Below are 253,689 nucleotides of genomic sequence, written 5' to 3'. Positions count from 1 at the left end.
AGTGTTTGGATGGACACTATGGAGGGCGGGGTCAGTGTTCCAGCTCTTCTGTAGTTATGCCTGCTCATAGCAGAGCCATCGGGATGGAAATCGGAAACCAGAGTTCACAATTTTGGATCTCAATGCTAATAATAATTTTATTATTTGTACCCCGCCCATCAGACTGGGTTGCCCCAGCCGGTTTGTCTTTGATAACTGCAAATTCAGGTGAATACTTGCAAAAATGCAAAGAGCCATCACAAAGGAATATTTTTGCCACTTCAAATGTCATTCTTTTCTTTCAGAGTAGTTCATATATGAAGCTGTGCGATCACGTTATGTACATAGGCACGTACACGTACTATAAACCAGCTGAAGGCTGTCGAAGCAGTCTCAACTACTTTTTGGCAAAAAAACCCTATGAATTTTGGGGCAGTTTAAACCCGAACAACTTCATGTCGGGCGGCAATGCACAACTTTTCCTCTATATTTTATTACCATTATTCATTCTCTGTAAAGAAAAGGTCGGTTGTGGTAAGTTGTGGTTCTTCAATGCATCTGCTGAACATGCTGCCACAGGATATAATGCACTGTTTCCCATTTCAGCCACTAGAGGTCAGTTTTTCATTAATTTAAGGAAGTAATAAACAAAAGCAAAAGATTTCCCTATCTTAATCATCTCTGTTTACCATGGAGTTTGTGTGTTTATCTATCCCTGATAAATAATGGTCCCTGCTTCTACCTATTCTGCCTTTTGCAGAGATTCTGTTTTGTTTTGTTTTTTCCATTTCTTTTTATTGAATTTCACTTAGATAACCAAAAGGGAAAACAAATCAACAATTACAAAAAAGATATCCAAACAGAACATAAAAATAACATCAATTTCCGTTACAGTTCTTTGTCTTCACACTTGAATCTTTATATCTTTAAATGCTTAAATCATTCCGCTACACACCTATTGACCTCCATCCCTCCCAATTTCAGGCTTCTTAGTGTAAATAACTTCTTTCTCCTGCAGCCGATAATTGTTAATAGTTTACACATTGTAAGATCTATATCAAACCTGCTATAGTTTTTAAGTTTCTATAATTCCCTTCAATGTATATCATAAATTTATTCCAGTCGCTAATAAACTTTATATTTTTTTGGTTTCTGCTTTTTTGTGTCATTTTTGCTAGTTCAACAAATTCAAATAATTTTATTTGCCAATCTCTAATCGCTGGGTTGTTTGGATTTTTCCAATTTTGGGCAATTAATATTCTAGCGGCAACTGTAGCATATTGGAATAATGTCTTATCTTCTTTTTTGATTTCATCCCCAATTATTCCTAGTAGGAAGGCCTCTGGTCTTTTGGGAAAAGTGTATTTGAATATTTTTTTTAACTCATTACAAATAAGTTCCCAATATTTCTTCATTTCTTCGCATGTCCACCACATATGGAAGAAATTGCCTTCTTTGATTTTACACTTCCAGCAAACCTTATTTCCTGTTTTATACATTTTCCCTAGTTTTGCTGGTGTGATGTACCACCTATACATCATCTTTTCCAAATTTTCCCTGAGTGTGATACATGCCATGAATTTCATTCCACTAGTCCATAATTTCAACCACTTATCATATTCTATATTATATCCCAGATCCATTGCCCATCTTGTCATGACCTCCTTTATTTCTTCATCTTTGGTGTCCCATTCTAATAATATACATTTTGGATAATAATTTGGATTTGCCTTCAATTATTTCTATCTGAAATTTAGATTTCTTCTCGTTCATCCCTACTTTTTTGTCTTCTATCCATGCTGCATTTATTTGATGGAATTGTAGCCAGCCTGTTAATTTATCTTTCAACTCCTCATATGTTCTCATCTTCCATCCGCTTTCTGATCTTGTCAGTAGGTCTTCATAGGTCAGTCTTTCTCCTTCCATATTTGCTTTTTTAGTTATTAAAATATCAGTTGGTGATAACCACCAGGGTGTTTTCCATTCTAAAAGTTTTTTATTTTTCTCCCACACTTCATATAGAGGCCCTCTAATAATATGACTTGAAAACCCTTTATGTACCTTTTCTTTGTTTTGCCATAAATAGGCGTGCCAACCGAACCTATTGTCGAACCCCTCTAGGTCTAATAAATCGGTGTTTTCCAAATTAATCCAATCTTTGATCCAACAGAGACAGGTGGCCTCGAAATATAATTTCAGATTAGGTACCGAGAATCCCCCTCTTTCTTTCCGATCTGTAAGAAGTTTAAATCTAATTCTCGGTCTTTTCCCTTGCCATATAAATTTTGAAAGAGTTTTTTGCCAATCTGTAAACATTTTAGAGCCTCTAATCACTGGGATATTTTGAAACAAAAATAACATTCTTGGGAGTATGTTCATTTTTATTGCCGCCATCCTTCCCGTCCACGAAAGCTTCACTCTGTTCCACGTATCTAGATCTTTTTTAATCTCCTTCCATGTTGTAAGATAGTTATCTTGAATTAAATTTATGTTTTTTGTAGTTAGCCAAATTCCCAGATACTTTATTTTTTTTGCCACCTTAATTCCATTCTGTATCTCCAATTTTTCTCTTTCATCTTTTCCCAAATTTTTAGTCAACATTTTTGTCTTTAATTTATTTAATTTGAAACCAGATAGCTTGCCAAATTCTTCTAACATCTCCAAGGCCTTACCAACACTTTTTTGCGGATTTTCCAGGGATAACATCAAGTCATCCGCATACGCTTTTAGTTTATATTCTTTCGTTCCTATTTTGATCCCTCGGATCTCTGGTGTTACTCTTATTTTATTTGTGATTACCTCTAATACCATAATGAATAAAAGCGGGGATAGAGGGCATCCCTGTCTTGTTCCTTTTTCAATTTTAAATGAATTTGTTAGATTGTTGTTTATAATCAGTTTTGCAGATTGGTTCGAATAGATTGCTTTTATTCCTTCCATAAACTCGCCCTCTAGCCCTGCTTTCTCCATACTCTTTAATAGGAACTGCCATGAAACATTGTCGAATGCCTTTTCGGCATCGATGAAAATCAGCGCCGCAGGTATTTCGTTCTTACATTCCAGATATTCAATAATGTTTATGGTATGCCTTACGTTATCTTTAAGTAACCTATTTGGAAGGAATCCTGCTTGATCCTTATGTATTAGATTTACTAGACATTTTTTAAGTCTGCTTGCCATCACCTCCGCGAAGATTTTATAATTGTTATTTAATAGTGATATGGGTCTATAGTTTTTAATATTTAATTTATCCGTGTCTGGTTTAGGGATCATCGTAATGTGAGCCTCTTTCCATGTCTTTGGTACCCTTCCTCCTCTTAATATGTTGTTCATGATGTCACATAGCACTGGCGTTAATTGGTTTTCTAATACTTTATAATATTTGGCTGATAATCCGTCCGGTCCTGGGGCTTTCCCTGGTTTCATTTTCCTTATCGCATCTTGGATCTCTTCTGCTTTTATAGGGTTATTTAATTGAATTCTTTCTTCCTCTGTTAGGGTCCTCCCGCTGTAATCTTCTAGATATTTTTCTATTCGGGTTGCTTCTTCCTCTTCTTTTTTGTACAACTTCTCATAGAATTTGAGGAAATTTTCCTTTATTTCTTTTGGATCTTCTATCAATTGCTCCTCTATTTTTATCTTGTTTATCACGTTTTGTTTTTGCCTTCTTCGCAATTGCCAAGCTAATAATTTACTCATTTTGTTAGCTGACTCGAAATATTTTTGTTTCATTGATTTAATTTTCCATTCAATTTCTTGACTTGTTAACATTGAGTACTGTGATTGTAACATTTTTATTATTTGCATGTTTTGTTCATCTTTCAGATTTGCTGTTAATTTTTTCTCACACTCTCTTAGCTGGTTAAGGATTTCCTCTTTCTTTTGTTCTCTTACTTTCCTCCTGTAACTATTTTGCTGAATAAAAAAACCCTCTTAAAACCACCTTACTGGCATCCCAGACTATGTCCATACTTGTTTTTTTATTAAGATTCAGGCTGAAATAATCTTTTAAGGTGGCTTTGGCTTTTTCAACCACATCTTCGCTCTCCAATAGATATTCATTCATTCTCCATCTGAACCCGCCCTGTGATTTGCCTTTTATTTCTAAAACTACTGGGTTATGATCAGAGAGAGTTCTAGGTTGGATTTCACACTTTATAGTTCTTAATGTAATTTCCCTTGAGACCCAGATTTGATCAATTCTACCCCAGCTCTTGTGTGGCTCTGAAAGAAGGTGAATTGCTTCTCTATTGGATGTTTGTATCTCCAGATGTCTATTAAATCTAAGTTTTCCTCCAAATTATTAAAGGATCTTGGCAGTTTCCCTTGTTTACTTTTTTTCTTTCCTGATTGTCTATTTCTGGTTTCGGCACTCCATTGAAATCTCCCAATAATATCGTCTTGTTACACTCTAACTCCAGTAAGATTTGTTCCAGTTTCCTAAAAAATTCCGGTTTATTCAGATTTGGGGCATATATGTTTATCACATTAAGTTTTTCACCCTGGAAGTTAATTTGTACCCCCAAAATCCTTCCTTCATCATCTTTACAAATCACTTTGGGTTCCCATTTTTCTTTAACGTATATCGCTACCCCTCTTTTCTTTTCCGCAATACAATTTATAAACTCAACCCCCAACTTTTTGTGTATCAGGATATGTTTATGCTTTTTAGTCACGTGTGTCTCCTGTCAGCAGATTAAATCGAGATTCTTTCTTTTCAACACATTTACAATTTTATTCCTTTTGGTTTTTTCATTCAAACCGTTCACATTCCACGACAAAACTTTCAAATTCATTATAATGACTACTTTCCAGTTTACAGATAACTGATAATTTAAATTTGAGTGGTTTTGTTTTCTCTATTCTCTTCCTCTTCTTCTTCTTCCTCTTCCACTGCTACCTCTTCCTCTTCTTCTTCGTCTACTCCTTCTTCTCTTCCTTTATCTTCTTGATCTTTTCCTTTCTCTTTTTTCCTTCTTCTCTCCTCTGGATCCTCATTTCTTCCTTCATATCTCTCCTCTACTCCTCCTAGCTCTTTCTCGTATCTACGCAAAAATTTCTTCACTTCTTGGGTCTCGACAATCCTAAATCTTTTATCTTTATAAAAAAAGGAAATCCCTTCAGGGAACTCCCATCTATATTGTATACAATTCTTTTTTAGGACGCTTGCCAGCTGTTTATAACCTTCCCTTTTGCGCAGGAGTCTGGTTGGTATCTCTTTAAAGATGATGATTGGTCTGCCATCAATTATTATTATTTTTTTATAAAAGGTAAAGGTACCCCTGCCCGTACGGGCCAGTCTTGACAGACTCTAGGGTTGTGCGCTCATCTCACTCTAGAGGCCGGGAGCCAGCGCTGTCAGCAGACACTTCCGGGTCATGTGGCCAGCGTGACAAGCTGCATCTGGCGAGCCAGCGCAGCACACAGAACGCCTTTTTTTTGATAGCTTATTCTTAATATCATATTTTTCATCTCTATCGAGTTGAAAATAACTAAGCAGTCTCCTGCGACTTTTTTTAATTTTACCTGTTTGGTCTTTGTTTTTATTCTGAAAGCGTTTTCCATCGTATATGCAACCTCTTCTTCTTTCAGTTCTAACCATTTCGCTAATTCTTTGGTCATTTTTTCTTTAATGTTTTCATTTATTTCTTCTCCTACTCCTCTAAATTTCAAATTTAACTGTTTTTGTTTCATTTCAATCATCGCTAAATTGTCCAAAACTTGATCTTGATTTCTATTTAGTTCTCCTATCTCATCCTTTATCCTATCTGTCTCCTTTCTTTGTTCTTTCATTTCTTTTTGTATTTTTTTATTTGTTTCTTCCAAAGTCTTTGACCGAACTGTCAAGTCTTTAATTTTACTTGACAATTCTCCTACTGCTCCCTCTATTTTCTTATCTATCAACTCATGCATCTCTCCTAGTTTTTTCTCCATATGTATTTCACTCTGTTTGAACTCCTCTTTTATTTTTAACCATAAAATATCTAGGTCCTTAATCTCTTCTTGTCGGGATGTTTTCCTTTCCGATGGTGTTCCTCCTATCTTTTTTTTTTTTTTTTTGCATTTCCCCCCGACATTTTCTCCTCTAATTTTTTAATTAAATCTCTTGCAATATTTGTTCTCTCCCCTAGAGGGTGCACAATCTAAACCCAATCTAATTAATTATCAAACAGTATATTCAAAAGCACTTTCTTAAACACTCAGATTGCAAATTTTTACCATTTAGAGTCAAAAAATGTATGTATAAGATGACTCTATAAGTGTAGTAAATCAGATTATTCTCAGTCACTTTGGGTTCCTACAAATACGTTAATCCTGCAAAATTAGCTTATATAATTTCCAGCTTCAATTCTAGGATCCCAGATATCAGTTAATTTCCAAGATTAAAGACCCAGTTGGTAAACTTACAGTCTATAAACTCCAAATTTGGATAGGGTCTAACATAACCTCACAACTAATACAAGTTAGTCCAAATTATTTCAATAATAAACTTGTTAGGAGATTGTTAGTTATATAAAGATAAGGGCCTTATAAGAAGGCCATTAACAATCTATCAATCTTACAGGGAAGCCTTTGTAATGAAAGAAAGAGCGGGGGGGGACAAAACAAGCAGAACAACAAACAAACAATAAGAGCAGCAACGTAAGTTTAACATATATCTAATTTTTGTTTTATATAAAGGCTCCCTTTCCTTCCTTCTATTTGAACTTCAGCCGCTTGGTCAGCTTAGTCCGATTCCGATATTTCACCAGGAGAGTGCGTCAGTGTTTAAGGGTTGGTCTCAATAGATAAATCTCTAAGGCCAAGGAGAGAGTGGAGAACATCGAAGCAGTTCATAGAGAGAGAAAATATGGATAAATAGAAAAATAAAAAATAAACCCAATCTCTAATGTACAAATTGATAGGCTCCACACAGTTAGGCCTCCACAAATAATGAAAAGAGGGGGAGAGAGTTATTTACTTAGCTTCTAAATTCTGTGCTCTTCAGCCACTTGCTGGCTTAATCCAATATTGGGCTATAATTAGAGAAGATCCAGAGGTCCAAAAATCCAAAAATCAAATCCAGTCCATCAAATGAGTAGAAATATATCCTCCAATAATCCTAAATACACTCCTCTCTCAGTTCGAGTATGTTTCAGTTCCAAAAAGATCCAAATTTCCAAACCTTTAAGAGTCCGGGGTATTCAAATTTTAATCCAGTCATTCAAAAGGAGGAAGTAGGTGTTCAAGTAAAAATTGGTCTATGTCCCTGTGAGCTCAGTTCATGAAGAATTCCAAACAACTCAGAGAAAAGAAGTAAAAAGAAAAGAGGTCAAAAATCCAGGTTATTTGGGGGGGGGAGGTTAGTGTCCAAATTTAAAGTTTAAAAGGGGGGGGGGAATTAACACTCTTGCTTAATCAATTGCCCAAACTGTATTATAAAGGTTTCAGAATTTAAGACAAAAAGGGCAATGAGTGGAAGTTGTTATTTTGTTTTAAAGCCTTTATTTTATTTCGTCCTTTCTCCTCTCCCCTCCTTCCCCCTTGTGCTTCAGTGTTGGCGTTTAAGACTTCAGAATATTTGTCTCTTTATAACCACTCTGTTCAGTTCATTCTCTTGTTTTTAGTGTCTTCCCCCCAAAAGGGATAGATTACATACACACATAACATTCAGATAAGGTGAGGAGGTTGCAGGGCCGCACCAATGCACCTGTTGACCCCCCACACACACACCATCCACCTGTTACATGCGCATCACTCCACCTGACCAAATCAGGACATACATAGAGCAACTCCCTTCTCACTCATAGCAAATGTGTGGATGCCAGGGTGGGGTGCCTGTAGAATTAGGCTGCAGTACCTCCACCTCCCCTTACACATTTATTGAATACATTGCTGGGGAGGGTTCAGCTTTCTTGCACAAACGTATGTAAATGCATAGGCATGAATATTAATATCAGGCACAATGGCATGCTATTTTGAGCATGCCACTTCATTTTTAAAAAAATATCTTCTGCACGTTAATATATTATGGGTCAATTATATATGGATCAATTATATATGTGTATGTAGACCTTTCATTAGAAAACAAAAACAAATCCCCACTTGCTTTTAAACCAGAGCAGGATAGGCTATTCCAAGATAAATGAATGCCATAGGCAAATAATAACCTCCAGCAATGATCTGTGATAGAGAATAGGAATGCTGCAGAAATGTGTTCCTGTTTGCACCTGCGAAATGATGGCAAGTATATTCATATTTAAACTATACTGGGGCGGGGGAGAGACTTAGTGAGAGTTCTGAAAACTTTTGTCAACATAACCTGACCCTGCATGAGAGACAGGGCTATATAGCTCAGTGCATACAGAAGGTCTCATGTTCTATCTCTGGCCTCTGCAAGTAGGCCTGGGACTGTCTCCTGTCAAATCCTAGAGAGCAGCTGCCAGTCAGTGTAACCAATAATGAGCTAGATGGACCATTGGTCTGGCTGGCAGCTTCCTATGCTCCTGTGATGGTGAAAAACTGCATATGATGAAATTCCTTCTACCTTTTGCTTCCTTAATGGCACTCTGGCAATATTGGGGCACTGTGAAAAGTTTGTTTGCTTGCAAAACTGCCATTTGGTCTCTTCTTCCCAGGAACTGACCGTTGTCTGGAGCTTCTTGTATTCTGCTCCATGGTGCTTGGGGAAGAGAAAGACGTTTGGTGCTTCTGAGTGTTCAGAGAGCTATACAGAAATTAATAATCAGGCCTGCAAGCTTAGTATTATTTTTCCAGAGTGCAGATGGAGAGCTGAGGAGAAAATAATGGCTTCATTTAAGCCATAGTAAGTTCATGCCTCAGGTTTCCTGCTTGTTATGAACAAAATGGGGCTGCAGTTGTCATTATCCGTCCGTCTTGAGAGACAATGGAGTGCTCCTCTGGGGGTGAAGTAAAACTGCTGCATTAGCAATGCTGAAGTGACCTCCCCTGGGTGAAAGCCTGGGCACTGCGTATGGAGGTCCTGGGCTGTCTAGACAACAAGACCCCCCTCTCAGCCTTGCTGAAGGGGTCCAAAGGAAAGCAGAGCAATACGTTTTGGCACCAGCTTGGTTGCAGGAGTTGCCAGAAGGAATCATAAAAGGCACCATCCAATTGTCTTAGGAGCTGCACTCGGGATTTGTGCAGGGTTTACACCTTAGCCTTATCTTCTCCCATAAGGCAGTGGGGGTTTAGGGTCAGAGCTTTCCTTCTCCTAGACAGGCTACCTTCCCAGGTTGGCAAGCCCCGTCTGCCCCTCACTTCCCTCTACAGCACGTGCAGAAACCACCTTCTTGACCACTGGACCCACTATTGGTCTTGTCTGCTCAATCTGCCAGAGCCTGTCTTTGCATGCAAGGGAAGTCCCTATCTCACCAAGGGTTTGAGACCCGTCGGCTACCTTCACCTGGTTTAGCCCGCCAAAACCGTTCCCTGGGTGTGGCTGCTGTTGTGTGCTGACAACTTCTAGGAGCCACAAGCGAAAGCGGAGTGCAGGGTGGGGACCAAAGGTGGACAAACAACCCCAGAAGGAGCACGGTGTGTCCCCTCATCAGAGGTACTACCCCTCCCCTAAGAACCCATACACCCTCATGATTTTCCTGGCTGCAGTGTGAGCCAGGAAAAATCATGAGGTATCATAAAAAAAATTCTGAATAACATTTGGTACATAGGATTTAGCTGGTGAAGATCAAACAAGAAAGCTTGTGATCTCCCATGAGGCCATTGAGCAGAGCAGAATTTCCCCTTGAGGTTAAAATCAATTTTGAGCTTGTTCTTTAACTGCCTTGGCTAAATAATGGAAGGACCTTGGGATTATTTATGAACAAGTAGGAATACATTTCATGGTTTAAAAATGGGGGGTGGGGTTTGCAGTTTAAATGCATGTCCTCCAAAGCCAGTTTGTCATGGCCAAGAGATATAGTGAACTTTAAAAAAACAGCCTTGCTGTGTGTCAAGGTGATGATGCGCCATGGACACAGACAGCTCACATGGGTAGGCAAACTAAGGCTCAGGGGCCGGATCCGGCCCAATTGCCTTCTAAATCCGGCCTGTGGACGGTCCGGGAATCAGCATGTTTTTACATGAGCAGATGTGCCCTTTTATTTAAAATGCATCTCTAGGTTATTTGTGGGACCTGCCTGGTGTTTTTACATGAGCAGAATGTGTGCTTTTATTTAAAATGCATCTCTGGGTTACATACTGAACTTTATTACGGTCACAGACCAGGATTAAAAAAGCATATAGATAAAATAGCAGTTAGGATGTTTTGACCGATAATTGTTAGGGCAAATGAGGACAAGGAAACAGGCATAAAACATCCGAATAAAATACAAGATTAAACACAGATAGTGGATGGATAAAAAACAGATAAGAGCTAAAAACCAATGAAGACACGCAGTTAAAACAACTGTAAGAGCATAAGAACTAAAAGACTCGCAGATAAAACAGCTATAAGAGGCTGCAGAGTAGAAGCCTCTTAAATAGAGGACACTCACAACGTTAAAAACTGCTGTGCAAATATGGTTAAAACAGACAATTAAAACAATATACAACACTAAATTTAAAAACAATGTACAACGATAAACAATAAACTGTCCCGGGGAGTTGTATCTCTGGGTTATTTGTGTTGCATAGGAATTCGTTCATTCCCCCCCCCAAAAAAATATAGTCCAGCCCCCCGCAAAGTCTGAGGGACAGTGGACCGGCCACCTGCTGAAAAAGTTTGCTGACCCCTTTGCACAGGGAATGAAAGGGTACCAGGATGAAAGGCCACCCCACACATTGGGTTTTCCTTTGAGAGGAAATATAAGGACAAATAACCAGGCCAAAAATGAAGGTTCAAAGCTTTATTGCCTAAAAATATTTAAAACCTGGAATGGAAAAAAGGAAAATAGCAGTTGGAGTGAAGATACTTCCCTACCTAGCAGACTAACCCTAAATTCATACGTACGGAGAATGGAGTGTACACCCCCACCCACCCCCAAGGCTAGATCTCCTGGCTGTAACAAACAAAAACAGGAAATAGTTGAGGCTTGCAGATAGGCGTTGCCTCTTTGGATTTCTGCTGTTTAAGTCTCCTCTCACCCCTAGGGACCACTCTGGGGTCTTCTGGGCTCTGCACCTGCCTAGTGTAATTCAAAACAAACTCCTTCCCTCTCCGCATGGCTCTTGATCCCCACTCCAACCATCCTGCAAGGTTGATTTGATTTCGCCTTCGCCCCCCCTGTTCCTGATGTAGATCTTTATTCTCTTCTTGTTCCTGATGCAGAGCTTCCCTCCCTCATTCTCCCCTGGTTGTACTTCGCCTCAGGTGCCAAAATGCCTTGGTGCAGCCCTGACCCCTTTCCCGTCCCACTGTAAGAAGCTGGCTTGCTTCGCCTAGCACTTCCCTCGGGACCAGTGAGAACTGGGCCTTGTCCCCCACGTCCCCAGGCGGGCCTGACTCTGTTTCGGCTCCCTTCGCAAGGAGACCTCCTTGCCACCTGTTGTTGTTGTTTAGTCGTTTAGTCGTGTCCGACTCTTCGTGACCCCATGGACCAGAGCACGCCAGGCACTCCTGTCTTCCACTGAACACCGTCCAACCATCTCGTCCTCTGTCGTCCCTTCTCCTTGTGCCCTCCATCTTTCCCAACGTCAGGGTCTTTTCCAGGGAGTCTTCTCTTCTCATGAGGTGACTCATGAAGTATTGGAGCCTCAGCTTCACGATCTGTCCTTCCAGTGAGCACTCAGGGCTGATTTCCTTAAGAATGGAGAGGTTTGATCTTCTTGCAGTCCATGGGACTCTCAAGAGTCTCCTCCAGCACCATAATTCAAAAGCATCAATTCTTCGGCAATCAGCCGCCTTTATGGTCCAGCTCTCACTTCCATACATCACTACTGGGAAAACCAGAGCTTTAACTATACGGACCTTTGTCGGCCACCTAAGCCTCCCTTTTTGCGCGCCCCGGGGCAAGCGCCTGCTCCGCCTTATCCTTTCCAACCGGCTGCTGCTGCTGAGGCCGCGACTCCTTCGCCCAGATCAAGCCCAGCTCCCGCGCCCCCCAACTCCCTCTCTTCCCAAAGCAGCTGCGTTTTCCTGACCCCGCTTGGGCCGGCGTCGGGTCCCTTTCATAGACAGCCGGCCCGACTATCTGGGGCAAGGATGATGCGCTGCGGCTGGATGGGGAGGCGCAAAGCTGCTCCTCCCGGCGATCGCCGCGAAAAAGTCCAGATCTAACACTCAAAGAGGGTCTAATAAACCGCAAGCCACATTTACCACCCCCCTCTCCAACTTTTTCCTGTGCAATTTTACGCGCGCTTGTTTTATGGGGATCAGCGGCGCTCCCTTCCGAATCCAAAGGCGCTGGGCTGCGCAGCGCACAAGGAGGAGGCGCGGGCCTGTTGGCGGGAGGGAGCAACCCCCAAACATGAAATGTCTCGACGTTTTTCCTCCAGCCCCCTCTGGGCGACGAGCGCCTGCCGGGGCGTGGCTAGAGCCCATTAAATGCGCCTGCTTTGGAGGCGGCTGCGCTGCGCTTCCAGCTCGCTTTACGCAGCGTTGCTTCTCGGCCTAGCGTGGCATTTCGCTCGCCCCTCGGCGCCCGGGAAATCATGGCCAAATACGTGGAGCTGTGCACCAAAGCGAAGATGCCCATTCTGGGCCTGGGCACTTGGAAGGTGGGTGTTTGTCGTGTCAAGAAAGAGGGATGATAAGCGGGTCTCTTGAGGCCGATGGCATCTTCCATCTGCCCACCCTGCTGCTGCCTCTGCCGCTGCCGCCACCTCCCAGTTCATGCTTGCTGGGCGATCTTTTTCCTCCCCTCGGACAAAGCTTTCCATTGCGTCTGGCAGCATCCAAAGTAATTAAAAGCTTCGCTTTCGCTTCGTTTTGCACGCCCCAAAATAGGGTGCACGTTCGCTGCTTTTGCAGTTTTTACTTTATTTCTGCTTTTTCCGGTTTGCCTTTGATCAGATCTGCCTCTCGGGACGCTCTGGTCTCCGTATCCCCTTTAATATATTTTGCAGATTTTGCTTAATTTGTCTTTTTGGTGGTATAGAGAGCGGAGCAATTCCTTATTCTGTGAAATGCAAGCAGCTGTTATATAACATTCCTTCCTCTTTCCTTGAAACAAGCCCATTGTTAAGATTAGTAAATTGCATGAATAAAATTCCTTGTGCTGTGCTGCCTGGATATTTTTTGTGGGGAGAGGGGCAGGGACATTACTGGAATAAAAAATATGGGTCAGGGTTAGTGTGAAACTAGTTTATAAAATGGGTTTCTGGAAATGGTTTGGCCTATTTTATATACTGTAACTGATTTCAACTTTGTTTAAGACTGCTTTCTGATAGTTTTCCTCCATTACCACCGTAACATTAAAAAAAATAAATTCTAATGTCAATAATTCTGATGTACCTTCATGCCCAGGGCTGCTGCTCTTAAACTCTATAATTTGGCAGTAAGCCCCTCCCCCCCAAAAAACACTTTATGGAACTAATAGGGGTGAAGTGCACATTTACCAACTCCTTTTTTTCCTGTTTGGCCCTTAAGTGTTTTATATGTGTCATAAAAATTCTGCAGGAAGATTGCTTTTGTCTTCACTGGCTGCTGGGGGGAAATATTTGCCTTCCGAATTTTTGAAGATTGTGCAGCAGTTGAAGGTAAAGAAGCTTCACTGGGGAAATTTTTGGCAGTAATGCAGAATTATTTTATGCACGCTTAGTTGGAAGTTCTATTCAGTTCAATGAGTCTCTTTCAAGGAGTGGCAGAGAAAGTTCTCATCCTGCTAGATTTTATTGCCTGCCTGAAGGAAACTATTTGTAAAAACAGTGAAGTTTCTTTTTGTCTCCCAAGCTTTGCTAATGCCATTTTTAGGGTTTAAGCTGTGTAAGAAAACATTTATTTTTATTTCTTAAAAAAATGAAAACACACATTTTTTTTCTTAAAAGGGGAAGGCGTTTTTGCAGCTTGAAAGAGAGATGCCGCAAGTATCGCTTCCTCGGATTTCAATGTCCCGAGGCGAGTGCCTTGGCTCATGTAGCCAAAACAGCCCTACCCATGCTCAGGGGGCGGGAGGTATCAAAAGACATTGGAAAACCTAGAGATTTGCAGAAAATGCTTAAGAACAAATCCCTAAGGGGACAGAGGGATGGGGAACCGCCTGGGAAGACGAATGTAATGATCATTGATTTTTAATGAGGACAGAGTGTCCTCAATGTCCATGAAATGCTGAGTTGGGGACAGAAAACTGGGTAGAAATGGAGTATGCTGGAAGGTATGGCCTATTGGAACACTTCACAAAAGCAGCTATCTTATTTATTATAACATACATATTTTGCTTCTCCACTGAGCTCAAGGTAGTACGTGTGGTTCTTCTCCTCCTCCCCATTTAATCCTCATAAGGTTAGGCTGAGAGAATGTGAATGGACCACCAAGTTCACCCAGTGAGTTTCATGGCAGATTGGGGATTTGAACCCAGGTCCTAGTCCAACACTCTTAACTGCAAAACCCAACCACTAAGTGTAGCTGCAGGCTCCACTTAAATTTGAAGCGAGTAAGATAAACGGCGGTGGGGGGGGGGGAATCTGAAGAAGCAGCTGGCAAAGTTTGTAGAGAAAATGCAACAAGGAAACTGCGTGTGCTTACATGTTGTATTCTTTGGGCGTCTTTAATCTTATTCCAGATCTGTGTTGTAGAGAAATAACTTCCTTTTCTGACAAGGAGCAGCCGCAACTTCTGTTTTGTAGAGGGCCATTTTATTTTAATGAGGAAAAAGTGGAAAACGGCATTGTTGGTTTGCTTGTTTTTCTTTTCCAGTAGTTTGAAGATAATCCTAAGGGTCGACTTAAAAGGATGATGTTCTCATGGGACAAAAAGACATAATGTGCTGGTGAATTTCTGGAAGCCAACCTTGCAGTTCAGTCTGTTTTGGCTAATCAGAGGCTTAGCATAGTTCAGCCTTCTCCATCCTGATGTCCTCCAGATATTTTGGACGGCAGCTCCCATCAGCCCTGGGCACAAAACATCTGGAAGGACCCAGGTTGAAGGAAGCTGGCAAAGAGGATGAGCTTTGCACTGGGCAAGCTCACCTCTACTCAGTACTTTTTATTATCTGAGCTGCTTGGAGGTTCCCCACCTTTTAGGCCCCAGGAACCATTTTTTCCTCACAAGCTTCTTCTGAGAGCTCTGAGCAATCAGGAGCTATAGCTTTCTGCCAGTCAGGCCTTGCTAATTTGCTTCTTGGCCCCCGCAAGCTCTACTGCATTATCTTTCAGGAGGTGTGCTTAGAAAGGTAACAAAGAGCGATTTCATTCCCAAGGGTGCTGGAGACTTTAAATGAAGCTTCCATTTGACTCTGCAGCAAGCCACACACCCTCTATTGAGAACTTGATGGACAGGCTGATGCAAGCTTTCTCTCTTCCACCTCTTCCTCAGACTGAACCTGTTTTTGGTCCACCCCACCCCACCCAAAAGGATTTTTGTTTCTGAAGTGTGTTTACTTTTTGTTGTTGTTTCGACCATCATGGTCATATCAACCACTGGAAAAAAGAATATACGTCCTTTACAGTATATACATAAATATAGCATTAAAACACAATCACATACACTCACACAAACATGATACTAATAGTTTTTTTATATTCCATTCCCAATTAAATCTTTACAGTCCACATTATCCTCAATTTTGGGGCAGCAACTGCGAACCTCACAAATTTGTCCTCCACAAATTTGTCGAAACCAGACAACAAATAGGTGATCACTTGATCAGCCGCATCACGTCTCTTACTTAGCAAATCAAGGATAAACTTAGTTCTTGGTTCAGAATACAGAGAGCAAAATAGTACATAATGTATAGATCTTCTGCTGCTTGGGTACCAAAAAATTTGGTACTACCAAATTTTCCTGTAGCATCCCTCTAAATATTCTGAGGGCATAGTGTGAAAACGCAAAGCCAGAAATGCTTTCCTAAGTGAGCAGATGAGTAAAACTTACAGATAATTCTCAAAAGCATGTGTTACTTTAATTAAAAACAACCGTGGAAAGAACAACGTTTTTTGGATTGCCTGTAGATCTTTATTTCTTAAGATTCTTTTGTACCTAAGCAGATTTTGTAGCCTGTTGCTGCCTTCCTCTTGTGTGTAGATAATGCCACTTCAACTGCAGAAGGAGCAGCCCTCAGAACAAAGTTTGCTAATAATATATGCAATAACTTGTATTTAGTGTGGAACAGTCAGTGCCAACAAAAATAAATAGAAGAAAGCTTATGAGAACCAGAGAGGTTCTGGGGCTGTGCACTTGCCACACGTGAATTCAGTGGCTGCATGATTATTATTAAAATATATTTCCTGCCATTCCTTCGAAAAGGAGCCAACAAAGTAGTAAAAACATTAAAGATAAGAACATCTAAAAGTGTTCAAAAATAGCCACATACCCTCATAATTAATAATTTCAAGGTTGCCAGATACTATCTTTCATCCATCAAATGTATAGGTGAACAGGAATGTATTTAAATTCCTCCTGAATGTTAATAAAGAGTGGGACAGACACACCTCACCAGGAATTTTGTTCCACCAGCGGAGAACCACCACCAGGAAGGCCCTGTCAGAGGGCTGCCCCAGCCAGGCAGCACTCGGTGGCATGGACTGGCTCTTTCCTGCCAATCATTGGGCCAGAGATTATTTTGAGAGAGGTGCTCTTCTAGGTACTTTGATCGCCAGTCATTCAGGACCTTGTACACTAGTGCTAATACCTTGGACTGGCCTTGCAGCTCACTGGAAGACTGCCAGTTTTCTATGTTCACCACGTAGACAATATGTCAATGTCTCATCCTGAAAATTATTCCCCACCACCCCAATACACAACCTTTTGTTGGCAGTTTGTTCATTTCAGTAAGCTAGAGGTCTCGGTGCAATCCAATAAACGTTGGGCAATTCACTCTGCCGATGATTAGCAGTGACACAGAGTCAGTCAAGCAGGATCTCTGGCTGTAGGGACCCATCCGTCTCAAACAAGCTTCCCTTCTCCTAATTCTTCAATCTAATAAACACTGCAGCCTTTGGCCTTTAATATTGGTGGCGTCTAGACATCCTTAATGCAACGGGCCTACAAATTTATTTGCCATTTGCTATTTTGCTAGATGCTTTGAGGGATAGCCAGATCCATCTCCTGGTCTACTAGTTCCAGCAAGCCCTTGAGGGTCTGGACTTCTCACAGGCTCCCAAGTCTTCCTGTGGCATGCCTTGCATCTGAGGGAGGAAAGAAAAGCACACGCCTGAAAATATAATTGGGGCAGCCGAATGCCATTTTGATTACATTCATTGCCTGGGGCACAGATAAAAGCATATCCAGTAATGTTACATCCAACAGCTGCCCCAAAACTGATGACACTAGTAACTGAGATGGCTTAGTCGGTAGAGCATGAGACTCTTAATCTCAGGGCTGTGGGTTTGAGCCCCATATTGGGCAAAATATTCCTTCATTGCAGGCGGTTGGGACTAGATGACCCTCATGGTCCCAATCCAACATTATGATGCTAAGTATTTTCAGTTGTGCCTATTGATAAGCTGCAAAGCACTCCAGTATTTTGCTAAGAAAACTCCATGGACATAAAAAACGAGAAGCTTTGAGAAGAAAGCAAGAGTTTCCAAGGCATCCTCTGGTTCATGGGGTCACGGACAGTCGAACACGACTAAGACGACTGTAAAATTGATAAGCTATACGCTCGCTTGCCTTTTCAGGTTTGTTAAATGAACTGTTAACCGTTGGTACGGGTTTTTTTAAGTGTTATATTGTAGTGATATTATACCTTTTATTATATAGCCACTGTACTATTTAGACTGCTTTTTATGTGAGCCGCTTTGAGCACAACTGAATATGTAGAAAATTGTATTACAGTGGTATCTTGGGTTAAGTACTTAATTCGTTCCGGAGGTCCGTTCTTAACCTGAAACTGTTCTTGTTCTTGGGGCTGATGTTGGACTACAACTCCTATCAGCTCCATCCCCCATGGCTGATGGTCAGTGCTGATGGGAATTGTAGTCCATCATTGCCTGGAGGGCACCACATTGGCTCCTTCTGGCCTAGGGCAACTTCCTACATTCCTGTGAGCACTGCATTCCTGGAGTAAATATAAAGCAAACTTTAAATTTATAAGTACAGTGGTACCTTGGATTGAGAACTTAATTGGTTCCGGAGGTCCATTCTTAACCTGAAGCTGTTCTTAACCTGAAGCACCACTTTAGCTAATGGGGCCTCCCGCTGCCACTGCGCCACCGCTGCACGATTTCTGTTCTCATCCTGAAGTAAAGTTCTTAACCCGAGGTACTATTTCTGGGTTAGCGGAGTCTGTAACCTGAAGCGTATGTAACCTGAAGCGTATATAACACGAGGTACCACTGTATATAAAGAAACCGATAGTGATAATGACTATTTACACGTTAGCAGCTTAAAGGGGCAGCGAGGTCATTTCTTCTCCCTCACACACATGCCTGTGTGTTTCAGGTTCCATTTTTTACATTGCTGAACACGCCAGAGATGTCTTTGCCCAATTCACATTACCTGCTTCCATTGCTTTTGTCTGCCACTCACTCAAACTATCCCACTTGCTCCCAATATTAGCCTTTGATGCGAATATAAGATTCTGCGAGCAGGACAAGGCTGCTTTGTAATTTGCCTGCAGAAGAAAGGTAGAACGCAAGGAGCTGTCTTTATACTAAGTCAGATCTGGCCCACCACGGCAAAAGAAAAAGGTTTCCCACCTCTGGTTTAGGATCTTTACCAAGTCTATGGTGACCAACCATGGTGGCTGCTGCTCATGTTTTAAGTATTATGTCTGTGCTAGGCCCAGAGTGCAGGATTGTGGAGCAAAGAGGAAGGTGTAGTAAGTTAATGGGATGCTTGAACAGGATTTCTCTGTTGTTCAGTCCCCACCAGGGAAAGTAGCAGAGGCTGTGAAGAAAGCCATTGATGTGGGATATCGCCACATAGACTGTGCCTATGTGTACCAAAATGAAGAAGAGGTTGGCAGTGGAATCCAGGAGAAAATCAAGGCCGGTGTTGTAAAGCGTGAGGACCTTTTCATTGTCAGTAAGGTATATACATTTATACCCCACTTTCCCACCTGCTGGGCTTTGAAAAGTGGGTTGCAACAAGATTTGTAATGTACTCCTAAACTTTCTTTTTTCCTTGATGCTGACTGTCCCCAGAGAGAAGGGCCCAATGGGCCACTTTCCAGATATTTAATGGACAATGCATATATGACGTATCCACAGGGGAGCTTCTTACCTTGGCAGGTTCCAGCGAGAGGAGGTGCTTCCTGAGTTATCCTGGTCAATAAGCTATTTAGGGCTTTGAATGTTAAGACAAGCACCTAGCATTTGGTTTGGGAATAGATGAGGAATCAGTGCCGTTTGTTCAGGACTGGTGAGATCTATCCCATACACACAGTCCAGGTTGTAACCTATGTTTTCGTAGAATCATAGGACTGTAGAGTTGGAAAAGACCCCAAGGGTCATCTAGGTCAACCCCCCCACAGTACAGTAATCTCAACTAAAGCATCCGTGACAGATGGCCATCCAACGAAGTGTAGCAGGGAGGGACGTTCTCATGGATGTGAGTAACTGGCCAGGCTAGGAGAGACCAGAGCCAGTATGCCAGCCCCAGCTGATGAAAGATGGTTGGGCTTCCAAAGATAAAGCTAGGTCTAATAACCCCCCAAGGGACGTGGGTGGCGCTGTGGGTTAAACCACAGAGCCTAGGACTTGCCAATCAGAAGATCGGCGGTTCGAATCCTCGCAATGGAGTGAGCTCCTGTTGCTCGGTCCCTGCTCCTGCCAACCTAGCAGTTCGAAAGCACGTCAAAGTGCAAGTAGATAAACAGGTACCGCTCTGGCGGGAAGGTAAATGGCGTTTCAGTGCGCTGCTCTGGTTCGCCAGAAGCGGCTTAGTCATGCTGGCCACATGTACGCCGGCTCCCTCGACCAATAAAGCGAGATGAGCGCCGCAACCCCAGAGTCGGCCATGACTACTGGTCCTAATGGTCAGGGGTCCCTTTACCTTTAATAACCCCCCACCCCAAGCCGAAAGTCCGACCCTTTAGAGCAGAGGTGAACAGAAGGTGGATCAGGTTCTGTTGATCGATCTCTGAGCGATGTGCAGGGCATTACCAAGAATTTCTGACTCTTAGTTGTTCAGCAATAGCAACAACTTCACAGCCACCATAAAAAAAAGACTAGGTTGCTGAAACAAAGGAACTAGGGGAAACCAGGAGTGAATTTTGTGTTGTGAAGGAACCGTTGTGTGCTCAGTGCTAAGGGATGGTAGGAGTTGCATTTTAGTCACCTCTGGAGGGCCACTGCTTCCCCAGCCCTGCAAGATTGCAGGGAGCCATTTCCATCAGTTCATGTGATAGACCTATTTTCTTCGGGGGGGGGGGAGATAACATTGTGGTGGAAGGTACTCTGAGTGAGAGGCAGGGAAGAGGAGACCTCTCCCAGGATGAGAGACTGGGAGAAGAAAGAAAAGATCCTCAGCGTCCTTTCCAACTCTGCAATTGCCTGATTCTATGAAGGTCCCCACTTGAGACCTGGGAGGGGCCACACTTTTTGTGTGAGACAAGGGTTTTTGAAAGAGAACTCTTGTTTCCATCCCCACCCCCTCTGTATTTGTTTTTATTTAGTTTAGTTTCTTTTATCCTATTGTATTATGAAAAAGCTTTCATGAAATATTATTATTTTAAAAAGAAAAACACATTGTGGAATAGATGTAATCTGGTGAATTAACCTGTGTTCTTGCTATTCTTCCTCTTCCCACCCCTCTCCCAGCTGTGGTGCACATTCCACGAGAAAGCCTTGGTGAAGGGTGCCTGTAAAGCAACTCTTAAAGCCTTGAAGCTGGAGTACCTAGACCTCTACCTTATTCACTGGCCTGTGGGATTCAAGGTATTCTTGTCTGTCTGTCTGTCTATCAGTTTCTATCCTTACCTCTAGGCAACACACACAAATATATCAAAATGGCTGAAAACAACACTGCAAATTACATCATTTAAATCAAAACAATAAAAAGTAGGGACCCATGCAAGAGACCTGTTCTTCCAGCTGAGAAAGTTGGTCTGAACACAAACATTTTCAGTTGTTTCCAGATAGTGGACACCAGTTGTATCGTTGCCAGGATGCTGCTCCCCAAAACTGGGGCAGGAATATGTCTGGCTTGGTACAAAGCATATTCCTTTGTTCACAAGGTCCTAAGTTAAATTTCAGGCACATCCTGTCAAAGTCCTATAAGACCTAGGACCCTCGTACCTACGGGACTACCTCTTCTCGTATGTCCCACGGAGGACCTTACGGTCTTCAAACAAAAACATCTTGGGGGTCCCAGGCCACAGAGAGGTTAGGCTGGCCTCAACCAGAGCCAGGGCTTTTTCGGCTGTGGCTCCGATCTGGTGGAACGCTCTGTCACAAGAGACTAGGGCCCTGCGGGACTTGACATCTTTCCACAGGTCCTGCAAGACAGAGCTGTTCCACCAGGCCTTTGCCCAGGGCACAGCCTGACTCCCACCTTTGGCAATCCTCACAGAACTCTAGCCCAATGGTTGCCATTAATCTGATTTGAATTAATTTTAGAATGAAATGATTTTAGAATGTTTTATCATTTTACTGTTGTTAGCCGCTCTGAGCCTGGCTTCGGCTGGGGAGGGCGGGATATAAATAAAAATTATTATTATTTATTATTAATATTATATTGGGGACTGGGAAAAGCCAGTTGTCTGACTCTGCACAAGACAGCCTCATCTACTCAAAAGCAAACCCCTCTTATGTTCTTGCTTTGCATTTGACAGGTTGGCGATGACCTCTTCCCATCTGATGAAACAGGCATGGTAATACCCAGTAACACGAAGATTGAGGACACCTGGGAAGTATGTTCCGCTGCAGTTAAAGGTTTCTCTTTGTTCTGTGTGCAATTTCTTGCATTCACCTTTTGCATAGATTGCAGCTATTTATGGCAGTTTCTGTTGGCTTAAGTTGTGCTATATATCAGTTCCTTGGAGGGCTTCTTCACTAAGTAAAGCTCAAGATTTTACATGGAATTGGCTGTGCATAGTTGCAAATACCATAGAAAGGTCCCTCTTGACTAGGGTTTGCAAACCTCGACCAGGGAGCCAGATGTGGCCCAGATTTTACATGGAATTGGCTGTGCATAGTTGCAAATACCATAGAAAGTTCCCTCTTGACTAGGGTTTGCAAACCTCGACCAAGGAGCCAGATGTGGCCCTCTAAGCCCCTTTTTCTGTCCCGTTCCCCGCCCGCCCCCGGACTCTTCTTATGCCAGGCACACATCTTATCTCATTGGCCTGCACTCTTGCATGGTTTTGCCCAACTTGAATGTGTTGAACTCTGATGGTGCCTCTTTGCATCTCTGTATGGAAGATGGAGAGAGGAGTTTGTAGAAACAAGCCTACTGTACAAAGCTAATATTCATTCAGTGCTCTGGCCACTTTTGCTTCTGGTCTTGCATCCTGGAAGGTTCCTTAAAAAGGAGCGTGGATCTTGGGCTGAAAAAGGTTCCCCAGCCCTGCTCTTGACTTTGGTAGGATATTTGCAGATTTATGTGTGAAAGCAAATTTACTTAAAAATATGTACTGAGTTCTCCTTCACCGTTGTGGCCATGCCAGACTAGATGCCATGTGCAACAGAACCAGTGGGCATCACCAGAGGAAGCTGCTCAGGCACCTGGGGCAGCGTGGCCAGGGGTGGGGTGAGCCGCCCATAGGGGCTAGAGTGGGGCGCACCACGGGGCCTCCGGAGTCTGCATGCTTCATTCCACTCAGCCGCCCTACACAGCTTGAAGACTTTACACAGAGAGGAACCCCACGTGGGTTTCCCCACATGTAACGTAACAGGCAGGGAGCCAGCCCAGATAGAGAGAAAGACAGCAACTATTTTATTCCCTTTTTAAGTGCCGGCTGCATCCATTGCTTCCCTCACACCCCATCTCTCCTGTGCGTTCCAGGGTTTGGGTCCTGAGTTGAGGGAGCTTTTGTTTCTCTCCTTCCAGGTCCCCAACACATGTCTAAACTTGCCCCATAAACTGTGTTCTTGTCTCTCTCTCTCTCTCTCTCTCTCTCTGTGTGTGTGTGTGTGTGTGTGTGAGAGAGAGAGAGAGAGAGATCACATGTTAAAATGGTGCAGCCAGCCGTGGTTCTGCAATTTCTTACAAGGGAGTATGAAATTCCAATTTTCAGTACGCGCCCCTTGTGCTTAGGGAATTAATCTGCCTTGAATATAGAAAATATTAACCTTTGGGCGGCTTCAGTCAGATATAGGCATGCCTTCACTTAGGAGCGTTATTAAATCCAGTAGGTCTGTATTGCAAGATCCCTTCTGCGTTTGCAGCGCCGCCCCCGAAGTGACCCTTTAAATCCACTTGATAGTCCAGCTGTAGGCACTCACCTTCCAGGCAGAATGAAAGGCGCACCCACCCATCCCACTTCCTTCCTTTCCCCTTCCTACCCGCCTCCATTGTTTGCTCACTTGGCTCCTTCCCGTCCTCTCCCCTGCCTGCCTCCTCCAGCCGGGAGTGCAGGGCAATGGCGTGCCGCCCACCTGTGACTCCCAAGACTCCCCCAACTCCCAAGCTGTCAAAACGAAGGGGGAAGGCCACCGGCACAGCGGCGCAGCTCCCCGCCTTCCCCCAACGGTTCAGGGTAGGCTTGGGAGTCGCGGGTGGGCAGCACAACGAATGTCACCCCCCTCCCAGATGACACCCGGGGTAAACCGCCCCCACCGGACCCCCTTCCTCCGCCACTACCAGTGGGGAGTAGTCATCCCCAAACACCACCACACACATGTGCTCCCACCTCCCTGACCAAATAGTTATTTCTATGTGGTACAGTGGTACCTCTGGATGTGAACGGGATCCGTTCCGGATCCTGAAGAGAAAGCAACCCGTGTCTGCGAATGCACGGGTCGCAATTTGCCGCTTCTGCGCATGCGCGTGACATCATTTTGAGCATCTGCACGAGCGGCAAAACCTGGAAGTAACATGTTCCGTTACTTCTGGGTCGCCACGGAGCGCGACCCGAAAATGCTCAACCTGAAGCAACTTTAACCCAGGGTATAACTGTACTGGTTTTTTGGTCTGGAGTTCCCCATTTCCAAATTCCCTTTCTGTTCACAGAGAGGTGCATATGATAGTTTTGAAGGTGTTATCTCATTAGACGAGAGCTTAGCAGGCTCAAAAGTGTGACAGCTTTCCAAAGTCAGGTCAGGAGGAATTCCTAAGGACAGTGGGGAGATTTATGTTTGCAACATGTTTATGCAATATTTGGTCTTCATTTGTCCACCCACCCACCCCCCAGGCAATGGAGGAGCTGGTGGATGCTGGATTGGTGAAGTCTATTGGAGTTTCCAATTTCAACCACGATCAGCTTGAGAGAATCTTGAACAAGCCCGGGTTGAAGTACAAGCCTGCAAATAATCAGGTAGGATGCCCAGGAATGTAAACAGAAGCTTTTTAGGGGATTATGAAGGGTTGATCATTTCACAGCAGCAAGAAGACACTGGAATTAAAAAAAGAAGATGGGCAGATTTCAGTGCTTGTAAGGAAATTCTGAATTTATGGCTATTCTACTTTTCTTATTCCACATCATATCTTGTCCATAGTCATTTCCAGTGCTGGAATCTTTGATCTCACAGCAGCCCTGTGAAATTGGCCGATGTCTATGAGGTGTCATTTCATAGCTGAACTTAGATTTGAGTCTGTTTCCCTGCAGCACCACGCCTGGGATTGGGGAAACATGTTGATTATATTTATTTACTTATTTCATGAAAATTATACGCCACGTGATTGTAACAAAAAAAAAGCGCCTCACAACACTTTTCAAAAAAGATGAAGACGTTGAGGATAGAGTTAAGAACACACAAAACTTTCCCCTATCAGAAATCATGGAGACTTAAAGTATGCAAGAGCTTGTCCCTTGCTTTACACTCTTATCAGCCTCAAAGGCTTGGAGGCAGGAGGTTTTCAGCTGGCACTGAAAATTAACTGGCTGAATTAATTACCACGAATCAACACCTGCTATGGTGTCCTCCCCTCCGTTGGAAATTGCTCAGTCAAAATAATTGTCTGAACTTCCCCCTGTGGAGTCGTTTTTGTTTTTTTAAATGGTAACTTTTCAGATTTTGCATCTGAACTCTTAGCTTTGTGGTGGGCGGACAAAAGGATGGTTGGAATGGAGTGAGTGGGTATGTTATTTATGCTAAGTGAGCATGAAATTAAGCCCCAAAGAGCAGTGCATACTGAGACCAAGGTATCGTGTGACAGAGACAAGGATGCACAGGGATCCTGTTGCATCCTAAATATAGTCTGTGTGTTCTGCTAGATTCATAAGTCTGCACAGAAGCCTCACCAGTGTGCTTCTTCCTTCAAACAAGAAGCTGAATTTCTGGATACTGCCTGAACATGGTATCCTACAGGGGCCTGGCTGTGAACTGATTAAAAAATATACATGCAAAACTCATGCATGAGTTTTTTGGGAAGTTGCCATTATGCCTACTTAATAAAGCAGTTGAATCCAGAAATAAAACTCACAGCAACTTTGCAGCTCTATCCAGTATAGTTCAGCACCCTTCTTGGCTGGTCAGGAAGACTAAGCCCCAATAAGTAAAGACTGGAGTGATCACAATTCTCCACACCCCACAGAATGTTGAACAAGATGCAAGAAAAACTCTGTTGTTCCTGGTATATATGCACATCCCGCCACTGCCTTTGATAAATGGTTTCTCCAGGGTTCTCAAAAAACCTTGAAAGCCAGCTTGACCTGAGATAGCAATGGGAGAAAATGATGTGTGCATGGTTGGTGCTTGCTTGATTACTTTGTTTATTTGAAATTGCATTTCTCTTCTTAATTCCATTTCTTATTCCTTGTTTTTGTACAATTCGTTCTTCTACTTCAACCTTGACCAGCATAACTGTCTTGCTCGGGTGGTTGAGAAATTGAATTGGGCATTTGAAGGTGCTGCTGGAGAAGGAGGAAATCCTTGGGGAAAGCTGGTAGTCTTCTATTAAACGGGAACATTATGAGGGCCCTGTGAAAATCACACCAACTATGAAATAAGTGCTGCAGTCCAAGAAAAGCCTATATGGGGAGAATCAGGAGTGCAGCAACCAGAGATTGTGGCATTGGGGGAAAAAGTAAAACCTACCATGTGGTTTTCTAAAGAGGCCAAACTATGTTTGCAGATAAATTATGGCTTGCCTGTTCAACTGCCAGTAGCTGTTCAGGAAACCTGCCAGGAAACTTCCTATTATATGCATAGTTGATCTCTGAATGCAAATCTTAAACTTCTCTATTGTTTTGTTTTTATTGCAGCCTGCCCTTTTCTTTTTTTTTACAAACAAGCAGTGAATATTTTTTTTAATGAAATAAATAAATAAATGATGAATGCAAATAATGCAAATTGTTTTCTTCTATGTTTACAGATTGAGTGCCATCCGTATCTTACCCAGGAAAAACTGATCAGTTACTGTCAGTCCAAAGGGATCGCTGTCACAGCGTATAGCCCCCTCGGCTCCCCTGACAGACCATGGTGAGAATGTTTGGTTGTCTTTTAGTGCTCAGCTAAATGTGCCATGAGTTTGGAGCTCCACATCTTAGTGAGTAAATGGGTAATGAAAGTGGGCTAAGGGATAACTAACCCGGGTCCAACAGCCCCAAATATATTAAGCATTTGTATTTGAAGCTATCCACTATGATGAAAGTTGTGTTGTTGGCATCTGTCTGTCTCAGGAGACAATGGGGTGTGCCTCCAGGGGTAAAGCCAAACCACTGTGTTAGCAGCACCGAAGTGACCTCCCTGGGGCGCAAGCCTGGGCAGTGGGTATGGAGGTCCTGGGATGCCCAGACAACAAGACCCCCCTCTCAGCCTCGCTGATGTGGTCCAAAGGAAAGCAGAGCAATAGGTTTGGCACCAGCTGGGCTGCAGTAGTTGCTGGAAGGAGGCGTACAAGGTGCCATCCAACTGTTTTAGGGACCCCCCCTCTGGATTTGTTTAGGGTTTACTCCTTAGCCTTTTCTTCTCTTGAAGATATCCCACAAGGCAGTGGAGGTTTGAGACCAGAGTTTTCCTTCTCTTAGATGGGCTACCTTCCCAGGTTGATGAGCGCCATCTGTGCAGAAACTGCCTTCTTGGCCGCCAGACCCACTGATGGAAGTAAATACAGCAAATCTGCCTATTAATTTATTTGTATGCCTACCACATGCATAATTGTGCTTCATAATTATACTTAGCATTTGCTTAGCACCTTCATCTACTCAAAGATGGTGCTATTCACATGCATTATGTGCTTGTAACAGCCCTGTATAAAGCTTGTACCTTTATTCCTGTATTGCAGATGGGACTTCTAATAGTGTAGAGAATAAAAGTCCTAAATGAAATTCCCTGTTAAAAGGTGCAGAAGCTCTGGGGAAACCCAACCAGATGAGTGGGGTAATTAATAATAATAATTATTATTATTATTATTATTATTATTATTATTATTATTATTATTATTATTATTATTTATACCCCACCCATCTGGCTGGGCTTCCCCAGCCACTCTGGGCGGCTTCCAAATTTTTTAAAAAATACTGTAATACATCAAACATTAAAAGCTTCCCTAAACAGGGCTGCCTTCAGATGTCTTCTAAACGTCTGGTAGTTGTTGTTCTGTAATAAATTGTTGTTGTTGTTGTTGTTGTTCCTCTGCATCTGATCAGCATTTTTGTTTTTTTTAAACATGAGTTATCTTAGTAGCATTCATTACCCTTTGGCTTTTGTTGCTTTTCCTAGGGCCAAGCCAGAGGATCCCTCTCTCCTGGAGGACCCCAAGATCAAAGAGATAGCTGCTAAGCACAATAAAACTGCAGCTCAGGTGTGTTTGATTTATGTGTTGAATCGAGTGCATAAGCAAAGAACTTGGTGGATTGACAAAAAGAGAAGGTTTTCAGAAGGCAGTGGGCAGAAATACCTGCCTGATAACTTGGCAGGAAGACGTGATTAGATCAGATGCACAAATCATGATGGCTTCCTGTGTTCAGCAATGTCTAGACCCCCTCCTATTGAATATATACAAGGTTAAATTGTGGTGATCAAAAACTCATTTCTTCAGTGCTCCTACTTGAAATGTGGATTTAAAATGTTAGCAGTTGTAGATACTAGGCTAAGGAGGAGGTCACTCCTTGCAATTGGGTTAAAAAAATAAAAAAGGACCCCTGGACAGTTAAGTCCAGTCAAAGGTGACTGGGGTGCGGTGCTAATCTCACTATCAGGCCGAGGGAGCCAGCGTTTGCCATGGGGATTTCAAGGATGTAAACTTTCTGGCAACAGATGTGTACTAGGAAAACTGAGGGAGACCCACAACCCTTGGATCCCTCACCAGTTAAACTCCATTCTGGAATTTGAGACTTGAAGCCAGACTTTGCAGAAAGGGGTGCCATTTTGCTAAAGAACATGTGGTGTGTGTTTTCCCTGGCAAATCTAATTTTTAATGTATTTGTGACTTGGGACAGGAAGACTTACTTGGTTTGGCTTTGTCTTGATCATTAGGTCCTGATCCGCTTTCATATCCAAAGAAATACAATTGTGATTCCCAAATCTGTTACTCCTGCACGTATTGAAGAAAACTTCAAGGTAAGATTGAAAGTAAGATCAGCTCCCACCAGGATCGGTTTGGGTCCTACATGGCATATGTCACCCCAAACAAGTGCCCTCCAGTTACCTAGTGAACGGAGATTATGGCAGCCGTAGGCATAGCTGTCAACGTTTCCCTTTTTTAAGGGAAATTCCTTTATTCCGAATAGGATTCCTTGCAGGAAAAGGGAAAAGTTGCTATCTATGGCCATAGGCCCAATCAACATCTGGAGGGCATCATGTTGGGGAAGGCTGGTGCAAATAAACATATGAATTACAGCTACCATTAAGGGAATAATCTATTTTTGGTCTGTATATCTGCCGGCAGATGGCTCAGCGGGAGAGCACATTAGGGCTTAGGTTCAGTTCCTGACTTCTCCAGTTTTAAGATCCAGGCAAAACAGCTGCAAAAGACTACAACTCACATCATTCCTAGCTAGCAGGAGCAGTCCTAATGGATGATGGGAGTTGTAGTTCAACAACAGCTGGAGGCCCAAGTTTGAGAAACAGTCTAGAGAGTCTGTGCCGACCAAAAGAAGACAGCAATGAGCGATAAAGACCAACAGCTCAAAGGCTGTCATTCTGTTTCCTTCTTCTGAAACTGTTGTTTCAGGTTGAGGAGAGTCTATAAACTGAGAGGGTGGGGTGGTAATTGCGCCTGGGAAATCTGCTCGCGCGCACACACACGCTGGGAATGTCATACCTGAAGGAGCGTCTCCACCTCCATTGTTCTGCCCAGACACTTAGGTCCAGCGCCGAGGGCCTTCTGGTGGTTCCTTCACTGCGAGAAGCCAAGTTCCAGGGAACCAGGCAGAGGGCCTTCTCAGTAGTGGCACCCGCCCTGTGGAACGCCCTCCCACCAGATGTCAAAGAGAAGAACAACTACCAGACTTTTAGAAGACATCTGAAGGCAGCCCTGTTTAGGGAAGCTTTTAATGTTTAACAGACCACTGTATTTTAATACTTCGTTGGAAGCCGCCCAGGGTGGCTGGGGAGACCCAGCCAGATGGGCGGGGTATAAATAATAATTATTATTATTATTATTATTATTATTATTATTATTATTATTATTATTATTATCTGTCTGAGTCCTTGCTGCCACCGCTGTAAGCTCATTCCCCCAGAAAGGGTACAAACCACTTCACTGCCTCCTTTCACCCCATTTCAGAGTTGGCCCCAAATGCCCTCCCCAACTCATTGGAGCCAACCCCAAAACCAGTAAAAGAGGCCAACTCTACTAGGCTGCTTTGGGCATCTCTCAACCCGACCAACGTCACTTTCGGAGGCAGCGATGCTTCTGTATTCCACTCAGGAGAAGAGTGCTCTCCTGCTTCCAGGTTTCCCACAGGCATCTGATTGGCCACTGTGAGAACAGGATGCTGGGTTTGATGGGCCATTGGCTAAGATTTCAGTGAAGGTAAAATGGGAAGACACTTGCTTTTGCTTATTTACTCCATTGAACACTTGGGAAGAAGAGGCAGGCTACAAATGCAAATAATGCATAAAACAAGTGATGTAAACCTCCACAATTCTTGTGAACCTGCCATGAATTGGAAATTCTGTTTTTTCTTTCTCCTTGCCAGGTGTTTGACTTTGACTTGACTAAGCAGGAGCTAGAAACCATTCTCAGTTTCAACAGGAACTGGAGAGCATGTGCATTTAGCCAGTAAGTAGCAGGGTCTGAAAAATCGAAAAGGGTTGATAAACAGCATTGTCGGACTCTCATGTCCAGGATCAGTGTAGAACAGTTCTGCAGTGCTTAGTTAGAAAATTGGTTAAATAGATCAAAAGAGCTTTTAATCAAAATTGTTAAAAGGTGATTGGGGAAACAACCTTCTTGGGGGGGGGGATGATAAAAGTAATTATATTTTTTTAAAAAGGCATTTGTGCCAACCTTCTTTTACACAGTTCATTTGGAGCAGTCAGGGATGAAGACCAGCCTGTTCTAATCTGGGGTGGGCAGACATCAAGCTTGTGAGATATGATATAATGCAGACATGCATTAAGATTGCCGGTACAAGATTATTCTAAACATTTCCTCAGCCCATGAATTCGTGATCAGTATCAGAAACAAGTCTTCAGGCCCTTTGACACTAAAATCTGCTCCTGTTTCCTCCCCCACACAGTTCTTTTCCAGAATCTGAATTTGCAGGTGGGGCAGTCTGTGGGGGCAGAATGTTTTCAGTTGTAGCCACCGCTATAGAGGACTGGGAGTTGCAATCTATTGCTGATCTACTACAAATAACCCAGAAATCTGCCAATAGTGATTATGGCTAATGCTGGCCCTTGATTAGAGGACATTAAATCAGTTTTCACCCAGTGGCTAAAAAAGCCGGTTAGGTTATCATTTAATTATTCCTGACAATTGGCAGTTATGATTAGCATAAAGTTAAAAATTGCCTGACCTGTGAAACAGGTTTGTTATCCTTACCATTGGTAGGCATGACTACTGACTTGGTCACACTCTGCTGTATTTTGGAAGCTCTGAGTGTTTAACCACCCCTTTAAAACAGGCTCTTGCCATTTTCTCATTAAGATGTCCTCCTGTAAGCTTTACCACAGAATCCCCACCACCACTTTCTGTTGAGGTATCTGCCGCTTTTAGGAGCATTATTGATTAGCTTTCCCTCAGGGCAATCTCGAGGCCTGCTTTAATTGCTAGATCAGTGGTGCAGTCCGGACCTCTTATAGTGTCTCAGGGATCTTCCGCTTTAGATGGTAATGTTTAACTTTGCTTAGAAGTTAAAGGAAGCCATCCCTGCAGCATCTGGGGGGACTTCCTTCTCATTCTGCTGAGTGGAGTCCTGGATGTCTTGTGCCAAAGTCCTGCCATGACAGCACTGCTGTTTGACATAGCTGGTTTATCAGAATGTAGCCAAAGAATCGTTTCTCAGTTCCAGAGGCAGAGAAGAGTTGAAAACGTTTGCCCAGCTGTTTCCCCATATTTCTTCATTTAAAATGTAGATGGTTTCTCTCTTTATACTTTCTTCATGTGGCTTCTTCCACAATTGTGAACATTCAGCATTCTGCTTTGAGATTTGAGGTTTAGTTTGCTGACTACAGTATGGTCCTGGTTTTTTAAATGGATGATCTTGCTGCAAATTTCAAAAATGTCCAGCAAAGGTAAACTTTGTGGAATTGTCTTATCGTACTTTGAAGGTTCAGCATTTTGCACTCAAATTTGAAGTTCAATTTCTGGACACTGCTGTAAAATTATTTAAAAAACAAAAAACTGTGGACATTCTTCCTCGTACAGCAAGTACATCCATTATAGTACAGTGGTACCTCGGGTTACATATGCTTCAGGTTACATACGCTTCAGGTTACAGACTCCGCTAACCCAGAAATATTACCTCGGGTTAAGAACTTTGCTTCAGGATGAGAACAGAAATCGTGCTCCAGCAGCATGAGGCTCCATTAGCTAAAGTGGTGCTTCAGTTTAAGAACAGTTTCAGGTTAAGTACAGACCTCCGGAACAAATTAAGTACTTAACCCGAGGTACCACTGTACTAAGTATTTTCATGCTCCCAGCTGGTGTCTGCTGGGGGTGATGCTGGACAAGGCCTTAACAACTTGTGACCCACCTCCTAATTTGCGTTTTTCCAGATGCTCAACAAGTCCCATTTTTTGCACTTTTAGGGGGGCAGGAAAAACTGGGGGTTTCTTGGGTGTATGACTAGTAGGCAGCATTTTACTTGTTGGTTCACAAATTGTACTGGCCTAAACAGATACTTTTTGAGAGTTTAGGGTGCTCCGTGCTTCCAGTTTGCCCTGGTTCCCCTAAAATAGGCATTGGCATAAGTAAAACCAAACTTCTGATTTAACTCTTTTCTTTTCATAGGTGTGTCAACCACAAGGATTATCCTTTCAAAACCGAATATTAAGTCTGGTCCTGAAACTTTTCAAAACAGAAAATGTGGACTTTTTGTGTAGACTTCCTGGCATTAATTTTTTTTAAAAAAAAAATCTGTCCTCTCCACACATCTTCTATAAACCTTTTCCAGCCTAGATGCTATATGTTCTGAGCAGAGGTATTTTTAAGAACAAAGTGATGTGTCATCTTTATTTGGCAGAATCATCCTTGCCAATATGAGCTGCTGGAATTATAGAGAGGTGAATAGTAACATCCAACTTCTCCCCCTGGTTTCTCCCCTCATCTGAAAAGACAGAATATGTTGACACTTTTTATGGGAGACACAAGTTCTAATGCATTTTGTGTTTTAAAACTGTGTTTTTTTCTGGACACACCTTTGCCTTGGCACCACACTGGGAACTTCTAAGTTATAGGTGTGTGTGCAGTCTGTTCGTTGCTACATGGGTAGCTCTCTCTAAAGGATTTGAAGTGTTGTCTTCTTACAGTATTGCTTCTAATAAAATTGCCTGGTTACTATAATGGTGTGAGTCGTCGTTTCCTGTTAATAAAATGCATCAGTACAATAGTTCAAAAACTTAGACCTCTCCCGAAGATATATCACTTTCAGAACATATCCAAATGCAGAAGTCACTGCTGTACTAGGAGAGACCAGACCAATATGCTTGCTTGATCTGCAATTGCAAAACCATTGCTAACTAAAGCAGTCTGCCCAGAGAACTTAGTTATGAGGAGGCATACGAATGCTATTAAATAAATAAAATCAAAATCGGTTAGCTATTATGTCTTTATCAGACCCTCTATGTGCTGAGGCAGAATGTCACTGAATGCCTATTTCTGGGGAGCAACAGGTCTTACTTGGTGGTTTCCCAGAAGCATTAAGATTAAGGTTTTTTGCTGTAAATGGGAAAGACAAGTATGCTAAATTGCCAACCACGAAGCATAGCTCTCGGGACTTGTTCTCATATTTATCATCTTTGCGGTCACACATCAGATAAGTGGAGGGAGTGTAAATCCATCTTTGTATGGAGGCTGACAATGTGTAATGTTGAAGCACCACATATTCAACTGGTACACACAACCCCATAGCTCCATTACAACTTTCAAGTAGGAATATAATTCATCAAAGCGAGGCATATCTTTGAAATGTAATGAGGTTTCACCCCAAAAGGAGCTTACAACTGTACAGTTCCACTTTGTGTGGTAAGGGTCCTGATATTTGCCACACAACAACACCTTTGAAAAAGAGAATTTGTGCTGGAGCCGCTATGGGCATCCAATAAACACAACAAATTTTCTGCTGAAAATGCAAATTATTTTAATAGAAACAGAGTTGGGAATGCATCTCTGTATTCAGGGTGGTGCAGGCAGTTCCTCCGCAAAGTGGGCACTAAATTGAGGATATCCATTCAGGGGGTGCCACATTTTTTGCCTCACACAGGACGCCATATTACAAAAGATTACTAAATTCTGCCCCTGTTGGAGGGAGGCTGGTAGGTCATCTAGTTGAACGCTCCTCAATGCAGGAACTATAGAGCTATATGACTTGAGCCTCTTGGAAAACTTCCAGCAACTCCCACTCCAGGCAGATGGTTCCACTGTCAAACTCCCTTACTGTCAAGAAATTTCTATTAGTGTTCAACCAAAATCTGCCCTCAAGACGATTATATCTAGTCTGGCCCACTGAGGCAGCAAATAACAAGTCTGCCCTCTTATCCATGACAGACTTTCAGGTATTTGACAAGTACTAGCCAGTGTTAACGCCCTTTTTGTGGTTTTGATTTGTTGTCTCCAGGTTAAACCCACAAAGTTTCTCCAACCTTTCCTCATCAGACTTGTTTTCCACACCACTGACCATCTTTATATTACCCTCCTCTTTCTTAAAGTGTGGCGCCCATAATTGGACACAAAAGGCCTTAGGTTTGCAACAGGGCAAACATAAAATGGAACTATCAATTCCCATGACTTGTCAATGATGGTTTCATTAGAACAGCCTAAAATCACATTAATTCAGCTGCATCACACTCTTGTCTCATGTTCAGCTTGTGATCGGCTAGATTTCCAAGATGCTTCTCTCATGTACTGTGGCCAAGTTCCGGATCTTCCATCTTATAACCATGCGTTAAAGGCAAATTATGACATCTGCATCTCGCGAATTTCATTATGTTAGTTTTGGCTCTTGTTTCCCATTCCATCAATGTCGTTTTGAATTTTATCGCTTCTCAGGGCAGTTGCAGTTTCCCATTGCTACTGATTCTCACTTCCCTGAAACATCTATATAGAAACATCCATATAGAAGTTAAGACTAGAAATGGCTACTAATCATGATTGTTTTACTACTTCCCCGTATCAATAGGACTCTGAATATCAGCTGCTGTGGAACACAAGCGTTGCTCTCATCTTCTTGTGGGCTTCCTATAAGCATCTACTTTGCTTCTGTGGCAACAGAATATTGGACTAGATGGGCTTTTGGTCTGATCCAGGAAGGTTCTTGTTATTTCCTTGAGTTAACAGGTCCAGCTGGCGTATAAGATGCCTTTATACTTCTTCTTAGACGGTTCCCATGCACCACCACTGTCTCTTCTTGTGGCCAAGTCATCTGGAATGGACCCAGAAGAATGGTGGAGAGGCACTAGCTGGGGACAAAAGGCTCAGAGGCTGGGGATTGGTGGTGGGATGGCAATGAGTGGTCAGAGGGAGAAGTCTGGGAGGAGGAAGTGTTTGGAAGCTGAAGAGGTAACAGGGTTTAGTGAGCAGGGAGAGTCTGTGCCAGAGAGAAGTCCAGAAGCGGAAGCAAGAGACGAGGGCAGCTGAGGCAGAGATGAGTCAGGCTGCTGAAGTAGCCAAGGTGTCTCCCTCTCCTGCTGCAACAATCTATAAAACACTATTAGCAAAGACTGGAAAGAGAAGTTGCTGAATTGCAACTTATTACCAAACTTAAAACCATGGAGAGACCTGGTCTGAATAGTGACATTGGATTCTTACTTCGTTATACATGATAAAGCTATTTTTAGCCATCTCACCCCTTGCTTTTTCCTGTAAGACCAATTGCAGTTGTTAACAGTCGTGAACAGGTTTACCACATCTATCAGCCAATCACCCATTCCCACCACCCTTCTGAATAATACCCCTCCCCACCCTCTCACTATATATAAGGGTCTGGTGACTTCTGTTTCAGTGCACAGTGCTACCTCTGGCTGCGAACAGGATCTGTTCCGGAGCCCCGTTTGCAACATGAGCAGAATGCAACCCGCAGCAGCACATCTGCGCACGCGCGCCTGCGATTTGACACTTCTGCACATGCACATGACATTCTGCGCGTCTGCGCATGTGCGAGTGGCAAAGAGCGACGAAACCCAGAAGTAACCCTTTCTGGTACTTCCAGGTCGCCGTGGGACGCAACCTGAAAAAACGTATCATGAAGCAAACGTAATAAGAGGTATGACTGTATCTGAAGAAGTGTGCATGCACATGAAAGCTCATACCAATAACAAACTTAGTTGGTCTGTAAGGTGCTACTGGAAGGAATTTTTTTATTTTATTAACAAAGCAGCAACTGAAAAATAAGCTGAACATCAGAATTACAGCAAAAGTCATATGGTTAACAAATCCATACGGCAATCAGTACTCAAACAATATTGGCAACATTAATAATAGAGCAGCTAAAAATAATAGAGCTGCTAAAAAAATAAGCTATTTATTCCAGTAAGATCTTTACACAGGATGGCCTCTGTGTTCTACTCTTCACCAGCAAATAATAGTTATCACACCAGAGAATAGCTTAATATTCAGGCCTCAGCTATCCAACTTCACCTCAGCTTTCTCCGGTGTTTGCCTCACACATCTGTCAGCAACCAACTTCCCATATTGATTCTTATTTTTTTAACCTCCCGAAGGGACCAATCAAAATAAATTTACCTGATCTATAAATATTAAACACAATCTTTCTCTCTCTCTTTCCCCTCTTTCAGAACCTGTTGCGCGTCGAGGTCCCCCAGGCCACCCCAATAACTCACACTTCACACATCAATTTTTGTTTAAGGTTTTTGGCATGAACTTGGCCACAACTTTATTTAAATACACACACGTGAGTGGTTGCTTAGGCATTGGTTCCGACTATCTGTCCTTGCCCAGGGGACAGAACTGACTTCCGGATTCCAGCGGAAGCCAGTCAGGGAGAACCATATTGGGGAGAAATGAAGCTTGGCATCAGTCCCTCATCTCTCACCCTCATGCTCCCTGGGGCTTGCACGGCCCAAGTCCGATGCCAGGGACTAGGACAAAAGGGATGGCAAGCCCCTGGATTCCTTTAATGGAATTCCCTTTCAGCACCACCATTGGAGGCGTAGGCACTTACCCCTCCACCAACCAATTTTAACCAATGCCCAACCTTACAAGTTGTGACGATTTGCTACGCAGTAGGCAAAAACCAAATGGCAACAGCCAATCAGCCAAATGGACAAAATTCCTACCAGGCCCCTGCCCCAAGGCAGACGACCCCATGACAGGCATGGCAAGGTCAGAGGACAACGAACACCCCCCCTTTTCAGGGAGGGTGGGCGGGTGATCCGGTGCACGCAGCCCAAGAGAAGGCCCCAGGCTCCGAGCCCTGTATTTAAGACCTCTGACCCCTTCCACACTTTAGGAACATAACATTCTCCCCAGCAATACTCCTTGCCCAATCACAGCATATGGCCAATTTGCTCAACAACAGTGGGGTGGCCTTTTTGGCCCCCACCGCAACACGTGCTCTCTATTATGGAGAACATGCTTTATGAAGCAACTGCTCAACAGGCTCAAAACATAGTAGAAACTGCCAAGGTCTCAAAACCTTGAGAGTCATACTCTGGTTTCATCAAAAAGAGGTCACAGAACAAGCTCCCCAAGGACGAAAGATAAATAGGGAGTCATATACACAACATTTCTCTACATAATTATCAGTTGATGTAACCTTGTCACCAGCCAATGAAAGCTTTTCTGCTGCATTAAGAGCCTTTGAGTCTAAGCTCTCTCAAAAGGAAAGAAGGGTCCTTATGGCAGTAAAAGTTGCAAGGAGCTAAAGAAATTCTTCCTCTGTTTTTCATTTTTAATTGTCACTCAAAATTGTCACTCAAAAATTCAGAGCATGCTCAGTCCTGGGTGTTATTTGGTGTGGGTTTTTCAAATACCTCAAACACTTCAATTTGCAGAGCTGCCTCTATAATAGGTGCCACATAATGTACATTCTGCATTTGTAAGAAATCATTTTTTTTTAGTGTGGTAGCACTCAAACTTTGGAACTCCCTTCCTCTTGACATCAGACAAGTGCTTTCACTGTACTGTTTTTGGTGTCTGCTGAAAGCATTTTTGTTTAGGGAAGCCTAACCAGACATATAGAATGTCAACATGTGCTTTAATCTGGGTTTTAGCTGTGTTTTATTTATTTTTGGATGTTTTAAATATTTGTTTTATTCTTTTTGTAAACTGCTTTGAGGTTTGATCAAGCGGTAGATAAATCTTGTGAAACAAATCATAAAAACGTAACTCTGCAAACCTTGGGGTTCACCCAAGCATGATGATATTTCCCTTTTGTTCTCAGTGGCCCATTTTGGGTAACAGGCCTGTTATCACCCTCCAATTGAGTATGCTCTTAGAAGGAATGATATATACCCAAATATGCATTGCTTCATTCATGTATATATCATAGCTGTCAACTTTTCCCTTTCTTGCGAGGAATCCTATTCGGAATAAGGGAATTTCCCGGACATTTGATTTAGCAATTGTTACAGCACTCCCATTATAGCTATAACCATACTATAGACGTTGCTTCAGGCTGAAAAAGGAGTGGATTGTCTAAGGCCACAGATCAGTCTTGATGGATTTCTAGCTCCGCTAAGGACAACAAGAAAGCCATAACAATTCACGATATGCCTTTGAACAAAGCATCAGAAAAGGGCAGTGGTACCATGCCTGTTTGCTTTCCATTAGCCTCTGCTTATCAAGCAGGGAGGTCACATTCCCCAGTGCTTTGACGGTATCTTGAAAGGCCTTATTGTAAAGGAGTGAGAGTTACATTGCTGTGGAAACTATAACTCAACAAGTTTCCTTTCTATCAGCGTTCCAGCTGATAAGTGCTTCCCTCCTGGATGAAAGACCCATCAAGCGAGTTCACCATAGAGCCTACCAGGGCCGGCACATCCATGAGGCAGACTGAGGCAAGTAGAATCCAAAGGGTGATTCTCAGTACACTTAACAAACTAGAGTTCCCAGGATTCTTGCGGTGGGGGGGGGACTGTTCATGTGCTTTAGATATGCTGTAACTGTATTATGTTAGCCACAAGAGACGGTGAGCCCTGAGCACTAAGCTTCTAATTATTTTCAGTACAATTTGGATCACTTTTGGATTCAATTTTTAATTTAATATTGGACCTCACCCTTCCGCCATCAAAATACTTTCATGATCTCTATCAGACTGCCTTTCTGTCACTACATGTTTCTGACACACACACACACACACACACACACACACACACACACACACAAAGAGAGTCTTGCTGCATCTTGGCAACTAACAGATATATTGCCAGCTGTAATGGACTAGAAGCCATGTCATCAAGCATGTGAAGTCTTATCCCCAACTGTGTATCACTTGGCCAATAGGCATACACACTTGGGTACTGGATGGAGGGGAAACCTACCTTTGTACATAGTAGGGCCAAATGGCCATGGGACAGTTTGTGACGGTTCCATGTGCAGCTCCAGTGAATACAAGATAAGCACTACAGTGCCCATTCATTCATAGTGAAATTAATTGGTGATAACCATCTTCCCCTTGCTGAATAACTTGAACCTGCCAAACCTACTCAGCTAAGAAAATGAGAACAAAGGAATACAGGCATTCAGGTTATTATTATTATTTTTAAATCCAGGTTTAGGTTCAGTCCAAGTATCCAAAGTTTTGTTGTTTTCTTTATCTACAAGGAGGCAAAAGACAACCATGGGCTTAATCTGAAGTGACTCTGTGCATGTGACTTGCATTAAAGTTGATCGCTTTTGGGGAATCTGTATTTGCATCTGAAAGTAGACGTTACTAGCTTAAAACGCAGCTAGGTCGTTCCTTTTCTCGGTTTGGATTGCAGCTGGTTTAGGGGGAAACTCATCAAAATGTAGCATTTCATAAGAAACAACAGGATAGGTACAGATGGTGTCTACCATCATGTGCACACTGCTCCCTAAATTATTAGTGAGAGTGCACTAGATGATGCAGAGTAAATGGGAGAACATACACAGTCCAGGGCCGTATAGCCACTTACCATGGATAACAAAAATGTATTGCCACCTGGCCTGAAACTGGCTCTAATTTCAAGGGCAGCCAATTAATAAATCACAAAACAGGATATTGATTTGTACAATGTATATGTACAGGAGCAAATTTAGAAATAGTTAGTAAAATTCAAATAGAAATACCTTCTCGCTGTGGAGAAGACTTGTGATCAGTCTGCTCTCTAGGGCCTAAGTGTTGATGGGCAACTCCAAGGCACTGCCTGATCTCCCATATCATAATTCTTTATATTTAAGGCACACAGCCCTTCAAAGAGGACTTCTGTCACCCTAGCGGCTTTCTTATTCACAGTTTGCAGCAATGTAAACAGCTGTGGGGCCCTATCTGAAACTTCCTTTCCTTCATGCATCTGGGGTTCATTTGTACATTTCATTTCATTTCATTTCATTGTTTTTCATTTTGAAAAGTGTTTATCTGTTTTTCTGTCTTTTTCTCGCAGTGGGAGAAAAAAATAAGTACCTCAGCTCCAGGTCTGTAAGGTCAGATCTCCACCCGCAGTCCTCTTGCTCTCCCAGGGACAAGATTACACCCTAGGTCAGCTTTCGCCAACCTCTTGCCCTCCAGATGTTTTGGAATACAGTGGTACCTCGGGCAACATATGCTTCAGGTTACAGATGCTTCAGGTTACAGACTCCACTAACCCAGAAATAGTACCTCGGGTTAAGAACTTTGCTTCAGGATGAGAACAGAAATTGCTCAGCAGCGGCGCCGCAGCAGCAGCAGCGGGAGGCCCCATTAACTAAAGTGGTGCTTCAGGTTAAGAACAGTTTCAGGTTAAGAACAGACCTCCAGAACGAATTAAGTTCTTAGCCCGAGGTACCACTGTACATCAGAAGTTCAAAAACCCTGGAAGGCACCAGGCTGGAGGGAATCATTTCACTGTAAGCTGCTGTAATGGCTGTGGCTGTATGAGCAATTCCAGGAATTTTTATTTAGTGCCATTTTCTTCAGATCCAAATGTTCCTTATGTCCATATTGCAGGTGTGTGCTGCGTCCTTCTGTCTCTTAATTGCCATGTCAATTTCTCCATGAGGGTGACCTGCCACACTTGTTCACGACTGCCTCAGATTGTGGTCCTAGACACTGGGGGTGTTTAAGAATGACCAGGTGTGGGGCGCGTGGGTGGGGGAGAGTCTCCACTTGTAACATCTGAAGGGTTGTTTGCATTAGCCAAATGGATATACCCCTTAATAAGAAATAAAGTCTTTACACGAAATGGTGTAAAATAATTTAAAAGGCAACGGAAATAGAAGATGTGTTACGAAAAAGGAGCAATGCAGCAGCGAGCTCCAGATGGCTGGAAAGCCAAACAGGATGTTGATGCATGGGACTGTACCGTGGGAACAAAGGAACAGTCTATTCACTGTACTGAGCACCGGATGTTAGCTCAGAGTGTCATCTGACCTGTACTGTAAGTACTGTAAGTACAGGGGAGGAGTTCTCTCTCTCTGCTGTTGGCGTTAAGAGAGTGCAGACATGTTTCTCTGTACTGCTGGAAAGACAGAAATAAAGGCATGTAAATACATTTCTGTCTGTCTCTCTCCCCTCCCTGGGGATGGCAGGGGAGGAGTGGTGTGTTCTTCTCACGTTAAGAGGAGGATCGCCGATTGAGATCTCGCCTGATCTTGCCGGGAGTCGCAGACGGGGAGGTCAACAAGGAACTCAAGCCGGGTGCCTGGAGAGTGGCCAATTCCTCTGACTAAGCTTGATTCCTACAAGATGTAGTGAAATGATCAAAATATAGATGCAGTTTTGAAAAGAAATGTATGCAATAAAATTACATGTCGGGGCAAGCTTGGGTAAACAAAAACAAATGTTTTACCAGGCATCGAAAACAGTATAACCAAAGTGCCTGCCTTAAACTGTACACTTTACATAGATTGTGCACATTCTGAAAAACTGTGCATGTGTACAGATCAATAAACACCGGTTGTTCATGTGATGTGAACACCCATGATTGATTGGCTGAGGTACATAATAAGAATATTTATGTAATTGCTTGTATACTAATTATTAGTTACAGTTACCATCCCTCCTTTCCTCAAAGAAGCTCAAAATGGTGTACATGGTTCTCCCGCTTTTCTTCCTCACAACATCCCTGTGAGGTAGATTTTTCTAGTCCTAACTCTGCGAGAGGAGGGGAGAATTAAGGGCAGATCCTGTGGCTGGTTCTTTAGCCCTTGCTTGCTTCAATTCATACCCTCCCCTCTTTTAAAGTTGCTTACATGGCTACAACGGGGCAGCAAAACTGAGGTTGAGCTGTGTATGTTGTTGTTTTTTAAAAAAAGAGGAATCCCAAACCACGAATGCTCTGAGCCTCAGACTAAACACAGCCTGCTAGAGACAGGTATCAAAAATGGAGAGAGAAAGAGCCTTTCACTTCTCACCTATTTTAAAAGTATTCTGCTTGACTTGATGTCTCTGCTTCTGCAAGAAGTTAGGCCAGCCTTGTGTACAGCCAAAAGCAGTACAGTAAGCAGCTCTTTATTCAACAGCTGTCCTTGTTTGCCCTCAGCTTTCTGGAAGCTTACCCTTCGCAATTGAAATTTTCCACTCTGCAGCGAGATGGTGTGCTGTCCACTTCTGGGGAGGAATTATTCAGTGTGCAAAGATGATGTATGGAAGGGTTGAGCAATCCATAACAATTATTATTATTTCTTCTTGCTGGGATCCCCATCAAATAAGGGTGGAAGCTATGCTAATTGGGGGAGTTCAGAATGCTAACAGCAGAGGGTTCTGCAAAGAGTTAAAATGTGAATATATTGTTAACCTCTATCTCTGCACTATGTGAGATCCCAGGGTTTGTATTTCCTGTGGGACAATAAGACACAGTGGGATCTATGGTGCCTTTAGGATATATGGTTTATTTACGCATATATACAACCTGAAGCCTAGATGGAGAGGAATCCAGAGCATCGCCTCCCAAGTGATGCTCTGCCGTGTTGGACATCATGGATAATTTCAGCCACAAAAGTTGGTGAGTGGGAAACATCCACAAGCAGTGGTTTTGAACAAGCACTGGTCACGTTGTGACTGCTTGGTAGCAGCTTGGTAGCTCTCGTCACACGGAGAATTGGTCATGTGTGGTCTCTGAGCATGTGAAAAGATGAGCATTCCTGTGGCCCTAGTCCCATCTGTTTCTCAGCAGTATGGAAGCTGGCTCATCATGTGGCTGAAAGTACCATATGAGACATGGTTCACTGTCGACCGTGTGGCATTGGAAGCCACAGAGTTGTAAGTCAACTATAGACAGAAAATATGAAAAGAAAAGAAAATACAAAACATATTGCATACGAACATGTTAAATAGAAAAACAAAATGTAGTGTGGCAATATGAAAATCTTCCATCCAGACAAGATGTGCAAGTACTCTCACACTGTGATCCGAAACATGTTTACTCAGAAGTAAGCCCTACTGAAGTCAGTGAAGTTTATTTCACAGTAACAGTGCTTTGATTTTCTTCTGGCAGGGTGCTTATTTCTTTAACTAAAGCATGGCAGGCGGGAATTCATCAGGTAAAGCTAACATTGCATTTCATGCTCAAAGTTTCATTCACTGAAATGCTGATTGTCCTGAAGCTGTCAAAAGCAGAGGAGTCCTGTCCAAAATATATTTAAAAAGGCAATCCTAGTTATTAAAGCTTTATTCCCATTTTATATAATTTCTGTTTTGAAAAGGCATATGGCTCCCTTTCCATCTAAGAAGCTGTTGTGATCATAAACTGGGCCAAATATAAACGGTGACTTTCAGTGATTCCTCAGGATAGGTTAGGAAAGCAATAACACAAACTAGGAACAGCAGGAACTAGCACCTTAATAACCCACTATGGAGAATTAAATCTACCTGTGAAAAGTGCGCGCTCTCTCTCTCTCTCTCTCTCTCTCTCTCCCTCTCTTCTTTCTTTGTTTTGTTTAGAGTAGTTAGCTTGTTTTTATTATACTGTATTATGAAATGTCTTAATAAAATCTTACTTTAAAAAGAAAGCGAGTGAGAGAATTAAATGTGAGTAAGAGCTTTGCTACTAATAGAGCAGTAGCAAACAGAGCACAGGTGAGAAGCAATGTCATTCTCACCCTCTATCAGGGTTCCTTATTTGACATATTCCACCTGTCTTCTATTCCTAACTGATTGGGGAAATAATGCTACTATTTTCATTGGTTCTCTTGACCTTACCCTGACTCCAGGACATCATCACAGTTATTTAAAAGGGGAACTGTATGGGTGACTAGTGTATTCTTTTGGTGGTTTTCCCCTACAGGTAAGAGGGTTAGTAAAAAGGGTTTGGGATTGTGATAGGTGTGCATGGTGCATTGTTTTGAAAGTGTGTTCCATTTGTTTTCTGTCTGTGAAGGTGTTTGTTGCCAGGCTCTGTGTGGCTGTTGATCTTTTTGGCTTATTTCTGGGGGAAAGAAAGGAAATATAAGTGAGCTGAGAGCAGCAGCTTTCGCTCTGCAGATACAAAGCAAGAGAGCCAAGCCTTCTTTCCTAATGCTGTAGAGTGGCTGTCTTTTGCAATGAGAACTTAAAAAGAAATGTAGGAAATTATAAATGTCTTAATAAGTGGTTATGTTGCAACACTTCCTTGTGCTAATGTGGTCCTTTATTCAAAAATAGATCTTGCTGAGTTAACTGGAGCTTGGGGATAATATCTTAGTATGGTCACTTAGCACTACAGTCTGCTTGGCATGCCCAAGATCCCAGGTTTGAACCCCAGAAGTTCCAGGCAGGAAGAGCAGTGTACCACAGGGCTTCCTAATGCAGCACCTGTGTGAATCAGTGTGCCTGTTCCTGCAAGGCACAAATGAAAGATGTCAGTAAGAATCTCCTCAAAAGATATTCAGTATAAAGCTGTTTGTTACTTCTGCATAGTTCCTCTTTGCATTGGGTCAGTCTCTTTGACATCAAATACGTCCTCATAAACATGCCCACTTTTTATTTGGTGCTAGAATTGGCCGATACAGATCATTTCGTGATCCTGTCTCTTCTGCTGTTTTAGATGCAGCAGCCATTTTGTGTCATGCCATACCTTTGCAGCAGCCATTTTGTTCTATGCCCTATAGTAGCCATTTTGTGACTGGGGATCATGACACGTTCTCAAAGTTCCAGATGTGCCCAATGGCCCAAAAAGGTTGGTGACCCCAGGTGCAGACACTATTAAGTGAGATGGACCAGCGTTCCAAGTTGCACAGACCTATTCCCATTTGGGGAATAGTCCTCTCCGCTTAAGAGAGAACTGGGGTGTCATCTTTTTCAGCATTGTAGCGATGGGTTTCGTGAGCTGCTAGCTACAAACATTTCTGTTTTAGGAGTTTCACTTAAGTTCTTAAAGAGAACAAGAGCCAAAACTCAAATGAGAGTGACTTGTCTTGTTCAGTACTTGTTAGGCCAATGCAACTCTTCTGTGGCAAATTAACTGTTGACCTCCTTTTCCAGCTCTTGCTAGTTGCAGTGCCAAGTTATGTCTTCCAACAGTCAAGGAAATATGTCTTCCCATGACAAGGTGCAAGAGGCATCTGCACAGGAGGAGGTGAGTTCGGAAAAATGGGCTGTGAACAAGTCTATGCAATGAACAGCCTCCAAAATGCATTATTGCATGTTTTGTACAAAGTGTTTTAAACGACAAGTGTAGGTTAGTCCTAGCTCAAATTGGTTTTGCAGGGCTACACAGGTTGTACATACCATACTCTGACTAAATATTTCCTCCCTGTGTAGAATGTCTTGAGAAGAGTAGTCAGCATGCCATTGGTTAGCTCTGCCTATGACATGGCTGCGAACGCCTACAACTCTACCAAGGGCAGCCACCCCTATGTGAAGTCCGTCTGTGATGCTGCCGAGAAGGGCATGAAGACCCTGAAAGAAGTGGCGGTCAGCACTGCTCAGCCTATCCTGACTAAACTTGAACCCCAGAGTAAGTCAAGGGCAGACTTCTAAGCAAGCTTGTCCAATAGTAGGCAAAATACTAGGGACAAAAATACCTATTGATGCAATGTCCATGGAGTAACTTCCTGCTTAATAAGTGGAGGTGGTTTGCATGTTCAGATTATATCGTGAGATATAGTGCATGCATGGGTGTCCACAGGAATTTTTCCATGGGAGAAAAGGAAATGCGTTAAAATAAAATAAAATTGAGAACTGGTCTACCATTTCTAGCAACTGAGTAGTGGTGAAATTCAGGTAGCCTGTGTCCTTGATACATGCTTCTGTGCTACTGGACTGGTAACTCTGTCACTGTGGGGCATGTATGAATGTGTAACATCATGGAGAGCTCTTAGCTGTGCTTGAAAACTGGTGACATTGCCCTGGTTTCTGCACCCGCCTTCTCTACTTATCCCAGCTGCATTCATGGCAGCTTCCCATCCCTGGGGTGAGGCTTTCAAATTGCCCTTACAAATCTAGAAAGGTACTAAAATAATAAGGCCAGCCTCTTAAAGCTGCAACCCTCTAAAAACTGCAAAAGGTGTGTTTGTAGATGGGAAAGCTAAAGCTTGTGAAAATGAAGACTTGGAAATACATTGGGTTTCTGATATTGGCGTAGTAGAAAGCAATAAGATAACAATTTTCTGTCTTCGTAGTTGCAGCAGCAAATGAGTATGCTTCCCGGGGCTTGGATGCCCTGGAGGAGAAGCTGCCAATTCTTCAGATGTCAGCTGATAAGGTAAGCTGTGGTGCAGCTAGCTTGGGACCTTAGGAGCCAAAGTCCAGGGAGGCAGAGATAATGTCAGGCCTGTTTGCCATGGCCCTTATTAGCACCTGGGCATCCTCTCTTCTTATTTCAAGAACATTTTCTAGTCGAGTAACATGTCAGCCCAATTATGCACATGATTACATGTGCTTGCTCTTATTATTTTCACTTTCAATAAATATTATCCTTCCGTACAAGATAATGGCATGGTTCTGTTACACTGCCGGCGAGTATCTGTATGGAAACGGCGTGTGGTTTCTTGCTGCCTCGCAGGTTGCTTCCGACACCAAGGAGATGGTGTCGTCCAAAGTGGCAAGCGCTAAGGACGCCATTGCCGGCAAGCTCTCTGGAGTTGTAGGCATGACGAAAGAAGCTGTGCAGGATGGCATGGAAGCAACCAAGTCTGCTATTGGCCAGAGTCTGACCACCGTTATGGAATCCAGAATGGGCCAGATAGCTGTCAGTGGTGCTGAGGCAATGCTTGGCAGATCTGAAGACCTGATAGATGAATATCTCCCCATAACAGATGAAGAACTGGGTATGTAACTTAAAAATCAATTACCTTTCCTAAAAAAGTTTAAAGTCAAGGAGAAGCAGAGTTCAATGCCAGTTATGTCAATATATTGCCAGAGGTTTTAAAAAGCCATTCCAAACAGAAATGTTTTCATTACCTGCCTAAAATGCTAAAGAAGGGACTAGTCTTGCCTCCTTTGGGGGGGGGGTGTTACCACAGATAAGGCCCTGTTTCATGTTCCCATCATCCAAACTACTTTAGTTGGTAGGGCATCTAACAAGGCCTCTGAAGATCTCAACCTGCAGGCAGGTATATACAGAAGGAAACAGTCTTTCAGATATCTGTTCAATGGGTCAGTGTGTCTGGCTGTTCGCCATAAGGTTGATGGTTTGAGCCCACCCAGGGACACCCGTAGACAGGATTGTTACACTGCAGGGGGTTGGACTACATGACCCTTGGGGGGGGGATCCCCTCCAACTCTACAATTTTTTGATTCTATAAACTGGTAGGAAATCTGTTTCAGTGTGTAATTGTAATGGGCTGGAATCCCCTTGACTCTTTCAAGCAGCAGGGCATTGGTGCAATGGCTGGGAAGGAGAGCAGCAGGGTTGCTTTTCAATCTCTCCTGATCTGACTTCCGTTTGGACAGGAAACCTCAAATGTAAAAGCCCGCAAGACATTGTGCAGTTATCTGGGGATTACTGTGTTGTTCATATCTTCATCATTGGGACCCACATTGTACTCCCCTCCTCCAAATCTACAGCTGCATGCCTTGCACTGAACAATAGAAACTGTGCTATGAAAGATGTAGCTTTCCACTAGGCACCGAAATACGGTATTGTATGCGGGAGCGATTGGAAAACACACTTTGTGCACCAGCCCTTGCCTTCAAATGTGAATTTAGCAATCAATTCCTAGATTCCCTGCCACGGTACCCCTTCAAATGGGCAGTGAAACTTTCCTTCCCTACACATGATTCTCCTAAAGGAGCATGAGACATCAAGGCTGCCCCCTGCTGAATCCATTGTGGTCTTCTCTTCCTTAGCTGAGATTACAGCAGCTGCAAAGGATGGCAATGTGGTTCCGGTGCAGCAGTGTGAGCAGCAGGAATATCTGGTGCGCTTGGGCTCCCTTTCAAGCAGACTCCGCCAAAGGGCCTACTTGCACGCTGTGGCGAAGATCAGGCGAGCCAGGCAAAGGATCCATGAGTCTCTCTCCCAGCTCCAGCAGATAATTCACATGGTATGAGCTTGGTCTCCCCTTTTAAGACTGTCCTGTGCCACTGCAAATCGCCCTTTTAATTATAGAAAATCACCTGAGCAATCAAATATTTTAAAGCTGCAATTTCAGAGTCCATGTTTTCTTTAAATGGAATGGAATTTGACCATGATCTGACTCCCAAGGGGAACCTTGCTTAGTTTATGGTATTTGGGTGGGGGGACATTTGGCCCTCTAGACGTTGCTGAACCACAACTCCTGTCATGGCTATTGGCCATGACTTGGTGGGGCTGATGGGAATTGTAGCTCAGCAAGCATCTGGGAAGCTAGAGGTTTTCCGCACCTGCACTATATGAACTTTGGTGCTTATATGCAAGGGATGCATAGTCCAGGTTATGTGATACTGGACCCTTTGGGAGTTTCCCAAATGCAAATTTGTGGCAAGCACTTATATGGGGCTTAAGGTGTGGGTGTGGGAAACCTGTAGCCCCTCCAGTGGTTTCTTAGACTAGACCTCCCATCATTCCTGACTAGGCTAAGTTCATAATTCATGGGTTCCCCATCCCTGAGCTGAGGAATGCTCTATTAGCTTTGTGTACATACACACACACACACACACACACCTCTTTAGAAATCTCAAAGGGCCCTTGAAGGAATGAAGCTTACACTGATGTTTCCATCTGATTCCTTTTGATATTCTTCTGACTTGGATAACTTATCCAGAAAAGATGGGTGACAAATTGCAAGGCAGAACAAGGATGGGGAACCTCTGGTCCTCCAGAGGTTCAGCTCTCTTCAGCCCCAGCCAGCATGGCCAACAGTCAAGGGCAAGTTGAGATGTGTTCCAGCAACACCAGGAGAGCCACAGTCTCCCCATCCATCATAGAGGGAGTTCCATAGATGGTATTGCTTCAACTTTGTTCCAACACACTTGGGTAAACGTATCCTGGGGAAAGTAGACTTGTTACATAATCTAGCATATTGTCACCAGCATAGTAGGAACCAATATCTCCAAATTTCAGCCACTTGCCATTTGTTTCTATTAGCAAAAAGGGAGCCGAAAAAACCACAAATCACACAAGCTCTATTTTTCCTATTTTGGCTTCAACAACAAAAAAACCCTATAGTAACATAATTGGCTTTTAAAAAGTGCTATGTAGCTTTTTGAATCAGAGGCCCAAGGAAGCCATTCCTGACACCACACACAGAGATTTGTCCGGGGGGGGGGGCACACTTTACCCAGCTTATTTGAATTTGGCCATGTTGACTACTTAGTTCCTGTTGAAAGTTAAACTAGTGTGTGTTGTTCCCCCTCCAGATTGAATACATGAAACAAGGTGTGGGACAGACCTTTCATGAGGGTGAAAAGAAGCTTAGCCAGATGTTGATCGAATGGAACAAGGCAAACCCAGAAGCAAAGGATAACAAAGATATGGTGCAGATAGAGGTATGTCTTTGCAATGGTTTTGCCTGCCCCTGTTAGGAAATACGGCTTGTCAGTAATGGCTTGCTTGTCTCAACAGGTAGAAAGCCAAACCCTGACAATGTTTCAGTCTCTGATCCATCGTCTGCAGACCGTTAGCCAAACCCTGGTGTCCAGCATCCAAGGATTCCCTTCTAGCCTGGAGGATAAGGTGCAGAAAGTTGGCCAAAGCACTGGAGAACTTCATGCTGCCGCTTCCACGGTCAGATCCTTCCAGGACCTCCCCAGCACCCTCCTGGCCCAGAGCCGCCAGACAGTGCAGAAAGCGCAAGAATACGTGGATGAGCTGCTGGAATATGTCACTCACAACACCCCTCTCTCCTGGCTGGTGGGGCCTTTCGTGCTCTCTGGCAAGCTGCCTGCTGAAGTTTCAGAGCCAGCAGATTGAGGCAAGACCTCTTGCAACAAGCCTGCTATGCACTCTTTTTGCTCTAGATGTCAGCACTGTATTTCGATAACTTCGTGGCAGGTGAGCCCTGTACAGTGTAGAAGATGAGCGTCTTTGTGCTGGCTGAACTCTCAGAATTGTAAATATCCCAAACAGTCACTTTATTTATTTAATATTTCAAAATGTTGTAGAGCAAAGCTGCTAATATTGAAGTGGTGGTAATTAAATAATGGTCAAAACTGGTATAGTTGGGAACCCTGCTGTCGCTGCCCCATAGGAACAATGCATGACTTGTAGTTGTCAAATCCTGTGAACTGTCTTGCTTTTGGGGGAAAGTGTTTAAAAGAAGGCCAAATAAACACTGCTGCATTCCAACACCGGTCTCCTGTGTCTCTCTGGCTGCTGGGGACAAAACGAAGCCCAAATTTGTTTGCCAGGTGCTGCTGTAAGGTGCTCAGCAAACTGGGACATAATAAAACAAATGAAAGGGGTCTCTTCTAAAAGATTAGCAGCATGGCCTTTTGTAGAATATTGGTAGCCAGCTTGTGACCTACAAGCCACAGACAGCCTCCCATACTCCCCCCCCCCAGGGTGCCCTATTGCAGGTGGAGAGCAAAAATTGACGGACAGGTAGGCATTCCTGAACATGTGTAGGCCAGTCATGGCATGAGGCAGAGTCACACTTTGGAACATTACTTAAACCGCCGCTGCTTTGTTTGCACTTGTTCAGGAGTGCCTAGGGCTGCATTTAATGGTGGGAGGTGCAAGCCCATTGTACAGGATAGCCAAAGTGTAGTGGAGGCTTGCCAACAGCACTTTGTACGCTTGGCAACTGCTGGGGCCTTGGCATCTTGGCAAGCTGACAGCTGCCCTGGCAGCCATTTAAAATTTCCCACAATATCCCAGAGCTCCTGCTACAGCATTCTAGGCAACTGTCAAACACTATGAGCCATTTTTTTTCGTAGTAAGCAACAAATATAATACATAAATGGGCAACATAATACAATGTTAAATGGCAGCCTCCACTGTGTGTGTGTGTGTGTGTGTGTGTGTGTGTGTGTGTGTGTGTGTGTGTGCCTATGAGAGACATATGGTTTCATACCCCAAAACACAGATGTGGATCCAAATGTAGACATCAAAGATGGCTTCTCCCATATCACCCCTCACCTCCCATGTGCCCAGGAAATTTGTGATACTGGGCAGTGCCAGCCCATTCTCAACTTGAGGAAAATGCTCATCGCCAGCCTGTTGGAAGCAAAAGACCACACCAACAGTCTCCAAAACATTTGGTTTAGTTAGCATTCAAGATCTCTCCCATTTTATCCAGACACTTTAAAGCAGGGGTAGGAATCCTGTGGCCCTCCAGATGTTGGATTCCTTCTCTGCTCTGTCAGCAGAAGCCAGAGCAAGGACTCCCAATAGCACAATGGGGCTTTCCCCACCCCCTCCACATGCCCTCTGCACCCCCCCCCCAAAAAAAAAAACCAAAAAGCACTCTGGAGGGTCAGGAAAATCCCCAGAATAGAGTGATAGGGGAGGAGAGAGATTGAAATGCTCTCTTTAGCGCTATGTTGAATTCCACCCTAAGTCCACAAACAATTCATAATTAACTTTTTAAAAATCCATTGTTTGGATGTTTCCTTTACATTGAAATGAATGTAAGTTGCATGACTTGCATAAATACTTACGCAAGTTATATAACTTGCACAACTTATTTACGTAAGTTATATAATTTGCATAGATTACATTCAGTAGCAGACAGGAAGACTAACACAGTAGTTGCTGGAAACGACATTGTAGCATAATGGAAACAGCACTGGTTATGATGAATGCAGATCAGAAAGGGAAATGCTGCCTTCTTGCATCCCTCTTTGTCACCAGCTGTGCTCCTGGATCTGATCTGGGAGTGACTCCAGGGAAGGGAAGGCAGTCAGAACTAGCACTGGCATCGACAGTGACTTTACAAACTGTGACTTTAAACATCTGTGTTTGAGCTTGCTTTTCCTTCCTCCCTCCTATTCCTTTTCTCTTGTGTATGTATCATGTCTTTTTAGAATGTGAACCTGAGAACTGGTTTTTGTAAGCTATGCTGAGAATCTTTTTGGCTAAATGGCAGGGGAATAAATGCTGTAAATACAGTGGTACCTCGGGTTACATACACTTCAGGTTACATACGCTTCAGGTTACAGACTCCGTTAACCCAGAAATAGTACCTCGGGTTAAAATCTTTGCTTCAGGTTGAGAACAGAAATCATACTCCGGCAGCATGGCTGCAGCGGGAGGCCCCATTAGCTAAAGTGGTGCTTCAGGTTAAGAACAGACCTCCGGAACAAATTAAGTACTTAACCCGAGGTACCACTGTAAATACACAGACACCCTTCTGGAGCCCGTTCTCGTCTCTGAAGCACTCGGAGGTGTGCAGAACTGCCGAGCTGTGAGTATGTGGACATCTGCATCCACGTTTTTGGCAGATGGGTGGGTCCAAGTGGAAAGCTTGGCCCAGCAGGGTGAGAAGTTGTTCTTAAGCAAGAGCTGTGTGCCATTGTGGGAACTTTGCCGTGACACCACTCTCACCTAGATACACACACTGCTCTATGCCTCGCCCTCACTGTGACACCCAGCTGCTGTATGGAGCCATAAGCAGGAGTGACCTTTTCAACCCTCTCGCACTGGAACATGCAGGGGCAATTCTAATTGGTCTCAGGGATCATTAGAGCAGCCTGTGCATTTTTCAGTGGGAGTTGAACTGGAGTTTAACTTCTCAGCAGCCAGGCTTGGCCCTCACACAGCTGTTATGATTCAGCAGGACTCTTCAAGTGAATTTTATGCCACACTTTTATTTTTAACCCTTATTTATCTTTTGCCCTAAGAACAGGACTTTTTTTTCAGCTCCAGCACCTCTCAGGTGGGCACCATTGTCACTATAAGAGAACAAGGGAGGTGGTTACAGTGAGTTCTGGCACCTCTTTTCCTAGAAAAATAGTGCTGTCTAAGAACTGTTAATTTGATGCAAGCTGGCAGGCCTACAGTTATGACTTCCCCACGAAGAATTATGGGAAGTGTGGTTCAGTGTGCTGAGAGACGTTAGGAGACCCTTATTCCCCTCACAGTTACAGTTCCAAGTGGTTTAACCATCAATTCGTCTTCCCAAGGAACTCTGGGAATTGTAGCTCTCTGAGGGGAATAGGAGTCTCCTAACAACCCCAGCATCCTTAACAAGCTGAAGTTCCCAGGATTCTCTGGGGTGAGGCATGACTGTTAAAGTGGCATAAATGTAAGACATGAGTGTGGCACTGCTGCATTAAGCAAGTATTCCTGACATTTTACAGCCTGTTTTTGCATCACTTTCCATACTGCAGCATTTGGGTTAATAGGTTTGTTGCACAAGACCTCTGAATCAGAGCTGAACATAGCAACTATCTGGGAACACCCCTACTTCAGGGCTCAGGGTGAAAAACTTCAGCATAAATATCTGGTCATTTGTCTGCTGAGATGGGTTTTTGGGTGTTGACTATGAACCCTGATTTGATGTATTATTTACTCAGTTTGGGATGGTGGTGTTGCAAAATATGGGATTTGTCCTGCAAAACCCTGTCAACAACTGCACCAGTTTGGAGGGGGGTTCCAAGTTTTGGGGTTCGTAATCAAGTAAGCTGCATTTTTCCATTGTCTTCTAACTGGTCGCCCAGCGAACTGGTGGAGACTGAATGAAAACAGCATGTAACCTCTGAGTTGATAGTGTGACAATGCCAAGTATTTGACACCTCAGGGATCTATTATTATGTTCAGGTTCTGAGGGTTGTTTTTCATCTACCTTACATCAGCATCACTTCTCCTTGCCCCTGAGGAAGTAACTCTATAAGAGAAAAAGAGAGTTGTAGCCAACTCCACTTCTCCAAAACTCTGGCAGAGTACATTTGCTTGCACATCAGACCAAAGCTGTAAAAAGATGACTCTGGACAAAAATTCCTACCTTAAGATGAGCGATGGAAACAAAATCCCTTTGATTGGGCTTGGTACCTATTGCCCTGATGAAGTAAGTCAACTTTCTTAAGGTTTTCTTTTTCTATCGCCTTTATGTGTATATAGGAAATTTGCTTTCTCTCAAACGGAAAGCCAACTGCAGTCTAAATAGGCCACCCTTTGTGATGGTTTTGCAAGGCCTCTCCCAAGGGTCAAACTACATGTCATTCCATGAAGATGTTTGAGTTTTACAACACAAATAGCTGCTGTTGGAGAGAGCCTGATTAGTATCAGAGCCATGGTGGGCTGGGCGGAAAATGAGAGTTTAGCCCTTATCCCTACTCCACGGACCCTGGCAGCTTACCCATCCCAAGTTGCTATTTGCATCTCTCCTGATGCAAATAGCAATTTCACTGTGTGTGGAGAGGAATGATTTTTGTCACGTCTGTGGCTGACAAGGGTGTATGTGTGTGTGAATTTCTCCTGCCTGTCCACTATTGTCCCAGTCTGCAGGTATTTGTATGAATGAATTTATTATTTCGGTCACAGACCAATTCCAGCTCATGTACAAAATCAGGGAAGTCATGAAACACAATAGGGATACATTTAAATTTGCAGTTCGGTATAACAGGGACCGTACAGATATAGCAGCAATTAAAATATATAAATTAGATCTTACTAAAATATAACCTGAAGTTGACAGGTATTTGTATTTGAAAAACCAGTTGCATTAAATGCAGTGATATATTTATTTCACATTGGTTTGCCATATATTTTGCAGAACAGACACTGCTACTGGTGCCTCATTCTACATTTGTAAGAAACCAATATTTTAGTCTGGCAGCACCCTCATTTTGGAACTCCCTTCCTATTGACACTGATATTAACCATTCTGTGGCCAGAATGCTTTTCAATTATGTGAAAATATTGTTTATATGGCTGCAACAAATCCTGGTCTAGCAGAGAAAAGAGATATTGTTTGAATTCCAAAACCAATATTTTTTAACGCTGCACAGCAATAGTGATTTACATTTATATCCTGAACCTCTCTTCCATCATGGAACTCAAGGTGGCATAAATATATTTGCCAAGTGCTCTGCCATGCAGACACCAAAAAGATTCTGACTTGTTGAAGCTAAGCAAGATGGTAGCTTGCTGCATCACCACCCTTAGACAACATGCGCTGGGAGAGAACCCAATTTTCTCAAATGCTTTGTATGTAGATTATTGTCCACAGTGCCTTAAAATGACCATGATTGGCATCCAATGCACTCATTCTATTAATGCAAGGATTTGTGCTTGTGTGGTAGAACTTTTCCCATGTTAGGGTACAGCCCCATATTAGGGTACAACCCCATGGTGTTCCATGTGCAGTTGTTTTTCAATGCAAAAGTGGCACATGAGGAAACACAATCAAGTAACCCTCCTGCCAAAGCCAGTGAAACTTGCTGACACTATTGTTGTTTTAACCACCAGGTTCAAAAAAGCAAGTGTGAGGAGGCTATAAAGGTAGCCATTGAGCTTGGCTTCCGCCTTATCGATGGAGCCTTCATCTATGGGAATGAAGAGGAAATTGGACGAGGGATGAATGCAAAGATTGCAGATGGAACTGTGAAAAGGGATGAATTGTTTTACACTGGAAAGGTCAGTAAATATTAATTCCTGTAGTAGTTGGTTGATTGGTGGACAGGCTTTGCTTCTACCATCCTTTCCTAACAGCTGAGGCCATGGAAGTTCATTTATTCAACTCAGTGGTTTCCAAATTTTACTTCTTTCCTTTCCAAATCGACTTGACTCCTGAGGAATCCCTGTGTATTGTAGACATCCTCACCATGGCCAGGCAGGAAAGAGGACAAATGTCCTGCACCTTTGGCAGTTGTGCAACAGAGGAATTTCAGAATGTGTTGCTTGTCATACATGCAACAACTGCTGAAATCCCTTCTCTATACAACTAACGAAGCTGCAAGAGCCTGCTTCGTTTTGTTTTTACTTGGCTGCCCAACATTACTCTGAGAACATAACTCAGCTCACTTCCAGACAACCTGTTTACTGAGCATTCATTTGGATTTGTTTGCAGGGAGGTTATGCAAGATCAAGGGCAAGCAATTGATATCCCACACTTTCTAGTGCACTTTCCTTGCTGCAAAAAGTTCAGTTTGTTTTTCTTAGAAGCAGATTTGCACCAGAGCAGCAGATCTACTTGAATTGTGCAAGCTGAATTTTGCAGTTTGCCATTGAATCCCAATTGCAAAACTCTGAAGATGCCCTTAGAGATATACCCAACATTACACTGTGTCCACCCGTTGAAATGGAATCTTCTTGATGGGCAAGTGGCCTGTTAAGGAAGGTTGTCCATCACTGGTTATCTTCTTGCTAAACTCCTAGGGCTCCTCCTGACCTATTTTATGAATATTCATCCTGTTTTGCTGTACAAAAAACTTAGGTTAGACTATTATCTGGTCTTTACTGAGCGTTCATTCTGATGTCTTTCTGGTGAGGCTATAAGGCAGGCATAGGCAAACTCAGCCCTCCAGATGTTTTGGGACTACAACTCCCATCATCCCTGACCACTGGTCCTGTTAGCTAGGGATCATGGGAGTTGTAGTCCTAAAACATCTGGAGGGCTGAGTTTGCCTGTGCCTGTTAAAAGGGAATGAGCACTTATCCTGATTTGCTCATGTGGTATTTACAAGTCTTTCTGTCAAGTATTTGTTCATCCGTGCATTTTCTCATTGCTTTCCTAACTACAAAAAGCTTTTTGAATGAAAGAAAAAAGTACAGTGGTACCTTGGTTCTCAAACGGCTTAGTTTTCGAACAAATCAGTTCCCGAAAGCCGCAAACCCAGAAGTAAGTGTTCCACTTTGCGAACGTTTTTCAGAAGCCAAACATCCGATGTGGCTTCTGCTTGAGTGCAGGAAGCTCCTGCAGCCAATCAGAAGCTGCACCTCGGTTTTTGAACGGTTTCAGGAGTCAAACGGACTCCCAGAACAGATTAAGTTCGAGAACCAAGGTACCACTGTAGATTCGTTGCACCAGTGTGACAGAGTGCTTTAATCTGCTTTAATTAAAGTTCTGGCATGTGCTTGATTCCCACCCACAATACACTGGCAGTCTGGAAGTGCACCTGTTAAGTTTCCAGTGAAGCCAAGGTGTCTCAGAACCCAGTTTGAAAGCCATTGTTCTAAGAATGCTCTCTTTATATGAAAGTTAGACTATGGAAACTGCAACTGACTGGCCTCTTACCTATATGAAAAAAACCTAGTGCGTTCTCTTAATAATTTAGTCACATATAATTTTACAACTGGAAAACGAAACGCCCAGAATCCTTTCCTTTGAGGCAATAAATGAACACATTATGTATGATCATTTAGTTTTAACTCTACCTGGGAAGATACAACCTTTGTGAAAAAGAAGCTATGATAACAGGCATACGGATTGGCAGAAATGTATCTGACACAATGACCATTGAAATTAATTGGAGTGTGTCTATATGCTTCAGTAAGAACCATTCATTCTGAAGGTGAACTGTATCCATGTTCTGCTGTTTGAAACCCTTTACAGCTTTGGGGCACCTTTCATCGCCCAGAACTTGTCCGGACAAGTGTGGAAGAATCTCTAAAGAAACTTAAACTTGATTATATGGATCTCTTTCTTATTCACATGCCATTTCCTCTCAAGGTAATCCGCCCCCCCTCACTAGTTGATGAACCAAAAACAAACTTTCCTTCCTTGCTTACTTGTAAAATCCTTATCTTAAAAAGAAGAAGTATATATTAAGATGGATTTACTGTTAAGCGGACACATTAATTCTTTTGATCAGAAACATATTCAAATGCTGGGTGCAAAGTTTTGAATCGTATGTAACTATCCTTCACACTTTATGTTAAGTTGTGGGTGAACATATCAGACGACACAGCGGTTCTTCAAACAGCTCTTGTTTATTCACAGGCCAGAACAGAACTGAACTGAAGGGTTCAGTCAGCCTGCTTATATAGAGCTCCAGTACAACGTAACTGTAACAATTTTCTAAAACTATCCAATCACTGAACGTCACTTTCGATCCCTTATTTGCATAACTATCTACAGTATCCCCCTGCTGGCCCAGGGTGAGAACTTCAGTACATAACACTTTAGATGTTCTCAAAACCAAGGAAAAATAAGTAGGATATTTACCTACCCATGACTGCTGTCTTTAAAAGGAACGGTTTTAGTGTAGAGATGACGTTGGCTCCTATGACAACTGGTTTATCAAATGGCTAATGTTGTCTCCTCTGATGGGCAGCAGTTCTCCAAAATCTCAGAGGTTTTTTATTTTTTTAAAAAAAAACTCTCTTTAAGTCCTGTTACCAAAACCATTTTAGCTGGATATACGGAAATTGAACTTGAGGGATGATGGGAACTCCCACTGGTACCAGTGGGAGCAAGACCACTCTGAGTAATAGCAACCTAGAGAAGGATTTTCATTGAGACTGCTGTGCAGGCAGGAAAAGGTTACCCCTCACAATACTCTAGTTAGAGCTAGTAACTGTAAAAGTAACGACAATTGCAATAGAGTTAATTTGGTTCTCCATCTAACTCTGATCAATTAAGTCATAAGTGTGCAATAAAGTGTAACCGTAATAACAGAGGAGTGTCTTTAAATATGTGATAAGTTGCATTCCATGACCAGTTAGAAATTGCAGCCAGGAAAAGCCACATTTGGACCACAAGGGGGGGAGGACATATAAAATAATCTACATCTGGAAACGTATCTTAACCTTGTTTGCAAATGTACAGTAATAATCATAATCCACTAAATGTAAAAAAAAAAGCCAATGCTTTCATTTTGTTTAATCTGCTTTTACAATTGTTTCTTGATGACTGGTTGTTTCCAGACTGACATCACAAACCAGCAGATGTCTACTCATAAATAAGTATCACTCTCAGGTAACTGTGTATGTGATAGCATGCTTAGTCATGCTTAGAGTCAACCTTTATAGGGGAAAGATGGGAAGTAAAATACAGTGGTAACTCGGGTTACATACACTTCAGGTTACAGACTCTGCTAACCCAGAAATAGTACCTCGGGTTAAGAACTTTGCTTCAGGACGAGAACAGAAATCGTGCTCCAGCAGCACGGCGGCAGCAGGAGGCCCCATTAGCTAAAGTGGTGCTTCAGGTTAAGAACATTTTCAGGTTAAGAACAGACCTCCGGAACGAATTAAGTACTTAACCCAAGGTGCCACTGTACTTTAAATAGGTTTTTGGTGCTGTTGTTTCTACGTTGAGTAAATTTTTATTTTTATTTTTATTATTTTAAAGCCAGGAGCTGATCCGCTACCAAAAGATGAAAGTGGAAAGCTGGTCTTCGATGACGTTGACTTGTGTCAAACCTGGGAGGTGTGTATCATCACAGTTGTGTAGCAACAGCAGGACAGTCCCCCAAATCAAAGCTGTATACTTATTTCAGCAGCGTAATTTATACAGCCTGCTTTGTTTATATACTTTCACCATTTTCTGCAGGCCATGGAATTATGTAAAGATGCGGGTTTGGTGAAGTCTATTGGCGTCTCCAACTTCAACCAGAGGCTTCTGGAAAAGATCCTGAACAAACCTGGCCTCAAGTACAAGCCTGTTCTCAACCAGGTATAATTCTTCAAAAATAAATAAATCACTGAACACGGGGAGTGAGATTGCATCAGTGGAAAGTGTGGGTGTGGGTTCTGAATTCACAATAACCGAGGGCCCTGATCGTGCAGGAATCCTGGCCACAGTTGCATCCACATGGAGCTCTGTTCAAAAATCCTGCTAAATGTACAAAGTGCAGGGAACTTGAGAATGGATCCAGCAGGCAAAATCCCACTTCCCCGTTCCAGATGTTCAGGTCCATTCATAATGCTCTGTCTTCAAGAACCAATTTATTTTTGTTGTTTTGTAACAAGACTGTAAAGACTGCTCCTCTAGACTGTGCTTCTTACTCTTGGCTTGTGCACAAATTCTCTACCAGGTCGAATGCCACCCTTATCTCAAGCAAGCCAAGCTGCTGTCTTTCTGCAAATCAAAGGATATTGTCCTGGAAGCTTTCTCTGCTTTAGGATCACAGAGAGACGAGGCTTGGTAGGAGAAAACATTGAACTTTGATAATTTATTCCAGTATTTCAATGATTAGCCAATAATTAACCAACAACTGTAGGGAACCTTTGGCCCTGAAGATATGGTTGAGTTACAACTCCCGTCAGCTGCAGCAAGCATGCCCAACCGCCAAGGATTATGCCAAAGGTCAGCTCAGCCAAAGGTTCCCCATGCTTGTTCTAAAGCAGCAATCAAAGATCAGATAGGAAGGAGTGCTTAACAGGGGTAGATGAATCTGACAGTTTGGGTTTCTCCTTTTTCTTAAGTTCTGGTTTCCGCATCATTCCGCATCAGATTTAAAGTTTGCAAACTTTTTTTTTTTTTTTAGAAAAAGTTCTCATGAAAAATTGACAGCATTTTGGTGTGCATTTCTGCTAATGCACACATTTCTGTTTGCAATTTTGTCTACCAGACCCAACCATTTTAAGCAGTGTGGACTAAATCCCTCTGGGATTCGCTTCTAAACTCCTTGCAGCTGCACCAAAGGAGGAAAGGAGCATATGAGTTCAGAGGGAGGCTAGGCTCAGTCCCATCTCAACAAACCATGGTTTATCAGTATATGAATATGGCCAGTAAGACTGACCTGTCAATATGCATAGGATTGTGCTTTTGTTCCGCTGTCCCTGCCCTCTGCACAGAACACCTGTTTGCAGGGTTCATTGGTTGGGTTCCTCCATACCAGATGATCTGGTCTAAAACAGCTTTATATTTACAGTGTCTAGATATGCTCAAATGTTGACTTGAATATGTCACAATATTGCTATTTAATGACACCTGAGGTTGCTTTCCTCTTGCAGGATGGACACAAGCACGCCAGTCCTGCGTGAGGAACCAGTACTGGTTGACCTTGCTAAGAAGCACAACCAAAGCCCAGCGCTCATTGCTTTGCGCTACCAATTGCAGCGTGGCATTGTGGTTCTGGCCAAGAGTTTCACCCAAAAACACATTAAAGAAAACCTGCAGGTAAGCCAGCAGTTTGCAGACGCAGTGAACCAAAGCCTAATGTGTACTGGTTTAGGTGAGGCATTGGGAGCTGAGTGTTCGTTCATACCTGCACTTTAAGTAGAATAACCTACCACATACTGAACACAAACCAGTAACAGACTGTCGGAGTTAAGTGGTGGGGTAAGCAATAGTGGAGATGGGGTCCATCTTACTCACAGGAGCTCAACTGCGTAAGCAGAGTTGAATGGGAACCATTGATGTCTAAAAGACGATGAAAATGCGGGTGAGATCAGTGAGAGATTCTGCAGGATAGGGGAGCCAATGTCTCCTCTTTCTGCCCACTTTGCCTCAGCGCTTGAGATTCAGAAAATCTAGAGCCTCTTTCCATATGAACCTACCCAGACCCCGAGATCATCTTCTGAGGCCCTTCTTCGTGTGCCTCTTCCTTGAGAGGTCTGGAGGGTGGCAACATGAGAACGGGGCCTTCTCTGCAGTGACTCCCCGTCTATGGAATGCTCTCCCCAGGGAAGTTCGCCTGGTGCCTTCATTATACACCTTTAGGTACCAGGCAAAAACATTCCTTTTTAACTAGGCCTTTGGTTGATCTTATTGACATCCAACACCCTTTTAGAATGTGGCTTTTGGGGGGGGGAGGCGTTATTGGGTTATTGTTTTTGGTTTGATTTTATACGTTGTGGTCTTGTTTGTGAACCGATCTGAGACCTCCGGGTACAGGGCGGTGTATAAATTGAAATAATAATAATAACAGAGCCCTTGCTGATTATATGCAACCCTTTCTCCTCTGCTAGGTGTTTGATTTCCAGCTGCCTGAAGAGGACATGAAAACCCTCAATGGCCTCAAACGAAATGTTCGCTACATGAAACTGACAGGGTGAGTTGAAGGCGGCAAGGCAAGGGAATCTGTTGTTAGAGTTCAGCCCGATCCATAATGTCACACGGTGATACAGGTGGGCATTTGAGAAGCCCACGTGTGGAGGCAGCTGTTGGTGGGAATTAGGTATTTGTGGTTGCAGCCAGAGCACTTGCACACTCTCCTTGTTGCCCTGGGGAGAGTGTGGTAGCACCCCTGACGATTTGGTGGGGGTGAAGGGTCATGGAGAAGTGGGGTGGGGACACACACACAAGCTGCACACGAGGGGCAGGACGTCAGACTGGTGCTCAAAACAAGCAATTGATTACACCCAACACATTTCAAGAACGACTGCCCTCCAAACCAAAAGGTCTTCATGTGCCTTACTCTGGTATGCCAGTTAAAACAGCTCAGTAATGGCACACCGTTATTTCCCCTTTTTGCTACTAAAGACTCAGGGCCTAAGTACAGTGGTACCTCGGGTTACAGATGCTTCAGGTTACAGATGCTTCAGGTTACAGACTCCGCTAACCCAGAAATAGTACCTCGGGTTAAGAACTTTGCTTCAGGATGAGAACAGAAATTGCGTGGCGGCAGCAGGAGGCCCCATTAGCTAAAGTGGTACCTCAGGTTAAGAACAGTTTCAGGTTAAGAACGGACCTCCAGAACAAATTAAGTTCTTAACCTGAGGTACAACTGTATGTGTTCCCTATTGAGACAGTCAAGTAGAACCAGGGCCGGCCCTACTGTTAGGCAAGGTGTGCTTCAGCTGGTGCATCAACCACTTTTCTCTTCACTTTCCACAGGGAAAAGAGAGTAAATTCCACATTCAAATGCCCAGTGTGGAAGCACCCTCCAGGCCAGCCCCCTCCCCAGCTGATTCTTCTGAGCACCCTGCCCGTCCGCTTCTGTTGGAGGGCAGAGCTGTGTGCATCACATGGCTGTCCTGCGCCCACATAACTAGCCTGCTGCCCTCAGTTGTGAAGGACACTCGGGTTTGGTGAAGGGCACTATGTTGCTGCCAATCTAGGTGTAAGTTTGATTGTCATTCCAGCTGGCTTCTGTATATGAAACGTGCACCATCTTGCAATTTGCCTCAGGCAAGCAAATTGTGGTGGGCTGGCCCAAGGATGACAATCCTGAGATAGATAGCAAACCCACCAGCAAACATTGTGTCTGTATATACACCGTTCATTTAAAGCACAGGACTTTCCCCCAAAGAACTTTCCTGGGAACTTTGTTAAGGGAATTGTAGTTCTCCGAGGGTAAACTCCAGTGGCTAGGCTTCATGTGCTTTAAATGTGTTGGATATTCCTTCTGAAACCTGAATCTCACCCATTCTTTCTCCTTGTAATTTAGAAGCTCCATTGATTATTATTTTTCAGATTTGCTTCCCATCCTAACTATACATTCGGAGAAGAATAAAACCCTTTGACTGATTCCATCCTCGATGCTGTACTCTACCTTCAACAGATGAATCTACCATACACATTTTTCTTTGCAATTTTGCCTAAAATAAAGCATTTTTGCATGGTGTTTTCACTAATATATGCTCATTACTGCATACAGTCATACCTCGTTTTGCGGCCAGGATCCATTCCGGAGCCCCGACACTAGCTGAAAAGGACGCAGGGCAAAGTGCCGCGTCTGCACATGCTCGCGGAGTGGTTTGAGCTTCTGCGCATCTGTGAAGCACGATTTAGCGCTTCTGCGCATGTGCGAGAGTCAAACCCGGAAGTAACCCGTTCTGGTACTTCCGGGTTTGCCACGGACATTCACCGGAATGGACGCTAGACTAGGCAGATGTTCGTGGAGGTATTACTGTACTTTACCCCAGTATATGCACTTTTGCAATTATTCTGTAGCTGAACAACTGCATCACACAATACAGAGAACTGCCACTTTCTTTTGGATAACTACATTTCAATTTGCATATTGGTTCAAGAAGTGTGAGCTGTGTAGTTTCTCATTCAGATGTGAACAAAACTGAAATCCTCCTCAATCCCTAGTTCTCCCTAATGTGTCAAATAGCAGTTTCAAGGGGGGTGATTTGTATATTGAAAATAGCACAAGCCGGAGAGAAGGATTAACCTTCATAAAAAGAAGCATAGCCTGAGATTTATTGTCAAGATGAAATAACTTCGGTAAATAAGAAGAGCCTGCTGAATTCAGCCAGTAGCCGATCTAGTCCAGCATCCTGTTCCCACATTGGCCAACCAGATGCCTGTGGGAAGCAGGACATAACAGGAAACTTCTAAATTACAAAGTCACAGCTTCCACTTCTGAGGAAGGGATGGGCAGGAATGACTACTGCTGGCTGTGAGGATTTAAGGGCACAGGGTTTTGATTGTCTTCCAGCTAGACCCGAAATAACTTCTATGTCCCAGGGTTCACAGTCTCAGACCTCCAATTATATTATGAAGCTGCATGTTGGACCTGGATCAAAGAGTGGATAATCTAGTTTTGAAATTGTTTTATGGTTTATGTTTTATGGGTCTCTGGATAGCAATAAAGTATGGATGGACACACACACACACACACACACACACATATTTCTTTTTCTTTTTTTCTCCTTCTCTTTCATGATTCACCTTTCTTTTGTCTTCTTCTATATTATAATTTTACTTTTCCTTATTAATTTTTGATTCTTTTTTAATTACTTAATCTGTTTGACGACTGTAAGTTTTGTTCTAATTGTTTGTGTAGGCAACATAATTCAATTAAAAAAAACTTCTATGTTTTTCTTGTCACTCTATTCCACAGCAGATGATGTTATACACATGCATTTTTTCTTCTGGAATCTGTAAAAATATTCAAAATGTCCTTGCTGAAATCATTTGTTGCTACTTGCTGTCTCCCACTCAGCCCCTTCTTTGCGTAACCTGAACCCTCCAGTAAAGGCTGAGGCTGTGGACACGCTTCCTTTTAATCTGCATTCAGGGTGAGCGTTGTGCACACGGCGCCACGTTCCACTCAGAACACCAGCTTCATTGGGTTAACAAATGCCTCCACATATTTCATTTCTTATTTTGTTTCTGAGCATGTGTTTTCATTTCAATACTGAATAAAAGGTTTGCATACCTCTTAGGCTTGCCTTTCGTATGTCTATAATTTACTGATCTAACAAAGAGGTGAAGCTTCTTGATCAAAGATTGCAATAGGCCTCTGCATTGCTTTATTGGAACGCGAAGAAGAAGAAGAAGAAGAAGAAGAAGAAGAAGAAGAAGAAGAAGAAGAAAACTATTTTTTATCCTGTGAAAGCAATGCTGCTTAGTCCACAATGAAACTGCTGGTGTAGCAAAGGACATTCTGCTGAAAGTTACTGATAAAAAGTTGGTCATAGCTTATCTATCCTGTGAAAGCAATGCTGCTAAGTCAACAATGAAAATTGTGGGGCATCAAAGGACATTCTGCTGAAAAATACTGATAAAAAGTTGGCCATAGGTTTCCCCGCCCTTCTCTCTCATTTCTTCGGAGTATTTAAGCACTCCCCTCCTTTTGTACCAACAAAAGACATTTTATTGGAAACACGAACTTCATTTTTTTCACTCGAGTTTTTCCTTTCACCACAAGCGTGTTGATCAGTTTCAGCCTGCAGCCAAGAACTGAACAAGCACAGAAGCAGAAAATGGCACTTAGCAAAGACCATGGCATTACAATGAATGATGGGAACAAAATCCCCATATTGGGGTTTGGAACCTTTACCCCGGACACTGTAAGTAAAATATTTAACTCTCAGATTGTTGTAACTTGTTTTTGAAGAGCAAGATGCCTGCCAGCTGCTGGGTGCTTCATACATTGCAAAGCACCGCATGGGATACCTCACCTGATCTGAGAAGCCATTTGTGCATAAGAACTTCTTGGGTCACTGTTATGTACTGAGTTGAATAGGATCCAAACTGCAGCAGTCTGATTGGTCCTAGAACAATGCAGCAGTATGATTGGTTGGCAGGAACCACCCAATCATGCTCCAGATAGAAGTGAATCCACAACCTGATTGGCTTACAGTAGAATTCCGGAATTAGCCAATCATGTGCAGCCCATTGTGTAAATAATGTATATAAAGCAGATACCTTGAGGGGACTTTCATTCATTCCTCCTCACCACTATGAGCTGAATAAAGAGCATGAAATCACTTTGCGACTCTGAGTATATTTCAGTCACAGCAGCCAAGAATGCAACAGATGCCTTGCAGCACATAAAGCTCTGCTTCTCATTGAACAAGGGTCCTGAGCCAGCAGATTCAGGAGCAAATAATGTTTTGTGCAAGACTTGGATGGTTTGTAGCTGAGAAACAGTTTCCAGTGTGAATTTCTGCAGGGTTCAAAGCCCCCAGTGCAAAATTTCTAGTGATATTTTCAAAAATATTTCTATAGAATTATAAGTGCCCACTATTACCGTAGTTTTGTTGGGAATAACAATATTATCCAAAATTACCAGCCATTAGCTAACTATTCTGGACACTCACAATAAATATAGAATCAATTCTTTATCCAAACCATCTTCATTTGGTCCATATCACCAGCAACGCAAATGAAGGGATCAATGTACGTTCTTGTTTTGTAATTAAATTAATTTCTAGGAATATCATGAATTTACCAAATAAAAGTTACCACTCAGTTTTTCAAAGGAATTTTCCTTTTTCCATTTTTCCAATTCAAATTCATATGTCTGCTCCATTCACATATAAAGCAAGGGTAGAATCCATTTTATACAAAGAGATACATGCTGACGAAGAGACTTCCTCAACAGTGTTCCACTGTTTGAACCAAAATAACTGACAAGTTAACTGATTGCTCATTTTCAATCCTGCATGTGAAGAGAGGCTCTGGCAGATTGAACAGATGAGATTACTAGGGGATCCAATGGTCAAGAAGGCAGTTTATGTATGGGGCGTAGAGGAAAATGAGGGGCAGATGGGGCTCATCTAGCTAGGGAGGTAGCCTATCTAGGAGAAGGAAAACTCTGCTCTTGAACCTCTGCTGCCTTGTGGGATATCTTCAGGAGAAGAAAAGGAGTAAACCCTACACAAATCTGGGCTGGAGTTCCTAGGATGGTTGGGTGGTGCATTGCATGCCTCCTTCTGGCAACTCCTGCAGCCAAGCTGGTGCCAAATGTATTACTCTGCGTTCCTTTGGATCACATCAGCGAGGATGAGAGAGAGGCCTTTTCATCTGGGCAGCCCAGGACCTCTATACCCACTGCCCAGGTTTGCTCCCCAGGGAAGTCACTTTGGTGCTGCTAACACAGCAATTCTTACTTTCCCCCGGAGGCACACTCCATTGTCTCTAGAGACAGACAGATACCAACAAGAAGGATGGAGGGGTTCACATCATTGACTTGCTTCTCCCACGGCCATAGCCTTGGATTCCAGCAGAAATCAGGCTGGGCTCCATCTCTCAGCTGCCCAGCCTGCTTTCTGCTTCCAACTCCTGGATCTCTCTCACACACACACCCTAGTTTTTGTCTTTCTAACTACCCACCCCTTCCCCCTCTGGCACAGAGCTGCTTCATTTATTTCCTTAACATTCCATACTTAAGGGGCCATTGCCAAGAGACTTGCATACCTATTCCAGCAATTGGTTCCTTCTTATATCCAGAGTTAGAAGGAATTCAGGCATAGAGCCAAAACCCCACTCACATCAAATTTTTACACACACACCATTAAATATTTCATTTTTTCACAATAGTGTGTGTGTGTGTGTGTGTGTGTGTGTGTGTGTGTGTGTGTGTGTGTTATAACAGTAACACCATCAATATAACATAAAAGACAAACCAAAACATGGAGTACATTTTATGGTATTGTCAGCTATGAAACGGTAAGGTACTGTGTATACATAAAAGAGAGCCAGTGTGGTGTAGTGGTTAAGTGATAGACTCATAATCTGGGTAACCGGGTTCACTTCCCCACTCCTCCACATGCAGCTGCTGGGTGACTTTGGGCCAGTAACACTTCTTGAAGTCTCTCAGCCCCACTCACCTCACAGAGTGTTTGTTGTGGGGGAGGAAGGGAAAGGAGAATGTTAGCCACTTTGCGACTCCTTGGGGTAGTGATAAAGTGGGATATAAAAAATTCTTCTTCTTCTTCTTCTTCTTCTTCTTCTTCTTCTTCTTCTTCTTCTTCTTCTTCTTCTTCTTCTTCTTCTTCTAGGTTCACTAATTAATTAGTAGTCTCCATAGAGATACATGTGTTATAGGGGGTTGCAATAACTCTGCTGACTTATTGATGTGATCCTGAAAGTCCTAAAAATTGTCTCTCTTTGCCTGACCATTAATAAATCCATGAATAAATCTGGCATGTTTGGGTCAAGCACTCAGAAATTGCTATTTCCCATACATGCGCGTACTGTCAGGAGCTCAGCCTACACTCGAGTAGGACCCTGGCAGAGACACATGCCCGACCGGCATGTTCCCTCCCTCCTGGTCGATCGTTTGGGAGCTTCAAAAGCTTTCTTCTGCCCGAACATCACAGCGACCGATGCCAACAGACATCGTCACACTTAGGGATCCGCAGAGTTTGCGCAACTTGAGCAACAGACCTCAGCAACTCAACATTTTGGCTAATCTACTTTATTTAGATATAAACGCACACGGAGCGCTGCAACATGGCACCCTCTCTCTCTAGCATCAGACAGCAGAAAGAAAAAGGACAAAGGACAATAGTCCCACTTCACAGAACACAGTAACACAAACATCCTGTCTCTGTCACTTCCCACTCTGTGGAGTCAAAACATATACCATCATGTGATAGACAGCAATCCCATGACTGCAATCATGGAGCAGGAATTCTAACACATATCACGAACACAAGATAAGATTTCATCCTGTTTCCCACCTGGCAGCTACCTGGGAGCACCCGTTTTAATTTCCCATAGTGCCTTGGTGTGTGCTGGCAGAGGGATTGTGGGAAATTAAAATGGCAGCTCAACACCTTGCAACATTGATTGGAGCCCTTTTGTCATTGCTGGTCAGTGCCACCTTTCCACATGAAAGAGGACCCAGGCATCAGCAGGGATGGATCTAGACACATCAAAGAAGCGTTTCAGTATAAAGTGCTGTAAATTTAAACAGGGAAAACAGGTAGAGAAAAACAAGACTCCATTTTGCCATCTGGTGGCACAATGTTATATCGCACATGCAACACATACTGTATACATAAATTGCTTTTTCTTTACGCTTTTTCTTTCTTTTCACTTGTTTAGGGCCAGCCTAGCTGAGTCCCTGAGACTCAGGTCTAGTTTGAAAATGTTCACCGATACTCAGTGTTACTTACAGGTACCCTCTGATATTAATTTCCCCACTGAAGCAGAGACCTTGACTAACCTTTTCACCTTTTCAACCGGCAGGTTCCCAAAAGTAAGTGTGAGGAGGCTGCAAAGATAGCAATAGAATACGGCTTCCGTCTTATTGATAGTGCATATGTATACCAGACAGAGGAGCACGTTGGGCGGGCTGTTCGTGCGAAGATTGCAGACGGAACAATAAAAAGGGAAGACATTTTCTACACTGGAAAAGTGAGTGAGTTTGGCATTTTTTAAAAAAAAGAGTACAGTGGTACCTCTGGTTACGTACTTAATTCATTCCGGAGGTCCGTTCTTAACCTGAAACCGTTCTTAACCTGAGGTACCAATTTAGCGAATGGGGCCTCCCACTGCCAACGCACCACTGGTGCGCGATTTTTGTTCTCATCCTGAGGTAAAGTTCTTAACCTGAGGTACTACTTCCGGGTTAGCAGTGTCTGTAACCCGAAGTGTTTATAACCCGAGGTGTCTGTAACCCGAGGTACCACTGTAAAATATAGCGCCTGCATCATGATGCAATCTTTTGATGAAGGGCAATATATAAATTTCATAAATAAATGGTAAAAATACTGTTTATTAGCAATGATGACTTTAAATTTGCTTTACCTCACCACAGCAATTCAAAATACTCTTCAGAACAATATTTGAGTGTGTCCTTAACACTGTGCACACTGGAATAGTCATCTGCCAGAGCTAAACTGTCCCGAGACCCAAAAACTGTATGGCTGTGTGAAAATATAAATCTCTTTATATTTTTGACAGCTCTGGAGTACCTTCCACCGCCCTGAGCTAGTTAGGAAATGCATAGAAGAATCCCTGAAGAAACTCCAGTTTGACTACATGGATCTGTTCTTAATGCACAATCCGTATTCTATGAAGGTAAATAATTATTGATGTCATAATGCAAGTATTGAGTACAATATTTGAATGGGAGGGGAGAGCCTACTAAAAATATTTTATTCCCTGAAGGAACATTGGGAATTGTTATTTCTTAGAGATGCTGACAGTTCTCTGCTTTACTATATCTCAATCAAGGAATGACCGCTCCCAGATTTGGGGGGAGAAACCATGCCAGTTAAAGAAAACAGTTGCATATACTTATTACATTAACTACATGGGCATCATATGTAAGAAATCATCTGCATAGCAGGACTTGGCGAGGGAGCGAGGGAAGAAAAAAGGGGTTGGAGAGATGGGGAGACAGGCCTGTGCAGAGAGAGAAGACAGTTTGTTCTAGGGGGGGGGGGATTAAAGCATGTTTGGGGAACCTGTGGCCTTCCAGATGTTGCTCAATTGCAACTCCTATCATCCCTGATCACTGTCCTTGCTGGCTGCAGCTGATGGGACTTGGAGGCCAGCAAAGCCTGGAGATCCACTGATTCCCACCACTGGGTTAAAAGAGACAATACTGTATTAATATTGCAATGGGGGGATGCTGGTGGACATGTAGTTCTTGGGCTTGCCAATCAGAAGGTCGGCGGTTCAAATCCCTGCAATGGGGTGAGCTCCCATTGCTCTGTCCCAGCTTCTGCCAACCTAGCAATTAGAAATCACACCAGTGCAAGTAGATAAATGAGTACCATTGAGGCGGGAAAGTAAATGGTGTTTCCGTGTGCTCTGGTTTCCGTCATGGTATTCCGTTGTACCAGAAGAGGTTTAGTCATGCTGGCCACATGACCCGGAAAGCTGTCTAAGGACAAATGCCAGCTATCTCGGTATGGAAGCAAGATGAGCGCCATAACTCCATAGTCACCCGCTGCTCTTCTCTCTCAAACCAAAGTGGGTCTGAAACGTGCCTTAGGAAAGTTTAGTGACCAATGTAACACTGAACTGTTAACAATTAATTTTGCTAAAACCAAAATTGTACATTTTAACCGCTCCTTCAGGAAAGATAATTGGAGCGTAAAGGGAAACGCCATTGAACAGACTAAGACCTTCCAATACTTAGGCATTACTTTCTCTTATAATGCCAAATTGTCAACACACCTGACCACATCAGCTATATCAGCAGGAAGAAGTGCAAATGCCATCCTTAGATTATTCAGAAGGAAAGGAGCTGGCTTCCTCCCGATGGCCCTAAAAGTTTTTCAGGCAAAATCTTTAGCCCAACTCCTGTATGGCTCTCAAATTAGCCCCTCTGCCAACCTTAAGACCCTTGAAACAGTACAATCAAAATTCTTAAGATCATTATTTGCTACCCCAAAGTGTACACCTAATGCAGTCTTAAGGCAAGAGGCAGGACTGCCCAGAGTGGAATTAAAAGTCTGGGAGCAAGCAATATCCCTCTGGCTGAAAATCCATTACAATCCTAAGGGACTGTTACCTTGCTTCCTGGCCGCAGTTCCCTATCCTCCTTGGCTTATGCAAATAACTAATAAGATCAAACAAATTGGCCTAAACCCTGAAAACCTTTTTTTGGGAACTCTGAATAAGGCAAAAGCAATTATCACTCAGAGACTTTACGATGTCGAATTACAACAAGAAGACGCCCTACTCCCGGAGACGTATAGATGTTTAAAAGCTTGGCCTAATTTTGCAACTGCCCCTTACTTAACTAACATCACTAACGAAGCTTATAGATGGGCTTTCTCTAGAGCCCGCTTTGAGACAATGCCCTCAGCAGTGCTGTACGGCAAATTCACGCGGGTACCAATGCATGCGCGCCTCTGCCCCTGTATGTCTAATAAGGTAGAATCTGTCACACACATCCTTCTATTTTGCGAATTTTATAGTGAAGAGCGAGTTCAACTTATTTTGCCGCTTTTATCAAAATTCATACCCCTACAACATTATTTGGAATCCTCCCCCAAAATTCTACGAAAATACCTTCTGGAAGATTCCTCAAGCTCAATATCATATGAGGTGGCCAAATTTTGCACTTTAGTAATCAGGAAGCGTAAATCTCTTCTGTTGAATGGCACACTGCGAAGTTCCCTTGTGTAATCCTTTATTTTATTTTTTTCTGATGTTGTTGTTGATTTCTTTTTGTTTGATCTTGTGGTGTTTAGTGTCACTGGCTTTTGCCATAATAAAACTTGGAAACTTGGAAAACTCCATAGTCACCTTTGACTGGACTTAACTGTCTAGGGGTCCTTAACCTTTACCTTTACCTTTACCTTTACCTAATATTTCACCATAAGTATTTTTTCCTGGACAGAGTAACACTTTATCCCTCTTGAATAAACAAGAATGTGAAATGTGGTACTTGTGAACTTCTAGGCATGAAATGCACTTATTCCCTCCGCCTCCTTCTTTTCCAGCCTGGACCAGATTTATTTCCCATGGGAGAAGACAAAAAATTGATGATTGAAAACGTAGATCTTCGTCAGACATGGGAGGTAGGAAATTAGGAAATCCATCCCTTGAGTCATTCAGATACAGAGCACAGTAGCCTTGCACCAGAGGAGGCATGTCCAGAACAATGACTCACACAATGGCTCCTATGAGAGCTGGTGAACTATAAGACTCCAATTTTAGTCTGGAAAAAGGTGTGGCCTCAGCTATTCAACAAACATCACTCAACAAACATGTTGTGCTTTCTTTGCCAGGCAATGGAGGCGTGCAAAGATGCCGGCTTGGTGAGGTCCATCGGAGTGTCCAACTTCACCCGTAAGCACCTGGAAATGATCCTGAACAAGCCAGGATTGAAATACAAGCCAGTGATAAACCAGGTCAAGTGTGATTGCCTTTTGTAGGGGTTTGTTCCAAACACTGTTGAAAGCTTATTTATTTAAGCTCTTTTGTGAGAGGACCTTTGATTTGACAAACACAGCCATTCTCTGAAAAAACTTGCTTAAGGCTATAAGGTTGCAGATCCAGTCACAAGAAGATATGGTTATGAGTTGTGGGGTGGACTCCCCTAAATTCCTGGAACCAGTAATGAGTTCTCATTTAATCAAGATTTCTGAATCCTCAGACAAAGGAAGTGTGGAGAAGTCCATAATGTTTGAAACAAGCATACCAGGTAGAAGGAGGCCTGCAAGCAGTCAGTGTCAGGATCATCCTACACGCAAGTAGGACTCCGTTAGAGACACATGCCCGACTGGCATGTTCTCTCCCTCCTGGTCAGTCGTTCGGGAGCTTCAAGAGGTTTCTCCAGCCCGAACATCACAGCGACTGATATCAAGAGGCATCAGCACACTTAGGAACAGCAGACTATTAGCAATTCGCGTGACAGACTCAGCAGCGCAGCATTTTGGCTAAACTACTTTATTAACATATCATACACTCAATTTGATTGGAAATTTCAGTTGATTGAGACCCTGATAAAGCAGAGTCCCAGATCATCTGCTCAAGTTAATGGAAAGCCAGGAAAATCCCCCATCAGACCTTTCTGCTCAACGTAGAAAATTCAGAGACTGAGTCTGTGTCTCACAACAAATGAAATTAATCTGTAGAAAATGCAACTTGAAAAAGGAGACGATGCACATATTTTTTTAACCTCAGAAATCTTTAATAAAAACAACTGCCCTCTTTGAAATGTCTTGTGCCCTTCTTCCCCTAATTTTATTTTCTGATGTCTCCACTGCTCAATTTGATTGGAAATTTCAGTTTATTGAGACACTGATAAAGCAGAGTCCCAGATCATCTGCTCAGCTTGATGGAAAACCAGGCAAATCCCCCATCAGACCTTTCTGCTCAATGTAGAAAATTCAGAGACTGAGTGACCAGAAATAGAGACACTGCAGGCAGAACAGTGTGCCCAGGACATTTCTTCTTTGGGTATAATGACTCAACAGGGCTGGAGTGACAGGAGATTGTGGGGGAATAAGCCCTGTCCCCCATCTTCAGCTAACACATATTTCATGGATGAGGAGCATGGCAATGGAAACCACAAAAGCAAGAATGGTCATCTAAAGATTCTGATGCATCAGAAAACACAACACACTTTAAGAATGGTAACAACAGGATATTTCAAGAAATAATAGCATGGTTCTGCTTTTCTGCCTTTCCTTTATTTCATGGTATTCTTTGTTTCACCTGAATTCTCACTTTTGGGTTGCGTTGGGGGATTTTGAATCTACAGGTTGAATGCCATCCTTATCGGAACCAAAGCAAGCTGCTGGCCTTCTGCAAGTCAAACGATATCATCCTAGAAGGATATTGTGTCCTGGGATCCCAAAGGGACCCAAGATGGTAAGAGATGAAGCCAAAACGTTTGGGGACCACCTCAGGCACCACCAAGGCCCACTATTCCCCAGCATCCAGATCAGCTCTGAAGGTTGTACTCTTGGCCCCACAATTAATAAAGATCCTCATGTTGGATACCAGCACCAGGGCCTTTTCTGTAGTGGCCCCACAATTGGGGAACTCATTCCAGAGAGAGATTTGCAAAGCTCTTCACATCCCATTTTAGACATATTTTTTAATATAACTGTTTGACTTCTCCCAAACACATGTTTTTAAATGTTACAGGCAGGGGGCTATTTCATAATTTCTGCTTCTGAAATTTTGTGCTGTTTTCAAATCACATTTATATTATGTTTAATGTTGCTTTAAGCAGTAGAATGGCAGGAATGAAAGGGCCCTGCACCCTGCCTTGCTAATAATTATAGCATTTCTCTTTTTACATAGCTTGTTTCGTGTGTCTCAGAATTTTGAATTGTGTTGTTTTTATCTATCTTGGAAGCCACTTAAATGCTTATTTTTTACAAGTGAGACCAGCAACAAATATTGAGTTCTCCTTCTCAAGACAATGAGCTGTGCATTCTTCCAGGATCCTCCATTTCATTTGAACTCCCTCCCTCTTTTCCATCTCAACTCTCCAACAGTCACACAGGATTCTTTGGGCCTTTCTTTCCCTCCTTAGGTACCCCTGTGACGGAAAAGTTTGTTTTGCTGGACAGGTTGGGTCCCCAAGTGTTTTCTTTTTCTTTTTGGCTGGGGTTCCAGGAGGGGGAGATGAAAAGGAGAGGATTTGGAGAGACAGTTTGGTAGGTTGGGAGAATAGGGAGGGAGGGAGAGAGAGAGTTGCTTCTGAGTGAAAACATCCACTCTGAGGAATATATCACAAGCTAGAGAAAGGAGTCTCTGAGCTTAGTGTGAAGGACAGTGTGTGGTGTCCTGTAAGAGTAATAGGCCAGGAATTAACTGGGAGGCTGAAGCTGAGCCAGGAGAAGTGGAAGCTGGAAAAAAAGACAGCCCACTTTGGATTCATTCCAGTCAGGAGGGGAGAGATTCTTCTACAAAAAGAGAAGACTCCCAAACCAGTTAAGGGGGCTATGGAGATCCCTTGGGTCTGTTACTTGGAGTACCTCAGGAGTAGGGTTGTCAAAGGGGTGTGTAACTGACAGGAAGTACCACCTTGTTTAAGAACCAAAGTATTAAGGGGCAACCGCCGTGCAACAACTGAGAAAGAACTGAAGTGAAAGAGAATTATAATCTGAAGTATCCTATGTTTCACCCACTTGTGTCATAAACTTCCTTTGTTTAACAAAATCTTTGTTGTTTATTTGATCAAATCCAAAGTATTAAGTTTTCCCTCACACAAGGGAAAACCCCCACAAGATAATCTGGGGTAGTTTGTAGGAATTCGTGGAATTGGTGTTCTGTGAGGAGGGTGCACTATATTTAAGTGAGGGCGGGCCCAACGGCGCCAGGGGAGAAAGTGCTGTTGCATCCCCCCCCCCCCCGCAAATACTGATTGTACCTCAGCAAAGAAAAAGACCTCTCTTTTGTGCATGGATGCTACCATTTTGGCTACAGAATGATCCACACGCAAAGTATGAGCTTGTGATTTATTGGGGGGAAAGCACTATACTAAAAACTTAAATTAATTCAAATCAACTAACCAACCTTTAAAGATAGCATATATTGGATGGCCCGGCCAATGCTGATATCTATATTCTGCCCACCAAAAATGCACACTCTTTCCATGTTGCTCTGCTGTCCTGTTGGTTGCAATCACCAAGACTGGCAGGGATGAAAGGGCCCTCCATCCAGCCTTACATTTAAATTATTATAGCATTTCACTTTTTACATAGCCTGTTCCCTACATTTCTATTGTTTTCATCTGTATTGGATGCCACCCTAATAATTATTTTTCACAAGTGGGACCAGCAACAAAACTTTGCAATACTGAGTTCTCTTGTTCTGGCTTCAGTCCAGTGAGCCGTGCCTTCTTCCAGGACACTCCATTACATTTCACCTCCCGCCCCAATGCTCCATATTTTCTCTCCAACAGGTACTCAGGATTCTTTATACACTGAGCAGACACCAACCCCATTGGCCTGTTGGGGCTTTTTTCTTTTCTTTCTTAGTTACCCCGGCACTGTAGCAATAAAAAATTAGCGAGCGCCATCTTCCATGAGGCAGCCCTTCTGATATTTAAAGATGGTTATCACATCACCTGTCCGTCTACCCTTCTCCATGCTAAACATTCTTAGCTCCTTCAACCATTCCTCATGTGGCTCAGGTTCCAGATATTTTATCATTCTGTTTGCCCTCCTCTCCACATATTCCAGCTGGTCAATATGCTTCTTAAACTGTGGAGTCCAGAACTGGACACAGTATTCCAGGTAAAGTCTCACCAATGCATAATAGAGTGCTGCTATTACTTCCCTTGATGGGAACACTATACTTCTGCTGATGCAGCCTAGAATAGCATTAGCTTATCTTCCTGCTGCATCACACTGTGAATCATGTTAAGCTTGTGGTCTACAAAGACCCCTAGATCCTTTTCATATATATTGCTGTCAAACCAAGTGTCCCCCATCCTATATTTGTGTGTATATGTTTGTGCATCTTGACACCAGAAACATACCTTCTCCCCTTGTTGCTCTCCAACAGGTTAAATCCAGAAGCTCCTCCCCTGCTTGAAGTCCCTCTGTTGGTTGCGATTGCCAAGAAGTACAACAAAAGCCCAGCTCTCGTGGCTATTCGCTACCAACTGCAGCGCGGCCTGGTGGTCATAGTGAAGGCCGACACCAGAGAGCAAATTGAGGAAGATATCCAGGTAAAGCAGCATATATTAATCCATTAAAAAACAATACTGAAAAAGCACAACATTTGAACACTGTGAACTCACGGGTCACATAACTCGGCAGTTTAGCTATACACTGCATGAATAATAATAATAATAATAATAATAATAATAATAATAATAATAATTTATTTATATGCCGTCCATCAGGCTGGGTTTCCCGAGCTACTCAAGGCAGCTCCCAACAGAATGTGAACAGCACGATAAAACATCAAACATTAAAAACTTCCCTAAATAGGGCTGCCTTCAGATGTCTTTTAAAAGTCAGATAGTTGTTTATTTCCTTCACATCTGATGGGAGGGCATTCCACAGGGTGGGTGCCACTACCAAGGAGGGACTCTGCCTGGTTCCCTGTAACTTGGCTTCTCACAGCAAGGGAACCGCCAGAAGGCCCTTGGCGCTGGTCCTCAGTGTCCAGGCTGAACGATGGGGATGGAGACGCTCCTTCAGGTATACCGGGCCGAGGCCATTTAAGGTTTTAAAGGTCAGTACCAACACTTTGAATTTGCTCGGAAATGTACTGGGAGCTAATATGGGCCTTTCAGGACCGGTGTTATATGGTCTCGGCGGCCACTCCCGGTCACCAGTTTAGCTGCCGCATTCTGGATTTGTTTTAGTTTTAGGGTCACCTTCAAAGGTAGCCCTTTAGCAGTAGTCCAAGTGGGAGATAACTAGAGCATGTACCACTCTGGCGAGACAGTCTGCGGGCAGGTAGGGTTTCAGCCTGCATACCAGTTGGAGCTGGTAGACAGCTGCCCTGGACACAGAATTGACCTGTTCTTTCATGGACAGCTGTGACTACTGAAGAAGTACTAGACAATATTTACTGGGTTGTGACTTCCCTCATCCCTGACCATTGGTCATGATGGCAAAGACTGATGGGGAGTTGGAGTCCATCCACATCTGGGGGGCCACGGTTTCCCCACTCCTGTTCTATTGCAAACCTACATTACTATGCATATAAAATTCCCTCAGTGGGAGGACATCTGGACTGAAGCTGTTGAATGAAGGATTTGAACTTTGGAAGGTGGTAGAAAAGTTTGCTTTGGTTTCTCTGTTGCTGGAAAAAAGTGCACAGCTCTGAGGTGCAAAAAGAAGACATGAGGTAAAAGCACCTCAGCATTTTATTTTCTCCCCCTGACAGGCACTTACTTTCCAGCTGTCTGAGGAGGATATGAAATCCATTGATGGCCTTCACAAAGGCATGAGCTATTTAAAATGGGACGTGTAAGTCATATTTAAATAGTATGCATACGAATACATAAAAGTGCTTCACGCAAGAATTCACACTGCGAGAGCAAAAGGAAGAAAAGATCTGTCATCCATCTCTTCTCTTCATAGAGAATTAGGTGAAACTATAGAAGGAATTACTGTGGATCCCTTGTACCAAAGCCCCATGCATACTTGGAATGGGGTGCAAGTGTATGGACAAGTGTCCATGTCATAGAACTGTAGAGTTGGAAGGGACCAGGGAGGTCATCTAGTCCAACCCCCTGCAATGCAGGAATCTTTTGCCCAGCACGGGGCTCAAACCCATGGCCCTGAGATCAAGAGTTCCATCCATTCCCGACTGAGCTATCCCAGTAGTTTTTGGCCCTAGACAGTCTTGAAAAAGTCCAGTTTCTGACAAAATGTGATGTTTGGGGTGGACTTCTAAACTCCCCATAATTTACCCCATGGCAATTCAGGATCTTTTTCCAATATAAAAAGCAAGTTGTAGCTTTGCTGCTCACCCGGCAGTTGCTCTGTGCTTTGAAACCAGGCTTCCAAATACCCTTGAGACCAATGCCATACAATGATGTGCAGACATTCCCAGGAGCATTTGATGGGGGAAATATGGCTGCCTCATGCATTACTGCCAGTAAGGGACTCCCAAAACAGCATTTGTCCTTCTCCCCCTGAAAGTCTCAAAAAGACGCTGGGGAAGAGGAGGGAGACCTTTGACCCAACCCTTTTGTACCACTTTGATCAGCAACCAGGGCTGTATTCATCATCTAGGGGTTATTTTCTCTAGTGAGAAGACGGACATATGATCATCCCAGTATTTCAAGTTTTAGATTGTAATATGGTGGACCATTTTGACTTTCAGCCTCCCAGATTTTGAGCAGGGTGGGCATTTGATGGCAAACTTGGGGAGCTTACAATTCACTGTGTGAAATGGTCTCATGAGGCAATGGCTAGCAACAGATCAATTTTCGTTGCTTGTGCATCTTCCCCACCCTGAGTGTTGACTCTCTTTTGTTTCGTTTCAGATACGCTGATCACCCACAGTATTGCCCACCAGATGTGGAATAAGGACTCGTCTCCCATCTCTAATTTATCCCTTTCTGAACCTGGGTCCTTTTGCATGGAAAACACTAGGCAAATCTGTGAATATCAGTTCCTCCCAGCATCTCATTTTCCACTCTTCAGTTCCTCAAATCTCCATATTAGTTTGGGATGAAAAGAAAATCCCTTGAAAATTCATCATTGCAAATTTCTCCTACCATACACATTTTCCTTTGTACTTTTGGCCAAAATAAAGCATGATTGCATGGTGTTCTCACTGATATATGCTCTTTAATGAATACTTTACTCCACTATACAGTGGTACCTCAGGTTACATACGCTTCAGGTTACATACGCTTCAGTTTACAGACTCCGCTAACCCAGAAATAGTGCTTCAGGTTAAGAACTTTGCTTCAGGATGAGAACAGAAATCGTGCTCCAGCGGCACAGCAGCAGCAGGAGGCCCCATTAGCTAAAGTGTTCCTTAAGGTTAAGAAAAGTTTCAGCTTAAGAACAGACCTCCGGAATGAATTAAGTACTTAACCCGAGGTACCACTGTATGCATTTTTGTAATGGTTCTGTAGCTGAACAACTGCATCACAAAATTCAGAGAATTGCCACTTTCTCAGGATAACTGCATTTTGATTTGCATATTGGTTCAAGAAGTGTGAGCTGTGTAGTTTCTCCCTAATGTGTCAAATAGCAGTTACAAGGGGGTGAGTCGTATATTGAAAATAGCACAAGGGGGGGATTAGCTTTCATAAAAAGAAGCAGCTGCATAGCCTGAGATTTATTGCCAAGATGATTTGAAATAACTTCAGAAAATAAGAAGAGCCTGCTGAATCAGGCCAGTGGCCCATCTAGTCCAGCAACCTGTTCTCACAGTGGCCAACCAGATGCCTGTGGGAAGCAGGACATGAGGGGAAACTTCTAAATTACAAAGTCGCTGCTTCCACTTCTGAGGAAGGGGTGGGCAGGAATGACCATTGCTGGCTCTGAGGTCCTCTGCTGGCTGTGAGGAGTAAAGAGGGTTTTGATTGTCTGCCACCACGACCTCAAATGACTTCTGACCATGTTATATGCATGCATTCTATCCTCTGGAATCTGTAACAATATTCAAAATGTCCTTGCTGAAATCATTTGTTGCTATTTGCTGTCTCCCACTCATCCCCTGCTTTGCGTAACCTGAACCCTCCAGTAAAGGTGGAGGCTGTGGACACTTTTCCTTTTAATCTGAATTCAGGGTGAGCATTGTGCACACGCTGCCATGTTCCACATCCTTTATCCATCCTAACATTTCTTATGATGCATTGCATTCTGATGCTGTTTACTCCAAACCAGAAGATGACGGTGTAAACAAACACACCCTGAAGGACAGCTCAGTTGGTACAGCATGAGACTCTAATCTCAGCATTGTGGGTTTCAGCCCCACATTGGGCAAACAATTCCTGCATTGCAAGGGGTTGAAATAGATGGTCCTCACTGTCCCTTCCAAGTCCACATTTCTATGATGCTATGATCTGGAGCACTTTTAAAGCATATTACCCCTCGAAAAGAATTCTGGGAACTGTAGTTTAGTGGGAGAAGCAACAAGAGGAACAGCCATTTTAGATCTGGTCCTAACCAATGTTGATGACCTGGTTAGTGGGGTAGAAGTGGAAGGATCATTAGGCGCGAGTGATCATGCTCTTCTGAAGTTTACTATACAGCGGAAAGGAGCAGCCAAGCATACTAGGACTCAATTTCTTGATTTTAAGAAAGCCGACTTCATAAAACTTAGGGAAGTGCTGGGTGAGATCCCATGGACAGTAATACTAAAAGGAAAGGGAGTTCATGATGGCTGGGAGTTTGTTAAGAGGGAGATAGTAAAAGCACAACTTCAGGCAATACCAATGAGACGGAAACATGGAAGGTGCCTAAAGAAGCCAGGGTGGCTATCTAAAGAACTTTTAACTGAGTTAAGATTAAAAAAGGATGTGTACAAAAAAATGGAAAAGGGGGGAAACCACCAAAGAGGAATTCAAACAAATAGCCAGCACATGTAGACACAAAGTCAGAAAAGCTAAAGCACAGAATGAACTCAGGCTTGCTAGAGAGGTTAAAAGCAACAAAAAAGGCTTTTATGGGTATGTTCGTAGCAAAAGGAAGAACAAAGAAACAGTGGGGTCACTCAGAGGAGAAGATGGTGAAATGCAAACAGGGGACACAGAAAGGGCTGAACTCCTCAATGCCTTCTTTGCCTCAGTCTTCTCCGATAAAGAAAACAATGCCCGACCTGAAGAATTTGGAGCAAATGATTCAGCAGAGGAAACACAGCCCAGAATAACTAAGGAGATAGTACAAGAATACTTGGCTAGTCTCCAGGGCCAGATGAACTGCATCCAAGAGTATTAAAAGAACTGGCAGATGTGATCTCAGAACCACTGGCAGTCATCTTTGAGAATTCCTGGAGAACAGGCGAAGTCCCGGCAGACTGGAGGAGGGCAAATGTTGTCCCTATTTACAAAAAGGGGAAAAGAGAGGACCCAAATAATTACCGCCCAGTCAGTCTGACATCAATACCAGGGAAGATTCTGGAGCAGATCATTAAGCAAACAGTCTGTGAGCACCTAGAAAGTATCACCAATAGTCAGCATGGATTTCTGAAAAATAAGTCATGTCAGACTAACCTGATCTCGTTTTTTGACAGAATTACAAGCCTGGTAGATGAAGGGAACGCAGTGGATGTAGCCTACCTTGATTTCAGCAAGGCATTTGACAAGGTGCCCCATGATATTCTTGTAAAGAAGCTGGTAAAATGCGGTCTTGACTATGCTACCACTCAGTGGATTTGTAACTGGCTGACTGACCGAACCCAAAGGGTGCTCATCAATGGTTCCTCTTCATCCTGGAGAAGAGTGACTAGTGGGGTGCCACAGGGTTCTGTCTTGGGCCCGGTCTTATTCAACATCTTTATCAATGACTTGGATGATGGACTCAAGGGCATCCTGATCAAATTTGCAGATGACACCAAACTGGGAGGGGTGGCTAACACCCCAGAGGACAGGATCACACTTCAAAATGACCTTGACAGATTAGAGAACTGGGCCAAAACAAACAAGATGAATTTTAACAGGGAGAAATGTAAAGTACTGCACTTGGGCAAAAAAAATGAGAGGCACAAATACAAGATGGGTGACACCTGGCTTGAGAGCAGTACATGTGAAAAGGATCTAGGAGTCTTGGTTGACCACAAACTTGACATGAGCCAACAGTGTGACACGGCAGCTTAAAAAAGCCAATGCAATTCTGGGCTGCATCAATAGGTGTATAGCATCTAGATCAAGGGAAGTAATAGTGCCACTGTATTCTGGGCACCACAGTTCAAGAAGGACACTGACAAACTGGAACGTGTCCAGAGGAGGGCAACCAAAATGGTCAAAGGCCTGGAAACGATGCCTTATGAGGAACGGCTAAGGGAGCTGGACATGTTTAGCCTGGAGAAGAGGAGGTTAAGGGGTGATATGATAGCCATGTTCAAATATATAAAAGGATGTCACATAGAGGAGGGAGAAAGGTTGTTTTCTGCTGCTCCAGAGAAGCGGACACGGAGCAATGGATCCAAACTACAAGAAAGAAGATTCCACCTAAACATTAGGAAGAACTTCCTGACAGTAAGAGCTGTTCGACAGTGGAATTTGCTGCCAAGGAGTGTGGTGGAGTCTCCTTCTTTGGAGGTCTTTAAGCAGAGGCTTGACAGCCATATGTCAGGAGTGCTCTGATAGTGTTTCCTGCTTGGCAGGGGGTTGGACTCGATGGCCCTTGTGGTCTCTTCCAACTCTATGATTCTATGATTCTACCCCTCACAAAGCTACCATTCCCAGCATCTTTAACAAATGTCAGTTCCCAGGATTCTTTGGGGAATGTCGTGCACATCAAATGTGTTTTACATGTGCTGGCAAAGTTGCATGCTCCTTTCCTTCCTTACATCCTTTGTGTGTTCATTGGCACTCAGAGCACCCAGCTTCGTTAGGTTAACAGATGCCTCCACATATTTCATTTATTATTTTGTTTTGGAGCTTTTCATTTCAATATAGCAGCCTGAAGAAAGGTTTGCATCGCTTTTAGGCTTGTTTTTCCTATGTCTTAACATTTACTAATCTAACAAAGAGGTGAAGTTTCTTGGTCGAAGATGCAATAGGCCTCTGCATTCCTTTATTGGAACGCGAAGAAGAAGAAGAAGAAGAAGAAGAAGAAGAAGAAGAAGAAGAAGAAGAAGAAGAAGAAGAAGAAAGCTGTTTTTTATCCTGTGAAAGCAATGCTGCTTAGTCCACAATGAAACTGCTGGTGTAGCAAAGGACATTCTGCTGAAAGTTACTGATAAAAAGTTGGCCATAGGTTATTTATCCTGTGAAAGCAATGCTGCTAAGTCAACAATGAAAATTGTGGGGCATCAAAGGACATTCTGCTGAAAATTACTGATAAAAAGTTGGCCATAGGTTTCCCCGCCCTTCTCTCTCATTTCTTCAGAGTATTTAAGCACTCCCCTCCTTTTGTGCCAACAAAAGACATTTTATTGGAAACACGAACTTCATTTTTCTCACTCGAGTTTTTCCTTTCGCCACAAGAGTGTTGATCAATTTCAGCCTGCAGCCAAGAACTGAACAAGCATAGAAGCAGAAAATGGCACTTAGCAAAGACCGTGGCATTACACTGAATGATGGGAACAAAATCCCCATATTGGGGTTTGGAACATATACTCCGGACACTGTAAGTAAAACATTTAACTCTCAGATTGTTGTAACTTGTTTTTGAAGAGCAAAATGCCTGCCAGCTGCAGAGTGCTTCATACATTGCAAAGCACCGCATGGGATACCTCACCTGATCTGAGAAGCCAGTTGTGCGTGAGAACTTCTTGGGTCACAGCAGCCAAGAATGCAACAGATGCCTTGCAGTACATAAATTGCTGCTTCTCATTCAACAAGGGTCCTGAGCCAGCAGATTCAGGAGCAAATAATGTTTTGTGCAAGACTTGGATGGTTTGTAGCTGAGAAACAGTTTCCAGTGTGAATTTCTGCAGGGTTCAAAGTACCCAGTGCAAATTTTCTAGTGATATTTTAAAAAATATTTCTATAGAACATAAGTGCCCACTATTACTTTTGTTGGGAGTAACAATATTATCCAAAATTACCAGCCATTAGCTAACTATCCTGGAAACTAACAATAAATATAGAATCAATTCTTTATCCAAACCATCTTCATTTGGTCCATATCACCAGCAATGCAAATCAAGGGATCAATGAACATTCTTGTTTTGTAGTTAAATTAATTTATAGGAATATCATGAATTTTCCAAATAAAAGCAACCACTCAGTTTCTCAAATCAATTTTCCTTTTTCCATTTTTCCAATTCATATATCTGCTCCATTCACATATAAAGCGAGGGGTAGAATCTATTTTATACAAAGAGATACATGCTGTCGAAGAGACTTTCTCAATCCTTTCTTGGATATCTCACCAATTTCACAAACATTTTAACCAATTTTTAAAAAGCATTCTACAAACTTTATGTCTCAACAGTGTTCCACAGTTTGAACCAAAATAACTAACTGATGAATTCATTGATTGCTCATTTTCAATCCTGCATGTGAAGAGAGGCTCTGGCAGACTGAACAGATGAGATTACTAGTGGATCCAAAGGTCAAGAAGGAGGTTTCTGTATGGGCCGTAGAGGGAAATGAGGGGCAGATGGGGCTCATCCAGCTAGGGAGGTAGCCTATCTAGGAGAAGGAAAACTCTGCTCTTGAACCTCCGCTGCCTTGTGGGATATCTTCAGGAGAAGAAAAGGAGTAAACGCTACACAAATCTGGGCTGGAGTTCCTAAGACGGTTGGGTGGTGCATTGCATGCCTCCTTCTGGCAACTCCTGCAGCCAAGCTGGTGCCAAATATATTACTCTGTGTTCCTTTGGATCACATCAGTGAGGATGAGAGAGAGGCCTTTTCATCTGGGCAGCCCAGGGCCTCCATACTGACTACACAGGCTTGCACCCCAGGGAAGTCACTTTGGTGCTGCTAAAACAGCAATTTTTACTTTCCCCCAGAGGCACACTCCATTGTGTCTTGAGACAGACAGATGCCAACAAGGAGGATGGAGGGGTTCACATCATTAACTTGCTTCTCCCACGGCCATAGCCTTGGATTCCAGCAGAAATCAGGCTTGGCTCCATCTCTCAGCTGCCCAGCCTGCTTTCTGCTTCCAACTCCTGGATCTCTCTCTCACACACACCCTAGTCTTTCTAACTACCCACCCATTCCCCCTCTGGCGCTGAGCTGCTTCATTTATTACCTTAACCTTCCATACTTAGGGGCCATTGCCAAGAGACTTGCATACCTATTCCAGCAATTGGTTCCTTCTTGTATCCAGAGTAGAAGGAATTCAGGCATAGAGCCAAAACCCCATTCTAACATATACCACGAACGCAAGATAAGATTTCATCCTGTTTCCCACCTGGCAGCTATCTGGGAGCACCTGTTTTAATTTCCCATAGTGCCTTGGTGTGTACTGGCAGAGGGATTGTGGGAAATTAAAATGGCAACTCACCACCTTGCAACTATGATTGGAGCCCTGTTGTCATTGCTGGTCAGTGCCACCTTGCCTCATGAAAGAGATCCCACGAGAGGACCCAGGCATCAGCAGGGATGGATCTAGACACATCAAAGAAGCGTTTCAATATAAAGTGCTGTAAATTTAAACAGGGAAAGCAGGTAGAGAAAAACAAGACTCCACTTCGCCTTCTGGTGGCACAATGTTATATCGCACATGCAACACATACTGTATACATAAATTGCTTTTTCTTTACGCTTTTTCTTTCTTTTCATTTAATGTGTTTAGGGCCAGCCTAGCTGAGTCCCTGAGACTCAGGTCTAGTTTGAAAATGTTCACTGATACTCAGTGTTACTTACAGGTACCCTCTGATATTAATTTCCCCACTGAAGCAGAGACCTTGACTAACCTTTTCACTTTTTCAACCGGCAGGTTCCAAAAAGTAAGTGTGAGGAGGCTGCAAAGATAGCAATAGAATTCGGCTTCCGTCATATTGATAGTGCATATGTATACCAGACAGAGGAGCACGTTGGGCGGGCTGTTCGTGCGAAGATTGCAGACGGAACAATAAAAAGGGAAGACATTTTCTACACTGGAAAAGTGAGTGAGTTTGGCATTTTTTTTAAAAAAGAGTGGTACCAGTGGTACCTCTGGTTACGTACTTAATTCATTCTGGAGGTCCGTTCTTAACCTGAAACCGTTCTTAACCTGAGGTACCAATTTAGCGAATGGGGCCTCCCCCTGCCAACGCGCCACTGGTTCGCGATTTTTGTTCTCATCCTGAGGTAAAGTTCTTAACCCGAGGTATTACTTCCGGGTTAGCAGAATCTGTAACCTGAAGTGTTTGTAACCTGAGTGTCTGTAACCCGAGGTACCACTGTAAAATATAGTGCCTGCATCATGATGCAATTACATATTTCACAGTCATTATTTAACAAAATCACAGCAAAATGCCTCTCCGTATATAAACCTACCCAGATTCTGTGTTCATACTCTGAGGCTCTTCTTTGTGTGCCTCTTCCATGTGAGGCTCGGAGGGTGGCAAAACAAGAACGGGGCCTTTTCTGCATGGCTCCCCATTTGGGGAGTGCTCTCTGCAGGAAGGCTCATTATACACCTCAAGGCGCCAGGCAAATATGTTCCTCTTCACCCAGGCCTTGGGCTTATTAATATTCTATAGCCTTTTTGAACATGTTTTTGCCAGGGGCGGAGGAAGGGGGGTGCAGTGGGTGCAGACCGCCCCAGGTGTCACCACTGACGGGGGTGACAAAATGTCGGGCAGCACTCACCGCGGGGCCTGCAGCATGCCTGATCCACCCATCTCTCCGAGCAGCTTCCTACGCCGCTGGTTGTTGGAAGGAGGGGTTTCTGTGTTGTTGTTTCTGTTTTGACTATTTATTTGTGCTTTTATCTTGTGAACTGCTCCAAGATCTTTTGATGAAGGGCAATATATAAATTTCATAAATAAATGGTAAAAATACTATTTATTAGCAATGATGACTTTAAAATTACTTTACCTCACCACAGCAATTCAAAATACTCTTCAGAACAATATTTGAGTGTGTCCTTAACACTGTGCACACCAGAATAGTCATCTGCTACAGCTATATGGTCCCGAGACCCAAAAACTCTATGGCTGGGTGAAAATATAAATCTCTTTATATTTTTGACAGCTTTGGAGTACCTTCCACCGCCCTGAGCTAGTTAGGAAATGCATAGAAGAATCCCTGAAGAAACTCCAGTTTGACTACATGGATCTGTTCTTAATGCACAATCCGTATTCTATGAAGGTAAATAATTATTGATGTCATAATGCAAGTATTGAGTACAATATTTGAATGGGAGGGGAGAGCCTACTAAAAATATTTGATTCCCTGAAAGAACATTGGCGATTGTCATTTCCTAGAGATGCTGACAGTTCTCTGCTAGAACATATCTTAATCAAGGATTGATCGCTCCCAGATTTTGGGGGGGGGAAACCATGGCAGTTAAAGAAAACATCTGCATATACTGGTGACATTAACTACATGGGCATCATATGAAAGAAATCATGTGCAGAGCAGGACTGGTGAGGGGGCAAGGGAAGAAAAAAGGGGTTGGAGAGATGGGGAGACAGACCTGTGCAGAGAGAGAAGACAGTTTGTTCTATGGGGCACAGAAAGAATTAAAGCATGTTTGGGGAACCTGTGGCCTTCCAGATGTTGCTCAATTGCAACTCCTATCATCCCTGATCATTGTCATTGCTGGCTGCAGCTGATGGGACTTGGAGGCCAGCAAAGCCTGGAGATCCACTGATTCCCACCCCTGGGTTAAAAGAGACAATACTGAGTTAATATTGCAACTGGGGGATGCTGGTGGACATGTAGTTCTTGGGCTTGCCAATCAGAAGGTCAGTGGTTCAAATCCCTGCAATGGGGTGAGCTCCCATTGCTCTGTCCCAGCTTCTGCCAACCTAGCAGTTAGAAAAATGTTAGATAAATGAGTACCGTTGTGGCAGGAAAGTAAATGGTGTTTCCATGCGCTCTGGTTTCCGTCACGGTATTCCGTTGCGCCAGAAGAGGTTTAGTCATGCTGGCCACATGACCCGGAAAGCTGTCTGAGGATAAATGCCAGCTATCTTGGTCTGGAAGCGAGATGAGCGCCATAACCCCATAGTCACCTTTGACTGTCTAGGGGTCCTTAACCTTTACCTTTACCTAATATTTAACCATAAGTATTTTTTCCTGGATAAAGTAACACTTTATCCCTCTTGAATAATAATAATAATAATAATAATAATAATAATAATAATAATAATAATTTATTATTTATACCCCGCCCATCTGGCTGGGCCTCCCCAGCCACTCTGGGCGGCTTCCATTAAAACCAAAAATACAGTAAAATATCACACGTTAAAAACTTTCCTGAACAGGGCTGCCTTAAGATGTCTTCTGAATGTCAGGTAGTTGTTTATCGCTTTGACATCTGCTGGGAGGGCGTTCCACAGGGCGGGCGCCACTACCGAGAAGGCCCTCTGCCTGGTTCCCTGTAGCTTTGCTTCTCGCAATGAGGGAACCGCCAGAAGGCCCTCGGCGCTGGACCTCAGCGTCCGGGCAGAATGATGGGGGTGGAGACGCTCCTTCAGGTATACTGGACCGAGGCCGTTTAGGGCTTTAAAGGTCAGCACCAACACTTTGAATTGTGCTCAGAAACGTACTGGGAGCCAATGTAGGTCTTTCAAGACTGGTGTTATATGGTCTCGGCGGCCGCCCCCAGTCACCAGTCTAGCTGCCACATTCTGGATTAGTTGTAGTTTCCGAGTCACCTTCAAAGGTAGCCCCACGTAGAGTGCATTGCAGTAGTCCAAGCGGGAGATAACCAGAGCATGCACCACTCTGGCGAGACAGTCCGCGGGCAGGTAGGGTCTCAGCCTACGTACCAGATGGAGCTGGTAAACAGCTGCCCTGGACACAGATTTGACCTGTGCCTCCATGGACAGCTGTGAGTCCAAAATGACTCCCAGGCTGCGCACCTGGTCCTTCAGGGGCACAGTTACCCCATTCAGGACCAGGGAATCCTCCACACCTGCCCGCCTCCTGTCCCCCAAAAACAGTACTTCTGTCTTGTCAGGGTTCAACCTCAATCTGTTAGCCGCCATCCATCCTCCAACCGCCTCCAGACACTCACGCAGGACCTTCACCGCCTTCACTGGTTCTGATTTAAAAGAGAGGTAGAGCTGGGTATCATCCGCATACTGATGAACACCCAGCCCAAACCTCCTGATGATCTCTCCCAGCGGCTGCATGTAAATGTTGAAAAGCATGGGGGAGAGGACAGAACCCTGAGGCACCCCACAAGTGAGAGCCCAGGGGTCTGAACACTCATCCCCCACCACCACTTTCTGAACACGGCCCAGGAGGAAGGAGCGGAACCACTGTATGACAGTGCCCTCAGCTCCCAGCCCCTCAAGACGGTCCAGAAGGATGTTATGGTCGATGGTATCAAACGCCGCTGAGAGATCCAGCAGAACTAGGAAACAGCTCTCACCTTTGTCCCTAGCCCGCCGGAGATCATCAACCAGTGCGACCAAGGCAGTTTCAGTCCCATGATGAGGCCTGAATCCCGATTGGAAGGGATCCAAATGGTCCGCTTCTTCCAGGCGTGCCTGGAGTTGTTCGGCAACCGCTCGCTCAATCACCTTGCCCAAGAATGGAAGATTTGAGACTGGGCGATAGTTGGCCATCGTGGCCGCATCTAAAGATGGTTTTTTAAGAAGCGGTTTAATAACCGCCTCTTTCAGCGGGTCTGGGAAGGCTCCCTCACGGAGGGAAGCATTCACCACCCCACGAAGCCCATCGCCCAGTCCTTCCCGGCTAGCTTTTATAAGCCAGGATGGGCAAGGATCCAGGAGACAGGTGGTTGGTTTCACTCGTCCAAGCAGCCTGTCCACATCCTCGGAGGTAACAGATTGGAATTGATCCCACTCAACTTGACTAGACAGAACTCTAGCACTCTCCCGCCCCGGCCCTGCTCCCACGGTGGAGTCTACTTCTTCCCGGATCTGAGCGATTTTATCTGCAAAAAACTTTGCAAAATCATTGCAGGAGAACATGTGGCCCGTACTGGGCCCCGATGTTGCAGGTGGTTCCGCTAAATTGTGAACCACCTGAAAAAGTCTCCTGCTGCTGTTTTCTGCAGATGCAATAGAGGCGGTGAAGAAATTCTTCTTCGCCGTCGCTATCGCCACTTGGTAGGCTCGACGTTGAGCTCTAACCTGTGTCCGGTCAGATTCGGAATGAGTTATCCGCCACCGGCGCTCTAGCCGTCTCAACGATTGTTTCATTGCCCTCAGATCCGTGGAAAACCACGGGGCTGTCCGGGCTCCATGCAATCGGAGAGGGCGCTTCGGAGCCAAACAGTCAATAGCCCTGGTTAACTCCACATTCCAGCGGGCCACCAGGGAATCAGCTGAAAGGCCATCAACATGGGATAAAGCATCCCCTACCACTCTCTGGAAACCATTTGGATCCATTAAGTGGCGGGGGTGGACCATCCGAATTGGTCCCACCTCCCTGCAGAGGGGATGGGTCGCAGAGAAGTCCAGTTGCACCAGGAAGTGATCTGACCATGGCACTTCTTTCGTTTCGCTTTTACTTAGTGTCAGATCACCAACATCCATAGAGGTAAACACCAGGTCCAAGGCATGTCCACGGCTATGGGTTGGGCCAGACTTATGCAGGGACAGCCCCATGGAGGCCATGCTTTCCACGAAGTCCCGAGCGGCCCCTTGTAAGGTCGTGTCGGCATGGATGTTAAAATCCCCTAGGACGACCAAGCTAGGTGTCTCCAGGAGAACATCCGCCACGACCTGAAGCAGCTCGGGCAGGGAATCCTTGGTGCAGCGGGGAGGTCGGTACACCAAAAGGAATCCTGTACTGCCCCTATTGCCCAACTTCCAGAACATGCACTCAGAAAACTGGGTCTTCCCAATAGGACGCCTGGTGCAAACTAATGACTTCCTAAAAATCACTGCAACCCCCCCTCCCCGCCCACATGACCTGGGTTGCTGTGCGTAAGAGAAACCTGGTGGACAAGCAGCGGCAAGGACAGGCCCATCTGCTTCATCCAACCAAGTCTCTGTTACACATGCCAGGTCAAGTCCTCCATCCATGATCACGTCATGGATGGCAGTGGTCTTATGAATCATTGACCTGGCATTGCACAGCAACACCTTCAGGTCATGTGGGTATCCCTTGCTGATTCTAGTATCCATCCGGTCAGGACCAGACCCGGAGGCAGGAATAGTCCTCAGACAACGACTAAACCTGCCTCCTCTGTAATGACATGGTCTGGTCTTAGCGTAACTCCTCCTCCTACCCGTGATCACTGAGATTGGTTGTCCCAGTGCATCCCCCCCTGTGGAACATGCCCCAGCCATTTTGTGGGCTGGGGCCCACTCCCCGGCAGCCCTGACCCCTCCCCCTAAGAACAAAATAACACCTTAAACAAACAAACAAAACCAATAAAACAATACAAACAAAAAATGTAAAAATTACAAAAACATCAAAATAAAAAAAATAATTCCCCAAGCCCAACCAAACATCCATCCCACCCCCACCCCCCACATACAAAAAATCCAAAAGAAAGTTTTTAAAAACATTTAAAAAACACTCTGTGCCCCTCCGGCAGTAGCAACTGTCCTAGTGAGGCCTGTCAGGCCCCGCCCTGGGCCAGGTGGTAAGTGGCAAGAGCAGGGCCCTCAGGGACTCACTCAGGGGAGTCCTCCTGGGCAGCGGCAGCAAGCAGTCCTTGTGAGGCTTCAGGCCCCCCCCCAGGCCAGATGGTAAGTGGCAGGAAGGAGCAGGGCCCTCAGGCACTCACTCAGGGGAGTCCTCCTGGGCAGCAGGCAGCAAGCAGCACGCAGTCCTTGTGAGGCTTCAGGCCCCGCCCCAAGCCAGATGGTAAGTGGCAAGAGCAGGGCCCTCAGACACTCACTCAGGGGAGTCCTCCTGGGCAGCAGGCAGCAAGCAGCACGCAGTCCTTATGAGGCTTCAGGCCCCGCCCCAGGCCAGATGGTAAGTGGCAGGAAGGAGCAGGGCCCTCAGACACTCACTCAGGGGAGTCCTCCTGGGCAGCAGGCAGCAAGCAGCACGCAGTCCTTATGAGGCTTCAGGCCCCACCCCAGGCCAGATGGTAAGTGGCAGGAAGGAGCAGGGCCCTCAGGCACTCACTCAGGGGAGTCCTCCTGGGCAGCAGGCAGCAAGCAGCACGCAGTCCTTATGAGGCTTCAGGCCCCGCCCCAGGCCAGATGGTAAGTGGCAAGAGCAGGGCCCTCAGACACTCACTCAGGGGAGTCCTCCTGGGCAGCAGGCAGCAAGCAGCACGCAGTCCTTATGAGGCTTCAGGCCCCGCCCCAGGCCAGATGGTAAGTGGCAAGAGCAGGGCCCTCAGACACTCACTCAGGGGAGTCCTCCTGGGCAGGAGGAGAATAAACAAGAATGTGAAATGTGGAGCTTGTGATTTGAGTTTCCCACAGTCACCCAATTGTGATATTGCCCACTGCATGTTTCATTCCCTTTTTTCTATCACTGTCCATTAGTATTAGATAATATTGCAGAGATAAGAGAACTTCTAGGCCTGAAATGCACTTATTCCCTCCGCCTCCTTCTTTTCCAGCCTGGACCAGATTTATTTCCCATGGGAGAAGACAAAAAATTGATGATTGACAACGTAGATCTTCGGCAGACATGGGAGGTAGGAAATTAGGAAATCCAGCCCTTGAGTCATTCAGATACAGAGCACAGTAGCCTTGCACCAGAGGAGGCGTGTCCAGAACAATGACTCACACAATGGCTTCTATGAGAGCTGGTCAATTATTGCACACTCTTGGGAATATATGAGTTAGCCTCCAATCTTAATCTGGGGGGGGGGAGTGTGGTCCCAGCTATTCAACAAACACCACTCAACAAACATGTCGTTTTTTCTTTGCCAGGCAATGGAGGCGTGCAAAGATGCCGGCTTGGTGAGGTCCATCGGAGTGTCCAACTTCACCCGTCAGCAGCTGGAAATGATCCTGAACAAGCCAGGATTGAAATACAAACCAGTGATAAACCAGGTCAAGTGTGATTACTTTTTTTAGTGGTTTGTTCCAAGCATGGTTGAAAGCTTCTTTATTTAAGCTCTTTTGTGAGAGGACGTTTGTTTGGATGAACACAGCCATTCTCTGAAAAAACTTGCTTAAGGCTATAAGGTTGCCGATCCAGTCACAAGAAGATATGAGTTGTGGGGTGGACTCCCCTAAATTCCTGGAACCAGAAATGGGTTCTCATTTAATCAAGACTTCTGAATCCTCAGACAAAAGGAAGTGTGGAGAAGTCCATAATGTTTGAAACAGGCTTCTCAGGTAGAAGGAGGCCTGCAAGCAGTCAGTGTCAGGATCATCCTACACGCAAGTAGGACTCCGATAGAGTCACATGCCCGACTGGCATGTTCTCTCCCTCCTGGTCAGTCGTTCGGGAGCTTCAAGAGCTTTCTCCAGCCCAAACATCACAGCGACTGATACCAAGAGGCATCAGCACACTTAGGAACAGCAGAGTGTTAGCAATTCGCGTGACAGACTCAGGAGTGCAGCATTTTGGCTAAACTACTTTATTTACATATCATACACTCGGAACATTCCGACTCAACTCCTCCCTCATCAGCATCAAACAGCAAAGAGAGAGAACAAAGGACAATAGTCCTACATCACGGAACACAGTACATGTAATGTGAAACATCCCATCTCTGTCACTTCCCACACTGTGGATTGGAAACATGTGATAAAACCAATCCCATGACTGCAAGCACAGGGCAAGAATCCTAACAGTCAGGGCCCACACAGCCTCTTGTGGGGACTCTGGAAGTTCTCAAGTGGGGAGAGAAGGGCCTTTGAGTTAGGCATCTGGGCAAAGCTGTTGCACTCAAGCAGCCCTGATTCACTTGGGCACTGGTGTATATTATGTAACCAAATGAGACCAGAGCACGCTAGTCCAAGGCATGCAACCTGCTAGCTAAGCAGGAGTGATGGACTAACAATGAGATGTGTGTAGCCGTGATCTCCCCGTACCACAGAGACAGTGGTCCAGATAGTCCCACTTCAATCATGGCTTCTTTGTACCCTCTGCCCAGTACTGATGCGCTATCCAATTCATATATGGCAGTAGAGGGGGCAAGGGGGTGGGAATACACACACTCCAGATAATTAGTTCTTATGTTCCCTCCCCCATACTTTCCACCATTGCTGAGCCACAGTGATGACTTGAAGAAAAGACACTTTTCACATACAAAATCCATTTACACAGGGAGGATTACTGAAAACTATACCATTACTTCCTTACATATGAGATAAAACTGCTCCCTTAAATAGAAACATTGCCACCCAACCCCATCCCACTCCCCACTCCCCTCTTTCCCCGTCTTTTCTTCCCAACCTCACACTGTATGTAACACTAATGTCTCACAACAAATGAAATTAATCTGTAGAAAATGCAACTTGAAAATGGAGACAATGCACGTATTTTTGTAAACTAAGAAATCTTTAATAAAAACAACTGCCCTCTTTGAAAAGTCTTGCGCCCTTCTTCCCCTAATTTTATTTTCTGATGTCTCCACTGCTCAATTTGATTGGAAATTTCAGTTTATTGAGACACTGATAAAGCAGAGTCCCAGATCATCTGCTCAGCTTGATGGAAAGCCACGCAAATCCCCCATCAGATCTTTCTGCTCAAAATAGAAAATTCAGAGACTGAGTGGGCAGAAATAGAGACACTGCAGGCAGAACAGTGTGCCCAGGACATTTCTTCTTTGGGTATAATGACTCAACAGGGCTGGAGTGACAGGAGATTGTGAGGGAATAAGCCCTGTCCCCCATCTTCAGCTAACACATATTTCATGGATGAGGAGCGTGGCAATGGAAACCACAAATGCAAGAATGGTCCTCTAAAGATTCTGATGCATCAGAAAACACAACACACTTTAAGAATGGTAAGAACAGGATATTTCAAGAAATAATAGCATTGTTCTGCTTTTCTGTCATTCCTTTATTTCACAGTAGTTTTTGTTTCATCTGAATTCTCACTTCTGGGTTGCGTTGGGGGATTTTGAATCCACAGGTTGAATGCCATCCTTATCGGAACCAAAGCAAGATGCTGGCCTTCTGCAAGTCAAACAATATCCTCCTGGAAGGATATAGTGTCCTGGGATCCCAAAGGGACCCAAAATGGTAAGAGATGAAGCCAAAATGTTTGGGGACCACCTCAGGCACCACCTATGCCCACTATTCCCCAGCATCCAGATCAGCTCTGAAGGTTTTATTCTTGGCCCCACAATTAATAAAGATACTTGAGGTGGATACCAGCACCAGGGACTTTTCTGTATTGGCTCCACAATTGGGGAACTCATTCCAGAGAGAGTTTTACAAAGCTCTTCCCCTCCCATTTTAGACATTCTCAGAAACTTTCCATTGCTGAAGTGTTTTTTATATATAGCTGATTGACTTCTCCCAAACATATGTTTTTAAATGTTACAGGCAGGGGGCTAGTTAATGATTTCTGTTTCTGAAATTTTGTGCTGTTTTTAAATCATATTTATATTATCTTTAATGTTGTTTTAAGCAGTAGAATGGCAGGAATGAAAGGACCCTGCATCCAGGCTTACTGTTACTGTAAATAATTATAGCATTTCTCTTTTTACATAACTTGTTTTGTGTGTCTTAGAATTTTAAATTGTGTTGTCTTTATCTATATTGGAAGCCACTTAAATGCTTATTTTTAACAAGTGGGACCAGCGACAAATATTGAGTTCTCCTTCAAGACAATGAGCTGTGCATTCCTCCAGGATCCTCCATTTCATTTGAACTCCCTCCTTCTTTTCCATCTCCACTCTCCAACAGTCACACAGGATTCTTTGGGCGTTTCTTTCCCTCCTTAGGTACCCCTGTGACGGAAAAGTTTGTTTTGCTGGACAGGTTGGGTCCCCAAGTGTTTTCTTTTTCTTTTTGGCTGTGGTTCCAGGAAGGGGAGTTGAAAAGGAGAGGATTTGGAGAGACAGTTTGGTAGGTTGGGAGAATAGGGAGGGAGGGAGAGAGAGAGTTGCTTCTGAGTGAAAACATCCACTCTGAGGAATATATCACAAGCTAGAGAAAGGAGTCTCTGAGCTTAGTGTGAAGGACAGTGTGTGGTGTCCTGTAAGAGTAATAGGCCAGGAATTAACTGGGAGGCTGAAGCTGAGCCAGGAGAAGTGGAAGCTGGAAAAAAAGACAGCCCACTTTGGATTCATTCCAGTCAGGAGGGGAGAGATTCTTCTACAAAAAGAGAAGACTCCCAAACCAGTTAAGGGGGCTATGGAGATCCCTTGGGTCTGTTACTTGGAGTACCTCAGGAGTAGGGTTGTCAAAGGGGTGTGTAACTGACAGGAAGTACCACCTTTTTAAAGAACCAAAGTACCGGTATTAAGGGGCAACAGCCGTGCAACAACTGAGAAAGAACTGAAGTGAAAGAGCATTATAATCTGAAGTATCCTATGTTTCACCCACTTGTGTCATAAACTTCCTTTGTTTTACAAAATCCTGCCTGAGACTCCAAATTATTAAGTTTTCCCTCACACAAGGGAAAACCCCCACAAGATAATCTGGGGTAGTTTGTAGGAATTCGTGGAATTGGTGATCTGTGAGGTGGGTGCACTATATTTAAGTGAGGGCGGGCCCAACAGCACCAGGGGAGAAAGTGCTGTTGCGCCGTCGCATCCCCCCCCCCCAAATACTGATTGTACTTCAGCAAAGAAAAAGACCTCTCTTTTCTGCATGGATGATACCATTTTGGCTGCACAATGATCCACATGCAAAGTATGAGTTTGTGATTTATTGGGAGAAGAGCACTGTACTAAAAACTTGTCAATATCCTTATTAAACTGTGGGGTACAGAACTTGACACAGTATTCCAGGTGAAGTCTGACCAATGCATAATAAAAAAGGTAAAGGGACCCAGTCATGACCGACTCTGGGGTTGCGGCACGCATCTCGCTTTATTGGCCGAGGGAGCCGGCGTACAGCTTCCGGGTCATGTGGCCAGCATGACTAAGCCGCTTCTGGCGAACCAGAGCAGCGCAAGTAAACGCCGTTTAGTAAACGCAAGTACCCGCCGGAGGAGTACCTATTTATCTACTTGCACTTTGACGTGCTTTCGAACTGCTAGGTTGGCAGGAGCAGGGACAGAGCAACAGGAGCTCACCCCGTCGGGGGGATTCGAACCGCCGACCTTCTGATCGGCAAGTCCTAGGCTCTGTGGTTTAACCCACAGCGCCACCCGCTTCCCTATTCCCTCGAACGGAACACTATACTTCTGCTGAAACAGCCTAGAATAGCGTTAGCTTCTCTTCCTGCTGCATCACACTGTGACTCATGTTAAGCTTGTGGTCTACAAAGACCCCTAGATCCTTTTCATATATACTGCTGTCAAGCCAAGTGCCCCTCATCCTATATTTGTGCATGTATATTTATGCATCTTGACACCAGAAACACACCTTCTCTCCTTATTGCTCTCAAACAGGTTAAATCCAGATGCTCCTCCCCTGCTTGAAGACTCTTTGTTGGTTGCGATCGCCAAGAAGTACAACAAAAGCCCAGCTCTCGTGGCTATTCGCTACCAACTGCAGCGCGGCCTGGTGGTCCTAGTGAAGGCCGACACCAGAGAGCAAATTGAGGAAGACATCCAGGTAAAGCAGTATATATTAATCCATTAAAAAACAATACTGAAAAAGCACATCATCTGAACACTGTGATCTCACAGGTCACATGACACATGCGGGAGGGAAGATGCACATCTTGGTTTGGGGACTCAAGAAGTTGGAGGAGTTTCCAGCAGTGGGTATTCAGAAGAATCACTGCCTCAGACCGTGAAGTCAGAGTGCAACCATAATGACTAGCTTCCATTGGTATTCTTATCCACCATGAATTTGTCTAATGTTTAAAGCCATCCAGGTTGGTGGCTGTCACTGTCTTGCATGGAAGCAAGTTCAGTGGTTTAGCTATGAACTGCATGAAGAAGTAGTGAACTACATTCGCTGGAGTATGACCTCCCTCATCACTGACCATTGGACGTGGAGTCCATCCACATCTGGGGGGCCACAGTTTCCACTCCTGTTCTATTGCAAACCTACATTACTATGCATATAAAATTCCCTCAGTGGGAGGACATCTGGACTGAAGCTGTTAAATGAAGGAATTCAACTTTGGAAGGTGGTAGCAAAGTTCACATTGGTTTCTCTGTGGCTGGAAAAAGGTGCACAGCTCTGAGGTGCAAAAAGAAGACATGATTAAAAAGCACCTCAGCATTATTTTTTTCTCCTCCTGACAGGCATTTACTTTCCAGCTGTCTGAGGAGGATATGAAATCCATTGATGGCCTTCACAAAAACATGAGCTATATAAAAGCGGAAGCGTAAGTCATATTTAAATAGTATGCATATGAATACTTAAAAGTTCTTCATGCAAGAATTTATACTGCGAGAGCAAAAGGAAGAAGAGATCTAGCATCCATCTCTTCTCTTCATAGAGAATTAGGTGAAATTATAGAAGCAATTACTGTGGATACTTTGTACCAAATCGTATGGACAAGTGTCCATGCCATAGAATTGTAGAGTTGGGAGGGACCACGGGGGTCATCTAGTCCAGCCCCCTGCAATGCAGGAATCTTTTGCCCAGCGCGGGGCTCAAACCCATGGCCCCGAGATTAAGAGTTCCATCCACTCCCAACTGAGCTATCCCAGTAGTTCTTGGCCCTAGACAGTCTTGAAAAAGTCCAGTTTCTGACAAAATGTAATGTTTGGGGTGGACTTCTAAACTCCCCATAATTTACCCCTTGGTAATTCAGGATCTTCTTCTAGTATAAAAAGCCAGTTGTAGCTGATATGGTTGCTCAAGAGCAGACAGGCAAGACTCCGACCTGTCTTTTCCAGCTTTTATTCTTAGTGCAAACTATTTACAATAAAGAGCATCGTAAATTCATGCCTGGCTCAATCGCTAGCAGAATCTGGGAGTGGTCGGTCCTTGTACCTCCCCCAGCATAACAGTCGCGTGACCCCCAACCTTCTCCACCCCTCCCCGCGCCGACACCTACTGCGCAAAATGGGCGCTGGCAAAGGGGTACTTCCCTCCTCTCCTGTTTGCTCAGGCTCAGTGTTGAGGCTCTCCCTAGAATCCCCTGGTCGCCGCACCTCCTCTCCGCTGGAGGTGAGGGTTTCCTCCTTGCCGTAGGAGGAACTGCTTCGCAAGATTTTCAGAAGTTCCTTATACCACAACTGCCCTTCCACCTCTCGCCTCTGAGCTGATGGCAGTTCCCTGACATCGCCCGGCAGTTGCTCTGTGCTTTGAAACCAGGCTTCCAAATACCCTTGAGACCAATGCCATACAATGATGTGCAGACATTCCCAGGAGCATTTGATGGGAGAAATATGGCTGCCTCATGCATTACTGCCAGTAAGGGACTCCCAAAACAGCATTTGTCCTTCTGCCCCTACCTGAAAGTCTCAAAAAGACGCTGGGGAAGAGGAGGGAGACCTTTGACCCAACCCTTTTGTACCACTTTGATCAGCAAGCAGGGCTGTGTTCATCATCTAGGGGTTATTTTCTCTAGTGAGAAGACGGACATATGATCATCCCGATATTGCAAATGGACCATGGCTCAAACCCATGGCCCTGAGATTAAGAGTCCCATCCTTTACCAACCGAGCTCTCCCAGTAGTTTTTGGCCCTAGACAGTCTTGAAAAAGTCCAGTTTCTGACAAAATGTGATGTTTGGGGTGGACTTCTAAACTCCCCATAATTTACCCCATGGCAATTCAGGATCTTTTTCCACTATAAAAAGCAAGCTATTTACAGTGAAGAGCGTCGTAAATTCATGCCTGGCTCAATTGCTAGCAGAATCTGGCAGTGGTCGGTCTTTGTACCTCCCCCAGGACTTCCGGTATGATGGCGACCAGCACTCTACTAATGTGAGCCCGTTGATTTTATCTTTTTATTTTCTCTTACTCCTTTTAAAGACTATTTTAAAGACTATTTTAATGAACACTGAGCTCAGATAAATTTAAGCACCTCACCGCATTCTATCCTACGCTTTGTATTCCTGACTCTTCTTGGAAGTTTAAAGCTGAATTGACTATCTTATCACATTGCGAAGAGTTTACAGGAAGACTCATGGGCTGTTCCCACCACAAGTTTGGAGGCACAGACGGAGCATAATTTAGTGTTATGCCAATAACCTTTGGCACACTCCTCCTCCTTGAATAGGATACTTTCAAGGAAAATACTCCCTCGACTCTTTGAAAAACCTAGGGAAGATAGAAGAGCGAGGTAAAGGGAGAGGTGACTCAGCAATTAGACAGCCCTGCTGATGCGAGGAGGGGGGTTGGAAAACGCTGCAGAGAATCTGAGGACTTAGAGGAAATGGCATGTTTGCCCCTCACCAAGCAAACCAAAATCAGCGAATTTTTTAATGGAAAAACAAAGGATACTTTTAATATTCCGACCTCGAATAGCTTCTCTCCATTAGCAGAGATAATAGATAAGGAAACTACACCGAAGGAATTACCCACTAAACAACCCACTAACCCCTTAAACAACACCACCACGAGACCAAAAGGTCCCAAAAAAGTTCCAACTATGCCCATTCAGGCGGAAGACTACATCAGAGAACAAGAAAACCATCTCTCTGAATTACTACTGGAACACTCTACCACGTTAGACCTAGTGGCTAAAACCGTGGACTATATCTTTAAATACATAAGAGACATCAAAGGCTCCCTAGAGAAGATTTTATCCTTTGTATCCCCAAAAGTTAATGTCAGCCCCGTAGATGCTTCACCGGAGGATAGGGCCGAACCAACACCTAGAGTACCTGTCCTACTGCGCTCAACTTCGCAGACTGGCTGCAAATTTGAAAATGAACAAACTATGGAAGATTTACACACCATATCTTCCTACAATCTCTCACTACAAGCCACTAGACTCTGTTTAACTATCCTCCCCTTCAAAGGTCAGGTTGTTAACTGGTCGTCTATACATGTCGCAAGAAGGCATCTAGCTAAGCTTTTGGGCGTAAATCCCCTTTCCATCAATCTGAAATCCACTGTCCACATTTACAGCAAGCCACACATGCAGAGGATACTGCTCACCTTCGAATCTAAAAAGTTTCCAACTTATATGATGTCCCTACGAAGCTACCTGACTAATTATGGAATTTTTATTACAAGAGTTTTTATCAACACTAAGATTTGCCCTCTTATACCCTACTCTCCAGCTAAAAGGAAAGCAATTAAAAATGAGGGCACTCCACCTACTACGAGCTCTACCTCTCCACCCTCAGACTTAATAAGTTGGACAGAGACCCCCATGCCCCTCCTATCAAAGGCTACTCATCTAGAGAATTCGATGGAGCAGGAGTTACTTGTTTCCTTCTCCCATCTGCCAAAAGCCGAACAAACAGAGATAACGGACAGACTAGATGAGTTATTACTCTATCTCCGCAACTCTGAAGATCTAGCGTCCACAAAAGAGTCAAATACTCCACCTAACTTGGAGCGAAAAATGGGATATGAATCTCCTCAGGTCACGTCAGAACACACACCCCTACTCTGCCCAACTGAAATCCACGCCAAAATCTCTGTGGAGCCCCTAATCACATTACCGGAGACTTTACCATCCAATGGATGCATCTTCCACGACCCCGGGAAAGCCCTAGATGCTATTGAAGAGACAAAATGACTCCCGCCTCTACTACTATCCTGCAACGTTGCTGGATGGCAATCGAAAACAATGGACAAAGACGTTCTAACCTACGTATCACAGTTCAAGATCATCCTGCTCCAAGAAACCTGGATGCAAAATCCTTTTGAACTACACAATTATTTTGCTTTCCATTCCTGTGCCACAATCGGCCCAAAAGGCGGAAGACCGGCGGGAGGTCTGAGCACCTTCGTATCGACAGATCTAGGAACCTCCCCTATCCAATTGAAAATCGATAAAAAATGGATTTTGGCTGTTAAAATATTCTCTACCCACTTTAAGATCATATGCATCAATGTTTATATTCATCCACTTATGAAACAAACTGATCTTAAAAACATCTGGAACGAACTGGAAGATTGCATTCTCCTTGTCTCAAATAAGTTCCCCTCTGCCTCCTTAATTATTGGTGGGGACTTTAATGTAAGGCTAGGCCACTCAGACGAACAGCTAATTAACGAAAGTGGAATGGGTCCCCTAAATGCTAATGATGAACATTGGCCCCTATTCAGGCGTCATTCACTTGACCCAGTTACCAATTTTGCTGGTACATGTCTTTTTCTAATGGCACTTAGATTAAACCTTGTTATTTTAAACGGCCTCTCCTCGGGAGACTGCCCTGGCCAATTTACTTATTGGTCAGGCTTAAGGCATTCTGTTATTGGCTACATCCTTGTCTCCCAAGAACTCTTTGATGAATATATTGAATTTACTGTAGATATAAGAACCGAAAGTGACCATCTACCCCTAAATCTTAAAAGGACTGAATTTTGGGAACCCTCTAGATGTGGGCTCGTCCCACAGACACCTGACCCTAATGTTCTACAACAAATAGGCAGATCCAGAATTAAATGGTCCCCTTATGTTAATAACAATTTTAGCATTTGGACACAATCAATGGAAGGTCAACTCCTCTGGGCTGATCTGACCTCCAATGACACTGAAGAGACCTCCCCAATTGACCATTATAACACTTTAATCCGAAAACTCCAACCGTTAATGTCAAGACTCAGGAGACCTAACCACAATGAGTTCCCTACCAACAAAAAATGGTTTGACCGCGAATGCATCCAGGCAAAACTTATACTTAGGGAATGCTTTAAGGTCTTCCAGCAAAATCCTAACCCTATTACTAAATTAGAGTTACAACTTAAAAAAAAGAACTACAAAGAGTTACTAAAAACCAAAAAAAGAACCGCAGACTCTCTCATCTGGCAGGCCCTCATAAAAGCGTCAATAGAAAAAGACAATACCAACTTCTGGAAAATTATCTCCAGTCAAACCAAAACTCCTAACGAGGGCACAATAATCCCTGCAAACTCATGGGAAGAGCACTATAAAGTGCTGTTTAGGGAACATCGTCCTTCCGCGTTGCTTAACATCTCTTTAGATAATGATACACCATGGCCCCCAACATCTGAAACTGAGATCACTTCGTTAATTCTACAAATGAAATCTGGCAAAGCCCCAGGAAGTGATTTCATTGTTGCTGAACTTCTGAAAGCGCAAATAAACTGGTGGGCCCCGGTTCTTGCAAATCTATTTTCATATATAGATAAGACAACTGAAATCCCTAAAGATTGGGGACTGGCTATAATTGTTCCTATATTTAAAAAGGGCAACCCCTCTGACCCAGCTAATTATAGACCAATTAGTCTTCTGAATGTGATCTGTAAACTTTATACAAAACATCTATGTTTAAAATTATGTGAATGGTTAGATCATAATGACTTGCTAGAAATTGAACAAGCAGGGTTTACATCTGGACGTTCTACCATAGATCACTGCTTAGTGTTAGATTATTTTGTCTATAAGTATGTGAAACATTGGAAAAAGTCATTGTATGTGGCCTTTGTGGACCTAAAGGCAGCATTTGATTCTGTATCCAGGGGTAGGCTCTGGGCCAAATTGGCCAATATGGGTATTAACAGAAGGTTATTACTTCTGATGATTAAGCTTCATGAGAACAATACCCTCCAGATAAGACTCGCACAGGACGGCAGACTCTCTAGAGAAATCCCAGTCCAAAGGGGAGTTAGACAAGGATGCCTATTAGCCCCATTTTTATTTAACATCTATGTTAACTCCCTGGTCACATGTTGCCGTGAAATCGAAACCCCCCCCCCCGTGTTCTCTAACGGCAGAAAAGTACCAGTTTTAATGTATGCGGATGACGCTGTTCTTCTCTCTCAAACCAAAGTGGGCCTGAAACGTGCCTTAGGAAAGTTCAGTGACCAATGTAACACTGAACTGTTAACAATTAACTTTGCCAAAACCAAAATTGTACATTTTAACCACTCCTTCAGGAAAGATAATTGGAGCGTAAAGGGAAACACCATTGAACAGACTAAGACCTTCCAATACTTAGGCATTACTTTCTCTTATAATGCCAAACTGTCAACACACCTGACCACATCAGCTATATCAGCAGGAAGAAGTGCAAATGCCATCCTTAGATTATTCAGAAGGAAAGGAGCTGGCTTCCTCCCGATGGCCCTAAAAGTTTTTCAGGCAAAATCTCTAGCCCAACTCCTGTATGGCTCTCAAATTAGCCCCTCTGCCAACCTTAAGACCCTTGAAACAGTACAATCAAAATTCTTAAGATCATTATTTGCTACCCCAAAGTGTACACCTAATGCAGTCTTAAGGCAAGAGGCAGGACTGCCCAGAGTGGAATTAAAAGTCTGGGAGCAAGCAATATCCCTCTGGCTGAAAATCCATTACAATCCTAAGGGACTGTTACCTTGCTTCCTGGCCGCAGCTCCCTATCCTCCTTGGCTTATGCAAATAACTAATAAGATCAAACAAATTGGCCTAAACCCTGAAAATCTTTTTATTGAAACTCCGAACAAGGCAAAAGCAATTATCACTCAGAGACTTTACGATGTCGAATTACAACAAGAAGTCGCCCTACTCCCGGAGACGTATAGATGCTTAAAAGCTTGGCCTAATTTTGCAGCTGCCCCTTACTTAACTAACATCACTAACGAAGCTTATAGATGGGCTTTCTCTAGAGCCCGCTTTGAGACAATGCCCTCAGCAGTGCTGTACGGCAAATTCACGCGGGTACCAATGCATGCGCGTCTCTGCCCCTGTATGTCTAATAAGGTAGAATCTGTCACACACATCCTTCTATTTTGCGAATTTTATAGTGAAGAACGAGTTCAACTTATTTTGCCGCTTTTATCAAAATTTATACCCCTACAACATTATTTGGAATCCTCCCCCGAAATTCTACGAAAATACCTTCTGGAAGATTCCTCAAGCTCAATATCATATGAGGTGGCCAAATTTTGCACTTTAGTAATCAGGAAGCATAAATCTCTTCTGTTGAATGGCACACTGCGAAGTTCCCTTGTGTAATCTTTTTTTTTTCCTTTTCTGATGTTGTTGTTGATTTCTTTTTGTTTGATCTTGTGGTGTTTAGTGTTACTGGCTTTTGCCGCAATAAAACTTGAACTTGAACTTGTACCTCCCCCAGCATAACAGTCGCGTGACCCCCAACCTTCTCCACCTCTCCCTGCACCGAAACCTACTGCGCAAAATGGGCGCTGGCAAAGGGGTACTTCCCTCCTCTCCTGTTTGCTCAGGCTCAGTGTTGAGGCTCTCCCTAGAATCCCCTGGTCGCCGCACCTCCTCTCCGCTGGAGGTGAGGGTTTCCTCCTTGCCGTAGGAGGAACTGCTTCGCAAGATTTTCAGAAGTTCCTTATACCACAACTGCCCTTCCACCTCTCGCCTCTGAGCTGATGGCAGTTCCCTGACATCGCCCGGCAGTTGCTCTGTGCTTTGAAACCAGGCTTCCAAATACCCTTGAGACCAATGCCATACAATGATGTGCAGACATTCCCAGGAGCATTTGATGGGAGAAATATGGCTGCCTCATGCATTACTGCCAGTAAGGGACTCCCAAAACAGCATTTGTCCTTCTCCCCCTGAAAGTCTCAAAAAGACGCTGGGGAAGAGGAGGGAGACCTTTGACCCAACCCTTTTGTACCACTTTGATCAGCAAGCAGGGCTGTATTCATCATCTAGGGGTTATTTTCTCTAGTGAGAAGATGGACATATGATCATCCTGATATTGCAAATGGTGGACCATTTTGACTTTCAGCCTCCCAGATTTTCAGCAGGGTGGGCATTTGATGGCAAACTCGGGGAGCTTACAATGCACTGTGTGAAATGGTCTCATGAGGCAATGGCTGGCAACGGATCAATTTTTGTTGCTTGTGCATATTCCAACCCTTGAGTGTTGACTCTTTTCTTTTGTTTCAGATTTGCTGGTCACCCACAGTATTACCCACCAGATGTGGAATAAGGACTCGTCTCCCATCTCTAATTTATCTCCTTCTGAACCTGGGTCCTTTTGCATGGAAAGCACTGGGCAAATCTGTCAATATCAGTTCCTCCCAGCTTCTCATTTTCCACTCTTCAGTTCCTCACATCTCTACATCAGTTTGGGAATTTTGAAAATCTCATGAAAATTCATCCTTGCAAATTTCTCCTACCATGCACATTTTTCTTTGCACTTTTGGCTAAAATAAAGCATTTTTGCATCATGTTACTAGTATATGCTATTTAATGCATACTTTGCCCCACTATATGCATTTTTGTAATGGTTCTCTAGCTGAACAACTGTATCACAAAAGTCAGAGAATTGCCACTTTCCTTTAGATAACTGCATTTCGATTTGCATATTGGTTCAAGAAATGTGAGCTGTGTAGTTTCTCATTAAAATGTGAACAAAATTGAACTCCTCCTCCATTCCTAGTTCTTTCTAATGTGTCAAATAGCACCTACAAGGGGGTGAGTCGTATATTGAAAATAGCACAAGGGGGGAAGATTAACATTCATAAAAAGAAGCAGCTGCATAGCCTGAGATTTATTGTCAAGATGATTTGAGATAACTTCAGAAAATAAGAAGGGCCTGCTGAATCAGGCCAGTGGCCCATCTAGTCCAGCAACCTGTTCTCCAGTGGCCAACCAGATGTCTGTGGGAAGCAGGACAGGAGGGGAAACTTCTAAATTGCAAAGTTGCTGCTTCCACTTCTGAGGAAGGGATGGGCAGGAATGACCATTGCTGGCTCTGAGGTCCTCTGCTGGCTGTGAGGAGGAAAGAGAACTGGGTTTCGATTGTCTGCCACCACGACCTGAAATGACTTCTGGCCATGTTATACGCATGCATTCTATCCTCTGGAATCTGTAACAATATTCAAAATGTCCTTGCTGAAATCATTTGTTGCTACTTGCAGTCTCCCACTCAGCCCCTCCAGTAAAGGCTGAGGCTGTGGACACACTTCCTTTTAATTTGCATTCAGGCTGAGCACTGTGCACACGGCGCCACATTCCACATCCTTTATCCACCCTAACCTTTCTTATGGTGCACTGCATTCTGATGCTGTTTACTCCAAACCAGAAGATGACTATGTAAACAAACACACCCTGAGGGACAGCTCAGTTGGTACAGCATGAGACTCTAATCTCAGCATTGTGGGTTTCAGCCCCACGTTGGGCGAACGATTCCTGCATTGCAAGGGGTTGAACTAGATGATCCTCACTGTCCCTTCCAAGTCCACATTTCTATGATGCTATGATCCGGAGCACTTTTAAAGCACATGACCCCTCGAAAAGAATTCTGGGAACTGTAGTTTACCCCTCACAAAGCTCCCATTCCCAGCATCTTTAACAAATCTCAGTTCCCAGGATTCTTTGGGGAATGTTGTGCACATCAAATGTGTTCTACATGTGCTGGCAAAGATGTATGCTCCTTTCCTTCTTTACATACTTCATTGGCACTCAGAACACCAGCTTCATTGGGTTAACAGATGCCTCCACATGTTTCATTTATTATTTTGTTTTAGAGCTTTTCATTTCAATACTACAGCCTGAAGAAAAGGTCTGCCTAGCTCTTCGGCTTGGTTTTCCTATGTCTAACATTTACTGATCTAACAAAGAGGTGAAGCTTCTTGATCAAAGATTGCAATAGGCCTCTGCATTCCTTTATTGGAACGGGAAGAAGAAGAAGAAGAAGAAGAAGAAGAAGAAGAAGAAGAAGAAGAAGAAGAAGACAGCTATTTTTTTATCCTGTGAAAGCAATGCTGCTAACTCAACAATGAAAACTGCTGGTGTAGCAAGGGACATTCTGCGGAAAATTACTGATTAAAAGTTGGACATAGGTTATTTATCCTGTGAAAGCAATGCTGCTAAGTCAACAATGAAAATTATGGGGCATCAAAGGACATTCTACTGAAAGTTATTGATTAAAAGTTGGCCTTAGGTTCACTGCCTTTCTCTCTCATTTCTTCAGAGTATTTAAGCACTCCCCTCCTTTTGTGCCAACAGAAGTCATTATATTGGAAACACAAACTTCATTTTTCTCACTCGAGTTTTTCCTTTCGCCACAAGCGTGTTGATCAGTTTCAGCCTGCAGCCAAGAACGGAACAAGCACAGAAGCAGAAAATGGCACTTAGCAAAGACCGTGGCATTACAATGAATGATGGGAACAAAATCCCCGTATTGGGGTTTGGTACATATACCTCGGACACTGTAAGTAACACATTTAACTCTCAGATTGTTGTAACTTGTTTTTGAAGAGCAAAATGCCTGCCAGCTGCAGAGTGCTTCATACATTGCAAAGCACAGCACGAGGTACCTCACCCGATCTGAGAAGCCAATTGTGCATGAGAACTTCTTGGGTCACAGCAGCCAAGAATGCAACAGATGTTTTGCAGCACATAAAGCTCTGCTTCTCATTCAACAAGGGTCCTGAGCCAGCAGATTCAGGAGCACATAATGTTTTGTGCAAGACTTGGATGGTTTGTAGCTGAGAAACAGTTTCCAGTGTGAATTGCTGCAGGATTCAAAGTCCCCAGTGCAAAACTTCTAGTGATATTTTCAAAAATATTTCTATAGAACTATAAGTGCCAACTATTACCATAGTTTTGTTGGGAGTAACAATATTATCCAAAATTACCAGCCATTAGCTAACTATTCTGGACACTAACAATAAATATAGAATCAATTCTTTATCTAAACCATCTTAATTTGGTCCATATCACCAGCAATGCAAATGAAGGGATCGGTGTTGATTCTTGTTTTGTAATTAAATTAATTTATAGGAATATCATGAATCTTCCAAATAAAAGTTACCACCCAGTTTTTCAAAGCAATTTTCCTTTTTCCATTTTTCCAATTCATATATCTGCTCCATTCACATATAAAGCGAGGGGTAGAATCTATTTTATACAAAGAGATACTTGCTGACGAAGAGACTTTCTCAATCTTTTCTTGGATTTCACAAACATTTTCTCCAATTTCACAAACATTTTAACCAATTTTTAAAAAGAGCATTCTACAAACTTTGTTCCACTGTTTGAACCAAAATAACTGGCAAGAGGAGGAGGAGGAGTTTGGATTTGATATCCTGCTTTATCACCACCCAAAGGAGTCTCAAAGCGGCTAACAATCTCCTTTCCCTTCCTCCTCCACAACAAACACTCTGTGAGGTGAGTGAGGCTGAGAGACTTCAGAGAAGGGTGACTGGCCCAAGGTCACCCAGCAGCTGCATGTGGAGGAGCGGAGACGCGAACCCGGTTCACCAGATTACGAGTCCACCGCTCTTAACCACTACACCATGCTGGCTCAATCAAGTTAACTGATTGCTCATTTTCAATCCTGCATGTGAAGAGAGGCTCTGACAGACTGAACAGATGCGATTACTAGTGGATCCAACGGTCAAGAAGGCGGTTTCTGTATGGGCCGTAGAGGGAAATGAGGGGCAGATGGGGCTCATCCAGCTAGGGAGGTAGCCTATCTAGGAGAAGGAAAACTCTGCTCTTGAACCTCTGCTGCCTTGCGGGATTTCTTCAGGAGAAGAAAAGGAGTAAACGCTACACAACTCTGGGCTGGAGTTCCTAAGTTCCATTGCATGCCTCCTTCTGGCAACTCCTGCAGCCAAGCTGGTGCCAAATGTATTACTCTGCGTTCCTTTGGATCACATCAGTGAGGATGAGAGAGAGGCCTTTTCATCTGGGCAGCCCAGGACCTCTATACCCACTGCCCAGGCTTGCACCCCAGGGAAGTCACTTTGGTGCTGCTAACACAGCAATTTTTACTTTCCCCCGGAGGCACACTCCATTGTCTCTAGAGACAGACAGATGCCAAGAAGGATGGAGGGGTTCACATCATTGACTTGCTTCTCCCACGGCCATAGCCTTGGATTCCAGCAGAAATCAGGCTGGGCTCCATCTCTCAGCTGCCCAGCCTGCTTTCTGCTTCCAACTCCTGGATCTCTCTCTCACACACACCCTAGTTTTTGTCTTTCTAACTAGCCACCCATTTGCCCTCTGGCACAGAGCTGCTTCATTTATTTCCTTAACATTCCATACTTAAGGGGCCATTGCCAAGAGACTTGCATACCTATTCCAGCAATTGGTTCCTTCTTATATCCAGAGTTAGAAGGAATTCAGACATAGAGCCAAAACCCCACTCACATCAAATTTTTACACACACACCATTAAATATTTCATTTTTTCACAATAATGTGTGTGTGTGTGTGTGTACAGTAACACCATCAACATAACATAAAAGCCAAACCAAAACATGGGGTACATTTTATTGTATTGTCAGCTATGAAACGGTAAGGTACTGTGCATACATAATAGGTTCACTAATTAATTAGTAGTCTCCATAGAGATACATGTGTTATAGGGGGTTGCAATAACTCTGCTGACTTATTGATGTGATCCTGAAACTCCTAAAAATTGTCTCTCTTTGCTTGACCATTAATAAATCCATGAAAAAATCTGGCATGTTTGGGTCAAGCACTCAGAAATTGCTATTTCCCAAACATGTGCATACTGTCAGGAGCTCAGCCTACACTCGAGTAGGACCCTGGCAGAGACACATGCCCGACTGGCATGGTCCCTCCCTCCTGGTCGATCGTTTGGGAGCTTCAAAAGCTTTCTTCTGCCTGAACATCACAGAGACCGATGCCAACCAACACCGGCACACTTAGGGATCTGCAGAGTTTGCGCAACTTGAGCAACAGACCTCAGCAACTCAACATTTTGGCTAATCCACTTTATTTAGATATAAACACACACGGAGCACTGCAACATGGCACCCTCTCTCTCTAGCATCAGACATCAAAAAGAAAAAGGACAATAGTCCCACTTCACAGAACACAGTAACACAAACATCCTGTCTCTGTCACTTCCCACTCTGTGGAGTCAAAACACATACCGTCATGTGAAAGACAACAATCCTAGGACTGCAATCATGGAGCAGGAATTCTAACACATATCACGAACACAAGATTAGATTCCATCCTGTTTCGCACCTGGCAGCTATCTAGGAGCACCCGTTTTAATTTCCCATAGTGCCTTGGTGTGTACTGGCAGAGGGATTGTGGGAAATTAAAATGGCAACTCACCACCTTGCAACTTTGATTGGAGCCCTGTTGTCATTGCTGGTCAGAGCCACCTTGCCTCATGAAAGAGATCCCACGAGAGGACCCAGGCATCAGCAGGGATGGATCTAGACACATCAAAGAAGCGTTTCAGTATAAAGTGCTGTAAATTTAAACAGGGAAAACAGGTAGAGAAAAACAGGACTCCATTTCGCCATCTGGTGGCACAATGTTATATCGCACATGCAACACATACTGTATACATAAATTGCTTTTTCTTTACGCTTTTTCTTTTCCTTTGATGTGTTTAGATCCAGCCTAGCCGAGTCCCTGAGACTCAGGTCTAGTTTGAAAATGTCCACCGATACTCAGTGTTACTTACAGGTACCCTCTGATATTAATTTCCCCAATGAAGCAGAGACCTTGACTAACCTTTTCACTTTTTCAACCGACAGGTTCCAAAAAGTAAGTGTGAGGAGGCTACAAAGATAGCAATAGAATTCGGCTTCCGTCTTATTGATAGTGCATATGTATACGAGACAGAGGAGCACATGGGGCGGGCCATTCGTGCGAAGATTGCAGACGGAACAATAAAAAGGGAAGACATTTTCTACACTGGAAAAGTGAGTGAGTTTGGCATTTTTTTAAAAAAAGAGTGGTACCAGTGGTACCTCTGGTTACGTACTTAATTCGTTCCGGAGGTCCGTTCTTAACCCGGAACTGTTCTTAACCTGAGGTACCAATTTAGCGAATTGGGCCTCCCGCTACCAACGCGCCACTGGTGCACGATTTTTGTTCTCATCCTGAGGTAAAGTTCTTAACCCGAGGTACTACTTCCGGGTTAGCAGAATCTGTAACTTGAAGTGTTTGTAACCCGAGGTGTCTGTAACCCGAGGTACGACAGTAAAATATAGCGCCTGCATTTTTTATTTTTTATTTTAAAGGGTAGAATATAGTGCCTGCATCGTGATGCAGTTACATATTTCACAGTCATTATTTAACAAAATCAGAGCAAAATGCCTCTCCCTATATAAACCTACCCAGATTTTGTGTTCATCCTCTGAGGCTCTTCTTTGTATGCCTCCTCCATGTGAGGCTCGGAGGGCGGCAAAACGAGAACGGGGCCTTTTCTGCATGGCTCCCCATTTGGGGAGTGCTCTCTGCAGGAAGGCTCATTATACACCTCAAGGCGCCAGGCAAATATGTTCCTCTTCAACCAGGCCTTGGGCTCACTAATATTCTATAGCCTTTTTGAACATGTTTTTGCCAGGGGCGGAGGAAGGTGGGGTGCAGTGGGTGCAGACCACCCCAGGTGTCACCACTGACGGGGGTGACAAAATGTCGGGCAGCACTCACCGCGGGGCCTGCAGCATGCCTGATCCACACATCTCTCCGAGCAGCATCCTACGCCGCTGGTTATTGGAAGGAGGGATTCCTGTGTTGTTTCTTCTGAGACTTCCCAAGAGTTGCTCTAAGACTTTTAACTCAAGCCCCTAACTCAAGATTTGTAAATATATAGCTGCCAAATGACAGAGATAAAATATTGCGGCTGATAAAAGCTAATAAAAGACTGATAAAAATAATAAAAACTGCATCAAGTGATACGGAGCTCAAGTCGATGCTACCACCAACGATGCCATCTTTGGTTCAGGAGGTAGGCTGTATGAATTGTGTATTGCTTTGTAATGATTTGTTGGGTCTCTGGACCATAATAAAGATTGATGATGATGATTTATTTGTGCTTCGATCTTGTGCTTCTATCTTGTGAACTGCTCCAAGATCTTTTGATGACGGGCAATATATAAATTTCATAAATAAATGGTAAATATAAATGGTAAAAATACTGTGATGTGTACACCAGAATAGTCATCTGCTACAGCTATATGGTCCCGAGACCCAAAAACTCTATGGCTGTGTGAAAATATAAATCTCTTTATATTTTTGACAGCTTTGGAGTACCTTCCACCGCCCTGAGCTAGTTAGGAAATGCTTAGAAGAATCCCTGAAGAAACTCCAGTTTGACTACATGGATCTGTTCTTAATGCACAATCCATGTTCTATGAAGGTAAATAATGTCATAATGCAAGTATTGAGTACGATATTTGAATTGGGGGGAGGAGGGGGGAGAGTCTACTAAAATTTTGATTCCCTGAAGGAACATTGGGAATTGTCATTTCCTAGAGATGCTGACAGTTCTCTGCTAGAACATATCTTAATCAAGGATTGATCGCTCCCAGATTTTGGGGGGGGAAACCATGCCAGTTAAATAAAACATCTGCATATACTGATGACATTAACTACATGGGCATCACAAGAAAGAAATGATGTGCAGAGCAGGATTTGGCAACTGAGCGAGGGAAGAAAAAAGGGGTTGGAGAGATGGGGAGACAGACCTGTGCAAAGAAAGAAGACAGTTTGTTCTATGGGGCACAGAAACAAATTAAAGCATATTTGGAGAACCTGTGGCCTTCCAGATGTTCCTCAGTTGCAACTCCTATCATCCCTGATCATTGTCCTTGCTGGCTGCAGCTGATGGGACTTGGAGGACAGCAAAGCCTGGAGATCCACTGATTCCCCACCTCTGCATTAAAAGAGACAATACTGAGTTAATATTGCAACAGGGGGATGCTGGTGGAGATGTAGTTCTTGGGCTTGCCGATCAGAAGCTCCCATTGCTCTGCCCCAGCTTCTGCCAACCTAGCAGTTAGAAATCACACCAGTGCAAGTAGATAAATGAGTACCGTTGCAGCGGGAAAGTAAATGGTGTTTCCGTGTGCTCTGGTTTCCGTCATGGTATTCTGTTGTAACAGAAGAGGTTTAGTCATGCTGGCCACATGACCCGGAAAGCTGTCTGAGGACAAATGCCGGCTATCTTGGTCTGGAAGCAAGATGAGCGCCATAACCCCATAGTCACCTTTGACTGGACTTAACTGTCTAGGGGTCCTTTACCTTTACCTTTACCTAATATTTCACCATAAGTATTTTTTCCTGGATAAAGTAAACTTTATCCCTCTTGAATAAACAAGAATGTGAAATGTGGTGCTTGTGAACTTCTAGGCCTGAAATGCACTTATTCCCTCCGCCTCCTTTTCTAGCCTGGACCAGATTTATTTCCCATGGGAGAAGACAAAAAATTGATTTTTGACAACGTAGATCTTCAGAAGACATGGGAGGTAGGTGCCTGGGATTAGCAAATCCATCCCTTGAGTCATTCAGATACAGAGCACAGTAGCCTTCCACCAGAGGAGGCATGTCCAGAACAATGACTCACACAATGGCTCCTATGAGAGCTGGTGCATTATTGCACACTCTTGGGAGTATATGAGTTAGCCTCCAATCTTAATCTGGGGGTGTGTGGCCCCAGCTATTCAACAAACACCACTCAACAAACATGTCATGTTTTCTTTGCCAGGCAATGGAGGCGTGCAAAGATGCTGGCTTGGTGAGGTCCATCGGAGTGTGCAGCTTCACCCGTAAGCAGCTGGAAATGATCCTGAACAAGCCAGGATTGAAATACAAGCCAGTGATTAACCAGGTCAAGTGTGATTACTTTTTTAAGGGGTTTGTTCCAAGCATGATTGAAAGTTTATTTATTTAAGCTCTTTTGTGAGAGGACCTTTGTTTTGATGAACACAGCCATTCCCTGAAAAAACTTGCTTAAGGTTATAAGCTTGCAGACCAAGTCACAGTTGTGGGGTAGACTCCCCTAAATTCCTGGAACCAGTATTAAAGACTTCTGAATCCTCAGACAAAAGAAGTCTGGAGAAGTCCAAAATGTTTGGAACAAGCATTTCAGGTAGAAGGAGGCCTGCAAGCAGTCAGTGTCAGGATCATCCTACACGCAAGTAGGACTCCGTTAGAGACACATGCCCGACTGGCATGTTCTCTCCCTCCTGGTCAGTCGTTCGGGAGCTTCAAGAGCTTTCTCCAGCCCAAACATCACAGAGACTGATATCAAGAGGCATCAGCACACTTAGGAACAGCAGAGTGTTAGCAATTCGCGTGACAGACTCAGGAGCGCAGCATTTTGGCTAAACTACTTTATTAACATATCATACACTTGGAGCATTCTGACTCAGTTCCTTCTTCATCAGCATCAAACAGCAAAGAGAGAAAACAAAGGACAATAGTCCTACATCACGGAACACAGTACATGTAATACGAAACATCCCATCTCTGTCACTTCTCACACTGTGGATTGGAAACATACACCGTCATGTGATAAAACCAATCCCATGACTGCAAGCACAGGGCAAGAATCCTAACAGTCAGGGCCCACAAAGCCTCTTGTGGGGACTCTGGAAGTTCTCAAGTGGGGAGAGAAGGGCCTTTGAGTTAGGCATCTGGGCAAAGCTGTTGCACCCAAGCAGCCCTGATTCACTTGGGCACTGGTGTATATTATGTAACCAAATGAGACCAGAGCACGCTAGTCCAGGGCATACAATCTGGTAGCTAAGCAGGAGTGATGGACTGACAATGAGATGTGTGCAGCCGTGATCTCCCCGTACCACAGAGACAGTGGTCCAGATAGTCCCACTTAAACCATGGCTTCTTTCTACCCTCTGCCCAGTACTGATGCGCTATCCAATTCATATATGGCAGTAGACGGGGCACCCCAGACAATTAGTTCTTATGCCCCCCATACTTTCCACGATTGCTGAGCCACAATGATGACTTGAAGAAAAGACACTTTTCAAAATCCATTTACACAGGGAGGATTACTGAAAACTATACCATTACTTCCTTACATATGAGAAAAGACTGCTCCCTTAAATAGAAGCATTGCCACCCAACCCCATCCCACTCCCCACTCCCCTCTTTCCCTGTCTTTTCTTCCCAACCTCACACTGTATGTAACACTAATGTCTCACAACAAATGAAACTGATCTGTAGAAAATGCAACTTGAAAAAAGAGACAATGCACATATTTTCGTAAACTAAGAAATCTTTAATAAAAACAACAACAACAACAACAACAACAACAACAACAACAACAACTGCCCTCTTTGAAAAGTCTTGTGCCCTTCTTCCCCTAATTTTATTTTCTGATGTCTCCACTGCCCAATTTGATTGGAAATTTCAGTTTATTGAGACCCTGATAAAGCAGAGTCCCAGATCATCTGCTCAGCTTGATGGAAAGCCAGGCATATCCCCCATCAGGCCTTTTTGCTCAACGTAGACAATTCAGAGACTGAGTGGGCAGAAATAGAGACACTGCAGGCAGGACAGTGTGCCCAGAATATTTCTTCTTTGGGTATAATGACTCAACAGGGCTGGAGTGACAGGAGACTGAGGGGGAATAAGCCCTGTCCCCCATCTTCGGTTAACACATATTTCATGGACGAGGAGCGTGGCAATGGAAACCACAAAAGCAAGAATGGTCCTCTAATGATTCTGATGCATCAGAAAACACAACACACTTTAAGAATGGTAACAGTTGGATATTTCAAGAAACAATAGCATTGATCTGCTTTTCTGTCTTTCCTTTATTTCACAGTAGTTTTTGTTTCATCTGAATTCTCACTTTTGGGTTGTGTTGGGGGATTTTGAATCTGCAGGTTGAATGCCAGCCTTATCGGAACCAAAGCATGCTGCTGGACTTCTGCAAGTCAAACAATATCATCCTAGAAGGATATTGTGTCCTGGGATCCCAAAGGGACCCAAGATGGTAAGAGATGAAGCCAAAATGTTTGGGGACCATCTCAGGCAACACCTAGGCCGACTATTCCCCAGCATCTACATCAGCTCTTTAGGCTGCATTCTGGGTCCCACAATTAATAAAGATCCTCATTTTGGATACCAGCACCAGGGCCTTTTATGTAGTGGCCCCACATTTTGAGAAATCATTCCACAGAGAGATCTACAGAGCTCTTCCCCTCCCATTTTAGACATTCTCAGAAACCTTGCAACCCCCCCCAAAAAATACTGATTGTTCTTCAGCAAAGAAAAAGACCTCTCTTTTGTGCATGGATGCTACCATTTTGGCTGCAGAATGATCCACGTGCAAAGTATGAGATTGTGATTTATTCGGAGAAGAGCACTATACAAAAACTTGTCAATATCCTTATTAAACTGTGGGATACAGAACTTGACACAGTATTCCAGGTGAAGTCTGACCAGTGCATAATAAAAAAGGTAAAGGGACCCCTGACCATTAGGTCCAGTCGTGGCTGACTCTGGGGTTGCGGCGCTCATCTCGCTTTATTGGCCGAGGGAGCCAGCATACAGCTTCCGGGTCATGTGGCCAGCCTGACTAAGCCGCTTCTGGTGAACCAGAGCAGCGCACGGAAACGCCGTTTACCTTCCCACCGGAGCGGTACCTATTTATCTACTTGCACTCTGACGTGCTTTTGAACTGCTAGGTTGGCAAGAGCAGGGACAGAGCAACAGGAGCTCACCCCGTCGGGGGGATTCGAACCGCCGACATTCTGATCGGCAAGTCCTAGGCTCTGTGGTTTAACCCACAGCACCACCTGCGTCCCAATTCCCTCGATCGGAACACTATACTTCTGCTGAAGCAGCCTAGAATAGCGTTAGCTTCTCTTCCTGCTGCATCACACTGTGACTCATGTTAAGCTTGGGGTCTACAAAGACCCCTAGATCCTTTTCATATATACTGCTGTCAAGCCAAGTGCCCCTCATCCTATATTTGTGCATGTATTTTTGTGCATCTTCACACCAGAAACACACCTTCTCTCCTTATTGCTCTCCAACAGGTGCAATACAGATGCTCCTCCCCTGCTTGAAGACCCTCTGTTGGTTGCGATCGCCAAGAAGTACAACAAAAGCCCAGCTCTCGTGGCTATTCGCTACCAACTGCAGCGCGGCCTGGTGGTCCTAGTGAAAGCCGACACCAGAGAGCAAATTGAGGAAGACATCCAGGTAAAGCAGCATATATTAATCCATTAAAAAACAATACTGAAAAAGCACATCACTTGAACACTGTGATCTCACGGGTCACATAACTGGTGCTGGGGTACGGGAGCGAAGATGCACATCTAATCCACCATGAATTTGTTTATTGTTTAAAGCTATTCAAGTTGCTGGCTGTCACTGCCTCCCATGGGAGCAAGTTTGGTAGTTTAGCTATACACTGCATAATAATAATAATAATAATAATAATAATAATAATAATAATAATAATAATAATAATTAATAATAATAAATTATTTATACGCCGTCCATCTGGCTGGGTTTCCCCAGCTACTCTTTGCGGCTCCCAACAGAATGTTTAAAGCACAATAAAACATCAAACATTAAAAACTTCCCTAAACAGGGCTGCCTTCAGATGTCTTCTAAAAGTCAGATAGTTGTTTATTTCCTTCACATCTGATGGGAGGACATTCCACAGGGTGGGTGCCACTACCAAGAAGGCACAGCTGTGAGTACTGAAGAAGTACTCAACTATATTTGCTGGAGTATGACCTCCCTCATTCCTGACCATTGGACATGATGGCTGAGACTGATGGGGAGTTGGAGTCCATCCACATCTGGGGGGTCACAGTTTCCCCACTCCTGTTCTATTGCAAACCTACATTACTATCCATATAAAATTTCCTCAGTGGGAGGACATCTGGACTGAAGCTGTTAAATGAAGGAATTCAACTTTGGAAGGTGGTAGCAAAGTTCACATTGGTTTCTCTGTGGCTGGAAAAAGGTGCACAGCTCTGAGGTGCAAAAAGAAGACATGATTAAAAAGCACCTCAGCATTATTTTTTTCTCCTCCTGACAGGCATTTACTTTCCAGCTGTCTGAGGAGGATATGAAATCCATTGATGGCCTTCACAAAAACATGAGCTATATAAAAGCGGAAGCGTAAGTCATATTTAAATAGTATGCATATGAATACTTAAAAGTTATTCATGCAAGAATTTATACTGCGAGAGCAAAAGGAAGAAGAGATCTAGCATCCATCTCTTCTCTTCATAGAGAATTAGGTGAAATTATAGAAGCAATTACTGTGGATACTTTGTACCAAATCGTATGGACAAGTGTCCATGCCATAGAATTGTAGAGTTGGGAGGGACCACGGGGGTCATCTAGTCCAGCCCCCTGCAATGCAGGAATCTTTTGCCCAGCGCGGGGCTCAAACCCATGGCCCCGAGATTAAGAGTTCCATCCACTCCCAACTGAGCTATCCCAGACAGTCTTGAAAAAGTGCCGTTTCTGACAAAATGTAATGTTTGGGGTGGACTTCTAAACTCCCCATAATTTACCCCTTGGTAATTCAGGATCTTCTTCTAGTATAAAAAGCCAGTTGTAGCTGATATGGTTGCTCGAGAGCAGACAGGCAAGACTCCGACCTGTCTTTTCCAGCTTTTATTCTTAGTGCAAACTATTTACAATAAAGAGCATCGTAAATTCATGCCTGGCTCAATCGCTAGCAGAATCTGGGAGTGGTCGGTCCTTGTACCTCCCCCAGCATAACAGTCGCGTGACCCCCAACCTTCTCCACCCCTCCCTGCACCGAAACCTACTGCGCAAAATGGGCGCTGGCAAAGGGGTACTTCCCTCCTCTCCTGTTTGCTCAGGCTCATTGTTGAGGCTCTCCCTAGAATCCCCTGGTCGCTGCACCTCCTCTCCGCTGGAGGTGAGGGTTTCCTCCTTGCCGGAGGAGGAACTGCTTCGCAAGATTTTCAGAAGTTCCTTATACCACAACTGCCCTTCCACCTCTCGCCTCTGAGCTGATGGCAGTTCCCTGACATCGCCCGGCAGTTGCTCTGTGCTTTGAAACCAGGCTTCCAAATACCCTTGAGACCAATGCCATACAATGATGTGCAGACATTCTCAGGAGCATTTGATGGGGGGGGGAGATGGCTGCCTCATGCATTACTGCCAGTAAGGGACTCCCAAAACAGCATTTGTCCTTCTGCCCCTACCTGAAAGTCTCAAAAAGACGCTGGGGAAGAGGGGAGAGACCTTTGACCCAACCCTTTTGTACCACTTTGATCAGCAAGCAGGGCTGTGTTCATCATCTAGGGGTTATTTTCTCTAGTGAGAAGACGGACATATGATCATCCCGATATTGCAAATGGTGGACCATTTTTACTTTCAGCCTCCCAGATTTTCAGCAGGGTGGGCATTTGATGGCAAACTCAGGGAGCTTACAATGCACTGTGTGAAATGGTCTCATGAGGCAATGGCTGGCAACAGATCAATTTTTGTTGCTTGTACATCTTCCACACCCTGAGTGTTGACTCTCTTTACTTTTGTTTCAGATTTGCTGATCACCCAGAGTATTACTCAGCAGATGTGGAATAAGGACTCGTCTCCCATATCTGATTTATGCCCTTCTGAACCCGGGTCCTTTTCCATGGAAAAGGAGTTCCATCCACTCCCAACTGAGTGGAAAACACTGGGCAAATCTGTGAATATCAGTTGCACCCAGCTTCTCATTTTCCACTCTTCAGTTCCTGAAATCTCCATATCAGTTTGGGATGAAAAGAAAATCTCTTGAAAATTCATCATTGATTTCTCCTACCGTACTCATTTTTCTTTGCACTTTTGGCTAAAATAAAGCATTTTTGCATCGTGTTACTAGTATATGCTCTTTAATGCATGCTTTACCCCACTATATGCATTTTTGTAATGGTTCTGTACCTGAACAACTGCATCACAAAATTCAGAGAATTGCCACTTTCTCAGGATAACTGCATTTTGATTTGCATATTGGTTCAAGAAGTGTGAGCTGTGTAGTTTCACATTAAAATGTGAACAAAATTTAACTCCTTCTCCACCCCTTGTTGTTGTTTAGTAGTGTCCAACTCTTTGTGACCCCATGGACCAGAGCACGCCAGGCACTCCTGTCTTCCACTGCATCCCGCAGTTTGGTCAAACTCATGCTGGTAGCTTCGAGAACACTATCCAACCATCTCGTCCTCTGTTGTCCCCTTCTCCTTGTGCCCTCCATATTTCCCAACATCAGGGTCTTTTCCAGGGAGACTTCTCTTCTCATGAGGTGGCCAAAGTATTGCAGCCTCAGCTTCACGATCTGTCCTTCCAGTGAGCACTCAGGGCTGATTTCCTTAAGAATGGAGAGATTTGATCTTCTTGCAGTCCATGGGACTCTCAAGAGTCTCCTCCAGCACCATAATTCAAAAGCATAAATTCTTCAGCGATCAGCCTTCTTTATGGTCCAGCTCTCACTTCCATTCATCACTACTGGAAAAACCATAGCTTTGACTATACGGACCTTTTTGTCAAGGTGATGTCTCTGCTTTTTAAGATGCTGTCTAGGTTTGTCATTGCTTTTCTCCCAAGAAGCAAGCATCTTTTAATTTCGTGGCTGCTGTCACCATCTACAATGATCATGGAGCCCAAAAAGTAAAATCTCTCACTGCCTCTATTTCTTCCCCTTCTATTTGCCAGGAGGTGATGGGACCAGTGGCCATGATCTTCGTTTTTTTGATGCTGAGTTTCAGACCATATTTTGCGCTCTCCTCTTTCACTCTCATTAAAAGGTTCTTTAATTCCTCCTCACTTTCTGCCATCAAGGTTGTGTCATCTGCATATCTGAGGTAGTTGATATTTCTTCCGGCAATCTTAATTCTGGCTAGGGATTCATCCAGCCCAGCCTTTCGCATGATGAATTCTGCGTATAAGTTAAATAAGCAGGGAGACAATATACAGCCTTGCCGTACTCCTTTCCCAATTTTGAACCAATCAGTTGTTCCCTATCCAGTTCTAACTGTAGCTTCTTGTCCCACATAGAGATTTCTCAGGAGATAGATGAGGTGATCAGGCACTCCCATTTCTTTAAGAACTTGCCATAGTTTGCTGTGGTTGACACAGTCAAAGGCTTTTGCATAGTCAATGAAGCAGAAGTAGATGTCTTTCTGGAACTCTCTAGCTTTCTCCATAATCCATCGCATGTTTGCAATTTGGTCTCTGGTTCCTGTGCCTCTTCTAAATCCAGCTTGCACTTCTGGGAGCTCTCGGTCCACATACTGCTTGAGCCTTCCTTGTAGAATTTTAAGCATAACCTTGCTAGCATGTGAAATGAGTGCAATTGTGCGGTAATTGGAGCATTCTTTGGCACTGCCCTTCTTTGGAATTGGGATGTAGACTGATCTTCTCCAATCCTCTGGCCACTGCTGAGTTTTCCAAACTTGCTGGCATATTGAGTGTAGCACCTTAACAGCATCATCTTTTAAAATTTTAAATAGTTCAGCTGGAATACCATCACTTCCACTGGCCTTGTTATTTGCAGTGCTTTCTAAGGCCCATTTGACTTCACTCTCCAGGATGTCTGGCTCAAGGTCAGCAACCACACTACCTGGGGTGTACGAGCCATCCATATCTTTCTGGTATAATTCCTCTGTGTATTCTTGCCACCTCTTCTTGATGTCTTCTGCTTCTGTTAGGTCCTTACCACTTTTGTCCTTTATTATGGTAATCTTTGCACAAAATGTTCCTTTCATATCTCCAATTTTCTTGAACAGATCTCTGGTTCTTCCCATTCTGTTGTTTTTCTCTATTTCTTTGCATTGCTTGTTTAAGAAGGCCTTCTTGTCTCTCCTTGCTATTTTTTGGAAATCTGCATTCAATTTCCTGTATCTTTCACTATCTCCCTCACATTTTGCTTGCCTCCTCTCCCCTGCTATTTGTAAGGCCTCGTTGGACAACCACTTTGCTTTCTTGCATTTCCTTTTCATTGGGATGGCTTTCGTTGCTGCCTCCTGTATAATGTTGTGAGCCTCCATCCATAGTTCTTCAGGCACTCTGTCCACCAAATCTAAATCCTTAAACCTGTTCCTCACTTCCACTGTGTATTCGTACGGGATTTGATTTAGATTGTATCTTACCGGCCCAGTGGTTTTTCCTACTTTCTTCAGTTTAAGCTTGAATTTTGCTATAAGAAGCTGGTGATCTGAGCCACAGTCAGCTCCAGGTCTTGTTTTTGCTGACTGTATAGAGCTTCTCATCTTTGGCTGCAAAGAATATAATCAATCTGATTTTGATGCTGCCCATCTGGTGATGTTCATGTGTAGGGATGTCTCTTGTGTTGTTGGAAAAGCGTGTTTGTGATGACCAGCTTGTTCTCTTGACAGAACTCTATTAGCCTTTGCCCTGCTTCGTTTTGATCTCCAAGGCCAAACTTGCCAGTTGTTCCTTTTATCTCTTGATTCCCTACTTTAGCATTCCAATCCCCTATAATGAGAAGAACATCCTTGTTTGGTGTCATTTCTAGAAGGTGTTGTAAGTCTTCATAGAATTGGTCAATTTCAGTTTCTTCAGCACCAGTAGTTGGTGCATAAACTTGGATTACTGTGATGTTAAAAAGTCTGCCTTGGATTCGTATCGAGATCATTTTATCATTTTTGAAATTGCATCCCAGTACAGCTTTCGCCACTCTTTTGTTGACTATGAGGGCCACTCCATTTCTTTTATGGGTTTCTTGCCCACAGTAGTAGATATGATGGTCATCCGAACTGAATTCGCCCATTCCCGTCCATTTTAGTTCACTGATGCCCAGGATGTCAATATTTATTCTTGCCATCTCATTTTTGACCACATCCAACTTACCCAAGTTCATGGTTCTTACATTCCAGGTTCCTATGCAATATTGTTCTTTACAGCATTGGACTTTCCTTTCGCTTCCAGGCATATCCGCAACTAAGCGACCTTTCGGCTTTGGCCCAGCCGCTTCATCAGCTCTGAATCTACTTGGACTTGTCCTCCGCTCTTCCTCAGTAGCATGTTGGACGCCTTCCAACCTGAGGGGCTCATCTTCCAACGTGATATCTTTTATATGCCTGTTGTCTTTGTCCATGGAGTTTTCTTGGCAGGGATACTGGAGTGGCTTGCCGATTCCTGCTCCAGGTGGATCATGTTTGGTCAAAACTCTCCACTATGACCTGTCCGTCTTGGGTGGCCATGCACGGCATAGTTCATAGCTTCTCTGAGTTATTCAAGCCCCTTCGCCAGGGCAAGGCAGTGATCCATGAAGGGGCCTCCATCCCTAGTTCTCCCTAATGTGTCAAACAGCAGTTACAAGGGGGTGAGTCGTATATTGAAAATAGCACAGGGGGGGGGGAGGATTTACTTTCATAAAAAGAAGCAGCTGCATAGCCTGAGATTTATTGCCAAGATGATTTGAAATAACTTCAGAAAATGAGAAGAGCCTGCTGAATCAGGCCACTGGCCCATCTAGTCCAGCAACCTGTTCTCACAGTGGCCAACCAGATGTCTGTGGGAAGGAGGACACGAGGGGAAACTTCTAAATTACAAAGTCGCTGCTTCCACTTCTGAGGAAGGAATGGGCAGGAATGACCATTGCTGGCTCTGAGGTCCTCTGCTGGCTGTGAGGAGGAAAGAGAACTGGGAAGGATATTGAGCAACAGAATAATCTGGCCTATATTAAGAAATTTAGTGCTTGGTACGCTTATCTGCCCCCCTCCCACTTTGATTTTCAGGCACCTTATTTGTCTACCTTAACCATTCCAAAACTTGTGCGGGCCTTTACACTGGCCAGACTAAATATGTTACCATCAGCTGTTCTTGAAGGTAGATATCAAAAAATTTCATTCGAGAACCGGCTCTGCCCCTGTGGAGCTGGTTACGTGGAGACTGTGTCACACGTTCTCTTGTCCTGCTCCCTGTATAAAGATCTCAGGGATGAGACCATCACACCGCTACTATCTGCCATCCCGGGCCGCTCTTGTGAAGCCAAGTTGTTCTCACTGCTAGCCGACCAGAGCAGCTCGACAACAGAGAAGGTTGCCAGGTTTGTCGAGAGAGCAATGAGACTTAGAGCTGCTGTCTGAATGACATCAGTGTCGTCACCTGGATTCCTTGCCTAGGATCTTATTATTATTATCATTACCTCTGCCAAGTTTTAAGTACTGAGATTATTTTATGATAACTATTTCCGTAATGTATTTTTGTTTTTGTCTGTCCTTCGATGCAATGGCTTGTTGGCTATGCAAATAAAGTCTAGTCTATTCTATTCTATTTTATTCTATTCTATTCTATTCTATTCTATTAAACATTAAAAGCTTCCCTAAACAGGGTTGTCTTCAAATGTCTTCTAAAAATCTGGTAGTTGTTTTTCTCTTTGACATCTGGTCGGAGGGCAGGACATGATGGGAAACTTCTAAATTACAAAGTCGCTGCTTCCACTTCTGAGGAAGGGATGGGCAGGAATGACCATTGCTGGCTCTGAGATCCTCTGCTGGCTGTGAGGATTTAAGGGCACAGGGTTTTGATTGTCTGCCACCTCAACCTGAAATGACTTCTGACCATGTTATACGCATGCATTCTATCCTCTGGAATCTGTAACAATATTCAAAATGTCCTTGCCGAAATCATTTGTTGCTACTTGCTGTCTCCCACTCAGCCCCTCCAGTAAAGGCTGAGGCTGTGGACACGCTTCCTTTTAATCTGCATTCAGGCTGAGCACTGTACACACGGCGCCACATTCCACATCCTTTATCCACCCTAACCTTTCTTATGGTGCACTGCATTCTGATGCTGTTTACTCCAAACCAGAAGATGACTGTGTAAACAAACACACCTGAGGGACAGCTCAGTTGGTACAGCATGAGACTCGAATCTCAGCATTGTGGGTTTGGGCCCCACGGTGGGCGAACGATTCCTGCATTGCAAGGGGTTGAACTAGATGATCCTCACTGTTCCTTCCAAGTCCACATTTCTATGATGCTATGATCCGGAGCACTTTTAAAGCACATGACCCCTCGAAAAGAATTCTGGGAACTGTAGTTTACCCCTCACAAAGCTCCCATTCCCAGCATCTTTAACAAATCTCAGTTCCCAGGATTCTTTGGGGAATGTCGTGCACATCAAATGTATTCTACATGTGCTGGCAAAGTGTACACAGCCAGAGGCAGTTTGGGATCTTATTTGTATGCTCCTTTCCTTCCTTACATCCTTTGTGTGTTCATTGGCACTCAGAATACCCAGCTTTGTTGGGTTAACAGATTCCTCCACATATTTCATTTATTATTTTTTTAAGATCATACCGTATTTTTCGCACCATAGGACGCACCGGACAATAGGACGCACCTTGTTTTAGAGGGGGGAGAACAAGGGAAAAAAATTCTTCCGCTCTCTGCCCAGCGCCCCTTCAGCTAAGCGGCAGGAGGCAGCTGCGCAGAGAGGGGGAGAATTTTCCCCCTCTTGTTTTCCCGCTCTAAAACAAGGTGCCGTTTAAGGTGCGTTCAGGCGGCTACCTTGGAAGCCTGGAGAGCGAGAGGGGTCGGTGCACACCGACCCCTCTCGCTGTCCAGGCTTCAGGTTCCTTTCGACCTGCTCTTTGGGGCTGGCGGGGGGAAGCCCACCACCAGCCCCAAAGAGCAGGTCAGGGAGCAGCGGAAAGGCGCAGCGGAGAGGCTGCTGCCATAGCCACGCGTCACCTCTCCAGCCGGGAGAGGGTCGCGGGGGGCTGCTTTAGCCCGGCGCGCGCTCTCCCGGCTGGAGAGGCGACGCGCGGCTATGGAGGCTCCTGCCATAGCCACGCGTCACCTCTCCAGCCGGGAGAGGGTCACGGGGGGGCTGCTTTAGCCCGGCGCACGCTCTCCCGGCTGGAGAGGCGACGCGCGGCTATGGAGGCTCCTGCCATAGCCGCGCGTCGCCTCTCCAGCCGGGAGAGGGTCGCGGGGGGCTGCTTTAGCCCCGCGCGCGCTCTCCCGGCTGGAGAGGCGACGCGCGGCTATGGAGGCTCCTGCCATAGCCATGCGTCACCTCTCCAGCCGGGAGAGGGTCGCGGGGCTATGACGTCTTCGCTCCATAGGACGCACACACATTTCCCCTTCATTTTTGAAGGGGAAAAAGTGCGTCCTATAGAGCGAAAAATACGGTGTGTGTTTTCACTTCAATACTACAGCCTGAAGAAACGGTTTGCATAGCTTTTAGGCTTGCTTTTCGTATGTCTAACATTTACTGATCTAACAAAGAGGTGAAGTTTCTCGATTGAAGATTGCAATAAGCTTCTGCATTACTTAATTGGAACGCAAAGAAGAAGAAGATGATGAAGAAGAAGACAGGTATTTTTTTATCCTGTGAAAGCACTGCTGCTAACTCAACAATGAAAACTGCTGATGTAGCAAGGGACATTCTGCTGAAAATTACTGTTTAAAAGTTGGACATAGGTTATTTATCCTGAGAATGCAATGCTGCTAAGTCAACAATGAAAGCTGCTGGTGTACCTAAGGACAATCTACTGAAAGTTACTGATTAAAAGTTGGCCTTAGGTTCACTGCCCTTCTCTCTCATTTCTTCGGGTTATTTAAGCACTCCGCTCCTATCATGTCAACAGAAGGCATTTCATTGGAAACACCAACTTCATTTTTCTCACTCTTTTGCCACTAGACTAGAGTGTTGATCAGTTTCAGCCTGCAGAACTGAACAAGCACAGAAGCAGGAAATGGCACTTAGCAAAGACCGTGGAATTACAATGAATGATGGGAACAAAATCCCCATACTGGGATTTGGAACCTATCCCCAAGAAGCTGTAAGTAAAACATTTAACTCTCACGATTGTAGTAACTTGTTTTTGAGGAACCAAATGCCTGCCAGCTGCAGGGTGCTTCATACATTGCAAAGCACAGCACTAGGTACCTCCCCTGATCTGAGAAGCCAATTGTGCATGAGAACTTCTTGGGTCACAGCAGCCAAGAATACAACATAAAGCGCTGCTTTGACTCTCAATTTGTTCGGGAACAAGGTACAACTGTAGCTGTTAGACTCAAATCACCTGACATATAGATAACCTGTCTGAAGGTAAAACTGAAGATTAAATTCCACGCACTAATCCATGGGTAGGCAAACTAAGGCCCGGGGACCGGATCCAGCCCAATTGCCTTCTAGATCCAGCCCGTGGACAGTCCGGGAATCAGTAGAATGTGCCCTTTTATTTAAAATGCAACTCTGGGTTATTTGTGGGGCCTGCCTGGTGTTTTTACATGAGTAGAATGTGTGCTTTTATTTAAAATGCACCTCTAGGTTATTTGTGGGGCATAGGAATTCGTTGATTTTTTTCCCCTACAAAATATAGTCCGGCCCCCCATAAGGTCTGAGGGACAGTGGACCGGCCCCCTGCTGAAAACGTTTGGTGATGCCTGCAATAATCAATGGTTTGTAGCTGAGAAACAGTTTCCAGTGTGAATTGCTGCAGGGTTCAAAGTCCCCAGTGCAATATTTCTAGTGATATTTTTAAAAAAATATTTCTATATTTTTTAGAAAAATATTTCTATAGAACTGTAAGTGCCTACTATTAGTTTTGTTGGGAGTAACAATATTATCCAAACTCCCCAGGCATTAGCTAACTATTCTGGACACTAACAATAAATATAGAATCAATTCTTTATCCAAACCATCTTCATTTCTTTCATTCCATATCACCAGCAATGCAAATGAAGGGATTGGTGTCGATTCTTGTTAAATTACCATAATTTCCAGGAACATCATGAATTTACCAAATAAAAGCTACCACTCGGTTTTTGAAGGAATTTTCCTTTTTCCATTTTTCCAATTCCTATGTCTCTCCACTCACATACATATAAAGCAAGGGTAGAATCTATTTTATAGAAAGAGATACATGCTGACGAAGAGACTTTCTCAAACCCTTCTTGGATATCTCTCCTATTTCACAAACATTTAAACCAGTTTTTTAAAAAGAGCGTTCTACAAACTATGTCTCAACAGAGTTCCACTGTTTGAACCAAAATAAGTGACCAGTTAATTGATTGCTCATTTTCAATCCTGCTTGCCATTCGGTGGCACAATGTTATTTCGCATAATACAATGCATATAAATCACTTTTTAATATGCTTTTTCTTTCTTTTTATTTGATGTGTCTAGACGCAGCCTAGCTGAGTCCGTGGGACTCAATCTAGTTTGACAATGTCCACCAACACTCAAGGTTACTTACAGGTACTCTTTTATATTAATTTCTCCACTGAAGCAGAGACATTGACTCAATTTTTCCCCTTTTCAACCGGCAAGTGTGAGGAGGCTACAAAGACAGCAATAGAATTCGGCTTCTGTCATATTGATGGCGCATATGTATACCAGTCTGAGGAGCAAGTTGGGCGGGCTGTTCGTGCGAAGATTTCAGATGGAACAGTAAAAAGGGAAGACATTTTCTACACCGGAAAAGTGAGTGAGTTTGGCAAAAAAAAATTAAAAAAATGAGTAAGATATAGTGCCTTCATCATGATGCAGTTTCACAGACATTATTTAACAAAATCAGAGCAAAATGCCTCTCCCTATATAAACCTTCCCAGATTCTTCATTCATCCTCTGAGGCTCTGCTTTGTATGCTTCCTCCATGTGAGGCTCGGAGGGCGGCAACACGAGAACGGGGCCTTTTCTGCACGGCTCCCCATTTGGGGAATGCTCTCTGCAAGGAGGTTCATTATACACCTCTAAGCGTCAGGAGAAAATGTTCCTCTTCAACCAGGCCTTGGGCTGATTCATATTCTACACCCTTTTTAAACCTGTTTGTGGGAGGAGGGATTACAATTTTGTTGCTTCTGTTTTGACTATTTATTTGTGCTTTTATCTTGTGAACCACCCTGAGATCTTTTGATGAAGGGCAATATAGAAATTTAATAAATAAATAGTAAAAGATTATTTATTAGCGATAATTATTTTTTAAATTACTTCACCTACTTCACCACAGCAATTCAGAATATTCTTCAGAAGAATATTTGAGTTTGCCCATAACACTGTGCACACCAGAATAGCCATCTGCCACAGCTAAATTGTCCCAAGGCCCATAAACTCTATATTTTTGACAGCTTTGGAGTACCTTCCACCGCCCTGAGCTGGTTAGGAAATGCTTAGAAGAATCGCTGAAGAAACTCCAGTTTGACTACATGGATCTGTTCATAATTCACAATCCATATTCTCTGAAGGTAAATAATTATTGATGTCATAATGAAAGTATTGAGAACAATATTTGAACTGGGGGTTGGGGGAGATCCTACTAAAAATATTTGATTGCCTGAAGGAACATTGGGAATTGTCATTTCCTAGAGATGCTGACAGTTCTCTGCTTTACTATATCTCAATCAAAGAATGATCGCTCCCAGATTTTGGGGGGGAAACCATGCCAGTTAAAGAAAACCTTTGCATATCATGATTACATTAACCACATAGGCATCATAAGAAAGAAATTGTTTGTAGAGCAGGACTTGGCGAGGGAGCAAGGGAAGAAAGAAAATGGGTTGGAGAGATGGGGAGAGAGACCTGTGCTTGTGATTTGAGTTTCCCACAGATCCCTGCACTGTGATATCAGCCCCTGCAGGGTGAACTCCCTTTTTTATCACTGTCCATTAGTATTAGATAATATTACAGAGATAAGAGAACTTCTAGGCCAGACCTGCACTTATTCCCTCCGCCTCCTTCTTTTCCAGCCTGGACCAGATATCTTTCCTGTGGGAGAAGACAAAAAACCAATTTTTGACAACGTAGATCTTCGTCAGACATGGGAGGTCGGTGCCTAGGATTAGCAAATCCAGCCCTTGAGTCATTCGGATACAGAGCACAGTAGCCTTCCACCAGAGGAGGCATGTCCAGAACAATGACTCACACAATGGCTCCTATGAGAGCTGGTGAACTATAAGACTCCAGTCTTAATCTGGAAAAAAGTGTGGTCCCAGCTATTCAACAAACACCACTCAGCAAACATGTTGTGCTTTCTTTGCCAGGCAATGGAGGCGTGCAAAGATGCCGGCTTGGTGAGGTCCATCGGAGTGTCCAACTTCACCCGTAAGCAGCTAGAATTGATCCTGAACAAGCCAGGATTGAAATACAAGCCAGTGATAAACCAGGTAAAGCGTGATTGACCTCTGTAAGGGTTTGTTTCAAGTGTTGCGTGGCGAGGCCCCCGGCCCCGCAGTTCCCTTAGATAATAAACCCACGGACACAAATATTTTGGGTTAATGGTATAAATTAGGCTACAACTTGATTGGTTACAGATTTGAGCGGTTTTGCTTAGGCACTGAGTAAAACCAGCCCATATCCTGACTCCTGCATATCCGCAGGAAGCCTCTTAACAGTAAACCACTGTTAGGCGGAGCCCTATAATGTACATCAATTAAGAGCACCCCCATGGTCCCTGATGGGGTCATGGCATTGCCCTAGCCCACGCCCAGGCTTTGGAGAGGATCCACACACCCAGATCCCTTTAACAGGGTAACTTTAATGAGGAGGGGCAGCAACCTCACCTCACCATGAACAAGGCTTAACCAATGCCTAAGTTGTGACGGTGGCTACAAGGCAGGGGAAAACCAAATGGCTGGTGCCAATTTGCCAAGTGGAAAAATTCCTTTTGTTGTTGTTGTTTAGTTGTTTAGTCATGTCCGACACTTCGTGACCCCGTGGACCAGAGCACGCCAGGCACTCCTGTCTTCCACTGCCTCCCGCAGTTTGGTCAAACTCATGCTGGTAGCTTCAAGAACAAAGTCCAACCATCTCGTCCTCTGTCGTCCCCTTCTCCTTGTGCCCTCCATCTTTCCCAACATCAGGGTCTTTTCCAGGGAGTCTTCTCTTCTCATGAGGTGGCCAAAGTATTGGAGCCTCAGCTTCACGATCTGTCCTTCCAGTGAGCACTCAGGGCTGATTTCCTTCAGAATGGAGGAAAAATTACTACCTGGCCCCAAAAATAAGGCAGCAAGGCAGAAGTCACGCAACGCATAAAAAGAGGGCGGGTGAGCTGGGAGATCCAATGAGGAGGCAAGTGGAGGCCGCCCCCCAACTGCGCCGAGGTTTAAATGGCAAGCAGCCACGCCCCTGGCTACCCGATTGGTCAACCAGGGGCGTGGCTGGGAGTCCCAATGTTGCGGGCAGCATCCTTCCGCCCACTGCCGGGTCACAATAAGGTCCTGGATGCCCTCCCACAACTCTGTCCCTGGGGGAAGAGGAACGGTCTTGTTGAATGCTTATTTATTTCAGCTTTTTTGTGAGAGGACCTTTGATTTGACAAACACAGCCAGTCCCTGAAAAAGCTTGCTTAAGGCTACAAGGTTGCAGATCCAGTCACAAGAAGATATGGTTATGAGTTGTGGGGTGGACTCCCCTAAATTCCTGGAATTACTAATGGTACAGAGAGTCCCACTTGAATCATGGCTTTTTTGTACCCTCTGCCCAGCCTTGATGCACTATCCAATTCATATATGGCAGTAGAGTGGGCAAGGGGGTGGGAATACAGTCCCCACCAGACAATTAGTTCTCATGTCTTACCCCCATTCTTTCCGCCATTGCTGAGCCACAGGGGTGACACTTTTCACATACAAAATGCATTTACACAGAGAGGATTATTGAAAACTATACCATTACTTCCTTGTTGTTGTTTAGTCGTTTAGTCGTGTCTGACTCTTCGTGACCCCATGGACCAAAGCACGCCAGGCACTTCTGCCTTCCACTGCCTCCTGCAGTTTGGTTAAACTCATGTTGGTAGCTTCGAGAACACTATCCAACCATCTCGTCCTCTGTCATCCCCTTCTCCTTGTGCCCTCCATCTTTCCCAACATCAGGGTCTTTTCCAGGGAGTCTTCTCTTCTCATGAGGTGGCCAAAGTATTGGAGCCTCAGCTTCACGATCTGTCCTTCCAGTGAGCACTCAGGGCTGATTTCCTTAAGAATGGAGAGGTTTGATCTTCTTGCAGTCCATGGGACTCTCAAGAGTCTCCTCCAGCACCATAATTCAAAAGCATAAAATCTTCAGCGATCAGCCTTCTTTATATTCCAGCTTTCACTTCCATACATCACTACTGGGAAAACCATAGCTTTGACTATACGGACCTTTGTTGGCAAGGTGATGTCTCTACTTTTTAAGATGCTGTCTAGGTTTGTCATTGCTTTTCTCCCAAGAAGCAGGCGTCTTTTAATTTCGTGGCTGCTGTCACCATCTGCAGTGATCATGGAGCCCAAGAAAGTAAAATCTCTCACATTTCTTCCCCTTCTATTTGCCAGGAGGTGATGGGACCAGTGGCCATGATCTTCGTTTTTTTGATGTTGAGCTTCAGGCCATATTTTGCGCTTTCCTCTTTCACCATCAATAAAAGGTTCTTTAATTACTCCTCACTTTCTGCCATCAAGGTTGTGTCATCTGCATATCTGAGGTTGTTGATATTTCTTCTGGCAATCTTAATTCTGGCTAGGGATTCATCCAGCCCAGCCTTTCGCATGATGAATTCTGCGTATAAGTTAAATAAGCAGGGAGACAATATACAGCCTTGCCGTACTCCTTTCCCAATTTTGAACCAATCAGTTCTTCCATATCCAGTTCTAACTGTAGCTTCTTGTCCCACATAGAGATTTCTCAGGAGACAGATGAGGTGATCAGGCACTCCCATTTCTTTAAGAACTTGCCATAGTTTGCTGTGGTTGACACAGTCAAAGGCTTTTGCATAGTCAATGAAGCAGAAGTAGATGTCTTTCTGGAACTCTCTAGCTTTCTCCATAATCCATCGCATGTTTGCAATTTGGTCTCTGATTCCTGTGCCTCTTCTAAATCCAGCTTGCACTTCTGGGAGCTCTCGGTCCACATACTGCTTGAGCCTTCCTTGTAGAATTTTAAGCGTAACCTTGCTAGCATGTGAAATGAGTGCAGTTGTGCGGTAGTTGGAGCATTCTTTTTTTAAAAAAATAATATTTATTAAAATTTCGAAAAATTACAGAAATAAGAAAAAGTAATAAAACAAAAAATACAAAATACTGAAAAATTAAAACAAATAAAAACAAATCAGTTTTTCCACATCACATCTTTCATTTGCTTGTTTCCTTGACCTCTTCACACCTCCCTTTTTTGTATTCCAGTTCAGTTAGTTAATTCAGCAAATCCTTTCCATCTTTGTTTTTATCTTAATCATTTATCTTAATATATTGTAACTTTACATTCTCACCTATTAACAACCCATTTTTACATACTCCTTTATAACATTACTGCTAAAACCACATGAATTCATTCCGACATCATTCTAACATTCATTAATTTTGTAATATTTCCGTAAATAGTCTTTAAATTTCTTCCAATCTTCTTCCACCGACTCTTCTCCCTGGTCTCGGATTCTGCCAGTCATTTCCGCCAGTTCCATATAATACATCACCTTCATCTGCCATTCTTCCAGGGTGAGTAGATCTTGTGTCTTCCAATGCTTTGCAATAAGTATTCTTGCTGCTGTTGTAGCATACATAAAGAAAGTTCTATCCTTCTTTGGCACCAATTGGCCGACCATGCCCAGGAGAAAGGCCTCTGGTTTCTTCAGAAAGGTATATTTAAATACCTTTTTCATTTCATTATAGATCATCTCCCAGAAAGCCTTAATCCTTGGGCACGTCCACTAAGGTGAAAGAATGTACCTTCAGTCTCTTTACATTTCCAACATTTATTATCGGGCAAATGGTAAATTTTCACAAGCTTGACTGGTGTCATGTACCACCTGTATATCATTTTCATAATATTCTCTCTGAAGGCATTACATGCCGTAGACTTCATACCTGTGGTCCATAACTGTTCCCAGTCAGCCATCATGATGTTGTGTCCAACATCTTGTGCCCATTTAATCATAGCAGATTTCACCGTTTCATCCTGAGTATTCCATTTCAACAGCAAGTTATACATTCTTGACAAATTCTTAGTTTTGGAATCTAACAGTTCTGTTTCCAATTTTGATTTTTCCACCTGAAAGCCAATTTTCTTGTCCAAATTGTATGCCTCCATTATTTGATAATAATGAAGCCAATCTCGCACTTTGTTTTTTAGTTTTTCAAAGCTCTGCAATTTCAGTTTATCTCCCTCTTGTTCCAGAATTTCCCAATATTTCGGCCATTTGGCCTCCATATTGAGCTTTCTCTGAGCCTTCGCTTCCATTGGTGACAACCACCTTGGGGTTTTATTTTCAAGTAGGTCCTTATATCTTGTCCAGACGTTAAACAATGCTTTCCTGACAATATGGTTTTTAAATGCTTTGTGTGCTTTGACCTTATCATACCACAGATATGCATGCCACCCAAATACATTGTTGAAACCTTCTAAATCCAAAATGTCTGTGTTTTCAAGAAGCAGCCATTCTTTCAGCCAGCAAAATGCAGCTGATTCATAGTAAAGTTTAAGGTCTGGCAGGGCAAATCCACCTCTTTCTTTTGCATCAGTTAATATTTTAAATTTTATTCTGGGCTTCTTGCCCTGCCAGACAAATCTAGAAATATCTCTCTGCCACTTCTTGAAACAGTCCATTTTATCCAAAATTTGCAGTGTTTGAAACAGAAACAACATTCTTGGCAATATATTCATTTTTATCACAGCAATACGGCCTAGCAATGAAAGCTTCAAATTTGACCATATTTCTAAATCCTTTTTCACTTCCATCCAACATTTTTCATAATTATCTTTAAATAAAGTCACATTCTTAGCAGTCATATTAACCCCCAGGTATTTCACTCTTCACTCACCAATGTTAATCCTGTCTCCTTCTGAACCTCTCTCTCTCAACCTCTGTTAGATTTTTCTCTAAAACCTTAGTTTTTAACTTGTTCAACTTGAATCCCGCAACCTGACCAAATTCTTGAATCAGTTCCAATACTCTTTTAGTACTAGATTCTGGCTCCTGTAATGTCAATACTAGATCATCGGCAAATGCTTTCAATTTGTACTGTTTAGCTCCAACTTGTATACCTTTAACCAATTGGTCCCTTCTAATCATATTTAAGAGAACCTCCAGGACCGATATAAAAAGCAATGGGGAAATTGGGCAACCTTGTCGTGTTCCTTTCTCTATCTTAAATTCCTCCGTCACTACATTATTGACAATTAGTTTAGCCTTTTGTTCTGAATATATTGCACCTATACCATTTCCAAAACCTTGACCAACCCCCATCCCCTGTAGGTTCTTCTTCATAAAACTCCAAGAAATATTGTCAAAAGCTTTCTCCGCGTCCACAAATATCAAAACTGCTTTGGTATTAATATTCACTTGTAATTTTTCTAAAATGTTAATTATATTTCTCGTATTATCAGACAAGTGTCTGCCCGGGAGAAAGCCTGCTTGGTCTTTATGTATCTCTTCTGCTAATACCTTTTTTAATCTTTTGGCTAAAATATCTGCAAAAATTTTATAATCCACATTGAGCAGAGATATGGGGCGGTAATTCTTAAGCTGTGTCTTCTCAGACTCTGTTTTCGGTATAAGTGTAATATACGCTTCCTTCCACAACTCTGGTGCTTTTTTCCCTTCCAAAATTTCATTACAAACTTCCTTTAATGGTTGTATTATCCATTCTTTCAAGGATCTATAATATCTTGAAGTTAAACCATCCGGCCCTGGAGATTTGCCCAATTGCATGTTCTGAATGGCACCTTCTACCTCCTGCTCAGTTATTTTGTAATTCAGCATTAACTTGTTTTCTTGAGAGATTTTTTGTAGTCCATTTGTTTTCAAAAATCGATCAATGTCAATTTCTTTCTGTGTCCCTTGTATATATAGTTGTTTAAAATACCTCTGGAAGCACTTTCTAATCTCCACTGGATTCTGTATATTCTTTCCTTCCACTTCCAAGTTTGTAATAGTATTAAGTTTTTGTCTTTTTTTCATTTGCCAAGCCAACAATTTCCCACATTTATTAGCCGATTCGAATGTCTTTTGTCTCATCTGTTTAATTTTCCATTCTATTTCCTGGTTCATCATTTTCATATATTGTACTTGATGTAACTTTATTTCTCTCAAGATCACCTGCGACTTTGGTTTCGCTCTCAATTTCTTCTCACCTTCCTTTATTTTCTCCAAAATTTTGTCTTTTTTCTCATTTTGAGCTCTCTTCTTTATTGCATTCTGTTGTATCAGAAATCCTCTCATAACCGCTTTGCTTGCGTCCCAAATTACTCTTTTTTCAACAGTAGTGTTCATATTTATCTCAAAATAATCTCTCAAGGATTTTTGGGCCTTCTTAGTCACTTCTTCGTTCCTAAACAAGGTGTCATTCATCCTCCATCTAAAGGAGCCAATTGGTGTTAGTTTCATCTCCATCTTCACCGCATTATGGTCGGAGCAAGTTTTAGGGCAGATTTCCACTTTTCTTATCTTTGGAGCCAGCCCTCTAGTTACCCAAATTTGGTCAATTCTTGTCCATGTCATTTTGGCTTCAGAGAAGAAAGTTCCCTCTCTGCCCAAGGGGTTCTTTATTCTCCAACTGTCAACTAAATCCATATTGTCAGTCATGTCAAAAAAGATTTTCGGTAGTCTGCCATCCTTAGTGACTACCTGTCTCTGTGCCTTGTCCATATTTGTAGACACCACTCCATTCATGTCTCCCAACAAAATCATATTGTAATCCATATAGTCCATCAGAGTCTCATGCAACTTCTTAAAGAATTCTGATTTTCCCTCATTTGGTGCATAAACGCCTACTATCAAGAATTTTTCTCCTTGTAATTGAATTTCAATTGCCACAAATCTTCCTTGTTCGTCTTTAAATATAAATTTCGGTGATAGGCTCTCCTTTGCATAAATTACTACTCCTCTTTTTTTAACTTTGTCTGATGAAATAAATTCTTGACCCAATCTTTTATTACTCAATACTTTCCTATGGAGCCTTATCACATGTGTTTCCTGTAGGCAGATCAAGTCCAATTGTTCCTTTTTTAATAAATGACTCTTCGCCTTTTTTGAGGGGAGTTGAGTCCATTAACATTCCAGCTTAGTAGTTGCAGTTCCATGGTGTAGTTACTCTGATTTTCCTCCAACTGCGCCAAGTGTTTGCTCTTGTTCTGTCGGTGGTATTAATGTCACTTTCTCTGGACAGTCCAATCCGAAGGGTAATCTTGCTATGTCTAATATTCCTCTTTTTGGTGATCCTCTGTCCAGTGCTTTTTGTTCTGGTCCTCTGTCTGATGATTTTCTGTCCAATACTCCTGGCTCTTCTCCGGATTCTTTCTGCAGGTCTTCACCGTAGTCTTTCAGAAATTTTTCTTTATCCTCTACTGATCTTATTTTTTTCTTTCTTCCTTTAAAGCTAAAGGATAGGCCTTGGGGAAATTCCCACCTGAAGATAATTCTATTCCTTCTCAGCAGGAAAACCAAATCTCCATAATTGGACCTAAGGTCCAAAAGATATTTTGGAATGTCTTTGAATATTTCCACTCTTGACTGCTGTATTTCCAAAGTCTTCTGAAAGTGCAAACCCAGAATTTTGTCTCTCTCCTCTTTAGTTCGGAGGGTAATCAAACAGTCTCTCACCCTGTTCTTCTTCCCCCCCTCTTCCAAGTCTGAAAGCACTCACGATCTTAAATTCTTCTTGCTCCAAGTCCAAATCCCAAAAATCTGCAAATTCCTGCGTGAGAAAGTCTATCAAGCTGTCCTTCTCTAATTCAGGCACGGCTCTGATCCTCAAGTTCGATTGCACCTAGAAAGGAATGCTGTGATCACCAATAGTCAGCATGGATTTCTGAAAAATAAGTCGTCAGACTAACCTGATCTCGTTTTTTGACAGAATTACAAGCCTGGTAGATGAAGGGAACGCAGTGGATGTAGCCTACCTTGATTTCAGCAAGGCATTTGACAAGGTGCCCCATGATATTCTTGTAAAGAAGCTGGTAAAATGCGGTCTTGACTATGCTACCACTCAGTGGATTTGTAACTGGCTGACTGACCGAACCCAAAGGGTGCTCATCAATGGTTCCTCATCATCCTGGAGAAGAGTGACTAGTGGGGTGCCACAGGGTTCTGTCTTGGGCCCGGTCTTATTCAACATCTTTATCAACGACTTGGATGATGGACTCAAGGGCATCCTGATCAAATTTGCAGGTGACACCAAACTGGGAGGGGTGGCTAACACCCCAGAGGACAGGATCACACTTCAAAACGACCTTGACAGATTAGAGAACTGGGCCAAAACAAACAAGATGCATTTTTACAGGGAGAAATGTAAAGTATTGCACTTGGGCAAAAAAAATGAGAGGCACAAATACAAGATGGGTGACACCTGGCTTGAGAGCAGTACATGTGAAAAGGATCTAGGAGTCTTGGTTGACCACAAACTTGACATGAGCCAACAGTGTGACGCGGCAGCTGAAAAAGCCAATGCAATTCTGGGCTGCATCAATAGGAGTATAGCATCTAGATCAAGGGAAGTAATAGTGCCACTGTATTCTGCTCTGGTCAGACCTCACCTGGAGTACTGTGTCCAGTTCTGGGCACCACAGTTCAAGAAGGACACTGACAAACTGGAACGTGTCCAGAGGAGGGCAACCAAAATGGTCAAAGGCCTGGAAACGATGCCCTATGAGGAACGGCTAAGGGAGCTGAGCATGTTTAGCCTGGAGAAGAGGAGGTTAAGGGGTGATATGATAGCCATGTTCAAATATATAAAAGGATGTCACATAGAGGAGGGAGAAAGGTTGTTTTCTGCTGCTCCAGAGAAGCGGACACAGAGCAATGGATCCAAACTACAAGAAAGAAGATTCCACCTAAACATTAGGAAGAACTTCCTGACAGTAAGAGCTGTTCGACAGTGGAATTTGCTGCCAAGGAGTGTGGTGGAGTCTCCTTCTTTGGAGGTCTTTAAGCAGAGGCTTGACAACCATATGTCAGGAGTGCTCTGATGGTGTTTCCTGCTTGGCAGGGGGTTGGACTCGATGGCCCTTGTGGTCTCTTCCAACTCTATGATTCTATGATTCTATGTTTCTCCTTAAGTTCAATCATAGAAAGCGTCGACCTGTGATCCTCAAGTTGCCTCTGTAGGTCTGGAACACTCTTTGTTTCCAGTTGTGTTATCTTCACCTCCACGGCAGCTGCTTTTTCCTTAGCTTCCTCTGCAGTCTGTCGAATCAAAGTAGATTCCTGTAACAATTTCTCAATAGTTTCTGTATTAGTATTCACCTTTTGTCCCAAATTGTTAATACTTATTGTATTTTGATCAATTTTAGTCGATGCAGTGTCCACTTTTTTACTTAGCTTCTCCAATGATTCATTTATCTTACCTAGTGCAAGTGCTAAAGCTTTTTCTGATGACATACCTCTTGACTTAGATTGTGTAGGTACAGCCGCAGATGAGGCAGAAGGGCCAGATGCTGATGCTCTTCACTGCCAAGATTTCCCAGACCTCATTGTTTTGTCTTGGAGCGACAAATCTACTTTTTCTTTCCCATCTGCCATAACACTTCAGCAGAAAGTCCAAGGTCAATCCCACGGCCACACAGTTTATTTTGAAGTGGAAATTTCCCTGGCCCAATTGTTGTAACAATTTCAGAAGTTTCCTCTAGGGGGACACAATTGCAGTCTGTACTTATTGTATTACAAAATAACCTTTTAAACCCCCAACTCAGACAGAAAAAAAAGAAGAAAGTCAGTTTCAATTTTCAGTTACTTTTCAGTTACTTTCCCTTCTTTCAAGATCAGGAGAGGACAGCCAAAAACAATGTATCTCTCTTGCAGAGCTAGCTGTCAGAAGTTGCTCTATTCACAAGCAGTGCGCATTTCACAGTACGGCAGTCTTATTGTCCATTGGCAGCCCGTTCCCAGGTTTTGAACGGTAGATTTTAATTTTTCTTCCCTCTCTCTTGCAGGTACATATAGTCCAAACCTCTCCCCCCTCTTCTCCTGCAATCAAGGGGGGATTCACTTGTTTTTGATGTTAGAATTTTAGTCCTTTAATCAGCTTTCCAAGGCTTTAGCTTACAGCCTCTTTGCTTTAGCCTATATACAAAAGCGGAAGGCGGACTTCCTGTTTATGCCTCCCCGCTTCGGTGCCAATTTAAATCTTTTTTTTCTTCCCTTCTTCCAATTTATCCTACTCACGGGTAGTTGCTTTTGAAGTCAAATTGTCCCAGGAAAAAGTCAGTGCTCTCCGGTAACAGCTGTGCGGCTTCACTCCGTAGAAGTAGCAGTTGACTCACAGCACCGCGCCACTCGCCCACTTCGCTCCGGAGCCCGCAAGCGGGTTTCCTTATGAATTGGGGGGGCGCTAAGGGTGCCCGCCGAGTCCCACACTCACAGGCTTCACCCGTCTGTGATTTTTGAAGGGTCTCCGCCTCGCCGTGGCGGTTCAGACCCGATTTCTACAGAGCGGGTCCCTCCGAGTCAGAGGGATTCCGCCATTACCGATGGCGCTAACCCGGAAGTCCCCGGTAGTTGGAGCATTCTTTGGCACTGCCCTTCTTTGGAATTGGGATGTAGACTGATCTTCTCCAGTCCTCTGGCCACTGCTGAGTTTTCCAAACTTGCTGGCATATTGAGTGTAGCACCTTAACAGTATCATCTTTTAAAATTTTAAATAGTTCGCTTGGAATACCATCACTTCCACTGGCCTTGTTATTTGCAGTGCTTTCTAAGGCCCATTTGACTTCACTCTCCAGGATGTCTGGCTCAAGGTCAGCAATCACACTACCTGGGGTGTACGGGCCATCCATATCTTTCTGGTATAATTCCTCTGTGTATTCTTGCCACCTCTTCTTGATGTCTTCTGCTTCTGTTAGGTCCTTACCACTTTTGTCCTTTATTGTGGTAATCTTTGCACAAAATGTTCCTTTCATATCTCCAGTTTTCTTGAACAGATCTCTGGTTCTTCCCATTCTGTTGTTTTTCTCTATTTCTTTGCATTGCTTGTTTAAGAAGGCCTTCTTGTCTCTCCTTGCTATTTTTTGGAAATCTGCATTCAATTTCCTGTATCTTTTACTATCTCCCTCGCATTTTGCTTGCCTTCTCTCCCCGGGTATTTGTAAGGCCTCGTCGGACAGCCACTTTTGTTTTCTTGCATTTCCTTTTCATTGGGATGGTTTTCATTGCTGCCTCCTGTATAATGTTGCGAGCCTCCATCCATAGTTCTTCAGGCACTCTGTCCACCAAATCTAAATCCTTAAACCTGTTCCTCACTTCCACTGTGTATTCGTACGGGATTTGATTTAGATTGTATCTTACCGGCCCAGTGGTTTTTCCTACTTTCTTCAGTTTAAGCTTGAATTTTGCTATAAGAAGCTGATGATCTGAGCCACAGTCAGCTCCAGGACTTGTTTTTGCTGACTGTATAGAGCTTCTCATCTTTGGCTGCAAAGAATATAATCAATCTGATTTCGATGCTGCCCATCTGGTGATATTCATGTGTAGAGTCGTCTTTTGTGTTGTTCAAAAAGCGTGTTTGTGATGACCAGCTTGTTCTCTTGACAGAACTCTATTAGCCTTTGCCCTGCTTCATTTTGATCTCCAAGGCCAAACTTGCCAGTTGTTCCTTTTATCTCTTGATTCCCTACTTTAGCATTCCAATCCCCTATAATGAGAAGAACATCCTTCTTTGGTGTCACTTCTATAAGGTGTTGTAAGTCTTCATAGAATTGGTCAATTTCAGTTTCTTCAGCACCAGTAGTTGGTGCATAAACTTGGATTACTGTGATGTTAAAAAGTCTGCCTTGGATTCGTATCGAGATCATTCTATCATGTTTGAGATTGCATCCCAGTACAGCTTTCGCCACTCTTTTGTTGACTATGAGGGCCATTCCATTTCTTTTATGGGTTTCTTGCCCACAGTAGTAGATGTGATGGTCATCCGAACTGAATTCGCCCATTCCCGTCCATTTTAGTTCACTGATGCCCAGGATGTCAATATTTATTCTTGCCATCTCATTTTTGACCACATCCAACTTACCCAGGTTCATGGTTCTTACATTCCAGGTTCCTATGCAATATTGTTCTTTACAGCATTGGACTTTCCTTTCGCTTCCAGGCATATCCGCAACTAAGCGACCTTTCGGCTTTGGCCCAGCCGCTTCATCAGCTCTGAATCTACTTGTACTTGTCCTCCGCTCTTCCTCAGAAGCATGTTGGACGCCTTCCAACCTGAGGGGCTCATCTTTCAGCATCATAGCTTTTATATGCCTGTTGTCTTTGGAGTTTTCTTGGCAGGGATACTGGAGTGGCTTGCCGGTTCCTCCTCCAGGTGGATCACGTTTGGTCAAAACTCTCCACTATGACCTGTTCATCTTGGGAGCCCTGCATGGCATAGTTCATAGCTTCTCTGAGTTATTCAAGCCCCTTCGCCACGGCAAGGCAATGATCCATTACTTCCTTACGTGTGGAATAAAACTGCCCAATGTGGAATAAAACTGCCCTCTTTGAAAAGTCTTGTGCCCTTCTACCCCTAATTTTATTTTCTGATGTCTCCACTGCTCAATTTGATTGGAAATTTCAGTTTATTGAGACCCTGATAAAGCAGAGTCCCAGAACATCTGCTCCGCTTGATGGAAAACCAGGTAAATCCCCCATCACACCTTTCTGCTCAACGTAGAAAATTCAGAGGCTGAGTGGACAGAAATAGAGACACTGCAGGCAGGACAGTGTGCCCAGGATATTTCCTACAAGGCTGGAGCGACAGGAGATTGTAGGGCAATAAGCCCTGTCCCTCATATCCACCTATTACACATTTCACAGATGAGGAGTGTGGCAATGGAAACCACAAATGCAAGAATGGTTATCTAAAGATTCTGATGCATCAGAAAACACAACACACTTTAAGAATGGTAACAGTTGGATATTTCAAGAAACAATAGCATGGTTCTGCTTTTCTGTCTTTCCTTTATTTCACAGTAATTTTGTTTCATCTGAATTCTCACTTTGGGGCTGTGTTGGGCGATTCTGAATCTGCAGGTTGAATGCCATCCTTATCGGAACCAAAGCAAGCTGCTGGCCTTCTGCAAATCAAACAATATCATCCTGGAAGGATATAGTGTCCTGGGATCCCAAAGGGACCCAAGATGGTAAGAGATGAAGCCAAAACGTTTCAGGACCACCTCAGGTACCACCAATGCCGACTATTCCCCAGCATCTACATCAGCTCTTTAGGCTGCATTCTGGGTCCCACAATTAATAAAGATCCTCATTGTGGATACCAGCATCAGGGCCTTTTATGTAGTGGCCCCACATTTTGCGAAATCATTCCACAGAGAGATCTACAAAGCTCTTCCCCTCCCATTTTAGACATTCTCAGAAACCTTCCCATTGCTGAAGTGTGTGTGTGTGCGTGTGCGTGTGCGTGTATATATATGTGTATATATATATATACACACACACACACACACACACACACACACATACATATACTGCTTGACTTCTCCCAAATTTATGTTTTTAAATGTTGCAGGCCGGGGGCTATTTAATAATTTCTGCTTCTGAAATTTTGTGCTGTTTTTAAATCACATTTATATTATGTTTAATGGTGCTTTAAGCAGTAGAATGGCAGGGATGAAAGGGCTCTGCACCCGGCCTTGCATTTCAATAATTATAGCATTTCTCTTTTTGCATAGCCTGTTCCCTATGTTTCAGAATTTTAAGTTCTGTTGTTTTCATCTGTGTTGGAAGCCACTCTAATGATTATTTTTCACAAGTGGGACCAGCAACAAAACTTTGCAATACTGAGTTCTGGCTTCAGTCCAGTGAGCCATGCCTTCTTCGAGGAGACTCCATTACATTTCACCTCCTGCCCTAATGCTCCATATTTTCTCTCCAACAGGTACTCAGGATTCTTTACACACTGAGCAGACACCAACCCCATTGGCCTGTTGGGGCTTTTCTTTCTTAGTTCCCCCCCCCCCAAGTACATTTTTGTACTTATGCAAAGCTTGGGGTTCCCTCAAGCCTGCTGAGACCCCTCTTTTGTTTACGTATAGTCCCACTCAGACTGCAATTTATGGTGGAGAACGGGATACTAAAAAATTATATTAATTCACATCAACCAACCAACCAAAGAACCAACCAACCATTAAATACAAAATACTTACTTACTTAGATTTGTATACAACCCCTCATCACCACCCATCTGAGGGAGTACATTCCATTGTTGAACAGCTCTTACAGCCAGAATGTTCTTCCTAATTTTTAGTCAGAATCTCCTTTCTTGTAATTTGAATCCATTGATACAGATCCTACCCTCTGAAGCAATAAAAAATTAGCGAGCACCATCTTCCATGAGGCGGCCCTTCTGATATTTGAAGATGGTTACCACATCACCTGTCCATCTATCCTTCTCCATGCTAAACATTCTCAGCTCCTTCAACCATTCCTCATGTGGCTCAGGTTCCAGATATTTTATCATTTTGTTCGCCCTCCTCTGCACATGTTCCAGCTTGTCAATATCCTTCTTAAACTGTGGAGTCCAGAACTGGACACAATATTCCTGGTAAAATCTGACCAATGCATAATAGAGTGCTGCTATTACTTCCCTTGATCGGGATAGTATACTTCTGCTGATGCAGCCTCGAATAGCGTTTGCTTCTCTTTCTGCCACATCACACTGTGACTCATGTCAAGCTTGTGGTCTCCAAAGACCCCTAGATCCTTTTCATATATACTGCTGTCAAGCCAAGTGTCCCCCATCCTATATTTGTGCGTGTATATTTCTGCATCTTGACACCAGAAACACACCTTCAACCCCATGTTGCTCTGTAACAGGTGCAATACAGACGTTCCTCCCCTGCTTGAAGATCCTCTGTTGGTTTCGATCGCCAAGAAGTACAACAAAACCCCAGCTCTTGTGGCTATTCGCTACCAACTGCAGCGTGGCCTGGTGGTCCTGATGAAGACCTACACCAGAAAGCGAATTGAGGAAAATGCCCAGGTAAAACAATATATAAATCCATTAAAAATACAATACTGAAAAAGCACGTCATTTGGACACTGTGATCTCACAGGGCACATGACTCGTGTCGGAGGGAAGATGCACATCTTGATTTGGGGACTCAAGATGTTGGAGGAGTTTCCAGCAGTGGGTATTCAGAAGAATCACTGCCTCAGACCGTGAAGTCAGAGTGCAACCATCATGACTAGCTTCCATTGGTATTCTTATCCACCATGAATTTGTTTAATGTTTAAAGCAATCCAAGTTGGTGGCTGTCACTGTCTCGCATGGAAGCAAGTTCAGTAGTTTAGCTATGAACTGCAAGAAGAAGTAGTGAACTACATTCGCTGGAGTATGACCTCCCTCATCCCTGACCATTGGACATGATGGCTGAGACTGATGGGGAGTTGGAGTCCATCCACATCTGGGGGGGGCACAGTTTCCCCACTCCTGTTCTATTGCAAACCTACATTACTATGCATATAAAATTCCCTCAGTGGGAGGACATCTGGACTGAAGCTGCTGAACGAAGGAATTCAACTTTGGAAGGTGGTAGCAAAGTTCGCTTTGGTTTCTCTGTGGCTGGAAAAAGGTGCACAGCTTTGAGGTGCAAAAAAAAGACAAGATTAAATACCACCTCAGCATTATTTTTTTTCTCCTCCTGACAGGCATTTACTTTCCAGCTGTCTGAGGAGGATATGAAATCCATTGATGGCCTTCACAAAAGCATGAGCTACATGAAAATGGAAATGTAAGTCATATTTAAATAGTAAGCATATAAATACATAAAAGTGGTTTACTCAATAATTCATACTGCGAGAGCAAAAGGAAGAAAAGATCCATCTCTTCTCTTCATAGAGAATAAGGTGAAATTATAGAAGGAATTACTGTGGAGATTTTGTACGAAAGCCCCATGCATTGTTGGAGTGGGGTGCATTTTGAATTTCAGCCTCCCAGATAGTCAGGAGAGTGGGCATTTGGTGGCAAACTCGGGGAGCTTACAATGCACTGTGTGAAATGGTCTCATGAAGTAATGGCTGGCAACAGATCAATGTGTGTTGCTTGCGCATATTCCACACCCCTGAGTGTTGACTCTATTTCTTTTCTTTCAGATTTGCTGGTCACCCACAGTATTACTCACCAGATGTGGAATAAGGACCCGGCTCCCATCTCCAATTTATCCCCTTCTGAACCTGGGTCCTTTTGCAATCGAAAACATTTCTAACTAGGGGCGGGCAAATCTGTCAATATCAGTTCCTCCCAGCAACCCAGCGGCTCATTTTCCACATTTCAGTTCCCCATGTCTCCACATCAGTTTGGGATTTTTGAAAATCTCTTGAAAATTCATCCTTGCAAATTTCTCCTACCATACACATTTTTCTTTGCACTTTTGACTAAAATAAAGCATGTTTGCATGGTGTTTTCACTGATATATGCTCTTAGTGCATACTTTACCCCAGTATATGCATTTTTGTAATTATTCTGTAGCTGAACAACTGCATCACACAATACAGGATAACTGAGAAATTTCGATATGCATTTTGATTTGCATATTGGTTCAAGAAATGTGAGATGTGTAGTTTGTCATTAAAATGTGAAGAAAATTGAACTCCTCCTCCATCCCTAGTTCTCCCTAATGTGTCAAATAGCAGTTTTAAGGGGGTGATTCGTATATTGAAAATAGCACAAGGGGGGGAGGATTTACTTTCATAAAAAGAAGCAGCTGCATAGCCTGAGATTTATTGCCAATATGATTTGAAATAACTTCAGAAAATGAGAAGAGCCTGCTGAATCAGGCCAGTGGCCCATCTAGTCCAGCAACCTGTTCTCACAGTGGCCAACCAGATATAATAATAATAATAATAATAATAATAATAATAATAATAATAATAATAAAATTTAGTATTTATACCCCGCCCATCTGGCTGGGTTTCTCCAGCCACTCTGGGTGGCTTCCAACGGAATATTAAAATACAATACGCTGAGAGATTGGCCTGGTGTAATTTAGTGAAGGCCTCGAATGAGAAAGACTCAACCTCCTTCTGGCGTACCATTATGGGCCTCCTGGGCCAGGAGCGGATTGGTCCCACATGTACTGTAGAACCCCAGGAGTGAACGAAATATTTTCAAACCCTCTTCTATGACGACAAAGCTCAGCACAATGATCCAAGTGCCTACCCCGAGAATTTACCATATTGGCCTCCTGTCTCCATAGAGGAGGTGGGGAAACTAATTGCCCAACTGAAAAACAACAAAGCCCCAGGCATAGACCACATTCCAGCAGAGCTCATGAAGAACAATATCAGTTGGTGGGCTCCTATAATGGCGTCAATATTTACATACATCGATTCAACAGGCATAATACCTGGTTGCTGGACAGAGGCAGTAATTATTCCAATCTATAAAAAGGGCCCTATGGCAGATCCAGTGAGCTATAGACCCATTAGCCTCCTTACTATCCCCAGCAAACTGTATGCCAAACACCTCCACATCAAACTAATTGACTGGATGGAAACTGAGGCAGTTCTGGCAGAGGAGCAAGCCGGCTTCAGACAGGGCAGAACAACAATAGACCATTGCTTCGTATTAGCACACCTCATTGACAAATACGTCAATAAAACACGTGGGATTCTATACGCAGCATTTATTGACCTGAAGGCGGCCTTTGACTCGATCTCACGAGTCAAACTTTGGGCTAAACTCAATGCTACCAACATTGACAAAAGATTACTATTCTTGATAAAAAGCCTATATAAAGACTCCAAGTTATATGTAAGAACCTCAGTAAATGGGCAACTAATTGGCCCTGTACCAGCCACCAAAGGAGTCAAGCAGGGCTGTATTTTAGCCCCAGCCCTATTCAACTTATATATAAATGATATGGTCAAATACCTAACATCCCCGGAGTTTCATGCCCCTAAATTGGTCGAAAAATCAATTTCAGCGCTCCTCTATGTAGACGACGTGGTTCTCTTATCACGAACTAAAGTAGGCCTCAAAAAGCTACTAAGAGAATTCTCGGCCTACTGCAGGAGAGATCAACTGGTGGTTAATCACCAAAAAACCAAAGTCATGGTCTTCGCTAGGAGACACAGATATCACAGATGGGAGATGGACAATCAGCCAATAGAACAGGTCAAAATTTTCAAATACCTTGGAGTAGTTTTCCAGTCAACAGGGGCCTGGGAGGCCCATCATAAATATGCTAGGGAAAAAGCATCTCAAAGCGCCAAAATACTGTCTCGCTTTTACTTTACGAAGGGGGGCAGACATATCCCAGCAGCTCTGGAGGTCTTTCAAGCAAAACCCTTGGTGCAATTACTCTACGGGGCCCAAATCTGGATGGGAAATCATTGCCGCACACTTGAAACGGTCCAGTCTAAATTTTTAAGACAGATTCTAGCCGTTCCACCATGCGTACCAAATGCGGCTCTACGGCTGGAGACTGGCCTCCTCTCCGTCGAAACCCGGACCTGGCTAAGAACATTCAACTATTGGCTTCGCTTAAACTTAAACCCATCAGGACTACTACCTCTAGTAGCACGAGATGCTCATAGAAGTCGGTGGTCCAAAGTAGTGCATCAAAAACTACTTACATGTGGCCTCCAAGCACAGCATCTCCTGAAAATGGGTCTACCCAAGGCAAAAACCGTTATTGACCAGCGCATGAAGGATATTGAGCAACAGAATAATCTGGCCTATATTAAGAAATTTAGTGCTTGGTACGCTTATCTGCCCCCCTCCCACTTTGATTTTCGGGCACCTTATTTGTCTACCTTAACCATTCCAAAACTTAGGCGGGCCTTTACACTGGCCAGACTAAATATGTTACCATCAGCTGTTCTTGAAGGTAGATATCAAAAAATTTCATTCGAGAACCGGCTCTGCCCCTGTGGAGCTGGTTACGTGGAGACTGTGTCATACGTTCTCTTGTCCTGCTCCCTGTATAAAGATCTCAGGGACGAGACCATCACGCCGCTACTATCTGCCATCCCGGGCCGCTCTTGTGAAGCCAAGTTGTTCTCACTGCTAGCCGACCAGAGCAGCTCGACAACAGAGAAGGTTGCCAGGTTTGTCGAGAGAGCAATGAGACTGAGAGCTGCTGTCTGAATGACATCAGTGTCGTCACCTGGATTCCTTGCCTAGGATCTTATTATTATTATCATTACCTCTGCCAAGTTTTAAGTACTGAGATTATTTTATGATAACTATTTCCGTAATGCATTTTTGTTTTTGTCTGTCCTTCGATGCAATGGCCTGTTGGCTATGCAAATAAAGTCTATTCTATTCTATTCTATTCTATTCTATTCTATTCTATTCTATTCTATTCTATTCTTCCCTAAAAGCTTCCCTAAACAGGGTTGTCTTCAAATGTCTTCTAAAAATCTGGTAGTTGTTTTTCTCTTTGACATCTGGTCGGAGGGCAGGACATGATGGGAAACTTCTAAATTACAAAGTCGCTGCTTCCACTTCTGAGGAAGGGATGGGCAGGAATGACCATTGCTGGCTCTGAGGTCCTCTGCTGGCTGTGAGGATTTAAGGGCACAGGGTTTTGATTGTCTGCCAGCTTGACCTGAAATGACTTCTGACCATGTTATACGCATGCATTCTATTCTCTGGAATCTGTAACAATATTCAAAATGTCCTTGCCGAAATCATTTGTTGCTACTTGCTGTCTCCCACTCAGCCCCTCCAGTAAAGGCTGAGGCTGTGGACACTCTTCCTTTTAATCTGCATTCAGGCTGAGCACTGTGCACACGGCGCCACATTCCACATCCTTTATCCACCCTAACCTTTCTTATGGTGCATTGCATTCTGATGCTGTTTACTCCAAACCAGAAGACGACTGTGTAAACAAACACACCTGAGGGACAGCTCAGTTGGTACAGCATGAGACTCGAATCTCAGCATTGTGGGTTTGGGCCCCACGGTGGGCGAACGATTCCTGCATTGCAAGGGGTTGAACTAGATGATCCTCACTGTCCCTTCCAAGTCCACATTTCTATGATCCTATGATTTGGAGCACTTTTAAAGCACATGACCCCTCGAAAAGAATTCTGGGAACTGTAGTTTACCCCTCCCAAAGCTCCCATTCCCAGCATCTTTAACAAATCTCAGTTCCCAGGATTCTTTGGGGAATGTCGTGCACATCAAATGTGTTTTACATGTGCTGGCAAAGTGTACACAGCCAGAAGCAGTTTGGGATCTTATTTGTATGCTCCTTTCCTTCCTTACATCCTTTGTGTGTTCATTGGCACTCAGAACACCCAGCTTCTTTGGCTTAACAGATGCCTCCACATATTTTATTTATTATTTTGTTTCAGAGCATATGTGTTTTCACTTCAATACTACAGCCTGAAGAAAAGGTTTGCATAGCTTTTAGGCTTGCTTTTCATATGTCTAACATTTACTGATCTAACTAAGAGGTGAAGTTTCTTGATTGAAGATTGCAATAAGCCTCTGCATTGCTTTACTGGAATAATAATAATAATAATAATAATAGTAATACAGCTATAATGCTGCTAATTCAACAATGAAAGCTGCAGGTGTAGCAAAGGGCATTCTGCTGAAAATCACTGATAAAAAGTTGGCCAAAGTTTCCCCGCCCTTCTCTCTCATTTCTTCAGAGTATTTAAGCACTCCCCTCCTATCATGCCAACAGAAGACATTTTACAAAGCTATCATTCCCAGCATCTTTAACAAATCTGAGTTCCCAGGATTATTCGGGGAATGTCGTGCACATCAAATGTGTTTTACATGTGCTGGCAAAGTGTACACAGCCAGAGGCAGTTTGGGATCTTATTCATACGGTCCTTTCTTTCCTTACATTCTTTGTGTGTTCTTCTGGCCCTTGGAACACCCAGCTATTTTTTATCCTGTGAAAGCAATGCTGCTAAGTCAACAAGGACATTCTGCTGAAGGTTACTGATAAAAGGTTGGCCATAGGTTTCCCCGCCCTTCTCTCTCATTACTTCAGGGCATTTGCTTAGACAAGCCCCTCCTTTTGTGCCAACAGAAGGCATTTTATTGGAAACACAACCTTCATTTTTCTCACTCGAATTTTTCCTTTTGCCACAAGAGTGTTGATCAGTTTCAGCCTGCAGCCAAGAACTGAACAAGCACAGAAGCAGGAAATGGAACTTAGCAAAGACCGTGGCATTACAATGAATGATGGGAACAAAATCCCCGTATTGGGTTTTGGAACCTATACTCCGGATGCTGTAAGTAACACATTTAACTCTCAGATTGTTGTAACTTGTTTTTGAAGAGCAAAATGCCTGCCAGCTGCAGAGTGCTTCATCCATTGCAAAGCACAGCATGCGATACCTCACCCGATCTGAGAATCCATTTGTGCATAAGAACTTCTTGGGTCACAGCAGCCGAGAATGCAACAGATCCCTTGCAGTGCATAAAGCGCTGCTTCTCATTCAACAAGGGTCCTGAGCCAGCAGATTCAGGAGCAAATAATGTTTTGTGCAAGACTTGGATGGTTTGTAGCTGAGAAACAGTTTCCAGTGTGAGTTGCTGCAGGATTCACAGTCCCCAGTGCAAAATTTCTAGTGATATTTTCAAAAATATTTCTATAGAACTATAAGTGCCCACTATTAGTTTTGTTGGGAGTAACAATATTATCCAAACTCACCAGGCATTAGCTAACTATTCTGGACACTAACAATAAATATAAAATCAATTCTTTATCCAAACCATCTTCATTTGGTCCATTCCATATCACCAGTAATGCAAATGAAGGGATTGGTGTCGATTCTTGTTATATAATTAAATTAATGTCTAGGAATATCATGAATTTACTAAATAAAAGCTACCACTCAGTTTTTTTGAAGGAATTTTCCTTTTTCCCTTTTTCCAATTCATATGTCTGCTCCATTCACATATAAAGTGAGGGTAGAATCTATTTTATACAAAGACATACATGCTGACGAAGAGACTTCCTCAATCCCTTCTTGGATATCTCATCTACTGTCTTTCACAAACATTAAACGATTTTTTAAAAAGAGCATTCTACAAACTGTATGTGTCAACAGTGTTCCACTGTTTGAACCAAAATAACTGACAAGTTAATTGATTGCTCGTTTTAAATCCTGCATGCCATTCGGTGGCACAATGTTATTAGGCATAATACAACGCATATAAATCACTTTTTCACATGTTTTTTCTTTATTTTTATTTGATGACTCAGGTCTGGTTTGACAATGTCCACCGACAATCAGTGTTACTTTGATATAAATTTCTCCACTGTGGCAGAAACCTTGACTAACTTTTTCACCTTTTCAACTGTCAGAATCAAAAAAGCAAGTGTGAGGAGGCTACAAAGATAGCAATAGAATTCGGCTTCCGTCATATTGATGGCGCATATGTATACCAGACTGAGGAGCAAGTTGGGCGGGCCGTTCGTGCGAAGATTTCAGATGGAACAGTAAAAAGGGAAGACATTTTCTACACTGGAAAAGTGAGTGAGTTTGGCAATGATTTTTACAAAAAATGAGTAAAACATAGTGCCTGCATCATGATGCAATTTCACAGAAATTATTTAACGAAATCAGAGCAAAATGCCTCTCCGTTTATAAACCTACCCAGATTCTGCATTCATCCTCTGAGGCTCTGCTTTGTATGCTCCTCCATGTGAGACTCAGAGGGCGGCAAAACGAGAACAGGGCCTTTTCTGCATGGCTCCCCATTTGGGGAATGCTCTCTGCAGGGAAGTTCATTATACACCTCTAGGCGCCATGCGAAAATGTTCACCTTTAATGAGGCCTTTGGCTTATTAATATTCTACACCCTTTTTAAACCTGTCTGTGGGAGGAGGGATTCCTGTTTTGTTGCTTCTGTTTTGACTATTTATTTGTGCTTTTATCTTGTGAACCACCCTGAGATCTTTTGATGAAGGACAATATAGAAATTTAATAAATAAATAGTAAATATATTATTTATAATCAATAATGGCTTAAAAATTGCTTTACCTCACCACAGCAATTCAAAATACTCTTCAGAACAATATTTGAGTTTGCCCTTAACACTGTGCACACCACAATAGTCATCTGCCACCACAGCTAATTTGTCCCGAGACCCAAAAACTCTATGGCTGTGTGAAAATATAAATATCTTTATATATTTGACAGCTTTGGAGTACCTTCCACCGCCCTGAGCTAGTTAGGAAATGCTTAGAAGAATCGCTGAAGAAACTCCAGTTTGACTACATGGATCTGTTCATAATTCACAATCCGTATTCTATGAAGGTAAATAATTATTGATGTCATAATGCAAGTATTGAGTACAATATTTAAATGTGTTGGGGGAGAGCCTGCTAAAAATATTTTATTCCCTGAAGGAACATTGGAAATCGTCATTTCCTAGAGATGCTGACAATTCTCTGCTAGAACATATCTTAATCAAATAATAATAATAATAATAAATTTTATTTATATCCCGCCCTCCCCAGCCAAAGCTGGGCTCAGGGCGGCTAACAACAATCAAATAATCCAACATTCTAAAAACATTTCATTATAAGAATTAATTAAAATCAAATAGATGGCAACCATTAAACAAAAATTCTGTGCAGATTGCCAGAGGAGGGAGTCAGGCTGCGCCCTGACCAAAGGCCTGGTGGAACAGCTCTGTCTTACAGGCCCTGCAGAAAGATGTCAGGTCCCGCTGGGCCCTAGTCTCTTGTGACAGAGCGTTCCACCAGATTGGAGCCGCAGCCGAGAAAGCCCTGGCTCTAGTTGAGGCCAGCCTAACCTCTCTGTGGCCTGGGACCTTCAGGATGTTTTTATTTGCAGACCGTAAGTTCCTCTGTGGAACATACCAGGAGAGGCGGTCCCGTAGGTACGAGGGTCCTAAGCCGTATAGGGCTTTAAAGGTTAAAACCAGCACCTTAAATCTAATCCTGTACTCCACCGGGAGCCAGTGCAGCTGGTATAGTACCGGATGAATGTGATCTCGCAGCGAAGACCCCATAAGGAGTCTCGCCGTGGCATTCTGCACCCGTTGGAGTTTCTGGGTCAGTCTCAAGGGCAGCCCCACGTAGAGCGAGTTACAATAATCCAGTCTGGAGGTGACCGTCGCGTGGATCACAGTGGCTAGGTCAGGGCGAGAGAGATAAGGAGCCAACTGCTTAGCTTGGCGGAGATGAAAAAATGCCGCCTTTGTTATAGCTGTAATCTGCGCCTCCATGGAGAGGGAGGTGTCAAAGATTACACCCAAACTCTTAACGGACGGTGCTGGCACTAATTGCACCCCCGCAAGAGATGGGAGTTGCCCCCTCAATCCCATATCGTCCCGTCCCAGCCAGAGGACCTCTGTCTTCGAAGGATTTAACTTCAACCGACTCCCACGTAACCATCCAGCCACAGCTTCCAGACATCTGGTCAGTGTGTCTGGGGCCGAGTCAGGATGGCCATCCATCAACAGTTGGGTGTCATCGGCATACTGATGGCAACCCAGCCCAAAACTCCAGACAAGCTGGGCGAGGGGGCGCATAAAGATGTTAAAAAGCATCGGGGAGAGAATCGCACTCTGAGGCACTCCACACACCAAGGAGTGGCGCGATGACAATTCCCCCCCAAGCGCCACCCTCTGTCCCTGACCAGAGAGAAACAAGCACAGCCATTGAAGGACTGTGCCCTGGATCCCCACGTCGGCAAGGAGTTCGTAATCGACCATGTCGAAGGCTGCTGACAGGTCTAGAAGGATCAGCAGCCCCGACCCGCCTTGATCCAGCTGCCTGCAGAGATCATCTGTTAGGGCAACCAGAGCCGTCTCGGTCCCATGACCAGCCCGGAAGCCGGACTAGAATGGATCCAGAGCCGATGTTTCATCCAGAAACCTGCCAAGCTGTTCAGCAACCACTCTCTCAATCACCTTACTCAGGAATGGAAGATTCGAAACCGGGCAGTAATTGGATAGATCTAAGGGATCTAATGATGTTTTCTTTAAGAGCGGGCACACCACTGCCTCCTTCAGTTCCCCTGGGAATATCCCAAAGAATGATCGATCCCAGATTTGGGGGGAGAAACATGCCAGTTAAAGAAAACCTTTGCATATAATGATTACATTAACCACATAGGCATCATACGGAAGAAATCATGGGCAGAGCAGGACTTGTCGAGGGAGCAAGGGAAGAAAAATGGGTTGGAGAGATGGGGAGACAGACCTGTGCTTGTTACTTGTGTTTCCCACAGATCCCTGCACTGTGGTATCAACCTCTGCAAGGTGAACTCCCTTTTTTATCACTGTCCATTAATATTAGATAGTATTACAGAGATAAGAGAACTTCTAGGCCTGTATTACAGAGATAAGAGAACTTCTAGGCCTGACCAGCAGTTATTCCCTCCGCCTCCTTCTTTTCCAGCCTGGACCAGATTTATTTCCCGTGGGAGAAGACAAAAAACCAATTTTTGACAACGTAGATCTTCGTCAGACATGGGAGGTAGGTGCCTGGGATTAGGAAATCCAGCCCTTGAGTCATTCGGATACAGAGCACAGTAGCCTTGCACCAGAGGAAGCATGTCCAGAACAATGACTCACACAATGGCACCTATGAGAGCTGGTGAATTATTGCACACTCTTGGGAGTATATGAGTTAGCCTCCAATCTTAACCTGGGGGGGGGGAGTGTGGTCTCAGCTATTCAACAAACACCACTCAACAAACATGTTGTGCTTTCTTTGCCAGGCAATGGAGGCGTGCAAAGATGCCGGCTTGGTGAGGTCCATCGGAGTGTCCAACTTCACCCGTCAGCAGCTGGAAATGATCCTGAACAAGCCAGGATTGAAATACAAGCCAGTGATAAACCAGGTCAAGTGTGATTGCTTTTTTTAGGGGGTTGTTCCAAGCATGGTTGAAAGCTTCTTTATTTAAGCTCTTTTGTGAGAGGACCTTTGTTTTGATGAACACAGCCATTCCCTGAAAAAACTTGCTTAAGGTTATAAGGTTGCAGACCAAGTCACAGTTGTGGGGTGGACTCCCCTAAATTCCAGGAACCAGTAATGGGTTCTCATTTAATTAAGACCTCTTAATCCTCAGACAGAAGAAAGTATAGAGAAGTCCATAATGTGTGAAAAAGGCATCTCAGGGAGAAGGAGATCTGCAAGCAGTCAGGGCCCACACAGCCTCTTGTGGGGACTCTGGAAGTTCTCAATTGGGGAACGAAGGGCTTTTGAGTTAGGCATCTGGGCAAAGCTGTTGCACCCAAGCAGCACTGATTCACTTGGACACTGGTGTATATCATGTAACCAATGAGACTGAAGTTTTTTGAGAGCCTGATAAAGATGATATAGAGCAGGCTTCCTCAAACTCTGGCCCTTCCGGGTGTTTTTGGCCTACAACTCCCATGATCCCTAGGTAGCAGGACCAGTGGTCAGGGATGATGGGAATTGTAGTCTCAAAACATCTGAAGGGCCAAGGTTGTGGAAGCCTGATATAGAGGCATCTGCTCCGCTTGATGGAAAGCCAGGCAAATCCCCCATCAGACCTTTCTGCTCAACGTAGAAAATTCAGAGACTGAGTGGGCAGAAATAGAGACACTGCAGGCAGGACAGTGTGCCCAGGATATTTCTTCTTTGGGTATAATGACTCAACAGGGCTGGAGTGACAGGAGATTGTGGGGGAATAAGCCCTGTCCCCATCTTCAACTAACACATATTTCACGGATGAGGAGCGTGGCAATGGAAACCACCAATGCAAGAATGGTCCTCTAAAGATTCTGATAGATCAGAAAATAACACACACTTTAAGAAAAGTAACACTGGGATATTTCAAGAAATAATAGCATGGTTCTGCTTTTCTGTCTTTCACGGTATTCTTTGTTTCATCTGAATTCTCACTTTGGGGTTGTGTTGGGGGATTTTGAATCTGCAGGTTGAATGCCATCCTTATCGGAACCAAAGCAAGCTGCTGGCCTTCTGCAAGTCAAACAATATCATCCTGGAAGGATATAGTGTCCTGGGATCCCAAAGGGACCCAAGATGGTAAGAGATGAAGCCAAAACATTTGGGGACCACCTCAGGCACCACCTATGCCCACTATTCCCCAGCATCCAGATCAGCTCTTTAGTTTGCATTCTGGGCCCCACAATTAATAAAGAGCATCGTGGTGAATACCAGCACCAGGACCTTTTCTGTAGTGGCCCCACAATTGGGGAAATCATTCCACAGAGAGATCTACAAAGCTCTTCCCCTCCCATTTTAGACATTCTCAGAAACCTTCCCATTGCTGAAGGGTTTTTTATATATATAACTGCTTGACTTCTCCCAAACGTATGTTTTTAAATGTTGCGGGCAGGAAGCTATTTAATAATTTCTGCTTCTGAAATTTTGTGCTGTTTTTCAATCATATTTATATTATGTTTAATGTTGCTTTAAGCAGTAGAATGGCAGAGATGAAAGGACCCTGTATCCAGGCTTACATTTACTGTAAATAATTATAGCATTTCTCTTTTTACATAGCTTGTTTCGTGTGTCTCAGAATTTTGAATTGTATTGTTTTTATCTATATTGGAAGCCACTTAAATGCTTATTTTTAACAAGTGGGACCAGCAAGAAATATTGAGTTCTCCTTCAAGACAATGAGCTGTGCATTCCTCCAGGATCCTCCATTTCATTCGAACATCAGCTCTCCAGCAGGCACGCAGGATTCTTTGGGCCTTTCTTTCCAGACTTAGGTGTCCCCCTCCCCAGTACTGATTGTACTTAAGCAAAGGAAAAACCTCTTTTTTGTGCACAGATGCTACCATTTTGGCTACAGAATGATCCATGTGCAACCTATGAGTTTGCGATTTATTGGTGGAGGGGGTAGAGCACGATACTAAAAACTTCTATTAGTTCAAATCCACTAACCAAGCTTTAAATACAAAATATTTAGTGTATTTTGCATGGACTAGGCCAATACTGTATTAATTTTAGAGTGAGATTTTTATATTCTGGACACCAGAAACACCACTTCTCTCCATGTTGCTTTCCGGCAGGATAGATCAAAACACTCCTGTCCTGCTTGAAGACCCTCTGTTAGTTGCGATCGCCAAGAAGTACAACAAAACCCCAGCTCTTGTGGCTATTCGCTACCAACTGCAGCGTGGCCTGGTGGTCCTGGTGAAGACCTACACCAGAAAGCGAATTGAGGAAAATGCCCAGGTAAAGCAGTATATATTAATCCATTTAAAAACAATACCGAAAAAGCAGGTCATTTGGACACTGTGATCTCACGGGTCACATGACACATGCAGGAGTACGGGAGCGAAGATGCACATCTTGGTTTGGGGACTCAAGAAGTTGGAGGAGTTTCCAGCAGTGAGTATTCAGAAGAATCACTGCCTCAGACCGTGAAGTCAGAGTGCAACCATCATAACTAGCTTCCATTAGTATTCTTATCCACCATGAACTTGTCTAATGTTTAAAGCCATCCAAGTTGGTGGCTGTCACGGCCTCCCATGGGAGCAAGTTCAGTAGTTTAGCTATAAACTGCTTAAAGAACCTCATTCGCTGGACTATGACTTCCCTCATCCCTGACCATCATACATGATGGCTGAGACTGATGGGGAGTTGGAGTCCATCCACATCTGGGGGGTCACAGTTTCCCCACTCCTGTTCTATTGCAAACCTACATTACTATGCATATAAAATTCCCTCAATGGGAGGACATCTGGACTGAAGCTGTTAAATGAAGGAATTAAGCTTTGGAAGGTGGTAGCAAAGTTCGCTTTGGTTTCTCTGTTGCTGGGAAAAGGTGCACAGCTCTGAGGTGCAAAAAGAAGGCATGAGGTAAAAGCACCTCAGCATTTTATTTTCTCCCCTGACAGGCATTTACTTTCCAGCTGTCTGAGGAGGATATGAAATCAATTGATGGCCTTCACAAAAGCATGAGCTTTTTAAAAGCGGAAATGTAAGTCACATTTATATAGTAAGCATATAAATACATAAAAGTAGTGCACGCAAGAATTCACACTGCGAGAGCAAAAGGAAGAAAATATCTGGCATCCATCTCTTCTCTTCATAGAGAATAAGGTGAAATTATAGAAGGAATTACTGTGGAGACTTTGTATGAATCCACATGCATTGTTGGAGTGGGGTGCATTTTGAATTTCAGCCTCCCAGATATTCAGCAGGGTGGGTGTAATGGTTCTAGGGGTTGCTCGTGCGTAAATCGATGCCACACCTGGCTAGGTTACCTGGGTGAACCCTTTCTGTCTGGACAGCCCTTCACTTCGTGGCGGTTTCAGTCGCTGGCAGAATCCGTCAGTGGGCGTTTCTTGAACTTCTTCCAGCAAAGAAGCTCTTTGACGCCTAGTCGCCGCCTACTCTCCCTGCGCGGAAGCCTTCTGCGCAGGGAGGGTGTGGGCAGTGGTGGACCCGTGCTCTCCCCGCTGGTCTCCGGCGAGGAGTCATGAAGCCACCTCGCCGATTCCCACATCTGCCCCCCTTCTCCACTGGTGCTATGCTGAATTCCTTCCCCAGAAGATGGGCTGCTTCTCTCCCTCCCTGGACGCTCTCCGGAAGCCCTCTGGAGCCCTCCCTCTCCCTCGGGCTCTGATGGCAGTTCCCTGACAGTGGGCATTTGATGGCAAACTCGGGGAGCTTACAATGCACTGTGTGAAATGGTCTCATGAGGCAATGGCTGGCAACAGATCAATTTTTGTTGCTTGTACATCTTCCAACCCTTGAGTGTTGACTCTCTTTTCTTTTGTTTCAGATTTGCTGGTCACCCACAGTATTACCCACCAGATGTGGAATAAGGACCCGTCTCCCATCTCCAATATATCCCCTTCTGAACCTGGGTCCTTTTGCATGGGAAAAAATTGTTCTAAATAGGGGGTGGGCAAATCTGTCAGTATCAATTCCTCCCAGCAACCCAGCGTCTCATTTTCCACTCTTCAGTTCCTCACATCTCCACATCAGTTTGGGATTTTTGAAAATCTCTTGAAAATTCATCCTTGCAAATTTCTCCTACCATACACATTTTTCTTTGCACTTTGGCTAAAATAAAGCATGCTTGCATGGTGTTTTCACTGATATATGCTCTTAATGCATACTTTACCACAGTATATACATTTTTGCAATTGTTCTGTAACTGAACAACTGCATCACAAAATTCAGAGAATTGCCACTTTCTCAGGATAACTGCATTTCGATTTGCATATTGGTTCAAGAAGTGTGAGCTGTGTAGTTTCTCATTAAAAAGTGAACAAAACTGAACTCCTCCTCCATCCCTAGTTCTTTCTAATGTGTCAAATAGCAGTTTCAAGGGGGTGATTCGTATATTGAAAATAGCACAACGGGGGAGGATTAACATTCATAAAAAGAAGCAGCTGCATAGCCTGAGATTTCTTGTCAAGATGATTTGAAATAACTTCAGAAAATAAGAAGAGCCTGCTGCATCAGGCCAGTGGCCCATCTAGTCCAGCAACCTGTTCTCCAGTGGCCAACCAGATGTCTGTGGGAAGCAGGACATGAGGGGAAACTTCTAAATTACAAAGTCCCTGCTTCCATTTCTGAGGAAGGGATAGGCAGGAATGACCATTGCTGGCTCCGAGTTCCTCCGCTGGCTGTGAGGAGTAAAGAGAACTGGGTTTCGACTGTCTTCCAGCTCAACCTGAAATGACTTCTGACCATGTTATATGGATGCATTTTATCCTTCTCTAATCTGTGACAATATTCAAAATGTCCTTGCTGAAATCATTTGTTGCTATTTGCTGTCTCCCACTCAGCCCCTGCTTTGTGTAACCTGAACCCTCCAGTAAAGGCTGAGGCTGTGGACACGCTTCCTTTTAATCTGCATTCAGGCTGAGCATTGTGCACACGGCGCCACATTCCGCTCAGAACACCCAGCTTCATTGGGTTAAAAAATGCCTCCACATATTTCATTTATTATTATTTTTCTGAGCATATGTGTTTTCATTTCAATACTACAGCCTGAAGAAAAGGTCTGCATAGCTTTTAGGGTTGCTTTTCCTATGTTTAACATTTACTAATCTAACAAAGAGGTGATGTTTCTTGATCAAAGATTGCAATAGGCCTCTGCATTCCTTTATTGGAATGCTATTAGTAGTAGTAGTAGTAGTAGTAGTAGTAGTAGTAGTAGTAGTAGTATCAGACAGCTATTATTTATCCTGTGAAAGCGATACTACTAAGTCAACAATGTAAACTGTGGGGCATCAAAGGACATTCTGCTGAAAATTACTGGTAAAAATTTGGCCATAGGTTTCCCCGCCCTTCTCTCTCATTTCTTCAGGGCATTTGCTTAGACATTCCCCTCCTTTTGTGCCAACAGAAGACATTTCATTGGAAACACAAATTCATTTTTCTCACTCAAGTTTTGCCTTCTGACACAAAGTGTTGATCAGTTCCCGCTGGCGGGAATAGAAGGCGCAGGGTAACAGTGGCGCATCAAGTCTGCGCTGCTGGGACAAGACGGCACCGAGAGCTGTGCTGGAGGCGTCAGTCTCTACCACAAAAGGTCGAGAGGGATCAGGATGTTGCAAGATCGGCGCTCTCTGGAAACAGGCTTTCAACCCCTGAAACGCCTCCTCCGCCTCCTTGTCCCAGGAAAATGGCGTCTTGGGGTGCAGTAGCCGGGTCAACGGGGTGGTACAATGAGCATAATCTGCAATGAAGGTCCGGTAATAGTTGGCGAACCCCAGGAATCACTGTATGTCCTTGCGGTTCCGAGGTGCCGCCCACTCCCGAACCGCTGCCACCTTCCCAGGATCCATCTGCACCTCATCAGGAGAGAGTCGGTGACCCAGGAAGTCCACTGACTGCTGATGGAACTCACACTTGCTGAGCTTCGCTTACAGGCAGTGCTCCCGCAAACACTGTAGCACGGTCCGGACATGACCCTCGTGGCGAGCCGGGTCATTGGAGAAAACCAGAATGTCATCCAAGTACACCACCACATACTTGTCTAGCAAGTCCTGGAACACGTGGTTGATGTACCGTTGGAACACCGTGGGCGCGTTGCACAATTCGAAGGGCATAACCAGGTATTCGAACTGCCCATACCGGGTCCCGAATGCAGTCTTCCACTCATCCCCGGCTTGGATCCAAATTAAATTGTAGGCCCCCCAGAGGTCTAGCTTGGTGAACACCTGCGCCCCTTGCACCCGCTCCAGCAACTCCGAAATAAGGGGCAAGGGGATGGTAATTTTGTTCAGGGCCCGGTAATCATGGCAAAGGCGAAGCTCCCCACATTTCTTCTTAACGAAGAGCACTGGCGCAGCGGTAGGTGAGGTAGAAGGCCGAATGAACCCATGCTCCAGGTTCTTGCGCAGGAAGTCCTGCAACACTTCGTGCTCTGGCTCCGTAAGAGAGTATAAGCGACTCACCGGCAGGGGCGCTCCGGGCTGGAGGTCTATTCTGCAGTCAAAAGACCGATGCGGCGGCAGCTGGTCTGCCCCCCGTTCCTCGAACACGTCTTGGTAGTCCCAGTACTCAGTGGGGAGCGTTGATGCAGCCTCCTCAGTGGGCGCGGCCGCTAGCATCTCTGACTGAGCATGGGGACATGGGTCTGGGAAATGCACAGTCCGATTGATCCAGTCAATCTGAACATTGTGAGCCTCCAGCCAGTCCATCCCGAGCACCAGGGGGAACCGGGGCATGGAGGCAATGTCCAAAGTTCGCACCTCCCGGTGCTGTTGGAGACACAAGACCAAGGGCTGGGTCTCCCGAATGACGGCACCCGAATGCAAGAGCCGTCCTCAATTGCCTCCACCTGTACCGGTTCTAGCTTGTTCTGAAGTGGCACCTGATGATGAGCAGCAAAGGCAGCGTCCATATAGGAGCAGGTTGCCCCTGAATCTACCAGAGCGTGGGTAAGAAGCCAGGGCCCACCAGGAGGGTAAAGACGCAACGGAACCATGAGATGTCGCAATTCCGCTGGTGTGGGCCCCTCTTGCATGGTTTGGGACCCCAGGTTGCCAGGCCCTTCGGCTACCGAGGTTGGCGGTTTCCCTGCGGCTGACATCTTCTCGGGACAGGACCAGGCGTAATGTCCACTCCCACCGCAGTACAAACACAGGTTCCCCTCCCGACGCCGCGTCTTCTCCAAGGGGGAGAGGCGAGGTTGTGCAGCCCCAAGCTGCATTAGCTCATCCAGCAACTCGGCTGTGGCCGTGGACCTGCTGGGAACGACTGGAGCCGGGAGTGCTGGCGGTCCCGGGCCTGGTGACGGTCCTCCAACCGATCGTCTATCTGCAGCCTCCGCTGAATGAGGGCGTCCAGCATGGTGGGACGATCCATTGTGGCCAACTGATCCAGTATCTCGTCCGACAGTCCCTCAAGATACTGGTCCCGAAGTGCAGTGTCATTCCAAGACAAGTCCTGCGCCAACAGCCAAAATTCTGTGGCGTAGGCGGTGGCTGTGGACTTGTCCTGTCTCAACCGACGAATCACCCGATTGGCTTGGCTCTCCTTCAGAGGGTTGCCAAACACAGTCTCTAAGTGGTTACAAAACCCCACATAGTCTGTTAGCAAAGGAGAGTCTTGCCGAAGCAGTGGCAAAGCCCACTTGGCTGCCTGGTCCTTTAACAAACTGACCAAAAAGTGCACCTTGGTGTGGTCATCAGGGAAGTTCCGGGCTCACCCCTGAATATACAACTTGGCCTGGGCGAGGAACATGGGAAAGCTGGCCAGGTCCCCATCAAATTTCTCTGGCAAGGCCACTGGGTACTTGCCTGGAGCTGGGGCGTCAGCCCCAGGAGCTGGTAGGGCATCCAACCGCTGCTGAAGCACCGTAACCACATGGCTTAGCTGATGAACGGTGTGGGTCAAGGCCTGGTTCTCCTGGGCCAATGCCACCAGTGCAGCTGCCTGGTCAGCCATGGCCTTTGGCTCTTCCCCCAACGAAGGGGGAGTGCAGGTGTGGCGGGAGCAAACTGTGCTGGTCCAGGGGGGAGGTTACCGTGGGGCGAGGTCCAGGACCTGAGTCGAGGGTTGGCAGACAGTCCTCCACGGGCAAAGCGGGGTCCACAGTGAGGAGCTGGGCAAGGACAGGAACTCTGGGGGAACAGGACTGGATGCTGGCCGAAACAGCTCTTCAACGACATTGCTCCCGCAACCTGGGACCGGGCTGACTGGCCTTTATCTTCTCTGAGGCCAGGGGCGGTCCCGGCCCCCAGGAGACCCGCCTCTCCTGGCCTTAAGGCGAGCACTCCTCCTGGGAGAAACCAGTTCCCTCCACCTCTCTGCCCTGAGCCTCTGCAGCTCAGGAGAGGCCGGAGGGTTACTGGACTCAGGGGGAGACTCACCTTCCCCTGACAGGGCTGGGAGAGGCGCACCTGTAGGCAATGCGTCCTCAATCGCCTCCAGAGCCAGAGTGGATTCACCTGGTGCCTGCTCCTGAGGATCCGTCACAGGTGCAGGCGCTTCAGAATCAAGGCCCTGCCCCAGCTCAGCCGGCCCTGGAGGCAGGGACTCCTGTGCAGGCTGGGATTCCTCCGGTTCAGCCTCTGAATCGGATTCCCAGGCCATCACACCACCAGAGGACCCAGGCATCCTCTCAGGAAGTAACTGGAACTCAAATGTTAGTTACAGGTACTCTTTCATACAGAGTACGCCACTGAAGCAGAGACTTTAACCAGCTTTTTACCTTTTCAGCTGCCAAGCTAAAAGAAGTAAGTCGGAGGAGGCTACAAAGATAGCAACAGAAGTCAGATTCTGCCATATTGATGACACATATGAGTACGAGGCTGAGGAACAAGTTGGGCGATCCATTCGCGAAAAGATTTGCAGATGGAACAGTTAAAAGGGAAGACATTTTCTACAATGGAAAGGTAAGTGAGTTTGTTTGGTTTTTTTTATAATATTTTTAAATTAACTTTTCAAATTTTTCAAATTCTTTTAAACAACCATCAAAACAAATCTCTCATCTCTGTTGACTTCCCATCCACCCTTCCATCATATTCTTTTCTTACCTTATGAAGCTGCTGCATTTCTTATAGTTTAGCCATTGTTGTTGTTGTTTAGTCGTTTAGTGGTGTCTGACTCTTCGTGACCCCATGGGCCAGAGCACGCCAGGCACTCCTGTCTTCCTCCGCCTCCCGCAGTTTGGTCAAACTCATGTTAGTAGCTTCAAGAACACTGTCCAACCATATGATTCTCTGTCACTCCCTTCTCCTTGTGCCCTCAATCTTTCCCAACATCAGGGTCTTTTCCAGGGAGTCTTCTCTTCTCATGAGGTGGCCACAGTATTGGAGCCTCAGCTTTCAGGATCTGTCTTTCCAGGAGCACTCAGGGCTGATTTCCTTCAGAATGGATAGGTTTGATCTTCTTGTGGTTCATGGGACTCTCAAATGTCTCCTCCAGCACCATAATTCAAAAGCATCACTTCTTCGGCAATCAGCCTTCTTTATGGTCCAGCTCTCACTTCCATACATCACTACAGTGGTACCTCTGGTTAAGAACTTAATTCGTTCCAGAGGTCTGTTCTTAACTGAAACTGTTCTTAACCTAAAGCACCACTTTAGCTAATGGGGCCTCCCGCTGCGTGGTTTCTGTTCTCATCCTGAAGCAAAGTTCTTTTTTTTTTTTTATAATATTTTTATTCAAAAAGTTTTCCATATAAACATAACATACATAAACATACATAAACATACAAAAACAGAAACAAAAACAAAACAAAAAAACATGTACCATTTCATATCCTAATTTCTTATACCTTCCTTCCCCGACTTCCTCATGCCTCCCTTTTCTGTATTCCAAATTCTTATCAATTACTCAGCAAATCTTCCCTTATTTTAATTTAAGTTTAAGCTAACCTTCCTTGTTCTCCTTGTCTTAACCATTACTAATAGTAACCATTTACTTTCAGTCCATCATCATTCTAGCTTTCATTAACTTTGTGATATTTCTTTAAATAGTCCTTGAATTTTTTCCATTCTTCTTGCGCTGTTTCTCTTCCCTGGTTTCGGATTCTGCTCGTCATTTCTGCCAAACCCATGTAGTCTATCACCTTCATCTGCCATTCTTCCAGTGTGGGTAGATCTTTCGTCTTCCAGTACTTCGCAATAAGTATTCTAGCTGCTGTTGTAGCATACATAAAAAAAGTTATATCTGTCTTTAACACCCCTTGGCCAACAATACCCAAGAGAAAGGCCTCTGGTTTCTTGGTGAAAGTATATTTAAATACCTTTTTAAGTTCATTATAGATCATTTCCCAGAATGCCTTAATCTTCGGGCACGTCCACCAAAGGTGAAAAAATGTACCTTCCTTTTCTTTACATTTCCAACATTTATTGTCAGGCAAATGGTAAATCTTTGCAAGCTTGACTGGGGTTATGTACCACCTATAGATCATTTTCATAATATTTTCTCTTAAGGCATTACATGCCGTAAATTTCATCCCGGTGGTCCACAACTTTTCCCAATCAGCAAACAAAATATTATGACCAATGTCCTGAGCCCATTTAATCATAGCTGATTTAACCGTTTCATCTTCTGTATTCCATTTCAGCAGCAAATTATACATTTTTGACAAATTCTTAGTACTGGGTTCTAACAGTTCTGTCTCCAATTTTGATTTTTCCACCTGAAAGCCAATTTTACTGTCCACTTTAAACGCTTCATTTATTTGATGATAGTGCAACCAATCTCTCACCTTCCCTTTTAATTTCTCAAAACTCTGCAATCTCAGTTTGTCCCCTTCCTTTTCCAAAATTTCCCAATATCTTGGCCACTTAGACTCCATGTTTAACTTTTTAACTGCCTTAGCTTCCATTGGCGACAGCCACCTTGGAGTTTTATTTTCCAGCAAATCTTTATATCTGATCCAGACATTTAATAATGCTTTCCTGACAATATGGTTTTTAAAACTTTTGTGTGCTTTAACCTTGTCATACCACAAGTATGCATGCCACCCAAAAATATTATTAAAACCTTCCAAATCCAAAATGTCTGTGTTTTCAAGAAGCAGCCATTCTTTCAGCCAGCAGAAAGCTGCCGCTTCATAGTACAGTTTAAAATCTGGCAGGGCAAACCCCCCTCTTTCCTTTGAGTCCGTTAATATCTTAAATTTAATTCTGGGCTTTTTGCCCTGCCAGACAAATTTAGATATGTCTTTTTGCCACTTCTTGAAACAGTCCATTTTATCCATTATTTGCAATGCTTGAAACAAAAACAACATTCTTGGCAATACATTCATCTTTATAACTGCAATTCGACCTAACAAGGAAAGCTTAAGATTTGACCAAATCTCCAAGTCTTTTTTCACTTCTGTCCAAGTTTTTTCATAATTATCTTTAAATAGATTCACATTCCTAGCTGTCATGTTTATCCCCAAATATTTCACTTTTTTAACCACAGACAACCCCGTCTCATTCTGAAACCTTTCTTTTTCAATCTGTGTTAGATTTTTCTCCAATACCTTTGTTTTTGACTTATTCAGTTTGAATCGCAAATGCTCTCAGTTTGTATTGTTTAGCTCCGACCTGAATCCCTTTAACCAACTGGTCCCTCCTAATCATATTAAGCAAAACCTCCAGGACCGATATAAAAAGTAATGGGGAGATAGGGCACCCCTGTCGTGTCCCTTTTTCTATCTTGAACTCTTCTGTAACCACATTATTTACAATTAATTTTGCTTTCTGTTCAGAATAAATTGCACCTATACCATTCCCAAACCCTTGGCCTACCCCCATCCCCCGGAGGTTCTTCAACATAAAGCTCCAAGAAATGTTGTCAAAGGCTTTCTCGGCGTCCACGAATATCAGAACAGCCTTAGTATTTATGTTCACTTCCAACTTCTCCAAAATGTCAATTATATTCCTTACATTGTCCGACAAATGTCTTTTCGGGAGAAAGCCCGCTTGGTCTCCATGAATCTCCTCCATCAAAACCCTTTTCAGTCTCTTTGCTAAAACATCGGCAAAGATTTTATAATCCACATTTAGTAACGAGATGGGTCGGTAGTTCTTAAGTTGGGTCTTTTCAGTCTCTGTCTTTGGTATAAGTGTAATATAGGCCTCTCTCCACGTATCGGGTGCCCTCCTCCCCGCCATGATCTCATTGCAGACTTCCTTCAAAGGTTGTATAAGCTCTTCCTTCAAAACTTTGTAATATTTGGAAGTCAGTCCATCCGGTCCAGGTGATTTGCCCAACGTCATATTTTGAATGGCATCTTCTATTTCCTGTGCTGTTATCTCCTGGTTCAAAATTGTCTTACTTTCCTGCGAAATCTTTTTCAGCCCATTTTTCTCGAGGAATTGTTGTATATCTGTTTCTTTTTGCGGCCCTTGTGTGTAAAGTTGTCTAAAGTAGTTCTGAAAACAGTTTCTAATTTCAGCTGGGTTGCTTATATTCTTTCCTTCCACTTCTATGTTTGTTACCGTGTTGAGTTTTTGTCTCTTCTTTATTTGCCAAGCCAGTAACTTGCCACATTTATCAGCAGATTCAAAAGTCTTTTGTCTCATTTGCTTGATTTTCCACTCTAGTTCTTGATTCGTCAGTTCCATATATTGTATTTGATAAAATTTAATTTCTCTTAGAATCTCTTGTGATTTTGGCTTCAATCTTAGTTTCTTTTCCCCTTCTCTTATCTTTTCCAAAAAATTTTCCTTCCTCTCGTTTTGTTTTCTTTTCTTCAATGTATTTTGTTGTATCAGAAACCCTCTCATCACGGCTTTGCTTGCGTCCCATACTATTCTTTTTTCTACTTTAGTCCTGAGGTTAATTTCAAAATAGTCTTTCAAAGTTTTTTGGGCCTTCTTGCAAATCTCCTCATCTCTAAGTAAGGTGTCATTCATTCTCCATCTAAAGGAGCCAGTTGTTGTTTGCCTCATCACCATCTTTACTGCATTATGGTCAGAGAAAGTTTTTGTGCAGATTTCCACTCTCTTTATGTTCTGCGCCATATTGCTAGTCACCCAAATTTGGTCGATCCTTGTCCATGTCATTTTGGCTTCAGAAAAGAAGGTTCCCTCTCTTTCTAATGGGTGTTTTGTTCTCCATATATCGATCAAGTCCATATTGTCAGTCATTTCAAAAAAGGTCTTTGGTAGTCTTCCATCTTTTGTTACAACCTGTCTTTGTGCTTTATCCATATTTGTTGAAACTACTCCATTCATGTCTCCCATCATGATTAATTTGTAATCCATATAATCCATCAAAATCTCGTGCAGCTTCTTAAAAAATTCAGCTTTCCCTTCATTTGGTGCATAAATTCCCACTATCAAATACTTCTCTCCTTGAAATTGAATTTCAATTGCCAAATATCTTCCTTGATCATCTTTAAAAATTTGTTTCGGTTGCAGCTTCTCCTTTGCATAAATCACCACTCCTCTCTTTTTTACTCTGTCTGAAGAAATAAATTCTTGTCCCAATCTTTTATTTATTAATAACTTTCTATGAGCTCTTGTCACATGGGTCTCCTGTAAACAAATTAGGTCCAATTGGTCTTTCTTCAAAGCATGAAATATATTTTTTCTCTTTCTAGGGATGTTCAAACCGTTACAATTCCAGGTAAGAAGCTGCAGGTCCATGATGGGGTTATTTACTCTTTCCTCCTACAGCTCCCAATTTTTGTTCTTCGTTTGTCGGTGGTTCCGTATCCGTATCTAATGAAGGATGCCCTTGTCCTGGATGCGTCTCTTTCTGTAGGTCTTCTTCGTGTTCTCCCAAGAACTTGTCTTTATCACTCACAGTCTTTATTCTTCTCTTCTTCCCCTTGTATTTAAAAGACAGGCCTTGGGGGAACTCCCACCTGAATGGTATGTAGTTCCTTCTCAGCAATATCACCAAGTCCTTGTAGTGTCCTCTTGCATCCAAGATACTCTTAGGAATGTCTTTGAAGATCTCAATATGAAAATCTTCAATTCGAAGGGTTGTTTGGTAATGCAGGTTCAATATTTTGTCTCGCTCCTCCTTTGATCTTAGAGTTATAAGACAATCTCTGGGTCGATTCTTCCTCTGCCTTGCTCCCAGTCTGAAAGCGCTTTCTATCTTAAATTCTTCTTTATCCAGCTCCTGCTTCCAAAAGTCAGAAAATTCTTTTGTCAGATAATCCACCAGGTTGTCTTCTTCCTTTTCCGGCACAAGTCTGATCCTTAAATTCCTCTCCTTGCGTTGCATATCCTGCATAGAAAATGCCAGTTCGTATTCGTCTAGTTTCTTAAACACTGGTGGAAATTTTCCTTCAGCAGCAGTTGCAATTTCTTTAGCTTCCTCAGCTATCTTTCTTGTTGTAGATGATTCTTCCAGTATTTTCCCAATTGCTTCTGCATTTGAGTTCACTTTATTCCCAAGGTCAGTTATACTTTTTGTATTTGAATCAATTTTCCCAGAGATTTCTTCAATTTTCTTATTTGTTTCAGCAACTTGTATTTTAGTTTCAGCCACTTGTGCTTTAGTTTCTGCACCTTGCTTTTTTAGTTCCTCCAAAGAGTCATTTATCTTCTCCAGTACCTTGGCAAATGATTCTTCTGTAGACATTGTTTTCACTCTTGCCTTTGGAGCAGCTGTAGTTCCAGAGGCTCCTGATACAGAAGCCCTTCTCTGCATGAAAGAGTCAATTTTATATTGTTTGCCAGATCTCAAAGTTGTTTCTTGTAAATCCCCTTTGTCTTTACCATCTGCCATAACAAAGTCTTTTAGTCAAGGTCATTCCCATACTCTTAAACTGTCAAACAAAAGTTCTCAAATTTTACACTTCACTTGTTGCTGTAACAATTTGTAAATCCTCTAGAGGGCGCAGAGTCAATTTTTTACTTCTCCAAATAGTCCCACACTCTCTTGAAAATAAACAAAAGTTTTCCTAGTCCCTTCCAATTGTTCTTTTCTCTTTCTAAGGGATCCAAGTCAATAGTGTCCAATAAGTAACTTTACAGTGCAACAAAATAAATATTTCAAGTTGAGAGTAACCAAAGTCAATTAAAGATACTTTTTAACCTTCTTATAGCAACAGTCCTTAGCCGGTTCCTTTCCTCCGGCAGTCCGATCCCAGGTATAAGAACAGCGATATTTAACTCAGTTCTTTAAAAATTGGCAGAGAAACGCTTTAAAATCTTCTTCCCCCCCCTTCTGCCTTCGGGGAGGGAGTTCTTTGCTTTGGTGGTGGGTTTCTTAATTTCCGCAAATTTCCTCTCAAGCAGTTACAGCTAGAGTGCCTTTCGCTTTGATCTTGCTACAGAACGGAAAGCAGACTTCCTTTTTAGTGCTTATCCGTCTCGGTACCCAATTTCTTTAATTTTAATGTCCAATTGTATTTTAGCGGTCAATCCTACTCACGGATAGTTGTTTTTTTGATCCAATTTTCGCCGGAAGAAATCAGCGCTCTCCGCTAATGGCGACGCGGCTTCGCTTCGCAGGCTGGGTGAAGACGACTCTCAGCACCGCTCCTCACACCCTCCGCTGATCCGCAGCCTTTAAAAAGGCTATTTCACAGCGTCGGGGGGGCGCAAAGGTGCCCGCCGAGTCTCCGGTTCACAGGCAACACGCCTGTGATTTTTGAGGGTCCCCGCTCCGCCGTAGCTGACAGGACCCGAACCTACGAAGCAGACCTCTCCCGGAGCTCCGGGTGAGATCCGCCATTAAGCGCTGGCGCTAACCGGAAAATAACTTCAGAAAATAAGAAGAGCCTGCTGCATCAGGCCAGTGGCCCATCTAGTCCAGCAACCTGTTCTCCAGTGGCCAACCAGATGTCTGTGGGAAGCAGGACATGAGGGGAAACTTCTAAATTACAAAGTCCCTGCTTCCATTTCTGAGGAAGGGATAGGCAGGAATGACCATTGCTGGCTCCGAGTTCCTCCGCTGGCTGTGAGGAGTAAAGAGAACTGGGTTTCGACTGTCTTCCAGCTCAACCTGAAATGACTTCTGACCATGTTATATGGATGCATTTTATCCTTCTCTAATCTGTGACAATATTCAAAATGTCCTTGCTGAAATCATTTGTTGCTATTTGCTGTCTCCCACTCAGCCCCTGCTTTGTGTAACCTGAACCCTCCAGTAAAGGCTGAGGCTGTGGACACGCTTCCTTTTAATCTGCATTCAGGCTGAGCATTGTGCACACGGCGCCACATTCCGCTCAGAACACCCAGCTTCATTGGGTTAAAAAATGCCTGAAGCAAAGTTCTTAACTCAAGGTACTATTTCTGGGTTAGCGGAGTCTGTAACCTGAAGCGTCTGTAACCCGAGGTACCACTGTACTGGGAAAACCATAGCTTTGACTATACGGACCTTTGTCGGCAAAGTGATGTCTCTGCTTTTTAAGATGCTGTCTGGGTTTGTCAAAGGTTTGTCATCGTTTTTCACTGAATTTACTTGTACTTGTCCTGCGCTCTTCCTCAGTAGCATGTTGGATGCCTTCTGACCTGAGGGGCTCATCTTCCAGCGTCATAACCTTTATATGCCTATTGTTTTTACTCCATGGAGTTTTATTGGTAGGGATACTAGAGTGGCTGGCCGGTTCCTGCTCCAGGTGGATCACATTTAGTCAAAACGTTCCACTATGACCTGTCTGTCTTGGGTAGCCCTGCACGGCATAGCTCATAGCTTCTCTGAGTTATTCAAGCCCCTTCACCACAACAAGGCAGTGATCCATGAAGGAGAGTTTAGCCATGATATATATTAATTATAAATTATTAAACTGCAATTCTCATCTGCTGCTTTATTTCAAATCGTGCATACATTTTAACATAACATTGCGGAAAGGTGAGTTTGAATTTTATTTCTTTTATGAACAATTATCATTATCGAGGTGCATATTGTTAGGAGAGGCTCAGAACTTACAGGGTTAAGAGTTCTGAGTGATGACGCCTCACATTCTGAGGGCGGGTTTAGAACACTGAAGGGAGTGGTTTCTCTGTGTTCTTTCAGTGTGCGTGTTTGCTCCGAAGAGAGAGCAGCAGCCATGGGCGAACTGTCGCCAGGAGATTTATAGATGTTGTGTTTTGCTAAGGAATAAAGTCTTTAAAGATAAGGAGACTGCTGCGTTTCAGCCTGAATTATTGCCTTCACACGAAGAACGTTTCCTGCTTCTGTTCCGCTGTGTTTACAAACTCTGCTACAAAGGCCAAAGAGGCTGGGAAGAGATTATTACCGGCACGGACAGCAGTGACGCAGCTAAGAAGGGTGCCGGACGCCATTGGCCTCCAAAGGTTATGGAGATCAGCAATAAAGATAAGCAACGTTCGTGCGTGTGAGAGGCCAGCAGCCAAAGGCCAGCTGAGGAGTAGCTGGTGCCAGCCAGGAGTTCGCTGGGAGGAGCTGGGATCTGCCGGACCGGGAGGCGCTGCTGCTACCTGTAAGTAGGCTGAGCCCCGGGGGAGAGATGGCAGACAGCCAGAAGTTGTCAATCCCTGTTGATAAGGTGGACGGGAGCAAGCCCTGGGCCGGGAGAAGGCAGGCACTGAAGAAAGCAGTGGGAGCCAGGCCAGAGGGGGCTGAGAATTGCTCTGAGGAAGCACCAAGCCCAGGAGGGGCTGAGAGCTACTCAAAGGAGGCACCAAGCCCAGGAGGGGCTGAGGGACGCCCAAGAAGCCCAGAGGGGGCTGCAAGTCCAAGAGGGGCTGAGGGATGCCCAGAAGGCCCAGAGGGGGCTGGGACTGTGTTGGAGGGCTGCCGGAATGCCCCTACGTATGAGCTGCATGCTGGAGAGCGGCTGAGAGAAGAGGAGAGAATTGCAGTGGCTATCTCTTCCACTGAGAACTTTGCAACTGAGAATGGGGGTGCAGGCTATTCCAAAGGTCTTGAGAGTGCCCAGGCTGTTTGGCAGGAGCTGGAGGGGGTTTGCAGAGAAACCACAGCAGAAGCCAAAAGCCATTTCCCCAACAGCAGTGCTGCTGGAAAGGTTGGGGGGGCAGAGAAGACCAAAGGCAAGTTTGCAAAGTTTTCCACTAGGCGATGTTTTGTTTGTGCTTCGGCTGACCATCTGCGTCGCAACTGCCCACAGAGAGCAAGGGAGACAGGGCAGGATGTGTCCAAGGTCGCTTCCCATGGGAACCAGCCGGGTTTCCATGGCAACTGGGCCTGCAGGGAAGGCAGGCGTGGGAAGGCTTATCAGCTGACTGCTTCGATGGCTGTTTTGGAGAACACCTGCAGCGAGAGCCCCAAGGTCGGGGGCAGCAGGAAGTCAGTTGCTAAGGCAACAAAGAAGGACAACTCCGGAGGGGGGAGAGTCCTACGTTGGGTAGTGGACTCGGCTGCGAATGGCCATCTGGTCACAGCGCCACCTGATGGACAAATGTGGAACTGCAAGGCTGTTTCAACTGAGAAAACAGTTAAATTTGCTACAGGTTCACAGGGACGTATAACCCATGTTGTTAACATGTTTGTCTCCTTTTTACAGGCTGAACTGAAGGTCTATGTTCTCCCTGAGATAAAACATTGCCTGTTGTCTGTACCGTGCCTTTTACAGGAGGGATATTCAGTGAGTTTTGAAAAAAAATGTTTGCACAATTTCCAGAGATGGAAAAAAGCTAATAAGTGTTGCAAAAGATCAGAACAACCTCTTTGTTCTGGAAACACCTCTGGAGGGTGAGGGGAATACTGAGAAAGCCACTGATCACACTCATGTGTCGTGTGCTTGCGTGTGGCACAAGAGAATGTCACATGGGTCCTGTGAGGACGTTCAGATGTTATCAGAGTGCACCAAAGGATGCAGGGTAAAAGAATGTGGTCAACCTTTGAATTGCAAAGCTTGCAGAAAAGCCAGAAACAAGGGATTTAATGATCCCAGGGTGGAGAGAGTAACCACAAAGCCTTTTGAGCTTGTGCATGCAGACCTTTTAGGTATGCCACAGCCAAGTCTGGGCAAGGCCAAGTGGCTGATGGTGCTGACAGATGATTATACGCGGAACGCATGGGCGTTCACGCTGAGAACGAAGGATGAGGCTACGCAACTGATCAAAGATTGGGTTGCAGAGGTGGAACTAAGGTTCTCCACCAAGGTGCAGGGGTTCAAGTGTGACCGAGGTTCAGAGGTCACTGGGTCTGCTCTAAAGGGTTTCTTTCGCCAGAGGGGGATACGTCACAAGGTGACTTCTACTCAGGACAATGGCGTGGCAGAGCTTAGGAGTAAAGCTCTGGTTCGAGCATCCGAGATTCTACTGGATGACTCTGGTTTGCCTCAAAGTTTTTGGGGGGAGGCGGTGAAGACAGCCAATTTCACGATGAACAGGTGCTACAATGCAGTGGTAGGTGACACCCCGTATTTCCTGCTTCATCGGCAGAAGCCGCTTGTGCATTTCTTTCGCACTTTTGGTAGCAGAGCCATGGTGCCTGTACCAAAGTTTCTGCAGCAGGAGGGTGGCCCAAGGTACCAGGAAATGATCTTCTGTGGATATGAGCCTGCGACAAAAGGGTGGAGATTCGCATACCCAGAAGGTGATCAGACCAAGCTTCTGGTCAGTAAACAGGCTGAGTTCTTTGAGCAGGATGGTTGGGCAAGGCGCAAAGCGCGCTCTGACGTTCACTCAGATTGTCTGTCTGACTCTGAGGAGGAAGGAGAGCCAGAGCCTGAACCTGCTGGTGGAGACCAGGTCCCTGAACAGAGTAGGGCGTCTCCACAGGTTGTTAAGGGAGTGTCCAAGAGTGAGCCCTCATCTCCTGTGCGCATAATGGAGAAAGCTCACAGACGTGTCAAGTCAGAGGGGGAGTCTTCTGATGAGGAAGACGCACATGCTGGCCCCAGTGGGTCAAAAGGAGCACCCCAGTTTGTGCCCAGGCGGTCATCGCGGGCTACAAAGGGAATTCCACCTGAGAGGTTTCAGGTCACAAATGCGTGGGTTGGTTTCGCACAGTGCGAACCTGAGGTTTGTGAGGTTCAACAGGTGCCTAACAACGATGCCAGGAAGGGGCGGAAGGCATTATGTAACATAGAAAGGGCAATATGCTGGCTAAAAGATTGTAATAAATTAAAATATAAATCATTAGCAATAATATATGTCATTTTTGTTTTAAACATAATATTTTTATTTCTTTGCTTTTTTGGGCTATCAAGATACAACAGTTTTTTAAGGGTGCCTGAACGCTGCATAGGACAAAGCGTGTTCTCCTTCACGGAGAGCACGTGTTGCGGTGGGGGCCGCCAGGACACTCCAAAGTTGGGGGAGGGATTATTGATGCCTGTCATGGGGTCGTCTGCTTTGGGGCAGGGGCCCGGTAGGAATTTTGTCCATCTGGATGATTGGCTGGGGCCATTTGGTTTTTGCTTACTGCGTAGCAAATCGTCACAACTTGCAAGGTTCGTGGTTAGGCATTGGTTTAGGGTTTGGTTGGTTGAGGGGCATGGATTGGCTGTGCCTGCCCCTCTAATGCTGCTGCTGCAAGGGATTCCGTTAAAGGAATCGGGGGCTAACTATTGCTTGTCCACTCTGTCAAGGGGGCTCGGGCCATAGCAATGAGCTCCTAGTTGCATTTGGGGAGGGCTGAGGGCAGGTTCCCTGCTCCGACGCTACCCCCAAGTGTATTCCCCTTTTCTGACTTTTGCATTGTGCGGAATGTCAGTCTGTCCCCCATGGTGGGGGCTGAAAGTCGCAACCAATGCCTAAGCAACCACTCACAAATTTGTATTTTAATAAAGTTGTGGCCAAAATTATGCCAAAAAATCTTAAACAAAAATTCTGTGTGATGTGTGAGTTATTGGGGTGGCCCTGGGGACCTCAAAACGCAAATGCTTAACTCCGCTCACCCCTCTGCTTTCCTTTATTGGAATGCAAAGAAGAACAAGAAGAACAGGAACAAGAACAAGAAGAACAAGAAGAAGATAGCTATTATCTATCCTGTAAAAGCAATTCTGAGAATACAACAATGTAAGCTGCTAGTGTACCAAAGGACATTCTGCTGAAAATTACTGATAAAAATTTGGGCATAGGTTAGGAAGTGTCCACGTCCTTCTCTCTCATTTCCTCAGGGCATTTGCTTAGTCACTCCCCTCCTATCGTGCCAAGAGAAGACATTTCATTGGAGACACAAATTCATTTTTCTCACTTGAGTTTTTCCTTTTGACACAAAAGTGTTGATCAGTTTCAGCCGGGAGCCAAGAACTGAACAAGCACAGAAGCAGAAAATGGCACTTAGCAAAGACCGTGGCATTACAATGAATGATGGGAACAAAATACCCATATTGGGTTTTGGAACTGCTTCCCCAGGCACTGTAAGTAAAACATTTAACTCTCACAATTGTAGTGACTTGTTTTAGAAGAGCAAAATGCCTGCCAGCTGCTGGGTGCTTCATCCATTGCAAAGCACAGCACGAGGTACCTCCCCTGATCTGAGAAGCCAATTGTGCATGAGAACTTCTTGGGTCACAGCAGCCAAGAATACAACAGATGCTTTGCAGCACATAAAGCACTGCTTCTCATTCAACAAGGGTCCTCAGCCAGCAGAAACAGGAGCAAATAATGTTTTGTGCAAGACGTGGATGGTTTGTAGCTGAGAAACAGTTTCCAGTGTGAGTTGCTGCAGGGTTCAAAGTCCCCGGTGCAAAACTTCTAGTGATATTTTTAAAAATCTTTCTATAGAATTGTAAGTGCCCACTATTACTTTTGTTGGGAGTAACAATATTATCCAAAATTACGAGCCATTAGCTCACTGTTCTGGACACTTCTTCTTTACCTTTGATGTGTCTAGTCCCTGGGACTGAGGGGGTAGTTTGACAATGTCCACTGACACTCATTGTGACTTACAGGTACCCTCTGATATAAATTTCCCCACTGAAGCAGAGACCTTGACTAACCTTTTCACCTTTTCAACCGGCAGGTTCCAAAAAATAAGTGTGAGGAGGCTACAAAGATAGCAATAGAAGTCGGCTTCCGTCATATTGATAGCGCATATGCGTACCAGAATGAGGAGGACATTGGAAGGGCCGTTCGTGCGAAGATTTCAGATGGAACAGTAAAAAGGGAAGACATTTTCTACACTGGAAAAGTGAGTTTGATATTTTTTATTTTTTATTTTAAAGGGTAGAATATAGTGCCTGCATCATGATGCAATTGCATATTTCACAGACATTATTTAACAAAATCAGAGCAAAATGCCTCTCCCTATATAAACCTACCCAGATTCTATGTTCATCCTCTGAGGCTCTTCTTCATGTGCCTCCTCCTTGTGAGGCTCGGAGGGCAGCAAAACGAGAACGGGGCCTTTTCTGCATGGCTCCCCGTTTGGGGAATGCTCTCTGCAGGGAGGTTCATTATACACCTCTAGGCACCAGGAGAAAATGTTCCTCTTCAACCAGGCCTTGGGCTGATTCATATTCTACACCCTTTTTAAACCTGTTTGGGGGAGGAGGGATTCTGTTTTGACTATTTATTTGTGCTTTTATCTTGTGTACCACCCTGAGAACTTTTGATGAAGGGCAATATAGAAATTTAATAAATAAATGGTAAAAATATTGTTTATTAGCAGTAATGGTTTTTTTAATTACTTTACCTCACCACAGCAATTCAGCATACTTTTCAGAACAATATTTGAGTTTGCCCTTAACACTGTGCACACCAGAATAGTCATCAGCCGCAGCTAAATTGTCTGAGACCTGAAAACTCTATGGCTGTGTGAAAATATAAATCTCTTTATATTTTTGACAGCTCTGGAGTACCTTCCACCGCCCAGAGCTGGTTCGGAAATGCATAGAAGAATCGCTGAAGAAACTCCAGTTTGACCACATGGATCTGTTCATAATTCACAATCCATATTCTCTGAAGGTAAATAATTATTGATGTCATAATGCAAGTATTGAGTACAATATTTGAATGGAGGGGGGAGAGAGAGAGAGAGAGACTACTAAAATATTTGATAACCTCAAGGAACATTGAGATTTGTCATTTCCTAGAGATGCTGACAATTCTCTGCTAAACCATATCTCAATCAAAGAATGATCGCTCCCAGATTTGGGGGAGAAACCATCCCAGTTAAAGAAAACATTTTCATATACTGATGACATTAACTACATGGGCATCATAAGAAAGAAATCATCTGCATAGCAGGACTTGGCGAGGGAGTGAGGGAAGAATAAAAAGGGTTGGAGAGATGGGGAGACAGACCTGTACAGAGAGGGAAGACAGTTTGTTCTATGGGGCACAGAAAGAATTAAAGCATGTTTGGGGAACCTGTGGCCTTCCAGATGTTCCTCAGTTGCAACTCCTATCATCCCTGATCATTGTCCTTGCTGGCTGCAGCTGATGGGACTTGGAGGCCACCAAAGCCTGGAGATCCACTGATTCCCCACCTCTGGATTAAAAGAGACAATACTGAGTTAATATTGCAATGTAAATATTTTTTTCCTGGCTAAAATAGCACTGCATCCCTCTTGAATAAACAAGAATGTGAAATGTGGTGCTTGTGATTTGAGTTTCCCACAGATGCCTGCATTGTGACATCGGCAATTGCATGTTTCATTCCCTTTTTTCTATCACTGTTCATTAGTATTAGATAGTATTACAGAGAAAAGAGAACTTCTAGGCCTGACCTGCACTTATTCCCTCCGCCTCCTTCTTTTCCAGCCTGGACCAGATTTACTTCCCACAGGAGAAGACAAAAAAACAATTTTTGACAATGTAGATCTTCGGCAGACATGGGAGGTAGGTGCCTGGGATAAGGAAATCCAGCCCTTGAGTAATTCAGATACAGAGCACAGTAGCCTTCCACCAGAAGAGGCATGTCCAGAACAATGACTCACACAATGGCTCCTATGAGAGCTGGTGAATTATTGCACACTCTTGGGAGTATATGAGTTAGCCTCTAATCTTAATCTGGGGGGGGGGGGGAGTGTGGTCCCAGCTATTCAGCAAACACCACTCAACAAACATGTCGTGTTTTCTTTGCCAGGCAATGGAGGCGTGCAAAGATGCTGGCTTGGTGAGGTCCATCGGAGTGTCCAACTTCACCTGTAAGCAGCTGGAAATGATCCTGAACAAGCCAGGATTGAAATACAAGCCAGTGATAAACCAGGTCAAGTGTAATCGCCTTTTGTAGGGGTTTGTTCCAAACACTGTTGAAAGCTTCTTTATTTAAGCTCTTTTTGCACGGACAGGCAGAGACCCCCCAACCCCGGGCAACTCCCGAGTGGAATAATGACTAAAGACAACATGTTATGGGATTAAAATTTGGCCACAACTTTATTAAAGCTTCATATGTAGGGAGACCTTGGCTTAGGCATTGGGCGTTTTTCCCTCCCAGTCCCCAGCCAGGGATCTGTGGAACAACAGGGTTATCCAGAATGTGTGGGGATTGGGCTGGCTCTGGAGAACGTCTGTTCAAGCAGAGAGCCCGCCCCCCATTTCGCCACCCTCGCAAGGGAGAGCAATGACAACCTATTGGCGTATGGCCAATGCCTCCCCTCAAAACAACCCCTTTAACGGGGAACCCTGGGATTGCCACCGCAGGGGGTGCATGGGTCACCGCTTCAAACCCCTCCCCCCAATTTAGGGAAGATAGACTAAAGGATTCTGCCCAAGGCCTGAAACCGCAAAAGTTGTGACGTTTTGCTACGGGGAAGGCAAAACCTGCCAATGCAGGAAAATTCCTTTCCAGCCCTTCAACAGCGACCATAACGTAGCAGCGTCTACATACCTGTGAAGAAGAGGTTAGCCTGCAAAAGAAGGCTTAACTGAGGGAAGGCAGGGTGGGAGAAGCTCTGAAGCCGACTGAGAACTCCCAGATAAGTTCCGCCCACTATTGTGTGGACAGGGCGATCCCTCCCCTTACCTGGCCAACTCTCTCCTGGCAACGCCTCCCCAGCTGGGATTTGGTAACTAGCCCCCTGTGTTGCAATATAGACAAGCTGAACAATATAACACAACATGATGGCCAATAACAATGGCACTAAACACTATAGACTAATACAAATGATCAGAAATTACAACCAAAGTTTCTAAATCTTCTTCACCAGTCACGCTAGAATAATTCAAAAGTTTGATATATACATAATCTGTCACCAAATATCGCTAGATAACCAATCTGTTTCCGGATAACCAATCTGTTTCCGGATAACCAATCTGTTTCCGGATAACCAATCTGTTTCGTTCAATGCTTCATCAGCCAATCTTGATCGATTCTTCATCAGCCAGACTTGTAAGAATTAATATGAGAAGGATGCAGTTCAATTTCTTAACAAGCCAATCCTACATGTAAACAAGTATAAACGCTGTAGAAAATATGCTCTGGGTCAGTGCTCATATGATACTGTACTCTGTATTAGTCTATAAATAGTGTTTAGTGCCATTGTTATTGGCCATCATGTTGTGTTATATTGTTCAGCGGGATTGGGTAACTGGCAGAGGTAGGTGGCTACCTCTAGGTGTCCTTCCTGGGGGGGTTGAATCTCGGTTGTACTGCCAGGAGCCACACGGGATCCGGGGGGGGGGATGTGCACGACCACACAAAAGGTGCCCCCCATTTGATGTGGGAAGTGGTCATTGTGAAAGGACCTTTGTTTTGACAAACACAGCCATTCTCTGAAAAAACTTGCTTAAGGCTATAAGGTTGCCAATCCAGTCACAAGAAGATATGGTTATGAGTTGTGGGGTGGACTCCCCTAAATTCCTGGAACCAGTAATGGGTTCTCATTTAGTCAAGACCTCTGAATCCTCAGACAAAAGAAAGTGTGGAGAAGTCCATCATGTTTGAAACAAGCATATCAGGTAGAAGGAGGCCTGCAAATCATCAGGGCCCACACAGCCTCTTGTGGGGACTCTGGAAGTTCTCAAGTGGGGAGGGAGGGGCCTTTGATTTAGGCATCTAGGCAAAGTTGTTGCACCCAAGCAGCCCAGATTCACTTGGACACTGCTGAATATCATGTAACCAATCAGACCTTTCTGCTCAACATAGAAAATTCAGAGAGTGAGTGGGCAGAAATAGGGACACTGCAGGGAGGACAGTGTGCCCAGGATATTTCCAACAGGGCTGGAGTGACAGGAGATTGAGGGGGAATAAGCCCTGTCCCCCATCTTCAGCTAACACACATTTCATGGATAAAGAGCGTGGCAATGGAAACCACAAATGCTTGAACGGTCATCTAAAGATTCTGATACATCAGAAAACACAACACACGTTAAGAAAAGTAACAACTGGATTGTCAGGATTGTAGAACCCTCATATAAGAATCTGCCGCTGTCCGAAGAGCACATTCCAGCAGAGTCAGAATAGAAGGAGGAGGGAGAGAATGGAATGCAAGTTGCCAGGGAAACAAGCAGACAAGATCTTGGTGAGGGGGGAGAAGATAGAGTGTGGGAACCCACAGAGAGTGGCAGCTTGTCAGAAAGGGAACATGAGCCAATCAGCTACAGACTTAGCCAGAAGGGAGGCTTACAAGACAGAGAGAGGGAGAAGCAGCACAAGAAGAAGACATACTTCCTTTGCTTCTTCCGTAGTAAGAGAAAGGGAAACCAGAGTCCAGTCGAGTCATCGTAGGCTGTTATGGAGGCTGCTCGGGAGTCAGCTGCCGGACTTTCCGTTGGTTCTTTGCAATAAATCATCCTTTTTAATTAGCCGGACTCATGCGTTTTAAGTGCCTCTGACATGGATATTTCAAGAAATAATAGCATGGTCTTTCCTTTGTTTCACGGTATTCTTTGTTTCATCTGAATTCTCACTTTGGGGCTGTGTTGGGGGATTTTGAATCCACAGGTTGAATGCCATCCTTATCGGAACCAAAGCAAGATGCTGGCTTTCTGCAAGTCAAACAATATCATCATGGAAGGATATAGTGTCCTGGGATCCCAAAGGGATGCAAGTTGGTAAGAGAGGAAGCCAAAATCTCTCATTCCACAGAGAGATTTACAAAGCTCTTCCCCTCCCATTTTAGACATTCTCAGAAACCTTCCCATTGCTGAAGTGTTGTTGTTTTTTTCAACTTAATTTTTTATTAGTTTTCATCAAACATACATTCATTGTATTAATACATCTCATACATAACATTAGCTCTGTTGAGCTTTGGACTTCCTTCCTCCCCTTCGGTAAGTATCATATATTTTCATTATGTCACGTATTTTATACATTCATCTATTTTATCATAAGATGTTGAAGTTAATCAAATCCTGCCAGTGTCTTTAAAGATTTACAGTTGTCTCTTATATAATCCAAGTATTTACTCCAATTTTCATAAAACCTTTGTTCATCCTGATCTTTTATTCTCCCCGATATTCTAGCCAGTTCCGCATAATTAATCACTTTGACCTGCCATTCAGTAATAGTTGGTATTACTTCTTTTTTCCAATTCTGGGCTAACAGAGTCCTTGCTGCTGTCGTGGCATACAGGAATAGGTTTTTATCTTTCTTTTTAACATCTTTTCCAACTAGTCCCAGTAGAAAGGCTTCGGGGTTTTTAAAAAAAGTATACTTAAACTTTTTTAAAGCTCATTGTAAATTAATTCCCAGAAGCCTTTCACTTTACTGCAATTCCACCACATATGGAAAAGATCTCCTTCTACCTCTCCACATTTCCAACATTTCTTATTTTTCATTTTGTACATCTTTGACAGTTTTACCGGCGTGAGGTACCACCTGTATATCATTTTCCATACATTTTCCTGCAATGCCGTACAAGCCGTAAATTTTAAGTTCACGTTCCATAGTTCTTGCCAGGCTTCTAATTCTATATTATAACCAAAGTCTATGGCCCATTTAATCATAGCCTCCTTCACCTCTTCATCTTTAGTATACCAATTTAATAATAACTCATATATTTTGGACATTGTTTTATTTTTGCTTTCTATAGTATCTATGTGAAATTTTGATTTTTTATCTTCAAATCCCATCCTCTTTTTATCTTCTTTTAATATTGCATTAATTTGATGATATTGTAGCCATCCACTCAGTAAATTCTCCACTTCTTCATATGGCTTTAACTTTGGGCCTTGATTAGTTTTCCTAAGCAATTCTTCATATGTAGATCTGTTTCCTTCCATATTAATTTTCTTAATGGTTAATACATCTATTGGAGATATCCACCAGGGGGTCTTTCTTTTTAGTAGATTTTTATTTCTCTCCCATACCTCATACAATGGTCCCCTAAATGCATGGTTTAGAAATCCTCTGTGAACTCTAACTTTATCGTACCACAGGTACGAGTGCCACCCGTACCTGTTATCATGGCCTTCTAGGTCTAGGAGATCTGGGTTGTCCAACTTTAGCCAATCTCTCACCCAGGTTAAACAAGCAGCTTCATAGTATATCTTCATGTCTGGTAGAGCGAAGCCTCCTCTTTCTTTTTTATCCACCAAAATCTTCATTTTTATTCTTGGCCTTCTGCCCTGCCAGATGAATCTTTCTAAAGTTCTCTGCCATTCTTTAAATTGTTTAAGTCCTCTGATCACAGGGATTGTTTGGTACAAAAATAACATTCTGGGTAGAATATTCATTTTAATCACTGAGATTCTACCTAAGAAGGATAGTTTTTTTATATATATAGCTGATTGACTTCTCCCAAACGAATGTTTCTAAATGTTGCAGGCAGGGGGCTATTTAATAATTTCTGCTTCTGAAATTCCGTGCTGTTTTTCAATCATGTTTACATTATCTTTAATGTTGATTTAAGCAGTAAAATGGGAGAGATGAAAGGGCCCTACACCCAGCCTTGCATTTAAATAATTATAGCATTTCTCTTTTTACATAGATTGTTTTGTGTGTCTCAGAATTATAAATTGTATTGTTTTTATCTATATTGGAAGCCACTTAAATGCTTATTTTTAACAAGTGGGACCAGCAACAAATATTGAGTTCTCCTTCAAGACAATGAGCTGTGCATTCCTCCAGGATCCTCCATTTCATTTGAACATCAACTCTCCAGCAGGCACACAGGATTCTTTGGGCCTTTCTTTCCTGCCTTAGCCCGCCTGCCCCCCCCCCAATACAGATTGTATTTAAGCAAAGAAAAAACCTCTCTTAAAACATGAATTAGTTCAAATCAGCTAACTGACCTTTAAATACAATTTACATAGCATATATTGGATGGACTAGGACAATACTGTATTAATTTTAGAGCCAGATATATATATTCTGGACACCAGAAACACACCTTCTCTCCATGTTGCTTTCCGGCAGGATAGATCAAAACACTCCTCCCCTGCTTGAAGACCCTCTGTTAGTTGCGATCGCCAAGAAGTACAACAAAACCCCAGCTCTTGTGGCTATTCGCTACCAACTGCAGCGTGGCCTGGTGGTCCTGGTGAAGACCTACACCAGAAAGCGAACTGAGGAAAATGCCCAGGTAAAGCAGTATATATTAATCCATTTAAAAACAATACCGAAAAAGCAGGTCATTTGGACACTGTGATCTCACGGGTCACATGACACATGCAGGAGTACGGGAGCGAAGATGCACATCTTGGTTTGGGGACTCAAGAAGTTGGAGGAGTTTCCAGCAGTGAGTATTCAGAAGAATCACTGCCTCAGACCATGAAGTCAGAGTGCAACCATCATGACTAGCTTCCTTTGGTATTCTTATCCACCATGAATTTGTCTAATGTTTAAAGTTGGTGGCTGTCACTGTTCAGTGGTTTAGCTATGCACTGCATGAAGAACTTCCTTCGCTGGACTATGACTTCCCTCATCCCTGACCATCATACATGATGGCGAAGACTGATGGGGAGTTGGAGTCCATCCACATCTGGGGGGCCACCGTTTCCCCACTCCTGTTCTATTGCAAACCTACATTACTATGCATATAAAATTCCCTCAATGGGAGGCCATCTGGACTGAAGCTGTTGAATGAAGGAATTGAACTTTGGAAGGTGGTAGCAAAGTTCGCTTTGGTATCTCTGTTGCTGGAAAAAGGTGCACAGCTCTGAGGTGCAAAAAGAAGGCATGAGGTAGAAGCACCTCAGCATTTTATTTTCTCCCCCTGACAGGCATTTACTTTCCAGCTGTCTGAGGAGGATATGAAATCCATTGATGGCCTTCACAAAAGCATGAGCTTCATAAAAATGGATATGTAAGTCATATGTAAATAGTGTGCATATGGATACATAAAAGTGGTTCACTCAAGAATTCACATTGCGAGAGCAAAAGGAAGAAAAGATCTGGCATCCATCTCTTCTCTTCATAGAGAATTAGGTGAAATTATAGAAGGAATAACTGTGGAAACTTTCTACGAAAGCCCCATGCATTGTTGGAGTGGGGTGCAAGTGTATGGACAAGTGTCCATGTCGCAGAATCATAGAATTGTTGACTTGGAAGGGACCACGGAGGTAATCTAGTCCAGCCTCCTGCAATGCAAGAATCTTTTGCCCAGCATGGGGCTCAAACCCATGGCCCACAGATTAAGAGTTTCCAAGCTCTACCGACTGAGCTATCCCAGTCCTATTTGACCCTAGACAGGCTTCCAAATACCCTTGAGACCAATGCCATACAATGATGTGTTGACATTCCCAGGAGCATTTTTGATGGGGGAAAGATGGCTGCCTCATGCATTACTGCCAGTAAGGGACTCCCAAAACAGCATTTGTCCTTCTGCCCCTACCTGAAAGTCTCGAAAAGGCGCTGGGGAAGAGGAGGGAGACCTTTGACCCAACCCTTTTGTACCACTTTGATCAGCAACCAGGGCTGTGTTCATCATCTAGGGGTTATTTTCTCTAGTGAGAAGATGGACATATGATCATCCCAATATTTCAAGTTTTAGATTGTAATATGGTGGACCATTTTGACTTTCAGCCTCCCAGATTTTCAGCAGGGTGGGCATTTGATGGCAAACTCTGGGAGCTTATAATGCACTGTGCGAAATGGTCTCATGAGGCAATGGCTGGCAACAGATCAATTTTTGTTGCTTGTACATCTTCCAACCCTTGAGTGTTGACTCTCTTTTGTTTTGTTTCAGGTTTGCTGGTCACCCAGAGTATTACCCACCAGATGTGGAATAAGGACTCGTCTCCCATCTCTAATTTATCTCCAATTCTTAGGAACCACCATAGTTCCATTGCACTCACAGAATCAAAAATATGTTTCAGCAAAAGTTAAATCTACTCTAACAGAGCTTTGCAAATGATTTCTGGCTTTAATCTGTTGGTAAAGGGGAAATAGGGAAATACAAGGAACCTTGTTGTTGACACTTTCAGAGCTACCTGTTTCCACTGCACACATGTTGGTTTAAAAAGCATTCCCTGTGCTGGAGTGGCAAATTTAGAAGTGTGGAAGCTTATAGGTACATCCATATGCTCTGTCCAGAAATGCAGGCAACTGTGTTAATCCTCATATACACCAGCATGCATACACCCCAAAAGAGCTTCAGTATATAGTATATTTCATTAGGATCTGATGACAGTCGTATAACTCTATTGAATTTTAAACAGATTGAGCTTTAATCATCTTCAGACAACTGACAGGCAACCCATAGATTTCATGTAGAAATGCATACAATTTTGCAAAAAAGCATTACCATTTAAACCTCTATCGTGAAGCCGTAACCTCATTAAAGAAAAGAAAGTATACAGCCTCTGCTACATTGTTTTTCCCATTCTCTAATTTATTCTATGCTAATCTATTGCATCACAAACAAAACCCTTTCTACCACATCACTAACTTGTCAGACCATGAAAGCTGCATCAGTTATCCGATGACTTCATCTGATGAGGCCATTGCATCTGCTGTGGAAAAGGTGATGGATCTACATTCCCCTGTGTTCCTCCTCCAATACACTGTTGGTCATTCCCTCTGCCCGGGGACTCCTGAAAACTGTGGCACTATGAAGGGGCTGTCACCTAAAGATGTAGGTACTTTTGTCTGTACATCTGCAAAGTCCATTTAGTCAGAAAGAGAACAAACAATGCTATTTCTTTATCTAGCAATATATGCATTGGTACAACTGCTTGAAATAATAAGACAAGGAAGGGTAGAGTTGTATTTGTGGCAGCTTTCATCTGAGCATGGATTGCCATAATCAGAACTCGTATCCACACTGTAAAGATAGGAATGCAATAGCCTGGTCTTCTCCTTAGGGTATCCTGGGTAGTCCCATTTGGTGAACTTAAGGTTTGCTAATAGAGAAATTTCAGCATCTTGACTAAATGACTCAGGCATAGGCGCCAACTCCACTCATCTGACTGGGTTGCCCCAACCACTCTGGGCGGCTTTCAATATATATAAAAACATTAAAAATTAAAAAACTTCCCTACACAGGGCTGCTTTCAGATGTCTTCTAAAGTTTGTACAGTTAATAATCTCCTTGGCTCGGGGATCGCGTAACTCCATACCCTCCGTTAAAAATAGGGGTTAAACCACAGAGCCTAGGACTTGCCGATCAGAAGGTCGGCGGTTCGAATCCCTCCGATGGGGTGAGCTCCCATTGCTCGGTCCCTGCTCCTGCCAACCTAGCAGTTCGAAAGCACGTCAAGTGCAAGTAGATAAATAGGTAGCGCTCCAGTGGGAAGGTAAATGGCGTTTCTGTGTGCTGCTCTGGTTCGCCAGAAGCAGCTTAGTCATGCTGGCCACACGACCCGGAAGTTGTACGCTGGCTCCCTCGGCCAATAAAGCAAGATGAGCGCCGCAAACCCAGAGTCAGTCATGACTGGACCTAATGGTCAGGGGTCCCTTTACCTTTACCTTAAGGAAAAGCGGGACATTCCAGGATCAAATCAGAAACCAGCATGGCTTCTGTTAATCTGGGACTGTCCCTGGAAAATAGGGACATTTGGAGGGTCTATTACATCCTTTTCCCCCTCCTTGGCATACTGAGCATTCTGCTTTATGAAGTCAACAGACGCCTCCACATATTTCATTGGTTATTTTGTTTCTGAGTATATTTGTTTCAGTTCAATACCTCTGCCTGGAGATCTGCTTAGCTTTGAGGCCTACTTCTCCCATGTCTAACAGTTAACATGTCAAAGTTTATGACAGGTCTCAAAATAGTTTTATCAGAACAATATTAATAATAAAGAGATGAAATCTTTTCTCCCCCATCAGTCAACTATCATTTGCCCGGCAAAAGCAATGCTAAGTCACCAATCAAAGCCATTGGTGTTTAGGAAGACACTGTGGTGAAAATTAAGAAACTTCGGTATAGTTAACATGTGCCATTGGTAAGCACTGCAACTCTTCGTTGGAATCAAATTAATCCAAAGTCTGGAGCAAGATAGGGAGTGTCCCTGCCCTTCTTTCTAGCTTCAACAGAACACTGGCTTAGTCACTTCCCTTTCATCATATCTAAGGAAGATGTTTCCTTAAAATGCATATTTCACAGGCATTATGTAACACACAAAGGGCAATATGCTAGCTAAAAGATTATAATAAATTAAAATATAAATTAGCAATAATATATGTAAATTTTGTTTTAAACATAATATTTTTATTCCTTGGCTTTATTTTATTTTTTGGCTATCAAAATACAAGAGTTTTTTAAGGGTGCCTGAACGCTGCGTGGGACAAATGCTTAAGTCTGCTCGCCCGTCTGCTTTCCTTTATTGGAAGGCAAAGAAGAACAGGAAGAAGATAGCTATTATCTATCCTGTGAAAGCAATGCTGAGAAGTCAGCAATGAAAGCTGCTGGTGTACCAAAGGACATTCTGCTGAAAATTACTCATAAAAATTTGGGCATAGGTTAGGAAGTGTCCACGTCCTTCTCTCTCATTTCTTCAGGGCATTTGCTTAGACACTCCCCTCCTATCGTGCCAAGAGAAGACATTTAATTGGAAACAGGAACTTCATTCTTCTCACTCGAGTTTTTCCTACAAGAGGGTTGATCAGTTTCAGCCTGGAGCCTAGAACTGAACAAGCACAGAAGCAGGAATGGCACTTAGCAAAGACCGTGGCATCACAATGAATGATGGGAACAAAATACCCGTATTGGGGTTTGGAACCTATTCCCCGGATGCTGTAAGTAACACATTTAACTCTCAGATTGTTGTAACTTGTTTTTGAAGAGCAAAATGCCTGCCAGCTGCTGGGTGCTTCATACATTGCAAAGCACAGCACGAGGTACCTCCCCTGATCTGAGAAGCCAGTTGTGCGTGAGAACTTCTTGGGTCACAGCAGCCAAGAATGCAACAGATGCCTTGCAGCACATAAAGTGCTGCTTCTCATTCAACAAGGGTCCTGAGCCAGCAGATTCAGGAGCAAATAATGTTTTGTGCAAGACTTGGATGGTTTGTAGCTGAGAAACAGTTTCCAGTCTGAATTGCTGCAGGGTTCAAAGTCCCCAATGCAAAATTTCTAGTGATATTTTCTAGTGATATTTTTAAAAAATCTATCTATAGAATCATAAGTGCCCACTATTAGTTTTGTTGGGGGTAACAATATTATCCAAAATTACCAGGCATTAGCTAACTATTCTGGACACTAACAATAAATATAGAATCAATTCTTTATCCAAACCGTCTTCATTTGGTTCATATCACCAGCAATGCAAATGAAAGGATCGGTGTCGATTCTTGTTTTGTAATCAAATTAATTTCTAGGAACATCATGAATTTACCAAATAAAAGCAACCAGTCAGTTTTTCGAAGGAATCTTCCTTTTTCCATTTTTCCAATTCATATGTCTGCTCTATTCACATACTAAGTGAGGGTAGAATCTATTTTATACAAAGAGATACATGCTGACGAAGAGACAGGTATGCAAATCTCTTGGTACACAGGATTTACAATGACAATAATGGTATTGTTGTTGTTGTTGTTGTTGTTGTTGTTATTATTATTATTATTATTACAATGCCTCTGAGGGTTGACTCTTTGGTTTTGTTTCATATTTGCTGAGCACCCAAACTATCAGCCACCAGGTGATGAATGACAACTCATCCCCCCACCCCTCTCCCATTCTAAGGAGCCACCATAGTTCCACAGCACTCACAGTATCAAAAATACATTTCAGCACAAATGAAAGCTACTCTAGCCATGTGAATGATTCTTTGATTTCATCTGCAGAAGTGGAGGAAAAATAAGAGGATTTTTGTCGTCGACGTTGTTTTCATAGGCACCTATTTAGCACGGCACACATGTTGGTTTATTAAGTATTCCCAGCAGTGAGCATAAATACAATACAGGGAGCATAAATATAAAATAGTTTAGCTGATAGCCTGGAAAAATTAGTCTTAGTCTCGAGTTGTTATTGCAGCCCTTTGATATTTTTATTTTATTTAGGCTGCCTTACAAGGCAAGGCAAAACACAGAAAAACTCAATAAATAAAAGCAAATACTCCTGTGGCATAGCAAGAAGTGCACATTTCTCCAAGTTGTCAATTTAATTTAAAGGAAAATGAGGTAATCTGCCAACAGCAGGGCTGCTTCACAATAAACTGCTTTATTTTCATGCAAGCAGCTTATATAAAATATGTACTAAATAACAAGGTCAGTTAACTTCTAGACTAAGGCATAAGATGCTAACGGAGATTCTATGCAACTCCTATCTATACTAGGAAAATAAGATTATCCAAACAGATGTTTCTGTGCTAGACAGAACTACATTGTGTGGTCTCATGCTAAATTGCCTGTTTTGAAGTCACTGAAATCAAATGTGCTTAAGAGTGCCTGAACCATGTGTAGGACAAATGCTTGAGTCGGTTTTTTAAATGAGTTGCACCATCTACTAGTGACACCCATACCCAGAAACATCTAACACGCAGATGGCTGAAATAAAATTGCCCCACCTACTATAAGTAAATGCTTCCATGTTAGTGTGTGAGCAAAGGAGACTGAATATTGCAGCTGGTTTTGATATGCCCAGCAGATGGCAACCTCTGTACTTCTTGGGTTCAGAAGCCCATTGCATGTGATATGCGAGGATCTGCCATCGTCTCTACCCCCCTGCAGGTTCTGCTTTATAAAGGGGCAGCTAAGAAGTGTCATGGCTGAGGTAGAACAGAGAGGTTGGGATGGGGAGATGAAGGGTAATTCTATGCTGCATATAAGCTGGCTCAACTGTGCAGAAAATCCTGGGAACTAGTTTTATGAAAAGTGTGTTGAGGGGTGTGTGTGGCGGCAGGGGAGTATAAGCTCTCTTAGAACAATTCTCAGTATCCTCATGAAAATACAAGTCTCAAGACACTTAAACCACTGGCCCTGTCTCCTGTACTAGCCGGCTGCAGAGGGTCTGAAAGTAAGGCACTGTGTAACTTCCAAAGACAGATTGCAGATAAAAGTGTGTGTTTCTGAGCCTTCTTTCCAAAAGGTCTCCCTTCTTGGTGCTTTGAGTTCACGTATCGCTTGTACTCTCTTGCACAAATCTGCACAGTCAGTCATCTGGTATTTGGAGAATCTGGACACAAAAATTGCAACCTCCCTGTGGTTGTCCTGAGCCAATCAAATCATAGCATCCAACAATTCCTTTTCAGGTAAACCAGGAGATAGGCTGTTTCACCCCTACAGGAAGGAGAATATAAGCAAGTCAAAACCAAACAGCACAGTGGTCAACCTGTAGTTAGTCCTCAAATCTCTATCCAAAAGAGTACACAGGATTAAGAAGATGCCCTATACCTAGTTGGACCATTGATCCAATTTCTTCCCAACAATGAACACCTAGGGTGGAAGAAGCTCATCTTGAAACCAGCTCATTCCAAACCAAAATGCAATGGTTTTTTTATTTTGTTTTCCACACAGCCAGCCATACTCATTTCACTGCCTCCTCCAGCACCCGCCCCCCAGGTCTTCCAGTAGGATTAAGAGAAAAAACAGTTGGCCCGCCTTACCAGCGGAGATATGCTTTTCCATAGGTACATTTGACATCATCCCAGGATACCTGCAGAATACACAGTACAGGGAGCAAGTGAATGAGACAGATTCAAAACCCCACTCACATCCATTGCAAAAGCACATAAAATATAGAGCTAATATTAAAACTTTTTTTCTTATAATAGATGAAGAGAATTATTATAAGTTGTTACACAGCTGATAGATGACTGTATTTTTTTTTAATTGAAAAAATCTTGGGTTAACCTTTTAAGCAGATGTGTAATTCACTTTTAAAGTAAAGATCTTTACAGACCACTATGCAGAGGTTTAAGACCTTTTACACACATCTTGTTCTAAATATTACCCAAAGATGTTGGGTGGCCATCTGTCATGGATGCTTTAGCTGAGATTCCTGTATTGCAGGGAGTTGAACTAAATGACCCTCGGAATCCCTTCCAACTCCACAAATCTATGATTCTATGTAATTTTTGCTGCTACTGGACTTGGTTATCTTTTAATTAGGGCTGCTTCAGACTCAAGCCAATTAACCCATGTTTTATATATAAAATCTATAAAATTGCCCAAGACTCCGGTCCCATAACTCAATGGGACCTTCTTCTGAGTAGACATGTATAGGATTGCACCGTTATTCACAACTGGCCCTAGCTGGATCAGGAACCACTAGCATAAATCAGAGGTGTCTATCTGTAGTGCTACATGGCTTTGAATGGGAAGTGCATTCTGACATCCATTCAAATGCCCATTCCTTGTTTGTGCACAATTAGGTCTGGATTTGGACCATCGTCCAGCATGGCTTGCAACCTTTTTCAATGCGCTGACACACATCGTGGTTAGATCTCAGACCCTGATTTTGCCGGGAGAGGTGGAAGGGAAGGGAAGCAGGCACAACGCCACATATAGGCTGCCTTCCTCACCTGACAGACGCTCGAGTCGTTGAAGCAATACCACCTGCTTTCCGTGAGACTCCAAATGTATGCAGAGTAATGACCAAAGTTAGCTGATCCCGAGTGAGCAACAACCGCAAACAGATCATACAACCCATCATCCTGGAAAGAGTCATAGAGAGATATTTTCAATGGAAGACAGGAGAGATACAAAACAGGGAATTACTATCACTGGACAGGACCACATCATATGCCTCAATGAGGCCTTTCCAGCATTACACCTCCAGTATCTTTCTGTATTAGACAGTGCCTTCCTGAGATAAAGATCCAGTGTAGTGTCGTGGTTGGACTAGGACCCTACTCAGACATGAAACTCATTGGGTAATCTTGGACTGGTCACTGTCTCTTAGCCTACCCTACTTCACGGATTGTTTTGAGGATAAAATGGGGAGGGAGGAAACCATGAATGCCACATTGAGCTCCTTGGAGGAAATGCAAATCAAATAAATAAATGTTTTGGGGTCCAATATACCCAAAACAACATTTTCGGCAGGCTTAACCTCCATTTCAAATTTAGAGAAATGTTTTCCATTTTCCATTGTTTAAGTTGCATAGCACTTCTAATTCCCTATTCCCAGTGCTTTTTTAATAGAAAAAAGGCGGTGGTACTCACCGTGAAGTTGTTACAGTAAGTGCCACACTTTTAACATTGGGGGGTGAGGTGCCAGTACTGCGGAGCCTTGAGTACCCCCAGAAAAAGCACTACCTATTCTCCCCGCTTTTTTTAGAGAATAGACCATCGTGCTTCTCTGACTCCCCACCGACCAAAGCGCTTCATCCTTATGTCTTCCTTGAACATACCTCTTAAGGAGGGGAATTTCTGCTGTGGGGTGGGGATAGGAGACAACAATGTCTTCCTCAAATACTGTTGCAGAACAAACAGTATAGCAACCTTGAAGTTGAAATGACATCCCTTTCTGGGACCTGTTAATTCCTGCTTCATAATATTGAGAGCATCTAGAACAGCGTCCACAGGAACAAGGGTGGACAAAATGCAATCTTCCACTCTTGGGACTAATATTGCTCTGCAGTTCTTGAATACGTTATCCCAGAATGTGATGAAAGCACTTGGGTGACCATGGTGAAAACAGATGCAGTCTCAGGGGACCTGAACATTCAGTCCAGGCAAGGCACCCTCCTGCTTTAGCCCATAGGTTGGGAATCTGTGGTCCTCCAGACATTGCTGAACTATAAGCCCCCTCATCCCAAGCCATTGACCATGCTTCCTGATGGGAATTGCAGTTCATCAATGTTGGAAGAGCCAGAAGTTCTCCACACCTGCTTTGGGCCATTTCATTATGCCTTCTAAGTCCGAAGTGAATGATGATGCAGGTAAGTGTCCCACCTCCTGCGCATCCTGGTTGTACTGTTCTGGCATCAGGATCTCACTGAAATTTAGGCTCTGTGGGAAGGCTAAAGAATGGCTGATTTTCCAGGTCTGGCTGCCTTCTGTGCAGCAGAAACGCTTTAGGTGCAGCATCAATGTCTGTGGCAGACGTGTAACTCTCAGGCCCTGCAAAATCAATGCACACCAACAATGAAAGACAAAGACTGGAATACAGAGGTCAGCATAAAATAGTTGCAAAGCAAGGGAGGGACTACTGATCCAGAGAAATCACGCCCTTTTCACCCTTCTGAAAATCTGGATCCAAATGATGTTTAGCAAATTGTCACTAGTCACTGTGGCATTTGCCCTTCTAGGTGTGTGACATCATACTGGGTCATAAGGAAAAGCTTAAGTAAGTGTAAAATGATTAACCAATAGGAACCCAAGGGGAGGAGTTAGAGTTACAGTTGTTAAGAAGTCTGTCTGGAGTTAGAGAAGGGAGAGGGAGGATAAGTCTGTGGGTTGGGCTAGTTTGATGTGAGAGAGTGAGAGAATCTGTTAAGAGGAGTCAGTTAAAATAGTTGGGATAATCAGTTAGAAGGTATTAGGAAGGTATAGGTCAGTAAAGAAACTAAGATTAAGAAACTGACAAGAAAAATTATCTGAAACCATAAACTTGTTAATGCTTATAAAATAAACTTGTTTATTTGGTTTAATGTTAACAACTGTCTGGACTCAGTGTGTACCCAAGAGTAACGGGTTGGTGGCAGCGGGGAAGTGATCGCAGTGGTGGCACAGGGATCAATAGACCGTCAAACGTCCGGGGACCCTGTGTGAACGCCACAGTCACCTCAACCACTTCATACAGGGTGGGAACCGCCTTGTGAATTGGGGTGTAAATAGCTTAGAAACACATGAAGATGCCTCGCCAGGCTATTGCTCCATCTAGCTGAGTCTCATCTACCCTGACAGGCCACAGCTCTCCAGAACTTCAGCCCTACCTAGAGATGCCAGAGATTGAATCTGGGACCTTCTGAATTCAAAGAAAATGCCCTGCCAATAATGGCCAAAAGCGAGACCCCATGATTCTTCTATGAACAAATATCCTCATCCAACATGGAAACAACATGAAGCTCCAAGGATTGAATTGCCAATTAACGTTCAAAGGCAACATTACCCGTAGATGTGGCGTTTCCAAGCCACACTGTTCGCAGTGGCATGCATTTTCACCCACCAGCTGTTCCGGCGCAAAGAAACGACGCAATGAATCTCCCTAGAAGAATTGAATAAGGCAAAGAGCATAGATTAGTCCCACGTGCCCAGAGGAATTCCTGCTGGATGGAACTGATGCAAGTGAGAATCCAGAAGAATCTGGAGGGCTACAAGTTGCCTTTATCTAACAGCCCCCCTGCTCCTGATGTGATAACAAGGTGTTATCACAATTGCACGTTGTGCGTATTTCTGGAAAATACACAGGTCTTCAACCCAGTAGGAGCCATAGGTTTTAAAAAAGTTGTTACACTTGCATCCAAGGAGTCTGGAGCAGCAGCCATGGGGTTTTCTGCTAATCCTTCCATTTTGGCTCTGGCCTGATTTCAGATATGCTACTACACTGGATTATTGTGTCTCAGAGTCTACCTTCAGACAAGGTAAGTACCCACCATCACCCATATACCAGGTCTTATTTGCAAAGTTCTCCCACACCTGTCTGCTCTGAGATCTTCAGGTGAAGAGTGGTATGTAAATTTAATATTATATCATCATCATTGCCTCTTACTTTGCCCTCTTGGCCACTGCTTTGGCCCACCTGTCCACATGCACACACCTGACACAGGTGAGCATCACCTTGAAGCCATGACCACAGTAATGGCAGTATGATGCCTGACAGAGACTGTATGGGCAGTTGCCTCCATTTCCTGCACAGTCCCTGTCACATACTGAAACAGAGAGACACTGGCAGCCCCAGAAGTTTTGTTTTCCTAAGATTGGACATGTTGAAGAAGAACAAGAAGCACATTTCTAGAAGTCTGGGGATCAGCCCCTCCACTCTCAGCCTCTCGCTCTCTCCATACATCAGAACTCCATTCAGAACATCCCTCTACAGAAAAGCTCTGCTCCCCAGGCACAGCAAGCAAGGTGGTGCAGTTGGTTGTGGAGCCCTATAAAATGATCTGAAACCATTTATCAACGAGTTCTGAGTACAGCAAGAGTCTTCCCCTTCCTCCCCAACCAATCTTTCTGGAGTTTTGTTTGTTTGTTTAGCCTCCTCTGCCCCACTTTCCATTTCTGGAGCCCTCCCCCAGCAGAAACATTGTGTTGATATTAAGCTTTCAATATGAGCACACCCTCTACAGGACAGAAGGGAGCACTACACTAGAAACCCAGTTCTGACCCATTTGCTTAAATAGGATGAAGCACAGTGCGATGGAGACCCTCTTCACATACCAATGTCCTGACTGGGTGAGAATCAGAATCAAACATCGGGAGTGGGAACATCAGCAAGTTGCTCTCCTTCTTCATTTCAGCTGAGCACTTTTGACACACTAGGTTCTGCTGCAGCTGGATGGTGTGCAGGAGAGCCAGGCTTTCAACCTTAAAGAGAGGGGAGGAGAAAACCAGAAGCGAATAAATAATGTGCTCTGTGTTGTCAACAAGCACTGCTCTTTGCATGATTCCACTGACAGGCCTCAAACTGGTGCCCATTAGAGTGAAAACAAGCAGAAAGCCATCACCAAGCCCAATTATCTGTCTCACTACAGAATCCTCTATTCAGCAGATCTAACGCAGACATTTGTTTAATATTCTTTTAAAGCCATCCAAGATGGTGGCTATCCTGCTTTCTTGTCTATGTTTACTATTGTTTTATTACTAGGCTGTGGGTTCCCCCCCCAAAAAAATGGTTGGATTAATTTTATTTTTTAATTATATACACCATTTTTTAATGAAAAAGCTGTTTATAAAGTTATTAAACAGAATAGGAGATCACAGTGTACTTTAAATGGAGAGCAGGGCAGGGGAAGGTGAATCAGATTAAAGGATCCTGGAGAGAGTTGTGTACTCAGTATTTTTAAGTTTATGCTATCAAACTCTTTGTTACGTGCTTCTGGGTTTTGTATTTATGTGTGATGGGAACTCTGCAAATTAAAAGGGCACAACCCAGAGCCATATTGCAAGTTAGAATAATAGTGTGATTTCAATTGCATGTTTTCCTAAATAGTAGCCGTGGTGGGGAGAGATCCAGGGGAGCTGATCCCATTTCTGCTACCTTAACTGATGTATTTGCTGAGTTATACAGAACTCTCTGGCAGGGCTCCAAACATAAGCCTGCATCATAAGTTCTGATTTTTCAACAAGGGACAAAAGTATTCTTGGCTATACTTCAAGGGCCTCTGCAGGTAACTCATTGTGTCTGCATACAACGTGGAAGTAACATGTTTTCCTTTGCAAAATCCGGACTCTTACCAGATTCACGTTTGTGATTTGGTCCTTAATTAGGTTCCAGAGGATCAAGAAGAGTTGAGAAGCATCATACAGAACAAGCACTAGACAAAAGGAAGAGGCGCAAGCAAAATTTAGCACAACGGCTTGTTTATGCCTTTCCCAAATTCCTCTATTTTCGCCCCTTTCCTCCAGATTCCAATGCTCTATATATATTTTTAGCAGCCAACCTTCCATTCTTGCCCCATCAATCCACAAACACAGCCTGACTACCGTTTCCGAAGACGTTTATCAAAACACCTCTGCACGTGTTCTGTAGGGGGAGGGCAGTTATTAACTATAAGCAACCCCCACCCTCCAAATGACACCTCCCTAGGGGAACAGAAAGGCTCCACTTGCTCCTTACATTTCACATTGTGCATTGAGAGGCAGCGGACAAGATCCAAGGGATGCACAGATCTTCTCTTGCTCCGTTGCATCTGCTCCAGAAGCAAGAGCATTTGATAAGGCACACTTGCTTTCTGCTCCGCAGCTTCAAAGGGCACTTTGATCCTGGCAACAGAAAGAAGGAAAGCTATCACCGCACTTTACAGTCAGAAAACACAGGGACTCGTGCTTTAAGCCTGCAATCTTAACCACACTTCCTTGAAGAAAAGTCACAATGGAAAGGGTGTTTTTTTTTAAGAACTAAGTGCAATCGCACATATAATGACTTGCAAATGCATTCGTTAAATGGAAGTTTAAGCAGGAACCTAGCAAAGGTTTAAATGCCAGGGTTGGCTTTCCACACTCCATAAACGATGGAATTTGCATTTGCAAGATGTGGCTATGGCAACCTGCATGGATTTAAAAGCAGATAAGAAAAATTCATGAAGGGTAAGTCAGTCAGTAACTACTACCCATGATGGCTTGTTCTCCCTCAACTGTTAGAGGTGATATGCCTCTGAAAGCCAGTTACTGCAAATCAAAAGTGCAGAGAGGGCTTTTGCACTCAGGTTCTGCTTGCAGGATTCCCATAGGTATTCAACTGGTCAGTGTGAGAACAGGAAAGCAGACTAGATGGGTCTTATCCCGCAGGGCTCTTCTTATGGTCTAAGGGGCCTTCACATGCTTGCAGGATTCCCATAGGTATTCAACTGGTCAGTGTGAGAACAGGAAAGCAGACTAGATGGGTCTTATCCCGCAGGGCTCTTCTTATGGTCTAAGGGGCCTTCACATGCTATCTAGTAAAGGTAAAGGTAAAGCAGGGCCCCTAACCATTAGGTCCAGTCACGGACAACTCTGGAGTTGCAGCGCTCATCTAGCTCTGCTGGCCGAGGGAGCAGGCATACAGCTTCCGGGTCATGTGGCCAGCATGACTAAGCCGCTTCTGGCGAACCAAAGCAGTGCACAGAAATGCTATCTAGTACCTGTGTACAAGTTGTCTGTACCTGGGTTCAGCTAATCCTAAGTAGGAGTCTACAAATGTTGATTTTAAAATCACTTGCTTTAAAAAAAAAAAAGCACAGTGATTTGAATCCAAACCACTGCTCTTGGAGGGTGGAAAAAAATGCTCCATTTTTAAATTAAGCTAGTTGCCATAAGTCCGGGAAATCCCAGACATGTCCTCTTTTGGGAGGCTTATGTGCATTTTTACAAGTTATAGCAATTATCCAAGTTTGGGGAGGTTTGGTTTTTAATCTTCAATTTATTTATTTATTTTAATTATTATTGTTGTTGTTGTTTGTGCACACTCTGGTCTGTGAAATATGCCAACCCGAATTAAGCATTTCCCCCACCCCACTGCCCTCTAGAGAAAGAGATTTTGATCCAAAGCACTGCACCGGATGGTGGGGAAATCCTCACTCACCTCCGGAGTATCATAGTGAACTGTCTGTTCATGAACAAGACCTGAAGCAAGGAGTTGAGGCAGCAGTTTAGTCCAATATTGTACAGGCCAACAGCTCCTGGAAATAAGAGACAACACCCAGACAAGCAGATTTGGTTAAGGGCAGGGAGAATGACACACTTTTGACTTATGGTTGCAATCCTATGGACACTTTCTTTGGATTAGATTTCATGCGGGGGGGTGGACTTGCTTCAGTGTAAATAGGCATAGAATCTAAAGCTAAATTATATGAAACTTGGGGTGGGGGGATAAATTTGATTAAGTTCACCGTTAAAGGTTCACTGTTTTCAAAACAATGCACAAGCCAAAACTGGTCATTTGAGGTGAGAATAATGCTGGTGGACAACAAAAGAGGTTTAAAGACTCAAGGGAAATCTTTAAAAATGTAGTATAAACACCGACAACTGGGAAACACTGGCCTGCGAGCGCTCCAGTTTGAGAAGAGCCTTTACCAAAGGCGACGTGGGCTTTGAAAACGCTTGAACTCAGGACGAAAGGGAGAAAGGTGCTAAGAGGAAGGCATGCTTGGCAAACCCTCACCATTATCAACTCCCTCCTGGAAACCTATGTCCCCACTGTGGAAGGACGTGTGGATCTAGAATTGGACTCCACAGTCACTTATGGACTCACTGTTGAGACCGTGTTCATGGAAGACAATCTTACTTGGCTATGAGTGATCGCCAAAGACAAGCAAGATAAAAGTACCGTTGCGCTCTAGGGTAATTTCTACACACACTCACATCCTGCTCTTCAACTTCCACTCAGACAAGCAAGAAGTCTTATCAGAGTTCAAGAACGCATTTCAGCCAGGCAAAAACATATGAGGAGGGTCTGAAGCAGGGTTGGTGAGGGGTGTGGCCTGGGGACAGGTGCGTGGCTTGGGAGAGGGTGGGGCCCGAGGTGTGTGTGCCAAGGGCCAGACAGAGAGTCCCAGAGGGCCACAGTCAGTCCCCAGGCCTAAGGTTCCCCACCCCTGAGAAATGAAAATGTAAGAAAAATATTAAAAGTACCATTTCTTGAGTCTGCCATCCCACAAATCTCTTGGAGCTTCTGGCTGCACGTCTCCAAAGCTTCCTCTGTAGAGCTCTCCTCATCTGCCTCGGCCGTCATCGTCTGATATTCCTCCAGCTTGAATGTCCTTTTTGGCTTTGGACGTCCAGCTCTCTGGCCCATCAAACGTACTATAATGCAACACAAGTAGACAACATGCAAATCAATTTTCTCCCAAAACAAGCACCTCTCTTGTTGCTCCTGCTGCTGTTTTTCCAGGAGGGAGAAGAGGGCTTGCTGGTCATCGTGCATCATCATTTCTTATTTTTATTCTCTTTAATGTCATATATCTGGAGCAGTTGGCCATGCAGGTACATTTTATTCTTTTCCACTTCAAACATATATTACCCTTTCCTACAACAAAATGGTGTTTACTCCCATGCAAATGTGTTTAGCACCAGGGCAGCCACAGAAAACGCTATTTTATTTCTGAAGTTCACGATGGTGCTATGATGTACGTGTGTTTAAAATGAAAACCTGCACATGCTCAGAGTATTTCTTTCTCTTTCCCCCTCATCACAGGGCTGGCTGGCAAATTTGGGGGTTTTGATCTAACTTATCAGGAAGAAGATAAATGTTAATGGTGTGGTTCTGAAGTGAAGTTATAAGCACCGCGGTCTAAAGTGGTGGCATTGTAGGGGCAACATAAGCATTCAGACCAGGGTCAAAATTTTTGCCTGGTGATGGCTGGGGCTGGAGGGAATTGAAGGCAGAGACACCTGGAGAGCAGTAGGTGAACACGGACTTCAGCAAGAGACTCTCTCAGCTCCACCTGATGATGCACTTTTAAATAGGACAGACCAATTTTTCTCTGCTATAGGAGTATGCCAATTTCTGAGTTAAAAACGGAGGCAAAATATGATCCCTTATCCATGTCGCTCAGTTAACCCTGCACCCTTTAATTTTTGAGTGAACCCACTGAACCCTCTGGGGCTCCTTTCTATTCCCTATTTCCTATTATTTTGTTTCCTAACAAGTAGTTTTTGTCAGCCTGCTGATAAGTCTGGAGAGGCGTTCCTGATCGCAAAGAGCCATCCCGGTAGAATGAAGTTAAGGATTGAATCACAAAATTGGGTCATCTAGTCCACCCCGCTGCAATGCAGAACTCGAACCCACGACCCAGGGACTAAGAGTCTCGTGCAAACAGCGCTATTTTCCCAAAGCAAGTGGAGCACCGACTCTCTCCGAAGAGCTGAAATATTAAAAAAAAAAAAAAACAAGCAAGCAAACGGAATATGCAACGTTTGAGCACGAGAAGAATTGGGACTTACTGCGCCTCGACCGCCAGCCGCCCGGATCTCCTCGCTGCCCCGCTTCACTTCGCTTTCCACGAGCGTCGAAACGAGCCCGTCCGCGCCTCGCTTGCCAAGCTTCCCTTCTGAGCGCGGCGCTCCTCGGCTAGAGGGCAGAGCGGAGCCGCCGAGATGAGTTTTGATTTCCCCTTTTGAGAGAACAGCTTGGAAAGTGAAACTTAAGCGCGGCTCCGGAGCAGCTCCGCCCCCACCCGCTTCCAGCAGAAAAGGGACCGCACCAGAGCGGGGCTTAGGTTTGATGAAGGTAATGGGGCCCTTTATATGTCCAGCTGTCCTTTGTCAACAGCAAATTGTCGCTGTTTTTTTTGTGTGTGTTGAATATATGCTATATGGTAATTTATGGACCTAATAGGAGCAAACCAGTGATATTTTAGGGAGCAGGCGAGCAGGCTAGTTTTATTTTATTTGCTTTATATTTTGTAAATGCACAACCAGGGGTTTTTTTTCCTTTAAATTTTTTTGGGGGGCCCAAAAGAGTGGGACCCTAAGCTATAGCTTGTTTAGCTTATACGTAAACCCGGCACTGGATCACACGTTAGTCGCGCTTCTGCATTTGCAATGCTTAAAGAGGGATGGGGGTAGCTAAGCAGGGTCCGGTACGTTGTTTTTTTTTAATGCCCGCATGGAGGAGTGAGCAGATATTTGTTTTTAGTTTAATGCTATGCCACTGCAGACTGCCTTTTATCTAGATGCCCTCCAGGGATGATTTAATCATGGTGATTTCAAATAATATTGCTGACGGGCACCTGTGTTGTTTGAGCTTGATCAGTGCCGGATTTACGTATGAGCTAAACAAGCTATAGCTTGGGGCCTCTCTTGGGGGCCACAAAAAAAATTAAAGAAAAAAACTGCATGTAGATTTCCAAAAAATAAAACAAATAAAATAAATCCTACGTACAGCAACAGTGTTTTCTGTTGTGTAGGCTCCTATGATGTAAGTAATGGGCCCTGCCTGCCAGCCTGCTCCCTAAAATATAGTGTCCCATTACCTTCTGTATCTTAGGGCCTCATCAAACCTAAATCCGGCCCTCAGCCTGATCCTATATGTGCGCTTACACAGAGGGAAGTGCCCACTGAATCCAATGAGGCTGACATCCATTATACCTTACCTGGCTCTGCTATTGAAGTCAATGGGGCTTACTTCTGAGTATAGGATTGAACTGTCATTCCCAAGTATGACCAGTCCTGTGTATGCTTTCTAGGGAATAATCCCTGACTGAGATCAGTGCAACTTCCTCCTGACGAAGGAGAAAAGTACAGTGGTACCTCGGGTTACATACGCTTCAGGTTACATACTCCGCTAACCCAGAAATAGTGCTTCAGGTTAAGAACTTTGCTTCAGGATGAGAACAGAAATCGTGCTCCGGTGGCGCGGCGGCAGCAGGAGGCCCCATTAGCTAAAGTGGTGCTTCAGGTTAAGTACGGACCTCCGGAACGAATTAAGTACTTAACCCGAGGTACCACTGTATGGTAAATCTCACCAGCATAACTTGGACTCCACCCCCCCAATTATCATGCCACACTGCATCCAAAATGGATTTCAGAAGATTCATCCTAAGCCAAGTTATGGCAGCTGATTCTTTCACGAAATGTGACTTGACACTGAGAACAATTATATGATCTCTGCCCCCTAATCCACTGGCCTTCAGTTGTTGGGACTTGATGACACACACACACCCTGCTGGGTTGTGTGAGTGACAGCTGCCTCGATCAGCAGTGATCAGACCTTCCCCACAGCCTTTAAGTTTCATTTCTTAGCTTCTGCGTATGTCAACAGTGGGAGCTCAGCTACTATTGTTTCCTGGTCTCAGCGGGTTTCTGTCAAACCTCAGGTCTGTTTTTCATTTAATGTGCTAAGGCTGTGGTTTAGTGGGAGACCACATGATTTGCATGCAGAAGATCAAAGGCTGAATTTCCCTGCTTCTAAGCTAGGAGAGACCCAGTGTGGCAAATACCGTATTTTTCGCCCTATAGGACGCACTTTTTCCCCTCCAAAAATGAAGGAGAAATGTGTGTGCATCCTATGGGGTGAATGCAGGCTTTCACTGAAGCCTGGAGAGCGAGAGGGGTCGGTGCGCACCGACCCCTCTCGCTCTCCAGGCTTCAGGAAGCTCTCCGCAAGCCTTGCGAGCCCGGGGGAGTTCCCGTCGGGCTCCCTAGGCTTGCAGATAGCAGCCTGCATCTCGAAGTCTGGGGCGCGCTGCACAGCGCGTCCTGGGCTTCGCTTCCCCGACCTGGTTTGGAGGCTGGTGGTGGGGAGAAGCGCACTTCTCCCCGCCGCCAGCCCCACAAGCTCGGGGGACAGCGGGGAGGCGCAGCGCCGCCATCCTGCTGTTCCCGACCTGGTTTGGGCTTCAGGCAGATATCCACAAGCCATGGGAGCCCAGCAGGAAGTCGTGCCGGTCTCCCAAGGCTTGCGGAGACCTGCCTGTTCTGGGGGCTGGGGGGGGCGAATAATTTTTTTTTCTTTATTTCCCCCCCCCCCCAAAAAAAAAAACAGCTAGGTGCGTCCTATGGGCCGGTGCGCCCTATGGGGCGAAAAATACGGTACTGAGAGGCTTAAAACTGTCCTAACCAGTTTGGCCACCTGGCTGCTTCAGACTATACAGAACATAGCATTTCCCCAGCCCTCATGTTAGGTAGCTTGACAAAAGTTTCGTTTCATAGAGTCGAAGAGGCGAAGGGGATGCATTCAGGAAATTCAGAAATGGAATATTCCCCAAAGGTGCGGCCACAGTAGATTGGGGGACAAGAACCGGTGTCTGGGTTTGCCACAGTGAATAGTCCCTGTTAATAAGGCCATTATCAAGGTCTGTCCCTTTCTACGTTTTATTTCTTGCTGACCTTCATGTTTACAAACCTCCCCCCAACTAGGTAGATTTGGTGCCTGCAACTCAAAATGCCCTTTCATGCACCTGGTGGACAGTAGTTAGGAGTGAGAGGGAAATTTCATCCATCTCGTTCATGTAAAGATGAATCTACCAAACCTGCATTTTCAGGAGCAATACACAAAACGAAACACAGCCCTCTTTCAAAAGTTACACTTCTCTGAATTTTGCAATGTAGTTTTCAAGCCAAGTAATGCGTACAAAAATGTATGTGCCAGGGTAAAGCGTATATTAAAATGCATATATTGGTGAAATTAACATAGAAAAATGCATTTTATATGGGGAAATGAATTGCAAATACATGTATAATAGGATAAATTTGCACTAAAATGCTGATAAATTTTCACAAGTCCTTTTTTAAGGAACTAATGCAGAAATGTGGAGAACTGAACTTAGCAAGTGGGGTGGGGGTTACAAATTGAGAGAAAATGAAACTGACAAGTTCATCCACCCCTAGCTGTAGCCCATGAATAGTTGTGCCATAATAAATGTGTCACAAGGGTCAAATGTATCTGTGTATTCTAAGTATTGTTAGCAACAGAAATGTAATAATTTCCTCAATAATGATCATTAATCTTCTAACAGTAACTCATACCGCTGTATGTCAGTGATGAGGAGAAAAGCAGACCCTCCTAAATTAGAAAATTTGCTAAGGTCTGATAAAACAAACATAATTAGGTTGACAACAGGATAATAGATTTGGGTTTTTTTAAAAAAAATGCCAATTTCTTACTGGAAGAAAAGAATGTGAAATGTAAAAATCCACATATGTTGCTTGAAGAGATATTAAATTAAGTAATTTCTGGGATTAGTTTAAACTGGGAAATATCTGATTTGATTGATTTTTTTCTGGGATCTTAATTACTTAGTAAACTCAATGAAATTATCTTATTTAATTACAAATAGCCCATCGAGCTGAGTTCTCTGGGACTGATTGCCTCACTAAGTGTAACATTATATATATTTAAATATTCTTACGATATATATTTTATGATTAACAACATTACTTTATGGTAACAACAACGTCACTTTTTATGTAGCAAGGCATTGAAATGATAGAAGATTTTACTTATGTACGTTCAACAGTACTTGTTTCTCCCCCCAAAAATGGATTTTTATTTTTATTTTTGGTAAAAAGGATGGGGAAATGCACTTAAAGGTGGAGTAACACTTTGTTGATGCAATGTCATGAGACCACCCACAAACAAATCAGAATGAATGCTCAATAAATGGTCAAGGTCTTCTAACCTCCTTGCAAAGTGGGTGCAAACAAATCAGGAAGAAGGCTCAATAAACAGGTCACCTGGAACGAGGAGGGGGCTGAAATGCACACAAGTCTAGCACATGCGAGTGCATAATAATAAAACTTTTTAAAGGCATCCCTGACATATCTCCAGAGGATAAAATGGGGGAAATGTTTTACCTGGAACAAGTATCAGAAAATCGGGCTGTCTACTGCTGTAGCTATAAAGGTAAAAGTAAAGGGACCCCTGACCATTAGGTCCAGTCGTGGCCGACTCTGGGGTTGCGACGCTCATCTTGCTTTATTGGCCGAGGGAGCCGGCGTACAGCTTCCGGGTCATGTGGCCAGCATGACTAAGCTGCTTCTGGCGAACCAGAGCAGCGCATGGAAATGCCGTTTACCTTCCCACTGGAGCAGTACCTATTAATCTACTTGCACTTTGAGGTGCTTTTGAACTGCTAGGTTGGCAGGAGCAGGGACCGAACAATGGGAGCTCACCCCGTCGCAGGGATTCGAACTGCGACCTTCTGATCAGCAAGTCCTAGGCTCTGTGGTTTAACCCACAGTGCCACCCGCGTCCCTCACTGTAGCTTTAAGGCAAGGGTAAAAAAGATGAAGAAGGCAGGACTATAGGAGCCTAGCCCACTTGGAGATATTCCATGCCCCCTTCCAGAATGTTGAATGTTCTTTCTTCCTTTTAAAATTCAACTTTGTAGCCTTTTTTGTCGAGTTATAAGCAGGTGCGTAGCCAATATTTTACCCAATTGCTTACAAAGAAATAACGCAGACTAATGTATTCCAGATCTTTTAGACTACTTGTGTTTCATCTGTTGCAATGATTCCCTACTGCCTTCAGCCTCCTCACTTCAGAATTTCTGGCTATGAACCTAGAATGTAGGACAGTTGAAGCATAAGTCCTAAACAGGGATGTTGCAACAGCCCCTGAGTCCTGTGTCACTCGTGCCATACTGGTACTAACTGGTACTATCTGGCATTTTTTTTCTTGGGCTGCTTTAAGAAAGGTGCAGAATACTTCCTCCCCCCTCACAATATAAGGCATAATAAAGAAAGGAAGTCACTGGAAATTGTTTTTTTTGCAGATGGATGGTCTATTCTTTACATATGCTGCAGGAGTAGGCACAGGGTCCAATCCACCAAACCCTTCTACTGTCCATTCCTCCATCCACCCCCATGAAATGATCAGAAGCTGCTGTGCAGCAAAGAGTTTGGTGAGCTGTATCCCCAGTGCAATGAAGAGCTGCCAGGACCACAATTTTTAATACTCTTCCCCATCATTTTCTTCTTCAAAGGAGTCTGTTCCAACTTCCTCGTAATCTTTCTCCAGCGCAGCTAAATCTTCCCGGGCCTCTGCAAACTCTCCTTCCTCCATGCCCTCACCAACATACCAGTGCACAAAAGCTCGCTTGGCGTACATCAGATCAAACTTGTGATCCAGCCTCGCCCAGGCCTCGGCGATGGCGGTGGTGTTGCTGAGCATGCAAACGGCACGTTGCACTTGAGCCAGGTCACCCCCAGGAACGATGGTCGGCGGCTGGTAATTGATGCCAACCTGGAAACCAAGAGGAGGGAAGAAAAGGCAACTGTACAGACAGAAATTTAAGCGTGGGAAGCGGAACGCCTCAGCTGATACTGCCCCATTGTCATCATTCCCTCAAATAGCAAGCTCAGGCCTCTCCCGGGGAAGCAGAGTGCGGACAGCTACAAACAGAACTGAGGTTTCGCTATGCCTGGGATATGCAGAAGTGCATTGCATTTAAAATCAGCCCTGAACCCCCTAAAAAAAATTAGCTGATGAGGACTGCATATACATATGAGTGGGGGGGGGGTTGGTTTGTTGTGGTTCTTATTTTTTACTATGTATTTTGAGGTTTTATATTGTCATTTCATGTTGTGAACTGCTCCGAGATCTATGGATGAAGTCAGTACAGTCGTACCTTGGAAAGTCAAACAGAATCCGTTCCGAAAGTCCGTTTGACTTCCAAAACGTTCAAAAACCAAATCATGGCTTCTGATTGGCTGAAGGAAGCCCCATCGGATGTTTGGGTTCCGAAAGAACATTCGCAAACCAGAACACTCACTTTTGGGTTTGTGGCATTGGGGAGCCGAAACATACAAGTTCCAGGGTGTTTGACAACCAAGGTTTGACAAATTTTAAAAATAGTCATACCTCGGGTTACAGACACTTCAGGTTACAGACACTTCAGGTTACAGACTCCGCTAACCCAGAAATAGTACCTCAGGTTAAGAACTTTGCTTCAGGATGAGAACAGAAATCGCGCAGCGGCGGGAGGCCCCATTAGCTAAAGTGGTATCTCAGGTTAAGAACAGCTTCAGGTTAAGAACCGACCTCCAGAACGAATTAAGTTCTTAACCCGAGGTAAAGGTAAAGGGGCCCCTGACCATTAGGTCCAGTTGTGGCCGACTCTCGCTTTATTGGCCGAGGGAGCCAGCATACAGCTTCCGGGTCATGTGGCCAGCATGACTAAGCCGCTTCTGGCGAACCAGAGCAGCGCACGGAAACGCCGTTTACCTTCCCGCCAGAGCGGTACCTATTTACCTATTTATCTACTTGCACTTTGAAGTGCTTTCGAACTGCTAGGTTGGCAGGAGCAGGGACCAAGCAACAGGAGCTCACCCCATCGCGGGGATTCGAACCGCCGACCTTCTGATCGGCAAGTCCTAGGCTCTGTGGTTTAACCCACAGCGCCACCCGAGGAAACTGCCAGATACGGAGTCAGACCATTGGTCCATCTACTATTGCGTACACTGGCTGGCAGCATTTCCCAGCCTAACCTGGACATGCTTGGAATTGAATCAAGAACCTTATGTGTGCATACCAGATGCTCTGCCATAGAGATATGGTCCTTCTCCATGCTAGACTTGCATGTGCTCCCCCTCAAACCCTTTCAAAAAGAGTGGGATGGGGGAGGCTGGACAGTTCAGGTGAATGGAGCTCTAACCCATCTGCCAGCATTCCCGGAGTGGGGGGAGGTGACTGCGCCTGTCAGCTTCCTCCCCCTTGATCTCAAAATTGCCCTTACAGGACTGAGCAGAGAGGTGGAGAGGGGCAAAATTAGTCCTCCAAATGCAGTTCCCAGCCACAAGGGTCCACTCAAAAAATGACTCTTGGTATGACTGCAGCATATACAAACAACACTTTCGTCACCATTATTATTATTATTATTATTATTATTATTATTATTATTATTAGTGTTATGTACTGAAGTTCTCACCCTGGGCCAGCAGGGGGATACTGTAGATAGTTATGCAAATAAGGGATCGAAAGTGACGTTCAGTGATTGGATAGTTTTAGAAAATTGTTACAGTTACATTGTACTGGAGCTCTATATAAGCAGGCTGGCTGAACCCTTCAGTTCAGTTCTGTTCTAGCCTGTGAATAAACAAGAGGTGTTTAAAGAATCGCTGTGTTCTCTGATATGTTCACCCACAACTTAACAATTATTATTATTATTATTATTATTATTATTATTATTATTATCATCATCATCATCATTGTGGGTGTTAAGGTTTTAGTCCTACAAAAGAGAGCACCTGCTTGTCCCTTCTCACCTTAAAGCCAGTTGGGCACCAGTCCACAAACTGGATTGTCCTCTTGGTCTTGATTGCAGCAATGGCTACGTTGACGTCTTTGGGCACCACATCACCTCGGTAGAGCATGCAGCAGGCCATGTACTTCCCATGGCGGGGGTCGCATTTCACCATCTGGTTGTTGGGTTCAAAGCAGGAGCTGGTGATTTCGGCCACGGAGAGCTGCTCGTGATAAGCCCTCTCGGAGGAGATGATGGGCGCGTAGGTCACCAAGGGGAAGTGGATGCGAGGGTAAGGCACCAGGTTGGTCTGGAACTCAGTCAAGTCCACGTTGAGGGCGCCATCGAAACGCAGGGAAGCGGTGATGGAGGAGACAATCTGGCTGATGAGGCGGTTCAGGTTGGTGTACGTGGGGCGCTCAATGTCCAGATTGCGGCGGCAGATGTCGTAGATGGCCTCGTTGTCCACCATGAAGGCGCAGTCGGAATGCTCCAAGGTGGTGTGGGTGGTCAGGATAGAATTGTAGGGCTCCACCACCGCAGTGGAAACCTGGGGCGCTGGGTAGATGGCAAACTCCAGTTTGGACTTCTTGCCATAGTCCACAGACAGGCGCTCCATCAGCAGGGAGGTAAAGCCAGAACCTGTGCCTCCTCCGAAGCTGTGGAAAATCAGGAATCCTTGTAGCCCAGAACAGGCGTCAGTCTGGAAAGGGAACCACAATGAATAATAATTAGGGGTTAACCAGTGCTGTTGTGAGGCAGGGATTGGCAGGGATGAAGTGCCACCACACTGATCCTCGGATGATGGGCAGTATAGAAATTTAATTTGATTGATTGATTGATTGATTGATTCACAGCCTGGACAATGGTGTAATCTCCTGGGGCACGGATATCCAATCATCTGTATATCAAATCCATTTTGCGGCTATCCTGAGTAGGGCTTTTAGTGTGATGGCACCTGCCGCATGGAACATGGACATATGCTATACAGCATGGGTAGGCAAACTAAGGCCCGGGGGGTGGATCTGGCCCAATCGCCTTCTAAATCTGGCCCGCGGACGGTCCAGCAACCAGCCTGTTTTTACATGAGTAGAATGTGTCCTTTTATTTAAAATGTATCTCTGGGTTATTTGTGGGGCATAGGAATTCATTCCCCCCCCAAAAAAAAACAGTCTGGCCCCCCACAAGGTCTGAGGGACAGTGGACCGGCCCCCTGCTGAAAAAGTTTGCTGACCTCTGGTATGCAGCAACATTTTATGTTTTCAGCATATACACTTTGCTCAAGTGTTTAGATTAGTGATATTCATCACTGTGAAGCTGTGGAATTGTATTTTATGCTGGTTTTATATTATTTTATTATGTGCTGTGAGATTTTCATCCTTTTATATAATGCTTTGAGATTTTTAAATATGAAGACGTTTCTAAGTATTTTAAATTAAATAAATCAGCTTTCCCCACCCCCAACAAGAAGCCCACCAAACAAGCTAAGTAGAGGAAGAAGTAGGTTTCATTCATTTCTCTGCTATAGGTCCAACAGGCTTGGCCAGTGTCTTCATAGGTTCCTTAGAATATGCCCCAGGATTTCCTACAGCACAGGAGGTATGTGGCAAGCATGCAGAGGTTCCTTGGCCAAGAAGGTGGTGTGGAAAATATTTCCTCACAGTTATCGAGGAAATATTTCCTAATTTTGGAAAACCACTGATCTCTGAATAATGAAACATCCAGCCTCTGTCCACTATGGACCTAACTTCTGAGAATGAAATAAAAAATTATAGCCCTCCAGATTTCTGCCTCATCCTGCTCCCAAACCGCATATCACTTTCCATTGGCAACCTTCTACCTACCAGCTTGCGAATGCGATCTAGTACCATGTCGATGCTCTCCTTGCCAATGGTGTAGTGGCCGCGGGCATAGTTATTGGCGGCGTCTTCCTTGCCAGCGATCAGCTGCTCTGGGTGGAAAAGCTGGCGGTAAGCTCCAGCCCGCACTTCATCTGTTAAGGAAAGTAAGCAGAGCGTGGTCAGAGTTTGCTGTGGACGTGTTTCTTTAATGCTGATGTGTGCCAACTGAATACCTTATGTAGGATGCTGTCTTTGTGGTAAGCCGGATGAACTTTAAAATTATTAAATTATTCTGGCTTTATCTGCAATTCTGAACAGAATTTTGTGGAATGTCGGGTCTGTGGAGGAATGCTGGGTGTGTGTTTTACGTTTTGTGTGCTTTGAGAAAGGATTGGTGGCTCCTGTTGATGTCAGAGTGGGACTTTGGGGGTTCGAGGCCTTGTGCTGTTCCCACGTTGCAGGCCTGGCTAGCAGTAGCTGCTTGATAACAACTCCCAAAAGTGGAAGGAGAGAGAGAGAGAGAGAGAGAGAGAGAGAGAGAGAGAACTGCGCGTAATATGTAGAGACAGAGGATGGATCAGGTAAATTCAGATTAGCCTGGGAAATGGAAGGCTCTTATTGGTTGCAGGTCAGCGCCAGATTTAGGGTGGTATGGGCGGGTTTCTGCATTGGGTTCCAAGGCAAGGGGGGCGTACATTAATGGTGATGTTGATACCTATATTTATATTGGTACTTACTGAGAAGATCCATAAAAAAGCAACTGTACCAAAAGGAATTATTGTGGAAAAAAATTGAATTAGTGTGGGTGGTGTCAAATTTTGTCCTTGCTCAGGGGACCATATTATTGTGCAAAGCCTTGAACCCTGGCTGTGATGTACCACAAAGGGCATGAATCTTCCTCAAAGCACTAAACAGAAACAAGCAGGTGCATATCCAGCCTTTCTCCACAGAGGCATACTCGTGCATGACGCTTACAAGCCAAATGGGCTGTGTCAACACCCAAGGTAATCCCTGCTGGTTCAGACTAGGCCAGGGAACAGTGAGATTAATGTTGGTGGTGCAGCGCAAGACAGCCATTGCTATGCCAAAAGAAGCCCCTGAGCTGATGCTTCTTCTGATAACTATCTGGTATGCAGCTGTTGCTTGGTGTGGGTGTGTGTGTGTGTGGGTGTGTGCGTTCATGTGGGAGCAAACAGAAGATGGCATGAGCTGCTCTTCCTTTGTGCCAAATAGTTGCGTTTTTCTCAGAACACATAGAAAAAAAATGTTCACAAAGAAATGTTATCATACACAAACACCCACACTAAGAGAGATACGCTACCTGAACCAAGGACATGCAGCTTTCAACATTTATGGGGGGGAATCACAAATCCTTGAAAACAGATCTTGGTGCACCAATGTTTTATGCACTCTGCAACAAGCAAGAGAAGCTCTTTGTTCCCAACCTTGTGCAAGCTGGTGTTCCAAATGCAGCATTGGCATTTATTTATTAAGATAATGCTATTGTGACTAATGACCCATTGTAATGATTGGGTCTCTCCCACAGAAGCGAGACAACTCCGGCAGCAATTAACTCAGGTTTATTATTCAAAACATACAAACTCTGGAGCTCAGTCACTCAGGGTCTGCTTCCAAATTAGCTGTTGCCAAGTCTGAGTTCCGCCCCTTCCTCTTCCCCTATCTAGAGCCCCACTTTTGCTTCCTTTCCTGTTCACGCCTCTCATTAATTCTTGCTCGCCTGCGCATCATGGGATGGGCTATTTCCAGTGGCCCTCCCTCTGAGTCCGAGCTTAAACTGTCAGTCTGTGTCTTCTCCCTTGAACTCCCCCCTTCCTTCTCCTTGTTCTCGGAGCTCAGGCTTTTACTGCAACTAGGCTGCTCCTCCCTCTTTCCACATTCCTGCCTAATTACCTCCTCCTGTCTCGCCACGCTCTCCCCCTCTCTGTCAGCAATGGGATGCAGCTGACACCATAAGGGAATATGAATGAACCCAGTATATGCAACAGCCTCATAGCAGGCTTCTGCTGAAGAACAGAAGACCTCTGGACAGCACAATAGATCTTTATAATGTGCCTTTATAATTGCGTGAGGAGGACTTCTGAAGGATAAAACTCACACACACACCCCATGCTTGCATGGCACCAAGTTTCTTCAGTTCAACTGTTACAGATGAAGGAACCCTGTTTGTACTCACATCATGTCACTCTACGTTGGTCACCAGCACTGTTATACATTAAGCGGTCTCATTTGCATTTGCTACTGCTAGTTATTCCACTGACCTACTACAGTGGGTTCTAGGTCCACCATGACAGCCCGCGGCACGTGTTTTCCTGTGCGAGTTTCGCTGAAGAATGTGGTAAAAGAATCGTCATCATTAAATTTGTTGGCTTTGTCCTGGAAAGTTCCATCTGGGTGGATGCCATGTTCTAAGCAGAAAAGCTCCCAGCATGCATTGCCAATTTGAACTCCAGCTTGCCCAACATGTACAGAGATACACTCACGCTGTGGAAGAAGTAGGACAACAGAGCAAAGGTCAGTAGAACAAGAGCACACATTGGGTCTGCCCATTCCCTCAGGTCCAGGGACAGAACTTCCTATCAGCTTCCTCCCTTTTAGTCTCAATTTTGCCTTACAGGGCTCAACCAGAAGGAGGGTAAGACTAGAATTATTTGTCTCCGCTTTTCATTGCTAACCTGCTGTTAGGTTCTCTACTTTTGACCCCACCTGTCCCAACAAGCATCAGCCACCATTGCTCACAGTTCTTCAACACAAAATTATATTCCTGGTGCCATCCCTACCCTTCCAACTTTCTTCATTTCATTAACCTCATTTAGAAGAAGAAGAACCACTAATTGGGAGTCACAAACTCTTGGCAAATCACCAGTAGATCCCAAATGACTTTCACCCATTCAGTGCTGCAGAACACAGCAAATATTCCCCTGTAACTCAACATTGCAGACAGATTGATCAGATATGGCGTACATACTGTCTTTCAGAAAATCTTGTTCACCATTAATACTCTTATTATTAACAAAGTCATGACAAGCTTGTAAGAACACAGTATCCTTTAATAATTATTTTTTTCACTATCTGTGCAGTTGTTGCTATCTAATTAATTTGTAATTGATTATATCCCGATATATTGACAGATACATATTGGTAGAACTTCAGTTTCTGAACTTAATATAATTATGATTAATAATAATCATAAATCTTCATTTAAAATTTTCTGAATCTGTACTACAATGACTATTTATTTCAATAATACAGAAGCAAATCTGTATCCATTCTCATCTGACAAATGCAAGCTAGACATTATGGAACCGGAGCAAAGCCAGCACATGAAAAAGTTTGCCACAAAAGCATTATTCGGTTTGGCAATATGGCAAAAGTTTGCACATTCCAAAATGGGCTCCGCATTCTCTGGCTGTGTCCATGTACAAACACTGTACAGGTGTACAAAGAACACTCTTGATCCCATATGGATTTTGATAGATCTTGAAAGGATACTGTGTGCCAAGTGAGTTTATTTTTATTCCTGACTGGGACCTGACGCAACTTGATGGTATTTCTCCACCGGCTGTAACTTAAGAAGGGTGCAGAGCCTTCTGATTTCTTAACTCTTTTCTGGTGACAAGAACGGCAGCTTGTGCCCCTCCAGAAATACTTTCTGATCCAGAAAGTAGCATTGATTCTCACAAATTGGGGAAATTTTGTTATCAAGGACAGAAACACCATTAATAATAAACCCTTGCTTCCCTAATAATTTAGGGTGGCCAGGTGGAAAAGAAGACAAGACTTTCCTGCACCTTTGATAGGTGTACAGAATAAGGAATTTCACCTGCTGAAAACCCCTCTTCTACACAGCAATTACGCCATCTTAGACTGCACATACACCATACATTTAAAGCTGGCAATTGTAGCTCTTGGAGAGCCAGTGTGGTGTGGTGGTTAAGAGCGGTAGTCTCATAATCTGGGGAACCGGGTTCGTGTCTCCGCTCCTCCACATGCAGCTGCTGGGTGACCTTGGGCCAGTCACGCTTCTTTGAAGTCTCTCTCTCAGCCCCACTCACCTCACAGAGTGTTTGTTGTGGGGGAGGAAGGGAAAGGAGAATGTTAGCCGCTTTGAGACTCCTTAAAGGGAGTGAAAGGCGGGATATCAAATCCAAACTCTTCTTCTTCTTCTTCTCTGTGAGGCATAAACTGCAGCTCCCAGTAGCCTTTGGAGGAAGGCATATTCTTTAAATACTAAAGCCACACTAATGTCCTAGAGTCTCCCCATGAATGCCGGGTTAGTACTCTGGAAAAGAAATGTGAAAGCTGTTTGATGTATTGATTGCCTCAAACAATAATATGCTGTTCTCTAAGGTCACGTCCAGATCACCAGTTTACTGAATATTTCTCCTGATTTGTTTGCATCAAAGCAAGTGTTATCCTACACTTTCCAGTGTCTTTTCCTGTCACATTCCTTGTAGCAAAAAGTCCGAGGTTTTGGGAAAGCATGATTTTCAGCCGGTCAATAAAGGAACAAAAAAACAAAAACAAAAAAGATTTAAAAGCAATACAAAGAAACACCCAAGGCAGAGACTAAAATCATTGTCATGCTGCTGGGAAAGCTTATCAAAACAAATTAAAATGTCTACAATTATTCTGGAACCCACAAATAGTGGTTACCTATCATATCTCAACAGGGATACTGTTCCACAAATCAAGGGGTAGCTGCATCAAAAGCCCTTCTCTGAGTTGCTGTGGAGTCAGTTTCTGATACTTTAAGGATTCTCAAGGAAAGATTCTCCAACTACTACATATATAGGGGTGGATGATCTTATAAGGTCTGTATTTGTGAGTTTGTAACTCCCAAGATCCATCTCTTTTTTTGGCAACCTTTCAGTGAAGCCAAGAGCTTCTGATGACAGAAGCTAATCATTGTCAGGTGTCTGATGTCATAAATAGATGAGAGGGTATCTTTCAAACTCCTATAGACTTGTGGTGGAGGGAGTAATGCATTGTTTGCAAAAGAGCAAACAGAGGTCTCTGGTTCTCAAATTATGAACTATGTGTGTGGCCAATAGGCTGCCCATGGGGAGCCAAGAAAAATTATGCTTCCAGGTCAGAGGTCAGAGCCAATGGGGATGTCCTAGACGGGCAAAATTCCGTTGACCTTAGTCTTGCTAAGTGAATTATTTCAGAAACGCGAATCTGATTTCCTTTCCCAAGGTAAGTTTATTCATGCAAATTTGGCTGTTCTTACCTGAACACAAGTTGAAGAATACATTAGAGTGCACGTGACTATGCTGTTGGCTAGAAAATGTCTCAGGTGAGAGAAGAGGTATAAGCTCATCTTTAAGCTTTGGATTACATCAGAACATAGAAAACTGCCTTATATTGAGTCAGACCATTAGTCTCTTGAGGCTAGTATTATTGACATTGACTGGCAGTGGTTTTCCAGGGGTTCAGAGACTCTTCCCAGCCCTATCTAGCAATGCCAGGGGTTGAGTCCAGAGGTGAATTTAGGGAAGCGCAACTGGTTTGGTTGCACTGGGCGCAGAGCCTTAGAAGGCGAGAGGCCACGAAATCTGGGTGTCACACAGGACGCCGCTAAAATTTGAGACCCCAATGTCTGCCACTGGTTGAGTCCAGAACTCTCTTTCACTCTACCACTGAACTATGGTCCCTTCCAAATATAGTATCAACAAGGCATCCTGATCAAATTTGCAGATGACACCAAACTGGGAGGGGTGGCTAACACCCCAGAGGACAGGATCACACTTCAAAACAACCTTGACAGATTAGAGAACTGGGCCAAAACAAACAAGAACAGGGAGAAATGTAAAGTATTGCACTTGGGCAAAAAAAATGAGAGGCACAAATACAAGATGGGTGACACCTGGCTTGAGAGCAGTACATGTGAAAAGGATCTAGGAGTCTTGGTTGACCACAAACTTGACATGAGCCAACAGTGTGACGCGGCAGCTAAAAAAGCCAATGCAATTCTGGGCTGCATCAATAGGAGTATAGCATCCAGATCAAGGGAAGTAATAGTGCCACTGTATTCTGCTCTGGTCAGACCTCACCTGGAGTACTGTGTCCAGTTCTGGGCACCACAGTTCAAGAAGGACACTAACAAACTGGAACGTGTCCAGAGGAGGGCAACCAAAATGGTCAAAGGCCTGGAAACGATGCCTTATGAGGAACGGCTAAGGGAGCTGGGCATGTTTAGCCTGGAGAAGAGGAGGTTAAGGGGTGATATGATAGCCATGTTCAAATATATAAAAGGATGTCACATAGAGGAGGGAGAAAGGTTGTTTTCTGCTGCTCCAGAGAAGCGGACACGGAGCAATGGATCCAAACTGCAGGAAAGAAGATTCCACCTAAACATTAGGAAGAACTTCCTGACAGTAAGAGCTGTTCGACAGTGGGATTTGCTGCCAAGGAGTGTGGCGGAGTCTCCTTCTTTGGAGGTCTTTAAGCAGAGGCTTGACAACCATATGTCAGGAGTGCTCTGATGGTGTTTCCTGCTTGGCAGGGGGTTGGACTCGATGGCCCTTGTGGTCTTTTCCAACTCTATGATTCTATGATTCTAAGAAAATAATATATCAACAAGATTCCCATGACTACAAGATGCACATGTTTGACCTGTGGCTGTTAGCTCTGAGTAGCTAATTGTTTCATTTTGGTGGACCACAAGCTTAACATAAGTCAACCATGTGATGCGGCAACCAAAAAAGCTATGCTATTCTAGGCTGCATCAACAGAAGTATAGTGTCCAGATCAAGGGAAGTAATAGTACCATTCTATTCTGCCTTGGTCAGGCCACACTTGGAATACTGTGTCCGGTTCTGGGCACCACAATTTAAGAAGGATGTTGACAAGTTAGAATGTGTGCAGAGGAGGGCAACCAACATGATCAAGGGTCCGAAAACTAAGCCTTATGAGGAATGCTTGAAGGAGCTGGGTATGTTTAGCCTGGAAAAGAGGAGACTGAGAAGATATGATAGCCATCTTCAAATATCTCAAGGGTTGTCACATGGAGGAGGGAGCATGCTTGTTTTCTCCTGCTCTGGAGGGTAGAACTTGAACCAATGGCTTCAAGTTGCAAGAACATCAGGAACAACTTTCTGACAGTAAGATCTGTTCTTTAGCTGAAGTTCCTGCATTGAAGGGTTGGACTAGATGAGATCCTTGAGATCCTTCCAACTAGATGACCCTTGAGGTGCAAGATTGTATGATTCTATGAAACAAACACCGCAATCTAAATTGGTTAATATTTGGATGGGATTAAAAATTAGCTTTACCAGGAGGGAGAGCATCAAACAAAGCAACATAGCTATATAACAATATAAAAAGCAGTCTTCTACCAAGTCTGAGCATAGATCCATCCAGCTCAACATCATCTACACTAACTGGCTTGAGAATTCTGCTGCTTTGCAAGAGATCCCTTGCCCCTTCTGAGAGATTATACTTACGTTATTTGATTGTGAGCCATGACTATTAAACTGGTGTGAGACTGGTCTGAGTGTAGAGACACTGCATTTATTTGCAAAGGCACTTTGAGGTACCCACAGCAAGAAAAGCAATGGATAAATTTAATAGATAATAAAACAATAATAGACATGCCCTAGTTCAACTTCTGGCTCTGCCAAAAAAGAATGCTTTAGAGCATCCATAGCTGACCCAAAGGTAAGATTGTGAGACTTTGACCTGGAAACCCAAGCCCACCATAGCCAAGGAATGTGACTCAGCAAGCCACTTGTTCTCAGTCTCATCTCTAAAATGGAGAGAATATGAAACACTTCATCTATTTTTTTAGACATTGCTCCCCACAGCTGAATTGGTGAGAAAGCATGATTAATCTTGGTATATAAATGTATTGGCAAGCACCCCAGGTTTTAGTGTCTCAGTTTCCTTCGTGGTGAAAATGTAGCTACTCAGAGTGCAATCCTAAGCAGGTTTACTCAGAAGTAATGCCTTCTGATTTGAGTGGGACTTTCTACCCACCCACCCTCTGAAGACGCACAGGAATGCAGTCCTGGTGACTTCTTCCAGCTTGCTGTCTGCGCCAGAAACATTGAAATCTAGCCAAGGGCTGCAGAAGAAGCTATCCCGTCCGAAATAAATCTCTGTTTGCCTCTTGATGGCTACTGCTGCATAGCAGAGTAAGTGGCAGCAGAGAGACTCTCGTTTCCCCTCATTCTGTGGTTTCCTCATACCCCCTCTTGCTTACCATAATGCTCTGATTCTCACTTCCCTTCTTGGTGAACAGTTAGAAGGCTTCGTTTCTGTTCTCTCCGTCTCTCTCCTACTCCTGCTGTATCACTTTGAGCTGTAATGCAGGAGGAGAGGTGCCACTGGCACCAAGCACCTGCTCATGCCCTTCAGTGTCATAGAGCAGATGAGGAAAGAGGTCACAATTCCCACCACACACAGCCCTTGCCTGATTACATCACCAGGCTCCGACATAGAGGCAGATAAACAGTGCACTGCTCTTCCACTCTCTGTGCATTTTGTGTGTTTTCCAGCATTTCACACAGACAGAAGATCCTGTCCTCTGGGCTTCTGTCTAGTGTGACTGCTTCTTTAATGGCCTTCAGTGGCTAGTGGCTGCTATTGAATACATTACACTGGCTCTTTAGGGGCCGGTGACTATGGGTGGCATACCTTCCAACATTTCTCCTATCAAAATAGGGACGTCCCATTCCATAGTGATAGTTTTAATATTTATGCCCCACACATCTTACTGGGTTGCCACAGCCGCTCTGGGCAGCTTCCAACATATATAAAAACATTATACAGTGGACACTCAGGTTGCGAACGTGATCCTTGTGGCAGGCACGTTCACAACCCGCAGCGTTCGCAACCTGCAGCACCACATCTGCGCATGCGCGGGTTGCAATTTGGCGCTTGTGCGCATGCACAAAGCACGATTTAGTACTTCTGCGCATGCACGAGTGCCGAAACCTGGAAGTAACCTGTTCCGGTACTTCTGGGTTTGGCGCGGTACGCAACCCGAAAATGCACAACCTGAAGCGTCTGTAACTAAAGGCAGTTACTACAGTCTCCAGGGTCATATGATGGAATGAAGCAGAACATAAAATGATACCAGGAGTTCCCAGCAAAGGCCACTCTTTGAACCGAAAGAAAAATACTGTGAAGAAGAGAGGGGACTGCAGAGATGGAGCCTGTGAAGTCCCCTTAAAAATTGAACCTATATGTGCTCTATTGCACTAACTAAGCTGTGAAGACTGACCTTGGGTCAGTCACAACTCTCGGCCTAACCCTTTCTGCTGGTAGCGGCTAGGGGCAGATTGTCACCTGGCACTGCAAATCTCTGAACCTAAACTTATCTGCATGGTATAGCAATGTCTGGTCAGTAACTATAGCTGAAAAAAATTACACTCCATATACTACAAGTAATGCAGGATAAAGTACGGCCACAGTCCTTTTAGGCCACCTGGTGGTCCTTTATTACCTAGGCATCTAACAGTGACATTCAGCATTATAGCATGAAAATAATTGCAGCTATTTGGACAATGTTATGATAATATAACATCATCTGAGAATCGCTGTTGGTATTAATTCCAGTTTTATGTATTGATCCACAGATATGCAAGTTGTTCCATTTATTGGTTTCTTTGTATTTCTTGATTTGTTGTTCTCCTTGAGTTGTTTTTAAAAAGTTGAAAACTTGGGAAAAAAATTAAAAAAAACTCTCAACCTAACCCGCTGCCAAACTTTGCAGATCTGTTTAACTTGCCTGGACACTTTTTCTGCTGGGGCTGAAATGTTTCTTCTGCTGGGAGTCCCCATGATAGGTTAGTTTCTCCCAGTTTCTGTAGAAGCCCATGAGGTTAGGAGATGTGTCTCAAATTCAGTTTAGCCCCTTGGTAATGGGGAGTGAACAATGGGTGTTAATTGGGAAGTGGCTGGTGAAGCAAGTGCCAATTGTCTCCTCCTGCTACTGACTGGTTCTCTCCATTCCACCAGGTTTCTCTTCTGCCAGCCATATCTATGACCTCATTGAAATCTAAGCACTCAGCTGATCCATCTCGGCTTGAAGGCTTCTAGCATAAGCATATAAATATGGTAAAAGGTACCCCTGTCCGTACGGGCCAGTCGTGTCCGACTCTAGGGTTGTGCACTCATCTCACTTAAGAGGCTGGGAGCCAGCGCTGTCCGAAGACACTTCCGAGTCACGTGGCCAGCGTGACGAAGCTGCTCTGGCGAGCCAGCACCAGCGCAGCACACGGAAACGCCGTTTACCTTCCCGCTATAAAGCGGTACCTATTTATCTACTTGCACTTAGGGGTGCTTTCGAACTGCTAGGTGGGCAGGAGCTGGGACCGAAAGACGGGAGCTCACCCCGCCGCGGGGATTCGAACCGCCGACCATACGATCAGCAAGTCCTAGGCACTGAGGTTTTACCCACAGCGCCACCTGCGTCCCGATAAATATGGTACCTCTTTCCAAATGCTTCTGGAAAATTTCTCTGCTAGTAAATGCAAATTGGCTTTAAAAATGCACCACATATAGTATTTATACAGTGGTACCTCAGGTTAAGTACTTAATTTGTTCCGGAGGTCCATTCTTAACCTGAAACTGTTCTTAACCTGAAGCACCACTTTAGCTAATGGGGCCTCCTGCTGCTGCCGTGCTGCCAGAGCATGATTTCTGTTCTCATCCTGAAGCAAAGTTCTTAACCCGAGGTACTATTTCTGAGTTAGCGGAGTCTGTAACCTGAAGCGTATGTAACCTGAAGTGTATGTAACCTGAGGTACCACTGTACTCCAATAAAGCTTCCCCATATAACTTCCACCTCCTCTCCTTTGTGTCGGAGGGAATGCGGGAACAAGGGTACCTATTTCCATTTGTGGTGGGAGTGCAGCAATTTTGGTTAAAGACTTTTGCAGAAATAAAGAAGATTATCAGGGTTTTGCTTTCTTTGTTCAATGGAGTAAATGAAGAAATTAAGACAAATGATCATGTCATGCAACAGTTCAAAAATGGAAAACTTTATCTGACATTTGGAGTAAATTTGGAGTAAATGAATTTCTCCATGAATAATTCGCTGCCTTCTGTTTATTATATGTTATTATAGCTGAATGGGTCTCAAACCCTCAGTGAGTTAGGGAATTCTCCTGCATGCAAAGACAGGTTCCAGCAAATTGCAGTCTTAAAATTGCAATCTTTTAGAATGTGTGCAGTATTTGGCTTATACTTTTACATTTTATATATGAATTTGTTGTTTGAAATGCTACAGAATTCACATTTCTTAAACAAATAAGGCTCTCGGTGCCTACTAGCTGTGATGGCTTTTTCAGCCTCCACTATCAAAGGCAATTTGCCCCTGGATACCATTTGCGGGGAATCAAAAGTGCTGTGACACCTGGGTCCTGCTTGCAGGCTTCCCATTGGCTCATCTGGTTGGCCACTGTGAGAACAGGATGTGGGATGAGGTGGGCCTCTGGCCTGATCCGTCTTTTTACATTCTTATGGCTATTGCTACAATAGCAAAAAAATCATTTATTTATGTACTTTGCCTATACAAAAAGGTTACGTTTTTAATCTCCAAAATGAAGTCTGAAGTGAGATTACAGTAGAGACCCAGGGCTTAACTAGAAATGTGGGGCAGCGGTGTCTCCATTCAATTATGATGAAATGGCAATCATTATTATGTACTGAAGTTCTCACCCTGGGCCAGCAGGGGGATACTGTAGATAATTATGCAAATGAAGGATCGAAAGTGACGTTCAGTGATTGGATAGTTTTTATGCAAATGAAGGATCGAAAGTGACGTTCAGTGATTGGATAGTTTTAGAAAGTTGCTACAGTAACGTTGTACTGGAGCTCTATATAAGCAGGCTGACTGAGCCCTTCACTCAGTTCCGTTCTGGCCTCTGAATAAACAAGAGCTGTTTGAAGAATCGCTGTGTCGCCTGATATGTTCACCCACAACTTAACAATCATCATTTCAAAAGTTCAACATTTCTTATAGTTTTCCTTTGACAATTGGGGTTGCCATATTGCTTAAGACTTGCTTCGTTTTAAAGGAGTGAGGCCAAGAAGGAATGAGGTGCCAGGAGGAAAGCAAGGAGTTCTCTGATAGCTTGTGCCCAAGGGGCCCTAGAAACATGGAACCAGTTCTGCTGCTCTTGAATGGCTCCTACTTATTTAAACTGACCTGTGCTGAATAATTTCCTGGTGGATTGTGCTTTAGCCAGGAGGCCAGGCTGACAGACCCCATCTGCCAGACCCTCGAGTTAAGTACTTAATTCGTTCCGGGGGTCCATTCTTAACCTGAAACTGTTCTTAACCTGAGGTACCACTTTAGCTAATGGGACCTCCCGCTGCTGCTTCGCCGCCGGAGCACGATTTCTGTTCTCATCCTGAAGCAAAGTTTTTAACCCAAGGTACTATTTCTGGGTTAGCGGAGTCTGTAACCTGAAGCGTATGTAACCTGAAGCGTATGTAACCCGAGGTACCACCGTACAGCTGAGAGCAGAACTCAGAAAGTGGTTTGTCTTCAACAAAATCAGGGTTAGACACACACCATACATTTAAAACACAATTAAACCACATGGCTCCACTCCCCACCCCCCCACCCCACCACCACCCAAAAAAGAATCCTGGGAACTGCAGTTTACCTTTCACAGAGCTACATTTTCCATCAGCACCTTTAATCAACTACAGTTCCCAGGATCCTTTGTGGGGAGTCATATGCTTTAAATGTATGGTGTATATGCAGCCCAGGTCTCCTAGTTGCTCCTGATGTGGAAGCTTTTATAGGAGTCACCTGACCTGCTCTGGCACCCAATTGGAGGAGGTTTCCTTGGCTGCCTCCCAATTCTCTCCTTTGGCCAGGGGAGGCTGATCTCACACAGGCTGAATCCCTGCCCAGTTTTCTTCAGCTCACTCATTTCAAGACTCACTGTAGGCTTGTATTATGATGCTGGCTGCCCACATTACACAGGCTTGTGTTAAAGGTTGACGTGGAATGCCTGCAAAAGGAATGTCTGTCATCATGTATGCAAAAGTGTGGCCTGACCACAAAACTGGTAGGAACCAGTTAGGAGAAACTTAACACTGACTGTTAGAGTGAAAAACAACTCTGCATAAGGTACAAGGAGGGCTCTGCATGTAGAGTAAAAGAAACTGGTTGGGTAATGTTGCATTTCAACGGCTGTGGTTGGGTGAAAACATGGTGGAGTGAAAGTGGTTGGCCAGAGGGTGAAACAGCTAAGACAACATATTCTTCGTATATAGTGTTTTCTAAAAGAAAGCTCTCGCAAACTCTTTTAACTCTGTCCTGTAATGCGTTACTGAATAAAGTCCGACCCATTGGAAACTTTTCATGAGCCTCCACACGGAACCCCCAAGGGAAATTTCTCCCCCAAAGTCTACAAAGGCCCAAAGGAAGGGAAGAAACAGACAAGAGACATTGTGGTGCACAGAGGAGCAAACTGTTAGATTTCCTCGCTGTCGAGTACCGACTCAAACGAGTCAGTTGCCACTTCCTCATAGTCCTTCTCCAGGGCAGACAGGTCCTCTCGAGCTTCTACAAATTCCCCTTCTTCCATGCCTTCACCAACATACCAGTGCACAAACGCTCTCTTGGCAAACATCAGGTCGAACTTGTGATTTAGCCTTGCCCAGGCTTCAGCAATGGCAGTGGTGTTGCTGAGCATGCAGACAGCGCGCTGGACTTGGGCCAGATCTCCTCCAGGGGTTACAGTTGGCGGCTGGTAATTAATGCCAACCTGGTAGGATTAGAAGGAAAGGGGAGAAAGCAAGCATATAGACACATACATAAATGGTATCAGTTCAAGCAACCATCTCTAAATTGGAACCATAGAGGTAGAATAAGAATGAGGTGACATACTGCCTGTAGTTCTGGTAAAGACTGATACCTTCCATCATAATTCTCTACGGGAACTAAGTGATGTCCATCTATTTGTTGGCAACTCTATGGTGAACAGGTGGCGCTGTGGGTTAAACCACAGAGCCTAGGGCTTGCAGATCAGAAGGTCAGCGGTTCAAATCCCCACAACAGGGTGAGCTCCCGTTGCTCGGTCCCAGCTCCTGCCAACCTAGCAGTTTGAAAGCACACAGTGCAAGTAGATAAATAGGTACCGCTCTGGTGGGAATGTAAATGGTATTTCCATGCACTGCTCTGGTTTGCCAGAAGCGGCTTAGTCATGCTGGCCACGTGACGCAGAAGCTGTATGCTGGCTCCCTTGGCCAGTAAAGCGAGATGAGCGCCACAACCCCAGTCATACGCGACTGGACCGAACGGTCAGGGGTCCCTTTACCTTTACCTATGGTGAAATAGTTTGCAAGGCAGTTCTATTTTATACGGGAAATATCAATAGGGAATGGGATGGAGTGTGACTTTTCCTGGAATCACCAAACCACAGGTATGTTCACCAGCAATTCCTATGGCGTCCCCTTTCTCCACACTACATGTCTCCCCGTATCTGCTTTTTTTCTAAAGTAAAAAGCTTCAGATGTTCAGAAAAAGCCATTTTCTGAATCTTTTCCACAGATTCCTCTCTTGATAAACCTTAATGATTGCATTGGGACCCAGACTTCATGCCAATATGAATCTCTCCTCACCTTAAAGCCAGTTGGGCACCAGTCCACAAACTGGATTGTCCTCTTGGTCTTGATGGCAGCAATGGCTACGTTGACGTCTTTGGGCACCACATCACCTCGGTAGAGCATGCAGCAGGCCATGTACTTCCCATGGCGGGGGTCGCATTTCACCATCTGGTTGTTGGGTTCAAAGCAGGAGCTGGTGATTTCGGCCACGGAGAGCTGCTCATGGTAAGCCCTCTCGGAGGAGATGATGGGCGCGTAGGTCACCAAGGGGAAGTGGATGCGAGGGTAAGGCACCAGGTTGGTCTGGAACTCAGTCAAGTCCACGTTGAGGGCGCCATCGAAACGCAGGGAAGCGGTGATGGAGGAGACAATCTGGCTGATGAGGCGGTTCAGGTTGGTGTACGTGGGGCGCTCAATGTCCAGATTGCGGCGGCAGATGTCGTAGATGGCCTCGTTGTCCACCATGAAGGCGCAGTCGGAATGCTCCAAGGTGGTGTGGGTGGTCAGGATAGAATTGTAGGGCTCCACCACCGCAGTGGAAACCTGGGGCGCTGGGTAGATGGCAAACTCCAGTTTGGACTTCTTGCCATAGTCCACAGACAGGCGCTCCATCAGCAGGGAGGTAAAGCCAGAACCTGTGCCTCCTCCGAAGCTGTGGAAAATCAGGAATCCTTGTAGCCCTGCACAGGTGTCAGCCTGTAAAGGGAATCATCATTTAGGTGCTTTCCTCACACATGCAGAGAGCTTTTTTATTTCACCAATGAGCCTGCGTAAATAAGATACCCCTCCTGAGTTCTGAAATGTTAGAGTCCAGGAAGGACTGTACATTGTGAAAAGTATTTTAGTCTGTTTAAGTAGGCAGACAGAGGGGTGGAGATTCAGCACCGAAAACATTAGGAGAGGATGGAAACTTTATTTCTCTTTCCATGCAATTGGCAAATGTGATATTAGGATCCATGTCCTACCTCACTACCTCACTAAATGTGATATTAGGATCCATGTCCTACCTCACTACCTCACTAAATGTGATATTAGGATCCATGTCCTACCTCAACACTGCTTCCCCATCCTTGTATTAAAGGGCCCTCCATTTTATCTAGTCATTCTATAAAACTAGTGTTTCTCCATCTGAATTAAAGAAACACCCAGGTGTCTGCTTAGTGTGGTACAAACTGGCCTCTCCACATCCTTTCTCAACCAATCAGAAAGTGGCTAGGAGAAAGGGATGGATGGTGTATGTGTCCATACATATGCATGAGTGCGTTTCTGTGTGCATGTCTCTCTCTGTGTATTTATTTTATTTTAATTTTTGTTAAATATGTATATTGTCCTATACCCATAGATCTCAATCAATAAATCTACTGATTGGCATACGGTAAATATCTATTGTAAAATAAGACGATATATTGACTTACATAAACATAATCATTAGAATGAACAAGTAAATTATAGCTATGACAGTCTCCTAATTAAAAGAGATATCTGATGGGTGGAGTTTGACTCAGGTGGACCAAAGGGGGAACTTCTTTTGTTTGGTCCTCAGGTTCTCCAGGGACCCAGCCAATGCATTTCTGGTCTCTTTGAAGTGCCATTCAATATAACATTGTAGCCTACCAAAACATGCTTTCAGTTCCACTGTGCCTTACCAGTTTTCGAATGCGATCCAGTGCTAGCTCAATCCTGTCCTTCCCGATGGTGTAGTGACCACGGGCGTAGTTATTAGCTGCATCTTCCTTGCCAGTGATCAGCTGTTCTGGGTGGAAAAGCTGACGGTAGGTGCCAGCCCGCACTTCATCTGTGAAAGGGGAAAGGAAGCGTAAGGCCTTCCAAAAGGAGCTGAATTTTAATACAAGGCAACTGAACTCTGAATCTAGATAGAAAACCATGGCCTGGTATTTCAATTAAGTGGTGAGGAACCTGTTGCACTCCAACTCCCATCAGCCCCAGCTAGCATGGTCAAAGGTCAGAGATGCTGAGATGGTCCAACAACATCTGCTGGGCTACAGGTTCCGAAGTATCTATTAGCTGGGGCATTGCATAGAAAGCTGTGGTTTTAAAGAGTTGAATAGCTTGATTCTTCATACCATTAGAAAACAACTTTTGTTTTCTTAAAGGTAAACGTAAAGGGACCCCTGACCATTAGTTCCAGTCGTGGCCGACTCTGGGGTTGCGGTGCTCATCTCGCTTTACTGGCTGAGGGAGCCGGCGTACAGCTTCCGGGTCATGTGGCCAGCATGACTAAGCCGCTTCTGGCAAACCAGAGCACCACACGGAAACGCCGTTTACCTTCCCACCGGAGCGGTACCTATTTATCTACTTGCACTTTGAGGTGCTTTCAAACTGCTAGGTGGGCAGGAGCAGGGACCGAGCAACAGGAGCTCACCCCGTCGCGGGGATTCGAACCGCCAACCTTCTGATCGGCAAGTCCTAGGCTCTGTGGTTTAACCCACAGCTCCACCCACGTCCTACAGCTGAACAATTCAGTAGGGCTTGACTACACACATGGAACGGAAGATTCATCTATTAATGGTTATCCCACCTAAGGCATATCCTGGGATTTGGAAACCTGAGGCCCATTGAGGAAATGTGGCCCCCTGAGCCACTATATGATCTCACAAGCATTTCATGCGACCTGAAACAGCCTTAACTCACCGACTACAGTTTGCTCCAAGTCCACCATGATAGCTCGCGGCACATGCTTCCCATTGCCAGTCTCTCTGAAGAACGTAGCAAAGGAGTCGTCATTATTGGGATGGTTCTTTTCAGCGAAGGTGCCATCTGGCTGAATTCCATGCTCCAGGCAGAAGAGTTCCCAGCATGCATTGCCGATCTGAACTCCAGCCTGGCCAACGTGAATGGAGATGCACTCACGCTACAGAATGGAGAACAGGGTGAAGTCAGAAGACACGACACAGACTCTTTGGGACAGGTGCATTCCTTTTTGCACCCTGTAAGTAAGTAAAGGTAAAGGGACCCCTGACCATTAGGTCCAGTTGTGACCGACTCTGGGGTTGCGGCACTCATCTCGCTTTATTGGCCGAGGGAGCCGACGTACAGCTTCCGGGTCATGTGGCCAGCATGACTAAGCCGCTTCTGTCGAATGAGAGCAGCGCATGGAAACGCCATTTACCTTCCCACCGGAGTGGTACCTATTTATCTACTTGCACTTTGACGTGCTTTCGAACTGCTAAGTTGGCAGGAGCTGGGACCGAGCAATGGGAGCTCACCCCGTCGTGGGGATTTGAACCGCCAACCTTCTGATCGGCAAGTTCTAGGCTCTGTGGTTTAACCCACAGCGCCACCCATGTCCCTACCCTGTAAGTAGTTTCATGCATATGCTTGGAAAGATTTATTTATTTTTTTAAGTTTGATTTCCCACAATGACCCTGCTGCAGAGTCACTCTGAAGCACTTAGTCAAATTAAAATGGTAGCTAGAACTAGTTGCTTGGCACTGCTGGGACCGCGGGACCAGGATTGTCTTAGAATCAAAGAACTGTAGAGTTGGACGGGACCCTATGAGTCACCTCTCTTCCTCTATCTGTCCCATCTGAATTTGGAGAGGCGATTGAGGTGTTAGCCTGGTGCTTGGAGGCAGTGATGGACTGGATGTGAGCTAATAAATAGAGGCTGAATCCTGAAAAGACGGAGGTACTGTGTGTTCCAAGTTCTCAGGTCAAGGAGGTGGGGAGACAGCCTGTCCAACACAGCTTTGCAGTCCCCTGGAAGGAGCAGGTCCTCAGCTTGGGGGTGCTTTTAGGTTCAATACCATCGCTGGAGTGGCCTCCATGGCTTGGAGTGCCCTTTTCCAGCTCTAGTTCCTTTTGGACAGAAATGACCTGGCCACTGTATTGCATGCTCTTGTAATTTCCAGATTGGGTTATTGCAACGTTCTTTACACAGGGCTGCCCTTGAAGATGATTTGGAAACTTCAGCTGGTTCAAAATGCAGTAGATAACCCAAGTTCTGGTTTTATGAGACGTGGGGGGGGGAACCATCTTTCTATGCATTTTCTCCATACCATGCAATTTTTATACCTCTGTTATATCCCTTACTTAGGACTCAGCTTCATTAGTCAAAAAACAACATTTTGAAAGTGTTATAAACATGCAACACCAGATGGCGCCAGAGAGCAAACAAATTTTCTATGTGATTTTTACATAGGTTTTCCCCCCTCTTTTGTTATAAACGATTTAATTTCTGACTTCTTTATAGTGTTTTTATTCCTGTGTGTAAATCCGCCCTTAGTCACCTTTTCTCTAAATGAAAAGCTCCAAACACTGTAGCCTTTCTTCATAGGGAATCTACTCCATCCCATTGATCACTTTGGTGGCCCTTTCCTAACATTTCCCTTCTACATTCTCCTTTTGGAGGGGTGGTGATCAGAACTGTACACAGTATTCCAAATGTGGTTGTACCATTGATTTGTATAGCAATATTGTTGCTATATTGGCAGTTTTATTTTCAGTTGCTTTCCTTATCCTTATGATCTCTAACATGGAATTAACCTTTTTCACAGCTGCTGCACATAAAGCTATTCCTCACTTTTAACTTTTAGGTAATTTTTATTGATGTTTTCAATATATATATATATATATATATATATATATAATAGATAAACAACAATATTGAACCCCAATATCTTTTTCTGGACCAGTTCAGATGCCATTAGAATTATGTGGTTGGCATTTTTTTGCTACAGTGTGCATTGCTGACAATTGGCATAAATAAAATCAAGGGGAAAGCTTCAGTCAACACCAGCTGGCAATGTCTGAATAAAACAGAGAGGGATTGAAAGCTTAACCAATATTCTTTCGTATATTGATACGAAATACGAAAGAAGGGAATGTGTATTAAAGGTATAAATATGGATGATTGTCAGAGACGCTGAAGGAAGTCCAAAACAGTCATAATTTGTTGTATTCGGGATAAAATGTATAATTGGATGAAAACTAATAAAACTTATTAAAAAAAAAAAGAAAGCTTAACCAATATTTGACAGCTCTCTCTCATTTATCATCATAGTAGAACATGATGCAAAAGGTAAACCAAGAATGGATTATATTCAAGGAGTACCTGAAAAACTACTGTGACAGCAAAAACCTCCTGGCAAATCTTGAATGAGTCTTGCATTGTACAGACAATATATGTAAACTTAATGTTTTTATTTATTTATTTTTCCTTTTTTTGTTATCAAAAAGATTTAAGAAAATAATATATTAATAGGATACTGTAAAAGAGAACAAGTGTAATTTAGTTTTTGTTTTTTAGAACAATAGGAAATCTATTTCAGGTCTTTTTTAAAAAATATATTTTTAATTTTTCTGCGGTATGGGATGGGATACAAATTGTAATATATTGCTGTATAATTTTGTAAAATATGTTTAATAAAGAATTCAATTAATGGAAAAAAAAGAACATGGTTAAACTATGGAACTCACTAGATGTTGTGATAGCTACCAACTATGATGCCTTAAAAATGTTAGATAAATTCAGGTAGGATAAAGCTATCAGTGGCTCCTAGACATGCTGGCTATTTTCTATCCCCAATGTCAGAGGTCTTATACAGTGCTCCCTCGGGTTACAGACGCTTCAGGTTACAGACGCTTCAGGTTACATACTCCGCTAACCCAGAAATAGTACCTTGGGTTAAGAACTTTGCTTCGGGTTGAGAACAGAAATCGCGCAGCGGTGGCATGGCGGCAGCAGGAGCCCCATTAGCTAAAGTGGTGCTTCAGGTTAAGAACAGTTTCAGGCTAAGAACAGACCTCTGGAACGATTTAAGTTCTTAACCCGAGGTACCACTGTACTAGTTTCTGGGAAACATGAGTCAGGAGTGCTATTGCGCTCCGATCCTGCTTGTGGGCTTCTCCTTGGCACCTTGGAGAAAAGGGTGGGATACAAATGCAATCCAGTCATTCAGCTGCTGGCCTGGAACAGCTGGCTGCTGCAGCATCAACCTTGCCATCACAGAACTGATGTGATGGTGGATAAAATGTCAGGGTGTAGATCAGGGAAGGGAAACCTGTGGCGTTCCTGATGTTCTTAGACTTCTAACACCCACCAGTCCCAGCCACCAGGGCCAATGGTCAGGGATGGACTTAAAAGCCCAGCAGGATTTGGCGGTTCCCTAACCCTGATCTACACCCTGACATCTACACCACATCAATCCTGTATTGTCAGACTGCCTTGATCTTCTACCCTTTCAATAGTTCTGAAGCAGAGGAAACCTTCTCTCCCCTTGGTCCCTTCCATGTGCAGGAAGCTCCCCTGCCTTCCTTACCATGGTGCCTCAAGTAGTGCTCACTCTCGCTCCCGATTAACAACAGCAGCTGTGGATGTTGATGTTCCCACTGCTGTCTCGCTCTAGGCAGCTGGGTGCCAAGGACCCCAAGCCATGCATGCCACCCCCAGGAAGTGCCATTGAGCATCACAGTGCAGGGGAGGAAGGTCATAATCACCCTTGGCAACCTCCCCTTTCCTGCTCCTGCCATTTACATCACTGAACACTCACTCACTCTCAGCTGGTGGGCTCAGCAGAAGCCGTCTGCCCATGTCCCCTTCCCCACCTGAAATGATAGGAGCTTCTTCCTCTTGGCTCGGTTTTATTCTCTGAGCAGAACCGGGTTCTTTTCCTGGGACTCTGCCACTTCTGGCTTTGTGTAGGGGTGGTTTGTTTGAATGCTTCTGCCATGGACAAGTTTTCTGGGGGAAAGCTCCTTGCATGCAGGGAAATATATCTCAAGGAAGCTGGGCTGAATCGTTTCCTATGTAGAAGGAGTTATCTGCCCCCACTGGGAAGAATTCAAATTTGCAAATACCCACCTGCATCTTGAAGTAGTAGAGGCCATGGGAAAGCTTACCCATTTGATTCTACTGAATGCTCGGTTTTTTTCTGAGTTCAGGACATTGAATCTGCTGAGTAGATCTTGGAAGACACATCACAAATCCAACAAAACATAGGTATGTGGAACCTGTAGCTCTCTAGATGTTGTAGGACATCTTTCATCAGCCTCTACCAGCCCATGACCAGAAGTGATGGGAGCTGGAGTCTAGCAGCATCTGGAAGTCACAGGTTGTCCATCCCTCAGCTAGCACCTATTGTTTGCCATTAACTTTCTCTGCCATCTTCCTATCAATGGGTTGTCATCTAGCAGAGCTGTTCCAAGGGGTAAAGTATTCTGAGGGGGGAAAGGGCACTGTGCTGGCCTAGAGCAACCAGTTAGTTTGCAAGGCACCTTGCTGATAAAGTCATTTGTGTTCGTTTCAGAATAGATCCCGTTCTCATTGTGAAGTCTACGGAAGCCTTGGTAGAATCATCGAACTGTAGAGTTGGAAGGAACCTTCTAGAGTCATCTAGTCAATGCAGGAATCGTTTGCCCAGCATGGGGTTCAAACCCACGACCCTGGGATTAAGAGTCTCATGCTCTCCAGACTGAGCTATCCCTGCTGTCATCTGGTACTGCTGTTGCATTCATAACTTTTTTGCAGGTTTCACATAGGCATGTGGTTGGCTGCTGTGAGGCACTGGAGGTGGAGTTAGATAGGCCTTTGATCTGATCCAGCAAGGGCACTTCTTATGCTGTTACCTGCTCATCCTGTTTTAATAGGTATGTTTTAGCTCCTTCAGCCTGAGGATGTGGACGAGGTGCTTGGAGGTGTTAGGCTGATCATCTGTCCTCTTGGCCCTTGCCCATCCTGACTCCTTAAGGCAGCCAAAGCAGGGCAGGGCAGTTGGATGGGGCAGGTTGTAAAGAATGGTGAAGTACCGTATGGACTGAAGGAAGGAGTTGTAAGGCATTATCAAAGGAGCCTTCATCAGATCCCACCATCCTAGGCGATTACCTGCTGGTTTCCTATTTATGCTACTTGGGCAAAGTGCTCAACGTACGATCTTTATCCTTTGCAGTATGGTTTTGGCACTGAAATATCTATTACACTAGTGGATTACCTGTGCTGTGAACTGGATAAGGGGACTGCAGGCCAGTTGGACCTTGCAACAAGCTTTTAATACCATTGACCATCCCTTTGGGATGGGAGGCGCTGTTTAGCAGTGGCTGTAGTCTTATCCTGCAAGTCAGTTGCTGAACATGGCGTTTAGGGATTCGTGTTTAATTCCTTGGCCTCTGCCCTACATCACAAAGGACTCCAGTGTGTCCCCTGCGTTATTTCACACTCGCATGAAACAGCTAGGAGGTTATCTGGTGTCTGTAGTATGCTGCGGACACCCATCTCTAACTTGCATTTCCTTCCTTCTGTCCAGAGAGGGTGTGGAGATCCTGAACTGCAACTTGAGAGCAGTGGTGGGCTGAATGTGGGCTAATGAGTTGATACTTTAAGCCAGACAAGACAGAGGCACTTCTGGATCAGTAGGAAAGCCAATCCAAGATTAAATACATACCTTTACTGGACGGGATAGCAGTTTCCTTGAAAAACCAAGCTTGTGGTCTTGGGTGCTTCTGGACAATGACTGCAGCACACACTTTGCTGGGCTGCTGAAGTGTTCAGAAACTTCGGCCGGTGCCAAATGCAGCAGCTAGACTTGCGTTTTTGAGCCTATTAACTCCAGTTGTGTTCAGTCTTCTCTGCCTACCTGCTTGTTTCCAGCGCTTGCTCTTGCCCTTAAAGTCCTTTGCAAAGCTTCCCCACATTCCCTCTTTAAATCAAGGACATCAGAAGTTTAAAACAGCAGCTCTGAGTGGCTTACAAAACACCCTTTGCACTTCCCCAATGGGCACCCAACAATCAGCTTGGCTGTCAAGCACTTGGGGACCCTAAGTAAGGGATTTTGACCAGACAGTTGAAGAATTTCAGCCTTCCATGTGAGCCTGCCCACCCACTGTGATTTTCATCAGAGGCCTCACTATGTCCTGTTGCCAGTGGAGGTTTGGATAACCACATCATGAGGAAGAGTCCATTGAGTTGCACTGCTCAAATTATGGAACGCCCTACCTTGGCTGTCCTGATTAGTCCCCTTATTTGTCAATACCTTTATTTTCTAGCAGCCTTTGGAGGAGTTTTTTTCCTTTGCTGCCAAGAGTTGTAATGTGGCTGGCTTTGTTTTGCTCTCTGTTTCGTTTTATTACCTCTGTCCATTTGGATGATATCCACATGACACATTTGAAGCACATGGCTTCCCACTAGGAATCCTGGGAACTGTGGTTTGTGAAGGGTGCTGCAAAGTGCAGCTCTGTGAGGGGTAAACTACAGTTGCCAGGATTCTTTGGTGTGGGAGTCATGACTGTTAAAAGTGCTATAAATTTGCTTTAAACCAGGGTTTCCCAAACTTGGGTGTCCAGCTGTTTATTTGACTACAATTCCCATCATCCCTGACCACTGGTCCTGCTAGCTATGGATGATGGGAGTTGTAGTAAAAAAAACCAGCCAGAGACCCAAGTTTGGGAAACTCTGCTTTAAACGAATGGTGTGGACGTGATCACAGCTTGCGAACTGTCGGGGGACAGGGGCATTTCCTAACTGGGACCAAAAACCAAGACGGAAGTGATTTAAATAAAATTAATGTTACAAACATACATATATAATACATAAATCAATATCACAGAATCAAAAATACGAAAAAAAATCAGCCTTAAACAGAAGCTCCAAGAAATCTGTTATAAAGATATCTAGTTGATATCTAAGTGATCATATACAAAGCCACCAAATTCCAACTATCTATCATGGAAATGCTTTATCAGTCCCATCGCTGTGGTCATGACACAGCAGATACCCTGCCCAGATACTGCACTGCCACTATCCTTAATTCTGGAAGAAGTCTCTGCCTCACTGCAGGTGCTCTCTCAACAGCTGCAGTCACCTTCATTGACTTGCAAGTGGCTTCTCCACGGTCCTCCAACAAGCACTGCTTCAGCATCATACAGAAGGCAGTGGAGTCAGTTAGTCTTGAATTGGAGGCCTGGAGTGTGGAGAAAATGCAGCCAAGCGGGCTTGATGGAAGAGCTGGATTAGCCTGTTGAGGAAGGGCAGAGAAGTGGGAGATGCTGGAAAAGAGAAGAAGAAGAAGAAGAAGAAGACTTTCATTTCTCATATCTACCCATAACAATAAGCAAATATTATTCACCACACTGGTAAAACATTCCTCCTCCAAATGTAAACACCCAATGTCCCAAGGGTTCTCGTACAACTAAAATAAACCACTAAGGTATCACATGCACCATAAGTTTAAAACACTGTTGTATCACTTTAACAGCAACAGCTCCGCCCCCCCAAAAAAACCTGGGAACTGTAGTTTGTTAACTACAGTTAACAACTGTAGTGTGCATGAGAGTAGTTAGAAGACCACTCAGAAAACTACAATTCCCAGCACCTAAAACTACCGTTCCCAGACTCCTTGCCTGAAACCCGAGTGAGCCATTGTCAGTGCTAGATCAGCCAAGAGTCTAACTCAGGAAGCTGTCATATATTTGGTTCTTATGCAGCTACTCTCTGCCAGGCCTTCTACTCCTTTGCTCCTGACCTCAGTTGAATTTGGGGCTCTCATTCCATCCGACTCCAGATACGGCAGACTTGACCATATCCCAAGCAGTCTGTGTTTTACAAGTCATTCCTGAACTCCCAAACATGGCCAAGCAGCACTGTGTCAATACAAACACACTGCCATTCCAGATACACCCCCACATAGGCTAAATATCTCACACAGTAACAGCTGGATACTTCTCCTTTCCCTTCCCCTCCCACTGTCTCCCCTCTCTCAAGTATACCTGGGTCAAGTCTCACGACAATGAGACACAACATGAAAGCAGCCAAGAGTGTCTTTCTGTAGGGGATGGAACACAGCTGGCCTGCCAAGGATCCCAGCACCCGCCCCAGCTGTGCCAATATGGTCAACACCTTCTGGGATACCAAACCTGCAAAACAAAAGGAAAACATTACGCCAGGGAAAGTGGCGAGGAGGCACCACTCAAAAGGAACTTTTAAAAGTTATTTCCAGAGAAGATGGCATGAAAAATAACCTCCTTTCTCCCTTAAAAGCTCTCCAGACACCACTGTTGTCATGTGAGGACTGTACAGCCAGCACCGATTTCTTGTGGCTGATCAAGGAAATGCTTTTGCCCCTTAGCAAACGCTTTCTCTATGCTAATAGTAAAACCCAGTGAAGTTGTTGAAAGTGTGTCTCCTTCACCCAACAATTTCATTAAGCTGTCTGAATGCTGTAGGACTGCAATTCTCTTACTAGAATAATAGAACTGTAGAGTTGGAAGGGATCTCAAGAGTTATCTAGTCCAACCCCCAGCAATGCAGGAATCTCAGCTAAAGCATGGCCATTCAACCTCTGCTTAAAAACCACCAAGGAAGGTCAGTCCACAACCTCCCAAGGGAGACTGTTCCACTGTCAAACAGCTCTTACTGTCAGAAAGTTTTTCCTAAAGTTTAGTCGCAATTTCCTTTCTTGTAATTTGAATCCATTGGTTTGAGTCCTACCCTGCAGAGCAGGAGAAAACAAGCTTGTTCCATTTTCCATGTGACAGCTCTTCAGATATTTGAAGATGGCTATCATATCTCCTCTCATTCTCCTCTTTTCCAGGCTAAACAATAACCACCTCCTTCAACCATTCCTCATAAGGCTTTGTTTCCAGATGGCAAGAAAATTTATATACTCCAGGCATCTATGGTTTCAGCTACAAAACACATAAGACTGCTTTTAAGAAAAGCCTACCCAACCGTTGCTTCCACACCATTTCTGGCCGCTCCTCAGGAAGCTGGCACTCCTCCTCTTCCTTCTGCAGCCACTGCTGCCTCTGCTCCTTAATGTTCTCATAGGCCTCCACCTGTTGCTCTTTGCTCAATGCTTTACAATCTCGGATTAGGTCCTCTGCCTCCGCAAAGAGCCTGAGCGGCAACAGCACATGGAACAGGTGCAGCTGAGCCAAGAGGCCGTAGCTAGGCAGGTGCTGATTGGCTGAGGAATGTAACCAGTCTCTGGCGACTTCTAGCATCACATGAGGTTCTTCCACTTTACTATGCAGGAGGATGCTGAGAGGGAAACAAAGCAATACCACCACTTTAATATTATTATAATGACACCATTGTATTTGCATATTATTTTTCCTATGCATTTTCAAGAAACCCCTTGACACAGAGGGAGCTAGTAGTGCAGGGCTCCAACTGGCCCTCAGAACACTCTCCAAGCAACACGTCCTTCCCAGACACAACAACAACAACAACAACAACAACAACAACAACAACAACAACAATAATAATTTGTTGTTGTTATTTATACCCCAGCCATCTGGCTGGGTATCCCCAGCCACTCTGGGAGGCTTCCAACAAAAGATTAAAAATACATTAAAACATCAGTCATTAAAAACTTCCCTAAACTGGGCTGCCTTCAGGTGTCTTCTAAATGTCAGATAGTTGTTTATTTCTTTGACATCTGATGGGAGAGCGTTCCACAGGGCGGGCACCACCACCGAGAAGGCCCTCTGCCTGGTTCCCTGTAACTTTGCTTCTTGCAGTGAGGGAAACACCAGAAGGCCCTCAGCACTGGACTTCAGTGTCCGGGTTGAACGATGGGGGTGGAGACGCTCCTTCAGGAGAGATCATATGACTTACTGCATCTCCATACACAAAAAAAAATCCATGCACACAGAAAACATGTATGTCTGGGAGAAGACTCGGATGCAATGCCTCTTTCTCCCAGATATCTAATTTTCTGTATGCAGGGAACTGATCTGCATGAAGGTGCATTCAGCTATGCAAGCCCCCACCCGCAGCCTAAACTGGTACAGTCCAGTAACAGGCTTACCACCCCCCAAAATACAATAATATAACTCTGTGTCTATAAGAGCAGAACCCACCACAGCTCTAGAATTCTGGAAGGCCAACATTCAGGATCGTGATAGTACTGAAGAATCCAAGGCAGGACTTCTCTCCATCGGTTCATCTCAGCCAAGGCCTGGATACCCACAGTGCATAAGGAGCATTTCAGTTCTTCAGAGCTGATTCAGAAAAGAGATGCACAAAATGTTTATTTTTATTATTATTAAAAATTAACTCCACTCTGCTGCTGGAAAGGACTCCCAGTGTGCCACACAAAGATCAGCAACAAGATTGAAAGTCTGGGGGCAAGGGCTATCTAAAAGGCATGACAGAAAAGGCAAAGGTATTGGGGGGGGGGAGCAAACACAGACAGTAGTTCTTATTTACAAAGTTTTATAATAACCAGATGGTAATAGGAGAAGTTCAAGGAGAAGAGGAGCAGGAAGTTGCTGTCTTCCAGCACAGCCAGTGGCCATTTTACCCTTCCCGTCCCTCTGCTGTAACTTGGTAAAATATATTTTTCTGTAAGAAACTGCATTCTTCTACCATTTGTGCTAACAGGTACTGGAATAAATATCGTTATTTAATTCCCTTTAAAAGAACAACATCAATTCCAGGACTGGATTAAAGCAACTGGAGGCCACGGGCTAGGAGTTTAGTAAGTTTACAAAAGTATGGAATTATCAAAGACATTCACACAGAACATTCATAGGGGAATCACAGCTATGTTATAATCCTCACTTGTTCTCAAAATGTACTCTATAATGCTAGACAGTGATCCGAACACTGTATTGCTTCATGGCTGACTTTATTATTTGATTCTGAGCAGCATAAAACCTAAAACTAAATAAAAACTAAATAGTAAGTACGCAATTGTGTAACTCTTACACAGTCATAGACACATAAACATTGTGTGTTTAATTTTACTAAGCAACTGGGCCTAGGTAATAAAATCTGCCTGGTTTTTTTATTTTAAAAAGGATGAGCCCCACCCCCTAGTTCATGGGCTGCAGGTAGCTCAGCACATACCTAAATCTGGCACTGATCAATCCCACTCTTCCCAGTTCTCACCCGACCTCTGCCTCAATTCAGCACTTACCTGTCAGCATCTTCATTCTCGGGGTCCTTCCTGAGGCTCTCGCAGCCTTTCTCGCACCTGTCCAGAGCAGCCGCGAAGTCCCTGTTCATCACCAGCAGATCTGCAGCCTCTTCCAGTAAGGAAGCTGCTTGGGACGCCACTGGAGACAGAGACACGGGCTCGCTGCTTCTTAAAAGGCTCCCTGCCCCGCCGATGCCAGCAAGCGCCACGGACAGGTCATTCCTCATCATCTCTAGGTGCTAGTTCTAAAACTAAACACTCCGACTGAGCTGCGCTATAGGCCTGGTTGCCTCGCGCGATCAGCAGCTTCAGGACAAAATATTATGCAGCACTCAACAATTTGGGTTTTTGTTTATTATTTTTAGCCCACTAGTTCTTCTTCAGAGGCAGGCTATTCCCCTCTGCAGTCAGACACCGGCTAGAAAAGAGGGGCAGGGGTGTGTAGGAGGGGAAAAGCTAAGTAAAAAAGAAAATTGTCTTCGGTTGCACCATTCTTCAGAGTCCAGAAGATCCCGACTGTCCAGATCTGCAGAATTGCACAATTGTAATTCTGAGTGTGCGGGTCCGCCTTCTATAAAGCCCTGTATCCTATCAAAAGCAAACGCAGTGCAGACCCCGCTCTCTTTCTAGGAAGCAAAGATCATCTCCCTACACATTCTGCATAAAGAGCAACAAAAAATGCGACTGCCCCGAAACTGCTGTTCGGTGAGCAGCAGAACAGACGACTTCCTCGCTTTACCTGCGCGCCCCCCCCAGTCACGTCGCAAGAGAGCATGCTGGGAAATGTAGTCCCTCTCGCGTGAGAGGGAAAAGTCGACGGGAAAGGCTGACTGACGGGAGGCGACAACCGGAAGGCAGCCCGTGGCAGGAAGTAGCGTGGAGCAGGAGGCAGGGGGATTTAAGCCTAGTTCGTTGGCTTCCTCAATTCACAATGTCCCTCGTCTTTAATACAGTACGTAGTTGGAAATTTCTGAGGGTCTGGTTGGACCACTTGGTGATTTGTTTTTCTCTTGCCTGTTGTAGCAATTGTAATGCCCTGGGCTAGATGTGTAATGGATTTTAATTGCATTTTAATTCCTCCTTTTTTTACATTGTATTACAATTTGACTTCTGTAGAATTCAGTCGAAATAAATAAATAAATAAGGTGCTACTGGACAATTTTTAATTTTTAAAAATTTATTTCAACTGTGTCACACCAACATGGCTACCTACCAGAATGCAGAATTCAGGTTATTGCAAGTGTTCTTCACAGACATGCCGCAGAACACCTGAACCCAGCTCGGTTTGGGAACACCAAACTCAGGTGCTTTTAAGGCATTACCTCTCCATCCCACCCCACTAACTGGTTTTAATGTATTGTTGCAAAAGCCCAACGCCTGCCAAGGAGTGGCCAGAGCGCATGGCATCACAGGCACACCTACAGGCTCTGCGGCCCTTCGAAGAACAGAAGACACGTGGAGGCTGTCGTGCTTTGGGAAACAGGGTTTATTCACTTATTATACCTTCCATCTGCAGGGAGGGGGTCCAGATCTTACAGCATGGCCCAGAGCATTGCAGGCAGTCTTTCCTTCATTGCCAAGATGGATCTCAGCCATTCTCCCTCTTTCTTATTCCCAGAGGCCCCTTGCCCTCCCCCAGAGCAGTTACCCTGGCAACCCTCCAAATCTCCGGTCTCCGGTCACACCCGGGACAAGGAGTTGTCCTCAATGGCTCTCTGTTTTAATGCTCTGCTCTTCCCTTGGCCAGCCAGGCTGGTTTGAGTAAGGCAACCCAGGAATCCCCTTGGCAGCTTATAGACTCCCTGCATATCACAAAGAACCCAAAATCCTAGCATTTATTAATTTATAGGGTTTAGGGGGATTCCCCTCCCCCATTTCTATAATACCACCCCCTCCTTAGCAAAAGGCAGTCTTCCATGACTGCCCAACATGGTTACTACCAGCATTCCACTGTGCTTGAAAGATAGCAGAAAGTTACATCAAAAACACAAGAAGACATTTAAAAACACAATAACAGTTCCTTTGTAAGTGACCCCCAGCTTCTTGGATTCCTCCAAGCCTTTCTCCGTGAACAGAGTAATTTAAACAAAGCGTTTACTATCCCAACACCACAGCATGCACATAAACAAAAGACATCACAGCGTTTCAAAATCATTGTTGAACTTGCAGGCACAATCCCTTTGTAGGTCAGTTCACAGTTCCAAGAGCGGAAACCCCCACACCTCTTCTTGTTGTAGTAGCTGGGTTTTCCACAGAGTTTCTACTCTTGAGTAAAGCAAACACGGTTCTCAGTCCTTGTTGCTTAATTCACAGGTTCAGTCCTTCTGGGGGCTTCCTATGCTTCTGGGGTCTCCCAGCAGATTGTGTACGAATGCCTCCCTCCTCTAGCCCCCCTAGGCTGCCACTGGGGGTACTAGCTACTGTGTTGGGGCTGTGGTTCTGTTCCCAGAGCCCCACAGGCTGGTCCCGCTGGTTGTTGGGCCACCCAGTACAGAGAATAGCTCTTGTATTTGCACGTTGGCATTAAATATTTTGACCACAAGCCTTTTGTCTCTCGTTCAGAAAACCGCTTTCTTCAATATTAAAACAAACAATCAAGCAAACCTCACACACAACACAGTCCGTATAAACCCCTCTAATTTAACCCTATTTCAGCAGGAGAAAGTTAAGTATATCAACAACATTCCCACAGAAGTCCATGTAATCAAGTCCAGGATGAAACAGAACAGCCTGCTTCTATAAGAGAAACGAATAGTAACGTGTTTTTGTACTTTGCTCTTGTGTCCTGTAGGGTGCAGTGTGGAACTATGCAAGACCAACATCTTCAACTTCCAAGATAGCCACCCAAAACAACAATTGGATATTAAGAGGCTTATTTGAATTCAAATAGGTAACCATCACTAATGCACAACCACATACAAAACAGCAAAATAACTTTTACTTTGAAATAAAATATTTAAAAAACCAAGTTGCATGGGAACCAAAGCACTAGCGAAGATGTTAGTATCCCAATTTTGGTAACCTATGTTTTTTTGTGGGGAGGAATGCAACTGCCATCAAGAATGCCCTTTGCAGTGCAATCTTATGCATGCTTACTCAGAAGTACAGTCTACTGTCTTCAACAGGGCTTATTCCCTGGTAAGCCTGTATAAAACCTTATCCTCAGTCTGGAATATGTAATTTGTGAATGCCGTTCATGTGGATGGGACAAGTGTATGGGAGCTCATTTTAAATCAAGTGTACAATAAACCTGATTCAAAAAAACAAAACAAAGACAGACTAGGGAATAATCTCAAGGAGAATAAAATAATAGGAACATTCTGTAGGTGTACCATGAATTATTTTCTTATGTGAACTGGAAAACGCATTTACGCCCTGCTTTGACAAAAACTTATCATTTAGTCATTTTCTGACCACTTCCCATATGCACTTTCAAAACCTGCTTAGAGGAAAGTTACATGAATCATAGAATTGTAGAGCTGGAGGGGTCCACAAGGGTCATCTAGTCCAACCCCCTGCAATGCAAGAATCTTTCACCCTGTCTCATACTCTACCAACTGAGCTATACGTGAGAAACAGGTAATGCAGTGAAAAATTAGATGGCTACCTCACATGGATTCAAAGCTCTCCACAAGAACTGGAAACCCGCAGGCTGAATTGGCTATTGGATTGTGGCGTTGGATACACAGCTCAGTGGTAGTGCCTATTGTTTGGATACAGAAATCCCCAGGTTCAGATCGCAAATTGCTTCCAGCTAAAAGGACTTACGGTGCTAAGTGCTGGGAGGAAACCTCTGCTGGAGAGCCCAGAGATTTGTTGTAGAAAAGTCTTCCCCAGCCTGGCACTCTCCACATGTTTTGGACAACAACTATCATCCTTGAGCATTAGCCAAGCTAATTGGAGCTGATGGGAATTGGAGGCCAACATGGTTTGGAAGGCACCAGTTTGGGAAAGGCTGGACAGGATTTGACTAGATCAGAGATGGAGAGACAAATGCTGCTGGACTTTGAACTCCCATTAGCTCCAGTTGGAATGGCCAGTGTCCAAAAACATCTGAAGGGCCACCAGTTCTCCATCCCTGGGACAGATAGACGAGTGGTGTCATTCGGCTAAAGAAAGCTTTAATGCATAAGACAATTCCAACTTTTCAGGCAGCGTATGACACACAAAATATAATTATGCATTATATTTTTATTCCAAAAAGCAACATTTCCTTATTAGGTTTGGATAGCTTACTTGTTATTGCTTTTTACTGCCTCTGAATTCTCCCCTCCTTTCCCCTCCCCACAACACATATTTCTGAAACTGAAGGCAGAAGGAAATTTGTTTGGACACACAATTTCCGCTTTCACTAAAAATAAGGACAAACTCTCCACATACTATATTTTCTGCTCATGGAGAGGGCTTGTGAAATACGAACAATACATAATAAACAGGAATAAGCAAGATTCCGATCCTAAACAACTGGTATAGCAAAGGTCACTAATAAGACATTTTCTTTCGGCCACTCCCAGTTCACATCAGTAAGTCCGTTCCTCAACAAAATAATATATACTTCCATTGCCTATTTTTTCACTGAAGTGGCAAACTCATGTTTACTTTAAAAAACAAAACCCAAACCCTGTATTTGGGCTATTATATCTGCAGCTTGGAGCTCATAAATTTGTGTGGTTCTCCCTTCTACATAGAAAACAAGCATGTCGAGATGGATAGTCTAAAACCCTTTTACCTCACACCTTTTTCTGTTTTCAGGGGGCACATACGTGTAAGAGAACTTAATAATTGGAAGAGTTCCCACTTCCAATCTGAAGTGGTACAGCCCAGACATGAGGCTACCACCTCAGTAAGAACAGGTCTTAGTCAATAGACCACTGTGAGAACAGAATGCTGGACTAAGACAGGCCTTTGGCCTGTTCCAACCTAATTATTATTATTTTCTTAAGAGCTGTTAGTATCTCTGCTGATAGTTGGTTTAACCCAGTTATAGTCTTAATCATTTCCAGTTCTATAGCAGTAAGTTCCAATTATCAGTACTCTAGGGGGAAAGCTCCTCCAGCGTTATCAAATATGTGCTTCCTTTTTGTTATTTTTTCAAGTTACTAGTTTTACATTTCTCTCAACTTATTTAACCTGAGCTTTTTAAAAAAAAAGCAGAAAAGAATATTTCATATTGCTGTGTATGGAAGGCATTCCTCGCTCCCTGGCTCACGTTTTGTGATCTTGGATTTTGCTTAGTATCTTTGCTAAAAAAAACCTCTGGACCAGAGTTGCCACAAGGTGCAGTAACCGAAGAAACCAGTGAGTAGAAGGAAAAGCTGGACCCTTTGCTGTGCAACTGTTGTATGTGGTTTTAGTCACTCATTTGGTTTGGTTTTTAATGCCCCATCACCCAGTGCAGCTCAAGGGTATTTAGAAATATAGGCACATGCAGTAAGGCCTCCAGGACAAATCACCTCAAACGTTAATCCAGATCGGAACAGTACCGGTCACAGGGCCACAGGGTTGGGGGTGGGCAGTCTTCCGAGCTCCTGGCCTCTTCTGTGTTAGTGGGCTGCTAATTAGAGATTAGCAACACTAAGACTCTGAGCTGGAAGGAGCAACGCCACGCAGCTAAGTTTGAAGAGAAAGAAATAGTCACAGCTTCTCATGTTGAAAAGAAGAGGCAGCCATAGCAATGTCATCAAGAGGGGTAGCACACCCTAAAACCAACTGAGAGGAGCATGAAAGACAGGTAGGGATCACGGAATTGTACTGTGTAGTTTGCAGGCATGTTTAGCTCATTGAATGCAAAACTCCGCTTTGCTTGATTGGAATGTTTTGGCTCTTTGAACTGAAGTCCAGGATGTATATTGGAGACCCTAATTGTTATTCATCGGCAACTATGAGAATGGATTGTTGTGATTAGCGCATGCTTGGCATACAATGTAGAACTATGCCTTTCAGCTTGTAATGGGCCAGCAGTCTAGTTCAATTAATTAATAGGGTCTGGATTGTCTTCCTTTCTTTGCTGTTGATAGTGGCCTGGTTCACCACATAACACTAAACCGTAATTTAGCAGCTAAATTTTAGCATTATGCAGCCAAGGCTCAATGAGCCCAACAAGGTGTTCATATGCTACCCCTCTCCTTTCCTGGCTGATTTCATAATCCAACTATGGTAGGCTTATTAGAAAACAGATGTGATGTTTGTTTTTTAAAAAACCAAGGATCCCTAGTTCAACTGTAATGCTAAACTGAGATCCCACTGAGAACTAAACTTGGGAGATGTCCTTCTCCTAGCCATGTGGGATGAGGAGAGGGGAGGGAGAGCATGCTAGCCTGATGCTTCCCTCAAGCTTGTTACCGTCTATCCATGTAGCACTAAACCATGGTTTATCACTGTGTGCTAATAATGCAGCCAATCAGAGAAGCCTTTGGAATTACACTTTTCCACTCTATGTGTGGGCCTCTCCTGACTGTTTTCTTTCTTGTTGTTGCTGTTGTTTCATTTTGTGGGTGTATCCTGCAACACTGGCACATTACTAGTGCATTAATGCATTAGTATACAGGACCATCCACAAATCATTCCACTTTATTAGTTGTTCTGTGACGCTTCCCCAATATTCCCACACAACAAAAGCAGGACATAAAAAATAACCCAGAACATTTGTGGTGTGTGTGTGTATAGGATTTCAGCCAAAAGTTGTGGAACATGCACTGATCGGGAACAAAGCAGTATGACTGTCCCAAAACCTTGAAGCTGCTAAGAGTATTGAAAGCAGGATATCACGCAACTGGCCTGATATCACTGGGAGCACAAATAATTATGACGGCACAATAAAAAGGACATCTGGACTTTACATCAAGCATGGGTTGGATTGGATGCTCTGCACAAACCCTTCCAACTCTATGAAACAGTAAGAATAGTGAAGGCAAAGTCTTATCAGGATGTGGACAGAGTAGACAATAGACTTGATAGACCATGAGCCAGATTTTGGTAAACCACCTAGTGCTGGAATTCTTACAAAGAGTGCTGCACTAATCTAATCCAGTGCAAGGCTCTTCTTTAAGCAAGAATGTACACACAGGATCATTTGACACGGATTAGTTACGCCTTCACTATTAAGAGATTTTTGGTGTGCATGCACTCTTGTTTTGCAAATTAAGAATGTCTTGGAGTAGATCTAGCCAACACTCAATTGTGTTCCCACTGGCATTCTTTCAGTTTCATCCATGTATGATTAAGAGGAGCCCTGATGGATCAGGCCAGTGGCAGATGCCTGTGGGAAACTCGCAAGCAGGACCAGAGCACAAGAACTCTATCCCCTCCTGCTGTTCCCAGCGAGTGATATTCAGAAGCATCCTGTCTTGGGCTGTGGAGAGTAGAGCATATCCTTCAGGGTTAGTAGCCACTGATAGTCTTGTCCTCTATGAATGTGTCTAATCCTATTTTAAAGCCACCCAACGTTCTTTTTTCCCTAAGCCTCTAGAGTTTCTAGTCCATTTGATCTGGTGGAAATGTCATCCAGTCTTTCGCCCTATAATACTCTGGTTCCTGCCCGGATTCTAATCTCTGCGGGCCACCATTATTTAAATTTTGTCGTGTATATACGCTTCTCCACTTCCTTGCTCTTTTCATTGAAGTTCATCCGTGGTCCTCCTTTTACACTCAGATTTATTGGCAGGCTGCGTGAATTAGCACTGTAGTATCTTTATTTACATTGTACAGATGGAATGTCAGAAGAGCTTAGAAGAACTCAGAAACCAAGAAAAAGCCAGGAGCCACTATTGCCTTCACTTACTATTGTTTCTCTTGCTGTCTGCCACCCATGAGGTGGTTAATGAAAGTCTGTTTTGCAAAAGCTGGCAGTTCTCTGCGGTTGCTAGGATACATTGCCCTGCTCTCAAGGAAGGATCAGCTAATTAAAGATTGTTCTGATGATGAAATGTTTCTATATTCGTGTTCCATTGGTCAACGGCACTGTCACTCAAGTTTTCAGCTGGGGAATATCTGGGTGGAATTCTGTAATTTACTGAATGCGTCTGCTGTGTATTGCTTGTGTTAGTAGTTTTTTCATCCTTATATCCCAGTTCTAATAAACATGGCTATCTAGAAGCAAGTCCTGCTGGGATTCAAGAAAGGTAATTTAGGATTTCAGCCTGAAAGGCAGATTGAAAATTTGTAGTGTTCAACCTGTAGACGCAATAGATATTTGGAAGCAGTTTATACATTTTTATAAGTCACATTTTGCATGTGTCCCTAAAAAGGCTCTTGCAGGCATAGAGCTCTACTAAGTACATCTTGAAAATCAGCCTTAATTTTAATTTTTAAAAACCCACCGAAACAAGTTTCTAGCCTTCATGCTTACTTACTGGAAGGTAAAACACAATCCACATGGCTTTTTCTTTTTAGGCAGCAATCCTGTATTCAGTTACCTGGAAATAAAATGCCTTGAAGTCAACGGGTCTTACTTTTGAGTAGACTTGACTGCATGCTTCGGCATGGAAAACCACACTTTCTTTCTCCTTACCGGCCGGTTCTCCTTCCTCAAGAGGTGTTAGAGCAAAATTGGATACAGCTGCAACTGGGATTAGATTTCTAATTAGTTAACTGTCTCTGCACACAGTTGCTTACTTTTCAGTGGGGGTGGGAAGGGCAGCGGCAAGAAATCTGACCCTGACCTTCTTCTCCTACCTTTCAACTGTAAGTGAAACCTGAGCTTCAAGGACAGAGGGTTCCTGCATACCTCTGTATACTCTGCATTAAAAGGAATGGAATTATGTGCAAAATATCCTACCCTCTGAAAAGAAGCCAAAATTCTGAGCCTTGGCTAAATAATGCAAGTAAAGCATGTTTGCATAACAGTGCTTATTTTGCATAATTCAGATTGCTTCTGCTGGGTACTGGAAGTGCCAGATACAGCCCTGACTGAATACCCCTCCCCTCCTGGTCTGTGAGAAATCCTGCTCAATCCTCTGCCCCTCCCCGGCTCCTGAAATCTCATCAACTATTATCCAAACAGTTTCAATGTTATATTTGCAGACTTAAGGGCTAGAAAGTTTCTGGGCTCTTTTTAATAAAAATTAAGCCTGTGGTTTTTGGGATGCGCTTAGTAGCAATATCTGTGATTGCAATAGTCCAGTGTAAGAGCTGGCAACAGCTGCAGCTTGCTGGTCAAAGCTTAGCGGAAGGGTGAAGGTGGTAAGAGTGTTTACCTTGCATACAGAAGCCCTTAGGTTCCATCCCTGGCATCTCCTGGTTGGGCAAGTTAAGACCCCTGCCTTCAACCCTGGAGAGCACCTGCCAATCAGAGTGGGCAACTCTGAGGTAGGCGGAACAAACTGCCTGATTCGCCTACAAGGAAAAAGCACACCAAGAACTCAGGCCAATGTAAGTTTCAATAGTGGGAGTGGTCCCTACTCACAACCCAATAATCAATAGAAACAAAAACTAATCCATTCAAAAGTATGTATTATAATAAAGATTACAAACTCAAACAGAGATTACAAACTCTAATAGAGATTATAAACTCAAACTCAAAGAGATATGTATAAAACTGTAATTCGTTACAAAGATGTTCTCCTTTTCACTCAACAATAACGTAGATCCTTATTATTTATCAGCTTGCAGATGGAGACTCAATTTCAATCATTGAGCAGAAGTCAGTGATGTATTAGAAACCAGGACAGGGCCCTGTTTCGATGTATTCACCTTCATCAGCTGGAAGTATCAAATATTACATGAAAATACATTTAAATTCTAAATTATCATGAATTATACAACTTTTTCCTTGATTCGCCTACAAGGCAGCTTCCTGTGTTCCAAATGCAGCTTTAATGAAATTGGGGAGGAAGGTTAACGGGTCATTTGGCAGAGAAGTGTTGCCCATGGTTCTGAAGTTCTCAAACAGTACTCTGAGTAGTCTGGAGGTGTTGGCTTCCGTATGGGGCTCATGCTCAATGTCTGCCTCACTCTTGACAGTCAAGTGACACTTAACATTGCACGCACTAGTTCCTTTTATCAGGAAACCCCATAAGGCATATCCTTGAAAGGCTGTTGAAATGTGGGTGCCATGAAAAAAGACCCATGTGATTTGGAGGCCACAGAGGCATGTTGGAGGAAAGGATTCACTAGCAGAATTCTTCTGTGTCTGTATCACTTCAATGGTCCCTGTATGGATTTCATGCTTAGCCCTGGGTCCAGTACTGTCTGGACTGATGGAGTGGAAGTCAGGGAGACCAACACTTGGTGGAGCCTAAGCTAACGTTTGGCAGAGACAACTAATTCTGGCTTTGTCCTCCTCCTCCTCCATGCTGAGTTGCACAAGGACAAGGCTGAAACAAGGAGCGGACTGGTGGTTGTAACTAAGGAGGCAGGCAGGTGGGGGCAGACTAAAGTTGGTGTGGCAGTGCCCCATTTGCTCTAACAGACCAACCTGCATGGCATGGAAGGAGTCCCTTTTCAGTTCTAGTACACTGTTTGTGTGAACATGGACTGTACGTGGTGCTTTTAAGTGGATGAGGAGAAAGGCCTGTTGTAGCCATCATTGTTCAACCCTTAAATGAGGCCTGTTTGTATTGTGTGGCCCAACGAGCTAAATGCCAGCATTCATCACTGTGGTAGAGTTAACTAAATTGTGCCTTACAGGATTTGAGCCTTAAAAGGGACATTCACACATGACAGTCCATGAGTGTACAGTGTACTTGTGTACACAAATAACTGAGCTAAACACCCAGAGTTTTTCACACGTTATATTCAACGAGTGTACAGTCTATGTACCTGTGCACACCACAAGTCAATAAATGTACACTCTTTCACGCAAACACTTGTACATTTCATTATTCTTATTTATCACATTTATTCTTATACCGCCTTTATCTTCCAAGGGTCTCAAGGTGGTGTACAATGGTTCTCCTCATCCCCATTTCACCCCCACAACAACCCTGTGAGGTAGGTTAGGCTAAGAGATGGTGACTAGCCCAAGGTCGCCCACTGAGCTTCTTGGCTGAGTGGGGATTCGAACCCTGCTCTCTGTGTGTGGGGTGTGGGTGTGGGTAGGTGTGTATGTAAACAAGCCTATAGCATTACTGGGGAACTTGGGGGCAGGGCTAATTAGAACAAACCTTCTCTTGTGACCTTTTAGACTATTGACACTTTTTTGTATGGTACAGTATAACAATATTAGGAATCGTGTCCCATGTGTCATGGTAACTCCCCCCTCTGGGAGAGTGAAAAAATGACAGCTCTGGCTCATTTCTTTTCCATTTGACTCGTCAACTCAGAACTAATCTTGGGTTAGCGGCAGTGGGCCAGACAAGGAGGAAAGCAGCTTTAAGAGGTTTTATCCTGTCTGGAACTGCCATTCACTGCTTCTGTGCCTCCGGAGAAACTCCCGCCAGGGCCCTTTCAGACTCTCCCAGAAAGGATTACTACAACTTGGATCACACCTCTTGTTTTTTGCATATTTAACCCTTAAAGGATGTTCTGACAGGGCTAGAAGGGGCAAGAGGAATATCGTTTTCAGCACCATATTCTTATGGAGTTTCTTCTGTAAGGCAAAATTCCATTAAGGGATCACAGCTCTCTGGTCAACTCCGGTCTCTTTTATCATTCTTAGTACAGTCATACCTCGGGTTGCGAACGTGATCCGTGCGGGAGTCATGTTTGCAACCTGCAGTGTTCGCAACCGCATGCGCATGACACAATTTGGCACTTCTGTGCTTGCTTGTGACGTCATTTTGTGCTTCTGCACATGCGCGAGTGTCAAAACCCGGAAGTAACCTGTTCCGGTACTTCCGGGTTTGG

At 44.0% G+C, this 253,689-nt stretch overlaps 12 protein-coding genes and 1 long non-coding RNA gene across 22 annotated transcripts; 9 read left to right on the top strand and 4 right to left on the bottom strand.

Moving 5' to 3' along the window:
- Positions 1-12,502: 12,502 nt before the first annotated feature.
- Positions 12,503-33,016, top strand: LOC128422028 (aldo-keto reductase family 1 member B1-like). 2 transcript variants are annotated; one of them, XM_053405480.1, is made up of 10 exons: positions 12,503-12,636; positions 18,880-19,047; positions 20,779-20,895; positions 21,792-21,869; positions 24,312-24,434; positions 26,435-26,541; positions 27,784-27,865; positions 28,540-28,623; positions 30,207-30,289; positions 32,465-33,016. In XM_053405480.1, the coding sequence occupies exons 1-10, from the start codon at positions 12,571-12,573 to the stop codon at positions 32,505-32,507; spliced, it is 951 nt and encodes a 316-aa protein (XP_053261455.1). In that variant the 5' UTR covers positions 12,503-12,570; the 3' UTR covers positions 32,508-33,016. The 2 variants fall into 2 exon arrangements, with proteins under 2 accessions (XP_053261455.1, XP_053261456.1); XM_053405481.1 differs by lacking the exon at positions 12,503-12,636 and adding an exon at positions 12,643-12,818.
- A 10,823-nt stretch (positions 33,017-43,839) lies between these two features.
- Positions 43,840-50,437, top strand: LOC128422027 (perilipin-3-like). 2 transcript variants are annotated; one of them, XM_053405478.1, is made up of 8 exons: positions 43,840-44,073; positions 45,249-45,342; positions 45,528-45,723; positions 46,388-46,470; positions 46,771-47,035; positions 48,057-48,253; positions 49,548-49,676; positions 49,753-50,437. In XM_053405478.1, exons 2-8 carry the CDS (start codon positions 45,274-45,276, stop codon positions 50,098-50,100), a joined length of 1,287 nt encoding a protein of 428 aa, XP_053261453.1. In that variant the 5' UTR covers positions 43,840-44,073; positions 45,249-45,273; the 3' UTR covers positions 50,101-50,437. The 2 variants fall into 2 exon arrangements, with proteins under 2 accessions (XP_053261453.1, XP_053261452.1); XM_053405477.1 differs by lacking the exon at positions 43,840-44,073 and adding an exon at positions 44,086-44,943.
- A 3,559-nt stretch (positions 50,438-53,996) lies between these two features.
- On the top strand, positions 53,997-63,527 carry LOC128422029 (prostaglandin-E(2) 9-reductase-like). The gene is made up of 9 exons (XM_053405482.1): positions 53,997-54,136; positions 55,540-55,707; positions 57,626-57,742; positions 59,366-59,443; positions 59,567-59,689; positions 60,051-60,160; positions 60,973-61,138; positions 61,930-62,012; positions 63,377-63,527. Exons 1-9 carry the CDS (start codon positions 54,050-54,052, stop codon positions 63,414-63,416), a joined length of 972 nt encoding a protein of 323 aa, XP_053261457.1. The 5' UTR covers positions 53,997-54,049; the 3' UTR covers positions 63,417-63,527.
- A 1,950-nt stretch (positions 63,528-65,477) lies between these two features.
- Positions 65,478-79,823, top strand: LOC128421907 (aldo-keto reductase family 1 member C3-like). Its single transcript, XM_053405233.1, has 9 exons — positions 65,478-65,706; positions 69,338-69,505; positions 70,055-70,171; positions 72,553-72,630; positions 72,841-72,963; positions 74,319-74,428; positions 77,081-77,246; positions 78,419-78,501; positions 79,527-79,823. Exons 1-9 carry the CDS (start codon positions 65,620-65,622, stop codon positions 79,567-79,569), a joined length of 975 nt encoding a protein of 324 aa, XP_053261208.1. The 5' UTR covers positions 65,478-65,619; the 3' UTR covers positions 79,570-79,823.
- Positions 79,824-84,023: 4,200 nt separating this feature from the next.
- Positions 84,024-107,166, top strand: LOC128421908 (aldo-keto reductase family 1 member C3-like). The gene is made up of 9 exons (XM_053405234.1): positions 84,024-84,291; positions 86,559-86,726; positions 87,800-87,916; positions 93,282-93,359; positions 93,598-93,720; positions 95,756-95,865; positions 98,189-98,354; positions 98,996-99,078; positions 106,689-107,166. Exons 1-9 carry the CDS (start codon positions 84,205-84,207, stop codon positions 106,729-106,731), a joined length of 975 nt encoding a protein of 324 aa, XP_053261209.1. The 5' UTR covers positions 84,024-84,204; the 3' UTR covers positions 106,732-107,166.
- A 1,581-nt stretch (positions 107,167-108,747) lies between these two features.
- LOC128421909 (aldo-keto reductase family 1 member C3-like) lies at positions 108,748-147,600 on the top strand. Of its 5 annotated transcripts, none has more exons than XM_053405236.1 (9): positions 108,748-108,960; positions 112,279-112,446; positions 113,772-113,888; positions 114,919-114,996; positions 115,236-115,358; positions 117,382-117,491; positions 118,540-118,705; positions 119,556-119,638; positions 121,042-121,097. In XM_053405236.1, exons 1-9 carry the CDS (start codon positions 108,874-108,876, stop codon positions 121,082-121,084), a joined length of 975 nt encoding a protein of 324 aa, XP_053261211.1. In that variant the 5' UTR covers positions 108,748-108,873; the 3' UTR covers positions 121,085-121,097. The 5 variants fall into 5 exon arrangements, with proteins under 5 accessions (XP_053261211.1, XP_053261215.1, XP_053261210.1 ...); XM_053405235.1 differs by lacking the exons at positions 115,236-115,358; positions 117,382-117,491; positions 118,540-118,705; positions 119,556-119,638; positions 121,042-121,097 and adding exons at positions 131,497-131,619; positions 144,420-144,529; positions 146,220-146,385; positions 147,054-147,136; positions 147,498-147,600 and having other exon boundaries at positions 108,751-108,960; XM_053405237.1 differs by lacking the exons at positions 108,748-108,960; positions 112,279-112,446; positions 113,772-113,888; ... (4 more) ...; positions 119,556-119,638; positions 121,042-121,097 and adding exons at positions 128,176-128,294; positions 129,788-129,940; positions 130,585-130,701; ... (4 more) ...; positions 147,054-147,136; positions 147,498-147,600.
- On the top strand, positions 128,072-161,590 carry LOC128421905 (aldo-keto reductase family 1 member C3-like). 3 transcript variants are annotated; one of them, XM_053405230.1, is made up of 10 exons: positions 128,072-128,176; positions 152,484-152,606; positions 153,686-153,853; positions 154,524-154,640; positions 156,755-156,832; positions 157,077-157,199; positions 158,262-158,371; positions 159,367-159,532; positions 160,198-160,280; positions 161,088-161,590. In XM_053405230.1, exons 2-10 carry the CDS (start codon positions 152,520-152,522, stop codon positions 161,128-161,130), a joined length of 975 nt encoding a protein of 324 aa, XP_053261205.1. In that variant the 5' UTR covers positions 128,072-128,176; positions 152,484-152,519; the 3' UTR covers positions 161,131-161,590. The 3 variants fall into 3 exon arrangements, with proteins under 3 accessions (XP_053261205.1, XP_053261203.1, XP_053261206.1); XM_053405228.1 differs by lacking the exon at positions 128,072-128,176 and having other exon boundaries at positions 152,316-152,606; XM_053405231.1 differs by lacking the exon at positions 128,072-128,176 and having other exon boundaries at positions 152,317-152,606; positions 153,701-153,853.
- Positions 161,591-178,219: 16,629 nt separating this feature from the next.
- LOC128421906 (aldo-keto reductase family 1 member C3-like) lies at positions 178,220-188,740 on the top strand. Its single transcript, XM_053405232.1, has 9 exons — positions 178,220-178,475; positions 179,081-179,248; positions 179,908-180,024; positions 180,823-180,900; positions 181,148-181,270; positions 183,947-184,056; positions 186,362-186,527; positions 187,168-187,250; positions 188,133-188,740. Exons 1-9 carry the CDS (start codon positions 178,389-178,391, stop codon positions 188,173-188,175), a joined length of 975 nt encoding a protein of 324 aa, XP_053261207.1. The 5' UTR covers positions 178,220-178,388; the 3' UTR covers positions 188,176-188,740.
- A 3,465-nt stretch (positions 188,741-192,205) lies between these two features.
- USP18 (ubiquitin specific peptidase 18) lies at positions 192,206-204,117 on the bottom strand. Of its 2 annotated transcripts, none has more exons than XM_053405227.1 (11): positions 203,851-204,117; positions 202,540-202,693; positions 201,491-201,587; positions 200,048-200,193; positions 199,666-199,745; positions 198,649-198,795; positions 197,381-197,476; positions 196,222-196,389; positions 194,847-194,978; positions 193,929-193,978; positions 192,206-193,602 (listed from the first exon to the last, which is right to left on the bottom strand). In XM_053405227.1, exons 2-11 carry the CDS (start codon positions 202,637-202,639, stop codon positions 193,548-193,550), a joined length of 1,071 nt encoding a protein of 356 aa, XP_053261202.1. In that variant the 5' UTR covers positions 202,640-202,693; positions 203,851-204,117; the 3' UTR covers positions 192,206-193,547. The 2 variants fall into 2 exon arrangements, with proteins under 2 accessions (XP_053261202.1, XP_053261201.1); XM_053405226.1 differs by having other exon boundaries at positions 202,540-202,710; positions 203,851-204,028.
- Positions 204,118-209,029: 4,912 nt separating this feature from the next.
- Positions 209,030-221,664, bottom strand: LOC128421900 (tubulin alpha-8 chain). Its single transcript, XM_053405223.1, has 5 exons — positions 221,658-221,664; positions 215,713-215,935; positions 213,437-213,585; positions 211,615-212,295; positions 209,030-209,593 (listed from the first exon to the last, which is right to left on the bottom strand). The coding sequence occupies exons 1-5, from the start codon at positions 221,658-221,660 to the stop codon at positions 209,300-209,302; spliced, it is 1,350 nt and encodes a 449-aa protein (XP_053261198.1). The 5' UTR covers positions 221,661-221,664; the 3' UTR covers positions 209,030-209,299.
- Positions 221,665-226,798: 5,134 nt separating this feature from the next.
- LOC128421901 (tubulin alpha-4 chain-like) lies at positions 226,799-235,033 on the bottom strand. Its single transcript, XM_053405224.1, has 5 exons — positions 234,310-235,033; positions 230,681-230,900; positions 229,675-229,823; positions 228,044-228,724; positions 226,799-227,187 (listed from the first exon to the last, which is right to left on the bottom strand). The coding sequence occupies exons 1-5, from the start codon at positions 234,310-234,312 to the stop codon at positions 226,894-226,896; spliced, it is 1,347 nt and encodes a 448-aa protein (XP_053261199.1). The 5' UTR covers positions 234,313-235,033; the 3' UTR covers positions 226,799-226,893.
- Positions 235,034-237,528: 2,495 nt separating this feature from the next.
- PEX26 (peroxisomal biogenesis factor 26) lies at positions 237,529-242,623 on the bottom strand. The gene is made up of 5 exons (XM_053405225.1): positions 241,906-242,623; positions 240,845-240,985; positions 239,704-240,020; positions 238,748-238,894; positions 237,529-238,027 (listed from the first exon to the last, which is right to left on the bottom strand). The coding sequence occupies exons 1-5, from the start codon at positions 242,133-242,135 to the stop codon at positions 237,924-237,926; spliced, it is 939 nt and encodes a 312-aa protein (XP_053261200.1). The 5' UTR covers positions 242,136-242,623; the 3' UTR covers positions 237,529-237,923.
- An 81-nt stretch (positions 242,624-242,704) lies between these two features.
- Positions 242,705-250,316, top strand: LOC128421903 (uncharacterized). Its single transcript, XR_008332392.1, has 4 exons — positions 242,705-242,857; positions 244,697-244,795; positions 247,060-247,203; positions 249,613-250,316. It is a non-coding gene; the product is annotated as an uncharacterized LOC128421903 (long non-coding RNA).
- The last annotated feature ends 3,373 nt before the right edge of the window (positions 250,317-253,689 follow it).

This window comes from Podarcis raffonei, chromosome 10 (genome assembly GCF_027172205.1).
Source record: "Podarcis raffonei isolate rPodRaf1 chromosome 10, rPodRaf1.pri, whole genome shotgun sequence".
Taxonomy (NCBI): Eukaryota; Metazoa; Chordata; class Lepidosauria; order Squamata; family Lacertidae; genus Podarcis; species Podarcis raffonei.
The sequence above is the reverse complement of the archived record's forward strand: the minus strand, read 5'-3'. Positions and strand labels throughout refer to the sequence as shown.

Coding starts and splice junctions, on each gene's coding strand:
- LOC128421906 (XM_053405232.1), top strand. CDS start 178,389: ATGGCACTTAGCAAAGACCGTGGCATTACAATGAATGATGGGAACAAA. Junction 179,249..179,907: donor ACATTTTCTACACTGGAAAA/GTGAGTTTGATA, acceptor TATTTTTGACAG/CTCTGGAGTACCTTCCACCG. Junction 187,251..188,132: donor AGCTTCATAAAAATGGATAT/GTAAGTCATATG, acceptor GTTTTGTTTCAG/GTTTGCTGGTCACCCAGAGT.
- LOC128421907 (XM_053405233.1), top strand. CDS start 65,620: ATGGCACTTAGCAAAGACCATGGCATTACAATGAATGATGGGAACAAA. Junction 65,707..69,337: donor GAACCTTTACCCCGGACACT/GTAAGTAAAATA, acceptor TTCAACCGGCAG/GTTCCCAAAAGTAAGTGTGA. Junction 70,172..72,552: donor ACAATCCGTATTCTATGAAG/GTAAATAATTAT, acceptor CTTCTTTTCCAG/CCTGGACCAGATTTATTTCC.
- LOC128421905 (XM_053405230.1), top strand. CDS start 152,520: ATGGAACTTAGCAAAGACCGTGGCATTACAATGAATGATGGGAACAAA. Junction 153,854..154,523: donor ACATTTTCTACACTGGAAAA/GTGAGTGAGTTT, acceptor TATATTTGACAG/CTTTGGAGTACCTTCCACCG. Junction 158,372..159,366: donor TCCCAAAGGGACCCAAGATG/GTAAGAGATGAA, acceptor GCTTTCCGGCAG/GATAGATCAAAACACTCCTG.
- LOC128422027 (XM_053405478.1), top strand. CDS start 45,274: ATGTCTTCCAACAGTCAAGGAAATATGTCTTCCCATGACAAGGTGCAA. Junction 47,036..48,056: donor CATAACAGATGAAGAACTGG/GTATGTAACTTA, acceptor TCTCTTCCTTAG/CTGAGATTACAGCAGCTGCA. Junction 48,254..49,547: donor TCCAGCAGATAATTCACATG/GTATGAGCTTGG, acceptor TTCCCCCTCCAG/ATTGAATACATGAAACAAGG.
- LOC128422029 (XM_053405482.1), top strand. CDS start 54,050: ATGACTCTGGACAAAAATTCCTACCTTAAGATGAGCGATGGAAACAAA. Junction 60,161..60,972: donor TCACAGAGAGACGAGGCTTG/GTAGGAGAAAAC, acceptor TTCCTCTTGCAG/GATGGACACAAGCACGCCAG. Junction 62,013..63,376: donor CGCTACATGAAACTGACAGG/GTGAGTTGAAGG, acceptor ATTATTTTTCAG/ATTTGCTTCCCATCCTAACT.
- LOC128421901 (XM_053405224.1), bottom strand. Junction 229,824..230,680: donor CTTGGAGCAAACTGTAGTCG/GTGAGTTAAGGC, acceptor CCCCTTTCACAG/ATGAAGTGCGGGCTGGCACC. Junction 227,188..228,043: donor GGTGCCCAACTGGCTTTAAG/GTGAGGAGAGAT, acceptor TAATCCTACCAG/GTTGGCATTAATTACCAGCC.
- LOC128421900 (XM_053405223.1), bottom strand. Junction 213,586..215,712: donor CCTAGAACCCACTGTAGTAG/GTCAGTGGAATA, acceptor TTTCCTTAACAG/ATGAAGTGCGGGCTGGAGCT. Junction 209,594..211,614: donor GGTGCCCAACTGGCTTTAAG/GTGAGAAGGGAC, acceptor CTTGGTTTCCAG/GTTGGCATCAATTACCAGCC.
- LOC128421908 (XM_053405234.1), top strand. CDS start 84,205: ATGGCACTTAGCAAAGACCGTGGCATTACACTGAATGATGGGAACAAA. Junction 86,727..87,799: donor ACATTTTCTACACTGGAAAA/GTGAGTGAGTTT, acceptor TATTTTTGACAG/CTTTGGAGTACCTTCCACCG. Junction 98,355..98,995: donor AAATTGAGGAAGACATCCAG/GTAAAGCAGTAT, acceptor TCCTCCTGACAG/GCATTTACTTTCCAGCTGTC.
- PEX26 (XM_053405225.1), bottom strand. CDS start 242,135: ATGATGAGGAATGACCTGTCCGTGGCGCTTGCTGGCATCGGCGGGGCA. Junction 240,986..241,905: donor GAGAATGAAGATGCTGACAG/GTAAGTGCTGAA, acceptor TTTCTGAATCAG/CTCTGAAGAACTGAAATGCT. Junction 238,028..238,747: donor TGTCGTGAGACTTGACCCAG/GTATACTTGAGA, acceptor TCTCTTTTCCAG/CATCTCCCACTTCTCTGCCC.
- USP18 (XM_053405226.1), bottom strand. CDS start 202,702: ATGGGCCAGAGAGCTGGACGTCCAAAGCCAAAAAGGACATTCAAGCTG. Junction 196,390..197,380: donor TGGAAACGCCACATCTACGG/GTAATGTTGCCT, acceptor TTGATTTTGCAG/GGCCTGAGAGTTACACGTCT. Junction 193,979..194,846: donor ACGACTCGAGCGTCTGTCAG/GTGAGGAAGGCA, acceptor TGTATTCTGCAG/GTATCCTGGGATGATGTCAA.
- LOC128421909 (XM_053405235.1), top strand. CDS start 108,874: ATGGCACTTAGCAAAGACCGTGGCATTACAATGAATGATGGGAACAAA. Junction 131,620..144,419: donor ACAAGCCAGTGATAAACCAG/GTAAAGCGTGAT, acceptor CTGAATCTGCAG/GTTGAATGCCATCCTTATCG. Junction 146,386..147,053: donor GAATTGAGGAAAATGCCCAG/GTAAAACAATAT, acceptor TCCTCCTGACAG/GCATTTACTTTCCAGCTGTC.
- LOC128422028 (XM_053405481.1), top strand. CDS start 12,666: ATGATAAGCGGGTCTCTTGAGGCCGATGGCATCTTCCATCTGCCCACC. Junction 20,896..21,791: donor ACTGGCCTGTGGGATTCAAG/GTATTCTTGTCT, acceptor TGCATTTGACAG/GTTGGCGATGACCTCTTCCC. Junction 26,542..27,783: donor GGCTCCCCTGACAGACCATG/GTGAGAATGTTT, acceptor TGCTTTTCCTAG/GGCCAAGCCAGAGGATCCCT.